This window comes from Haemaphysalis longicornis, unplaced genomic scaffold, assembly GCF_048455015.1.
Source record: "Haemaphysalis longicornis isolate Haplotype H1 unplaced genomic scaffold, Haemaphysalis longicornis Haplotype H1 scaffold_6, whole genome shotgun sequence".
Classification (NCBI taxonomy): domain Eukaryota; kingdom Metazoa; phylum Arthropoda; class Arachnida; order Ixodida; family Ixodidae; genus Haemaphysalis; species Haemaphysalis longicornis.
In genome coordinates, this window is record NW_027526407.1 from 60,889,148 (window position 1) to 61,133,237 (window position 244,090).

The following is a 244,090-nucleotide window of genomic DNA, read 5'->3' on the forward strand; positions in this document are numbered from 1 at the left end:
AAAACAGCACGGCGTCAAAACAGCACGCGACAGAAGAGCACGGCGACAAAACAGCACGGCGACGAAACAGCACGTGACAAAACAGCACACTGCAAGAGATGAGCACTGTAAAAGTTGGGTGCGGTGGCGTTGCTAGGTGGTATGGCATAGTGCACTCGCCGGAACGGAATCCAAACTCTGCGGCAAGTAAGGAATAGAAAAGCACATTCATTTGAACTTATTTTTACAAGACTTATCTGTGCAGGAACATATCAGTACATGGACATTTAGGCACCCGCATATTCCAGTGGAGGGCGATTTCGGTACAGGAAGAGATTTAGGTGTGCCTGTGATAGGCTGAAACAACACAACATAGTGAGCCGTTGATATAGTGAGCCGCCGAAGCAAGTCATTGTGTCAAAAACGCGCTAAAATTATCGCCGCAACGTGGTTTACTGAAGAAGTTTGAATCATATTGTCTGTTTCGCGTTGCTAGGTCTCGTGGGAAACGAAAAGAATAACGCGTTGAGCCCGTTGGCCCAATTGCGGCGGCACGGGACCGTTCAAAGGTTGTCTCCACCCTGTACAGCGGTGTTGGTTTGTTCCCGCGTTTCTTTACGTTCCGTAACCTAGATGGCGCCACCATACCGTGGCAAGCGTTTGGTTTGTTTTTGCCCGCATTTAAACCTGGCTTGTTTTTGTTCTGGGAGAAAATATTCGTTCCCTGAAACAGTGCTCGCTCGACAAATGGGGTCACGTAAGACACCGTTGCTTGCGTCAATCGGCCAGTGTCGTCTGAGACAACCCCAAGCCCCGTAGTGCTGTGCAGCGAAACCAAGCATGCTGTGCGCAGTACGAACAGCAGAACGCATCAGTACTTCTATGTTTACATGTGCTTTCGTAACTTCCACTGTTTGTCCCATTATTCTTATTGCTTTGTAAAGAATGCGCCCTAAATTTAAGCGCAAATCGCTCGTTCGTCTAGTTTGTAAGTTCTACCTAATTTGCGTCTGCTTCTGCCAGCCTCCGCCAATCGCAGAGCTTAGCTCATGTGACGACATAGGTTCTGTTGCGGGAAATGAGCTGGTGGGTCGCATGACCATTCCCGTTTTTCCTAATTATGTAGCTTATTTGAGCGAAGTTTACGTTAAAAATGGTGTCAGTATGATTCTAACGAGACAATCTTTTGAATGAACCAAACTTGTGTTTTCTCTTCATGGCTCCTTTAAGGATTACACTTCGGCTTTTTCGCTTCCATCATATTCCAGGTGATTTGGGTTGCAGCGGCTCATGATAACCAGAGGCATGCCTGTTGCAACTGGCACTTGTTCTTTTTTTACACTTTCGATAAAACAGCAGAAAAAGAAAACAGCAGCAAGAGAAGATCTTCTTGTGGGAGCCGAAAGATCACGGCCGCTGCAAAGCATGCCTCGGTACCAGGTTAAGGTCTTTTCTTGCCTTGATGCCGTTTTTTTTTGTATTCGCATTGTATTCGTTTTTTTTTTGTATTTTGTACTCAATAAAAGAAGCACACAAAAGCTTTCATTTCTTTCAGCTTTTTTAGGCTTCACAACCAGAACGCTAAATTTGGAATATGGGATGCTCCGCAGAGAAGGACTTCACACTTCTTCGCGTGCATTTAAACGGCGACACTCCGGCGTGTTCGCTCTTCTCTTTCATTTGAAATGCAACCGCCATTGTGGGCATCTTACTCGCTTTCTTTGGCTCAGCGGCTCAACGCTATCCGCTCTTTCCAGCCCCTACAGGTGGCGCTGCGGAAAACGGCAATAGGAGAAGCGAGTTTAAAACCGGTAGGCGGAGGGCTAACCCGTTAGGGTAATAAAGGGTAGGTTTAATGAGTAGAGTAAGACAGGCAAGTTGGTTGGTGGCAACGGACGTCCCGATACAGATGGAGGGCTTCTAATCATCATCATTATAATAATCATTTTAACCATCATAGCGTACCAGACTGTGATCCCGCCTTCATACCAACATGCGCGCCAGCATCAATAGAGGCCCAAAAGCCCGTAGCTCTACTAGAAACAATTACTTTATTAAAGATAAACGCAGGCATATGTTGCTAAATGCGAGAGAACGTTAAATTTGTTTCAGGGTGCCTGGTGCGGCGTAAAAAGAGCCGCGTTATACGCAATCCGCTGTGCATGGCTCCGGCCGCACGGAAGTGGTTCGCGAACACCCGCCTTATTGCGAAAAAAACTCCCAAGCATTTCCCCGAGGGTGAACATGGTTAAGTGCGAATGCACGGGGTGATGCTATGTATTCGTTGTTGAGGGTAGCGTTACCTCCGGGACATCCATCGCACGACCGCTCTCGACGGAGACGCGCGCGCGACTAAACTGGAGCAGAGCGAGCAGGAGACTGTAGCGAGAGAGCGCGCGCGAGCCGACCCACGGAGGTCTGGCGGTTTATCGCTTCATATATAGGGGGGTACGCCGCGCCGAGCGCGCCGAGCCAAGTGGCTGAGAGAGGAGGCGGGCGCGCGAGAGAGAGGGGTGCGCGCGCAGCTGCAGCCAGCGAGGAGAGAGGAGGAGCGAGCGAAGGGGGAGAGACGCGCGCAGCGGCGCACGGCAGCTGCCGGGGAGAGGAGGTGGGGTGCGTGATGTCACGGCGCGGGGGAGGGAGAGGGATGCGCGCGGCGCACACCGCCGCGCAGCGAGGGAGCGGTGAGGGCGTGCCGTCACGTGGGGAGTGACGTCATGCGCCGTTGCTAGGGACGCTCCTCTCCGCTCCGCGCCGTTGCTAGGGGAGAGGAGGACTGCAGACGCCGCCGCCGCCGCCGCCGGCGGTGGAAGGTTTAGGGTCGCTTATAAAGTGCATTCGCACTTTAAAAACTGCTATAGGATGTGCAACGCTAATCTCGTGGGGTGTTTGCAGTGTACGTCATCGCAGTGTACGTTAAATTTGAGGCGTGTTTGTTTTTTTCCTGTGTAACTGCTAAGCAGAAGACCATACGCACGATGTGCGGGCGATATGGTCCCGGCACAAATGGTCCCGGAGCTACTGGCCCCGGAACTGATAGTGCCGGAACAAATGGTGCCGGAAAACATGTACCAACTTCAAAGTAGGAAAAAAAATGTCCCACCACTACTTCACCTATGCATGAGCGCCTGTATAAGGGAAGCAGGGAGGGGGTCAGTTTATTTGTCTTTACATGTTTGTATTTGTGCACAATGTATTTGCATCGGTCCGTACATAATATATTTGCTAAGGCTGAAATTATTTGAAATAAATGCTGCATGCGAATTTGTCGTCGTACGAGTATGTTCTCGCGTGCTTCCATTGCTTGTATCCTTTCGTTTATTAACGCTTGAGAAGCGAGTACCACGATTCAGGCTGTGCAGTGAGCGCTTTTACAGCCACAATATTATTTAGGTTACATGATGTATAGAAAATGGGAGTGGGCCGGCACCACTGAATATCAGACAACATAAAGCTGTACTAGCGATCACGCTCGCCGATTTCTCGCTATTTAAAAAAAAACGAACTTTACCCGATGAATGGTTTATTGCGTTACCTAAGCTGCGATACTGTGCTCTTCATCTGAAATGCTTCGATATCTGCAGTCAGAATCAAGCGAAGCGGCACTAAGGTTTTGGACCTTGAAACTTTTGCAGCTTGCAGCTTCGATACGTTTGATTTTCCCCGAAAATATGACATATAGCTATTATCTATGACACCTATTATCTTGCTGCAAGGCTTAGAAGATTGCTGGCTAACATGCTTTGTTCAATTTGCAGGCGCGTTGCGGGAGCCTAACAATTGCTGACGACAGCAGGTTAGCTCATAAAAACAGGCCACCCACCATAAACAACAAACTCTGCTGTTGGGAACCGCATTTGTGCAGAAACATATGCAGTTCATTCGCTAAAATACATAAACATGTTCGTGTGCATCTTTCTGACGGCTTTACTTTACCAGAAATTGCGAGAATCAAAGACTGTCACTTGTCATGGTACAATGAAAAGCCAACGATTGATGCAACGATTGATGCAAGAAAGGGTGGACCACAAAACAACCCTAACGCGTTTTGCCTGTTTCCAAGTCCCGCTCTCAAAATAACCTGGCTCGTGTTCAAAATCCCTCCCCTCAATGCGCATGTTAGCAACTGCCCCCTCTCGTCTCCCCTCGACCTCCTCCCTCTCCTCAGCGAAAACGAGGGTTGGGGCGGCTTTTGTTGCCACCAAGACGAACAAAGGGGCAGTGGCTGCTGTGGAACGCAGAGCGTACAATGCGCACGCGGAGACGTACAATGAGTTGCTCCCCTGAGCGCGAACACAGTCGGCCCCTGGCGGCGGCGGTACGAACCGCTCCTAGTGTGGACGGCGCTCTCGCGTCGTCTGCTTTTTCACGTTGCGTGCGGCGCAAGGCGCGTGCTGCACACGACAAAACAACCAATATGTGTGCTCGTTTGGCAGTAAGCAATGATATCGTAACCTCTGCGTGCTCGTTTCCTCTAGAAACGCAATAATCAGCGGCCGTTGCGGGTTAATGCGCTGGTTTAATTCCACGAAACATCTTCGTTGTGGTCACCGCTTGAGTGTGAAACGTGTTATAAACATTGCTTCCACACATTGCACTTTTCGTATTGTTGAGTGCAGTCGTCTGCCGTTTCGGGAACGTCGAAGGGTGCTTTTTTAAGGTGGCATGGCGATTATTTAAAGGATAAAAGTTTAGTACGCGAAACGGGTAAGAAGCGACAAGACCTGTGCATACGCGTGCAAATTCCACACCCTTGTAAAATTGCGCTGTGTCCTTATAGAAATAAGAAACAAACAAAAACATTTACACTGCACACGACCCGTGCGCTATCGCCCATACAGTACCGGACACGTATTTTACACCCGCAAGCGTCTGTGTGATCGTGTCCTTCCCGTACCTTTTCTAAAATAAATACCATTTTTGGACCGTCATACTCAGGAGGAGGAATAAACATTTATTCAACTGTATCGAGTTGCTAATTTTACGTATTACTTAAAATACGTTTCTATGGATGCGTAAGAGTATTTAGGGGGAATGTTTCGGTAAAATTAAGCAGTTGTGAGTTCGCGTCAGTCATGTGGCATTTTGTGTGTCATTTTCTTATTATATCATTTTCAAATCCGGCATGAATCACCTTGTCCAGAAACGTGTCTCACTCAGAATAACTAAATACCTAATTTGGTCACGTCTTAACCTCTTAAGGTAGACCTAAGTTTAAAGAAAGAGGAGAAAACGCGTAATATATAATGCACGTTGTTGCCCACATGTGTGTGGGGTGTGTGCCATGACTCTCCGGTTTTTTTTTTTTCATTTTTTTCCACAATGCTTGCTTTCAATACAATTTTGAAAAAGGCATCCCACAATTTCTGGACAATCTCGGACCAAAGGGGGGTTAATCATTTTGGAAAATACATGTACTGCTTTTTCACCGCTACAGAACACGACGCCTAGTGTAGTTTCGATTGTAAATAATACTGATAACCATAGTTTGGCTTTTCGCGCGCGTTACATGCGTTATCTTCTCGCTGCTCTTGCAACGTTGGCAGGACCCCCCCCCCCTCCCCCTTCCCGAAAAAAAATGAAATGCGCAGAATTTAATTTTTTACCAATCCTCAAGAATTAAATGCCAAGACAAAGGCGATATTCAGTTTACAAAACAAAGCAGTTACCGGGAATCCGTTACGCTGATTTGCTACAATAAATAAAAAGGAAATGTTTTACTACATCTGCAACAGCACAACTTCATTTATTGCCGTCTTTAGGGTTCGTAAGCGACCTTATACGCAAGAATGCAAACACATCTCGCTGTTGCAGGCACCCCTTAGATTCTAAAAGAACGCAAATCTTCAACAGAGCAGCCGTCACAGAAAATTTGTGCTCACTGTGAGGTCCCAGAAGCTTGGTTTGCACACTGTAAGCCTGTTTGTCACTTTGCGAAAACCTAGCTAAACATGAGGTGTTGATTGTACTGCGTGCGTTGACAATTCAATTCGCAAGTTCACTTGCCACGAAAGCCGTAAATAGGTGATCCGAAACCGTTATTCATGAAACCTTCCTTCAGAGTCGTTAAAATTTCATTTAAAAGACCCGTTAGAGCGGTTACATTTATATCTCTGCGCTGATCAAAATTCAGTAATTTTATGTTGCCTTTTGAACACACAAAAAATATCGTAAGCTCTTAGAAGGAATTTCGGGGCAGTTAAGTAGTGTTACCATTTCAGAGCATCCCACAAATGCAAGAATGCGTCATTCTACCAGTGAAAGCGATTGAGATTGCCGTTGTAAACTGAATTTCAGAGAACGAGGCTTCGTGATTTGTTTCTATTTATGCTTTTATTGAAGGCTCAAAGCCATAGTCTGGAAAGATAGAGCTTGCTACGAGCCACAGCGTACAAGTTTATTGTCACAATTACGGCCATTCTGATATTCCCGATGGGTCGTCGCGTTTTTTGACGTAATAATTAAAACTGACTGCCGCTTCCATGCTATACATTGAACGTTGAGTAACCGAACCACAGCATACCACTCTTGTTTGCACCTGTCGTGCGCACATACGGCAAGAAAAAGGCACAAAGCGCGCCCATAGTGTGCATTCTTACGGGCCGCTCAGCGGAGCATCCACACTAGCAGCGCGACGCTGTCGCCACCTACATGTCGAGCTCGCGGCGGGGGCGATCAAAGTTCACTGATAAGCCATCCCTGGCTTTCCCTCCATCTTAAGGCGTGGGAACACCGGAAACACAGGCTTCAGAGTGCTGTACAGATGAAGTACAGAAGTGACGAAGCAATTAAGAACAATTGTATCGCAATAAAATTATTCTTTTTATTATTATTATTAATAATATTATTAGGGATCTCGGGGTTCTTTTCGACAGTACCCTCTCTTTTTCTTCTCATATTAGGCTCATCACCCGGCGAGCGCTCCGAAGTCTTGGAAATGTGTGTCGGATTACAAAGGAATTCTCTTCTCCAGATCCATTTCTAATGCTATACAATGCAATATGTATCCCCCAGTTAGAATATGCTTCTGTTGCCTGGAACGGCATCTCCAAATCTAGTAGTGAATTAATAGAACGTGTGCAGAAGAAGTTTTTATCCATGTTTAAGCACCATCATCACAATCACAGTCCGGGTCCTGATTCTGACTTACCCATAGTTCCTTCCATTCCTTCGTTGGCCTGCAGACGTATGCGTGCAGACCTTACATTTCTTCACAAAATTGTTCATGGTGACCTTTCTTGCGCAGACCTGCTTAACTGTTTAGAGTTTAGTGTTCCACAGAGGCCCACGAGGTCGCATCGCCCTTTCTTGACCGCTGCGCGCAACTCCAATCATTGTCCTGTGCGCGGAATACAGAATTGCTACAACCGCTTCTCTGAACGCCTTGACATCTTTCAAAGCTCCTTTACAATTTACCGTACTGCGCTGTTGAACACAGTATGTTAAACATCTATGATATCTCTGTCGTTCGTTTTTCTTTTTTTTATTGCTGAAATTTGGTTTCTCTGTGGTTCTGTTTAACCAATATAGTTGCCTGTTTTTGAAACTGTTTACTTATCATGCTTGTCTTATCATTTGTCTCTATACTCTTGTCATTGTTTCTGTCGTCTTACTGTTAAACTTTGTTCTCTGCTTGTTGTGTATTCATTACAATAAGCTGAGCCACAAAGGCATTTTCTTTTTCTTTTTTACCTGTACCCAGGCTCCGCCTGTGCTTTATTTCTGTAATTTTCGCTACTTCAATTTGTGTGTGTCTTGTCGCTTGTTTGTTTCTTCCAATATGTTTCTTGTATTTTGTTTTCAAGTAACTATCCGTGCGCCAGCACTCAGGCCTCTGGCTGTTCCTGGGCACGTAAATAAACATGATTGATTGATTGATTGATTGATTGATTGATTGATTGATTGATTGATTGATTGATTGATTGATTGATTGATTATTATTATTATTATCATAAAAATTGTAGGGCTACCAAAAAAGGAACAAAAGTTTTACCAAATGTCGTCCCTGGCTTTTGCGTCTTTCATTTCAGATATCCCACATGCTGTAATAATTAAAGACGTAGTATTTTTCCCGAGAAAGAGTAACGAAACGTGAAGAGAACCTCAGTGAGAGCAGTTTGCGCCCACTAAAGTGTTTTTATCCACGTTAAAATCAAAATAATTGCCCATTTAGGCGTTCCATAAAATCGTGCCGTTCTGTCGCTGTGCTGTTTTGACGCTGTGCTGTTTTGTCAACGTGCTGTTCCGTCGCGTGCGCTTTTGACGCCGTGTTGTTTTGTCGCGTGCTGTTTTGTCGGGTGCCCTTTTGACGCCGTGCTGTTATGTCGGTGCTCTTCTGTCGCGTGCCCTTTCGTCGTGTGCTGTTTTGACAGCGCCCCCGACTCGAGGCAGCGGTCACGGGATCTGCAAGTCCTGTCCGGAAAAAGTGGCACACCCGTAGCCATGCCTCCAACTATCCATAACGGCTTCTAGAGAATGCGGCGGCCGCGGTGACCTCTCCCAAGCAGTGTCTTTTCACCTTTAGCATTAGCGCTGGAGTACTTTTTTTTTTTTTAGATGCGCGGAAGCGCTTGACGACAGCGCTGGAGTTTTTCTTTTCTTTTTTTGCTAAAGCCACTGCGCGTACCAGGGACACGGCGGTCACCGCGAAGCACACGTTAACGAGCGCTGGCCATTTTCTCGCTCCTCGGGCTTTTGTCACTTTTTTTTTCCAAAGCCACTGCGCGTGCCGCAGAAGCTCGGCGGTCGCCGCGAGGCACGCGCTTAGTAGCGCTCGGCATTATCTTGCTATTTTTCCCTGCAACGGTGAGTAGTAGTAGTAGTATGAAACTTTAATGAGCCTTATAAAGTAGGAGTGGTTCCCTAGTCCGGGAATCCAAGTGACGACCGGGCGACCGACGCCCTAGATGCCAGTAGTTGCTGGACGTCCAGGTGGTCGCTGATGATCCGTACGGCTTGTACAACAGCTCCGCAGTTAAAAAATTAGCAGTGGCTTTGCTCGGCTACGGCAGGATATACGTAGCGTGAGCTAAGTTTCAACTGGATATTCTTGGGTTTCCTGGTTGTTTATCTGATTGTCATGCGTGCTGCTGCTAAAACGATTTCCAAACCAATCCACTCCAATCCAATCCAATCCAGTTCCGACGGCGGCGGTTCCAGCGTGCCAGCTGTGCGCCGTGAGACGTCACTGCTCCTCGCGCATGCGCAGCACGGCTCTCCAGGAGCCACGCGAAACTGCTCAACCTCGGCCAGTGTAGCTCACGCTACAAAACAAGTCAAGAAGGAAACTAACGCGGCACAACCGCTCACGGCCCGCTAAAGGTAAAGAAAACAGTCTTTGTTGATGTTGATAATGGAAACTCGATGACAGCCTTCAAAGCTATAGAGCTCACATCGAAAGAACTGCTCCTACTGGAATTAAAATTGGGAGACACTTGCATCGCAAAATTGACATCTAACAAACGTTACTGCATTTTTATAACGTAAAAAGAAGCATTTTCGCGAAATCTTCAATCTACAATTTCACGAAAGAGCGCTTTACGTCACCGTCACCCCCCTCCCACCCCGAAATGCCTTTGTAGGTTCTTTCGGAGTCGCTGTGGTTCTTAATAAAATCATTTTGGCCCCCTTCTGTTTGTTTCAGGGTCGTTGAAACTATCCTGAATAAATTAAGTTTCCCTTTCACGGTAGTCGCTCCCGTCGGGACTTCTTTCCTCAGGTATATTCCGCCGGCTTCGCATCTTGCCCCAGTTTGTGCTGGATGCAGCCGTAGTGCGCCCGGGAAATGAAAGTTGTACGCTGCGAATATTGCACCGCTTCCTTTTTACTTTAAGATGGCACGTGGGCGCCGAGGAGTTGGGAGCTGTTGCATTTTAATTGGGAGACTGGGCTAGCAGACAATGCCGATACTCATCTTTAAAAAAAACAAATAAATGCTAGCCTTCCAACAGAAACTACTCTCTAGGGCGGGCGGGTAACTTTCACTAACAGAGTGAAGAAAGGAGAGTTTGATTTTCTTTTCTGCTTCACTCTTTCGGGTAAAAACGCAAGCGTTGACCGCGCATGTAAAAAGAAACCCTGCATTAGCTGAAGGCATACACCTCGTTGTCGTCGCTGCAGCGTTCGAAAGGGCAACGAACTTTAGTGAGCTTAGTCAAGGAGAACGTCAAGAGGAAAAGCACTGTGAGTGTAGGGTTTGCTTCTGTGCATTTTGCAGCGTAAGCTACACTGGCCGAGGTGGAGCAGTTTTGCGTGGAATCTGAAGGGCTTTGCTGCGCAAGCGCGAGGAGCATTGGATTGGATTGGATTGGTGTGGATTAAATTGGGTTGTATTGGATTGAATTGGAAATCCAATCGAATTGGAGTACGGGTGTGTAGAGAATTGGGTCTGTACATTTGCCGGTCTGCGCATTCCAGAGGAGTGACGTCATAGCCACGGCAGACGCACTGGCGCCGGCGCGTGCCCAGCTGTGCGCCTCCGTTGCGCACTAGCCAAGTCTGAGGCTGCACCGGAGCCGCTTGATAGCCGTTTCGCATGGCTCCTGGAGAGCCGTGCTGCGCATGCGTGAGGAGCAGTGACTGGACTGGACTGGACTGGACCGGACTGGATTGGACTGGACCGGACCGGACCGGACCGGACCGGACCGGACCGGACCGGACTGGACTGGACTGGACTGGACTGGACTGGACTGGACTGCTCAACCTTAGCTCACGCTACGTAAATCCTGGCATAGCCGAGCTAAGCCACTGCTAATTTTTTCATCCTTTGTTTCTCAAAACCTGCAGCCTGAGTTCCGTTTGTCTTTTCCTTGCGCACTTCTAGAACGCCAATATAAAAAGTGCTTTGGCATAACTTTGAGTATACATTTTTGCTAATTAGCCCCTAATTAGCCACCTCATCACGTGCTTTTACTTGTAGGTGTCCTCAGCCCATAACGGTTCACGTTTTGTCAACGGCAGATTGAGGCGCCTTTCACCGACTATACATCGTTTACAGCCCCACTAAAATGTGCGGTCACTGGTAACTACACTGATCGCGAGTGATTTAAATGGCACCGTGACTGTGAGTGTCAGCCAAGAATTTTTTTCCGCTGTGAGCTCCATATGTGTCCACGCCACCACGCATAATGCTGCCAGGGAGTGTTTACGCAATCCTCCCATGGTTCCCGCGTCGATACAAGAAAGACCCGAGCCCCAACAGGCATGCGAAATGGAGTGGCAGCAAAAATACCGTCGAATTAAGAACCTCAGCCGGCAACGGCTTGCCGACGCCTCACCACCTGCTCCTCTGCAGTCCCTGCCAAGAACAGGAGAAATTTTCGCTAATAAAGTCTACACTGACTCGGCCTACACTCCGGACGTCATCTCCAAATGAACAACGCACGGGCACCTTGCTAGTCCTCGGTGCCCCTACTGTGGCAACAACAATACACCGAACCTTTTCCACCTCATCTGGGCTTGTTCAGCTTACTGGACTGACCGCGACCAGTTCCTTACGACGCAAGTACGCCCGACGACTTCTGAAGAACATGTCCAACACGTCAGAAACAACCCCCAAATTTTACAGAAAATTACAGAATTCGGTCTCAAAACAGGTCTCTATAAAGCAGTATGATGGCGGATCGTTCACCCACTCTCTAGATGTCCCCTCAAACACACCCTTTGTGGCGCCCGAACGGCTCCTTTTGGATGCCCCAATCATGGTCGTATTAGAGTGTCCTCGTCACAACTTCACCTGTGCATATCGTGCTAAGTGAACGCTCACAGTGCAGTGCGGACTTTATAGGAACAATCTTCCCCTCCCCTTTTCCCCGTGTCCCACAACCAGGCCTATGGCCTCCTCCTATAATAAAGTCATCCATTCCATTCCGCTGTGAGCGTGTGTCAATTGCAGGAGGCCAAACGAAAGTCCTATATGGTGTTGAGTCAGAGTAAGCTACCCGCACCGTTGTAGAGGCAAAAGAGTGAGAGCGATACTCCTGCATCTCGCTGCTCTCTTTCCCCCGATTTTCCTGCGACAGCTGTCGATGCAATGGCGGGTTCGCAGAATTCCGCGCTTAGTCATTCCCGTCCGGCCAGGGGAAACGGGAATTGCATTGTGCGAGTACTTACTTTCTCTGAAGCCAAGCCAACAATCTCCTTCGATGATAACGACTATGCAGACTACGTATCGCCGTACGTGCGTTGTTACCCTGCGAACTGTCCGTCACGTGACACCGCAAAGTTCCGCAAGGAGCCATACGCAGCCACTGGCACCAGAGATTTCGGTTATGCCCTCTAAGCAAAAATGCTAGTAAAAGATATTAACGGGCTGTATTTACTAACTCTTCACGAAATTTACTACCCCCAGAACGGTATGTAGGTCCTGCCACAAGTATGGAACCTAAATGCTATCGTTACTATTCTACACCGTGCACTCGGCAACTGCTGCTTATTTGATGCTAACATTTACTGATAGTAACAAAATTCTATCAATTATTGAACATAATAACTACAGCACGTCTCGCAATCCAAATCACAATTAAAACGTTTTTTGCAAATCTACATGCTGACTTGTATATGCTCACACCAAAATGCATAATTCAAAGATTATCGCAAAAATATTTGATTTTTGCGATAAGCCCACTGATTTTATCACAGGAATTTCCCCTTCTGGCAAAAACAGCAAGAAGAGCAGATGCATTTCTAAGTAAACTAAGTTATACTCGCTCTCATCGTGCATCCCGTTGCGCCTTGATATGTGGCTGATAATAAATTCTCTTTTCGCACATCCCGTTGGCTTTCTTGCTCAATTTAATTGTTGTCTAAGTGTGATATGTGCGCGTTGAATGTGCCTATGTCGACCTGCGGGCTCAGTCGATCCACATTGTTCCGCGCAGCTTTTTACTAGGTTATTCATGGCCAGTTAGTAAAAGCACTAAGTACCTAATGTTTCAAGTAACTGGTTAGTGTTAGAAGCATACAGTATTTTAACTGCCTTAAATCACACAGCATAAGTGTAATCCTTCAGATCCATCGTGTTCACGCACTCTCTTAGCGTTGTACGCGCACTGGCATCCGGAAAGCCTTCTAAAAAATTTGTCATCAATCATGTTTTAAGGCTATCATGTCTGCATAGCATCAAACCTTGAAATGACTTTCTGATTGGTTCGTGGACACTCTGGAATTGCCGGGAATGAGACTGCTGATCAAATGGCCGCTGCTGCTACACTTCTGAATACAGCGCACTTAACAACCGTACCATAGACTGCCCTCAAGCCACAAATAAGACAACACCTTCGTAAGCCGTGGCAAAATGAGTGAACAGACACACAAAAAGTTACACTTAATAAAACCACACTTGGTACCATACACCACTGAAACACGCAAGAGATACACAGAAGTGGCTTTGGCTAGGCTACGGATAGGGCACACACATGCAACGCACTCGAATAAAGATCTGCTCACGGTATCTACAAAACCCCAGTGCAGCAGGTGCGGAGAGGACCTATCCGCAGTTCACATACTCATTCAATGCAAGGCACTGGACACCACATGACACCAAATTTTTTCTGAACTGCACAGGCAACACATCCCGCTACATCCATCACATTTCGTGGCCGACAACCCAATGCTTTCTGTTAGGCGTGTTTTCCCATTTTTATCTGATGTCAAGTTTCTACAGCTTCTTTCTTATCATGCATAATCATCCTGGCCCTATACACCAGCCACCTTAATGGATTTTAAGTCGCTTCACTTTTGTTTTACTGAAATAATTTATTATTTATTTGTAGATCTGGGTCATCATCAAATAACTTTGTCTTTGGCGCTCTTTGCGCTTGTTGGCCTTGCGCCATTAAACCCAAATCATCAATCAATCAATCAACTTGTTAGTGTTCTGTTAGTAAGTGTCACGACCTTTTTTAAGAGTGTGGGCAGGGGCCGGGGTGGTGGTTGTACACATACTTGTCGGTGCAAGGGAAAACACGACTGGTGGGGACGTCACTGGAAATCAAGTCAAGTGGAGTGACGTACCCGGAAGTGATGTCGCCATTTCCAGCTACGTCATCACCCGTGAGGTCATTGCAGTGCAATGGAGGAGTGCGTGCAGGAATTATGGGACCTGTGAACAAAGAGAGACTGAAACGAGTGCAGAAAGGTGTAAGCGCCACAGCGAAAGGGCAAGCTTCATGGAGCTTCATGTGCAACTCCCCCATAACGTGCACGGTGACTTGCTCTTAACGTTGCACGTCATCTATGGTATCCCGGCGTATCCTTTGGGTTTACTGCGGTAAGAGTTAGGAATAAATTTTAAACGTACCAGCAAGATTTTTACAATAAAGCAAATAAATCTTTGTGCTGCGATTAGGACGCCTACGGGCTCTGCCTACACGCAAACCACGCACAAGCAGGCACAACTTTGCAGCACCGGGGTTGGGCCTCCATACACTAGCGCCATCTACCGGCGCGAGGGAAAAGTGCGCCGGAGCGCCAAACAAGATGTGGTCACCTCGCCGGGCGCAGTGTCACCACCTATTTCTTACACCGTGGTTACGCGTTCCCATAACTAACTCCATTGAGCACCTTCGAGTATGCCGTTGAAAGAGTATAATTACGATGCATTGTGCGGTTTTAGAGAGCGAAAAAAAGACGCTGTGGATCGAGTTGTTCAATCGCAGCCACCCTATCATACGGACAAACCCCGAGCGACCATCGCTTTAGCCCCAATTGTGGCAAAATATAATATTTATTACTTCAGCTTGGCGATGCTTGTTCACCGATATTACTTCAACGAGGTCCCCCATGCCTCCCTTCTTGTTTCCTCCCTTCCAAAAACTTGGTGCGTCCGTAGCGACCGCCCACTTTGAAAATAGCTTCGAAGACAGGAGACGGAACGAATATTTCAGGAACCTCGCTCTCCAAAATAATCCATTAACTACGTAATGCTGCCATTTTGTAGGTCACCCAGATTCATTCTTTATTGGCTGTCTGCTTCCAGCCATTCTTTATCTACGTCCGCACATAAAATATGGGCTCCATAATGGGTTTTCAGGTTTTCAGGGTTTGTAATTTCCATTCGGGCCTGCGGGCAGCACAAACTTAGCGTAGGCGTTGCAACACCTACAATCAAATATTTAAAGAAACAGGGTATTTGAATAATGTCGGACGCTCAAGAAAATCACGATATTACTTTCCACGAAAATGAACCGGCCCCACAAATATTTGCGGTAACAAAAAATTGAGTATCCCTCCTCACAGAGCAAAAAGATAAAGATAAATGTCGTCTATATTCATTCTTGCACCAATATTTATCTTTGGCGATGCTGGTCAAGGCGGCACGCTGAGCGGACCCAAGTGTACACTCTTTCTCCGAGGTAATGCTGCGTGGGAATATCGTTAATGTGCCTTTTAATATTCCGCGATTTAGAGATATTTATGGAATTGATCAAGCTGAGTGAGGTACGGTATTCCAAAGTTCTCAATCTAGTGTGCATAAGTACGAAAATATGGAATAAGGTATACAAGTGTATTGTTCTATTCATTTATTTTCAACATAGCCCTGTTCAAACAAAAAAAAAAACACTTTCAAATTTTCTTCAAACGAGTCGACCTCGTTGTAAGTGAAAATGTACAGTGGTTCAAGTTTTTCCACTCAACAATAGTCTTCACAATGAAAGAGCCCCTAAAGGTATCAACTCTACGCACATAAGGCTTGACAGTACCAGCGTAATTAGTTGCAGGGGATCCTATTCCAGGAGGCGGCAAATGCACACTAGAATTCAAGTTCAGCCCATTGTTATAAAGTTGATAGAAACACTTAAGGCCTGCAAACTTCCACCGTATAGGCATCGTAGCGAACCAGCCCTGGGAAACATGGATGTTACCCAATGTGTATTGTTAGAGGAAAAAATAAACCTAGCCGTCATTCGCTGAATACGCGTTCCAATTTATCTACTAAAATTACACTAGTGAGCTCTAATCTTGGTCTAATTATGCCTTAAGCTTGATACCTGGACCAGGATCTCCTAATTTACGTCGAAACAATCCAAGCTTGCGCTGGTCTCATCCATATATGTTTCCAACGTGTTCATTTCAGTTTATTTTAGCTTTGTAGAACGCTTTATTACATTGTGATTCAAAGCGTGCGAAACATTAATGGAATTTTCTTATTTGTAACCATCATACAAACACATTTATCAAAATTGATCTGCATATGCCATTTCTCGGGCTAGTAATAAATCCAAAATAAAGAATCATTTGGTAGTTCTAGATCAGAAACACTATTGACGCGGCAATACAAGAGGCAATCATCGGCAAACAACCGCACTTCAATCATAGGGTGCACATATGTTTAAACATCATTATTATATAGCATAAACAAAATTGGGCCAAAAACCAACCCTTGAGGTACACGTGATGATACAGAGAGCAAAGCAAAAAGGAACACCCGTTACCTATTTCAGCATGCCAAAAAAGCTGCACCTAAAAGTTCCTTAACGTAAAAGCAAGAATAAATTTTTCCACCATCTTCAACACCAAGCACACAAGTGCGCGCGTGCACACAGACGCACACTCGCAATGATGGAGACCACAAAAGGGTCCGCACAAATGCATCTAAGCCCTTTACTTGCCTGGTATTTAGAAAACCGCAAAACTTTCGCAGGTTTCCAGTCATCCCGTCGCAGGTTTCCCGTGATGACTTGATGCATCGGCCTTACTCAATCTGTTATCATCACGTCCCACGAGGCACTATCATTCCGCTATGTTCACGCCTATCTCGGTGCGCACTAACACATTTAATTATTCGTTTTTTCCCAGGAATATAACCGACTGGAACAATCTCCCCCCTGAAATTATTTCTTCCAGTAGCATATTGAAATGTATTGATGAAATGTTTGATTTCAAAAAAAAAAGAATTTTCACATATGTACCGAATAAGTTTGTACTGCCTTGTTCACGCGTTTTTTTTTTTTTTACCCGCTAGAAATTGTGTAACTGGTCTTAACACAATGTAACACCACCACTCCTGCTTAGGCCCATTCCTGGCCCGCAGTATTGTTTAAATTAATAAATAAATAAATCCAATCTCACAATACTGAAAGAGTGAGCCCCAACGAATCGGTATTAAAAATTGTGCAGCTTCTCGAATCCGTCGTCGGCACTATAAGCACTAGATAAGGCTACATAGTATCGGCACTCTTTTCTCCTATTGTTCCATACCGCCGCCATGATCATTGGTCAGTTCGCATCACGCGAGACTTTTCTACACTGCGACGCTTAACGGGCGCCGCCATTTTGTTGTTTATGCGTTTTAGCCGGTCAACCGTGATAGTCTGAGCTTGTCCTGCCTGCTCGGCGGCTGAGCGCGATTCATGTCGTTCCGAACGCGAATAAAAGTTAACGCGTGTAGTAGCATTTCAGCGCCAGAAGCACGTCCGAAGATGCCATTTTGCTGCAGCTTCGGCAGTGTCCTTAACGAACGACCCTGTAAAAGTTAGCGGCGAGGCCGTAGAATCAGCACCCTCGCAATACTGATAGACACCACAATGGCCACCGTTGCTCCCTTGCGTGCCTTAGTGACGGTACTTTTATGCATTAACTAGTGACACAAGTCGGCGCCAAGTATAAAGCAAAAAAGTTATCAACCGGAAACACGCTGATTGGTGGGTAATCCAAAGAACCGTCAAACTCGTGAGCCCGTTGGAGGCCTAAATATAGGTTCAGGCACACCGCACTGTAAACGCTTCTCAGAAAAAAAATTTATAAGCCGAAATCATCACGGAACTGAAAAAAAAAATTTCTTCTAGAAGGTTTGCGTGATCAGAAGTACCTTTGCAGGAGTGCCGTTCTTCCCACACTCAACGTGGCCTTTATTTACTGTCAGATACGGCCATTTGTTACAATTCTCGCGGATGCTTCAGTTTTCAGCGCTACGTACACCCATCTAACGCATGCAGAGAAAAACATACATGCGGAATATGTTCAGAACATTATCACCTTGACGAAAACTGCCAAACAAAATGGTACTCAAATGCCCGAACTGCGAAAACGTTCACCCAGCCTAATGCAGGTCATCTGAAGTCATTAAAGATTAAAGAAACATTTAATTAGAAACAACTGAAAACGACCCCCTCCCACAAGTGTACAAAAGCACGCTATGCTCTCTTCACGTTGATATGTTGGTGCAGCTAGCCGGGAGGCCGAGCGGCATCTGGTTTCGGCGGCAACTCTTGTCAGGCAGACCCCGCCCCCCCGATGGGGCCTATGACGTCGCAGCTTCGACTGTAAAACCACAGGTGGCTGTGGCGTCCAGTAGCCCTGATGGTAGCGGATCAGTGCTCTCCAGTACTGCTCTTGTGGTCTACGGTGGTTCAGGATGCACGGATGTTGACGACCCTACACCCGGTCCCCCACACACTACCGCTGCAGCCACCCATGGTACGCGTGGACAGCACAATAAGCACCACTAAACGTGGACGGCCTAAAAGACCTGATCACCTAGAAATTATTTTGCCTTGAAGAAAATATAAAAGCGACGCCGATCTGCCCGGCCCCACAGACATGCATGTAGAAGCGCCAATTCGGCGCCAAAAGTAGCCAGCTCCTACTGCTAAGCGCCAAAGCACGAGCGACGTTCCGGACACACTTCTCGTCGCATTAAGCGTTCTCGGAAACACGAATACGGCAGAAAGCATTGACCCCTGGGATTGTAGGTTCCTGATCTGAAATCTTGACGAGATATGCGAAATCCTTTAAGGAAATAACCCTACCATATTGTGTCTGCGGGAGACAAAAAGCAGACAAACTTTCTTGGTCAAAATGCTGTCTTCAGAAAAGAGAGAGATCGCTGCACCAACTACCCTGTATAGATGTAACGGTATAGTTTTCCATACATCAATCGCATTCTGCCACATCAGCATCAGGGCAGCTGTAACGCGGTAGCTGCAACCTTTATCACCATTAGCTGGCTCACAAAACCACGCTCACTGTGCATCATACCCAATCACCTTAGGCTGGGGGTGATGAATCACCTTAGACGCCACGCCTTTTTAATAAGACAAAGAGCAATTAAAGCCGTTTCACTCCATGTGAAAGCTGCCGGAAGGGCAGAGCAGTGATTCGCCATAATGGGCTGTGGCGCTGTTATCCGCTCACTGCTACATTCATCACACTCTTCGCCACCCTGTCTCACTCTTCTGCTGATGAATTGAACGGCAGTTTGTCTAATTGAATTCAAATTTCCCGCCTTCGCAGTGCTCGCGCGCTGCCTGCCTGGAACAGAACGAGCGGGAGTGCTATTCTTTTTGTGCTTGCTTTCACTCCGCACGTGCCGGAGCCTTACTGCGTAGTTTGGAATGCGTCGTTTTTGGCGGCCACTTTTTCTCGCTTAGTAAGAACCAACACTACGGGCGTTCTTAACTAAATGGACGCAGGAGCTGCCGGTCACATACACAGATTTTGCCTCTAATGTAATGCAGTTTTCTTTGCGCTAAACAAAGGGGAGATGTATGACAAGCGCCAGCGGTAGAGGAGTTTCGAACGGTTGTGACTATATAAACCGCTTGTTTTTCGAAGCTATGTTTGAATATGTTACGTCGCTACGCCGCCTGAATGCGGCGGTGGCTCGGTTTATCCGTGTGGTAAACAAGCAAATAGAAGTGTCTATTCTACCCTACTCACTGGACCTGCTGTTGTGAACTGTCGAGGATGTGATCTACAGTGATCTTTCGGTATAATAGTGGTTCTAGTAGTGTAGTGAACTGTGGAGAACTGTAGAGTGAACTGTGTGCTTAGTGAGTGGTGTGATAGAGTTGTGAAGTGATAGGTGCACTGTGTCGTGAACTGTGGAGGATGTGATCTACAGTGATGTTTGGGTGCAATAGTGGCTCTAGTAGTGTGTGTACTAGTGAACTATGGAGAACTGTAGAGTGAACTGCGTGCGTAGTGAGTGGTGTGATAGAGTTGTGAAGTGATATATGCAGTGTGTTTGGTTTAGGCGACCGGCGTAGTATTTACAACAGCGGGTCTTTGTATCGGCTATTAATAAATTTTCTTTCAGTCAGCGTAGCAGCGAACGAGCTACGACGCCAAGGCGGGACCCCAAAATGCTCTGCACTTAAACAAATCAGTGCCCTTGCAGTCTGTGAAGGTGTGTGCACAGCGGAGCCGGGCGCAGGCCAAGAAGTGCACAAAACAAACACTTTTGTTCGTAATTTAAGATTGATCACAGTTCCCAGCTAATTATCTAAATGAACCTTGGACGGACTACAGCTTTATTGTAGTGGACGAACGTGGGCGGTCCGTCTCTACACCCCCCGCCGTAGAAGCTCATGCGTTGACAGTGACCAAAGACGGGAATGCCACGGCATTTACAACGTCACTATAAACTATGCACTTATGAAAAGTAGATGAAAGTCGGCGTTATGTTAGAGTCATCTTATCGTCTAATTGTCATGTAATTTTTCTCTGGATAGTTTCGACATAACAGATTTTTTTTGCCTCCTGTTTTTGCCATGCGGCATATGGGAGGATGTCTAAAGGAAGCTATGCACTTAAAGGGACACTGAAGTGATATGTAAACATTGCGGGATTACTTGCGCAAATTGTAGTCCGGAGTCCCCAGGCCATGTTTCGACCACCCTGGTCACGTTTACGCGATTTTATTTAGTAGAAAAATTAATTCGAAAATGCTGTCCTCCTCTTTTTACGCTCGCCCATTTTCTGCGGCGTTTTCGTGTGACGTCAGGAGGGGATGAGCTGGCAATTGGCTGCGTTACTGCACGGCTCCCCGGCCTTCAGACAGAGTCAGTCGGCCCAGCGTTTCGTCCGCCGGCCGCGGACGAGTCGTCGAAATTCGTTCGCTCAGTTGAAACGAAGCCAGGACACGTTTGTGAATGGAAGAATCTGCCTTTCTTTACTTGGTTAGTTTGTACACTGTATCTAGCTCCAAGTCAAGGTCGCTTCACACAAGCGCTGCACAAGCGCACATGAGACGCTTCGGTGACTGGTACGCCAGTAGGAAAATATAAGGCCTCTTGAAGGCGGGAGCAGAGTCAGCGAAGTCAATATAGGTACTAAGGAAATAAAATCAACTGATATTTTTACCGTACAGCTTAAAACTAGGGTGCGGGAAGCACGTTTTTGCGCTGGGCGAACAAGCACAGCGGTCAGCAGCACGACTACGCATCTGCGAACGCTTTTCCGTCTACGAAATGCAATTGCTAGAAGTGAGCTATTGTGGAAACTCAAGCGACGCTTACTGCACGAGCGCAATACAACAAATAGTCACCTAAGCTACTTGAAATGCCAAAACTAAATAAAAGTGTAAACTGGTTATACAATATACACTCTATATTACCAGGAGCAGCAGAGCCCGCCTTCGTGGCCTAGTTGTCTGGGTGCTAGGTATGCAAGTATTTTGCAAGTCACGAGTTCGAATCCCCGCGGGTACGTGCTTTTTTTTTTTTGGTAAGTTAACTTTTTCGTTTTCTGCCGATGTTTTCTACATTGAGTTCGCCTTTTTTTCGGCCGCAACGTTCATGGCTCCGCGAACTAGTTCACAGAACGCGCGCAGGCTGGCACTGGCGCGTTAGCGAGTTCTCGTTGGCCTGCTGTTGCCATAAGCACCGACTGCTTGCGGGCAGTGGGCACAGGCCAGAATGAACAGACCCTTGGCCTGGTGCGAACACGCTTTTTACGGTACAGGCATGAGTGAGGCAAGCTCCAAATATGGGGGAAAAGCGCATGACATTTGGGCGTGTGCGGGTACGCGGAGGGCGTCCATGCACTGCGTAGGCCTCGGCTAGTGAATGCTACGATTCCAAGCCGTCCTGGGAGGCTTATCTTTATGCATTTTTACAGGTGACAACATGGCAGAAGCGCGGTAGGATGATTACTGAGTTATTGAGAATGCCCATCCAACAACGCCACCGGTTGTGTTTTACAGAACCGAAACCGAAACCGAAACTTGTTTGGTTGCTCACCTTGGGCATCGTCCAATCACGGTGCGGCTCCTCCTAACGTCACAGCTTTAGTTGGTGCGGCCGCCGCAAACCGCGCATGGTAGTTTTTCTTCTTTCGCGGTTTGTAAAATAATTACCGATTTGTCAACCGGATAAACGATGAAAAGTGTGCTAATTTGAGCCAGTCTACGCAGTGCAAGCAAAAACGGGAGCTTGACAAATTCACTTCAGTGTCCCTTTAAGAAAGGAAACTATGCACTTATGAAAAGTAGATGAAAGTCGGCGTTATGTTAGAGTCGTCTTAGGGCCTAATTGTCATGTAATTGGTCCGTGGATAGTTTCGACATAACAGATTTTTTTTGCCTCCTGTTTTTGCCATGCGGCATATGGGAGGATGTCTAAAGGAAGCTATGCACTTAAGAAAGGAAACTATGCACTTATGAAGAGTAGATGAAAGTCGGCGTTATGTTAGAGTCGTCTTAGGGCCTAATTGTCATGTAATTGGTCCGTGGATAGTTTCGACATAACAGATTTTTTTTTGCCTCGTGTTTTTGCCCCGCGGCATATGAGAGGATGTCTAAAGGAAGCTATGCACTTATGAAAGGAAACTATGTACTTATGAAAAGTAGATGAAAGTCGGCGTTATGTTAGAGTCGTCTTAGGGCCTAATTGTCATGTAATTGGTCCCTGGATAGTTTCGACATAACAGATGTTTTTTGCCTCGTGTTTTTGCCCCGCGGCATATGAGAGGATGCCTAAAGGAAGCTATGCACTTATGAAAGGAAACTATGCACTTATGAAAAGTAGATGAAAGTCGGCGTTATGTTAGAGTCGTCTTAGGGCCTAATTGTCATGTAATTGGTCCCTGGATAGTTTCGACATAACAGATGTTTTTTGCCTCGTGTTTTTGCCCCGCGGCATATGAGAGGATGTCTAAAGGAAGCTATGCACTTATGAAAGGAAACTATGCACTTATGAAAAGTAGATGAAAGTCGGCGTTATGTTAGAGTCGTCTTAGGGCCTAATTGTCATGTAATTGGTCCCTGGATAGTTTCGACATAACAGATGTTTTTTGCCTCGTGTTTTTGCCCCGCGGCATATGAGAGGATGTCTAAAGGAAGCTATGCACTTATGAAAGGAAACTATGCACTTATGAAAAGTAGATGAAAGTCGGCGTTATGTTAGAGTCGTCTTAGGGCCTAATTGTCATGTAATTGGTCCCTGGATAGTTTCGACATAACAGATGTTTTTTGCCTCGTGTTTTTGCCCCGCGGCATATGAGAGGATGTCTAAAGGAAGCTATGCACTTATGAAAGGAAACTATGCACTTATGAAAAGTAGATGAAAGTCGGCGTTATGTTAGAGTCGTCTTAGGGCCTAATTGTCATGTAATTGGTCCCTGGATAGTTTCGACATAACAGATGTTTTTTGCCTCGTGTTTTTGCCCCGCGGCATATGAGAGGATGTCTAAAGGAAGCTATGCACTTATGAAAGGAAACTATGCACTTATGAAAAGTAGATGAAAGTCGGCGTTATGTTAGAGTCGTCGTAGGGCCTAATTGTCATGTAATTGGTCCCTGGATAGTTTCGACATAACAGATGTTTTTTGCCTCGTGTTTTTGCCACGCGGCATATGAGAGGATGCCTAAAGGAAGCAAGCGAGAATAAGGTAGGAAAGCCAGAGAAAGAGATGAAAGCCTGGAAAGCAAGACAGAAGGGCTGCTAAAAGCACAGATAGTCACGAAACCGATAAGTTCTCGAGTCTACAGGTGTGTATGATGTCCCACTTACGTGAAGAAAGTCCATCAGCGACCTGCACTATCTATCTTCCTCCACCCAGCGGGTGTAGTCATCCGGTTTATCCCACCGGAGACCACCATTTCTGAGTGCGCCATCGCGAGCTGTCCTTGTTTTCCGCCCACAAAAAAAATGTTTGGTATCAGCTTCAACCTAGTCGAAAAAGAAATCAAGAAAAATTTCTGTAGTTTGCTTATTTTCGCGTGTCTTACTGCCGTCTTGTCGTATTCTTTTCGTGCCGTGATTGTGGTGTTCTGTCACGCGTCGTATTCCTGTCCTGCTCTTGATGCTCAGTCGTGCCGAATTCCGAATGTTATTGCCCATTGTGAAGAGTAGCATAAATGGCAGTTCTGTTGTGACTACAGGAATATTTGTCGTTAAAAAAACTGACTTTGTCGTTACGACATATATGTGTGTCGTAACAGCAGATGGTTTTGTCGTAACACCAGGACTTTGTTGTAACAACAGTTTTTTGTCGTACGACAGGAATTCTTGTTAGGTTTTTACGGCATTGTGATTTTAGACTGGGAACAGCCTGAGCCGGGCACTTGGGACAAGTTCCTGGGTCTTCTTGCGAGTGTCCACAAGTCCAAGTTACTGAAGGTGTGAGGTCCACCCTAGCCGGAAGCCTCCTGAGAGAAACTTCCCGCACCCGGGAAAGTTTAGTGGGCTCGTAGAGCAGAAACACGGAGAAAAAAAGTTACAACCGTTTTCTGTAACCATATTCCCGCCGTTGACGTTTATGTATTGACGTCAGCTATGAATTCTGCAACGGTTACAACTTCCCTGTGAAGTAACAAGTTATGATGATTAAATGAAACTAGGCGTGATGATAGAAATTGGTAATTCCCAGAGCCATATATGCTGCTATAACCGCTAGAGTAGAATAGCACTTAAATTTTTTTGTACAGAAATATTCCCATTTTTGTATCGCATCAGTCAATTCATTGCTTCTAAACGGTACAACCAACCAAAAATACGGCTAATTTGAGGAATTACGACATGTGGATCTCGGTAAGCCTGGGACTACTACTAGGGGCGCACATATTTGATGTATACGAGTGTAAATACACTAAACCTTGGTTATAATTCGAAACCTTTTTATTTGAAATTCGCTTCATTAGGGGTGTTTCAGTTGCCACTGGAAGATAGTGAAAGCAAATATTGTCCGCTTTAAAGAAATTATCGTCTATAACGAAGCGATTTTCCTGTCACGAGTACATCGTTATAAAAATGGTTTACTGAATAAATAACTAATATCGCACCACATACTCCCCACATTTAGCAGACACACATTATGAAAATAACACGCCCAATAACCGCACCTATAGAACCGGGGGAACTGTAACTTTATCTCTAACGATATAATTTAAATTATATTATATAATTATATATATATAATATACACGATATTAAGTAAACTCTGTATATACCGCTAGTAACATTGCACCGATGGTTCGATCAAGTCATATTTTTGCTATCTTCGTACTTGTAATAATCGTGCATGATTCCACAGCCGAGAAACGCAGCAAAGCTGCTTCAGACGGCACATTTGTATATTGTAAGACGTTGTTTGGCCAGGAGCTCAGCGGTATTGCGCTGTGTTTTCTTGAAGATAACATTGGAGAAACCAACGGGAGCATTTTATAGAAGTGGCCGATATTCTGTATAAGAAGCCTTATCGGGATATGCAGCAAACTTTAGTGAAACAAGACACACACCAATCATCATCGTCATACTCATTGTCGTCAAACTACAACAATAACAACAACCTCATCCTTCATAGAAATCCTGTACGCGTACGGTGAATAGTGAGATTTATTTTTCGCTTTAAATTAACGGGCCAATTCGAATAATCACTCCTATGAGCGCACGTTAGAAATTGTTTAGTACAAGCCATTTTCCGCAGCGCCCAATGGCGTTTCTGCCTGAGATTACAAACAAAAAAAAAAACATTTTTTGCGCATTCCTCGCAGCTTGTTCACTCGGGTGCAGTTTGCCATGATTCCTGAAGTGTTATCTCATCTCTGTGGCCTGTTTCCACAACCGAAAACACTTCGTAGAAGGTACTATACATGCCTACGCAGCGTATATCATCTACCTTAATCATACACTGAATACCGCCGATGTCGTACTTTCTGAGAAGTTGCCCATTCAGGCGATGTAAGAGAGAGAGCAAGACGAAAATACTTAAATGGTTCCACTGTGGGCATGTGCCCTGGCTTTGGTTGCGCTATTTATACCGGTAGTTATACATCACGAACTACATATTCAAGCCTATAACGTTTCAAGTATTGATTGATTGTAGGGTTTAACACGCTGACGCAACGCAGGCGATGAGGCGCGCCGTAGTGGTGGGCTTCGGATTAGTTTTCACGTTACGTTTCAAGTGGATGCGGTGCAGTCCCTGTGTCAGCATAAAATTGTATATAAAAAAAAAAGAAACTTTGTTTCCGCCCGGGATCGAACCGGGGACCTTGCGCGTGTGAGGCGCACGTGATAACCACTACACCACGGAAACGGGCACGAATCCGACGGCCAGAATTGGCATTTTGTGACTGTAAGAGTATTGAGTTGTGTGTAGTTTTGCCTTCAGTTTGTACATGTGTAAGTGGTGGGAATTAACATGAGAACGCCAATTGGCACAGCATTATACGCCAACGGCTTCGCCATTAGAGATAGCTCTTCCAGCTGTCAACAAGGTCCTTGTTGCGGGAAAACGAAAGGCGGCAAAAAACAAAAACAGGAATCATGTATAACAATAGACATTGCGAGTATAAAGCTGCTTTACTCAACAGGTTTTGCAATGAATGTTTAGGTAAGTACGGCGCCACATTTTCAATGCAGTGTCTGGACTATGAAGTTACAGGATAAATACAGTCGTTTGTGGTCAGAAGGGCAGTCGCGGGCTGTTTTGGTGATATCAAAAGGACACAACTTAATGTGCTGTACTCAACAGAAAATGTAGAGTTGATGTAATTTCTCGCTGTCATGTTTTCAATGAAATTGGACATCTGGAAACAAAATGCCCACCCCTAACTTTTTGTCATTCTAAGTTGCAACCTGACGCCACGATCGCTGTTACACCTGCTGAGGTCCGTATTTACTATTAGTGTTCTTATAACTACTACACTGTACAAACATTTGTATAACAATGATGGCTTAAACTCTATGGAATGACTTTCACATCAACCAACTATTATGTTTCGCGTATTTTTTGCCACTTCCAAGCAGACTGCCGAACTCAGCCAAGTTGTTCCCGGACAACTACCGCCAGCTATGAGCCAGCGACACACGCGTGCTTCTGCGTGGTTTCCGAACCCGCCGCCACGCGCCGCCACTTGCACAGGCCGGTCCGAGTTGTTCTCTGCATCCTCCCGGATGCGGCGTCGGGCCGCATCCCAGCAGCTTCCAGAATATCCCCGGAGGAGAGAGACGAAAAAGAGCGCCCCCGGAGGGAGAGCTCCGTGTGGATGCTGACGATGTCCTGAACGACGGCCCATCTGAAACGTGAGCGCTGGCCATCTCTACCGCTTTTCTCTCACAGCTCTGGATGCACTAACGTATCGCCGGCATTGCGAATCTTCGCGAACTTATCGCACGTTGTGAGCGAATACGCTGCGGGTTATTTTCGCGCAGACCGCGGTGCGGGCTATCGGCGGTCTTGCACGAGGAGTGAACAGGGGACGTAACGAGGTTGCAAGTACTCTCGGAGCCGCCGTCGTCAATGGCTAGTTTGCCGGCACGTTCTCGCGTGGCGCGCTGGGGCAGATCGGTTGACTGCATGCGGTGATGCGGTTCGGCGAATAAGAATGCGTGCCGGTGAAGATTTGAAACTAATTAATGACGCTGGATTCTACCCTGTACTGTTAGCTCTGCCGCCTAATTGCAATATGATAGATATGAATATCGACGGTCATGCAGCTATTTTAGTAAAATGCCGGTGTTCTTCCCTTCGGAGGAGAGGAAAGTTCATTGCGAGTTTTGCGGGCATTGGTCGCCTTATTAAGGAGCATGAAATAATTGTGTTGTTGAAGATGTAGTTACACAGGACCGACACTTGTGGGATTGATAACTGGCATGAAACTTTCTTCGTTACAGTTAACGGCGTTCCTTTGAGTAGTTACTGGATGCTGTCGATTAATTGCGAGTGGTTCCGTGGTAGAACAATACATGCCATAACTATTGCTAGCAAAAGCTTACTGTGCCCAAGTCGATACAACGCACTGGTTTTGATTGTTCCTTCTCCCGCCTGTGTTCTTCTTGCGCCTTCATCTTATAATTACATTCATGTTGAACTGTTTGGGAGGTTAAGTTTGCATTTCGAGGCACCATCAGCGGCGCAAAAAAGGCCGGTTGGACACCTCACTCTAGGATGATATCCTGTTAATGTTATTGGATCACTTTACGTGCATTTTATTCACATGCTAAGAGCCGCCACTTTTGAGAACAACACGCAGATGCAGGCCACGTCATAATCACCGGTCAAACGATGCCCACTGCGCGGCGAACACGTCGCGTCGTCTACAAGCCTGTATGCTGGGTATTATTTAAACAGGAATATATGTTACTGGAATATATTATTTACCCAGGGATATGTATTACGCGAACATCGGGGCTTTCACAGTTAATCAATAAGCGTATGACAGCTGACATAGGGAAGTACAACATGAAGAGGATTGAGCATGCAGTAAAGAACGGAGGCAGGCTGAAAGCAGTGAATAGGCGTCTATGCATGGGAAAAAATCAGATGTATGCATTTTAAGACAAGCAAGCAATGTCATCACAAATAGCGATGAAACAGTCGGAGTAACCGAGGAGTTCTATAGAGATCTGTACAGTAGCCAGCACATCATGGATAATACCGAACGAGGAAGTAGTTAAGAGGAGATAGACATCCCACCAGTAACTACAAAAGAACTAAAGAAGGCTCTCAATGTAATGCAAGGGGGCAAGCACCTGGTAAGAATCAGATAACAGCAGACCTCTTAAAGGACTGGGGGCAAATTGTACCAGAAAAACCGGCAAACCCGTACACGGAATGCCTAATGACCGTGAGTATACCGGAATCTTGGGAGAAGGCGAACATCATCCTAATCCATAAGAAAGGGGAGATGAAGGACTTGAAAAATTACACGCCGATCAGCTTACCGGCAGTCGACGTCTACAAGGTACTTACCAGGGTAATCGCAAACAGAATTTCTGGCACCTTACATTTCAGCCAGCCTAAAGAACACGCAGGGTTCCGTAAAGGCTATTCAACAATGGACCATATTCACACGATCAATCACGTGATAGAGAAATGCGCGTGAGTATACTCAACCCCCATATATATAGCCTTCATAGGTTATGTGAAAGCATTTGACTTAGTCGAAACCTCAGCAGTCATTCAGGCATTGCGGAATGAGGGTGTAGACGAGCATTAGGTAAGATTGATTGATTGATTGATTGATTGATTGATTGATTGATTGATTGATTGATTGATTGATTGATTGATTGATTGATTGATTGATTGATTGATTGATTGATTGATTGATTGATTGATTGATTGTAGGGTTTAACGCGCGCCGAAAAAACGCTGGCGATAACCATCTGGAGATCCTTAACGAGCGCAGAAATCTTGTACACAGCTCCATCTTACCGGTACTCACCTACGGGGCAGAAACTTGGCGGCTCACTAAAAGGGTTCAACTTGAATGGAGGACGACTCAGCGAGCAGTGGAACGGAAGATGATAGGTGTAATGTTAAGGGACAAGAAGAGAGCGGAGTGGGTCACGGAACGAACGCGTGTTGAGGACATATTAAAAGAAATTAGGAAGAAATATACGTGGGAAGGGCATGTAATGCAAAGGTAAGATAACCGCTGGTCATAAGCGTTACAGAGTGGATCCCGAGAAGGGAAGCGGGGAAGGAGGCGGCTAAAAGGGGGCAGAAGAAGTTTGCGGGGATAAATTGGTCGCAGTTAGCACACGACCGGGGTAATTGGAGATCTATGGGAGAGGCCTTTGTCCTGCAGTGGGCGTAGAAAGGCTGCTGCTGCTTCTGATGCTGATACTGCTGATGATGATGACAGATTACACTAATTCCAGATTAACTCGAACTCGGATATCTCAATATATCCGTTAAATCGAAGCTTGCTCTCGCCATGAATTTACCTCTAATAGGCGCTATTTTTCTCCACCCTTATCTCGAAACATTTTTTCGGGGGACCACAGATATCTCGAAATATTGACGGAGAGGACACAAGGCAAAGCCCGCTGCAAGCAGGTGATAAGGTCTGTGTGCGAATGCTCATCTCCTATATACTTGGTTGTAGGGTTTAACGCGCCGACGCAACGCAGGCGATGAGGCGCGCCGTAGTGGAGGGCTCCGGATTAATTTTGACCACCTGGGGATATTTAAAGTGTGCCGAAATCTCGAGCACATGGGCGTTTTTGCTTTTCGCCTCCATCAGAAAAGCGGCCGCCGCGGCCGGGAATCGAACCCGCGACCTCGTGCTCAGATCTCCTATATATTACGAGACGAACACGGTCGTGAACAGCAAATTTGCACGGAGTACCCGCTGTAGGAGGGTGTGTGTGTGTGTGTGTGTGTGTGTGTGTGTGTGTGTGTGTAAATGACTTCCGGCGGGCGACCATCTTCCGCCGTAAATGGCCCCCGCCAAAAGGGACCTTCGCCGTCATTAGTATGCGTCAGGCGCCCTTCAGGTGGCGCTGCGACGCGTGTATTTGTCGCTAGAGTTTAAGCGTCTTCGTCATTAAGCCTCTCCGTTCGATCCTGAATATCCCTCCTGGAATAACTGGCGCACTGCAAACTCAAAGCTGCACAAGGCAAAGTGCGTTGTATAAGAAGTCGCCATTGGGGCAGAGAAAGCCTCAGTTTGGTGCATTACATAGTTGGTAGTCTGTTTGCGCATCATGGGAAACAGTGTTTCGTAATCAGAAGCACCGTCTGCCTCTTGGGGATTAGTTATGCTCGCGGTAATGCCGACACATCGGCACTGTGGGAGTTCATCCATTCGCAATGCCACCGGTGAGAAGAAGCGGTCGCGTGGATGTACTACGATAACTGGAACCAAAATAAGAGCTTGTTTAATAACGAAAAAAAAAAACTGGAGTTTCGTAACTCGCTCAATTCGTTTCCAGCCACGAAAAATGCTTTCTTGTGTGTGTGCCGAAAAAACTAACACTGAAGACTCATTCGCGCTATACTTAACGTCACCGTTGACGTATTAGGGGGAATACTGAAAGCAGATATATGAATGTTTTAGCTGCTCCCGAGGATTCGATTGGCCACACCAGATGAAACTAGAGGCACCGATGAAATCCCACAGACATGTTTCTTTGCGGGCTCCGGTCAACGAGGCCGCAATTTACAAAACCAACCTCGCTCTGACGTCATAAGCACTCGGCGAAAAAGGGGCTAGTGGGTCGCCGTTACTTCATCTGTTTTCAGTTAATTGATATCTCAGTTCGTAGTAGTTTGGGTTAAATTCGGCACTTTTGGTATTGAGTCAAAGCAGTGTTTTGAATGAATCCGACGTGCATTTTTTTCTTCTCTATGGCTACTTTGAACAGCGCTAGCAGTACGCTGGAAAGGAAGGAAACGGCAAGCAGTTGCGTAGCCAGAAATATTTTTCGAGAGGTGTTATACGCCACCGGTAAAATAAATAAAAGGAAAGAGAGCCTGCACGCAAAGAATGTCTGCCATTTTTCCGCTTAAATGAAGACACAGGGCCAATTTCTTTGTTCGCTGTAATATCTACTAAAACACTAGTGCACCCAGGGCTCCCAGGAACCATTTTTGCCGCGAAACCAACGATCTTCTTATTTTTGTTTTTATATTGTAGTTTGTTAATGCAGTGTGTGCATATCGTAAGAGAAAGATACCGTGAAAGGAGGGTGGGAATGCACAACTCAGCAAATTTCCGGGGGGTGTTCTGACACCGGTACAACCCCCTGGCTACACTCCTGGGGACAAGAGTATCGAAGCGTGCACGAATGATCAAGTTCCAGGACTCAGCAAAAGCTTAGGCCATTTCTTGACAAAGAAAAAGTGTTATAAAACTAGTAAATGGCCTCAGAAACGTTCGGTGATCCACCCAGCGACGGAACGACGCTATATATTGTACAATTTCGTGTAAGCAATCCCACTTGCGTGAATTCGTGTAAATTCGTGTAATTTAGTGTAAATAATAACACATACTTAATAGTAAAGTGAGCCTATTTATCAATTAGCTTTCCTGTTTTGCGACCTGGCCGTCACATAACGTCATCGCCAGGGGTCGACGTCAACACTGCGTGCCCGAAAGTTTGCGTCGATGTCTGGCTGGCTCTGACTAGGGCGTAACAACCGCGTAGCAATGCATTCGGCGTACGCCGTAGTACCAGTAGTACGCCGTCTTTGCTGTCGCTTACACCGAGTTACGTCATTGCGCGAGTACGTCGATTTCACGCGTGCATACGGTTGGGCCTTTACCGTTCGCATCGGTAAACGGAAACTCCGGCTTCCGGTAACACGGTAAACTCTAGCGCAAACACAGTAACGATATGCTAAAACTCTCCAAGATTTCCCGCATGCGCGCAAGCGCGGAGGTCCACGACAACCTCCATTAAAGGCTGTCGCAGTGCAATAATGAACTATGCATCGCATCGCGTGTTCAGACGAACCACTTTTTAAAGATCCTGGTTTTACGGCGACTCCGACGGTTGCGCGACGTGACTCACCGCGGGTCAAAGGTTGTGGTTAAAGTGCCTCAGAATTTCCAGCCATTAACCGCGAGCTTCGAGCCGGGGCCTCGAAACCGGCGTTAACTGGAGTACGCGTCATATCCATCGCTAGAAGTCCGCAGCAGCCGCCACTCTTAATGTTCGGGCCGACCCCTTTCCCCGCATAACGCATTCCGACAGGTGCTGCTAAGTTATAGTTCCGGCTGAATTCCACTTTTCCAGATCACGTCTGGCCGGTGAAATCTGAGCTTTATTTTCATTTCTCAAGAATAAGAAACCTCGCCGCAAGGAACTTGGCATTTCCCCAGGAATAAAAAAACGAGAGAAAATACTGGTTTGGAAAAGGGAAGACGGGAGGTTTGTGAGAGGGGGAGAAAAGGGCGCGGATGAATACTTCATGAAGATAAGTCATGTGCCTAGGGGTGAAAAAGGTGCTTCATTATAACTTCGTTCATGTTACCTTTTTAACCTTCTGAATTACTTTCATTGCTTATAGGCACCTGTACGCTTGTGAAACTAGCGACGTCTTGTCACATGCAGCTGCCTGCTGCATGTGACAAGACAAGGCACGACAGAAAGGTGATTGCAGCTGCCTGCTGCAATCACCTTTCTGTCGTGCCTTTCGAAGAGAATAAGGACTGATAAGCTGCCACTCCTCGCTCGCGCCGTCTAGCACGATTACGATGGCTGCCAGTAAAAGTCGGACCGTTCCCCCCAATATGTATCGTCCGTAAGATGAGAAAAAATGCGGGGAGTTCCGCAAGGATGAGTTCTGTCACCATGCTTTTTATCCATGTCCTCAGAACCCTTGATATTTGCGCTTTCTGCACCAATTATTGAGTTTGAAAAGTATAATAATGGACTGCAACACAGATTGAAGGCGGGCCAGTTGGTACATAAGTAACTTATAAAACAACGCTAGAAACAGGACTACAGAAAGGGAACACAGACAGCGCCCTGTCTGTGTTCCCTTTCTGTAGTCCTGTTTCTAGCGCTGTTTTATAAGTTAGTATAATAATGGGCTGCCCGGTTTATCTGACCGACCTTTGCTGCGGAGAGACTTGCCGTGCCCGCGCAGCTGACCGCGGTTGTTCGGATTGGGGAAGGTATGAACGCTGGTTGAAACCACGAACGAGAATTCCGATGTACCATTACTTTGGGCTGGGGAGCGTTCGGCAAGTATTTTCAAATAATGAACAGAATGCTACGTTCGCCGTGGGAAATAATGGTGTACAACCATTGCCTACTGCCGTTGATGAGTTTTGGGGAAGAAACTTCGCGCCTTTCTAAACACAAGGAAGAAAAACTTACGTAAGCTCAATAGGTTATCAAATGAAGGGGCATGGGAGTAACCCTTGGATTACAGAAAACGTCGGGAGGAAAACATCATATTTAACATTAAGAGACAGAATGGTACTTGGCTGTGAATTTACTGTGAGCGACTGATGTGAGTCAACCATCATAGTACCAGAGTGGCTACCGAGAGGCGAAACTACAAGTAGACAAACGAACTTGGTGGAGGGAGCAAGCAAGAAAATTTGGAGACAAAGAATTAACTAGAGCATCACAAGACAGGAGCGGTTATAAGTCTATGCCAAGCCCTTTATCCTGCTCTCGAAATGATGGTGAGGACGATGCGGATAACATGGAAACAGCTGTGTGCTGTGACGGTAATGAGTTTGCGAAATTCACACGACTTTTCATTCAACAAATTCAAACTTTATTATTCCTCGAAGTTTTGTCGTTAGCACTTCACATAACGTCGTGCCCACATGAAACATATTCGAATGACAGAGGCAGTAAGGATAGGTGAATCCCAAGCAGTGTCTTTAGCTCGGTACATCGCGGGAGAAAGTTCTTGCATAAAAAAAAATGCGGAAGACAAAGCAGGATATCCACAGATCGGCATGAATCGAAGCACGCTCCAAAAATGCGCTGCATCCCGGGAGAACAGTTACGCCACGTGCCGGTGTCGTTTTCACTTCGTGTGCCTTTCTAAGGAACAGAAAACGCTCCTAAGACTTATAAGGGAGCAACAAAGAAGGTAGAAGTATAGAGTCAAATCGCTCTCTCTTTCTGTCCTATTCCAGAACTTCATGCATTTAGATGAATGTCGTTTTCTGTTGGAGAGCACGGCAAAGCGCCCGAGTTTTTTAAAGCTTGCGCCGTCGCGCCTATGGAGCCAGGCTACATTGCCCCGGCGGCGCACTATTTGCACGGCGGATTTTCTTCTTATCTAAAATTCAAAAGGTCTATTCATCGAGCTAGGAATGGTCCCATGGACGTCTGGGATGAGTTATAACTCTGCCGCGGCAGCCGAACTTGAAGAAGCAAAAACAAGGAACAGGCGAAAAAGCATTTAACACCGGAGAAAACACCTTTAAAGAAAAAAAAAAGCTCGAATTCCCGTTTTCGACAACTGTTATCGGTTTGAATCGTAGTCCGCACCCGTGAAAAGAAAAACGCATTGACGGCATTTTCGTCTGTATTCTCCATGTTGGCCAGACACAAAACTGAGGCAGGTTTATGAGGAGGATGAGGAGGAAAAACTTTATTGTGAGCCTAGTGAAGTGGGAGTGGTTCATCAGTCCCGACGACCATGGGCCGACCGTACTGTCTCAGCCCTGGACACCAGGAGCTGCTGTGCATACAAGCCGGCGCAGGTCGTCAGGTTCTTCAGATCTCGCAACCCACCTCCGGCAGAGGGGCGCAGCCCTAAGACCTTTTTAACTTATTCTTCCTGGGAGCTACCATTTTGTCAGTGGACTGTGCTGGAGGCCCTATAATTGGCGCAGTCGACAGGACGTCCTTACTGCGCACGCGCACCACAGCCCAGTATGTCCTGATCTTATGAAAGATTAACGGATGAAAAGGTTTATACTCTGCCGTCGTAAGAGTTGATCCAGTTAAAAAAAGTTCCGCATTATTTTCTCTTTGTTCGGATTTGGTAAAATAGATGCACGAAGACAGGTTTCAGAGTTCTTCCACCCATCACAGAGTTTAATTGTAATATATACAAGATAGAAATCTGGCGCAAGTGTATTATGCACTGGGTATAGGAACTTTCAACTTCTATCTTCCATGGCTCGCTAACGAGCTCAAAATTTGCCTGTGGCTGCAAAGAAAAACAACAGTACTTTGTAGAAGACTATTTAACGTTGTTTTATTATAAGGAAGTGGAGCCTTAAAGATATATTTGTCACGGAATAATAGAATATTCATGCAGGGTGAACAACAAAAACGTTACCCTTCTCATTGATTTTGGCTTCGAAAGCAAAAAAAAAAAATGGCGCAGCCTTCAATAGTGTTGCATGGCTGGAGAAACGGCAGAGCTGGCTTCCCCTCTCCCTTCGTCCGGGACCTGGCTGTTGCACCTCACATGGAATTCCGAAGTTGCCGCTATAAGTTCTCCGTGACTGGCAATAAGCCATGATCGTTTTGTCTGCAGCCTTTCACATCTCTCCCAAAGTTGACCTCGCACGCGCTACAACCGGCGGTAACCGGTTTCCCGAGCTCTGGGTCTGTAGAGAAAACGCACGTGAGCTGGCGATGAGAACATCACTTGAGAGATCACGCCACGAACGCTGGGCAGAGTGTTCTCGAAGGTCGAGCTGGCCGACGCCGGGCGCTCCTCCCGAGGGGCGCGTTCACGTGAGCTCTGTATTTTGTTCTTTGTATTTTGTAGCGTAAGCTACACTGGCCCAGGTTGAGCAGTTTCGCGTGGACCTTGAAGGGCCATGCTGCGCAAGCGCGAGGAGCATTGTATTGGATTGGATTGGATTAAATTGGATTTATTGCAATCCAATCCAAATGGAGTACGTGTGTGTAGAGAATTGGGTCTGCATATTCGCCGGTGTGCTCATTGCAAAGGATTGACGTCATAGCCGCGGCAGATGCACTGGCGCCGGCGCGTGCCCAGCTGTGCGCCTCCGTTGCGCAGTAGCCAAGTCTGACGCTGCGCCGGAGCCACTTGATAGCCGTTTCGCCTGGCTCCTGGAGAGCCGTGCTTCGCATGCGCGAGGAGCAGTGACTGGACTGGACTGGACTGGACTGGACTGGACTGGACTGGACTGGGCTGGATTGGACTCGACTGGACTGGTCTGGTCTGGTCTGGTCTGGTCTGGTCTGGATTGGATTGGATTGGATTGGACTGGACTGGACTGGACTGGACTGGACTGGACTGGACTGGACTAGACTGGATAGGACTGGACTGGATTGGGTTGGATTGGATTGGATCGGAAATAGTTTTAGCAGAAGTAAGCATGGTAATCAGCTAATCCTAGACAACCAGGAAACCTAAGAATAACCAACTGAACCTTAGCTCACGCTACGTATATCCTGGCATAGCAGAGCTAAGCCACTGCTAACTTTTTTTTTTCGAGCACTTCACGTGGCGAAAGCCTGGACGACGCGGGGCGTTCCTAACGAGGCACACGCTCACGTTCACGTGCCCTCGGTATTTTTTCTTGATATTTTTTCCTGGCAACGCTTACGGTGGAACTAAAAGCTTAAGAGTTCTGCTGTTAAAAAAAGCCATCTAGCCAAGCCAGCTAGAACAGGAACGTTGCTAGGCGCAATGGCGGCGCCCACGACGGCCCGCGATTGCAGCGCCAGATTTCTCTGTAGTTTATATTAGTAAGAAACTCTATGTAAACAATCTGCAGCCAAGATGCGCAACCCAAGTTGTCTATGCTCTGCTGTTGAAAGAGTGCGTAACAAGTTTTGTGAGGGCATACTCGAGCGTCATCTGATGGCGGGGAGCTGCGTTGGAATCCGTCGATATATAGGCAACGCGGCAGCGGAGGTGTTGTCTAAGGAATGCGTAAGCCGATATTGAAAACTCGGAATGCCGCGAGTAGCCATCAGACGCTATGTGACCCGTAGTGTTGAAGTTTCCCGAGATGCGTGCTCGTAAACTTTTCCGGCAAGATCGACCTGTGTAGTTTGAAGACGGACCGGCTGTACTGTTGAGAGCTGCGGGATGCCTATAAAATAGCTTTGAAACATTGGTGTAATTTTGGGCCTGTGCTTTTGTAACAGAAAATGGGTGCAGGAACTCCGGGTTTTGTTCCTAGTGTTAAATTTGCTTGAACTCCTTCACTTGCTGCGCCGCAGAAAATTTGGAAAATTCTTTATTTGTTGTAATTGTATGATCCATCAATAATCGAAGCCGAGTAAGCAAGAAAAAAGGCTGATTTAGTGTAAATAGGCGAATTTATCATCGAAGGTGTTATCAGCAGAGTATTAGGGAAGAACGAAATGAGGGAAGAGCGAAACGGGAACTCTTGTAACGCTTTTAGGAGAATTAGTAATGTAGCCGTTTATAATTAAACTAAAATGTTCAGCCGCAACCCTAACTTAACCCGCCTAAAAAGTAGGAATTACGGTGTTGTAGCTCTCTTTTTTTTATTCCACAAAATGTAAGTAACGTGAAATATGCGGTCACAAAGAACGATAAATGTAATCCCTAACGTGAAATTTTCGCTGTATGCAGACGATATCGCCTGATGGATAAGACATGGGCGCCGCCAGAGAAGGTTTGGGGGTTGTAACCTCCTTTAAATTTTTTTCGAGGCAGCGCGTAAGCGAGACTTAGTGTTCCTTTCGGCAAAGTTTGTGTCTAGAGTGAAGCCCCACGGTAGTGTAAGCGCTCCACTAAAGCGACGTCCACCAGCGTTCGATAAAGAAATGCCGCGTCTGGCACTTCTTCACCCTCCATTAACGTGACGTAACATAACGTAAACTAACCTAACTTAACCTAACGAACAGAAAAAAGAAATCATTTAACACACCGAACACTAATCTAAGTCATAAAAATTACAACTAAAACTCAAGATAGAAAAATAGAAGGGTGGACCCGGACTCGAACCACCGCCCTTCGTAACAGGAATCTAAGACGGAACCTTTACACCACAACGGCAGACACTCTGGCCTGTGTCAGCCCAGTCTTAAAAATTGGAATGTTGTTGGAATTGTACTCTAGCCGTGGCTGTAGCGCTGATCTGGAGTGCCGTTGGACGGCACTGTAGACACTGCCTTCGGAAAAACTCTCCCTTCCGTTAACCCATAACCCCCTCCGAAAACAATTTCTGGATGCGAACCTGGGATAAGAGGCGGCATAGATAAAACAATATGGAACAAGTTGAGACTAATAGGTATAATGCAAAACTCAGTTTCACATACCGCTTTTCATGTACAGTAATCCCGCGTTAACTCGAACTCGGATATCTCGAAATATCGGTTAAGTCGAAACTTTTCTCGCCGTGCCTCCATAGGCGCCGTGTATTGGTCCCCCCCCCCACACAAACACACTTTAACTCGGAACTCCGCTCAGTATCTCGAAATTTTCAGCGGATTTTAGGACTTCAGGTTAACGAGGGATTACCGTATTTAGGAGAGAGAAGAAAAAGGTTTGACCGTGTCAGGGCACTGAAATATGCCGTGGCAAACTACGTATAATCTGAAAGCTCTAGGACTGAGATTTGCAGATGCCCTGACGCAGTCTCATCAGCAAAGGGCCTCGTTAACAACATCGTTGCTCGACGGAGCGGATTATTATTGGGAGATCGTTACGGGGCGAACGAAACGGTTTCAAGACAAAGTAATGACCGCGGAAACAATTTTAGGATGGACGTTGCATGGACCGACACAGTTTCGAGCCCAAAGAATGCGTTCATCAGCAGTGATGGTGCTGAGGATAAGCCTACGACCTACGAACGAACATATAAACGACCAGGTTAAAGAGGTTTCCTCCTTCTATGACAGTGGCCTGTAGCCGCTACGCAGTTGTTCAAAGCAGCTAGCGTTTCGATATCGCGTGCTTATCAGAGATGGTGTCAACGGTATTCATGACTGCAACAAAGCAGTTTGGCGAAAGGCAATTATGTGTACACAATTTAAATCAAAAATGTGATCTTGGGCGGCGGCATTCTCGTGTTTGTCCGTTTTGAAAACGACCGTTTTGCGTCCGTTTTATTGTGACGTACTTCCAGTTGTAGACGGGCTTTGAGTTGGATTTTGCGCAGCTGTTCTTGTAAACACTATTTAAACGACCAAACCTATTTTAAGCTATCTTTTATTTGTTTATTGTTCCGCCAGCGAACCAACAACAAGGCGACGAAAAATCGTCTGCTCCGAGAAGCCGCGGCTTATAGTTCCGCCGCGCTTGCATGGCGTCGCATCCGGCTGTTCGCTTTTAGCCAATCAGGGCTTGCTCAAAACGGACACTTTTAAAACGGACATACAAAACGGACAAAACGCGATAATACAGCCCCTGCACTGTTTCACCCCGCAATGCGGAACGTCATGCTTGCATTGCGCGATGCGAGTCAACCCTGTGCTCGACATCGTCATTCGTCCAAATTTTTTGTTAGCAGCATGAATTGGCCAATCGAGTGCATTGTGTAGGAGCTGAACCACGGGATTTCATTTGTATATAGGAGAGTTTTTGTTCTGTTCAGACAGTAGAAAACATATCTTGTTTCGGGCGTGCGACATTTTGTTTTTCGCGAAAAACGTTGTTTGGTTTGACGGACACTGCAAAACGAAAGCAGCGGGAGGGAAATTTGACACGCCCACTGCGCTAGCCGTACTTCCTCACAGTGAAAGGGAGCGAGATAGATAACCGAGGAAAGCAATAGCGGCTGCGCTATTTTCATCTGCTGTCGTCTGCTTTGTCAGATTTGAAGGGAAACAGATATGGGAGGGCTGTTATTCTATTCTCATACTTGTGCTTTTTAGTTTCCTTCCTGAGTCTCCCCCTCTCCCACACGCATTTCTTTTCTTCACGGCAACTCTTCGCGCGGAGAAAAATCCTGCAGCAGAAGCAATCTTTCGTACGGCGTGCAGACATGAATGATGACGAGGAATCCGCTCCGGGATGTTGGTGAGGGCGCTGCCGTGCGCGAACCGCATAAAAGAGAACACATCCGTCTCAGGTTCAATTATCTTCAGAAAGATTTATTTTCCGGTCATGGGATGCGTTCATGAGATGGCTGAAAGGAAGAATTGCTGCTTTCAACTGTATGCGTTATCTCCGCGTTTGCCAGGCGCACTTCCGCGGGGAAAAAAGAACGTCGTCGCACTCATGCATGACAGGTTGTGGTGAACCTGCATGGAAAATTACTAATAGGTAGGATATCTTGCTTCTTTCATCGTGTGAAGCTTTAATTTTAGCCGAAAGGTGTGAAAGCATTGCCCTTCAACAGGAATAACCAAGAACAATAAAAAACGCAGACGAAAGCAACGTGTCTCGCCCTTATATATGCGTAGCGTGAATTAATTAACAGTACTTCCAGCATGGCATTAGGGACAGCGTCCGAAAATTTCGTGGTAAATATATGCGTTGAGACTGGGAAGTTGTGATCACAAAAATGTGGATATTTTAAACTTAAAAGCCTCTTTCTTCCACCGGAGCGCATGGGTGGGCGCGCACCTGCATACGCACAAAATACAAACACAAACAACATATACACATCTACACACACATGCACGCACGCGCGCACACACGTGCACACACATTCACAAGCGCATAGTAACGTATACACATGCGTAGGCACATACTAATATACACACAGGTAAACGCACATGAACATACACCCATGCACACATCTGTGCACAGACACTTAGATGCACGCACACATTTATGCACACGCATGCGCAAACAGACGCAAACACGTGTACACCCATTCAGAGACACACACACATGCACGCATACACATACACATGCACAAACACATAAAACACCTAGCCACACAAGCGCGCATAGGCATACACATTAACAAACACATGCGCCCGCAGACACACACGCACACACATGCATGCACAGGCAAAAACACAAACTCGCATATGACCATGTACAAGCGCACGCACACGCATTCACACACATACATTCACACGCGCACATGCAAACTCACACACAAACATGTGTATACGTATATACGTGCATGCACACACATACATATGCACACAAATGCACACGCCCATCCACATTTACACGCATAGGCACACACACATACATGGAGGCACGCACACATATACACCCGCATGCACGCACATACACACATACACACAGCACGCACGCACGCACACACGCACACATGCGCACACTATACAACTTTGTACCTTTAGTGATCCCGGAATAACTTTTGTGGATGCATGTTAGGTGTAATAACAAATGATTCTCCCCAACAAAAGATGACTTCTCAATTAAAGACAATCATATGAGTCAATTCTGCCTGCACCTTTTTACCTTAAAGTACGAATGGTTGTGGTTAGTGGGGTGTCGCGATGAGTGAAACTGGTTAATGTAGCTAGGACCAACAGTAGAAAACCGTAATGTGCTTAATTTCTTTCCGTGCACTGTGGAAGGATGTATATCTTAGCAAGTCAGGCTGCGAAAGTTTACAGAATCACCATAGATATCGTGACAATAGGTAACTGGAGAGCTCGGTTCCACTCCTGTAAGTTTTGCAGCCACAGAAATAAATTCCGTACTGCCTAGCACGGGTGCTGTGCATGAGAGGCCTACATTGTATCACTCAGTACGACTTGCGTAAGAGCCACACTCTTGTTTGTTTTAAAACTGTCTCATGGAAATTTCTCCCACCCTCTAACGATCACAAAAATGTTTCCCAGAGACCTTCAGTAAATTATTCCGGACTAACTCCATAAAATAGCCCCTACCGCGAGCACTGCGAATGTTAGGTGATGCGAATGCCGCTTTGTACCACTTCTACTACTGAGCCAAGACTGATAAAGACCTCTTTACACTGCCCATGAAACACTCCCTTCGAAGGCAGTAATTTATGTTTAATGCGAAAGCATTATTTGCACCAATAAGCGGAAATGCGGTGTCCGGCATCGGCTCGTCCTAAATATGGTCCCGAAAATGGCTGACTGCGCAAAGGGAATAAACAAAAGAAAATAAATTCGAACCAGCATCCTATAGAATGCGACTCCAACAACGTATCCTTTGTACCACATCCGAGCCTTAGTTTCAGCAAACAAACGGTGAAGCTAGTATATGCGTTGTAGACTTCGACTTAAAGCCACTGCTGGAGACATGTTTTGAGGTCTACAGGAGTAATTTCAGCACCTATATAGTTCCGCAAATATCAAAGCGTGCTTAGACTGAAAGCATATATGTAGGGCTTACAAGAGCGAACAAAAATAAAGAAAAAAAATAAAGCAAGTTCATACTACTAACGCGAAAGACTTGAAGGCAGCAAGGCTGTACGCAACCTTCACGACCATCATGACGGTTAAATTCCACGACTGCAGTAGGTTTGCTTCTTCTTCGTTGCCGCAAGTACAGGTGCCATCATTAGTAATTGGAGCACGGGAGCTGTGGCCGAACTGCATCGGAGCGCCGTGTAGCTGCACCGGCGGTAAATGAAAGGACGAGAACCCGCATGCGCGCCTGCCGACGGCGATAGCCCATCTTCACCTCTCAAACCACTTTTTAAGAGCGAATGCTCTTTATAAGCGACCCCAAACCATCCACCGCCGGCGTCGGCGGCGGCGTCCGCAGTGCTCTTTAAAGAAAAAACAGCATCCGGCGCCAGGTTTCGATCCGAGGACTTTGCGGGCCGCAGCGCGACGCGCTACCGACCAAGCCACAGACGCGACGGTGATATCAGTGTTAGACGCGCCTTATATCTTTAACGCATTCAAACTACGTCGTCAGCGGCGTGCGTTGGCGACTCAGCGGCGTTATAGCGGCTTGATAACTGCGTGGTGTACACGTGATACTACAAACCCGATGGAAGAGATGGAAGAGAAGGCGGCGAGGGGGTGGGCTGCGGGGGCCGAGCGCAAGCGCCGCAAGCGGGCCGACAACCGTGCATTCGCACTTTCACATTCTCCCCCTCGGGGAAATGCGGGGGAATTTTTTAACCTGGCTTCACGCATTGTACGCGGCATACTGGTCTCGGCGACGGCGCTGATAGCAGAGGCTCGTATGGCAGCGTCTCTGGCACACGTCCAGTAAATTTGAGCTGCAGGAGAAGCGGCGCGCTGTCACAGGAATTTGCAGAAAGTTTTTCATTCCAGCAAGACTACCCACAGAGACAAGGTCCAGCACGTGCCACGTTCCCCTAGGAGCGTGAGACGACCGGTGCTCGCCTTCGGGCTCGCAGCACGGCCGCCGCCTCCGTGGGGCAAGCGGGCACGCAAGAGTCTCCCCTCCCACACCCCCTCCCCTGAACTGCCGGATCGATTCTATAAAGTTGTTTCTCTCTCTCTCTCATTCCACTATTTTAGGTGCGTATACGCTATCAGCGCCATCGCCGGGACCACTATGCTGCGAACAATGCGTGAAGTCAGGTGAAAAAAGTGGTTTGAGAGGTGTGGATGGGCTATCGCCGTGGTCAGGTGCGCATGCGTGTTCTCGTCCTTTCATTTACCGCCGGTGCAGCTACACGGTGCTCCCATACGGTTCGGGCGCAGCTCCCGTGCTCCAATTACTTATGACGCCACCTGTACCTTTACTCCAATCCATTTATATAAGTGGGAGCCTCATTTTCTTGAAAGATAATCATTGGGCATCACCTTGTAGGGGCGTAGGCTATGACGTGTCTTTCTCGTGCCGATCAAGTGTTGCCACGATTATACGGCAAACGACCCGCCGCGGTGGCTCAGTGGCCGATAGGATGGAAATGTGGGAAGGGAAAGGGAAAATGCTGTCAATGTTCACTCGCGCGACAGCGTGTAATCTGTTTTTCGCGGCTAAAGTGTGGTACGTGATGCAAGTGCTTCACTGTGCGCGAGCAAATGTGCAAAGGGTGCACAGCGTGTTTGCCGTATTTATTTGGGGGTCTACTTGGGAGCGGACGAGTTGCACGAACCTGTTTCGACGCGTCCGCTCCGGGGGTCTGTCACTGGCACATCTTTTTTCTGCGTCAAGTTGTAAACCGCCTTTTCTTTTTGCACGATGTGCAAGATCCTTTCTTACGCACCGTTATTCAGGTACGCTTGGGCAGGGTCTTACCACAGTACGTTGTTAGTTGAACCCAACCATTAGACGGAGGTATTCATGGTTATTTGCGTGAAGTTGTCCAAGCGGCTCAATTTTTGTGCACACGATTTTCAATGGAATACTTGGGCAATCTACCGATGAAAAAGTTGTATAGATATCCCCTTGATGTTTGCTTGCCAGTTCCACTGTATAGAACATTGTACCGTGCAGGAACTGGGCAAGATGTACTGAAGCGGATCAAAGTAATGGCGGTTCACCTGGTGTCAAATCCTTTTTCTTCAAATTGCATGGCGGTGTTCTACCTGTGAAAACGTGGTTGCAGGAGAAGGGCCTCTTTGTTCCGTGGGGTGTGGATTGTACCTTGTGTAAGAAGCCCGAAACAATCGAACATGTGTTCCTGGATTGTTGGGACGCGGTATTTCTGTGGGATGGGCTACAGCGTACCCTGAAAAAGGATTTGCCTCTTGATTGTCACGGTATACGGTTCCTGTATTTAGAAGACGCTAATGGTGTACCTTACGATTTGTTAATGCTTTTGGTTTTGCACGGGATATGGAGGTCTCGCATGGCTTTCCGCAACAGTGATATCGATGCCAGGCTAGCGAGGCAGTACTTCTGCGAGAACGTCAGAAGGATCGCGTAAGTGTGGAAGCTCCAGCCGTGTGCACCGCACTGGCTCTTGGAGGTGGAAAAAGTATTGAACATGCCGTGTTTTTAATTGATCTAAGCTAGTGACAATAGCGTTAACGGTTTCAACCTTGTTGTTCATGCCTTTTTGTTTTTGTTGATGTCCAAACCCGGCAATAAAGGAAAAAAAAGCGGTGGCTCAGTGGCTCAAAGGCTAGGGCGTTGCGCTGTTGAGCACGAGGTCGCGGGTTCGATTCCCGGCTGCGGCGGCCGCTTTTCTGATGGATGTGAAAAGCAAAAATGCCCGTGTGTTCACGCGACATTGTTAAGTGCAACACTACCACGTGACTGGAGGATAGCTAGAGTCATCCCTATCTTTAAAAAAGGGGATCGATTAATTCCGGATAACTACCGTCCTATATCTTTAACTTCAACATGCTGTAAATTATTTGAACATATCATAGCCAACCGTATTCTTGAATTCCTTGAAAGACACTCGATTCTAACAAGCTTCCAACATGGTTTTAGAAAAGGCTATTCGACTGTGACTCAACTGGTCAGCGTCACACACGAGTTTGCAAAGGCCCTTTATAATAACGTTCAGGTAGACACAATTTTTCTTGATTTTAGCAAAGCATTTGACAAAGTTCCTCATGACAAATTAATTAAAAAATTAAAAAAATATATCTTCCGGAAATTTTAGTAGCGTGGGTGTCTAGGTATTTGATGAATAGAGAGCCGTATGTTTTGATTAATGGTCATGCCTCGAGCTATCTTCCTGTCACATCCAGAGTGCCTCCAGGTAGTGTTCTGGGGCCGTTGCTTTTTCTTTTATACATCAACGATATCGTCACTGTAGTTACACCCACCACTCATATCCGGCTGTTTGCTGATGACTGTATTTTATTCCGTGAAATTTCAAGCATGCAAGATCAAACAGAACTTAACACAAACCTGGACAATATATACAGTTGGTGCAAGGAATGGGGCATGGTTGTCAACGCAGAGAAAGCTGGTTCCCTCCGCATAACGCGTAAAAATCTCCATTCGAATTTCAGTACACACTAGGATCGTGCGTGCTGAACCAAGTCAACAGCTTCAAATACTTAGGCGTAACGTTTACTAATAATCTATCCTGGAACTTACACATAGGCAACAGCTGCTCCTCCGCTTTTCGAAAACTGTGTTTCTTGGGACACAAACTTCGTAATTCGCCTCCAAGTGTTAAACTTCTTTGCTACCATTCATACGTAAGACCACAACTTGAGTATGCTGCTGTAGTATGGGACCCGTATACCAAAAATAACATACATAAATTGGAAAAGATTCAGAGGAAAGCTGTTAGGTTCATTTTTTCAAAATTTCGTCGCACGGATTCCGCCTCTGAAATAATGATCGCCAGTAACATTCCCAAGCTTCAGTAAAGAAGATAGAAATTTCGTCTCGATTTCCTCTGCTCCCTTACCAACCATGAATTGGCTATCGACCCCTCCCTGTATACATCCGCCCTGACTACAAGACAAACGCGGCGCCATCACCCTAGATCGCTAACACCATACCGAGCGCATACTGATACTTTCAAGTTTTCATTCTTCCCGCATACCGTGGCTGAATGGAATTATATTGCTGAGCCATACTTATTAGATACTGTATAGCCCCGTTTTTTGTTATTGTTGTTGCTTGTGGCTTGGATTGACAATGCAACGTCCGCCGTTTCATTTTTTGTCCCTTTTGCTCTTTTTGTAATATTGTGCTACTCAAGTGCTCGTGTGCCGGGAACACAACTGTGGTCTGCAGTATGTACTAAATAAATAAATAAATAAATAAATAAATAAATAAATAAATAAATAAATAAATAAATAAATAAATAAACAAACAAATAAATAAATAAATAAATAAGATTTCGGCACACGTCAAAGATCCCCAGGTGGTCGAAATTAATCCGGAGCCTTCCACAACGGCGCGCCTCATCGCCTGCGTTACGTCGGCGCGTCAAACCCTACAATCAATCAATCAATTACGGCGAACGCTGGGATTTTTTTTTACCAATGTTGGGCAATCTGGCTATGTGGGTACGCTTCGGTTGACAAACCTTCGTCGGGGCGCTGGGCGGTCATCGCGAGGCATTTGCACACGAACGCTAGCCATTTTCTTGGTTTCGTTAACGGCGGGGCGGTCGCCGCGAGGCTTGCGCTCGCGTGCACGTGCTAGACACTTTCTTCGTATTTTTAACTGCGGACACGGAAAATTACCATTCGCCACACAGCTTTGCTATTAAAATATAAGAAAACTATCTCTTCCCCGGGCACACACCAGTACCCCGAAGGGTAAGACACATACGGAATTAAAGGAGAAGGCGAAAACAACACAAAGGAAGAAAAGACCGTGGCGGTGGTGATAAGCGGACACAATCACACCACAGGAATTACACAGAAGAGGACAATATCAGGACACACCCACCATAACACATAAACGATCGCACAGTTTATAAGAATTTTTCTGCGTTTACTTTCCATCGCCTTTGCTTATTACGCTTTCCGAAAGAATTTGCCGGTCACCAAATACTTGGACCGCGGGTCCTATTTTTGTACGTTAAAAGCAATGCTACAACTTCCACTTCTACTCTTTGTTTGTACCCTATTTTTGTTTTATTGCTGTAAAAAGATGGTTCCCGGGCAGCTACAGCACTTTATTGAGGTAAGCGGCCCACACAGTCCTAACTTGGAACTAATGGTATTCATGTTTTCCTTCTTCACCTAACTCCGTTGTGATCTGCTTTCCCTCAGCTGCCCGGTAATTCGTGTGTGTTAGCAATATTGTTTAATTTCTTCTGAAAGCCTAGATTTCTTAAAGCGAGTTTTTAACGCGCAAGAGAGTTGCGAAGCCCTGTGACCGATTTTCTTGCTGTTGCTAGCCTCCGCTCGAAATAACCAATAATAAATTTGCTATTTCGAGCGGAAGCTTGCAAACTGGTGTATTAGTTACTAACTGGTGAATTAGCTACTAATAACTGGTGTATTAGTTACTAAAAAAGTAACTAATACACCAGTTTAATCAATTCGGATGGCTGGAATAATAGCAAATCCGTTACGCTGTGTTACGATGTAACACAGCGTAAAGGATTTGCTATTATTCCAGCCGCCTTTCAGACACCCATGTAACCGGGATCACTTGGCGAACCCCTCCAAAATACATCAACGCAAACACCACAAATGCGAAACTGCGCATGCGCGGGCAGTGAAAACACCTATTCTGGCCTCGCCAATCTTCGTTCACGCGTTCCGCACTTCCACGCCGCCATCTCCTGCCCCGAATGAAAAGGCCCCGACGGGGCGCCTTAATACAAAATTCACGTTCACTCCATCGCCGGAGACACCCTGCTTTGGCTCGGCTTGGCTTCCTTCGCGCCGGAACTCTATATACGAGCTCTAAGCCAAGCTGGTTCCGCTCTGCTGTGAACTACTGGCAGCCTCGTTGCGAGTTCCTCCAGCTTAGAGGCCCTCGCCAAAAGAAGAAGGGGAAGAAAAAAAAAACGCTGCCGTTTGGAAAGAAAGCCACCAAATCTAATCTTTCCCTCCCCGGTACGCTTTATCTCTTTACTTATCAAGTTATTTCAAGCTCCCGTATCAACTATTTTTGTATCCTGGTATTGGGCTTTATTCAACGACTGCTGTAGTTTGACCCATAACGCAGTGTTCCCAGGGCCTCGTGTTTTTTCTGTGGGTCGGTGGTGAGTTCTGCGTAGGCATCAATCTCGCGCCCGGGGCAATTTTCGCCGAGCGACCAGCCCTGTTTCCCCAGTTAGGCCTCTTTCCCCTCCTCTTGCTTCCCTATTTCCTGTAAGAGCGGAGGAAGGGGCGAAAGGGGAGGTTTACTGGAAAGGCCGTGGAAGACGGACGGAAGTGAGGGAGGGGGAAAGAAGGAAGGGAGGTCGAGGCAAATAATGCCGCCCTTTATTGGCAATCGGCACTCGCCAAGGCTGCTAGCGAGAGCTACATTGCTTCTCTTTGCGACGCTGGCCCGCTATTTTGTATGTGCGTTTTATCAACGTACGAACGCAATGTGGGCAATGCCGGCGTGTTTACTGAGTGACAGCGAGTGTTTATGCATATACGATTTCTTACTTTTGGCACGTTGCATCGCAGGCACTGCATAATGATTCTATTCGCTGACGCAGTATGATTATGTGTGGCGTGATTCCTTGAAATCTTGCAAACAAACTATGCGAGGACGCACAGCTGATGTAGTATGGCGTTGAGTAGGTTTCAGTGCCCAGTGAAAGAACGGACATCAATATTCCACCCGAGGGGTAGTGGCGATTCTATTGCAGTGAACTAAGCAGTGTCTCAACTACCCTCCTTGAAGGTGTGCTCCCTGCTTCGGTCCAATATTATAAGGTTCTAAAATTCGCACGAATGCGGAATGGGGCATTTAAGTTTAATTGCTTCATCCTATTACAATGCCGCTTCGCCCCAGTGCTGCGCCACCGACTTCTACTAAGAAGGGACGTCACAATGCTCTCTCTCTCTCTCTCTCCTCAATTTAGGGACGTATACGTTGTGAACGCAGCCGTCACGGTAGCGTCGTCAAATCGCCCTTAATGGCGCTCCGTTGCCGATTGAGTCGACGAGGAAGGCAGTTATGTCTCACGCATGCCCAGCTGACACTACCTGTTATATACTACCAACATAGCTAGAAACTCTGCCACAGGTTGTGCGCGTATTACATCCACGGGGGACTTTCCAGGCAGACACCGTAGTTCAGGCATGAAATGTATTTCTATTCCGCATGGAATTGAAATCGCCTGGCCTAGTTTGGGCTACCAGCTAACCAAGCCTTACCGACATTGCCAATGATTAACTTACACAAACGACAGTGGCGCTAAATACTGCAACAAATTTGTTATATCATTTGTTATGGAATTGCTACATCATCTCCTATAAAAATTTGTGATATAATTTGTTACATCGTTTGTGTTTCTGCCCATCCCCGTACGTAATACCCTCGTGCTAGATGGCAGTGCCGCTAATACTACCACAAATTTGTTATATCATTTGTTATAATTTTGTTATATCATAGGTTATATAAATTTGTTATATCATTTGTTATATTGTACGTGTTGGCGCATGATTTTTCTCTCGATTTTGGTCCGCGGATTGAAGGCGCAATTTTTTTCAGACATGGATCGTCTATCGCTGAAGCATAGAATAGGGGCATATCGACATATAATTGCGCTCGTTTGAAAATTTCGACGCACTGTTCAGGCCACACAGCCCCTATGTAAAACCCTCTTGCGAGTATTCTGAATAAAAATAGCAAACTGACAAATTATCGCAATTTTAATAGCCGCAAGAGACGGAAATCGCCAATGCGGAGAATGGAAGTTAACAAGGATAAATACGCTATTTTGCCTTGCAGGTATAGTTATGAGCTAAAGTGATGTAAAAACACCAGTTAAGGGCAGTCGTCTGATTTCATTTGTCTTCCTGAATGTTTGGCTTCTACAATCATAAAGGAACCTTAAAAGCGCAAAAAAACTGGCGCTGAAGAATGGCGTACAAGAGGCTAATAATTTCAATTCACCGCGGTACGTTCCCGTAAGGGCCATCGTTGGTGACGAAGCTGTCTTTTTTACACGGAAGTGTTTTATTCTCGGATACACAAAGATTTTAATGACCTCATATCCGTCACCTAAGTGACGCCAGTTCAACGAAGCAAGCGGCCTGTAAAGGGTGCCCCCCTGCACACAGGGTCTCCTTGCGGGGAAGCAACCTTTAGTACTGAAGTCTCCGTTATACTTATGGTTGTTTGTTCTTGGATTTTATATTTTAATACGTACGTGTTTTATGAAGGAAACATCAATATTTCACTGACGTCATATCCGTCACAAAAATGACGTCAGCACACCTTCGCCGAAGCGACCCGCCAGCTGGACGTCGCTCACCAAGCCCACCCACAAGACAGCCGCCGACCGCAAATCATGCTCAGCTGCAGATTTCGCTGCACCGTTCACTATCGTGTTTTACCGTTTCCTATGACAGCGGAATCAACCACAGTTTTTTGTACAGGCACGCAAAACAAATTTTGGACTCCTCCCGACGCAGCTGAACGGTAACATGAGCCGTCATAAACAGCGCAGTGACTTGAATGGGGAACGTAGCTTAAACTCACGCAAGAACAGAAGTTGGTGAAGCCGAGTGACGACAGTTAATTGTTCGTTTGAAAAAGAAGCCATTACAGTTCGAATCAGACGACAGGGTTGGAGGAGCAGCTTCCACATGATTTGGTGACTATATTACTAGGTTCAACGTAGCGGACGTTGATATGCGTTCATGTACCGAGCAGAAAAAAAAAATGAAGGCGAGTTGGCACAAGCGTGCAAGCCTGATGTCATAGCAGAGCTGTGTTCGTCTCACTAAGCTAAACTCGACGAGCGCTATATAAATCACTCAGAACAATTTACCCTGTGTAAATATATGGCACTGGCCAGCAGAGCACCTAATCAGGCGTGGCTGTGTACGACTATTCGTCGAAAGGCAATTTGTAATAGGGAAACTCGTAAAAGGAAAATACCTCGCACTCTTCCAGAACAAACGAGTCGTGCGTATTAATGAACGTGAAAAATGACACCAACGACATTCATCATGTTTCGACGCAAGTACCTCGCGAGGCACACTTATTTCTGTTATCCAAAATCAAGAAAAGCTATCTCGCTGTTATCGAGTATTTTGCTACGTCGCCAAAGACGGCTCAGGGTTCTTCAAGGAACACAGTTTGTTGCAGCGAACTTGTGCTTCGCAAAAAAAAAAAATACTACAACAATACACAAGCGTCGAAAAGTCAACGAGGTGACGTACATAGGTGATCATCTACGTATAGGGTGCTACGGCGCTTTCTCTGCACGTATTTACCTGTCCGAACAAACACACGAATATTCATGCATTACCACCAGCGCTGGCCTTCATTTCTGAAAAAATTTTCAGACAAATAACTTCGGTTGGCGCTGGAACGTGGCTGCAATTATCTGTGAGTTTAACAACGCGAAGATGAGAGACGTCAGTCACGATTTTCAATTTGCAGGTCTCCTTTCTTCTTGATTTCCAGTGACTTCTTTGCTCAGTCTTTCGGTCGACACTATAAAAATACTTTGCGAACGCGAAGTTCCTCACGTTTTTGAGTTGTGATGACTTCCGTAGCGACTGCGAAAAAAACGCTTACATCAGTTAATTTATAGAATTTCGCCGGTGTGCTAGCGTTAAGAAGTTAGTTTTGGAAACTGCGGGCTTATTGAATCAGTAATTTTCGGCCTTGAGTGATACCTAAGGAATTCATCGTACTAGTGAACATTAACGCAAGGACAAACCTAAAGAGGAGAAGGAGCACACGCTACAACATCAACTCAGTTTATGCCACAGAAACCCGAAAAACGTCTTATGCACATGAAGGGTGGAAAGGGGTAATGAAAATGAAGGAAGCTCACACTAAGGCGTAAGACTTGTAGGTAGCGAAGCTGTACGCAACAGTAGCGTTTTAAATGCAGAGCATTTCTTAGCCTCGCCTGTTCCTGCGTCGGACGGCGCCAACAGCTCCGCGTCCGCAGCAGGTGCGCCTCTCCTCCTTCCTTCCTCTATCTCAACAGCAGCTGGCGCGCGCATGCGTCTTAGTCAGCCCGTTCGCTCCGTCGCGGTCTCGGCGTAACAGGTGCGTGATAGCAGCACGGTGGGGCGTGGAAGGGCGCGCGCTGCTTGTGCATGCATGCTCTCCCCCCCGTAATGCTCTCCCTCTACTGCGCGCGCTGCAACTATAATGCGGCTAGCGGTCGCTCGTGCTTGAGTCACTGCGTTGCTCCTTCCTTCCTTGGTTGACGCTCGCTCCCACGTTTACTCGTGTCTGCTACTCCAGCATCACGGAAGAAGCGATGGAAGCAACACTGCCTTTAACCAGTACTGAGGCCCCAATGCTCTGGATTTACTCGTGTTCCCCTCGCGGGAAGGCGCGAGAATTTTTTTTCTTCTTTTTCGCCTCACGGCATTGTTTTTAAGCCTCGCCGCTGTACGAGAAACCAAATCTAGATGTTCGTCTTCCTCCATCGCACATGGTTCTGCGCCGCACGTGGCCTCCTGGCCTTCCTTCAAGGCACGCCCTTATCGCTGCGGCGGCGCCCCCCTCGGCTTCCACCGCCACGTTCCGCGCACGGGTCCCGCCCACGTCTCCTTTCCCTCCTCGCCCATCTCTCCCCTGCCGCCTACCTCTCCGTTATCGGGCCGCTGCTCCGTGTCAGGCGCTTGCGGAAGGAGGTGTGGTTTGACCTCTAGCGCTCAAGGGCAAAACTGGTCACACCACGAAGAGTGCCCTAGGTAGCGCTGTGTAGCTTGCGCTACAAAAACGCGGCGGCAGGTTTGCCATTAGAAATGGTGGCATCTGCGGCGGAGAGCCTTGTCAAGGATCTTAAAAGTGACCACTTGCCCGGTTCGAATGCCAAAGGCAGAAAGTGCCTGTGGCGGCTGTGCCGTATCAAAAGTCCCACCGCCTCAAAAAGGTCGGTGGGAAGTGCGGTGTGCAAGTGGTGTCCTCGGCACCTGAGAGTGCTGAAGATGGTGCTTAAGGGGAATAATCGTAAAGGGAATTAGGTGCGTCTCTCAAAGATGGTGCGTATGGTAAATAACCCTTGAACAATGCCTAGCTGTGTCACAAAGCACGCAAGGGGGTTTTCGGATTGTACTACGGCCATGTTCTACAGCATCCCCCTGTCGAGAAAAAACGGGCTACGTTGGCCAAACAGGCAGTTGCCTTAATGTAAGGCTCAGAGAGCACCGAGCGGCTGTGAACGCGGAGACGAGGGCTGGCCACCTGGCTGATCATTGCCGCAGGTGCAAGGGTTGCACTCCAGATTTCAGCCAGACGCGCATCTTGTACAGTTCTTTCTCGCAACCAGACAGAGAAGTTCTTGAGGCCTTCATGATAGGCAGAGAAGGGGAAAGACGTGTGAGTACACTGTGTACTAAACCCGCAGTAAAAGAACGCACCGGGACACTCGTTTTCACACGCCTCGTGCTATAACGCTTCTTGCTTCAAAGACACGAGACTCCCAGCAAAGCTGCATACCTCTACCCCCCATCGGTTCCATTTCCGTGGGCAAAAACGCCAAGGCGCCGAGAATACATGAATATACACCGCATGATTCGCCCCTCCCCAGGTTTCCAGTTTGTGGAGATGGCCAGGGATTTTTAGCACCACCATACTCGCGCAGCAAGGCCGTCAAATAGCCTCGCTTCTTCCCATTTACTCGCCCGTTTTGTCGGCGCAACCAGTCTTGGATGCCTCATCGTCTCCAGCCATAAATGAACGCCGGTGACGGCGTCGCGGGGCGTTTAACGATGTTCCTTGGACACAGCCGGCGAGACTCATCTGGCGGTTATTGCCGGGCAGTTAAAGAGAAGCATCACGACGTCGTGGCGCGACGTTGACGGCTTTATGGGACACCGCCGCGGGCTCAGTGACTCGTTAATGGACTCGGTCGATCGATAACGACGCCTGTCGAGCATTGGGCGTCATTCGGTTATTATGCAGTTAATTGACTAGATCGGTGCTGTCTAGGATTTGCTTACATTTTTTATTTACGCGCATTTTTAAAATCGTCGCCGGCTCAAAGCGTTAACAACTGCAGTGTCTGCATGTCTTGAAGGAGCAGGAGATGATGCTGAAGATACACTTGGTGATTATGAAACTGGCGTACCATCATAAATCATGGTGTACCATCATGGTGTACCATGGTACCATGGATCATGCTGTTGCATCGAGGCATGTTGTCTGTGGAGACGTTTCACCTCGAAGTAGATGGATCTTAGGGATTCTGTCAAGCTGCGTCTGTTGGAAGCTTTTACCCATTCCCCTCTATCACTTGATGAGCAATAAAGTCTTATTATTATTGTACTATCATTATCGGGCACACTTTCTTCTTTCTCTTCAACTCCTATTTTATACTATCAATGGCATGAGCGGATGCTTTGCTGGCAAGATATGTTCGATGCGTCATAAGCCTAGCCTGATGCCAAGTTTGGAAGGCTGTGGGACCTATTGTTAATTACCTATATACGACCCTGCGTATTCCTCTACAGCGGTGTAGACCCTATTCGTTTAAAGGCGGCTTGATTGCTTTCGCAAATGCATTGGCGAGAAGTCATTTTTACAAGCTTAATGAGGCATTTCTATGTGGACGGAACGAGGGCAACTGTCTGTCCGTATTTAACACTTGTGTCGGGATGGGAAAGCATTTTTCCAGGAGAAATATAAGGGCTCTGATATCACATCATGTATGCTCTACCGCCTTTTATTAAGTGCTCCAAAAGCCCCGTGTATCCCTTTAGAGCACTGTGCACTGCGCCGATTTAAAGTCGCCTTCACTTATGTACCCAAGTGCATTGCCGGAAAGTACACATTCTGAGGGCAGTGAAGGCAATTTTGTGTGAAAATATCGATGCCGGTGGCCTTTTACTCGAAACGTTACCGTGTACACCGGAAGCGCGACACATCACGTGATACATACGTTCAGACGGTCTTCCTGCGGGGAAGCTGGGCGCAGAAGGTGGCAATGGCATACGATGTATCGGCTGCTTCCACCCCTCCCCGTCTGCTTTTGGTCTACGTGACAACAAAAATGTTCTTACCGCCACCGCCACCACCCATTCCTCAATGGGTCTGCATTAAAACACTTGCACATTCAGATTCACGTGTCGTAGAAGACTTGTACAGGGCGGCATTACTAGAGGCGAAGCCCCTGAGGGGCTGCGGCTGTTGGCGTCTCCTGTCGTCGTCGTCGTTGTAATCGTGGTCGTAGTCGTCTTTTCATGCAGTCACGGTACTAAAACACCTAGAAACTTGGTTACGCCTCGCACTAGAATGTAACGCGTACTAAAAAAAAACACCGGGAGCTTCGTGCTTCAAAGACAAGATGCTTTTACTGCAAAGCTGTATACCTTACCCCCCAACGGGTTTATCTCAGTTATCAAAAAGCGCCAATTGTGCACTGCATGCTTGGCCCCTCACCAGGTTTCACGGTATTGGAGATGGCTCGGGATTATTTTTATCTTTATTAAGCGGTAAGATACACAAAGTGTCCAGGAATAGAGGCGAAACAAAATACGAAAAAAAACTTTTAGTGATTGGGGGACCAAGTTCGCAGAAAAGCACTACGTATTTTAAGAGAACATTTCCAACGCAGCTGGTCCCACCAAACAGAAAGTTGTTATTAGAGCTTATCGTAATGAAGAATGCTGCCATTGCAGTATCCTCGCTCTAATTAACGGACTTTGCGACCTCGTAAGCAGAACGTCCCATCTACTTCATTAGTCACGGTGCGCTTCGTATGTCATTTTCAGTATTTAACCGATCGCTTACGCCAAAAACTCAGCAAAAATATCGCAGTCGCATGGCAGGCTATAAATCTCCCGATGCTGTCGCGATTTTAAGCAGTGGAAATAAAAGGGCGCACTAATCCGCGTAGCATAGTGTGTCGAAATTAACCACATGAACGGTGGAAAATAACGTACAGAAATGCACAGGAAAAACCTGGCGCGCAGGCTTTAGATTAGCGAGTTAGTGAGCCGAAACGAGTAGCCAATGGGAACTTATCATTGTTCACTCATGTTAAACATTCCCGGCGTTGGCTTAACGACATTTTTGCGGCGTGGGTCTTTACGACATGCGCTTTGTTATCTCTAATGGATTTCACAATACGAACGAGAGCAGTTATCAAAATGTTTGTACTTCTCGTACAATTTTGGCTGATTTGTTAGTACACGTGCATTCCATAGCCCTAACCATGTCACTTGAGCTTTGGTCGTTGCAATGTTTAGCCAGTCATTTACGATGTGTATGTCGCATCACGGCGGCCAAAAGAAGCTCAATGCCATCTTCTCCGCTATTCTAGTCCACAGCAAGCGTTGAAAGTACCCGAAATTCACCCTAGTTTCAGCAAGCGAAACTCAATGGCAAGAAAAGTGTACTCTGCGCTGACAGACCATGCATAATGGCAACGCAAGGCAAAGAGTTCAAAATGTGTTGAACGTTTTGCTGCTATTGAAAGTGTTTCCGGAAAGCTAACATTTGATTTTGTGGCTTTTGACCGTATATTGTTGCTATGTTTTGAATTTTGCTCTGTTCCTATGTTCTGCTGTGTTCTGATTACCGAGAGATACCTGTATTCTCATTTTAAAGCTTGTATTTGCATGATTATTTGTTATTTTAGTGATCACTAATTAACCCAACTAAAAAATTGCCCAGCGGGTGCTGGAGGTATTTGGAATATATAAATAAATAAAATAAATAAATAAAGTGTGGAGAACGTTCTGTGCCCGACTCCAAGAGTTCTGTGTCTCATATCTGGCAGCAGGAATACCTGCTCCTCCGCATGAAGCAGCTAAGCTTTTTTTACCTCCCTTAATAAACTGTTCCTCAGATAAAGGCGTCCTCGCATTACGGCAAAATGACAAATTTAAAGACGTAACACACTGCTGTCGCCATCATGATTGCGAAGCACCAAAGGCAATTCCCTCTTACTCGCTTGTCGTCGCTGGAAGCTGGCTGTGATTAACACAGCAGCAGAAGGAACATTCTAGTCGTCGGCATTCACCCGAACTTGAGCCCCAACCGGTCGTCCTACTGCGGTGATTGAATTGGCCCGCCAGAAATGCCTCAGGAGAAAACGCATTAACAAAAAACAAACACATAAGTCAGCACAAAAGATCGCCGAGGATACACCGGGCGACGTTACCGAAGACACAAACAGCTACAACGAGGAACATGTCTACAGTCAGGAGTGAAAGAGAACGCCGATGACTCGCTCACAAATCAAACCTCTTTTCTTTTATAGTGCCGAACGCTGGGCTGCTGCTTGACCTTTTCCGTACCGTCTGCATTCAACATCCGTTTCTCTCTGCGCGTGTGCTTTGGTGGCGATCAGTCGATGGGCCCTTCGCGCATCGTCCATGCCTCTCGAGAAGAGAAATCTAATGCGCCTTTCGTGTTCGCCGAGACGAAGGGCGAGCTAGGCAGCGAAAAAAAAGGAATGCGGTAAAAAAAAGCTAATGCTTATTACGCCTGGAACCAAACGCGGGCCCCACTGGCCCAGCTGCTAGCGTTGCAACCGTCGCGCCGAAATTAGTCCTGGATCTCGAGTTACGAGCTGTCTTTACGCTTTACGTTTATTTGCTTTGCCTTCTCCTGGGCGTCCCCATGGCGAGATTCTTCCCCTTTCCTTTTTTTTAGCTACATCGTTTGCTTTGAGCTGTGGAAGCCGCATCGGATTCCATGGAGAGATGAATCGAAGCGTGTCGCTGTTCAAAGGAGCCCAGCCTGCATGCCTCGGTTCCTCTGGGCCCGCGAGTCGGTTTTCGCCGTCTTTAAGCGGGATGGGTAACGCGGGAGAAAAACTGACTTTAATATTTTATTTTGGGTTTATTTTGGTTTATTTTCGATTACGCTTTCTGGCATATCTTCACTTATTTTGCTAAAAGAGACGTTGCTTGAAATTAGCATATCTCTTTAGACGCTCTCTGTAGGTCGTATTCCCATTCTCGAGTGCTACAGAGGAAACCTCTTGAAGCACGAGATGTCCTTCTGCCTTTTAGAGCGCCTGAGCTGTTACCTAATGGCTTTAGCGAACTGATGAGCTCCTTGACGCTAGAGATGTCAGTGGCTATTTTAGACTGATTGAGGTGTTACCGAACGGTTTTGGCGAACCTTGCGTTCCGAACTTTGTATGTTTGGGAAAGAACATTGATGGAAGGGATAAAAAGGATGACTGTGCATACACTGAAGAACATTGGAATATATTAGAGAACATTATACATTCGACAACCATAGGAGCTGCTTCTTTCTTGTTTGATATACTTGGTATATTACTTGTGTAAAAATATTACAAGGAGAAAAGGTTTACGAGAATCAGATAAATATAAATATTCGCTATACGACCCTTTGATGATGTTCCTTTCGGAAACTTTCTTTTGATTGAAATTGATCAAAAGAATCACTAAGGATGCAACGACGAGCCTTAGGATACTATGGAGATTTTTGTACACTACAGAACATCGAAAGTTCTCTTGCTTGGTATATTTGCTGTACTATTTCCTGTGTAAAAATATTACAAAAGAAAAGTTTCACAGGGATCAAAGTAGATTGATTGATTGATTGATTGATTGATTGATTGATTGATTGATTGATTGATTGATTGATTGATTGATTGATTGATTGGGGGCTTAACGCGCCGACGCTGCTCAGGCGATGAGACGCGCCGTAGTGGAGGGCTCCGGATTAATTTTGACCAGTGGGGATTTTTAACGTGCCCCGGAATTTAGAACAGACGGGCGTTTTCGCCTTTTGCCGCCATCAGAAAAGCGGCCGCCACGGCAGGGAATCGAACCAGCCTCCTTGGGCTCAGCAGCACAACACGATAGGATCAAAACAACAGCAATGTTCGTTATACGACCCTTTTTGGGACATTCCTTTCCGAAACTTTCTGTGTTGTAGCCGGAATTGATAAACAGGTTCCAACACACAATAAAGAACGTAATGATATATTACTTATTACTTATTACTTATTACTTATTACTTATTACTTATCATTATCACTTTGGGGCTTCTGTGGGCTCAGCTACGCATATAGTGCAAGATGTGGAATTCTACCCTGCGGTTGATGTTTTTGCAATAGACGGGTGTTGTTATTGCATGGTACCTGTCTCCCTCTGAATATATATATGTGTGTATGTGTAGATATATATGTATGTATATGTATGTATGTATATATATATATTGTTTATTATAACAGTACAAGTTTTGGACGTTATTTCGATTTGATAGCAGAATGTATTGTGCCTTTATTATCTTCTTTTTTCTCGAACCGACTGCCCTGCCCCGCATAAAAGCAGAGGTTGCTTACGCGGGCTGGCACTTGTATCTGTTTGTCATGAAGATGAAATAAACTGTATGTATGTATGTATGTATGTATATATTAGAAAGCTTCATACAGTGGAGAACCATGGGAACTGTCACTTTTTGTATGGCATATTTGCTATATATTTTCTTTCTAAAAAATATTACAGAAAATGGGCTTCAGGGATCGAACGGAAATATTCACTCTAGAGAGGACATGCTTTGACATACCGCTAAAAATACCATACGAAAATAATTAAACAAGGGTGATGTTTTTCCACGTAGTATTTTTGCTTGGAAATTAGATTCAGCACCATCATCTAATCGTATATCACGTTGAAGAGAGAAATAAAACCGTGAACACGAAAACCCGCTAACCAACACACAAGCATGGAAATAAATCGAATAAATAAGCCCCAAATGTATTGAACCGTTCAGTCAAAATGCCCAAAGACGACAGTTTGAATAAATGCTTGATTAAAGACGTTAAAGAAATCGATCTCCAAAAATAATCTCGACTCGAAATAAACGGCGTGAAACAACACCAATTTTCAATGTATGCAGCACAAATTTTGAACGCATGCTCCAAGCCTGCAGCGGCGAACGCGGCCGCCTTTTTCAAGTGCAGAGTGCTTTAGGGGCCCGGCTTGTCTTCGTAGCCTGTCCGCGCGGTCACCAAAGGTCGGCTGACTCACTCATGAGGCCACTCACTCAGACTCATTTGGACCCAAACTTACGCGTGAGTTTGAGTTTGAGTGAACACGAGGCTAGTGTGACAAGGTGAGTTTGAGCTTGAGTGAGTTTGAGCCCGAGTTTGAGTACACCTGAGACCGAGTGAGTTCTGAGTCCATTTTTAGTTCTGAGTACATTCTGAGTTTGAGTACATTTTGAGTTTTGAGTACATTACATTTTTAGTTTGAGCACATTTTGAGTTTGAGTACATTTTGAGTTCAGAGTACATTTAGAGTTTTTAGTACATTTTGAGTTTGATTACACTTTGAGTTCCGAGTACATTTTGAGTTTTGAGTACATTATGAGTTTGAGTACACTTTGAGATCCGAGTACATTTTGAGCACTGATTACATTTTAAGTTTGAGTACACTTAACTTAGGAGTTCAGAGTACATTTCGAGTTTGAGGACACTTTGAGTTCTGAGTATATTTTGAGTTCCGAGTACATTTTGAGTTTTGAGTACATTTTGAGTTTGAGTACACTTTGAGTTCCGAGTACATTTTGAGTTCAGAGTACATTTTGAGTTTTGAGTACCGTTTGAGTTTGGTACACTGTGAGTTCCGAGTACATTTTGTGTACTGAGTACATTATAAGTTTGAGTACATTTTGAGTTCAGAGTACATTTTGAGTTTTGAGTACATTTTGAGTTTGAGTACACTTTTAGGTCCGAGTACATTCTCAGTTTGAGTACCGTTTGAGTTTGAGTACACTGTGAGTTCCGAGTACATTTTGTGTACTGAGTACATTATAAGTTTGAGTACATTTTGAGTTCAGAGTACATTTTGAGTTTTGAGTACATTTTGAGTTTGAGTACACTTTTAGTTCCGAGTACATTCTCAGTTTGAGTACATTTTGAGTTTTGAGTACATTTTGAGATTGAGTACATTTTTGGTTTTGAGTCCGAGTGAGTTATGAGTTTTGCGCTCACTGTGAGTTTGAGTTTACTGAGCGCAGATATGCTGCTCAGCAATGAGTCCGAGTTTGAGAGAGCGGTGATTCGAAAATAAATTTGTGAGTGAGTTTGAGTGAGCCGCGCCAAATTGGCCGAGGTATGGTGGTCACGGTGTGTAGCCACCGCAGTCACGCCGCGTCACGCACTCAAACAGAGGCTTCGAAAAGATATCCGCTTGTCCCTCAATACAGACTTCCGGCCAAGAGTTAAGAGGATACTTTAACAAGAGGTTTGTATACGCAGACCCGTTGGAAACTCCTGGAAGCACTCACACTTGTATGCATGTCCCGATTATCTAAAATTGAATGTCATTGAACAAACCTCTGTTGAATTCATCAAGAGAGGAGTGACACGGGGAGGGGAAGCGCGTGAGGGATGGTAGCAATGAGCGCAGAAGGGTACCGCAGCGCGTGTGGCGAACCACTGCTTTCCACTTCCGACAGCTTTCTCGTTGAGTGGAACTGCTTTAATTTTTTTATTGGGTGAAAGCAGCCGTAGGCGGAGCTCGGCTCGGCGAGACACCTGATGCGTTGCCAAGGGCACGACGCATCTGCGGTCAAATGAAGGTCAAATTTACCGAGACGGCGAAATCGCTCGACGAGATTAGTAAAGCTTTTCTTTAATAAACAACAACGACACCTGTACCAAAACGCCCAGCCGCCAGCGACACCAATATACTTCAGTGCGCTGCTGTAGGCAGCCATCCCGCTGAACAGATTTGGCCCATATTTATGGCCCCGCTAGCCCAACTGTAGCCAACGAACCTAGACCCAACCCAAGGCCGGATGTCCAGGGTATGCAACCGGCATTTTCGCCTTCAGCGTGGCGCAACGCTTCGCCGAAAGCGAGCACCGGGACATAAGTTTCGGGCCGCATTCGCTTCGCCCACCCTATAAAGAATGTCGCTCTCCCGAGTTAATTACGTCAGCGCCGCGAGGCTAATGCGTAGCATGGTGAAGTACGCACCGGAGGTTGCTTCCGAGAATTTAGCCGCTGGAGAAGCACAGAAGTGGTACACGTATTTACTTTATTTACCGTAGGCCTGCAAATGCTTCAAATGAGTTGGTTGAGTGTAGGGCTAGCCGTCGGGAAGGAAATCGCCGAAACAGGTGTACCAGCGTTATTGCCTGATACCCGACTAGGAACAGTGTGGCTACAATTAGGTTTCAAGAAAGTTGAAAAAAAATGTTTTCTATTTATTTATTTATTTATTTATTTATTTATTACACATTGCTGTCTAAGGACGAAGGAGGGAAGTGATGACTACCAAGGAAGAGCAAATTGATATAATGGACGGGCAGGTGTCGTGAAATCTTGTGAGAACGTACTTTAGGCATTCAGATATTCAAGCCCACTGGACAGCCGCTCAGTGGTATAAACGGGCATAAAATAGATGCCAATAGCCGTACCAATAGGGGGGAAACACGGAAGAGCTTTTTACGCCTACAGTGAGATACGGCCTGTGCTTTGGCTTCGGAACGTTCGGAGCAGCCAGCTTTCCTCGGCAACAGGTTTAGGCTTACCGTGCTGGGCGGCTTCACTATCGGCGCGGCTGAAGATTTTATACTGTGCCATTACTCAGCGGGGACGAGAGTATCACCGCTTTCGTCCGATCGCGCTTGGAAATCTCAACCACGCTTGAGAAATCAGGTTTGGGTTCGAGCGGGGTCGGGTTCGATCGCGATTGAAACTGCCGTGTAGCGGCACGCGATCCGGTTTGAGGTCGATCCGGATCGACTCACTCGCAATTGAAACTGCCCGTGTGATGGGGATATAAGACCGAAATCAACTACAGAGGCGTCGACGCAGAAGAAAGTTGAGAATTTCTGTCGGTGGTTTTAAAATGATATGCTTTTGGCAGCTGGTTCTCGCGTCACGATAATTTCGCGCGGAGAAACGTGTCAATAATACTGACCGATTACTTTGATTTTATTGTCTACAAGACAACAAACCAGTAGTAATAGTCGCGCCATTGGACTTTCCATCTCAAAATAAAGTTTTGGGAGCTTTAAGAGCCGAAGCTAACACCTTGGGGAAGGTGCGATACTGAAGGGCTCCGGATTAATTTCTCCATACTGAGTATCTTTAACGTGCACTCAAATCTCGACACACGCGTGCTTTCCTCCTTCATCTGAAAGGCAGCGGCCGTGGCCGGTATAGAACCCACGTTCTTGAGTTCAGCAGCACAACGCCTTAGAAACTTAGCCATCGCGGTGCACGCGTCTTCGTTAGACCGCTGATTTCAACCGTTATGGGTTAGGAACTTACAAATAATGTAGGTCACTAACAAAATATACCACAAATGTTAAGCACTAGATGTCACTTCCCCAATGCGAAGGCTCGGGCCCAATTTTTTAAATAATTGCTGACGTTAATGAGCTGAAAACTCCGCGCGCGTTTGGCGCTGCCTGCCTGTCGATAGAAATTAGTGCCAGTTTAACTAGCGCTGTTCCTCGTTCATCCTTATTTATCGAGCAGAAAGTCCAACAGTCTTTCTTCGCCCAACCTTGCTAAGTGGAAATTTGCGTGCCGCCTGTTTGATCCAACGAACGGTAAGCCTCGTTACCGGAATTCGCCGAAGTACCTTGTCTCTTGCGTCGTGGGAGTAGTGTTCCCCAAGGAAAGAAAACTTAGTTTGCTTGACTAGAGCTCCGCTGGGGAACCGCTCGCATTCCGCTCTTGTTGTTCAGCACCGGAACGCGTTTGTGCGTAATCCGTTCCAGTTCGACTAAATCACGCACCGAACCGGTTCCCGAACCGGTTCGACAGCTTGAACCGGTTCGCGAACCGGTTCAATTATTATGATTAACGAAGTGCGAATTATTAGCGAAGTGGAAAAAGCAGTTTTGTATACTTTACATTCACCATAAAACTCGGGTATATTTTTCTTCACTCGAAATACTGTTTTTTTTTATAAATAAGCATGGTGCAATGCGGTTTGGGCGTTGTGAAAGCGTTGTCTGTTTCACTGAGTTTAAATACGAAAAAAAAAAAACTCGAGCATCTGCAGTCTTTCTTTACTTGTTAGTTCTTTCGCAGCAAGAGACGCAGAGCGGCCACTTAGCAAGCCTTTCCTGGAAACTTATTTAGGATGAAAGATTTAGTCGTGCGGATTTTCTTCATGTACCATGTCTTTCTGGAACGTAGTTCTTTTTTTTTTAATTTGAAAACAGCAGCAATTGAAGCGGCACGTAATTTAACCATGGGTTTGTACGGTCCTGCAAAACCTTTTAGAGGCGAACTCCCTTTGTTTGGAGAAGCTGAACAAAACTCTGTGAGCGTTAGCCTTAACCTTACTTCTGTGCGTGTGTGTCTTCCGGTATCTTCAAGTTTTCGTGGTCCTCTCTGTGTTTGTTAATACAGATGGGCACTTTGGCGTCTTCTTTTTCTTAGTATCCATTTTCGCCCTTTTGATGTACATTTTGACTAGCAACCGAGCCGGCTGCCAGGCTGATTTTCCCTCCCTCCATTCTTTTCTACCTTTTATATCAAAACTTGGAATCGTCGGCTGATAAGATCCATAAAACCTTTCCAATATATATATATATATATATATATATATATATATATATATATATATATATATATATATATATATATATATATATATATATATATATATATATATATATATATATAGACGTTTTCGTCAGTAAACCTTTCTTTTTTTGGGTGTTTTCCAGTGTGTCTCTTTCTTTACTTTCCTTATTTTCTCGCGCTCTTAGTGAGTTTCTTTTGTTTCCAAACTATATATATATATATATATATATATATATATATATATATATATACAGTATAAGTAAAGAGTCGGATACACAGCAAGAACAATAACAAACAATGTTTACTTACGTAGCGGCAATCGCCAGAAACATGAGACTACGAGAATACTTCTACGATCACCCCGCGACGGAAGAAGCCCGCAGAACCCTACCTAGCTATAAGCACTGGACCCCTCCCCCACAGCGTGATAGTTGCCTCGACATGTACATCAAAGCTGTCCAACGCGATGTGCGAAAAGCTTACCAAACACAAATTTCGTTCCACCACAACATGACTACCAACGAAAAGAAAGCCCTAGAGGAACTCGCAAGCTGTCCCGACATAATTATTAAAGGGGCCCTGAAAGGCGTTTTGAGCACACTAAATTGACTAGCGCAATCGTTAGATTGGGTCGTCAACATCATCTGTGCCAAGTATTACTCTTTTACGCGCAGCGGAAAGCTCACACTTTTGTTGCAAAGTTTGTCGCTTTTTTCTCACCCTTTCCTTCGTGTTTTTGGACGCCGCCATCTTCACATGTCTACATCATCGATTCCCAGATGTTCGTCATGGGCTAGACATACTGCTATTGGGCGGCTTTTTCACGCACTTCCGGCAAAGAGATCAGTCGTCTGCTCAGCGTCGGCTCGCCGGCTGATCTGCCAGCGGAGTGCCGGAGTGCTTGGACATTTTACGACAAACGAAACAAGTGTAAACAAACGCTTACCCGTTTGTATTGAATGCAACAGGGCCATAACACGACATGAATATTCTCTTACTTGAGTACGTTCCGTAAAGAAAGCGTTGAAGCCCCGTGGCACTTCTTTCTTGCAATCGCAGAGAACGCCCTGAGCCGAACGCCCGGGTTTGACGCATACATTTTATTCACCTTCCAAACAATCCCGAGATGCGTTTCGAACGAACACAACGTCACAACATGCGTTGCAAGTCAGAACAGCGATTGACAGACGATGGGTTGCCTCCTCCTGCCCCTCGTAAATTCGGCACTCACCTCGCGCGCGGTTTGCGGGGACGAACAGCAAGTCACTTAACTCTGGCGCACAAGCCGAGATGGCTTTTAGCCACGCCCACTGCACATACCCCATGCGAGGTTGAGTCGTACGCCGCTCGAGAAAGATAATCCAGACCATGGGAAGCACTATCCACCCGCAGAAGCACAACGTCGCATTTCATCGCGAAACAAAGGCGTCCACAACACACACACCATCGCCTCCTGTAATGCCAAACGCATCTCGCACTTCCAAATGGGAGTGAGTAGTATGCCTGCAGTGCCCATATGCCGCGAGGTGGGGCCCCAAGCTGAACCGGGATCACGCAACCGTAACTGACTTCTAGAGCGGTTTGTGCCTTGTTGCCAGGACAACCGATGTTTGATATTGTCAAAGAAATGGTGCTCGCTTCAGCGCGAGGAAGCTCAGAGCCGTGGCGGAGCATGTTTTGCCAACGTTGCCGCTCTCCACCACGCGCCGCCCCAAGCTGAACTGGCGTTTTGTGCACGGGTTCTGTATCAGTTTAAAATGTCTTTTTCACATGCCGCCGGCAGGAATTACCACCGCCACAAAATAAGACCCGGCACCAGCGGGGCCACATCTGATACGGCGCTTTTTGGATAAACAGTGCGCTGTGCATCCAAGGGAGCGAGCGCAGGATCCTCCTCGTGCGGCTGCGAGTTCGCCGCCGATAAAAAGTCACGCGCCGCCGATAGGAACTTCAGCAACGTACACCGCGAAGGGGCAAGGCCAGGCCGCCGCACACATGGGGCCAGATTTTTCGTTCGCTTTTCCAGCCTTGAGCGGTGTGCGGGATTCATGGTGTCAACAAAGCTTGCCCGTAGCAGACGGCTGTATGAGCAGCGCTATAGCGGAAGTACGTCACCGCCGAGGAGCGCAGCATCATGGGAAGCAAGGCTCGCTCGCCGTCAACAGCGGAGAGTAAGTTGAAAGGAGGAGGAAACGCGGCGCGACGATAATGTGCGGTTTTTGATTTACGATTTCTCAGCTAATACTCATCGCTTCAACGAAATTCTTGCGGGAGGAGATTGCTAATACATTGCTTTATTTGGTTACATGTACATCCACGCATCGGCGGAAGGTATTTCAGGACCCCTTTAAACCTGCCGACAAGGGAGGCGCAATCGTAATCCTTGACAAAACCGACTATGTTAACGAGGCCAATAAGCAACTATCAGTATCGACGTTCTATAAAGCACTTCTATCCCACTCAAGATTATAAGCAAATTGTCAAAGATAAACTTGCTGAGCTTGTTAAAAATAAAACAATAAATGAAACCACGGCTCGTTCCCTGATCCCCTTAAGCCCAGTAGCCGGTAAGTTCTATCTTCTCCCAAAGATTCACAAGGTGAACAACCCAGGGCGCCCCATTGTTTCTGGCATTGGCACTGTTACCGAAAACCTCTCGCGCTATGTGCATAATCTCATTTGCGACATTCCGCCCAGCTTTCCCTCCTTCATTAAGGATACCAATGACTTTCTCTCAGACATCTCAAAAATTGAAATTCCTGATAACTGCCTTCTAGTCACCCTTGATGTTGCGTCACTGTATACTAACATCCCCCATGAAGATGGCATCGCCGCAGTATCCCTTGCGTATGAGCAGTCATCGTGCGACAAACCTATCGATTCTTCTGCTCTCCAAACATTCCTTAGGCTTATTCTTGAACTTAACAATTTTGAGTTCGACGGAGTTCATTACGTGCAAGTCAGCGGAACGTCAATGGGAACTCGAATCGGACCTAACTACGCTAATATCTTTATGGCTCACCTCGAATAAAACTTTCTTGACACCCAAAATTTAAAGCCAATGTACTACAAAAGGTATATTGATGACATATTCATGATCTGGCAACACGGTGAGGCGGAGCTCCTCACCTTCATTGAGGCATTTAACCTAGCCCATCCTAGTATTTCCCTTGCTCATTCCTATTCGGAACACAGTGTACACTTTCTGGACGTCACCGTTACTACCTTCCAAGGTCGGCTTCAAACTAAACTGCATAGAAAACCGACAGACACGCGGCAGTATTTGCACTTCCGAAGCAGCCATGTCAGACACTGCAAGACAGCAATACCTTACAGCCAAGCCCACCGATTTAGGAGAATTTGCTCAAACCAAGCCGACTTTGACTCAAACTGTCGAGAACTCAAGACCGCCCTCCTGAATAAAAAATACCCGGAAAAAGTTATCGACGACGCTATTGTGCGAGCCAACCAATTAGACCGTAACGAAATCTGTAAGAAAAAAGCCCCGAATGGGAACCCGCAAACTAACTTAGTTTTAACCCACTCATCCTCCGCTCCAAGAGTGTCAACCGTGCTAAAAAAACATCACAATATCCTAGTGCAAAGTGACCGCTTAAGAAGCATATTCCCCGAACCACCACGCGTTGTCTACCGGCGTAATAAGAATTTAGGTGACTTTCTTACTAACTTTCGTATCAACCGACCGGCAACTACTGGCTGCATGCCCTGCAATAAACCCCGATGTAAAGTATGCCCACACATGACCACTACACAGCGCGCCACCAGCACGGCTTCAGACTACTACGTAAATATAAAAGGTAACTTTAACAGTGACTCCGCTTATGTCGTATATCTTCTAGAGTGCACTGTTTATAGGCAACAATATATCGGCCAAACTGAAACGCCCTTCCGAATACGGTTCAATAATCACCGCTCTCATGCAAAAAGCTGCCCTTATTTGCCCCTGTCAAGACATGTGAACAGTCCCGGGCATGCATTTGAACATCTTAAAGCAACGATTTTAGAATCCGCCTTCATAAAGCACCACGACCGCGAGGTTCGGGAATCTTATCTCATTTATAAGTTTGGGTCAGCCACGCTTGGAATTAATGAAAGTTACGGAAAACTAACGTGCTTATCCCTCGATTAAAATTAGCGGCTTCATAATTTTTATAACTATGTTCATTATTCCTACCCTCGAGTTTGCTATCAGAATTCGCAGAAACTCTCTTAATACAGCAGCTTTATTAGCCTAATGCGGCTCAACAATGCCATTTCTCCTGGGGAGGGAGGCCTCGTTCCCACCACCACTTAAGAATGTTTAACTCTTTGTGATCTATTCATGTTTAACCTTTTGTGACCCTACCTATTTCCTGTTCAATTGCTAGCTTCTGTGAAATGCTCTTTTGTGCCCCCTATCTATTCTCTTGACCCGCGGGGGGGCACACCCATCTTCGCTTCCCCCGAACCAGTCTCCGCAGTCACTGAATACCTTACTGTATACTCTTCCCCTTCTTTTCAAACCGCGGTTGTTCAGTTTCCCCCATTGTCTGAACTTGCAGCCCGCGCGGCATACGTTGACCCGTCATGGTGCAACCTTGCACGCTGCATTGTTAACACGACCCCTTTTTCTCTCTCTCGCTCCCCCCCCCCTTTTTATTTTTCTTGTTTGTTTGTTGATGTTGTAACATAGGCGTAGCCTGACTGTATGCACACTCCCCATTTCCGAAACATTTTCCGCTCTTTCTCACAGTTTTATGCAAACCTATATAAGAAATGTGTTAAAAATGTTTGCGACAGTAAAATCATGTAACTTTACTCTGATGAAGGCAAGTCCCGTTGCCGCTACGTAAGTAAACATTGTTTGTTATTGTTCTTGCTGTGTATCCGACTCTTTACTTATACTATTTCTGCGCGCTTTGTGAGTTTATCTTTCTCTAGATTTATATATATATATATATATATATATATATATATATATATATATATATATATATATATATATATATATATATATATATATATATATATATATATATATATATATATATATATATAGTCGTGAAGTAGAGTCCTTAGTTGCTGCAGGAATACGCACAAAGTAGAAGTACGCTCTTCGGAGACTTTATTTCCAACGTTTCGACCTGAGACAGGTCTTCCTCAGGTCTTCCTGAGGAAGACCTGTCTCAGGTCGAAACGTTGGAAATAAAGTCTCCGAAGAGCGTACTTCTACTTTGTGTGTATATATATATATATATATATATATATATAGAGAGAGAGAGAGAGAGATAGAGAGAGGTAGAGTTCTTTCTGATGAGGAAAGAGTGCGATGATATGAATACAATGAGCTGCGGCACGTCTTCCTTCTTTTCCCCTTTCTCGAGTCTCATTCCTTCATCAGCGGGCAGTCTAAATGCACATCTCGGTCACAACTTTTTTTCTGGTAAGAATTACAATTCGTTGGTTTATGCTCAAGCTGTATGCCTTTATGAACCTGGAAGGAGGCCAGGGAATAATTTGTCCTCTTCGTATAGTGTCGCCCAACTTGGAGCACATACTGAATAAATAAACCGTCACCAGCCCAATCAGAAGCTTTATCTCGCGTCAGAACAACAACAACAAAATGCTTTCTGTAGTGATACGCATGCCGGAAGTTCACTAAAGGCAAGGTCGATGCCGATTGGTTGGTATACATATTTGTTAGAGATCAGGCGGCGTCAAGGAAACTAAACGTATTGAGATTGTACGAGGTAAAAAAGGGTACTGCTATGCATGAACACACGGTACAGATACGCCTCAGGTATTGATCAAAATTTTAAAAGGATACACGCATAACGCTAGAAAACTCAGCATATATGCTTGCTTGCTCGCTTGTTTGCTTGGTCAATAAGCCTGTTGACTGTCAGATACTATGCATTCAAAGGCTCTCGGAGGGAAAGTTCAACTGTCATTTTACCGTACATTTACCGTCGTTTAACAATCAAACTATTAAACAGATTTTTAGGTGTCCTGTTTGCTGAGCACGAGGTCGCGGGTTCGATACGCGGCCGTGGGGGCCGCTTTTCTGATGGAGGCGAAAAGCAAAAATGCCCGTGTTTACGAGATTTCGGCGCACGTTAAAGATCCCCAGGTGGTTGAAATTAATCCGGAGCCCTCCACTACGGCGCGCCTCATCGCCTGCGTTGCGTCGGCGCGTTAAACCCTACAATCGATCAATCAGGTGTCCTGTTTGTTGAAATATCCGCGGAGTACTATCAAAATGCATTTGATTTAGCAAGCACAGCAGCGGTGCTGTAAGCCCTGAAAGACTAGAAAACGTAGAAGTCCTACGTAAGATTTCTAGACGATCAATATAAGGTATGTACGTGCAGGATAATCTTGAACAAGAAAGCAAGAAAGTTCAGATCAATACTGGAGTGCGACTGGGAGATACCATCTCGCCAAAGCCGTTCATAGCATGTCTGGAGGGGGTATTTTAGAAGCTTTTCTGGGAAAACGCAGGATTACGGACAGAGGGGAAATACTTGAGCCGTTTGATGTTTGCAGACAACACCGCATCTTGCTCGGTGATTGTGCAGAGCACCTGAAAAAAAAAAAAAGCTCGCACGGCCAACCCTTCTGCTGCAGAAACATGCAGAAGGATAGGCCGTGGGGCCACAAATAAATGCGAATATATCTGATACCCCTGCCACACGGGCTTATCGAAGGTCTTTGAACCGAATGTAATTTGACTCAAATGCTACCTTTGAACTGCTACACAATGTTTTTCAAACGCGTTTGGTTCAAATGACGATTGAGCCGGAGGAGTTCCTCCACCGACCTTTGAGGTTCTCAAAGGCCTTTGAAACGCGAACGTTCGCACTCTCGGGCGCAGTTCTCACACGCCGTAATTACGAAAACAATTGTTTACGGGTAAAACTTTAAAGTGCATGAGCCTAATCAGTTTTCGCTTGTTTTTTAAACTTAAACCTGCGCATTCGGACGGGACAAGGAAAAGAAGAGACAGGACTGGCGCAGACTCACAACTAGTTTATTGAAAAATGGAGCACTCTAATACATCCCACATTCCGCAGCATTGCGTGGCTTGTGAAAGCAAGCCATGCTAGTCAGTTTTTACTCTGACGAAGGTGCTGAGCAAAAGTACAGAACAGGTGGCAAGGGAATTATTGATTGAATGATTGATTGATTGATTGATTGTAGGGTTTAACACGCCGACGCAACGCAGGCGATGAGGTGCGCTGTAGTTGAGGGCTCCGGATTAATTTTGAACCCCTGGGATCTTTAACGTGCGCCGAAACCTCGTACACGCGGGCGTTTTTGCTTTTCGCCTCCATCAGAAAAGCGGTCGCCGCGGCCGGGAATCGAACCCGCCTTGGCCACTGAGCCACCGCGGCGGGTTGGCAAGGGAATTAATCGAGGCCTTCTTCATTCGAAAGCATGGTGAATAGTGTGTAAGTGAACCATCGATATGACCCGCCGCTGTGGCTCAGTGGCTAAGGCGTTGCGCTGCTGAGCACGAGGTCGCGGGTTCGATTCCCAGCCGCGGCGACCGCTTTTCTGATGGAGGCGAAAAGCAAAAACGCCCGTGTGTACGAGATTTCGGCGCACGTTAAAGATCCCCAGGTGGTCAAAATTAATCCGGAGCCCTCCACTACGGCGCACCTCATCGCCTGCGTTGCGTCGGCGCGTTAAACCCCACAATCAACCATCATCGAACCATCGATATCTTTGTATGGAAATGAGTGTGAATTTCTAAACTGTTATATCATGTGATAAAGGTGGTGACATGTGTGCGCATGTGCTGGTGTGGGTATATTAGCATGCTCCATTTTTCAATAAACTAGTTGTGAGTCTGCGCCCGTCCTGTCTCTTCTTTTCCTTGTCCCGTCCGAATGCGCAGGTTTAAGCATGAACATAAACCAACTAGCCCAACAACATGCTTTACTCGCTTGTTTTTGTTTTCTAGAACTCGATCCGCGATTACAGGTTATCTTGGTACTCTCTACACCAGCGGTGCGATAAAATACCAAAAAAGAAACACTGGCGGCTTTGTATCCTTTTCTTGGTTGTTATAAATTTTATTGTTAACAGTTTTATTGAGTTCTTGGCTCTATTTACCTTTACAATTAAAATTTTTCTCAAGTCACGAGAACGAAACTGGGCGGCATTGGCGACACGAAAACATGGCGGCTGAACGCGGAAACTTGTCAAGTGCACTTGATAAATCTCGCATAGATCGGCGGAGCTCCTTCAAGTTTAAAATATATTTGAAGTTTTGAACGCCATTCGACTCAAATGTCTTTTCAAACACTTGTTCAGCGCACGTATAAAGTAATGATAAATAGGCACGCGGAAAGCATCCTCTTTAGCTCAAATATTGCAATGCCAGAACAAGCATAATTTCATAACTTAATTGGACATGTTGTCAGTGCTTATTCAAACCACGAGATGCAAATCCGGAGCAGAAAAGGTATGGGCTGGTGGGCACTTGGCAAGAACGCCCAAATAATAAAAAGTAAGCTACCTCCATCAGTGGAAAGAAGAATATACACAATAGCTAACATTGTATAATTATAGCCCGGCCGCTCGATGGACACCTTGTTTCCATCGAGCGGCCCTGATTAGGTATTGGGTCTTTTTTTCTTTAGCGTCCGGTTGTTATGCATTGGCTAATGTTGCATAATTAGAAGCCAGCTTGTTATATTTTTCTTTCTACTTGCCGTATATTATGCATCAGCTAATTTAGTATGTTTAGAAGCCATTTTGTAACCTTTTTTTTATTTTACTGCTTTTATCACTGCCTTACTGTATGTAACCACTCCCATCTCCAATGCCTCATTGCCTGAGGGTACTGTAAACAAACAAACAAACAAACAAACAAACAAACAAACAAACAAACAAACAAACAAACAAACAAACAAACAAACGAACAAACAAACAGACAATAAATAAATAAATAAATAAATAAATAAATAAATTGCAGTTCTCCAAAAATAAAAAAAAAATGCGTGCGGCCGGTGATGACATATTGAGCGAAAACTTGTGTCCTTACTAAACAACTAGAAGAAAAACTATGTTAGCTCCACGGGTCATAAAACTAAGGACGGTATAGGTATCGCTCAAGGACAGTGTACGAGCTTGCAGGATGAGAGAACAAACTCGAGTAGAAGATATCATACTTCAAACTAGGAAAAAGTAATAAACTTGAGCTGACCATGTAGTTAGACGAGATGACAACCGGTGCAACACTAGCGTAAGGGAGTGGCTACCGAGGGACTGGTGTAGAAGGAGGGGAAGGCCACTAACCCGATGGAGGGATGAAATGGGGAACATCGGGGGTAAACTGCGGAGTCGAGTAGTGCAGGACAGGAGTGTTGTAAGTCAATGGGGGAGGCCTTCGTTCAGCAGTACACCTAAACAGGTTGATGAGTATTATGATATGATGGTGATGAGAGCTGTCAGAGAGTAATTAGAGTTTGAAGGACTAAAATGAGCCATAAATACTTGGACACAATAACACGGTACACAAGACGACGCCAGGCAAACAGCTCCAGCTTGACTTGTTAGCCCAGCATCGTTTTGTATGCTCTGTTCTTGGGTCCACGCCTTTTTGGCTGGTTTTGTTACTTCTTGAAATCATAAACCAACAGGACCAGTTTTCTACCATGCGGCCCAGTTTTCAGCATTGACAAAGACTACTTTCTGACGAAGGCAAAGCTTTAACAGTAATTCCTTTCAACAATTGTCGCTCATCTTTTTCGCATCGACTCAAGCTTGCATAGACGCGTGTTTTTCTGCTGGAGATCGCGGAAGGGCAGCTTCGCGACCCGGGACACACTAACCCTCACGCTTCTTCATCCTTCGTTTTCGCGTTTAATATATTTCAAATTCTCAAAACGCGGCCGTTGCCCTTTTCGTCTTCCGAAACGCACATGTATCGTAGAAACCCCAGGCCCGTTCCCGTCTTCCGCGCCGTTACTCTGGAGGCGGCAGTCATGCAAAGGCATCGTCGTGAAGGCACTGTTCCATGATTTATGCCTCTCCTGTGGCGTCAGGCGGGGCTGCTGCTTTCTGCGTCTGCCCCGGTGGCACGCTATGGCTCGTTTCTTTGCTACGGCTTGTTTACTTGCTATGGCTTGCTTACGTGTTCTTCCCTTGCGCTGTTAGCACGGAACATGCCGCCATTGGGAGTTCCGTGTTGCTGCACCGTGCTCTCCAACTTTTCGTCATCCGTGCCGGGACGACTAATGGTTATCCACGCTCTCGCATGCTACACGCACTCGCGGACATCGGCTGAGTGCGCTTTAATGGACGTCGCTCGCCGCAAAAAGGCCGTTGGGGTAGGAAAGACAAGAAAATGGACGATACGTTTTTTGCCTCAGTGATGAAAGCGCGGCGCCATTTTGAATAGCAACCGAGAATCCCTGAAGTGCGCTTCGACTGCCCGAAGCCCATTTCGCTTCCTGGCATGAAAAAGAGAGGTGTTTTTCTTCTTCGACTTGCTTTATTTTTAATTTTTAAAAATATCATCAAGCTTTCGTTCGCATAGTTGCTCTCCACTCGATTTACCTTTCCCGCGGTAAATAGATTAAGTTAGACTTAACGGGCCGCACGTGTGAGGTTGGGGGCTTTGTTGGCCGTGTGAAAACGGCAGCTTGAAAGGAGGCGCTTTCCTCGGCATAGAAAAGCCGGCAGTTGCGTTGAATGCGATGTCGGCGGTGCTTTGTGTTCGGCACTCGTTGCCGTCACTGCCGATTCGCAGCCTGGGTCAGTTTTCTTCGTTTATTTGCTTCCTGTCGTCCTAAATCCTTTTCCCGAATATCGTTTTACGCCTCGTTGGGCTGCGTACAAACCCACTTGCAGACGACGCTAGACTATGAGTTAAATTTACTTTGGGTTGAACAGCAGGGTGGTAAGATTCTGGTATTATGCTTGAGGGGAGATTTCTCTTCTATGCTTTAATTCAGCCTTCTTCAATTACCCTGACAAGAAAGACTCCATTGTGATTCTTCGCTATGATTTTTGCGAAGATGCATAAGAGCGCTCGATTCAAGGATTAGGAACATAAAGCTGGCGACAATTTAATAAAGCACAGGTAACAGTTTTTATAGACTAGGAAAAAGAGCTAAAAAGGGTTAGAGCTCCGAGAAAGTGTAAACAAAGAAACACGTTTGTTTTTAAAGCCGTCACGTCTGTGCGAGCGCAGGGAACATTTCGGGACGAAGGCTTTCTAGTTATTGCTACTATATATTGCCGAAACGAGAAAGCTTTTCTGCGAATAGACACTGGCTTAACGAGGCACGAACTTAACCTGGTCAGGGGCAAATAAATCGATTGTCACAGATTAGAGAGACGTAAAGCTTAAGTGTTCGGACATGGTTGCTTCTGCAGTCGTAAAAGAGAAAAAGACAATAGAATAAGAGTAAAATATTCGCATTTTGTTGTATGTGCCTTTATTTTTTGCATGTACGTGCCTTTTTACCAAGTGCCCCGAATTGATGTTCCTTTTACTTCAAAAAGGGGAGAGTTGGCGTGCTTTTATGTTTGCTTTTTTTCCTTATTACCTTACTAGACGTGTAGTGACTGCGTTTTTGTTGAATTTGTAATACAGTTTGTATATCGACGCGTCTAGACGGGCAAATAATAATGGACGAGGGCAACAGAGGCAGGCTTTAACACCAGATACATTTAACGCAACATTGAATGAACATAACTCCATGTGCAGCTTTCCGCTCATGGCAGCCTTTTCAGCAGTGATTACTCTGTAGTCAGTTAGCGAAATGTAAAGTATTCTAGCGCTGCTAATATTGGGGCTGAAAAATTGCTTTGTGCACTGTTCCAAGTCTTGCACGTTGCGCGACTAAGCTGTAGAGTCATAGAAACTATCCCGTGCAAATGCATGGGGCGTAAGATTGGACAGCGAATCACACAAAAATATTCAGAATGTTGGCAACTTATTTTGGAGTTTTCATCTCCACGTTGACTGGTTGCTTTATGCCGAATATCATTTTCCGGAAGTGGTTTAGCTAGGTTCTTGACAGGTTGGAATTTCGAGCGAGGAAGCTTGCTATGCAGCAAACAAAATCACACAAACCAAAGGAAAGTCCTAAACAAAAAGTAATAATTAATTACCATGAAAACTGAATGGTCCGCTGCTAAAGTCAATACAAAGTCCCACAGTAAAAAGTCTCTGACCGAGCCTACCTTAAGTCACCGCTGCGGACGTAGAGAAGTTGCAGCGCAAATGGGAAGAGCTAGTTCCACGTGCTGTGGCCCCGATGTAGTGCGACCAGCCTAACTTTTATCTCTCAAAAGTTGGTGCTTACATTTCTAGTCCCTTAATATACGTGAACTCCTACTTCGAAGCGCCAAATGGGGACGTAAGAGCGCTTGTCGACGGTTTGCTGGCGCTACGCACGGCACTTGGCCGTCGCGGCTGGGGCCGCCAAAGCGCAGGTTGGCGGTGCATCAAGGAGAATGGACCGCTGTTGACGCGTTGATTGTTGATAAGACGATCACAGTGTCTGCCGCTCATGAACACTACGATCTCGTGAAGCAGTTGGACTGATTAGGGCTACTGTACCCATCGATATTTGTTCTAAATGCTGTTGCTCACAGCTACGTTGTCGTAGAACACCTCGCTACGCAGCCAGAACTCCTTTTAATCCCCAAACAGCGCCAGGTCGTCACGAAGCTGAGAGTGCAACTGCTGGCCAACGAAGAACAATCTGACTTGGACGCCTGTGAGAATGATCACACGAGCGAAGCAGTGCTGAAAAACACAATGTGCGGTGCAGCACAAACATTTTGCTGAGTAACTTCTGGGGCAAACCTAACGACAGACTTGTCGACGCTCCCGATCAGTAAAAAACAAACGAAAGCCGTAACCCTCCAGAACAAACAGGTGTTTTGCTCCTATAATTTTCTTTGCGTTAAATTTCTTTTAAAGTGCGCGCATGCTTAATCTTCCAAGAAAAAAGTTTCTGCGCGGTGCAACTCTGCCAAGCCGCTCTGGAACAGCGCTCCGAAGTTTTATCAAGCCGCCTATATATCGTGTGACGTCACCGAAAGAAAGCTAAGGCCTTCTCTTTTTCCAGTCGGTGTTGGGTCAGCCCGCTCTCTCCCAGGATTGCGGAGCGACGTCGGTGCCCTGACCCCGTCACCATTGGCTTGGTTCTTCGGAGCTTTGTTGTCCCCTTGTGCAGCTCCTTCCTGGATCTCTCTTCCGTCTTCTTCCCTGGCTGTAGTTTCTTGCTTGCATCATTTTAGATGCGACTACATCTCATTCACTCGCCTTGTCCCTCCATACGGCGTTGTTGTTGTCCGTCCACACCCCTCCCCCATTCTCCTCGCCGAGCGAGCTGCGCTCTCCGCCGCTCACCCCCTCTCCTCTCCGATAGCGAACACTCTCTCGCGAGGGGCATTGGATTGGATTCGATTGGCTTGGCTTGGCTTGGCTTGGCTTGGCTTGGATTGGATTTGGATTGGATTGGATTAAAGTGGATTGTGTTGGATTGTGTTGCGTCATAGCCGCGCCACGTTGCGTCATAGCCGCGGTGGTTCCAGCACCGCCGTTTCGATTTCGGGCACGTGCATAGACTTGATCTTCGCTGCAAATTGCACGGTGGTACCGTTACTTCACCATCCACTACCCGTACACTTTAGCGACCACAAGGCCGTCATCGTTAACGTTACGCCGCGTGTTAAATAAGGAATACATCATACGCGTTCCTCACACGTTTCACGCAATTAGAGAATCAACCCAGCGGAAACACCAAGTGAACCCCCAAGATGCGTCGCATCTCCACAGGGTTCCCCTCGCTGGAAGGTGGGGGTAATTTTTTTTTTTCTGTTATCGAGGCATTTCTTCATTGGCCTAATTCCCTTGGAATCACCCGTCCGTTCCCAATTCGCTGCCGCTCTTTAATATTTTGCGGGGCATCGTTCAATTGGCTCTGTTACTGGCGCCGCATTTAAAATTTCCGGCTTTGTGTTCCTTTTGGCGCTCCTCTTGTCTTCTTGTAAGCTCCTCTTCTTTGCTGTCTTCGAAGGGGTTTGCCCCTGACTCATGACAATTATATTTGTTCCATTTATAACAGCAGAGCGGTTAAGCCACCAACGAACAGCAAAAATACCAAGAATATACCGATTGCACGTGAGCGTGCCTCTCGTGAGAAGCGCCCGGCGTCGTCCAGGCTTGCGCGTGGCCTTGCGCCATGTGAGGCGCTCGCAAAAAGAAAATAAAAAATAACAAGCTAAGAAAATACCGAGCGCACGTGAGCGTGCGCCTCGTGACGAGCACCCGGCATCGTCCAACTCGACCCAACTCGACCTGGTGGATCATCCAACTGCTGCTTTATCAGCAAGAAGAACGAGAAAATAGAGAAGGGTGAACGTGCCTTCAAGGCTTCAGTACCTCACTCAGCTCAATTCCAGCGAAGAGATACGTGTTTTAACGCAGAAAACGCAAAGAGTATTTAGAAAACTTTTAAATTTCGCGCTACTGTGACGTGTTACGGGCACGAGTGACGCCGTAAGGGCCAGTACTAAAACAATTTTGAGGGTGTAAACTGCACGTTAGCATCCAAGTGACGCCATCAAATGGAACTAGAGGCCCCAGTACAATAGTAGAGCCGTGCGTCTTAGCGATAGTTTAGATCGAAGGCCGCCTATTGCACAAACAAGATTCTGTGACGTCATAGAAAATTACCGCTGCTTGACATGTTTCTTTCAATATTTCATTTCATTTTATTTCAGCATTCTTTAACAAAAAACAACACGAATGCTAGGGAAGAACAAAAAGCTGCCATGCAGCAGCTTGACAAAGTTAAGTTCAGTTCAGTTCAGTTCGTTTATTCACCAAAATAGATCTAAATGAATATACATGGATTCCTGGGCTAAAAGTTGTATAAACAACTTGACTAGGGCCCAGGCGATTCATGGCGCGGCATACAAGACATTGCATATAGGAAAAAAAATATTAGGAACAAGTGCAATATTTTTTTTTTAGATGTGTATGATATAAACAACAACAATAAAAATTGCAGTAGATATCACAAAACATAGCATATAACAAGAAGGATACTGAATGAAACATTAGCAAAGATCACTGTTCGTGAGCAAAATAAAAGAAAAAGAAATAAGGGGACAAGCAGATGTACGTAACTTAGTACAATGCAGCAGTGACGGATAATTGTTTGAATAAGTAAACGTATAAGCGGACAAAATACAAAGAGAGAGAGCGGGTTTTACCTCCAACATAACAAACAACTACTAAAAACATAAGCGCAGACACTGGCAAAACAACTGAAACAGGAAGAACACCATAAATAATTCAACTCTCATCAAGTAGTATCAAGTCTACAAAATATCGATGGAAGGCCCCTGAGTTTGGCAATAGGACCATTGACAACGAGCACTGAGTTTGGCAATGGTCACACACGCAAGAAAAGAAGCCAAAAATTTCTAATTACTCCACTAGCAACTAAATACACAGGAATACATAGTTCTACGTAAATGATGTTACCAGGACATACAAGTACAAGAGGAATTTCACATCGAATTCCGCAAACAGAATTACACACACTCTAACGATTGGAAGCAAACAAAATAACCGCTTTAACATCACTTAGAACGCAATGTGCAAGAAATTAGACGATCGTTAGCCAAACACTGTAGAAAAATGGTTATAACTTACAAAATTATGTTCTCAACTCCGTAAGGTTGTAATTTGTTAAATGTTTTTATTCATTAACAGTGTATGGTAATTTGTGCTGCAGTGACTGTAATACCTCCATTATCTGTTCAAAATTCGCGATAAACTACGTAATATTGTTATCGGAACAAAGCAGCCTTCTTAACGAACGGAACTTGTATTTTATCTTCACGGCCTCTTTTGAGAAACGAGAACAACGTCGAAGTATAAAGCGTATTCTTGCTCGTCGCCCACAACACAGTTTCCACGCGGGCTTATCACAGAGCTGTTGAAAAAGGGGTGATCACACCTTACGAAAGACGCCCATCGCTGTAATTAATTAGAGTGTCGAGGCTATGGAGAGAGGCGCAAGTTTTCATTAATCCCCCCCGAGAACAACGCCTTCCCGCTTTGAACGCTGAAACTCGCTAGACCCGCATGGTTCACGCTTGCGCCGAAACTGTTATTTTTCTTATGAGAAAATATTTGCATAGCATGTCTTGGTAAAGCGTTGTGTGAAAAGGGAGCTGCTCATAGCCCTGCACTTTTTAAAGGCGTCCACCGAAATTATCGGCGGTTAAATCGTAGCGCAGACGATAAATCTTTAATTATTTTTATCTGGTATGTACTAATTTAAAAATAATTATTATTTATTTCATTTACTCGTAATTGTATGAACGGCCAGGACGTCTCAATTCTCCTGCCAAAAGCCCTTGCACTTGGGTCGATGGTTTTCTGGCATTCTTACCCAAGAGATCCAGGTAGTCCAAGGATGCTCAAGTTTGAACGTACTGCCAGACCTGTGAATTGGTCGCGCAGAAAATAGCGATCAAGCAAGCATTTCTCCTCAGCGCTAGCTTATTGTACTTCAGCTTTTTTTGTGTGTCTTGTCGTGCCGCGAGTGCCTCTCGCTTTTATGGTGTGCCATGGGTTGACGTGGGCACGTTTCAGAAGAAGCGTAAGCAGCCTTTAAAGGTGCTCTAAATAAAAGAAAGCCACGCCATTATTAAGTATTTAAAAAGATGAGGAGCCAGAGACGTCGGTATTCAGCTTTCTATTATTGTCCTCCTTCTTGCTTCAACTCAACTTTCTATAACTTTTCTTGCAATGCGGGTGTCACAAAGCCCCCTTAATGTCCTTTGAGGATTTCACGTAGAGGAATATTCTTCAAATGGAGAGTAATTATTTTCAGCTCTTGCGCCGCGTGAACACCGCTTTTTAGAACATCTAGATGTTGTTAGACGATTACATGAACGAAGGGATTCCGTACTCCTTTTTTTGCTGCAACATGCAAAACTCATTGCACGGAAACAAAAAATAACTATGCAACGTGAAGGGAATATCAGTTGCTTTTTTTTACAACTCAACATTCGTTAGCACTTGGAAGTCTGTTTCTTTTCTCTAAGTTTGTTAGAAATGGGTACTTTCTTGGTTGAAAAAACGACGCCGTATCGTAGAACACGCTTGGCAGCTAAGACTTGAGCTAATTTAGATCGTCATCCTTCAGTTAATAGTAAAAAGAACAGCCCGAGACTTTACAGGATGCTCCCCTTAGCCCCTTCATCTAGAAACTGAACCGTGACGATATTATCATCCTTGTCTTTAACCTCGCAAAAATGAAGAAATATAAATTAGGGGAATATCTCGTGCACATTCCTTGTAGGCGCACAAAGAACCCTCAGTTGGTTTATTTGCGACGTTATGTGGGCAGAAATGCATCTTGCTCGTTCTTGTCGATGCCTGTGCATCAGATGCCGTATAAATTCTTCTTATGGGGGTTGTCCAAAACACTTCTGTGGACCTGTGTGTTTGCCTTCACTGTACGCGCACAGGCTTAAGGGGGACTACTTGACCCCTTTCCCATGGAAATTACTAGTTCATGACCCACTGGCTTAAAAAGCACCATGTACCGTTACGAAACGTTTTACAAATACATAGAAATGTTCGTAACGGTCTAATTTGCTTTTGGTATCAATCACTTTTTTACTGATATAAAATATAAGAAACGCATTTTTATTTATCCAATTTTAACCAGATGGCGCTTGCTGTCAAGCAAGCAAGAGTTTTATTTTTTGTTTCAGTACAGAAGTGGCATATCCATAAAATAAGAAAACTAGGCCATTCTGAACATTAATATGTATTTGTAAAGCTTTTCTTATTTGTGCACGATGGATTTTAAGCCTGTTAGTCGTTAAGTAGCAACGACTCACGGGCTGTTAATGTTAACATAGGGATGTTTACAGGTGAGTCTCCCTTAAAGAGAAACGAACACAACGGACAAGCCTGGTTCATTAGAAAAACTGCTTCGTCCCTATTGCAAAAATGCCAAGTTTACCTCAACTTCGAACAAATACTGGAGATATTAAAGAAACCCTGCGACACCTTGTCCAATTTTTTTTCGAAATTTTAAATGCTAGCGGAACGTAGTCATCCCACATATCCAGCACATAGATAAGGGGCCGCAAAGTACCGCAGTCAAAAATTACTCTTCTATGCCCTTCAGATAACTTAACTACTTGCTCAAAAGATTTTTCTCTCTTTCCCAGTTTTGGTGTTCTTCGAACTCAGGAATTACTCCACTACGGCGGTGTAGCGGCTATTGGGCGACTTTTGTTGTGGTTGTTGTAGCAATAAGCAAATTTGATAGCCGCTTTAAAAGCAAAGCCCCAAAAGCAAATCAGAAACGGAAGGCATATCTGATGCGACGAGAAAATCCTGCAGTCCTGCTCCGTGCTGGCGATAACGATAGCTTCCAGTGCTTCCATACGCTAAGGAAAAAGTGAAAGTGTTTATCGGAAGTGTTGCAGAGTTCCTTTAACGAAAGCAGATGAAGCAGAGACGACTCCTCCGCGTCGATGACGTCGACATCAATGACCCCACAGAATCTGTGACGTCGACATCTATGACGTCACGTAATCTGGTTTGTGCGACTGGCGGCCGCCAGCTGAAGCCACCGCCAAGACTGGGATATTTCAGTGAGGCCTCTAGTTCCATTTGTTCATATCACTCGAATGCTAATCTTCAGTTAACACAGTGATAACTATGGCTTTGGTGCTGGCCTGTATTGCGTCTCTCCTGCCAGTATTGCGTGACTGTAGCGCGAAATCTGAAAGATTTTCGACATTGCCGGCGTTTCTCGGTAAAAAAAAGTCTTTCGTCGCTGAAACATAGCAGAGTGACTTTTCAAAGTGCATTTCTGTCAGACTGTACAAAGTTCTGTTTTATCTTCATGGCCTCGCTGGTCCGGAGTGACTGGACTCACAACAGAGGCGGTAAATAAAGTTTTTTCCTCCTCCTTTTTCGGGGCCCCTTTTATATCACTTAGGGTTGGCCTATGGTCCGCAATAAAGGAAACACACGGTCAATAAGAGAGCCCTACCCCTTTCAGGAAAACCTACTCAGAGGTTGTTTTATTTTTTGCTAACACAGTTATATTCACTAACATAGCTGGTCCAGCTGTCAAACCTGCTGAGGTGTAGCATGTTGCTGCCCCAATTTTCTCCTACGTTGTATGCATCTCGGGCAAATGTTTACTTCGGAGAGCCCTAGAGCGAGTACACAGGACTAAAAAGAAAAAAGGGGGATTTTATCGCAAGGTTGAAGCTCGACCTGCCTTCCCTTTCTCGTCGCCACTTGTAAAAAAAGAAACACGCGTCGTCCTTGCTCCAATATCCCCAAGTGCTTCTCTTTTTCTCAGCATCCTTCCTTGGTTCTTGCGAGTGTTCGTCTCATCCGTTTCGTCGCGACATAAACTTGCACTCTTCCGAAAAGATGCCTCCGAGAGAAGCCACGCGAGCCCTTCCTCGATTGCGAAGATCCATCCACATCGGCTCCTCGAGAATCTCATACAAAATTCAAGCCACGGAGACACAGGACGCGAACCGGGCGGAAAAACATGGCCGTCTTCCACTTTCGCGAATCCCTCGACGGCTTCTTTGAAGGTGGGCCCTTCCAGCATCAAGCTTGCCCTCGTATAGATTAAACCCGGCCGGGAGAAGCCATTCCTTCCTCCCTCACCCCTTCCTTACTCTCTCTCTCTCTCTTTCACTCTCTCAACTTCCCCTGTATCACCGTGCCTGCATACTTACTTGAACTCGTCTTCTTTGTTTTGACCAACACGTTTTGTCCCTCCAAATCGCGCATGCGCGCGGGAGAAGGGCAACGTGTTTTTTTTATCTTGTTTTATTTACCTCCCTAACGTTGCACGCTTTAGTGGAAACATATACGTGCGATGAAGCCCCATTTATTTCTTAAATTCTCCTTCCTAAGAAGCTCTTGGCGCATGCAACCCCCCTCTCAAAGGAAGCCGGGGAAAATGGTGCAAGAAACAAATGTTGCGAAACAAGGTAAACAAACAAGAAGCAGTCAGTGCATGCTTCGCCTCGTAGCAGGTTGGACGAGCGAGGAAAAGGGCTTTCAGGAGCCATCTCCCGTTGCGAATTTATGAGGTCGAATTTTTTTAAGGCGCGACAGGCTTAAGTGGCCATTGTGCGAAAAAGCGGCGTTGTTGTCCGGTACCCAAAATGGCCGCCGCCTCCAAGAATTAAAAAAAGAAAAACGCGTGAAAAAGTATAAATTTTGGACCAAACGGTAGATGCGGATTAATGTCGGTTAAGTAAATCAAAATACCTTGAAATGAACATTTGGTACACTGGAGTTTGTGTCAGAACCGAACTCTGGTCTCCATAGCTTAAGCAGTGATGTTCCGTATACTGAGGAGAAATATTCCCATTTGTAGGTTCAGGAATTCCCTATTTTTAGCGCTTTTTCCCCTACATGTTTGCCAAGAATTGTCTGCAACATTCCGCGCGTATCCTTTCGGCACCTCATAGGTATTTACGTGGTTTCTTTGAAGGTTTTGGCCATTTGCCAGCGCCACCTGTGTCTACTTTACGTTGCCTTCCGGGCGCACACGTCGTTCAGACAATCAGAGTTTCCGCGTGAATGAAATTTTACGTAATCCGCGCAGCAGCATTTGACTCTGCATTTCATGTTTTGTACCAAACAGCATGCTCACTTTGCATGCTAAACTTCCAAGCTAAAATTGGCCGTATGAAAAAGAACGAGACATGTTTGTAAGTCGAGGTAATTTTAGCTCAGCGCCGGGGCTGCTGGCACCATCTCTCATTGACGGCACGTGGACTAAGGCGCACCCGGAATACTTTTCTGTATACTTCAAAGCAATGCATACAAACAGGCTTCAGCCCTTCTGCCGCTGCTGCTTCACGCCTTACTATACTCGGGAACAGGTTAATAACGGCAATTGCTCATCTACAGTATCACTCCGCCTCAGCGACGGACCCGGATGTCAACGGGAGCGCGCGTATTGAAAGGAGACTGCTATGAATGCGTGATATCGTCTGACTTTTCTCACGTAGTTTGTTTATCGTCCCTGCAGCAGTTTATAAGCATATTAAGTCCATAAAGTTATGAAAACGTCTCGTGCCATCTTCAAAATATTCCCAGTAACGTACTACTTGCGTCGCGCGGAGTAACATCCGGCTGTGGGGATGAGGCACAGCGGCAACTTACGTTGCCGTTATTAAGTTGTAACCGAGTATAGCGGGTTGCCATGGGGTATTCTTCCCGCCATGTCGCCTCCTGTTTTATGAACATCCATTCCAGTTCACAAAACAGGATGCTTGTGGCTTGCGGGAACACAACTGCGGATATGTTAACATGAAACCGACAAACTGTTAAGGGATCCCTAAAAAAACACAGGAATAAATGATGCGAAGTCCGGTTTACAGACGTCAATTTTCCTTTTGTCTCCACGACTCCTAAACTTCCCTGAATCAGTTTAAGATTCCTTTTTTGCCTTTTAGCGAAAATTACAGCCGGAAATTCGCCGAAAATGGGAAAATTCCCTGCATGGTACATCACTGAGCAGGAGCGTTGTACGGTACCACCACGCTGGAGTCAGTGTCCTGCCTGATGCGCTGACGTCATATCACGTGACAGGTAAACGCGACAGCACATGAGTAAAACAATCGCAATTCAGCCACGAATGGCTCTGATTCTGGGGAGACTGTGGCGTCAAGTGTCCCAGTCTGACTGGCCAAGTAATTCGTGCAGGAAGGCTAAGAAACGAAAGGGAAGAAAGAACACTCAGACGCGATGAATAGCAGTGAAGAAGTGTGACAAGTATCGCCACGGGAAGCCGTAATGTTTGCACCTATAAAGCACGTAAGCAGACTTAGGCGTCCGGAGGAATTTTGTTAATTCGGAAGCTTAGTTTGTCCGTAGCGCTATTACAATTGGTGGAGCCAACCCGGAGAAAACAACCGCCGCCAAGCGAAGCTTTGTACTTTGTCTGGTACGCTGAAATCATCACCTACATGTTTTACGGTGGATGTAGATTTCTTCGTCGTCAGAAACGCCGCGCGAAGGTGTCGTAACCATGTGATCCACCTTGACCGTCAGATTTACATTCGCGGTATGCACAGTGAAGAAGCTCTTGCTGACCAGCACGTTGTTCTAAAAAACAAGTAAAAAAATTGTTCTAAAAAAATTCTAAAAAACAAGTAACTTTGCGGTGTATATGCTTCCTTCGCTGCAAATGACGTCGAAAGGCACTCGCTTTTGTACCGCCTTTATCAGGGAACGCCTTTCCGCCACCACCTTTCTTAAAATTCTTGTAATTGTCTCCACTGTTGGCCCCTTCCAAAGAAGAATAAAAATAAACTGGCGGACAGCGCACCCTCCAGAAACGCCATGACAAGTTTTGCACCCAGTTTTAAATTAACAGGGGTATTACCCGAAAAAATATTGTTTAGGGAAATGCCAAATAGGGAATGAAAAACCAAACACCCATTCGCATTGGTTTATTAACCAGGAGGGGAATTAGCACTACGCAATGGTATTAACGTATTCGAAGCTAGAAATCTGAATCAACAAGTACCGATTGATGAAATGTCGCCTCACTTTAGCCCTCACTGTGGCGCCAATATGTCAGCAGGCGAGCATCTGAGGAGTAGCAACAGGGGACTATACACTACACTGCAGCCGCTAACGTTCTTAAACGTTCGAAAGAACGAGTAAGAACAGCGGTAGCTTCACCCTTCTTTTCTTCCTCCTCCTCCAATTCTTCTCATCGAACATGCCCAGCCCCTTTTAGATGTGCACCTTGTTACCCAGCAATGACCAGTGTGTTGGGAATCCATAATGCGGCAAACACAAAAATAGTTTCAGAGGCGAAGCCACTCAGAGTCTCGGGCTGTGGGCGCTTCATGTCACCGTCGTCTCATGTCGTCGTAGTATCGTGTTTTCACGCAGCTAGAACACCAGGACACTCGTTTTCCAACTTCTCGCGCTATAACGTAACGCGTACTAAAAGAACCCACCGGGACACTCGTTTTCAACCGCCTCGCACTAGAACGTTTCATTGTGAGGAAAACGCGCACTAAAATAACACGCCGGGACACACGTTTTCCAACGTCTTGCGCTAGAACGTCTCATCTCCGTGGGGAAAACACGCAGTAAAAGAACACACCGGGACACTCGTTTTCCAACTCCTCGCGCTAGAACGTAACGCGTTCTAACAGAACACACCGGGACACTCCTTTACCAACGCGTCACGCTGGAACCTAACTGGTAATAAAAGAACACACCGGGACACTCGTTTAAAACGCCTCCCGCTAAAACGTTTCATCTCCGTGGGAGAAACGCGCACTAAAAGAACACACCGGGACACTCGCTTTCCAACGCCTCGCGCTAGAACGTACCGCGCACTCAAAGAACACAACGGGAACTCTGCCCGCCAACGGTTTCATCTCCGTGGGCAAAAATGCCAAGGCGCCAAAAATACACATATACACTGCATGCTTCGCCCCTCCCCAGGTTTTACCTTAGTGGAGTTAGCCCAGGATTTTTGTGACAAGGATACATGGCGGCGGAAACAGCGAAATAAGGATGTTTAACTTCGGTTCCCCCTCGGAAATGAAACACAAAATGATATAAGGAAACTAGCACGGCACACTAAAAAATAACGGTGACTGTGGGAAGACTAGCTATCGCCATATCAGGATTTTTCTGCGTGATTCAGGTGACAGACAGACAGACAGACAGACAGACAGACAGACAGACAGACAGACAGACAGACAGACAGACAGACAGGCAGGCAGACAGACAGGCAGACAGAGAGACGCACCAAAATTTCGAATGTTCGCGGCCCAAAAAAGACAACTCATGCAGTGAACGCTTCGGCAGTAGGCCCCACCGCCTTGCACAGTTCGGCTTCACTGTAGAGGAAGCCTGCGAGCACTGTTTCGTTTCCCGAATTTAGTATCAGTCTGCCTAATTAATTAAATCCAGAGAGGTTCTAAATTAGCATTTTTCCTTCATTAACGTTATTCTGTGCGTAACGTTTAATTCAGCGTCCATGGCAAGTCTCCGTACCAGTCGAGGCTACTTCAGCAGGACGCCGTAGTGAACCTCGCTGCGCAACACCAGGTCACTGTTAACAAAAGACCCGGCGAGGAATTTCCAGTCCGACGACCTTATTGTATCCCCGTTAGTCCCTTCCGCTCCGATTGGAGTTTAATTAGTTCGGCCCCTGTCGGACGATTGAAATGCTCTGCCTATCCAGTCGACGCAGCCGTAGCTCGGGACTCGTGCCAGGCTTAATAAATGGCAACCTTAGCTAAGTTTCATGACTGTACGAGAGAGTGAGAGAGAGGGCAAATTTTGTTAACACGCCAACTGCGGAATAGTTCCTGCGTTAGTTTCCACAGGTGCAGCGCATCACAACGGGGTAATGTGGTGTCCTCCGCTAGGCCGCACTGTTCTTGTATGAACCAAAGCAGTCCTCATAAGTAAAGGCCAGGAAAGTTGTTTTCCCAAAGGCAGGTGCGCAGAGACTTTGTTAACGCTGAAAGTGGCCAGGCATAAGTGATCTTTTATAGCGAAGATGGTAGCCTCTTGTTGGTGGAGGAATATTTTTTGGTCGCCCGTGTGCAGGAGAAAGGTGGAAGGCAGCCGAAGTCGGTACGCAAGAACACAGAAAGAAAAGTTAAGAAGAGTGGTGGCGACACAGCCGCTCGCGTGTCCCTTCAGATCAAGGAACTGATTGATTAAACTTGACGCATCAAAGGCCGTCTCTGGGAACTTTCCTGGTGAGAAGTGTCCCCAGTCCAGGATACCGTGGTGTCTGCTGGCAAGATAGGCTTTCGTCGCCAGCATAAGCCACTGTCAGAAGCTCCCCCCACTTCTGTGGTGTAATGTTAGGAGGGGTGTGTGTGTGGACAAGCGACTATTATGTGAAAGAGTGTCCCTAACGGTTAGCAGTGTGGACATGTAGCGCTGTAATGTGTGGGAAACATGGCGGCGGAAGGATAACCAACAAAAACACAATATGAAAAAGAATGATGCGGATGCAACTGCTCGGCTGCTGCTCAACGTCGAAGAGATTGCCTCTCAATTGGGTCGCCGGGAGAAGACCACGTGGGCATCTGTAACCCGAAAACTTCAAGGCCACACCAAGACTACGTGCCCAAACAGCCACCACATCAGGCGTACACGGCCGGCCCACAAGACGCAGAAGATGTAGCACCAATGGATAACGGGTGGCAGAGAATGAATGATAAGGCTTTACTGTCAAGGGAGACTAGGAACCCCTGTGAAGAGGAGGGGTCGGCAGGAAGGCTTATCAGAAGAATACCAGGGAAGTTCATCGTGGTATCATATGCCTTTTATTGGCATGTTTATTCTTCTGTGCTACCTGAAAGAAAAGATCATACCCGCTATATACTGCTCGATAAAGACCACTCTGGTTTCCAGTGCCCCGGGTCAAGACTCGCTCTTCGGAGTATCCCTAAATGGGCGTGCAAAACAGAAAGACGGCCATTTGTCAAGCAGGGCGGATCTGCCCTTGCCAGAGGTAGGACATTGCCAGATTTGGTGGTTAGGTTAGGTGTTGTAGCCTGTCCACAAAAGGTGCACGTGAGTACGATGGGAGAGGGAGAGAGAGAGTGGCTCCATCGTATACAATTTCAGGATACAGAGCGTACAGAAGGGGAATCTTGGCGCCTCACAAGAGGTCTGCTGACGACGGCCGTCATTTGTTGCGCCGCGTGACATTCAGGGCGAGAGAATGTGTAGTGGTGATGGCGATGTTAGCTGCGCCATTGCGCTTAGCCTGCTACGCAAGATGAGGAGAAGAAAAGGAAAGAAAGAGAAAGAGAGAAATGTGAAGGGATGCACACTTCTCGGTAATACACACAGAGCCTGGCAAAGAACTTCGTCACAGAACTTCGTCTAGACCTGTGCTCTTCAGGAACACTAAAAGATGTTTAGTAGATGGTGCAGCCTGGCTTGGAGCTTACCAAGGACCCAAAACAGCCCTTCCCGAGGATGTTTGCAACCCAGCTCTAAGTATTTGGTGCAAGGGGAGTTGCACCTGCTCCTAATACTTAGAGCTGATACTAACAGGTTTAACGTTGTAACGTGTAGAAGGGTATAGTTGCTGAAGTGTGTTATTCCAGGAAGGTTCTCTGACCATTTACTTGTGTACGACAGGAGGATTCCTCATTTGTTTTCGGGACCATCTGCCCTTGACAGCGATCTCCTTATAACTCTGAATTGTTGCAGCTGTCATCCTTGTAGTTTTCGTTTTGTGACAGCTAAACACCTTGTCCACATACATACATACATACATACACACATATGTACATACATACACACAAACATATACATACGTACGTACATACGTGCATCCACACATACATACATACATACATACATACATACATACATACATACATACATACATACATACATACATACATACATACATACATACATACATACATACATACATACATACATACATACATACATACATACATACATACATACATACATACATACATTGCTCTGCTTGCTGACCCGGGCAAAAGCAGTGCTAATGTGTCTCGCTCGCAGCCTGTCGTTCGCAAAAAATAATTGCGGACGCTGAATGTATGATAACGGTTCTGCTACAGGTCCCCCACTAGTGCAGCTAGAACAAGAAACAAGTACCTCTGAATGGAATCCATATGCATGTAAAATGAACAGGGCGTCTGCTTGCAGGTATCGAAAGTGAGCTCTCCGAGCTATGTGGAGAAATACCCTGCATCATGTCCATTACAGAGTGCGGAAGAACAGCGCTATTTTTCGTCCGCTAAAGCGTCTGCAAGGCAGTGACAAGATCTGGGGGAGCTTGGTTGTGCCTGATTATTTGAGCTGATGGGGGTGTGGCGGCGCTGATCAATACACGTGGCGGATACAGGCGGCCACAAGGTGTCTTGCGCTACACAAACCGCGAGATTCCAGTGCTGCATTGAGGGGTGTATACGAGGATTCCGAGCGTACCAGTACGCATGGTATAAGCAGGTATCACGGGAACGACTGGGAAGTCCGTAAGGCATCGCTGACGCAGAAGGTGCTGGTGCCGTGGCGTGCGCGCTGAGGCGCTGAGCCAGGTACGCAGTGAACGCGCGAAGCAAATTTCTGCACCGGCCAATGGTATCATGCTTTTAGAGCAGTGCGAGTATTCTGATCGTGGTTATGATGAGCCAAATAACAAACAACCCGTGCTACAAATGAGACGGTAGAATTTCTGCATCGATCTATACCGTCGCCGACCGTCTGTGGTAGGGAACAGGTGCCGCTGAGGCAACCAGGACATATCGCGTCGGGTAACTTCAGCGTGTGAGTGCCACAGAGCGCAGGAGATTGAGTTGCCACCTGATTAATAGTAATTCCCTGTGCCGAGACATAAATTAGGACTGGCTGATATTGGCAACACCTCCGCCCCAGGCTACTATTCCTTCGGCGAGGGTTGTACCCGAGCGCAGGTGTGCCTGCAGCACAGCGTCCGTAATGCCTGAAATGCAAAATAGCCGGGCTTTGGGCATCTGCGGTTTGAGGTACTTCGCTGTTACCTGGGAGGTGGCACTGGTTGACACGGGTTGGTAGTAGTTGACGCTTGGAGTTGACGCTGGTGTGAAGGAGGCTACGGCTGCATGATGCACTCATGGGTGTGGTGTGTGGCGTTAGCTCATGCGGCACGAAAGCCGCAACCTATAGTAACAGTGAGCCATTCAGGTCGTCGTAGATAAGCTGGCTGCGATCTGGGAACCAACCGAGTAAAGGAGTCGGTCGAGGAGCCGCATCGTCGTAATGTGGTAACGCAACGCGTCGTCTAGGTAGAACTGACCCATCAGATGGGTGAACCAGATGTTGTGCCCATGGTTGCAAAGCTCAGTGAGGCCGTGGAGCAGGAGGATGGCGTGACAACTCCTGCACACTGTGCCACGCTCGCCCTGCGCAATGTATCAAGAGGGAGAGCAAAAGTGGGGGATGCCAGCAAAAGGATAAGTGGAAAAAGAGAAGTTCGTGGTCACATGATGGGTTCCTAGGGCAGGAACGGTACGGCACGGTAGGACAGGAACGGTACGTCCTCTGGTGCCGCCTGCCCAGGGGCATGCTTCTGTTACCCTGATAAGTCGATGACGAACGGATAGCGCGACTACGTGCCGCGATTCAAGAGGTAGGGTCTCCCAGAGGATCGGGTGCCTCAACGGTTCGATGATGATGCCGTGAGCATGGAAGACGCAACTCCTGATGAATGAATCATCCTCTGACTAGTATGATGGAAACTCCGATTATTAAACCTATATACTCTCTTCTAGAGTTCGGATTGTTGTTTAAAGGTGTTGTGCCACCAAATTTGTTGCTTGTGCATTCTTTGTTGCAAACGTTTTATAATTCGTTAGAAAGCATGATACATGCTCTCACACGCACATATTCTGAGTGAAAAATTTATTATCGCACGATTCATGTGAACAGGATTCGGTTTCGGTTTCTGGGCGCCGATTCAAGCAGTGACGTCAATGCGTTGCGCCATAGCCTCCTTTAGTAGGTTATATAGGAGGCTATGGTTGCGCGGACGCTCTGCCACGCGTGTCTACCATGCGGCGCTGCGGTACGTTGCGACTTTACTGCGGCGTCTGCTCCTCCACATACGTGCTTCACCACGGAAGTAAACATGCCAACTCGTCACGTCAAGCCGCGACAGCTCCGACCTGGATTCTTTGTCTGCATCCTCGGATGCAGACAAATGAAAACCATGGATTTGCAAATCATAAAAATGCTAAAAAAAAACGCAAAAAAAAAAAAAAAAAGCTGCCCCCGCCGCGAATCGAACCGGCAACGTTGACCGGATTGGCGGAACGCGCGAGACCACTGAGCCAGCGAACATTTTTTTTTTTTTTTTTTTTTTTTTCTTTAATGCCGGTCTTCGACACAACACAGAAACACAAAACAAACTTATTCACATGAGCAACTCGAGCGACAAGCCACCAACCTATATGAAGGCTGATGTCTCTCTAAAATTCCCTAAGCATAGTCAATGGTTCTATCCTTGACAGCCACTCAGGAGTGTATGCCTTGCGCTTCTGGACTTCTACGTACTGGGATATAGACTCACGAAACCATTGCCGCGTAGGGCGGGCGTCCACATCACCGTGGAGCCAGGCCATGCGCGAGCGCCATATGCTATGCAAGGCCACCAACATAACGAGGTCCAAGGGCGCCCCCTCCTCGTTTTCGACCGCTAGATAGCGTATGCCATGGGGGCTCAGCGGGAAATCTTTATGCAGGGTCCTCTGGAGGACAAACGATTCCGCTTCGCGATATGGCCGGTGTACTAGATGGAGGCCCATCCTTGGAGTCGTACGTCGGTGTTTACTAGCTAGTTTACAGAATTCCTGGCTTGTAAACTCACATTTTTTAAATAGCGCTTGCGCAGCAAGGTTCCGCGAAGCCCCCGCGACAGCTTATCGCCATCAACTCTGCTCTTCTGCGAAAGCGCTCGCAAAAATAAGTGTGCCCGGCTGCGACTGCGATTTTGCACTGAAGGGATAGTGCTTGCCGTACTTTGGTTTTACGTTTTACGTTAAAAACCTTTGCCGATACTGATCCCTTATTACCCAAATTACCCTACGTAACTGTTCTTCTGCACGAAACTGACCTTATATTTTCAACAGGCGAGCCGATCGCACACACATTCCGGGGTAGCGGCGTCGCCGAAGAGCACGGCCGAAGCGTCGAACGCCAAAATACGGATCGCATTAGCGCTAGTGTTGAGTTGTATGGGCTTCATGGAACTTACTGAGCTTATTACCCTCCAGAAACTAACAAAATAGAGCCGCGTTCATTGCGGCACGAATGTTGTCGGGGCGCAGTTCTCGCTTCTCGGTCGATTGACGACGCGTCGTGCGACCAGTCAGGCGACCGGTTTTGTTGGCGTCTTCGGTGGGCGAGTCAGTCACACTTTCGCGACTTTCCATCGGCCGACGTATTTGTGTCGCCGTCGGCGTGGTGTGACAACGCGGTCTGGCAATTCGGCAGTCGGCCGATGTTTTAACTAGAGTAGTTCACTCTAGTTTTAACGACTCGCCGGCGTCGCGTCGTCGTCGCCGTCGTATCGGTATAGTGTGTCGATACGACCAAGCGACCAAACAAACTGTGGTAACTGGAGTTCACGTTCACGTCGCCCGAGTCGCTAGCGTTGTATGACGTCACAAACTTTGCGGCGCTGGCAATTCACTGACGTCATGGTTAGTGGCGCTAGCGATGGGTCCCGATTTCCAGAAGAGCATTTAGGTAATTTTTAGAAGCGAATTAAAATATATATTAAGCGCTTGCTGTACCCAGCACTTCGTGTTGAGGGTCGTTGCATGCAGAGGAAGCCTACAGCAGGCTTTTTACAGACTTAAAATTTGGTGGCACAACACCTTTAATATGCGTACACGTAAAAGCGTTGCCTAGCCACGCCTACTGTTTCGAACATTACTGCTAGGTGCCTAAATAGTTTTAGTTCAGACTGGGATTCGAGATACTGAGGTGCTGCCTATATACGGCGTACGAGCAAGATGACAAACATATATTTGCATACATGGTGTCTTTTACGAATGTGGGCATATTCCGCGTGATCGTTAATGAGCGACTGCGAATGCTTGCCTCATTACCAAAGCTGTCGCTGTTATCCCTACTTCTACCGGGGGTCATTAGCGAAAATCGCGAGGAAGCATATGGTGCAGGACAGACTCGGGCCGAGTGGGTGGGGGGAGGCAGCACGCAGACAGGAAACGGTCGTATGCACACGCGTTAAAAAGAACAAGCACGATCCATTTGAGCCAGCCTGGCGACGCAAATGAACGAAACGAGCCGTGCCCTGGCACGTAGAACGAATCTGCGTAAGATGGTCCGATAATTTTTTGTCCACGGGCCGCGCTTCTTTAATTATCCCTGCTCTTGCAGCAAATCAAGTAAACCATTGCTCGCGCTAACGAAGGAAACCGAAAAGGAATGAGAACCGTCCCGAAACCTGATTTTTTACACTTTTGTTCTCCTTAATGTAAATCTCTGTAATGCAGCCGAACTTCCATTTGGAAAGTTACGAGAAAATTCTGCATTTATTCTCTTACCTTGGTCGACCACAAATGTGAGGCCGTACCCTGATTTAGGAATGCCGACCGTAATTTTGTGGCTCTCTTTGGGCTCAGCATAAAGACGAAGGGCAAGTAGTGTGATTCCAACTGGTTCGAAATTGCACAAACCACGGTTACGAAAGGAAGCAAGAACGGATCGAAACGTGGGTTCGACTTTTATAAATTTGAATAACAACTACGCTGGTTTAGTAATCACATTAAAATATGCATCCCCATTTACGGATGACTTAAAGTTAGTATTTGGTCCTGTTAATTCTGGAAACCATCGGGGAAGTTGTGTAGCAAAGACGTGGGTAGCTGGCGCTCTTGTCGCTGAAACTTACAGGTGTATTATCCCAAGGCATTTCATTTGCGCCACACGACAGTGTTTTGTCATCTCATTTACATACATACACATACATACATACATACTTGCATACATACATACATACCTACATACATACATGCATACATACTTACATACATACATACATACCTACATACATACATACATACATACATACATACATACATACATACATACATACATACATACATACATACATACATACATACATACATACAGGGAGTAGTAGAACTTTGAAGATTGTAGAGAACACAAGAGAAGAAAAACTTCGAACAAGGTAAAAGCACGATTGTGGCCTACGTTTCAGCAAAGAGAACTTGCTTTCTCTTTGCTGAAACGTAGGCCACAATCGTGCTTTTACCTTGTTCGAAGTTTTTCTTCTCTTACATACATACATACATACATACATACATACATACATACATTCATACATACATACATACATACATACATACATACATACATACATACATACATACATACATACATACATACATACATACATACATACATACATACATACATACGTACATACATACATACATACATACATACATACATTTTATTACATTTTCAAGAGAACCAGAAACAAGCGCCAGTTCTTGTAAGCAAATTCTGCTTTTATGCGGCACGGGGCAGCCGTGACGACAGTTGCCCAACACTTTCCAAATAGTCCTCGCTTTGTCGAAGAGGTGAAAGCAGTACTCTGCCGAAGCGTTTCCCGCTTATCCGTGGCTGGCTTATGTCAACAAACTGACCCGTTTGTCTTCGGACAGAAAAATCTGCATGGCAATGGTCGGCGCTGGTGTCTCCTCTCACATCTCTGTTTGCAAGTTCTCTTCAAGCCTGCGTCTCAAGTACCACTTTGCATATTTATGCGTCCGCGAGGCTATCCGAAGCTTGTGTTCTTCCAATCTCATTTCTAACGCGTATTTGCATACCGAGCGCGGCTTCTCGCAATCCTGAGCGGCTTTCGAGTGGTCGCGTATTCGTTGAAACCGCATAATCTCGCTGGAATCTCAATTACCTTTGTTTGGGTGGGACGAATTCGCGCGCGCCCGTAATTAAGGATTGCTTTGGTTGGTTATAGCCATCGTTTTACTATAATTTCTTTTAAAATGTACATGCCTTGTTTTTGTATGGTTTCTACGGTACTGATGGGGATGACTAGTAAGCAGATTGCATACATCTGTATGTTCTGTGTAAATTCACGCGTTTCGTAGCGTATATTGAAGATTATAAGCTGCCAAGGCGGATATATTTTTAATAATGCTTTCTCTCTAACATTCGAATGTTGGATTTACAAACATTCCTATTTCTGCCATGCCTGACTTCATTTGCTTTCCTGTATTAATTCAGCAAGCTTCTCAATCAATCAATATATATATATATATATATATATATATATATATATATATATATATATATATATATATATATATATATATACGCGATCATACTCCGTGCAATGCGAGTGGTAGTTGTTCTATAATTTCACGATGTGAAAAATCAAAAACGATCTTGCTCCGCCAGCTGTGTTGGCTTATTGTCGTAATTCACCTTTACTTTCTTCTTAATGTATTTGTGAAAGGGGTTATATTCTGAACACCACACACGCGGCATCTAGTTTTTATGGCAACGAATTTTTGTCCACTAGTAAAACATACTTGCGAATGAGCAGGAAAATGAGCTTCCAGTACCAAAAACTTATACAGGCAACGCTACTGGCGTTTTTGCTACCCACAACGTATGATTCCTGACTAACCCCGCAGTAAATATGACAACCAGCGGGCATTTTGCTTGGAACAAGGACATATCTTATCTAGAACCCTCTTCCCATGCTCGCCAACAAGATGAATGTAGCAGATGCGATCTTAGGGCTGTTGCCTCGCAGGAAGCTCTCAGATTCCACAAAACCAAGTTTGAAACGATAACTCTTCTTAATACTTTCTTTACATAAAGAATAACAGCAAGAAAAGTTTACGGGGAAACGAACATGTTTGAAATGTTTATTTATTTATTTATTTATTTATTTATTTATTTATTTATTTATTTACAAATACTGCAGCCCTATTCGGGCCCAAGCAGCAGAGGGTACATGCGTAGTACAGGAACATTAAGTACAACTACCGGTAATTGATTAGAATCAGCAGAAAAATGTGCTTCTCGCAATTCGGAAGGCAACGGTAATATAGCAGTAATAGAATACGTACATATATCAATGCAACGCATTATACAAGAGTAATATAACAGTAATAAACATGTACAAACAAGGATGCAATACATAAAGAAAATTACGTGCTGTACAGATAATGAAAAGCGAACGCAAGAAGCAGCTGCCTTCACTGCGGCACAGTAAAAGACAATTTTATTGGTCAAAGGAAGAACTGTTCGCAAGCTGAATGAACTACTTCTTCGGGTAATTAATTCCATAGTCAAATAGCATGGGTTGATTGATTGTAAGGTTTAACGAGCCGACGCAACGCTGGTGATGAAGCGTGCCGTAGTGGATGTCTCCGGATTAATTTTGACCACCTGGGTATCTTTAACGTGCGGCGAAATCTCGTACGCACGGGCGTTTTTGCTTTTTGCCTCCATCAGAAAAGCGGCCGCCGCGACCGGGAATTGAACTCGCGTCCTCGTGCTCAGCAGCGAACGCCTTAGCCGCTGAGCCACCACGCCAGGTGCATAGGGAAAAAGGGAGTATTGAGGAATGTTAATATTACTAAATGGTTGCCTAACTGTTTGGTTGTGGTTTGTACGACCAGACCGAAAGGGGTGGGGGTGGGGGGGGGCTCAGTTAAGTAACTTTCACGAGGTATTTTGTAGTGACCGTGGTACAGCTGATATAAAAACTTAATGTGAGATACAGTTCTGCGATGACCTAGTTGTTGTTTTTCGCGAAATGCCATCACTCTAACTGATTCTGGAATTCCGCGGTTTCTGAACAGCACAACACTGGCTATATTGTTCCGCTCGGCTGCTTATGCTCCGGAGAATAAGTAGAAGGAACCAACTGAACCCTCCACCAAACGAGCGCTGCAGAAGGGCGTTTGCCAAAAAACTGGTGGCGTGGCAGGATCTTGCATTTGGAGAAAGTGTCCCCTTGAAAACCTATTACGCTGGGCGGAAGAAGGGAGTCGGTCTGCGTGGGCGGCTTTCCTTGGAATCTCGCTTTTCGAGCTGCAAACGCTGAGGTTGCGGAACAGCTGGCGATACGGGCAACCGGGGAGGATTTGGCTCGTCGTTTCGGGGGAGTTGGCTGCCTCTGGCAACAAAGCGCACCGAACAGCCGCGTTCGATCATCCAGCGCATGATGAGCTACGGCTGTGTACACTTTTCTTGTTCCACAAATAGAAACGCCTGAACGGCATGCCTATGTTATTTGATTGTGGAAGCCGGAAGAAACAATACGCGGGTCTTGTTATTCCAGCTGATTCCACTTGTACCGGGAATAAGAGAAAAACAGAAATTTAACGCAGTTCAACACGGCAGGAAATCGGCTTAAACCGCCGAGCTGTGGATCTTTTGTGTCGGCTCGAGCACAAACGGGGGCTCACCCGAGGACGGCGTTGCGAAATTCTACATTTGGTTTAAAGGAGTACTGACACGAAATTTTCGTGTTACGTTTTTTCTTTCGCTGCTACGGGTGTCTATTAGCCCACTAATCATAGAATGGCACAATAGACGGTCGATCGCCGCGTAAGCAATCATTTACGGCGTCGTTTATTCGTGTCAGTTTCGGTTTCGACAAAACGAACGCGGAGCGTTCGCCATGACAGGAGGGCGCCCGTAACGTCACCATTCTTCTCGCACCGCTGCCGGTCTAATCGAGCGCGCGAGCGAGCGTACGCGCTCGCCCAGACCGGCCGAGGTCTTCACCATCTCCGCGCGCCCGGGCCGCATGACGTCCGTCCCAAAACCATGACGTGTACACACGGTGTAGCAGCGCGCGCCAACCGCAGCCAGCGCGCCAGCTACGTCACGGGAACTCCGACGTCGGCAGTTTGGAGCAAGTAGCAGATGATTTCATGCTGGCCCACTGTGGGCTTTCTCGTGCGGGCAGAGATTAAAATGGATTTAAAATATGGTATACTGAACGGCTACTATTGAAACTTGCTAGGAGATATCTCCTGATAAAAAAGGAAGCATTTCACATAGTTATGTCAGCTTTCAAATTCCGTGTCACTACTCCTTTAAAGGAATCAGCAGCTCAGCGTCGGCGGTGAAAGGGGAGAGGAACCCGCCCCCGCGAGACCACTGCGCCCTCTGTCGGTGAGCCTTGGAACCACAGACGTGGCGGTTCTCAGACCCACCGATAAAACCCGCTGGCGGGTCTGGGAACATGGGAACCTGGTCCAGCGTCTTCGTGACGCACGACCAGTAGCAGACGTACGAAAAGGCTCGACCTGTAACACCTTCGATGTTAAAATAAAGAGAGGAAACAATGGATGGAGAACTTTGATGAGTCTTTAATCGTGGCAGGGCTGCAAAATAACACAGGTACTAGGGCTTGAAGGCCGTGCAGCTAAACAACCTTTCCAGTTAAGCATTTGGATCTGCAGAGCGAACCGCCATATTTCTTTGTTTGACAGGTTTAACGGACTGCCTAAAACGTTAGAGTGTTTCGGAACCCAAGCGCATTCCGTACTAGTTCTACGCCGGATTTTCTTTTTGTTCTTGGATCAGTACCTTCAAGTTGTCCACTCTATAGGTACCTACTTTGTCCGATATATCAATAACTATTACAAAGGTTTAGTTCCCTGCTGGGCTGAGGTATTTTCATGTGGGTCTCTAATAGATCGTACTGCTATATTTTAGCTGCGCATAGCCTGAAGAAGTTTGCGGTCGATCTTTCCAAAGAAAGATTGCAATTGCGAAAAAAATTGCTCAGTTAGTAACCACAAAAAACCACGGTGTTCGGTTCATTCTTCCTCTACCTTCAGGGAAGAAAGCGAAGTAAAACGCGATTAAGCGTAATTTACTTCCCAAGTCTCACACGAAACTTTTTTACACTTTAAATGAGAACGGCACGGGGCCTAAAAAGTTTCATAATTGAATTTCGATACGAAACTCTGTATGCGTAGGCCATGACGAAGTACAGGCGCCACCAGAGGCCAACGAGAGGTAATCAACGAATGGAACAGTGCGCACGAAGGCAGCTTATACACTCGTTCGCAAGGCGAGTTACTCTCGTATCGATGTCGTTTTCACTTGGCTTCACTTCACGGGTATACGCGCTCTGAAATGTCATTATGCAAATCGCACGTGCTCTGGATTCTGTATGTATCGCGACCTTCATGTACAGACACCCGAAGTCTTCCATTGGTTTGTGCCCTAGTTTGTTGAATTATGAAGGCACTCAGGGTGAGATATTTCCAAAAGTCAGGCGCCCAGAACCCAGTTCACGAAGGTACGTGTTCCAGACGGCTGAAGAGCCTCACATAGACGGCGTTGCGGTGTTAGGCGATATTCAAATTGCAGAAGAGTACCCTTATGTCCGGTTGGGAACAATTGTCGTTAAAGGAGCCATGAAGACAAAATACAAGTTGGGTTTATTAGATAGACTGCTTAGTCCCGATAACAATGATACCAATATCGTGGCAATCTTCGAACAAATAACGGAGATATTAAAGAAAACGTGTGAAGGTGTGGCGACCCTCTAGCCAATTTCCCGCAACTTTTCCATGACGTCACGTAACCTTGTTCGTGCGATTGGCGGCCGCCTAACTGACCTGTCGCGACGACACATGGCTGGACGTCTGTAATGAGGCCTCTACTTCCATTTAACCGCATCACTTGAATGCTAACGTGCAGTTAACGCACTGAAAATTATGTTTTATTGTTGGGCCGTATGACGTCATTCTTGCTCATAACACGTCACTGCGGCGCAAAATTTGAAAGTTTTTAAATACTTCTTGCTTTTTTTCGTTAAAAACATCTTTTGTGACTGTAATGGAGCTGAGTGAGTTACTGAATCCTAGTTCTTTCAAATTAAATGAAGCTGTATTTTCTCTTCATGGCTCCTTTAAGCTCGTTCTGATCAGGCATACTGGAACCTTATGCTTGCAGCCAAGAATATTTTCAAGTAATGAAACATTTCATTCAACGCACCGTTTCACAAATGCTTTTAGACAGAGTTTGAATATAGCGATTCCTCTTCGCACGGCGACGTTCTCTCGGCGTCCTGATATAGAGCAATGGGATGCAGGAGCCTTGAAAAAGCGAAAAAAGTGAATAAAGTGAACAAAAGGGAACGAAGTGAACAAGTGAACAAAAAGCAAATTGTTCTGCGGAGCGCAATTTGAAACCGGACATATTAACGATCCGGCAGTGCATATCCTGTTAATGCGATTGTGTAGATCCGCAAGTCTAATCACATCAGCTACTGTCGGACTAACTTCCTAATTAAGTTTTTTTTCACCCTCCATCGCATAGCGTGCGTGACCTTGACCAGCACTATTTTTTTCCCTTTGGCAGTTGCACAGGTTCTCTCCCCTTTATGTTTCTGCAGTTCCGTAGAGGGTATACGTTGTACGTGAGAATGTCGCTTAATTTCCCTGGGGTTGATCGCTTAGCAATTTCGACCACTGTTGCATCATCCCCGGAGCTTGACACCTGCAAGATTCTCTGCTTATCAGTGAGGTCTTTCTCATCTTAGGGCAGATTGTAGTTTATTTCCCGGATTTTGTTCTCCGTGCTGCCTCTGCTGCTGCTACATCTGTATCAATAGTGACATGATAAAGATGTCATTCCATAACACCTCCACGTTTGGACAATACTGATGCCTTCTTCTTCCATCCCACCCACCTTTCCCTCATGCAACATTGATGCGTCCCTCCCAATAACTGTTCATTCGTTCGGTCGGTCGGCCGCTCGTTCGTTCGTTCGTTCGTTCGTTCGTTCGTTCGTTTCTTCATTCGTTCATTCGTTTGTTCGGTTGTTCGGACTCTGTTTTTGTCCTCGCACTGACGCGTTAATGGATGTGAATAGGTTTTACTGTCATCACATCCTCACCCCGCCTGTGCCCATTTCCGTCATCGTCTGCACTCCATTATTCACGAGAGCAGATTGAGCCACAACTATAGAATAAAGCAGACACCCGTCTCGTTCCGCCTGTCTCGCCTGACGTGCACTCCAAAAAGTAATTAAGCATCCCGCTTGGCTAGTGTGGTTTCTCCAAAATCTCTGTCACTAACCGCACCTTGTGTCGTTTTTTGCGTGACTCGTTTAGTTCGCCCTGCCCTGCAATCATCAATGATACTCTTCTTAAATATCCTGTTATGAGTGCTCTACATTCTTGCCCCAGCGTCTACGTTTGGTGGCGAAAGGTATACCTATCCTTTGAATGTCCTTCAAGGAAAATTAGTGGGCGTAGCAAGGAAAAAACCTGAAGAGTTTACAAAACCTCGTCTTAAATTATTTTTTTTCATCCACGCTAAGAAAACGGGTGAGTTAAATTACAAAGCTAAGCATAGGTCGATTCTCTAGAAAACTGATAAGGCGGCACCAATGAGTTTGCATAAAACAAGACAATCTATTGTAAACAACGAAAGCCCGCGAAAATCACGTGTTTCGCCGGTCGGTGTGGTGGGGAAAGGACCTTCACACGGTTTGCGTTATACGAGTCGATAAAATTCTTCTACCGGCTCGGGCTCAACTCGTTTCGCGCTACTAGCCCGTCACGCTCAATCGACCCGACGCCGCGGGATAAACTCGAGTCGATACTGGCCGTCTGCTGCGACGGAGAGAAGGCAGCTCTGGGGCGCTACCACGCGGGTTCCCATGGGAATCCTGGCGGAGATGCGGTGAGCAGACGAACCCGAGAATAGCATCGCTGTGTTGCGGCTCACTTTGCGCTAATCCTACTGCGCCGGGGAAGACTAAAGAAGGGATAGTGGACAACCCGTCGCTGAATTTCCCGCTGGGATAGCTTGGGGGAAAACCCGTTTACACGGCGGTGCTCTGCACGAGGAGCATGGTGTGATGTAAGGCTAGCAGAAAGAATTCAACCTCCAAACACGCAGAAAAAAGGCTGAAGTAAAGTGACGTTTTAGGCAGAAAATATGAAGCGGTAAAAATGAAATTCTTGGTAGATTTTTCAGAATTCTTTTTGTTTTATGTGCGAATAAAAAGAGAAGATGATACTTATCTATCCATGATCTGGACACCAGGCTTAAAAGGTGTAATTTGCTCTTTTATGCTTCATAAATGAAGCATAAAAGAAAATGAACATCCGCTTCAAATGAATGAAGAAAATGAAAGAGGTTTTTAGAAAATGAACGTCCGCTCTAGTTCTGTATCCATATTCTCTTGTACTATTCTCTTATACGCCATTTATGTTTTGTACTGGCTTTTCACCCAGCAATCATTTGACACATGTGACTTGTATGCAATTTTTTGGTTGATGTGCAATCCCCCCCCCCCCCCCCTATGTAATGCCTTTTCGGCCCTTAGGGTATCTCAATAAATAAATAAATAAATAAATAAATAAATCCGGATGCAAAATTTGGGACGTTTTCGGCGTAGGGGTTTACTATTATCCTGGCCGTTTTCGGCAAACATAATTTACGCTTCTGGTAGTGGGAATGAAACCCCAGGCTTTGTAGGCAATACCAAAGGATTTATTACAATTCGGAAGTACCTGCTCAGATTTTGGGACCTGAGCCCTCGTTCAACAAACACAAAAGGCCGTTCTCGAACATTTCTCTTTGCTCGAAAGTTCCTTCAAAAGATAAATGCTACACAAATATTGCTCTAACGCGGGACAAGTGCCACTACTTAGGTGTCAGCTTCGCGTCTAATGTTTACTGTGTCCGACAATTTTCACACAAAAATGTCGCAGAAATTGTGGAAAGTGTGTACTAAAGCGTAAACATTATTTCTGGCCGCCTCATATACGCGTCCACTTTTGAGTAGGGAAAATGCACATGGGAATAAATTTTACCATCGACAACGTAAGCATTCTTGTATCGAAGTATACTTCGTCTGTGTATAGCAAACGGGAGTCCGTTCACACGGGAGTCTGTGTATGAACAGGGGCGCTATAGGGGAGTCCGTGTTTTGCTCCCTTATGGGGCACTACATACGCCGTTCGTTTAAAATCGGCTTTCACTACTACGCACAAACGCGTCGCAACCGCATTGCGTCATGCGTTTCTGTTTTCTTTTTTTTCATTTTTGAATGCCCTTAATTTATTCCGAAGGCACTGATAATATCCATTTTCACTATTGTACCATGTGTTACTACTCGACTGATTATGGATTTATTTTGATGAAATCTGGAGTGACACTTTTTCGCGGTACAGGCCGATTTCACTGGCGTGCTCACCAAAGAGCGCTTGAGCCCGTTCTACACGGTTGCGAATTTTCCTACGAATCCGCAGCTGCGACGACTCTGGTGTTGCAAAACTGTCTATTTTCCTTGCTGCCGAAGCGACGAAAATAGGTCGTATTTCGGCACAAGCGCCTCTGCGGCTGCGAATTCGCACGTAAATTCGCACCATGTAGAACGGCATTCGATCAAGGGACAGACAGCTGTTCGGAGAGCGACGCGTTTCTGTCCGCGTTTTCTCTCTCTTGAAACTGGCCCGGCAGCGGTGAGGAACACAGATGAAGGCTACATGACTGTTTTAAAGACGATAGTCTTTCTTGGGCTACTTAAACCCAGAAATGTTGGTCTGTCTGTCTGTCTGTCTGTCTGTCTGTCTGTCTGTCTGTGACTCGATTCAGCCACGCGGCCAAAGTGAAACGAAGTCTGCGCAACAGTTTTATATACTCACAGCGAAATCAAAACGTGTAAGTCCGGTTTGTATTTTCATACTTGTCAACATTGCTGAACAAGAACAACACATTACGCGTATATAAGACACAAAATTAATACATAAGGGATATTTTAAGTGTTCCTTCACAAAAAAGTCATAAGTGCTTGATTTCTTACGCAATGAAACACTACATCTACTAAAGAAAAAAATTCACACTGTAGCCTGCTGTCGCCCGCGCCACTATAGCTTCTGGCGGCATTTTAAGAAATCAAACGGCAACAACAAGGAAACGTTCCACTAGCTAGGTTCCATGTTCCGCTTGGAACGCTCGTGGAGTAAGTCAACGTGGTTCTATAAACGTTGGAGTAGGGTGCCTCGATTCACGCGCGTCTCCGCCGTACGACAGCGCTGGTATCGAGGTACCAACTGGAGCAGTGGAACGCGGTAAATTTAAATTGACTTGAGCAAACCTCTATCGTGTTATCAGAGTCCTTCAATGTTTTTCATTGACGGACTCTGGTGTTATCTTGGGAAGAACGAGGTGTGAGAGAGACAGCATGGGAGGTGAGTTGGAAAGAGAAGGAATGCATTTACTTGGCAGGGGTGCCAGTCGACTACCATCTGTCGTCGACATTCGCAACGAAAGGAGAAGATACGCCGCCATGTTTTGGAGAGCACGTGCGGAAACGTGTCCTTCGCCGCCATATGTTTGTCCATTTAAGCATAAAAAAATCTGCTGGTAACTTTTGACTACGTATCATATCATTCTCACCCAGTGCCCGCGAATATCTTCAACTCGTTGCCCCAAGTTGCTATATCCTGCTCGCGCTGTCGGTTAAGGCAATGGTCAGGTTCAAGCAAAAGCGAGGACTGCCAGTAATGAAGCACGCCGAAGGCTCTGACCGTCAGCCTAACTAGCCTCAGCAACAAGCGCCGACACGTTTTGGCATCTCGTACGGCTTCAATCTCTTCGTCGCTTGATCCGGAGAAGCGATCAGCGTTCTCTCGACGCCATTCGTTCTGCGCTGTGCCAAACAGCCGACAGCGGCTGTTTCATCGGTGCTAGCCCTTCGACAGGCCCGCAGGGGGAGATTCTAGCCGATAGCGTGGCCAGCACACCCTCGAGACAGCGCGAAAGTCGCTGTTTGTATCCTTTATTGCTGCGCCAGCACAGCGCTGGTCCGCCGCTGGCGGCCCTGCCCGTTTCCTCCGTGGTCCTTGCGTCAACAGTGGATCCACCCTCGCTTGCGGCTCACTCGTCTTCCTTCATCTGGGCGAACACCTCGCTGATGAGAATGCCCTAAATCTTGCTAATTATCTTTGAAGTGAGTTACATGAACAATAGGAGAATTAATCTCGCAAACAGTAGTAAACACCCTCCACTCTGACAGCCACGTTTAGAGCGAATGCTACCTTTAAGGGTAACCTGAGTCGAAGGCATTCGTTTCTAGGAGTTGTTTCATCACTCCTCGTTGTCCCGCCATCTTCCCATCCCGCCCCCTTTCCCACTTATCCCGCGTCGCCGAGACGTTTTCCCTTCCAGCGTTCTTTTTGTTGTCCTCCCGCGGCAAATCAATTCTGGCCGCTAGGGGCGCGCCGGAGTGCACGGCGTCGTGTTTTAATGAACAGATTTGTTTTGCTTTTCGCTCCGCTTTTGAGGACGCGAGGTTCCGCAGAATGCTAACTAGCGCTCCTCCTCGCTTTTCGCGGCTTTGTGTTCTGGACATTTTTGCTGTTGTACGAGCTGCATTGTTTGTTCCAAACTCGCTCTGCCTGAGATTGCGGGGAGCAGGGTGTGTTTTTTGCTGGTGCTGTTCCAGATTGAAGCGCGCGTTGTAGTCGAAGAATTTGTGACGCGGAAAGTTGGGCTTTTTTGTAAGAGCAGGGGGACGTTGTGTCTTTCTAGCGTGGATAACAACGGAGATGGAGGCTGACAGCATTTCTTCTTTTGCTCAGTTCGTAAACGAGGCAAGTGGTATACAGGATGCTGTTTCCAAGCAACCAGCGATGACAAAATGCGCGGTATTAAACGATGGAAAGGAAAACGGTTTTATGAAAGCAAACCGGAAGATAAACTTCCGACGACCAGCGACCAATTTTCGATGACCAACGAGAACATTATCGTGTGAATACGGAAGTGTACTTTGTTGCGACGTTCATAAAAGACGTGAACTCTTTCACTGCAACCTTAAGATTAATATTCCCCACTGCATGTAGTAAGTGATTTCACTTGCGCCACCTGCTGGCGTTGTTGATTTACCAAGCGCCGTGAAATGTGACTGTGTAATTTGGTGAACCGAATTTTGTCACTGGGGCCTTCGTTTGGTCGCGGTTTTGTTGTACAGCGAAGTGAACGAAAATGGGCTCCCAGAGCGTATACATCAACACCCAACTTGACTGTACTGTGGGTTCATATCATTAAAAACTAAAGAAACAAATGTGTGATGTATTAGAACGTTAGGGCTTCTCAAACAAACTAAAAGAAAAACTGCGTTTGCATGGCAACATCCGTAAAACTAAATCGGCAAAGCAAATCCGAATGGCGCGGGACAGGTTGGGTATGGTACCATACTTCAAGAAGAAATAAGTTAGCTAAAGCTTGACTAGAGTGATTGAATAGAGTACGGTACAGTACTACATTTGTCACTGAAGATATACAGTAAGCAGTGAGTATATGGACAAACTAGCATTTTGGGATAAGAAATGTTTTAGTTGGAACATATCAAAGGTGTCAGTCACACCAAAACTGAAAGGACACCATCTCTTGAACATGGATTTGTTTAAACCGTTTGTTCTATTCACCTCCACCTCGGCGTGCGTCGCGTGCCGATGGCAAACTAGGAAGCGTTTCTGAGGTAATTGCAAAGTAGTATTTTGCCTCTAAAAGAGCTTTCATTCGGGCCAGTTCGTGCATTATGCTTAGTCGAAAAAGCAGCGCAAAAACGGACTAAATACGACGAGACACCAGGCAGCGCTGACTGGAAACAGAAAGTTTCTCTGTAAGAAAGAAGGCTTATACACGTGTACTAGATACCACATAGAAGAGGAAAAAATATCAGAACAAAGAAAAAAAGCGATTATGAACCGAAATACTTAATCTTCCTTTCCAATATTCCAAAAATGGCGAGCAGGCTTGTTGTTTCTCCTTTTGAGGGATACCTAAAGCTTCTGGTATTGATCGTGTGCGTTGGTCGCTGTATCCTTCTCGCCCTTTTTGCATTGTTCGGACGTATTGGGAAAGGGGATTAAGTATAATCAGTTCATAATCGCTTGTTCTATCTTTTTTTCCTATTGTATTTGTTACCTAATACACGCGTGTAAAAACTCTTTCCTTCGAAATAAAGTTTCTGTTGTCAGTCACTGCTGCTTGATGTCTCGTCCTGCTTAGTTCTGTTTTACAGCTGTTTTTCCGTTTAAGAAATGCTTTCTCGCTGCGTTTAGCGAATGTTGTAAACCTGTTCCTGAATTTTTTCCTACTGCTTCAACCACTATTGTAAATTTAGCCTTGTTTTGCTTTTCGTTCACCGAATCGGACAGGATCATATTCGTTCCGCTTTTCAAACATTTCGAGCATTCGTCGCGGCCCTATAGGAGCGAGCCCCGTAACTTAGGTATCATCCCGAAATAAACGGGGAATTACGAGCTCAACATAGACTAGCCAGATGTGTAGATTTGTAATGAAGAAATTTACGATTCAATCAATCAGTCAATGAGCCAAAGTGTCTGATGCTTACTTGAAACTGCTTGGCGAACAACAAAATAAGTAAAACTCGCCAAAAGTGAAAACAATGAATGAATGAATGAATGAATGAATGAATGAATGAATGAATGAATGAATGAATGAATGAATGAATGAATGAATGAATGAATGAATGAATTATTAATCAATCCAGCAATGCCCCCGAAGTTTGTCTGGAAGTGATTCGATAATTAATAACGTCTAAATATTGGCCAAACGCGCAGACAATGAATGAATGAATGAATGAATGAATGAATGAATGAATGAATGAATGAATGAATGAGCTTAGGAACGAATGGTGCTAATCTGCGGTTGTTTTACTGCAGCGTGGCCGGCGGTTCCCATGGCTGGCCGAGGGCGCCGTCCGACTACCTGGGGCGCCCCTTCCTCTTCCCACCGGCGGGCGGGTGGCAGCGGGGGGGCGCCGGACACCAAACGCCTCTCGGTGTGGCTGCTTCTCCTGCTGTACCTCCACCTCGCCACGCTCGTCACTACGCAAAGGTGTGTATACGTAGAGACGACCCTACACACCGCTGAGCCTATTACGCATTGAAAGTGTTGTTCTGCCCTTGCCAAGTCTTAAATCTCCAACGTTCCAAGATGGGCCTGGCGTGCCCAAAGGGGCTGCACTGTGCACTTGCCTTTTTACAAAGGTTCTTCTGCCTCGCTGTTCTGGGAAGAAACTCCCGCTCCCTCTCACGAATAAAAAATGTTCCAGATCACAATGCTATTAGAAACTATGGACATTCTAATTGCCCTCATTAACACAATGGGGAAATGAAGGGTTTGTTATGTAAATGTATATAGCGTGGGCAGGTAGCCGATATTTAGTGGAACTGTGTTTGTCGTACAGCGTGTTCGAGCCAGTTATCATCCGCATTAAATATAGGTCGCTCACAAGCCCAGCGACATCACGTTGCTATGGTCTGTATCTATACCTCACGTGGACACTCCTCACGTTAGATGAAATGCACACTTTGCATGAATGACTGTGAAGCTTTGATTGCAAGGAAGACAAAATTGCTGACCTATCTTGTCGCCATTACTGCGATGTCAGAATCGTGAAAAGCAGCCGGTATTACCCGAGTCATACGCAGATTGCAAAGCACTGCAACCGTGTAAACATCTGTTGTGAGCGAAATAGCGCGTAGTTGCAATGATTGGTTAAGCTGAGAGGCCGCATATTCTAGCCCATGCTTTCTCCTGTATCGTAATCTCTTATTCTTTTCGCTTCTCAAGGCATGGTCGGAAGTGCGCAAATGGCAGCTGTCTGCTTGACGGTAAGGGTGAAACGTACAGTGAAAAGTGTCCGAGATATTCTATCGTTAAAACGGTGATGCACAGATCTGGGCCATGTGTAGGTTTGCAGCAGAGTCAATGAAAATTGCCACTTGTTCGCTAAGCCACCCTTCGCGCCGGATTTCTGTACACAACCCCAGTGACTCTTTTCGAAACGTCAGCTGTTTTTATTTTGGAATTTCACCAGAAAACTCGCCGTTTAATTGCTTAGTAGCTGCACTTTACCTGCCTTTGAATGCCTTCCTACAAATGAACATTTGACCTCACCCCAACCTCCCTGTTCTTCTTCACCTACCGTATTTACTCCATTCTAAGCACCACCTTTTCTACATGATTGCGATACCTGCAGTGAGGGGGGGGGGTGCTTAGATTCGCAAACCCTAAATTTCGCCCGCCCCGCTACCCCCCCCCCCCCCCACTGCAACTTTTTGGGGGGCCGTATCTCAACGAGACGGGCGAAATGGATGATGTTAATCTGGCTGGAATACATTCAAAAGAACAATAGGTACACACAGTGAACCCACCCCTTAAAGGAGCCATGAAGAGAAAATACAACTTCGTTTAATTTGAAAGAACTAGGATTCAGTATCTCACTCACCTCTATTACAGCCACAAAAGATGTTTTTTTAAGAAAAAAAGCAGGAAGCATTTAAAAACTTTCAAATTTTGCGCCACAGTGACGTGCTATGAGCAAGAATGACGTCATACGGGCCAACAATAAAACATAATTTTCAGTGCGCTAACTGCACGTTAGCATTCAAGTGATGCGGTCAAATGGAACTAGAGGCCCCATTACAGACGTCCAGTCATGTGTCGTCGCGACAGGGCAGTTAGGCGGCCGCCAATCGCGCAAACAACGTTCCGTGACGTCATAGAAAAGTTGCGGGAAATTGGCTAGGGGGTCGCTACTGCTTCACACGTCTTCTTTAAGATCTCCGTTATTTGTTCGAAAATTGCAATGATATCGGTATCATTGTTATCGGGACTAAGCAGTCTTTCTATAAACCAAACTTGTATTTTGTCTTCATGGCTCCTTTAAGAACTGTCACCCTCACTACCATTCCAGTCCGTTGTGCCACTTGGGCCGCCGCTCTTAGTATCCCCCAGCAGATCGTCTCCTGTTCTCTGGAAGTGGTTTGGAACTGAAAACTTCATAAATGACTTGGCCACATCGTCAACTACGGCCCGCTTCCACGAGTCTAAAATCCACCGATGGTTGCTTAGAAAAGGGGGTCTTAGATTCGCGTGCAAACGTTTTTTTTTCAATGTTTTCTTCTGAAAGTAGGGGAGGGTACTTGGAATCTGAGGGTGCTTAGAATCTCAAAAATACGTTATGTCCAGCCCTCTACTCTGAAGTCTGCAAATTTGATTCCAACCAGGCACGTTAACCCACACCATCATCGAGTGTGCTCAGACTCAATTCTTCTCACCGGTTTCTCTCGTCTTCCTTTCCTCAAGCTGTGGGTAAACACGACGGTCATCGCTTACCCGGACGCCCAGCAATTACTGGTAGGCAGGGCAGAGACAGCAGAGTCGCCGTTTCGGTTTCTGAAATAAAGAGCCACATCCCCTTCTTCGCTACATGAATTTGTTTACTACTACTAAAGTTTGCACATCCAACTTGACAGTCAACATATTGTAGCACTCTTTATCAAAATTCAGCAGCCTGAGGTTTCTGAGAAGTGATCGAAGAAACAATGAGAATACGACTAATGGGGAACGCTCACCACCTAAATGGGAATAGCTATAAGATCAGCCGATATTCTATCTGTTCTACAGCAACTTGGCGCAACCACTTGACAGCTACGCCCATGTAAAAAACGACAAAAGCTTCAGGTCCATCAATTGTGCTGTTCCCATTACATAAAAAGATAGTTCACTCTGGCTTTTTAGTGCAAAAAAATGACAGATGGAGAAAGGGATCGCCAACTAAATTTCACAGTGGCCGCTTTTTCTGAGAGGTAGGGGGCGCGAATCCGTGTCGCGCCTCGTCAGCATGCGTATCAAGGCAATGTTGAATGTGTGTACGAACGCCCACGCCCAGCAGGATCATTTGAGAATATCGAATAAAGGCAGTTCAACGCACGATTACGCCTTGTCTGCCTAGCACCAGGAGGGCGTGGGTTGGCACCCGTGTCAAGAAGCTAGCATCTTACACACGTTTGTCTAGTGAAGACTGATCTTAGCAAATGCTGGTAAATGGAATAATGAAGTCGTTGTGGCACACCATACGAAAACCATGCTACTGTCCGTCTTTGGCTCGATCGTTTTTTTTTTGTTGGCTGGCCGAAAACGCTGCTAGAGCCGAAGGGCTCTTGGCCAACGTCTATGGTTACTGGCTGTTCTGCAATGAAGTTTTCACTACTCACTCACTCTTATTTTGGCCTTTTTCCGTCCCTCTATATCTGTATGTCTGGGACGATTTGGGTCACTCAACATAGCAAAAGATTTCTCTACCTCTGAGTTGGGCTAAAGGTATGTCTGTGTATTTGTTTGTGTGTCTGTCTCTGTCGTTTCTTGTCGTTCAACCGTTGAGTGGGCCTAGACTCCCAACTGAATGAAGCAATATTTGTCCTAAATGTGTCCCGTTTTTAAAGCGGCCCTGCAGCACTTACCATCGAACAATAGGAATGTATTTTGGGGCAAAGTCTATGGTCCCAGCAATCTCCTCCCGCAAGAATCATGAAAATCCGTTCACTATCACCGGAACTACGCGCGATGAGAAATCGCGCATAATCGCTCCCTCTCAAATCGACTGCGGACAACGCGACGAAAGCTGCGCGCTCTCTCTCGGAGACGGGTGCGGTTCGCGGCATCCTCTTCGGCGGCCTTCGATATATCACAGGCCAGGGAGTTTTCTCCTTTTCTGTGCAACGTGGAGGGGCCTATTTCCGGTCTGTTGCCACGAAAAAGCAGGCATGGGTGCCTGCTCGCAAGCGTGCGCTCGGGCTGGTGGGGCGTTTTTGAAGCAATAAACGTTTGTTGTCGAGTGGTCTGGTTGAAAGGGAAGTATGGAGCTCATCACACAAACTCCGCGCGCACTCAAAAAAGAAACGGCAAGACTATGCCTACACGTTCAGGCATAGACGAGGCTCGCACACACCGCCGACGACGGCGGATCGTCACAGGAAGTGCGAGAAATTAGCCGCGAAGTTGACCAGTGACAGCCGATTGGACAGACAGGGCCTCAATGACGTCGTCTAGGCCATGCCAGAGGTGCATAATGAGGATAACTGAAGAGAGCGTGGTTGGTTTTTCCGCATCTTTCACAGCGATTTGCGCACTCACCGCTTCGTGTGCACGTGTAATATTTGGCTCAGGTATTTATGGTAGTGTAAGCTAAGCGTCGTGCATGTTTACTTGCACTGCTCAAAGAGTGTTGCAGGGTCCCTATAAAAGCAACCTTCCGTGGTTTCCCCAATCGCAGCCCGGCCTCGGCGGGTGTTTCTCCATCGGCTGTGGGCGCCCTCTTTCGGCGGCGGCCGCAATCTCAGCAACAGCTACACCCGCCGCAGCAGCAACAGCCGCAGCAGCAGCCCATCTTCCACATCGGCGCCGTGGTCAATCCGCCGGACAGCACGAGCTACTTTGCGCAGGCCATCGAAGATGCCGTCGCAGAGCATGGCATCATGCTTTACGCGCAGACGGTCCACATGAACTCCAACCCCATAAGGATAGCACAGAGCGTCTGCGAAAACCTCATTTCCTCACAGGTGCTCTCTCACACAATCTTTTTGTTCGTTTGTTGCGAAGCTCGTAATTTCATTGCCTTTTGATGACCTAAACGAGCTCGCGTAGACTGTTTTTTTTTTCAGAATCACTCGTAGTAGCTATTCAACGAGCCGCAATTAACTCCGCAAATTATCTTCTGAATGTATAATTTACTGATATGCAATTCAGCTGCGCTGTGTGGCAGGGGTCGTATAATATGAGGCTTAGCTGCCCGTTTCTCGCGGTCTGCTCCGCTCAAGTAGCAAGCAGGAGCGTCATTGCGCATGCGTGGTGCGCTCCGGAACAAGCGGCTTTAACGGAGTGGGGCCCCTCTCCCTTCGGTAGGCTAGCTGAGCGGATCCTCACGGCAGCTTGCGCTCTCCCTCGGGATTTCAAAATGGAAGTTCCCTGCAAGGCGAGCGCTACAGCAAACTCGTTTTTTCTCAATTGAAACATCAGCGAATAACTCGCAAAAGCGCTTTCCGATAGGCGAATCAATCACAAACCTTAACGTGGTCTAGAAGGCAAGCAAAAAAAAAAAAAAAAACACGGAACGCGAAGCGCGAGCCTACTTTTATGCAGCTACCAAGAACTCAGCCTTGTTTTGGATTTTCCAAGGCTGAAGAACTACTTTTACGTAAATTATGACCCCTATAGCGGCTCGAATGCTTCTCACCCGAGGGAGGTACGGTTGTTGGATAGCTACAAGCCTTTCTGCTGCTCACGCAGCTGAGCAGCCCACCGGTCAGCTAAAACTCTCTACTTTCTCGTTCCAGAGACTGTACTGCCTCATGATACGCGCAAAGAAAATGCGTACCAGAGTGCACAGAACTAAAATCTTGATTCATGAAGTAATTCAATTAAAAGTGCAGATCTTGGCAGTTGAGAAGTGTGATACTAAATTTCGTCAATACGTGCAGGTCGCACGGAAAGTAAATGGTGCTGTCAGGGAAGGGTAGGCTGTTACGAGTTTCCGGAAAGTAATAATTTTGTGCGATAATTCTGTAAACTGAAAAATTCACGAACGCAGGTTTGGGTTCGTGTAGGATTTGAACCAGGGTTGCAAAAGAAAGAGGCAAGTACGCTAACCGCAGCCCTAGCGTGGCACCCTGCGAGAACGGAACAAAAATTAGCCTCATGCGTGTCACGTGAAAGCAGAAAGTAACGGCGCGTGAGTAAAACAGGAGCACGAGGAGGGCAGCTGCTGCTGAATGGACCTTTTCCAGGACATGAAAAGTGCTCGTAGCGGCGAAAACAAAAAGCACAATTGGTGGCTCTTTCAGGTTGCAGGTGACGCTGTTGTCGAAAATTGCTAATCACTTGGAACGCCCATAATGATAGCTAAAGGGCTTGCTTCGCATTCTCACACCCTCCGCTTTTCTAACTTCATGCGCGGAGTTCGCTCTTTGGGTGCGGTGTTGGCGAAATTTGGCACCATTTTTATGCCGATAATTGACCATTCGATGACTTCGCGCTTCTGCAGCGGCCCACGAATGCCAAGCAGTATTTTTTTTGTAGTTGAGCCTGGAATCCATACGGTACGGCTTTCGTTAAAAGCGGTATGGTGCGATAACAGCGAGCCACCAAAAGTAACTGCGGCGCCTGCAAGCGCCTGCGCAGATAAAGATGGTGGAAAAGCTCAATTGCGGCATATCTGCGTGTCGGAGAAAATCACGTTGGAAGACGAAGAAACTAAAGTCAATAAAGACGCGCAAACACGATGCAGCTGTAACGAAGTCTCATAATCGCTATACTCGGGCGAAAGTTAAGAACGCCAAAAGCTCACGCAGTGTGTCGCTCCGCCAAAGCGAAGGACCCGGATGTCAAGGGGCACGCGCGCTTTTTGAAAGGACGTTGCGCCTAATGCATCACATCGTCTGCTTTCTGTCACCTAGTTTGTTTGTCGTCGCTGCAGCAGTTTGAAAGCAGGTTAAGTACGGAAAATCACGGGAATTAATCGTGTAACGTTCAAAATATTCGCAGTGACGGTCTGCTTGTGCCCCGCGGATAAACAGCCGGCTGCGGCGCGCACAGCGGCAGCTTCCGTTGTCTTTCATAACTTGTACCCGCGCATAGGCTTTTTCCTTCAAGGCACGTAAGCAGGCTTAAGTTCCCGAAGAATTGTTTTATGCAAGATGGAGTCCGGAGTGTATGCGCACATATACTTGCTTAATCCCCTGTCACTGCGCTTTGGAGAATTTTTAAACACTCCAAAACACCACGTTGAAGAATGTGCGGTTCGTCATAAATATATCAGAAGTATACCTTGGGAAGCCTAGGCACTTTTTTGAGTATACATAGATTGTTTTGCGTCGCCCTCGGTGACGAGTTTTTGGAGTCTCGCATTTTCTTCGCCTGTTGGTGCATAATACTTAAATATAAATCAGCGCACAAATTGATCGAATAAAGACGAGAGACCACACAGCACTGTATGTCTTTTGTCGTGTTATCTGTGCGCCATTTCTTCTAAGCATTATCAACCAACTGGTACGCGTTAAAACAGTGCTGCGTCTTTTTGCGTTTGTTTCGTTTGGCTGTTTTAACTTAAAGCGTTCTTTCTGCTGCGGCAAACTGTGAATGGTTGTTAGTTCCCGCTTCCAAAGCTGGCTAAAAGAATTTTCTTTGTTCAAAACAACTCATTCGAAGGCACTCTCAGCTTCGCGTAGTTTGGAAAATCTGTAAGTCTGCAAAAATGATCCGCAATATAACGACGGGAATGGAACAAGCGAATCAGCATGAAGCTTGGCAAGACATCGCCCCTTATTAAGTTATTACCTACAGATATACTCCTGCTCAAGACAGAAAACCTTTGGCCGCACGGCCGTACATGTTTCACGGCTGTGACGTCTCATTAATTGTCTCTCTGCCTCCTACACGTCTGTAACCAAATTTTTATTCCGTGTCATTCTGTTAGCGCCTGAATATCTTTTCAACTGCTTCAAAGCGTCACCTGTGTGCACTCTCGCCCGCTTGTTGCAGGTCTTTGCTGTCGTGATCAGTCACCCAGTCTCTGGCGAACTTTCTCCTGCCGCCGTCTCCTACACTTGTGGCTTCTACAACGTACCTGTCATTGGCATCAGTTCCAGACACAGCTCCTTGTCTGACAAAGTGCGTGTTCAGACTTATTTCGCCTCTGAAACGTTTAACGTAGAAAAAATTTAGTGATTTGTTTACATACGTTTAGGGCCGAAGGGTATTACGGTGTGGAGTGGGTGGTTACCAATTTTTTTCAAGAAGTTACAGCAAGCAATATTACAATAATGAACAGCTCTTTACTCAAGGAGACTAGTCAGTGCACTTGTTAAAGGAAACAATAACACAAGAGTAAACAGCTTTTTACTTAAATGGGTACTGACACCAATTTTGGAGTTTATATTGTTACACAGTTCGCTTCCTTTACTCAACAGAATACCCTGGCTGAAATATGAGCGGCCTGCGACGCGTGGAACATACTTCAATTTCATTTGATTTATCGCGCCGACGGAACAGCACGCGGAGCGGTGCGCAACAAATGGACATCAGCGTGACATCATTCCGTGACAGGGACAAGAAGTGACGTAGCCGTCTGCTTCCAACGCTAATCAGAAAATTCTGACGTCGCTTCACGCGCGTGGCCCGGGGAGCAGCGATTTGGCGCTGGCGCGTTCACGAAGTCACGGCCCCTCGATCAAGCGCACGCATGCGTGCGCTTGATCGAGGGGCCGTGACGAAGTGATACAGGTAGCCAGAGCTACTGGCATAACCGCTGCCTAGAAAGGCACTCTTGCCAAAAATAAAGTTCCACACGCGGGAAAGGAGCCCACAATAAAGCCCACAATCGCAACAGAAGCCGCCATCAGGTCTTTTATTGAAAGCGGTCATCAAATTTCCGCCGCAAAGCTAGGCCTAACGCCTTCAGGCAGCTCATCCGCTCAGCTCCGGCGGCGGAGCGGTCGAAACAACGCTTCCGAAACAAACCAAAACAGACGATTTTCAGGCCGTAAATTATAATTATTTATCGGCCGCTCAAATATTTAAAGTGCTGTTTCGGTTTCGCCAGGGTGTTAAACATTGATGAAATCAATAAAAAAAGGAACAAAGTTTTCGTGTCAGTACACCTTTAAGGGGGCTAGACACTGCACAAGTTAGTACAAGCAGTAACAAAGCAATAAACATCTCTTTACTCAAAGAGGCTAGGCACTGCACATCTAAAAGCCACAAAAAGCGATATATGAAATAAAGTAACTTCGTTCTATCGAGGGTCCACCCCGTCACTTAGTTGACTGCGCACCAAGAGGACACACGCCAAGTTCGCTCTTCCGGCTCTTCGCAGAACCTGCACCGGACGTTTTTGCGCACGGTACCGCCGTACTCTCAGCAGGCCGACGTGTGGGTGGAGCTTCTGCAGTTCCTCAAGTACCGCTGCGTCGTCTTCATCCACAGTTCCGACAACGACGGCAGGGCCACGCTGGGCCGATTCCAGAACAAGGCCGAACCACAGGGCATCAAGGTGCGGCGAAAACTTTTCAAGTTACGCTATCGCACCTACCACAAGGTAACCTGGTTAGAACGTTTTAATTAACTTGGATTACCGTGTGGCGGAAGCTGTGAGCGAGAGTATTTTAGGAAGAAATGCGGCTTTCTGAGCGGCCGCGTGCGAACGGGTAGATAAGATCACAAAAGAAGACCTGGCTACACTCCGCCCCGATCTCGAGGCGGGCTAAGTGCCATTGACTTCCCGCACGTTGTGCTGAATATTTAGATCCGCCTTTTGCACGACGGATATGAACTTTTTGCAACTTTTGCAAGACGGATTTGCAACTTTTTAAAGCGAAGCTTCCTGTGGTTAAGCGAAAGCAGCCCTGTGCGCTGAAAACTCTCCTTTTACTAACCGATAAGTATGCATGAAAAAAAAAAAAACACGTTGGAGAGGAGTTAGAAGTAAGGGTAGATAGCGTGGCTGGCTTTATCTCGCTTGTAGGAGAGCGGACATGCAGTGAGCCACTTCGTGAAGCACCGATCAAACGATAACGGCGGGAAGGGGCGGCCGGGGGAACGGCAACGAAAGAAGATACCACAACCATGCAACGTATATCAAAAAACACTTCAGTGAGCCATTTAAGGAGTAACAAACGTGTAAACGCAGGGCTCGGGTTAGAACTTCGCTGATTAAGCTTCTGTAAGGAGTGAATGCCCGCAGTTTTTGCAGCGAGAACTTTCTTAGTGGAACCAATGGGGTCCTGTCAAAAAACTGACGCATTTCTCCATAGACCAGTTGGTAGACCGAAAACTCTGATAACATCTCTGGAGACACTGCGTGTACGAGAAACCGGGCTTCCATTGTGCCAAAACCGTTACTTGAGAATCGGGAGAAAGGAGCGGTTCTAGGAAAGACAATACACTCATCGATCGTGAAGAAGCAGTACACTAGCATAGCTTTATCTCATAAGTCATGTATCGGTATACATTTGGATCGTTCGTAGATGCGTTCACTCAGTTCGCAAAAAATCTTCGCATCGGTTCGTTCTGAGTTTGCGATACGGGTGTTTGTATGTTTGCCGATCGGTTGCATGCACCTTCAGCGAAGGCTGGTTGCACTTTTAGCGGAGATTTTGACGCACTTTCGGTGCAGTTTTGATCTTAGCCATCTTTCGCCCGTCTCTCGGCTTTTTTTACGAAGGAATGGTACGTTTTTGTTGTATTTTGCCTGGCGCTCGCGTGCTGGCGTCTTCGAGCAGGCGATGGCAGCACGCCCTGTGTGCATGTTTGAGCTCGGAAAGTCAAAGCCTCTCCTCGACTCGACGGTAGATTTATGCGATATTTTTATTGCGCTGGGTTCAGCAAGAAATACAGGGTCCATTACGGCTCGCTTCGCATGTGCGCCCCGAGATAAAACGATAACCCAGTGCTGGTTCTCAAATCGAAAGGTCATTGTTTGGTGAAGTTTCATGGTCCGGTTCCTACAGCGAAAAAGTAGGAGCTCCCGCTCAACCGGCTTGAATCTTCTGATATTCGCACAACGTGCAAACAAGCATTTGAAGGCGCTGATCAACCTGTCAAGCGTACAGCATGTGGTCTTGACGTCGCCTGCCCACAAAACGGCGGTTTTGGCGCTATCGCTGGTGTGGCGTATGGAGCCGCCGCTTCGAATGATTAATTGCTTAATCGAGGCAGAGTGCAATATCCCCAACGATAATGAATGCTGTCTCTAAAGCGATCGCGATAGGCAGCTGCCAGGACAAAACTTCGACCCGAGAGCTAGGGCACGTTCCCCGCGAACTTCCATGCGGCGGCCATGTTGCTTGTCTCCCACATCGTTGCCAGACTGCGCCAGGAATTTGGAGTTGCGAAGACCTTTGCTTATATACTTGACCCTTTTGTCTGAGGCGTTATCGGCCGTTGCTTAAAAAATGATGGTGTAATTTTCTACTGCGTCATTAATATCAATTAACTCTGTCTGTAGTGTCTGTGCCCAGAATTTCGCTAGCCAGTGACAGCAACAGATGGCTCAAAACACGGCGCTTTCGGGGAGGCATACCGCGAAACTCAAAATAATATTTCCCGCCTTTAAACAATCACAAAAAGATCACCAGAAAGAAAAAAAAATTATGTCAGTTGGGGACGGGAGTCCAAAGTGGAAAGAATTATCCTTTGTTTACCTTTAGAAATTCCTTTCGTTTGCATAAAAAACCCTCTTCACTCCTCTCCTCCCACCCTGTAAAGAACCCCAGAGCGAATAAACGTTCTCGAGCCACCGAGTAAATTCGAAAGTTAATTGCCCCATTGTCAATCGCAATAATCAATGTTATTGTGTGCCTATCCCCGTTTCCTTGCTCTAGCTTGAACGAGTCATCGAATACGAACCGGGTATCACTGACATCACGCAAGAGTTGGAAGAAACGAAGGAGCTTCACTGCCGCGTGTTTGTGCTCTACGCAACGTAAGTTTGCTCCACCACCGGTTAACAGCGTAGCTCGTACTAGAACCCCTGGTGTACTTTAAGCTGACCTTGTGGTTCTGAGACTTACAATTCCATAAAAATGTACTTGCGGCGATGATGGAGTTACAGGGCTGCTTCTGCATTTCCTCATATGACCTTTATAGTCACGATTGCGTTGACACCCTGACTACTATAACCACTTGGTAAATGGTTTCTGCACAATTGCACCGAACAGCGAACATACGATATTTCCAAAGGTAATCTACAAATGAAGTACCCCTTCCAAGGGCTTCATATTTTGACTGCGCACACTGGGATCTCTTGGTAGTTCCGTACTCGGGCTTTAGTAGAAGTGTGTTAACAAGATTTTGCGCAGTTGTGTAACCAAGAAAGCAGTTTTTATATCTACCGCTTATACCTGCCGGACTATACGTGCCTGGACCTGTGAAAGTGTGCACTATGAAATAAATGAAATGAACGAAATAAAAGTTAGTAGATTCGGTAATTTACTTAATCCTGATGAGATGAACTCAGCCGATTGGTTCACTGTACTTGTGGCTGATCAGCCGCCGTAGCCTGTGAAGAGTCTATAATTACAGATATACTACACATCGTTCCTGTGGCTGTTTTTTCTCCAGTGCTGACGATGCGACGGGAATATATTCCGAAGTGGCCTTTTTGAACATGACCGGTCCAGGTTACGTCTGGATTGTGTCTGAACAAGCCCTCAGAGCGCCAAATGTGCCCGATGGTAAGGCTCCTCGCTTATTTGAAAACGCAACAAGTTGCGACAGGATATCTCGATAGGGGACAAGAAAATGGAACGAAAAGTCTATGAAAGACGTGTTTCACCGTAAAAAGAGATGGTGCTTTGCTTTTTGTTCGAGAGCCTGAAGGGTTTAAAAATGCAGACTTTTTGTCGTCTATTTTCTTTTATTGAGGCATTCAGCCATCTTCCTTTTTTTCTTCTTAATTGTGCCCACAGGTCCTGCAATTTTCAAGGTTTTGGTACTGATATTGTCATGTATGCAAACGAAATTTGAGTCGCACGCCCGTGTGTTGATATTTCGGATGCCTCGAGATACCTCGAGATGTTTCGAGATACCTTGGGATACCACCTGGCATGGCTCGAGATGCCCAGGTAGTCAAACGCTATCCGGCGTCCTTCACTACGGCGCGCCTCATAGCCGAGATATAGCTTCGGCGCGTTAGAAACCGTAATCAGTGAACCTTTAAGTCGCTGTCTGAATCGCTTCCTTAATCTTCATTGCCTGGAACACACCTCCATTTGCACAATCAGGACAGCCTACCTTCGACAAACGTCTTCGTCCGTGATGGAGCGTCATATTCCACCTTGTTTTTTCATGTTAGAATATAGGTAAACCTATTTTCACACTTCCTTCTTTTTCAATTCCCGCAGCTGTAAATGAAGCCCCACAAAAAGTTTTAGTAATCAAAGGAGTTCAACTATATTGCTTCTACCAGACAGCAGTGCTCTTGAAGCCGTTTGTTTAGCATTTTCTGTAGCTCTCATAATCGCTTTACTCGGTGATCTATGCGCAAAATCACCCGTTCACACTTCCTCTCTCCTCGTACTTTTAGGTGTGCTAGGACTGGAGCTCGTGAACGCGTCAGACGAGAGAGCCCACATACGAGACAGCGTGCAGGTGATTGCCCTGGCCCTGAAAGAGCTGCAGAAGGATCCCAACATGACTCAGCCGAACATCAGCTGCAGCATGCTCGGGAACTCCTGGGAGTCCGGGCTCAAGCTTGTCAGGTTTGCACCACTCACGTACCAAACGGGGCAAGGTTACAACATCGAACGTGTGTCCCTGGCCTGTCTGCCGCAATGCACAACTGGACGTGCTAGAAGCCTGTTACCCGAATTATGAACGTTGCGAGGGTGGGCACTGTGCGTGCGCGTGCGTGTGTGCGTGCAAAATATACGAAACGGGTTCGCACTGCGAGAAGAAAGCAACGAACACATATGCTCAAAGGGGGAGGGTTTACCACACACAACGTCGGTTATTGGCGTTCACACCACTTGACTTACAGCTATAGGGGAATAGCTGGTCCAGTTAGTACCAATGGGAAAAAATCACTTGAATATACAGTTGCGTGAGGAATTGTTCAATGCTATAATAAAGAGGACAATAGCAAAGGATGAGGGTTTAGTGCAACGGGTTAGAACTAAGTTAGACCTGAGACTCGATACATTGTTACCTGAAGCTCCTTCCCACCCATTGCTGCCTGTGATATATTCATTTTTAGGCCAATGCGTAGTGGTTAATATATAGGGGCGTGCTGCTTTTCAATGAGACGGGAAGCTCACTTGACGCGATCAAAGGCAAGACCATTTTTGCTAACTATCGTCAGCAGAATCACTTTGGGACCATGAATTCGATTGGGTGGCGGACCTGGTGCGTTAGAACCAATGTCTTCATAGCGGATTGACTGCTTTGAAATTTTAACATCTCCTCAGCTCTGTCTTAGATAGAAAAGCAAGGTATTGTGTGCCCATATATACTGGGTTCCCAAAGCATCGAGCCTTCTGTGAGCCTTGGGGGGGGGGGGGGGGAGGTGTGGAGGTGTGGAGCGGTATCTGTTCCAAGCTTGTGTGCTTATAGACGCTTCGAGGCAGAATAAATAGCTTCACGTCCTGCATTCGTATTTTTTGAAATGTGGGTAGGTTTCCGACACCCCAAAGAAGTGCTTGTATTCATACGCATTCATCCTCGTTCCGCGGACCTTTAAACGCACGACGAGTACGGTTTATTCTCACGCCTGACAAGTCCGTCTACGAAAACTAATGATGCTTAGAAACCATTTCCCTGCTACACGACACTTTTTTTATTCTTTAACTAATCAAGCCCTAACTATCACATGTAGAATTCAAGACAATACTTTGGGCATGCCCTCGGTCTCAAAACGAAAGCACTCACCTTGACATCATTCCCGCTAACGACAAAATTCTTGAAATTATTTCCCCCATCCCCCTAAGCCTTAAATTAGCAAAGGCAGTCGGCGCCACTCTCCTCCACTTTATATACGAACCAATTGTTTCCTTGTTATTTCCCACCCTTACGTACCGCGACCGATAACTGTTCCTGACCTCTAGGGGCATCTGATGTACTAGCAAAACACCCCGGGTTTTTCATTTAAATAGATGTAATAAATAACTTATGAAGGAATCTTCCTGCCGAGTACATTTACATTTTCACTGCTGCTCTAATTACGCCCACTTGCAGCCTGCTCAAGAAACAGAAGCTGCTGCGTGGCGAGACGGGGCGTGTCCGCTTCGACGACAAGGGTGACCGACTCGACAGCGACTACGACATCCTCAACGTGGTGCGTGGAAGCCACGTCCCAGTGGGACAGTACGTCTTCTCCAAGGTACGCTCCTGCGTCCAGGCCATTAGTGTGAACGCCATATTCATAGCACCATTCCAGTTTAAAATCACAACTGGAATACCGCAAAAACCAAAAAGAATTCCTGTCATGTGACAGAAAACATTGTTGTGACAACAGAAGTCTTGTTGTTACGACGAAGCCATCTGTGACAACAAAGTCAATTTTCTCAATGACAAACATTCCTGTAGTCACAAAAAACTGCCACTTACGCTACTCTTCACACTGGGCAACAACATCAAACTATGTGCAACTACAGATGGAACATCAGATCACGGCAAGACAAGAACTTGGAACGCCGGAACATCAAAAATAGGACAGGAATACGACACACGACAGAACATCAGAATCACGACGCGACAAGAATACGACAAGACGACAGTACGATACGCGTAAATAAGAAAAACTACAGAAATATTTTTTTGTCTTTTTTTACTGGGATATTGCTTTATAGCAGGGAATCAAGCTTCCTGGCGGCACGCTATTGGAACGCTGCACTGGTGCTTGCCACCCGAGGGGTATCGTCGTGTTGTTCCAACCCCTTAAGTTGGCGCAGGGCGTAATTTTTGTAAAAAAGATGTCTTTCTCGTCACCACCCCTGTGCATAAAATTCAATACACGCAATCGCTATTTCTCTGCTTACGGCACTTTGATCGCGCCCCATACCACCGACGCCTGCAAAAATAATTGCCAGGGTAATGGCGTAATAACAGAAACAGTGACACGACAATTTAAAAAAAAAATAATGAACTTCACAACACGGTAGAGGCGGATTTTTCAGTCGGCTGAAGGGGTTAGTAAACAAGAAAACGAAGACACCCACGCAACTTTGCAGTCATTTTCCATTTCGGCTGGTTCTACTAAACGAAACTTTTGCGACCCGTGCAAAACGTCGGCACGGTGCGCCAGGCACTGGGTAATAACTGTTTTAGACATTGTCGCTTGCTTATAAAAGCCCTAGCGTACGCTGCAGGCAGGTTTTGCATAAAAAATAGCACGCTCATAGCGGCTTCTGAACAGTGAAAGGAGCCTACAGCTGAGCTTCACGCCTGCTTTGCGTTCGTGCCAGGGCAACCACTCGTACACTCGCTGTTGGAGATTCTCAATCGCTAGCTCTAAAAGCTACCCGCATAGCGGGCACTCTAGTTACTAACCCTTTTGGCCCTCTCGCATGATTAGATCAGCGAGTCTGATTTCCGCTTTAGAGCATTTGATTGGGTACTGCTGCGTTGTCTTGCTTGTGATAACTTTCGGCACACCGAAGCTTGGCAGTTGTCATATTGGGTAAAATGCGTATTTATCACTGACTTTTTTTTGTCAACGACCTCTTCAAAGGGAGCGAAGGTTATAGACAATCCCAGCCCAGGGATGACAGCACTACGGCCGCACATCACTGTGCCGGGTGCCGTGGCATCTGCATCAACTGCATTAATAAAAATATTTCGTCGGTTGCTTTTATATCATCTCAAATCGAAAGCTTTCTTAGTGGGACCAATGGCGTACTGTCAAAAACTAATGCATTTTTTCATAGGAAGGTTGGTCAACCGATAAGCTCTGATAAGATCTCTATACACCCGGCGCGTGCGTGAAACCGGGCCTCCATTGCGTTAAAATAGTTATTTGAAAATCGCGAATAAGGACCGGTTCTAGCTAACACAGTCCACACATCGATCATGAAGAAGGACTGCAATAGTGGACCTCCTCGATTATCAGTCCCGGATCGTTCGCGAACTGCCCGAGACACGCGAACCCGGTGCTCGATTTTCCCATTTATTACCACGGGCTTCCTGTCCGAAGGCAGTCCTCGGGCTGCCCGTGGAGCGTCCAGGACTGGAAAATGGAGGATGCCCAGTATCTTACCTTTATCGCGTAAACCACGTATCGGTATACATTTAGATCGTTCGTAGATGCGTCTACTTAACGTTCGAAAAATCGTCGCATGGGTTCGTTCTTCGTTCGCTGTTTGGATCTTTGACGGTTTGTCGGTTCATTGGACGCACTTTAAGCAAAGGTTGGACGCACTTTTAGCGAAGGTTCTGACGCACTTTTGGCGCAGTTTTTACGTCAGGAAGCTTTCAGGCTTCTCTAAACTTTTTTAAACAATCGATGATAATTTTTATTTCAGAATGCTGCACACATACCAGAGATAAAGTCAATGGAAGTAGGCGCTCTTTCCCATCACTTGAGCTATTATTTAGTGTAAGCAAAAATTTAGCTGGCTCAATGAAAACTGACGCGTTTTGATGCTGTTTAGTTTTTTTTTTCACTGATCACCCCTCTGAACATTGAACGCCAGCATATCGCAGGTACGTTTTGGGAAGCAAGTTTTGTCTCTTGGAATGTCAACTTGCATATGCTTTGGTGAGGTTGAGTGCACACGTTTCGCCCTGCCCTTGCGGCAGCACCGGGTTCTCATCCCGGTGGAAACGTTCTCACTGGCGCACTCAGGTGACCCCGTTGCACTGTGACTGTTTCCCTGACCCAATACGCATTGAACTGCTTTGTTGAGGCAATTATTGTTTCACAATTCGAAAGTAACGTCTTACATAATAAGCAGCAGGGCATGAAAAAGAAAACTACTTAACTAGCTCAATCTTTTTAAAGTAGGACCAACATATGTGTTAGAGTAAAATTCCAACCACACTAAAATACTTATGCTTAAAAGGGCTGTGCGCGTGCACTTTATTGTGCCCGCGGAAACGCATGTTTGCCGCATTTAAATTGTCTCCAATTGCCGATAAATTTCGCGGAAAGATTTAGTAGAATCTCACTTCTTTATAGCTATTTTTGTCACCCAAGTTTACCGATAGTAATCAGCCGTTATGCCTACCCACAGAGCGGGTTATATTTTTACCCTTCTTCTTCAAGCAGCAAAAATAACTACATTTATGGCATTTCTTTCTTCGGAATACTGCCCCCAAATGTTCCTACATGTTGCTGCTACGATATAAATATTTCGGTTTCACAAATTTAGAATTCAGAAGTACCCTTTACTAAGTGTTATAGGTATCGGGACCCGTTACTCCTAGTTAAGCCCACGAGGACAGACCAAAGTTAGCACTGAGGCGGATCAAAACACATAATGCAACGGTCATGGCCTAAGGACGAGGGATATGGTAAGCTTGTTTTCGTCGGTATCTGACAAAGTGTTTGAGCCTCATATTGGCAAGCACAGACCTCCCCGCCCATCCGTCTTACGTCTATACACGCTATGGAAAAATGGCCAAGACAGGGAATGTTGATGTGATCCTTGACGTTTTGCGCACTCATGTGCATCCCTTAGTGTGCTGATTGAATGTAGCCCCAATGACTGAATTCTTCGCCCTGTGAAGATTAATAGGTAGGTTGTTATTATATTCTAGCCCTGCAATTTCAAAGCACCCTGGCGAAAACAACATTTCAATTTGTAGCTGTTCAGCATGCCTGGCTCCACAAAGTTACAGAGACATAGCGGTTTAATGTCCGCACTTCATGACAGTGCAGCCATACTCACAGCGATGGCGACAAACATCGTTCAACTGTTGGTTTGGCCGTATGTATTGTACTCTTCAATTTTAGGGGTGCCATTTTGAGCATTTTTCTTGCATACGCGAGCATGTGTCCCTTACTTTCGCGCAATTGCCTGAGTGTTGCTTTTCACCTGTTTTTTAACTGTTTCGTTCCTTTTGGATGCTCTTCCCGCTGTTCACTTCAGTGGTCCATGAGCATGGAGCTGGAACTGGAGCTTGAGAAGGTGGTGTGGCCCGGCCGGCAGACGGAGACGCCCCTGGGCTACGTGATCCCCAAGCACCTGCGCGTGGCCACCATCGCCGAGAGGCCCTTCGTGTGGGTGAGGCCTGTCGCAGACGAGTCACAGTGCCTGCCCTCCGAGATACTTTGCCCGTGGACCAACATCACGGACGGTGAGCAAACTTTCTCTCTGCCTGGACTTCTTTCACTCCAACTTAGTAACAATAGACGTACACCTTCCCCGCAATCACAGATTAAAGTTTTTCTTGGAGAAGATTTGTTATTAATCCAAATTGAATACACAAATTACCTGCTGAAGAACGAAAGCTGAGGAACTGGCGCATGCCATGACCGCCGTGCCAAGTGTATTGTTTCTTAAGTGCGAATGCACTTCTTAAGCGACCTTGAACCTGCGTCCACCGGCGATGTCCGCATAGCATACCCACGTGGGGGATTGGCCAGGAATCTCCTCGTCTTCCTTGGCAACGGGGGGAGATGGGCGCGCGCTGCCTGGCCGCTGACATGGCACATACCCACGTGGGGGATTGGCCAGGAATCGGGCGTGAGAAGGGCTAATGCACCCGCTTAAAGGAGTACTGACACGAAATTTCAAAGCTGAGATCCGCTCTAGCAATCAAGTACAACGACAACACAAATAGGTGTCTGTGAATAAATGCATCTTTCTTTCTTTATAGTTGTGTGTGTGTGTGATCTCTCTTTCGCGAACATTACCGAACCGCGCAAATTCAACTCGTGCATTCGCACTTTCACATTCTTCCCCTCGGGGAAATGCGGGGAATTTTTTCCCTTGCCAATGTCTGTTATGTTCAGTTAGTTAAATGAAATAACATTTGTATCTGCCGTATGACGGGACTATAAGCTTAATTTCCGTCGAAGGAGCTTTGACGGAACAACCCTTGTAGGCGTAAATTATCAAGCTCCTGTGATGAAAATCATCTGAAGCTTCAAGAGAAACATCTTTTCCGATACTTCAGCATTTGTAATCTTGCAGAAGTTAAGTGGGTTGTGTTTTCCTACTACCTTCTTACTTCTTACAACTCGTTTGTGCGACACAGGTAAACTTACGCAACCCTTCCCGTACACTTTCAGGAGTGGCATATCCTTACTGTTGCGAGGGTTACTGCATGGACCTGTTGAAAAGCCTTTCCCAAAAGCTCAACTTCACCTATACGTTATATCAAGTCCAGGATGGCCAGTACGGAACGTTTGACTTTGTAAGTACCTGCATGCGAAAATATAGGTTGATCATGAATTCATCCAAATAATTCATGAAGTCGTCGATACGTTTAGGGCTTATGGCGCTTTGTTGTTTGTTTAAGCCGACTAAATCGGCCAGCGTGTCTACTTGATCAATTTTCCCCCAGAATGATCGTGCCACGAAGAAATGATTCCCGAAACGCTTACAAACGCAACGTCAGTAACTACCTAAATATGTGACCTCTGGTAGAAGCTGTTTCAATTGAAAGTACAATGTTCTCCGACGAGCTTACCACCAGTCTTGCTGTCCTGTAACCATGGAAAATGAGCTGCAGAATGTCAGGGAGCTTTCGAAAACTTAAACAAAAAAGTGTTTGAGAATCGATACTGGGTTGCAGTAAATTTTCAGAAACTAAGCACACCTGGAATACGAGCCATGGCCTAACTTAAGCGTATTAATACAGAACATTGCTAATGCTGCTGGGTCCTGTCTTTAAAAACATGGTTCAATTTTTACAGAGGATACGGAAAGAAATTGTTTCACAAATCCTGTTCATTGAGTATGTGGCTTGTTAGCCTTTTTGGGGGGTTCATTTATCTGAGTGATGTATAAGACGTCTTAACAGGGGATAAAACTATTCGTTTATTTTTGCTACCTTCGTGGATCCGGATTAGCGCAGCAGGGTGCAGTAATTGCGATTACCACACTTAGTGCAAATCACCCAGACAGAATTGTTTATCGCGTTTTCTTAATAATTTCCACACGAGATTTTCAGCTTCAGGCATAGTGAAACCAATTTCAAGGGTTTTGTCTTGTCATCACGCACTTGTTCGACGTATAATGATCCTATTCCACTGTACCGTGTTCTGTTGTATTACACCTACTTTTCTGTGACTACAGCCTATAGTGCACCACAGTCCTCAACCTAGAAGAGCATCACGAGTTTGAGACCTCCCCCGCATTCAAATTTGGTGCGGAGTTGTGCAAATGCAAATTTTATGGTTGTAATGTATTTACCATGTGCCGCGTTAAGGTCTATATTTTTTGCATAGGCGATGGATCTTGCTTTTTTTGGAGTGCCCAATTGTGAGACTTCCTTGGTGCCTAGTGCATGCCATTAACTCTTTACTTATTAAATGCCTTATTCAATGCGGCTGCTGTCCCTCTTATTGGCTCTACGTTTGCCTACCGTAGACTTACGCTAAAGCAGATTTCTAGTTTGCATGTTTGAAGCTATCGTACTGCTGTAACGTGAGCAAACGTCACAATGTAATTTTTATCCCCAAGGTAAACGGATCAACATACAAGCGTTGGTCCGGAATGGTTGGAGACCTGGTGCGTGGTGTCTCTGATATGATTATTGCGCCCCTCACCATCACCCCTGAGAGGTCCATGGAAATTGACTTCACCAAGCCATTTAAGTACCAAGGAATCACCATTCTGGCAAAGAAGGTGCGTTCGATTACACTATATGTCCCTAAAAATTCAGAGTTCGACGTCATCTTGGTCGAACGCGTTATCTTTCCCAAGTAACAGACAGATTCTGTAGACTCGTCAGAAAATTATCTATGATGGCGTTATTTTTGCTGAGTCCACATTCATGTCTTTGATCCAAGCATGCATCACCCGTGTCATCGAGTGCAATGCCTGCGCCGGAAAATGTATAAATCATCGCAAAATATTATCAGCATCCTGTTGTACATGCAAGAATGCCGCATGAAGTCTTGCGTTAGCAACTGGTTCCACACGTTGCATCTCCTTGCGTGATTGTCAGTTATCTTGCACGAGACGTGACTGGAATGTACAGATTTCTACTTTTTCAATCCTTTAAACACGTAATTTTCTATTTCGATTTTTTTTCTTTAGCAAAAACGTAGAGTCGAGTGGGGCTGAATGCGCTGAAACAACTAGTTCTCAGGGGGAAAGCGTGAAAGGTTGCGGTGATGTGACCCAAAGAGCCTGCGTCTTGTTGCGCGAGCTTACCTTCACTTTGACCCTTTTTCTGCGCCTGTCAAAGCGTAACTCTACTGAGTGCAACTAATTTAACAGAGTGACAGCTACACTACCACCGTTTGCATGTGCCTGTGTTCCCTTTTCAGCGTTCCTGTTTATCGTTCAAGGTCAAATTTGCAGTCTCTGTAAATGTTTACTTTCCCTTTCTTTCCTCCTGGCAGCAAGACAAGAGTTCGACGCTGGCGTCGTTCCTACAGCCCTTCCAGAAGACCTTATGGATCCTGGTGATGGTGTCCGTCCACGTGGTGGCGCTGGCGCTCTACCTGCTCGATCGGTTCAGCCCATTCGGTCGCTACAAGCTGCCCAACAGCGATGCCACCGAGGAAGACGCGCTCAACCTCTCGAGCGCCATCTGGTTCGCCTGGGGAGTTCTCCTCAACAGCGGCATCGCTGAAGGTGACCTTCATTCTTAGCACGGCGGACAAATCAAACCCGGGGGCACAACAAAAACAAACAGCTGCACCTGATCTCTCTATTTGCGAAGCATTCGGCATAGTTTTCTTGAAATTACAAGTTAATTAAAAATCTGATAGCACAGCGCTGATACCTACCTTTGACACTTCAGTGGTAAAAGATGACCAGAAGGTGTAGAATAAAAACAGGCATACCATACTATACTAGGCTACAAAATAGGCCTTCTATACTCTGGTTGGTAAAATTACTCTGCTTTAACAGGGAACTTTTTAGTTGCTTGCTAGCATCTTTTTAATCGGAGGGACGACATGAACTGTTAGCAACGGATATGTTTATTGCCCTTGTATGCTTCTTCTATTACCTTATAATGAAACTTGCGCCGAGAACGTGAGCGAATGTCGGTGGGAACATGGTTTTTCAGCCGAAAGCGTTTCTTGGATAGGTAGGTAAAAGCCAGCACCCAGCTGCTATCCGGAAAGCCGCCGACAACAGGCGTAACCGGAAAGCACGTGACCAGTCCCAACAGAGCTGGTGGCCGCGTCAACAAGTGCTGCAGCAACACTCGAGGCGCAAGCAATTCCCATCGTCTGTAGTACGTTCCATAGCGCCAGCATCAAAAATCAAACTCAACACGCGGACACTGACGTTTTATCTACAGAAGGAGCACGCTATCACGAGAAGTCTTAGTTGGCTTTCAGCTTCTGTGAAAGCAGTGTTGCAATCCAGGCTTTAGGCTTAGTATTGATATTCGAAGATATCTCTCCGGCAAACTTAGCCAAAACAAACGCTTTCGCATTCTCACCCAGTGAAAAAAGGAATAGGGGTCGTGTGCAACCTTTTGTCACTTTGACGGGCATCTCTACATATGACAGCACTGATACCAGTGCGCAAGACTTCGCAACCGACAGAAAGCTCCTTAATTTTAGGCTTCTTTCTGCACGGCAGACAGCAGACAGTTAAAAGTAAACAATTGCTGGAAATGCAGTGTACTTCATGAGTGGACATAAAAATATAAAGAGCTACTAAGGCGTGTGTGCAGCGTGCTGCAAACCGCAGCTCCGAACTAGCAGTCATTTTTGGCGAAGCATTGAGTTCAGGCTATTTGCATTTTCATTGAGGTTATTTAAGACTCACATTAAGCATACGTTGATCATTTTTGTTGCAGGAACGCCAAGAAGCTTCAGCGGCCGCGTCCTAGGCATGGTGTGGGCTGGATTCGCCATGATTGTGGTAGCCTCTTACACTGCCAACCTGGCAGCTTTCCTCGTTCTAGAGAAACCAGAGTCGTCTCTCTCTGGAATCAACGATCCAAGGGTCAGCATCTGAACGTTCAGTACTCTAATTTAGCACATCTATTTTCCCAAACTTTGGTGGCATATGCATGCATAAGTAGCACCCAGTCATTAAAAACAAAATAATGTTAAAACGAGGCATTTTTACATCCGGGAATTTCACATAAGAACACCTGGGCACTCGTTTTCTAATGCCTCGCGCTAGAACATTACACGTACTAGAACACACCGGGACACTCGTTTTCCAATGCCTCGAGCTATAACGTTTTATCTGCGTGGGCAAAAACGCGCACATGAAGAACACCCCGGGACACTCGTTTTCCAACGCCTCGCGTTGGAACACTTCGTGCTTCAAAGACACGAGACTTCTACAGCAGAGCTGTATACCTCTACCCCCCCCCAACAGTTTTATCTCCGTGGGCAAAAACACCAAGGCGTCAAAAACGCACTTGTACACTGCATGCTTCGTCCCTCCCCAGGTCTCACGTTAGTGGAGATGGCCTGTTTATTTATACTGGACCAAGGGACGCAACCGGAGGGGGTTTGGTGGTTCGAACCCCCTCTGATATTTTCTTTTCACAAAACGTTTCTTTGTTTCGCCTAAATTTAATGATTCAAAGAGTACTGCCAGCTGGTCTTCTTGTCGAACAAGCTGATAATAATCTGTTGGTCCAGGGGCCATTATACATACCCTTATTGTGTTGTCAATTAGATTCAACTGGCAGCCATATTACGATCACGCATGAAGCTACTGCAGTCAGCAGCAGATGTCTCTGCTTACAAAGCTTGTGACGTTTTCAGAAATTCAGCAGTACCTACCAAAGTACAGTTGTGGGTCCCCATTTTTCTTCCATAAATTATTACTTGAGTTGTTGGTGCGTACCAATCGCCCAGAAGCCTGCCAAATTTGGCGGCTGTGTTTTTTAGCGCGCTCATCATACTTTGCCTGACTTAACGCTGCCAGAAGTGATGCTCACTGAAATGATTGTTCTAAGCACCCTTCTTGTAGCTCTGCATATCTCGGTTCACCTTCATTTTTGTCACCTCAAGTGCACCATAATTATCGCCCAAACTGTAACGCTTGATAGGCCCACCGGCCGTCTGATTCAAAGCTGCTGTTACACATGCCTTTTTTTGGCTCAAGTTGGCATTTCTCGTCTTGTGTTGCGAAAGCTTTGTCACCTCGGCGTTTGTCTGGGGTTAAAATTTAGACGTTGCCCTTTTGCGAAAATGTTTTGTGCGTGCCCACCAGTCCACGTTAGCACTACAGCTTTATTACTCTGTCTTCACCCCGGCTGGATATTTGCAATTGGCCAATGGTCTACGGTGGTCTGTTTTATTTGAGTTGTCAGCCTACATGAATTGATTTCCACCAATCATTAGGTCGAGCCGCATTAGAGCTTAACACACTTGAGTTGCTTAGGAACTACGAAGCGCCTCCTGCTGGGGGCCCTTTACTAATTCAGGCCATTTGCAGTTTCCCACCGCGAACTGATGCGAGATACTTTTAAAGCGGTAATCCACCGGCCCTGCGGGAAACAAAAGACAAGAAACGGCACCATATTTTTGCTTCAGTTGTACTGAATTAGCTGTTCTGCTAGTACCTTCTGGGTAAAGTGAGAACAACAAAATCGTGGTTTTCCAGCTGACGACTACTGTTATACTAGCGTACACGCACTGACTTCGCAGCACTGTCACAAGTATATCACGTTTGGCGCCCGTGTGTGAAAATTTGTCCAATTCAAGCTTTACTGAACTCTTTGGAACACGAAGCACGATATGTTCAAATTCGAAGTTTTCACTTTGTGGTGCATTTGCCCTTTGTCAAAGGCCACATGTGTAGCAGAATGGATATTGAAGCAGGCGATTGCACGTCGAGTCGTGCGAGACAAACTTGAGTTGAAAGACGAGAGGAGAGCGTTCTCGGGCAAGGAATGAAACGGGTCTGGCATAGATAAAGGTGCCGTGAACCGTGAAGATGTGCCTTCATCCTCCAGATGAAGTTTTATTGCAACCTGGTGCCACTGTGATACGGGCTGCACTCTATTTAACTATCTCAGACCAAACGGTACCAGCCAGCAAAAGACGAGGACGTACCAGTGTCATCTACTTATAGGTGGAGGACACACTGGTGTATGAGGCTATCTTGATAGCATCCACATGAATAAAAACACGGTGTTCTAAAGGAATTTTAGTCTGAATGATGCACAAGACTTTGTATGCTTCATGCGTGCATTCCATTTTGTGGACTCATTGCCCTTTCTACTGTTTTTTATAATATTTAATTTCTTACAGCCTCAGCGACTTCTGCTGGGGTTCACCCAGATTCCCTCACGCGCATTTTTTCCTACTGCAGTTACGAAACCCGTCGGAAAACTTCACCTACGCGACGGTGAAAGGAAGCGCAGTGGACATGTACTTCCGGAGGCAAGTCGAGCTGTCCAACATGTACAGGATAATGGAAGGGAAGAACTACGAAACCGTAGAAGAAGGCATTGAGGCCCTGAAGAACAAGTGAGTTATTGTAGTACTCGCACGCGCAGAACAACTCCTCTAAGCATCAACACGCCGTGTATTGATGCCTTTTGCTGGTACATTGGTTCCGTTAAGCGGCTCATTGGGGGAGTTTTGTTCATGCTTGGACGAGAGGGCTTAATGCAAGGGAGCAGGGGCGGTTATCATACAGATATTATTGAGCAAACGTCTTCGTTTTTGTATCATTACCGTACTGTCATCTGCATTTCCTGCTATAGTGCTGTTGTTTTCTTACTACCAGCAGTTTTGAAACATCAGTCTCATCATTATCTTCCCTCTAGCAGCAGTGCTTCAGCTTATTTTAATTTTTGTACTGCTTCCTATCCAGCCATTTATTGGGAGAGCATTGATACGTACAAGCCGCCATTTCAGGCTCTACCAACCGTAGGCAAATCCGCATACCTTGAAGGCAAGAATTTTTATCCCGCCAGAATTTTTACGCCACGTTGGTTTCTTCTCGTGAGTGCTCCGTGCAAGTTCATTCTTAACGTGCCCTGTTTTCTCTCTGCATTTTGTGCGCTATCTTCATGGTGGTGCAGCCAATTGGATGCATTCATCTGGGACTCTTCCCGGTTGGAATTCGAGGCGGCCCAACACTGCGAGCTGGTCACGGCCGGCGAACAGTTCGGCCGCTCGGGATACGGAATTGGCCTGCAGAGAAACTCCTTCTGGGTCGACAAGGTCACGCTCACCCTCCTCGAGATGCATGAGAGTGAGTATCCATGGCACATCCCTGGTGAGGTTAGGTGTGCACCAACAAAACAGTTGAGCGTGCTCTCGCCGTTAGCAGTTTCAGCATGCATTAGGCATGAATAGCCAGTGTGAAGGCTGAGGTTCAGCAGTTTAGCCCCCACAATTTCTCGAACAAGCATTATTATGACGAATACGATAGCAATAAGAGGCTGGGTGATGTCGATGTAAAATTTAGTAGGAATGGGTTAACACGAGCTCTGTTTCGGTTGGTGTGGGAGGAGGGCCCAGGATAGTAGCTGTAATAAAAGTTAATTTTAAGGTGAACAATAGTACTTATAGTAATAATGAATAATACGGTCAAGGTTGGCGTATGTTGCATCGGTTCCAATTTATTATAGATAAGGCAGTGTGAATATTTAGCAAGCCCTCCTGTAAAGGCTTCTTGAGTTTTTATGACGAAGCACTTGGTCACGTGTGCACAACCTTCCAAATGTTCCTTTGATTACGAGGCCCCTGTCTGAAGAAACGCGTCGAAATGGTGACTATAAATTGAGTAACAGTCTATCGACGGCTCAGTGTAAAAAGGAATATATTATTTCTAGCAATTTGTCATCTCTAAATTTGGCGATTTTCTGCAACCAGGTGGCTACATGGAACAACTAGACAGCAAGTGGATTATCCGCGACGGCGAAAAATGCGAAACCAAGAACGAACGCACTCCGGCAACGCTGGGACTTACCAACATGGCGGGTGAGTTTGCACTACTTTTTTTCTGTTTTATATTCTGATAAGAACACCTACACGTGTATTTTCGTTGTTCACAAATTTGGTATCTTTTTGCTTCAACCAACCATGTTTTGCCATACCAGGACTGCAATAATTCACAATGTGCCGACTTTGGCTCTCGAGCAGACTTGCTGTGTACGTGCTTAACATCTGTTCAAGGGATATGCGTTGTACTGTCCATCAGACACTTTTTTCGCGGTCGCCTCATTTTCTTCTTGCTGCGGCGTGCAGGCGTGTTCATCCTGGTGGGCGCCGGCATCGTGGGTGGTATAGGGCTCATTGTGATAGAGATCGTGTACAAGAAGCACCAGACACGCAAGCAACGGAGGCTCGAGCTCGCCAGGCACGCCGCCGACAAGTGGCGCGGAGCTGTTGAGGTGAGCATCCCCTGCACTTTATGTTGCCTTTTTCGTGATGACGAAGGCGTGCTCGACTGGCTTTTCCTATTTTTCCTGACATTGCGATACACCGCCATTACTGTGGTGAATAATTGCGGAAAAGTTCTTGATTATTTCGCAATGTCTTGTTAGACAGTCGGCATTGAACTGAAAACCCAGCTCTGTTCAAAACGTGCGGAAAATTGTTCTACTAGGCTCTCTAAAAAACGAAGCCGTTAAACATAATTTTCTGGGCAAGCGCTGTTGAAGGACGGTTACCCGAACAAAATTTGTGAATACTTCGGTAAAGTTTATTGGATAAGTTAGTATTCACAGCAAACGCCGGCTTATCGCAAAACACTGACCTTATAGAACGGTTTTACCAGGCGTTTTAGAGAAGCATCAAAGCGCGAAAATGCTGGGCGTAATTGGTCGCGGTTGTATATTCAGGTTGTCTGCCTCGACCAGACGCCCATCTTTACAACTCCGTCTTTAAAGTTACTCGCATAATGCTACATACAGCTGTACGTGCATGTAGTAAACCTAAACCTGACGCATTGAAATTGGTGGCTGATTATTAAAAACAAAAATACCCCCATAAACACGGCGCTGAACCAGACGTGAACTTTTGTCAACCAGAAGATCTTTCAATGAGACAAAACGATTCCCTCTAATCCAGCGAAACGAAAAGCGCGCGTTACAGCTCGTGGACCTTAACAGTGCATGCTTAGTGTTCGTGACTTCTTACCTAAACAGAACTTCGGTTTATATTTAGTGATAAAGCCTCGTGTAAAGCGATTTAGAGCAAGTCGTGAGGCGACACTATTTGGTGAGAACTCTATCTTCTGCTTATTTGAATATTACAGCAAGCCTGGCTGTTGGATACTTTTTTTTCTAGAATGCTGAGTGTTTGCGGCTGTGGTTTTGGTTTGCGGGAACATTGAGAGGCCTTCGCGTCATGTTGTTTCCCTGGAGCTCTGGTGCATCCTTTCTTACACTATCCTACTCGTGCGCACATGATGAAGTTATCTGCAATACACGTTGTAAGGTAACTTCATACACGTCTAAGGTAACTCTGGTAACTTCATGTTTTGCACATAAGTAGCAATCGTACCGACCGTTGTCTCAGACTTCACTGGCGGTTAACGAATCTGCAAACGTTCACGGATATGTTTTGTCAGTTTCAGCGTGAAGTTGCTTTTAACAAAAGAGCCACGATATGTAAGATATGCGCAGTTGTACCACTGCTAGACGATGGCAGTGCTTCCCAACATATCTCGAAACAGTTACGTACTTCACAAAATAAAGAATTTTTAACTCCTGTTGCTCACGGAAGCATACACACATAAATTTGGGATGAATCAGATCAGGTGTGCACGAAGAGGAGTTCGACAGGTGAGAGTTGTTGCTTTCGCGTTTTTTTAGGACCGGGTCAGCCCACTTTTTCGTACACAATAAAGGCTCGCTACTTACTATTCGATCGTTCATATGCGTGCATGTGCGGCAGCTGTGCTACCGATGCTACTACCGGCATGCTCGCAGTCAGATCATTGCTGCTGGAAATGGCACCTCACGCGCGTGATGTGCTTAAACAAATTCCGTAGGCCGTAGCGATTCCGGCGTAAAATACTTGCCCTGAAAGTAGAAAACAATAGTACCAAGGCGTAGTGTGATCAAAAATAAACACTTACGCTATATTTTACAGAAGCATACGTCATGCAGACAAATGCAAATACCGGCCCCAGTGGGTTGCTGCAGAAAGTGCTGGAGTTTAAAGGCGATAAACTTTTGCAAAATGCTCCCAGCGCAATGCATAAGTACTGCCTTTATTAATTCTTAATCTAGGAAGCTTCCCGTTAGAGCCGTGACATACTGGGGCTGCGAATGCTATCGTACAAAATAAGCATTATTTGGCGAAAAGGATGCGTAAATCAGGCTTTTTATTGTTGCTGCCCCGGTTGTGTAAGATAATTTGGGCAAAGTGACAACGTTCCATACGCTAACGCTGCTGCTATAATTATGCTTACAAGTGTAAAAGGAGTAGTACATTCTGCTGAACAATATAATTTAGGGGTGTGTGTATAAAGTTCTCAATCACGCCTCGGTCTCACACATCTCCCTACCTGCAGCTTGGAAAGATGTTGCTTAAGGATCTCGAACACAGAAGGAAAATGTTTTCCCACGTTTGTTTGTTTTTGCTTTTGTTTGTTCTGTTCTGTACATTGTTTGGTTCTCTTTTTTGTGTTTCCTGCACTGTCTGAATTGCACGCACCTTGCGATCCGACGGCTACACCAAAGAGCTGGGACGACTGGGGCCCCCAGGCATATTACGATCTGAGTCCAAGGCCTAACCGCAACAGCAGTGCCGACACTAAAAAGCTCGTCGAGACGCACCAGGCGCCATTGTCTCAAAAGTGGAAGAACTTGGACGTGCTCGCAGCGGCTCGAACTAGGACCGTGGGGACCAACACGGAATCATCCTTGTTTCTGGACATTCCGAGGGCCAAAGTGAGGCGGCGAAGACGCAGGAGGCGGCAGGCCGCTGATCGAGGTTCTAGCAGAGACTCAAGTCGAGACTCTAGTCGGGACACAGACTCTGGCCGCAGCTGCGACAATGGTGCTGTCAAAAGCAGCCTTCCAGCCGCTTCCCCATGTTTAATGTCCCCTGATGTCCGGCGGGGAGAATGCGAAAACTAGCAACTCCTTCGTGGCAAACAATCTTACAAACTGCGTTCGAAACTACCCATATGTTATGTTCCAAAACGATAACGAATCCAGGCAGCTTGAGGTACTTGCTTGAATGCCAAAGAATACTTTAGAGTTTTTAGGAGATATTTTTATTGTGCCTGACTGTATTCCACGGAAAAAGGTCCTTTTCGAAGACCGCGCCTATTTAAATATTGGATTCGGTATTCTTTTTAACACGTAAATAAGCAACCTTATGTACACTCACTGCAGGAGTTCGCTGCAAAGGAATATGTTCGACTATATCACGATAATTATAAAGACAGCCCAGAAATAATTAATGGCACAGGGTACAGGGCAATGCAACGAGTTAAGTGCAAAGCATTGTTGCCGGATATATAGCAATGAAGTGAATGGTATGGGTTACATAATCACACCGCTCATATAATTGAGCGATAGATCTGTCACAATTGCCTGCTAAGTGATGGTATTATTACCTAATATCTGACGTGATGCGCTCGAGTGAAATGTTCTGAATTTCTTTTCTGTTAAATTCGTTCTGGTCTTTGTTACTGCTTTTTAGCACGCACAAAATGGCACCCTTTTTACTTTTTTGTTGACATTTCACTCAAAGCTTTGTGACAGATCTCTCATTATGTGACATTAGCTTATTCCTAATTGGGAAAGATTGCCTGTTGAAGGAATTATTGTTCATTGCAGCTATGAAATGAAGTGAGCGTCCATTCCTTGTCTTCAGCCTATTTGTGACAGTTTTGCTTTGCTTGTCTTATTTTTAATTTGATGCCTTACTTTGTTGTTTACATGTCATATTATTTGTGTTTTTCCAACAGTGTTCGGTTTCTTCATGTTTCTAATAAATTCGCTTCACCTCGCCCGGGTTCCTTTTACAAAATGATTGCGTTGGCTTTTTTGAACGTCTACACATCTCAGTAGATAATTTGGATGGTTCCTCTTTCCGAAGAACACACTGACAATGATAACAGCAATATCATTCGAATTGGAAATTATGGGAACATGGAAGGAATACGCGAATGAAAAATGCGGCCAGCTTGCAAATGCGGAGATCCGGATACCGAGGCAGTGTTGCTAAAAGATTAGGCCGTTATTTTTATAATCGTATGATTGCATTATTTGGGTTCTCCTTTGTTCTTTTCCGTTGTTTCGACTCCACCCGTAATGGGCGCACATCAGCATAGAACACACGAAATACTAATGGGTACCATGCGCAAGTACTGCAAGAAGACGAGAAAAAAGTTTCAGGTCTAGCGATACATCAATGTCCTTTGTCCTTGTGTGACCCTTTGCAAAAAGGATGTGCACTCTATCATGTTATTGATTCCCATCACCCGTGCTTTACTTTGATCAAGCTGATCTTTTGTTGTGTTTTTTCAAGCACTAATATCCGTGTTATGTGTAAAATGCCAGCGACTGTGCCTCTCGACGAGTCAGATAGTTTCAGCGGAAGATTTACTTTGAAAATTTTGTAAGCAAAGGTGACTTCAGTGTGAAAGCAATTAGCTTAGTCGCTGACTTCAAGTACTTTCTTTGGCACATTTGTCTTTGAGCGTATACACATATTTAATTAACTGTTACCCAAACTAAAAATGTATCTTAAAAATTGAACGAACTGTCATTTGTATAAATTTTTGAAGAGATATCTAGTCTACAACTTCCTTGTTTTCCTATCTACGCGATTTCATAGTGTAAGAAAACATACTGCGCTTGTCTCATATTGCGTAAAACGCTTATTGGAAACATCGACGGAAAAGGCATCGCAACCAGCTTACCAACGTTTTTTTCTTACTACATTATGAATTATACAAAGTGTAGACGTTTTACACCCACTGCCGCACCTCATTCTTGGATCAGAGAGGTCCAAACTAAGAATTATAGACCACGTGGTCGCCCTCGCCAAAATTCCAAAGGAATTCGTCCCAGGAGAAATTTTCTTTCAAGGCATACTACACTCTAAGAAGCCTCTGAAGGACGCCTTCACCCCAATTCTAATAATTACCAATCGAGGTGGCCCAGTGTGGAAATTCGGCGAATGATGTTTCACAGCGTTCAATTTTTAAAATGGGGCACCTGCGCAGAGATATTGCGCAATGCAAAACGCCATTCACGCTTAGCGTGTCGTCCCTGCGCACATGCACTTTCTTTGGTCAAATCATAAGTTGGGCTTCGTAATTCGCTGAATTCGCAGACTTCAAGGGGTCATTCTGGATCGCTGTGCTGAAGATGACCTACGGGGACCTCTTAGAGTGCACAAGCTGACAACTGTAGGTGGAAGAGAAAATCACACTACATGATTTACTATGCAATTAATTAATTCATTCATTCATTCAGATTGATTCACTTTTGTTTTACATTGTTTTTTCTCTGGTCCGCTTAAGAACTGAATTCTTGTGGCTCTCCAGGCAATTGGTGTAAACATGCACAAAAGATAATAAGCACACTCACAAATGTTAACATGACAAATACTCCTTGCTTGAAAATCACATAGCAGAGTTATGCATGGGACCACAACATAAAGAGCAACAACGTACTTGTAGACAGCACAAATATATACAATTCTTCAAGAATATATGTTACCTGAGACAATATTTTCAAATTTTCTTAAACATTTCTTTCGTGTTTTTAGTTTTTATACCATATAAATTGTTTCAGAGAGCATAAAAAATTCTGCCACGAAATGTTTCCTCGTATTTTCTCGTAGTTTGTGTACACTCACGGCTTCACGAACCTTTCTGTTCTTTTAGCGTTCTACTTTTCACAACAAGAAATTTGAATAAGTAACGAGAGTGAATTACTCCTAGAATAATTTGTGCTAGAACATGGCTGATGGTGTCTGGCCAAAAGAAAAGAACGCTCATCTGTTGACTCATTCCTACACGCCTTCTCGTCACTAGATGAGGCAGCGATTCGGCACGACCCGGGCGGCCACACGCCACATACGGCAGAGGGTGTGATGGGCGGACCGCTTTTCACTGCTCAATCATTGCTTCTCTATCTCCTAACGCGTTTTCTGGTAAGCTTCCCCGCATTCTTGGCGTAGAGCTAGACGCGTAGCCTATAGGCTCCTAGGGGAGTACGCATCTGCCCATAGCCCGATCTATTGGAAGTTCATCATATTTTTTGACCCCCACTTTGCTATGATTTACGGCTGCCTGTCACCCCCTCTGCTCGTATTTCTCTCCCACACTTTCATTTTATTCCTGGCTGCGGAATGCGTATAGCATCTCGATTCATTTCTCAGTTTCATTTTGAGAGCGGGCATTAACGTTCATTTGCTTTTTCGAAGATCGCGTAGGTATGTAAATTGTGCGGTTGTCAGCGGAGTACATTTGTTTTCCACAAAATGCTTCTACGTTTTTGTTGGTAGACTAGGAATTGCTTAAGCTTTTCTAAGTCAGTAATGTTGAACTGATTCGAAGTAACAAAATTTTCCAACAATGGTGCCAAGCAGTTTTCAAAAACTGTCATTCGCAACGTTTACGAGGCATTCACTTCCCTGAGTATACTCCCAAAAGTATAAAGCATCTAGTGCAACATAGTTCAAGGCTTCTTCAAACCCCATGAATTAATCCTGTGACAGGTATACGCATGATAAAAGGCAAACGGTATATATACCCTCGCTATTCTACGTAAGTTACCGAGCCCGTATTGTCGCTCACGGTTAATAGCCGTTTGCGACAAGGAAATAATTTTATATATCAGCCTATATCAGCCATTCACCATCCTATCAGAATAAATCTCACAACCATTGGCCAAACACACAGGTGACAATTTGAGATGCCGAAAAGCGATATCAAACTTAAACCATCAAAGAAATGATAGCTGGGTCATTTGCCTGATTCTTAGAGCATCGCAATACGGCAGTCAACTAATGTCGCGGATGTTTTAATGCGGTCGGTTGCAAGCTGAACGAATCATCTTTCAAGACTGCTGTGCACAGGGCATACCGGTGAGTATTACCACGTGGCATCAATATAGCACGCCTTCCCAAAGAACCGTAACACGGCCCTTATCAAGAGCTTGTGAAAGGTGAGATTCGAGTTTTTTTCTCAACTTTAACCCTTCGGAGATTTCCAAAGGCAGCGCTGGTGCCATACTAGAGCGCTGCTATGCTGTTTGTTCAGCGCGCCCATTCTGCCATTGACAATGGGTTCTGGCTAACCAGGTTGTTCTTCGTAGTGGTTTGGTACCAAACGTCTCCTTTGCGACAAAATCATATCTGACATTGCTGAGCGCCCAATTACGCATTTTAATTTGCGCCCTTAAAAATTTGCGTGTATTCGAAGTGGGTGTATCTGTAAGGAAAGACCATCATTTTCAGTTAGTGTTAAGGGGGACTCACCAGTTATAATTTCTATGGGGCTTACTAGATCATGACCTTACACGGTTACTACATCATCACTGCCTTAACCACCCTCGTGTACCAACACGAAAACCCTCAGAAATACATAGAGATGTTTTTAACGGCATAGTTTACCTATTTTAGAAATATGTCAGTTCTGTATTGAAATAAACAAATAAAACTGTCGCTTGCTAGAAAGCTAGCGCCATCTTCTTATAACTAGACAAACCAAAGTGTGTTTCACGTGTATTATTTATCTCAATAAAGAAGTGGTATGTTTCTAAAAAAAGCAAACTATGGCGTTAAAAAGATTTCTGTGGATTGGTAAAACATTTCTTATTGGTACATGACGATTTCTAAGCCCGTGGGTCTAGAATTTAAAGCCCGTGGGACTTCTACACCTTTTCTACACCAGGTCTGCTGTGCCGGGTGTTGGTATAAGGGCAACTTCCAGTTTGCATACCAGTAGCTAGGGATAAGTACAACAACGAAGCAGTATGTCAGCACTACAGTGTGTGTATTTTAAGAGCTAGCGCCATGTATCCCTATATTCCTTGCCTTTTCGTCTCGTTTAGAGGCACATCAAGTGTAGTCTAACGCGCTATTAAATACGTACCTTGGGTTTTAACAGGCATTGTTAGCTATGGTGTCCCTTACGCGTGGCTCACCGTAGCCGAGGGCGGTGCTGACGGTGCTGCAGTGAAATTTGTACTAGGGAGCCCCGATTCACGTGTCCGCCGTACAGGGTGGAGGCACGTATGCGTTGACGCCACCATTTTGGGTCATTAGCTCGCCGCCACAGCGAGTCATTGTATCGCAACCGCGCTGTAATTATCGCCACAACACGGTTTACTGCCGAAGTTTGAATAACGTTATCTGTTTCGCGGTGCTTGGTCTTGTGGGAAAGGAAAAGAACAGTGCGTTGAGCACATTGACCCAATAGCGGCGGCACGGGACCGTTCAAAGGGTGTCTCCACCATGTACGGCGGCGCTGGCATCGAGGCACCCGAAGTTTTACCAGCGTTGCCAGTCTGCGTCGGCTTGACCGCTGCACTGTTGGTGGTGCCCTGCGCCCTGCGTTTTCTGCGCAGAAGCGGCGGACGCTTCGGTCCACCATGCCCCTCCAGAGTCGGCGCGTGAAGGCGAACGGCCGGGAGCCCTTTACCACCGAGCGGGGCCTGCTGGGAATGCTCGAGTCGCCAGCGAGCTCCGCCGCCAGTCGACTCCACGCCGCCGCCGCGTCATCTGCGGTGGCGCCTCAATCGGCTTTCTTCCTGCCGCCGCCGCCTCCTCCGCCTCCAGCCTCCTCGCCTGCGGCTCTGCGCATGCGCACGGCGGGACACGTACGATACCTGCTTCGAGGCGACTCCGAATCGTACGACATCACAGTCTAGCCAGCGAGTGTCGTTAGCTTAGGTAATTTGCTTCCAAAAAGAAGCGAAACGAGGTCGAAGTGGTTGAAGCAGAACTCGACTGAAGTTCAGCTGACGTTGCTTGCGTTTCAATTTGACGGGATAGGAGGAGTATAAACAGCGGGCGCCGCTGTCCTTGCTGATTGGGAGTACGAGCGTAAACGACGCAAAGTGGTATCGATTTGAACTGAAGTCTACAGGAGCTCAGCTGAAGTTGCTTGATCTTCATTTAGGTTAAGCAGGGCTGAAGTAAAAGTGAGGTGCTAAATATGAAGTGGAAGTTTTTGCAAATCTCTGCTAGCAATTAGCGAACTTTCTGCTGGTTATTTGGTTAAATCACCAACTGCATATGTGTGCTGTTGGCTCAGCTGATGTATTACCGAAATATTTCAAGACGAACGTGCACAATTTGATGAGAATATCACAGACGACCCTGCTAATTTGAATTAGTTTGTTCAACAGGACATACTTATACTCACTTTACCGGTAAATTAGGTTAGGTTCTAGCATAAATACTACGAATCTCGAAAGAAATTTAAGGTCACTCCTGCTACCATTACATACAACTGCTTTGACAGCAAGACTGCTCTTGACTTTGCAGCTTTGGTAATAACTTCCCCGCAGAAGAGACGGAAATAAAACAGCAGGTGTATAAACTTGAATTCAACTGAACGCGACATAAACCAACGTGATTTACATGAGGTTCTTACATACGGAAATTGTAAAATATATTCATAGCGACACTTTTCATGTAATTGCAATGTACTAAGATCGTTCGAACTTTAGAGTAAAAAAGCAGTCTGTAGAGAAATTCATATCAAAATTGTATTTTTTTTCTAACCTTTTTACGCAACACAGCAAGGACGTAAACGAAAACCATTGGTTTCCAAAGGCGAAAAAATTGGGCAAGCGTCCTCTCGACAAAAAACAAGCATACAAAAAGCTCATACATTCACAGCTGTTGCGAATTGCCATTGCGACTTTAATTAATATCTGCGGAGGCTTACTTGTTGTTTCACTCAGAAGTGACCAAAAAATGACTGTGTTTGTAGAAGAAGTGTGAAAATTGTTCGCGGGGCTGCTCGTCCTAACCGTCAAGGCACACTATCACTGCGGTTTATCATACTGCAAACACTGTTGAACTGTTTCGCGCCACAAATAGTAAGAAATGTTGCCTGGAAATGCGATCCCACATACGTTGATCAACTGTAAGTTATGACGGAGAATGCCTTTGCCGTTATGGTATTGTTAATATATCCGATCTCTGTGCTACTGGTGCTTTCCGACAAGAACACAAAACAGACTCAAATCGAAACACAAAAAACACTGGTCCAAAATCAGCGTCAAGTTTCTGATCTATTTTTTATGTTTTCGCGAAGTTCCAGCATGAAGGTCAGCTTATTTTTGTGGTTTTGTGGGTACGTGCACCCGTTCTTTTGACTGTGCGGAAGCCCACATTTGTAAAGGCATTGAAAGTTATTCTCAAGTAGGACATGAATTGAGAAAGTCAGTGTCACTTCTCGCACACGGCTTCTTTTTGCGTGTGCCAAATTGACCTACCATTGCAAACAAGAGCAGATGCCAACAATCCACCCCTAGAGACAGGAAGTATGCACACTCGTTGAAATAGTGAACGCGCTACAATCGTGCCACTTTACCGGCATGTAGGACAACCTAGGTCTGTTATCTAGACACTGCTGTTAGAGCCGCGTATTAGCTCGACTTTCGGCTTCCCTAGAGGGCGATTGCTTCGCATATCGCTAAGACGAAGGCTCAACATCGGTTGAAAGGTAGTTTTTAGGCGCCGTCGACGTCATGGATATGTCAAGTGGCTAAGAGTGCACGTTGGTGCAAACAGCAGGGCTTTACGTCAGTCTTTTTCTCTTCCGATATACGCTGCCTACCAGTTTACGGGCGCGCTATTGTCGCGAAGAGCCAAGAAAGGATCTCATGGTTTCTACTATAGTGGTCGCTCGCTTGCCTTCTTGGCCTGAGGTCTCCCTTTTAGACGGCTCAAGTGTGTCTATTCTCATGTGTCAACACTCATCACGTGATTCTCTACGTGGGAAAATGACTTGACAAAGTGTTTTCTTCGAGGCGTAGTACCTATGAGGCTAATCTATATTGACACATAGCATAATACCTTGTACATTACTCATGCTCTGTGTGGGCTTCTCTTCGCTTGTAGATGCGTAGATATGTACTTGCCAGACTAACGCGGTACACTGCATACACCTGGTTAACAAAACTACTATTCTACGTTTCGCAACGAAGTAGATCGGCACGCGCTCGGCGTGCACACTTGTGGCATCAAGTATATGTTTTCGTCTGTCCCTCAATTCGTTTTTTAGTGTTGATGTACTTCCACTGTTACCTAGAGTTACTATCGTTTTGCAACTGTATATCTAGGAATCAAATGGTGAATACTAAACGTTGCGTTCGTAGCCTCGCACTTGTTTTTGCCCATGCCGATAAGTTTTTACACGGCAAAGCTTTGGGCACCGGCAACACGACGACTATATTTGTTCAAGGAGGGATAAATTGACACATTCCAAGCCAGGTATAAAACTTAAACAGTAAAAGTATTCAGGAAAAGTGGTTCCGAACACTCACCTACAGTAGCATCAAAATAACTAGCCACACAATGTGTTCCATAAAACGAACTAGGATTATTGAGCTTATTAAACTATATTTTGGCAAAATAAAAAAAAAACACAAATATAAAAATAAAATGCGGAATATTTGATAAATTTGTTCACAAAACATCGTTGGTAGTGCATTTGGCAGAAATATAGAACTTATTTGCACAGCTGCAGGCCTCTCGATAATAAGATACGAGACATGCAGGAGATTAAAGTGTATTGCCCGATGCCGGTGTTTAGAAGTTTGTGTTTGTCGTTAAAGAAACCGCTAAAACACGGACCAATGCTCACACATTGTTTCCGCCGCATGCTTCTAGCTTGCCAAAAAACACGACGACGTCTACACTTTTAAACACCATCCCCCTGAATGGCAATCCAGTATAAGGAGCCGTTTACCCATGCACATGATTCCGCGATTGAAAATATCTTTAGGCCAGTTATCACGTATTGATAAGAAACCTTGTATTAGCAGCTAGGCTAGATAATTCTAGAAGTTGGCATCGAATGTAACTCTATGGCCAGGAATTAAAACGCCTGACCTCGAAGCTTGGGCAAGCGAGTACAATGATCAGTTATTGTTACTGTATAACACACTAAAGATTATGCGTAACTGATTTTGTGTTTATGGGTTTCACCTAAAAAATGAAATGTCAGTTTTAGCTTTTAACAGATTTCAATCTGGTTGTAAAGTGTCCTCCCGCTTCTGCATTTTCCTCAAGGCGACGAAATATCTCTGCAAATGGGAAGTTATGCGTAGTTTTGCTGAATACATCTTATTGCCACAATTTTACCAGCCTAGGTACAGATCTCCACAATTTCAACAATGTAGGGCTTTCGCGTACTTCATATTGTAACGTTTCGCAAAGGTAAATCACCCACCGTGTAATTAGGACCATGAGCAAACGGCTCCTAATAATGGTTGAAGAAAAAAGCTCAACCCCCATGTCAGTGAATGGGAACCTCCGTCTTTCCTGTGTAACCCCAAACATGTATAACTTCAGCCAACATGAGATGCGGCTGTTTGTTGATCGCGAGATTGTGCAAGGTCATTTTCATGAACGCGGCAACACTTTGGCACACAGAATAAATTAGTTCTAAAATTTAAAATTTCTAAAACCATTTCAGGTAGCATTTTCCTGTGCAGGATGGAAACAACCCAGTCGAAAAACACAACAGAAAATTCGGCAACATGATCCTGTAAGGGAACGGGACATTTTGTCGTTTTCACAACAGAAATGTTTGTCGTCGACGACAAAGATTACGACAAAGTTCTACGACAGAGATTCCCGTCACACAACAGACCATCCTGCAGTCCCAACACAGCTCCCTGTTCTACGACAGATATTCCTGTTGGGCAAAAGAAACTTCTGTGGTGCATCAGAAAAAAGTTTGCTGTGTTTTTAGATTGGGAATGCCTCAATTAAAAATAGTTTATGAACATGCAGGACATTTATTTCCTGTTCATGCGGGAAAGGTGCGTTAGTGCATCTGCTACATTGAAACGCATCTATTCAGAAGCTCATAACCCGAGATGGTTTCATGCTTACGTTCTGTTGATAGGTGAAATATCAATTCATCGCAAGAAATACATACAATTACATCCGGGAACGCCTACATCCGGGGAAGCTGACAATGGTGGCCCATGACTAAAACAAAAACAAAAAAAGCATGAACCGGTGCGAACGCTTTCGTGGCAATTGCATTCCTGCGTGTACATTTCAACGCCCATCCGCCCAGAAACATCACCCACTGAAAACATTTATCACTCCGTTGGGCATGTTCTCAAAATGATCTACTGGGGAAAACAATAAGTGTAAAATCCAGGAGTTCTAGAAAGCTATTGTGGTTTCATCACTCCTTTTATTCAGGCGGCGTTCGAAATTTCAGTTTTGTTTATTGGATGCCTAAATGCTAGCTCAAAACTGAACTTTGAGACTGGTCCACTATCCCTTGTAGCCTGTTGAGCGGAAATAGGCATTGAATGCAGCAGCGGCTATTTATGCCTACTGGTCGTTTTGTAGGAATGGTCATTTCTAAACTGGAAACTGTTTGAATTCAGAAGAAGGCTGTAGATCAAGAAAAAGTCGCGTACGTTTCAACAAGAACTACTTTCTAAGAGCGCCCAGGTATAGGCGCTCTGAGAAAGTAGTACGTGACCGACCGAGAGCTATCGCTGGTGATACGAAAACAATAAATACCATTGCAGTGCGCAGCAACGACATAAAATATGTAGGGATTCAGTACACATACAGCAGGGCCAGCTATCGTCATTCAAAAAAACCCCACGCGGCGCCCTACACATAAAACGTCATCTGGACCGTTGTTGAAGCGCAGTGTTCCACAAATACTTTTTACAGCGTTAATGAATCCCTTCAAAAAAGTGTAATTGCCTGAATGTTGGAGAAAGGCAACGCTTTACTTTGGTGACGCCAGTGCAGAAGGTAGACTGTTTTGTTGACTGAAAACTATACTGTTCGTGCTAGATAAGTACATCGCAAATCACTTCTTGTGAACCACGATTTTAATGTCGGTTCCAAGGGGCCTCAGCTCACAGGTATAGAGGAGCCACTTCTGTTTGATACGTAAAGTCCTAAGGTTTCTATTTTCTGCCTCTATAACTAATCCTCTGGCGTAGCCATCCTACTTTGAATCAGCTACATAATCGCGTTCTGAATTTCACATTAGACGGTTCTGAATGTCACTCTGCTATGGACTTCAGCAGTCAAGCCCATTTCGAGGCAGTACGTTGGTATCAAATGCACGGGTGCTTAGAAAACACAAGGGTTCTTGGAAAGCTCAATTCTAAGTAATAGTCACTTAAGCAAAAAATAATATTTCTGTTTCAAAAGACGTATGGCAGGGAGCACAAATTCATATGTCATTTGCCCTTTGGAGTAGAATTGCCTTTTCAAATTAATACCAAGCTTGCATAATCATTACTTTGTTTGAAGTACCGACTATAGACGACCGTTTCTGAAACTGATGATACCAAGAAGCTTTAAGTATTTTAAACCTAACGTTGCTGCCTAGAGTTTCTTCGGCTCAACAAACATCTACGCCCATTTTTCTTTTTTACACGTCCCAATTTGTTGCCGTGTTCGCGATCTGGCCACTGTGTCGACATTGCCATTAAAATGCCATCATCTAATAACGCGACCTTGCTTGTTCAGAACAAGCTCCTACGAAGACATGAGCTTACGCTAACGTGTGGGGCTTCAATATACGTCAGTCAATCATGCCGTCACGTCATTCACAGTTGATTGCTGCTGCTCCTTTGCTGCTGCTGCTACTACTACTGCTACTTCTCGCTCGACATCACAGAACAGGTCGAGACTGGCAGAGACTGAAAATTTCCATTGCCCCTTTTTTACCGTATTATGCATTTTGTGCAGGTGTATGACAGTTTGTGTGATACGTGAGAGAAATTTTAACACTGATACGGCAGACGGTGTTGCATTCTTCGCTGTATTTTTTTACAAGTGCAACAGTTTCTGGGGAACAGCCTATTAAATATTTCTGGAGGTATTATTTTGCGTTTGCTGTAAGACGAAAAAATACGAAGGTAGCAATGCCTCCTGGCGATGTGAAATAGAGCTATGTAAAAAGCTGCGAATATTTGTGTTTGCACAGAAATTTTCTCGTCACTGAACATGTCATGGTGCAACATAACTTTGGTGTGTACCACGTGGTCCAGCTTAAAATATTGTTTTTCGTATGGCTCTTATTTTTTTTTTTTTTTGTAATCACCTTCGCTGTTGAGCACACGCACTTTACGAGTTTTTTGTACTTTCCAACCCTTTATAATTACAACCTGCAGTGCAGTGCTGAACTTAGTAAGCTTAAACGTCCTTCATGCAATAAGTCAGATTTTGAGCCCAGAAATGTTAGCTCTTCTGTACACATCGGCTTTCTTGCCTTGGTGACCTTTGACCTCCGACATACCGAGCATCGGGATCTCGGCCTGTTCTGTGACTCGCGCTGTGGTGAAGCTTCAAGTGCTTTGTAGCTAGGCTACGTAGAGGGTCCTTATCGCTTCGGCGGCGCGTTGCCACTCGCACAAGCCGAGAGTGACAACGCCTTGTACCGCTTTCTGTACGCGTGCTGTGTAGTCCGCGTACCTTTGCATACGAGAGCATTTACACGTGCACAGACTGTTTATAGTTTTATAGGAGTGTTGTGCGTAGTTGCCGCGTTTGTCTCGCTTGTAACGCTGTATTTTGCTACGTAGTTGCTAGGCAGCGGCCATAGCCGCGAGGACTGCAACGAAGAAGCGATTTTCTTTACCGCTTTCTCTGAGGCGGGCCAGTCGCCGTTGAGAAGGCGGTGGTGGGCGGAGACTCGAGCAATGAACCGATCAAAACGTCCCTGCAGAAGCCATGCATTATACATGGCCTGCGTCCGGACGCAAGTAGTGTAGTTCTGACTGTTAGCACAACCCTCTTAGACTCCCGTACCTTAAGCGTCCGCTAGTTGTTGCAAGGATTGCCCGCCTCGTGCGTGAGCGAACACCTGCTGCGAATTTTGTGGACCGTGAAGAAAATTTCAATGTTTGAGCACTGATAGCATCTCGACTGTGCTGCGCATGCGCAATTAGGTTGTCCTGTCGAGTGCGCCAATTGATAGATGCTAGCAAAACCTAATGATAGAAGGTCAGCTCACAAGACGAAGAATTTGTTGAGGTTTTTATGAAGCACTCTTTATGCAAATAATTAAAATACTTTGTTTTGTGGACAGTCATACTGATGCGTTTGTATTGTGGAACAGCAAGATGCTGAGTATTTTGTGATCAAGCCACTGGCTTTAGAAAAGAGAATTCACTACGTGCTGTGCAACAGACGCGGTAAAAAGATATGTGGAGTGTGCGCACGGCTGAATTGATCCACATTTCAGGGGATTGTAGTTGACGAATCACTTCATGGAGATACAAAAATGTTAGTGTGTTTAACACTTTCATATCTAAAGGGTACTGTTTTTTTCAGAAATATTATATTTGACGCAGAAGCTTGCACCGTGTTACGTATAAAAATAAGTAAACTAAACGGAAAAGATAACATTCTGGACAAGGCTATGGCGAGACTTCAAGGCGGTGTGCCATGTTATTTCAGCAAAATTATTCCTCATGTAGACAAACGGAAACTACGATGCCCCTCTTTGGACAATATTTAAAATTGTAGCCTCTAAGCCTATCCTTTGTGGATACTACATTTCCTAGGAATACGGGAATAAGATCTTTCCTTCTTGTTCATTACGATTTTTCTCTGTGAGGGAAACATTTTACGGCAGCCTGTACCGCCGCTTCCAAAGCCGTCAGGTAAAACATGATTGTTGCAGGAAGTGTATACGCATGAGACGGACCACCCTTCCGTCAAGAAAACCTTTACCTTCATTTTCTTCTCACAAGACTATGCGCTCTGCACTATACGCCTTCAGCTAATCAATTACCAAACTATTAAAACCCTCTCACTCTTCCTACAATGAAGGGCTTAAACGTCATTACGTTCCTTCATTAGGTGCTGCATATACAGGTTTCTTTGCTTTCTGCTTTTTCGCACCAACCTGTTAACGGCAGCGTGACAAAATTTTGTTCCCTTAACAGCACAAAACATTGCGCCGAGAGAGCAAGGATCTCGTTCATCACGAAGCGTGCAGTCCTCATGTAAGTGTGTCACTAATCTATCCGTATGCTTAGTGTTTCTCCATAATCTTTTTTGAAACTCTTCCTGTCAATCCCTCTTTGTGTTTGCGCGTGCCTTTCGGGCGTACACTTGGTGCGCAGAAAGGAACTCGACTGCAAAAATGTGCGAACGTGCCAAAATGTGGACTGAACTGGAAGCGCCCTCTTGCCGATGTCGGCGACAGAGCGGGCTTTCGCCAAGAGATACCTGGTTGAGTAAGGCCGCCAGTGCTCACGTATCTGTAGTTTCGAGACTCATTGATGGTGGAATGATGACAATGCGTCGCTGCGACGATGCCAAAGTGTAATTCTCGCCGCATACTCGCCTGTTGATCTCTTCCAGTTTGTTAGGAACGGAATAAAAGAGAGCGATGTCTTGTTCGAAGTGTGGACTCTTCTTCCGAGGACTCGGCCAGAGGTAGCTGTGGGGAACCAACGCATACTTCTCGGTTTACCTTTGCATACCTTTATGTGTGAATCGCAGGCTGTAAGAGGTAACTAATGTTCATTTGTGATGTGTGGTGTTTCAAAAACGTGAGAGTAGGCTAAGAAGAAAATGCTGTTAAGCTTTCCACTATGTCCATCACAAGGGGAGTGCGGTGATGCCGCGCCCTATTGATGCCTCGCTCAAATAACTCGCGCGCTTTAGCAGAGCGAGGCGCGGCCGCAAATTAGACGTCAGGCTCGTTTTACATACGTAGGATCACATAACTCCCCCTTCCAGAGTTTTCTTTGCCAGTATACACGCATGCATACATACATACATACGTACGTACATACATACATACATACATACATACATACATACATACATACATACATACATACATACATACATACATACATACATACATACATACATACATACATACATACATACATACATACGTAAATACATACGCGCATACGCACATACATATATACATACATGCTTGCATGCATGGATACATACATACATACATACATACATACATACATACATACATACATACATACATACATACATACATACATACATACATACATACATACATACATACATACATACATACATACATACATACATACATACATGCGTACATACGAATATCATACGTACACGTATGAAATTATTTTCAATCATTGTGTGGAGGCAGGCGCTGAAAGCTCGGGACGGTGCCGGGGTACCTCTGTTCGCGTTGAGTAGCTTGCCTGCGCCCAAACGATTGATAAGGTAGGAAGAAGTTCATGGTGGAGGCCAGTGAGAACTGGATATGAAACACGGGACGAGCGACCTTTGAGAAAACGCCTCCAGGCCTCTTGAGAGTCGGTGACTACATGGAGATGGATATTTCGCAAGCCGGGAAATAAACCAACCAGATGCTAGTCAGCGCCGTGAGTCGTCGTTTCTTGTTCCGACTTTTTTGCGCTCTTCTGAATTCAAATAAGTATACACCAACTAGCCCAGACCACCGTTCTAACGCTGTTGTACAAGCTTCTGTACGTAACTTGTTTTGTCTGTCCCGTCTTTGTATGGACATGCCTCGAATCTCCCAGCTAAGTTTGCTGCGGTATAACTACTGTAATAAATAAAGGCCGCTCTAAATTTCAACAGTACATCGACACTTCGGCTGCAAAGGCTGGAAGGTAAGTTGTCCTTCTACCAATAGTTCTTATTCCAAAAAACAGTCCAATCTTGCTTGCACGGTGTCGTTTTATCTAAGGTGCTGGTTTATTCGAACTGCGTTAACAGCCCGCGCTAACTTTTTTCATCCTATACTCCGGCTCTCGGCCGGCCAAATAAAAACATGTGACTTTGCGTCAGCAGGGGTAAAGGTGGAAAGATAATAGAGATTTTACAGCGATCATTTTGGCAGCATTCATGTTATCCAAGGCTTCTCCACCCAAAAGCACGCATACCCACACACTATGCCCTGCCAACATGTGTTCTTAATAAGAAAGCAATCTAGTTTTAAGAGCACGATTGAGTCGTTCCGAATGACAGATCCACTCATTATTGTGTAATGAAGGCTTGACATGATGGATGCTTTTGAAAATATAGCAAGCTTCGCTACCACACAGAATGAAATTTTCAGAAGATACGAACAGAACGCAATTACGAGACCGATTGTTCTCAGATAAAACGCGTCATTCTAAGCTCGAAAAACTCCTACTGGCACAAGAAGAGCTACCCATATCATCTCCAAAAATTGCCTTGGCATTAAATAGGAACATTTTTTAGGAAACAGGGATCGCCTGGAAAGGTGACAAGATATTGATAAGGTGATAAGACAGCATCAGATATTGTTCTTCTTTACAGTCGTTGTTTTTTTTAAAAAAAACGTTTATTTAAGGTGCTGCTGCGCAAGCTTAAACAGCGGTTAAATAGTTTTGAATCCGTTCAGGCAAGATGTGACTCCTCAGCGCGGTAGAAATGGTAGTACTAACCCAATAGTAAAAATTGTTCTGGTAAAGAATTAGTGAACACCAATTTACATAAAAATTAGGCGTCGGCATGCCCGATCAACGTTTTCAGAACTAGCTTCCGGCCAAAAGGAACGAAACCAAAAGGTTTCATTTTGACCAAAAAATGGGTGAATTTAAGTTTGTGATTGGAACCCTAGGTTAAAGAAAAAATTGCCACCATCTTCCGCGAGGGGAACCCTGGGGTGATGGAAGGCATCTCACGGTGTTCAATTCGCGTTGCCGTTATGTTGGTTACCCAAATGCGGTTGAAGTGTAGTGAACCTTAAATGATGCTCAATCACACGTACATTTACTATTACGCAGTAGCAGGCATGTTAGTGTCCATTTCAACTTATCTGAGCAGCAGTCGGAGCAGTAGCAGCAAGAGCGACTGACGGAGTGACTGAGGAGCGCGCTGCAGATACCGCGGTTATATAGCCGCTCTGCGAGAGAGAGTGATGAGAGAAAGACACACATGCGCACTAACGCACAGCTGGCATGGCGAGGAGAACGTGCTAACGCAGATGGCGGGCGACGGGAAAGGAGAAGGGTTGCGGACGGACTGAGAGAGAGACACGCATGCGCACTAACGCACAGCTGGCATAGCGAGGAGAACGTGCTAACGCAGCTGGCGGGCGAAGGGAGAGGAGGAGGGTGGCGGACGGACACCGGATGGATGGAGGAACAGGCCGGGTGTAAGAGATGCCTTGCATCTAAAACAGGTGGCGCTGTCACTCTAAACACCACTGCCGATCCTTGGTAATAGCTAACTAAAGAAGGACCTGGTAAATGTGTTGTGACATTCGAGGTAGCAATGTGTCGTAATTTGTAAATGTATTTACATAAGAGGGAAAAGGATGTTTACGTCATAGCGTATACGCAGGAATAGAAAAGAACATTGGCCAAGCGAGTGACCAATAGTAACAGAAAGACGAAAGAAAATGATACAAAGGGGAAAGCATTGCGACGATAGTATTCACAGGACGCAATCAAATCACTGGAGGCTCGCAGAACCAAGTCGTTTTCAGATTATAAATGGATCAGAGTGAATTTACGCTAATAGCATATATGTAAGACTAACAAGGACGATTGTCCAAGCTTCTCAGTCATGCAGCAGGAACGAGAACAGTAACAACATGATGGGAAATTAATCACGACGATGGCAATGAGTGAACAGAATCACACCACTGGACCCGCTTCTCCATGTCTGCGCTGTCTCTCCAGCAATGAACTCGAAGGAGCCTACCTGAGCAGCCGCTATGAAATGTGGTCGGTGACGAAATAACACCTCAAAGGAATGTGCAAGGGGCGAGAAAAATGTCTTACAGATGGTAAACTGGCCGTTGCTCGCCGCACTAAAAGCATTAATTACCACGCTACACCACCACACTCGTTAGGGCGTGCAGATTACAAGCCCCGCTATGATGAATACGCCCTAGCAGCAGATGATTGATTGATTGATTGATTGATTGATTGATTGATTGATTGATTGATTGATTGATTGATTGATTGATTGATTGATTGATTGATTGATTGATTGATTGATTCTTTTAGTTTAAAGAGGAGGATCGATGGTCGCTGGTGAGGGAAGCGGGGGAACAGTGAAGGAGGTAGGCATCCACGAAAAATGCACCCAGAAATGCAGAAAGGAGGTAGGCAATCTCCTTCCGTTATCGAGTAGTGGTGCTCTGGGGCGTAAAGAAGACGGCTCGCATAGGCGATAACACGCTCAAGACCAGCCTGTCTCTGCACCAAGGCAGCCCCAATTACGCACCCACAGGCATCTGTGCGTACTTCTGTGAAGGCATAGGGGTCGAAGCGTGCCAGAAGTGGGGTGTGGGTTGGTACAGAGATAAGGACGGTAAAAGCGGCTGCTTTTTCGGAGACCCACGAAAACGGAACTTTCTTTTTCAGAAGGTTGTAAAGGGTGTAGCAACACCGTAAAAATTGTTGGTAAAGCAGCGATAGTGAAAAGAATCCTAAGAAGCTTCGAACGTCTTTCGTGGACCACGGTGCTGGAAGGTTCTGGAGTGCGCGAACTTTATCACGTTCGAGTCTAACACCCTTCGCGTCGGCAAGATGTCCGAGGATCGTGATTGGCTGACGTCCGAAATGGCATTTGGAGAAATTCAGCCGGAGCCCCGCCGTCGGAAAAGGGTCATAATTTTCAAAAGGTGCTCGAGATGGGTGGCAAACGAAGAAGAAAAACGATAACGTCAACCAGGTAACAGAGGCACGTGGACCACTTGAAGCCCTGTATCAGCCGGTCCATCATGCGCTCAAATGTACCTGGAGCGTTACAAAGGCTGAACGGCATCTCCTTAAACTGGTGCAGACCATCGGGTGTTATGAAACCTGTTTTTTCTCTGTCCATTTCAAACCCATGGTGATTTGCCAATATCCATACCGAAGATCAATGGATGAAAAATGCTTCGCCTTGTGAACTCACTCAAGGGCGTGGTGTATTCTGCGGAGGAGATACACGTCCTTCTTTGTGAGAGCATTAAAATGTCTACAGTCAACGCAAATGGCCATGTGCCATTTCTTTCACTGTGTGAAGTGACGCGCTAGTTTCGACGAGTCGTTTCAACGCGGGAACATGACCATAAAGGGATTGCCCTCATGTGGCCTTGCCGTGGAAAAAGAAGTCACAAGTCACACGAGGGGAGGGCGGGGACGGTCACGGAAATTAAATATTTGGGCATAATTTATGACGACCACCTCACATGGCGTCCTCATATTTCGCACATTGCTGCCAAAGGTGAAAAAGCTGCGGGAGTGCTGCGTAGGCTATGCAATCATAAATTCGGTAAGCGTAGAGACGCCCTGCTAATGATTTATCGTTGCTATGTTCGCCCAGTATTGGAATTTGGTTGCGTGTTATTTTCTGGCTGCGCGACGTACAAACTCCATCCCCTATTTCTTATTGAGAGATTGGCGTTGCGTTTATGTTTAGGGTTGCCAAAGTATGTAGCTAACTCTGTATTGTACCTTGAGGCACGGTTGCCTTCACTTCTGGATCGATTTAAATTGTTAACTGTTGTAACATTTCTAAAACTGTTTGAATCTCCATTATACGAAGCTCAACCCATCTTCCTCTTGAGGCCTGACCTTTTTCGAGGATTTACGTGGCCCCGATTTCAGCGTCCTCAATTGGATTGCGTTCAGGCATGGCTGCAGCCTCTTCGTGCAGATCTTTTTCTACTCCAGCCCTATTCTGATAATTTGTCGCCTGTCGACATAAGCTTGGACAACATTTTTCCTTCGCATGCGAAATTATTGCCGGCCCGATTACTCAATCATTTACTTGAAGATCACTTGGCCACTCTTCATATTGATGTCGTCATTGCCACAGATGCCTCGGAAAGTGATGAGAAGGCTGGGGTAGGGATATATTCTCAGTCTCTAGATTGGTCCTTCTCAATCAGGCTGCCAGACTATACCCCGATCTTTCAGGCAGAATAATTGGCGATAATCTTAGCCCTTAATAAACTACAGCACAGATTTGCGGGGGTGGTTATCCTTTCGGATTCTCTCGCCGTGTGCACTGCTCTAACAAATGATAAAGATTCTTCTATTCTCAGGTCATTCCGTTCATTCATTCCTTACCAGCTTCGCGAGATCCGGTTAGTGTGGGTCCCTGGTCACGCAGGGATAATCTTCAATGAAATGGCAGACCAATTAGCCAATTTGGCTCTTGGGGGTCCTGCCGTCGTGAATTGCCCAATTGACAGTTTTCTTTTGGGGGCGAGGTTCAGGCGCCTTCAAGTTTTACAAAGTAATCGGCAAGATGCCCTTCGTTCATGCTCCGACTATATTCACCTCTCTCACTTATGGAAGCCTAAATTCTGCGAATCTCGTAAATGTGAGGTCGCAATCACAAAATTTCGTTGCAGAATCCCCCCTTTAAATTTTTATCTATACAAAGCTGGTCAGGCGTTATCTCCTCAATGCCCTTTCTGCAATGCCCCTGAAACAATAGAACACTTTCTTTTAAATTGCCGCAGCTTTTCCTCGATGCGACGCACGCACCTTGAATACACGTTTAATCGGCTGAATCTCCCTTTATCTTTAACCGTTATTCTTTCCCTGGGTGCTTCCGTCGTAGGATATTGCCACAGAGATGTCGTGATCGCCTTTCATTCCTTTGTTGCGGCGACAGGCCGGATGCCCTGCTAGATAGCTATGCCTTCATTCGCAAGATTTTTTTTTCCTGACAATCCTGTTCAATCCAAAGATTTTTTTTTTCTACTCTCAATGTTTTTTCTCGTACTCCTTTTTTTTCTCTAAAATAAACCGGGTCACAGCCTAATTATTACTGGCAGCTTCTTGGCCAATCCCCCGCGTGGGTACGCGCCATATCATAAGGAACCAACCAACCAACCAACCAATGAGAGGCGGCCAGAACCGAGGAGCTAGGGAGGCCAGGCGAGAACAGAGGAGAACGCCGAAAGGAGTGGACGGCGAACGTTCGAGGAGTGCGATGCCCAGGTGGAAGACTTGACGCTCTTCGTGTTTTCGAGACCCGAGCTCGAGAGGGGTCTACCTGGCGCCTTGGCATCCTGGAGCCGAGGTGCGACTCATGACTCGTGGAGGTGCGCAACGTTGCCTTGCTCCACACCTGGGACGACCCGCCACCTGCTGCCCGTCGACGACCGGCAGTGCACGTTTCCTCCCTGCCCGCTGCTATAGGGCGCCATAATGTGAGCGGCTGCCAAGCGGACCGTTGTATACGAGAAAAGCGGTGCACCTTCCTCGTCGACGCTCTGGCGTGTGCGGCGCCGTCGTCATCATACCTCGGCAAAGTTGGCGCGGCTCAGTCAGACTCACTCACAAATGTTTTTTAAGTGCGAATGCACTTTATAAGCGACCCCAAACCATCCACCGCCGGCGGCGTTGGCGTCCGCAGTGCTCCTCTATATTTGAAAAAGAAACAGCATCCGGCGCCAGGTTTCGATCCGAGGACTTTGCGGCCGCAGCGCGACGCTCTACCGACCAAGCCACGGACGCGACGGTGATATCAGTGTTAGACGCGCCTTATATCTTTAACGCATTCAAACTACGTCGTCAGCGGCGTGCGTTGGCGACTCAGCGGCGTTATAGCGGCTTGATAACTGCGTGGTGTACACGTGATACTACAAACCCGATGGAAGAGATGGAAGAGAAGGCGGCGAGGCGGTGGGCTGCGGGGGCCGAGCGCAAGCGCCGCAAGCGGGCCGACAACCGTGCATTCGCACTTTCACATTCTCCCCCTCGGGGAAATGCGGGGGAATTTTTGTCGAATCACCACTCACTCACAGCAGCACATCTGGGCGCGCTCAAACTCAAACTCACAGTGAGCGCAAAACTCAGAACTCACTCGGACTCAAAACTCAATATGTACTCAGAACTAGAAATGTACCCAAACTCAAAATGTACTCGAAACTCAAAATGTGCTCGAACCTAAAAATGTGCTCGAACCTAAAAATGTTCTCAAACTCAAAGTGTACTCAAACTCAAAATGTACTCCAAACCCAAAATGTACTCAAACTCAAAATGTACTCGGAATTCAAAATGTACTCAAAACTAATAGTTTACTCAAACTCAAAATATACTCAGTACTCAAAATGTACTCAAGCTCAAAATATACCCAAACTCAAAATGTACTCAATACTCAAAATGTGCTCAGTACTCAAAATCTACTTTACAACACAATGTACCCAGTACTCAAAATGTACTCAAAAACTCAAAATGTACCCAAACTCAAATTGTACTCGAAACTCAAAATCTACTAAAACTCAAAATGTACTCAGTACTCAAAATATACTCAAACTCAAAATAGACTCAAAACTCAAAATGTACTCAAAACTCAAAATGAACTCAGAACTCAAAATGGACTGAAAACTCAACATGAATTCCGAACTCAAAGGTCTCACAACTCTCTCGTGCTAGGAATTTACTCGGGCTCAGATGGACTCTGATTTCATTAGCATTAAGAGTTTTAAAATTTAGTCGTGGTAAAATTATTATGGGTGCAAATTCGTGAGCACAAACTCTTGCATTGGGTACGACATGACACCGTAACTCCTGTGAGATCGGAAACAATTTTTGTTGCAGATTTAATACAGCTATACCAGCTGGTCATGATGATTAGGGCGGTTTGGAAGCAATTGTACGTATATATTGGATACCAAACTCTCGATGTAGGCTCTGTGTTCGTGTTCATGACAGAGGTGGTCTAGAATCGATGGTGTGCCGGGGTCCTAGGGCGAAACAAAAAACATTGGTCGAAGGGACGTGTGCACACTGCTCAAATGAATTTACGTCGAAGCTGCTTAGGGTTGCGGTCCCATGCATCTTGCTCTGAATCCTGAAAAAAACGCCTTGTGTCAAAGCGAACTGTCCCCGCGAATCTCTGCAGCGCGAGGCGTTCCTAGATATGCATTTTTTTTAATGCGTAGCATCCTTTGCCGAGTACCCCCCTCCCCCTGCCAGGATCGTGTAACGCCCTGCATTTCCCCAAAAATGCAGATATCATGAAAGTTCAACCTGTAATCCCTATAAAAGCGTGAATGTGGATCATTGATCAAACGATTTTTTAAAAATCTTAAAAAAGCAAAAAAACAAAACATATCGAAAATTGTGAACTGTGTAACACGGGAGTCATGGATAGTAACAGATTGGGTTAAAATTCAAAGTGTTGTACCGCTAGGGCATGTGGGGTATCAAATTGAAAGTCTCGAGGAGGGAAATCGCGTGGGACAAACAAAAAATGCTTAGTGGTCATAATAATCACTTAGTTATGGTGAGTCATAATAAAGATTGGACTTCGTAATGATGACCCGTAGACGTATAAGGTCTCAAAATAAATGTTTTGATTAGGAAAATAACGTTGGACAAATAAGAAATACATTCTAGTAGTCATAATGAGATAGTCACGGTGAGTTATACAAGGGTTTAAAATCGATTGCAATGTCGCTAGCGTGTGGGGAGTAGAATTGAAGATCTCGGTGAGGAGATTCGCATGGGACAAAAAAATGCTTCCTGGTTCCGCTTGGGACGAAGAACCTTTCCGCCTCCACATCCCAACAGGTCTCGCGAAGCTAACACATGTCCACATGGTACATTACTACACTCAATGCATCCGACATTGCACACATACACTTGTAAATTCTGCTTAGAGCCATGCCCTCTCTACAACATGGTATGGGAGTGCCACCACACACCATCCCTTGCCCCAAATCCCAATCCCCCATTTGAGCAGTGGGAGGGTTGGTTGACCAGCTCCAACCCTGATCACCAACAACATCTGGTGGACCGGGCTAGACAGGCTGCCAAGACCCAGGGCTTCCTGGACTAAGGAGGTCCCCCACCTGGCGGTCAACCCAACAACATTGACTGCGCTATTAAATGTTTATTCCTCCTCCTGGTTGTAATCGTGACACACTCAAGGTGAGTCATAGATATGGTTAACATTCAAAGTCATGTGCGCTAGGGTGTGTGGGGTGTCGAATTGAAGGTGTCATTGAGGGAAATCCCGTAAGAGAGAAAAATTCCTCCTGTTCATAATCATGACATAATCATTGTGAGTCATCGATTGGGTTAAAAATCTAAGTGATGCCGCCGCGAGGTATGGGGTATCAGATTGAAAGCCTTCATGAGAGGAAATATCACTTGGGCAAATAAGAGATGCTTTCTCGTTATCTTCATGCGATAGTCATGGTAAGTCACAAATTAGGTTAAAATTCAAAGACATTCCAGCAGAGTGTGTGGGGTATCAAATTCAAGGTTTCGATTAATGAAATCATGCGGGGCAGATAAAAAGGGCATCCCGCCGATCGGTACTAGTTAGTAGTAAACTGCGCTAATTCAGCGCAGATGCTAGAACGTCAGCACAAAATGAATTGTGGTGTAAAAGGGAAGGGTTTGAGGGAGAAAATTTAAACCAGGCAATGACCGCATCCTAAGATTATTATGTTCCCTCACTTCATAAGTAAAAATTTTGAGTTGTGTCGCAAGCTCATCGGGGATGCACAATTACTGCTTTCTGTGTCGAGATTCGCGTGCAGCTAAAGCGAACACATGCTACTTAGTAATGGCAAGTTCAGCATTGAAGGACGGCAATATTGTAAGCGCGAAGCTCGGAAGCGTGAAATTTCGTTTATTCCACTTCCACATTATCCCCATCATCAAACACTTCGAGGAACACTTCTTCTTCTCTACTGATTATCATCATCGTTGGTTCCTGGACCGGTGTTCGGAGATGGCTGTGTCGTAGAAGAGACGTCCTATTTCCCCAAGTACCCAAGGCCCTTACAATGTTCAAAAACCCTCATCTAGTGCTTAAGAGGGATCAATCACGCTTGCGGCATGAGCCGGGCCATCTTTAAAACGTTGCTTGTTCGACACCCTGCGGCTAGAGAAGTCAGAAAAAAAGTCCGCGTAGCCACCAAAACAACGCTGGTGAAGATCCACAGGAGCAAGATGGAAATAGAAATCGGGGAAACTTTTTTAATGTCGGGAAGGGTCAACATCAGCAGCCACCCACTGCTCACAGTACCGCGCTTCTATAACTTGTACAGACCAGTATTTCGCCGGGTAGGCCATTTTCTAACGATCGAGGCACCACTTGGCGGGTATTTCTTGGGGACTGCGGGGCGAGCAGACGACGTCGCAGTTCCACGCTGTTGCTGCGTGCCGCAAGTGTATATCATACGTCCAGCCGGCATCGAGAATCATTCATCCGGTATATCAGCAGCGACAAGTAAAACAGGGCTTTATTAAAGAGAACGTTCAAAGCGCCCGATAACTGTCAGATTTGCCCATAAATTTCGTCCCCAACCCACTAATGCGGCGGGCCACCCCACAAGCGCTTTGTCCTGAGGGGGGTTGCCTGTGAGGCTATGTTTAACCGTGCAAGCAGGACGCCCGACTTTTCATCCCCAATTCATGTTTATTTTCTTAATTGTGGGCATGTTGCCGTCATCGCCTTTACTTGGCAATGTGCTGGAGCTACTCGTCGGGCGTGATTGCACCGTTGTTTGCTGCACCAACAATCAGCGTTAGGGCAAAGGGCTAGTGCAACAAACGTGTGAAGTGCACCACGACAAAAGAAGTGTGTGAATGTGCGGAATCTATTCGCTGCGCAAATTTCCTGCGCCCCTTGAGTCCCGCCGCGAATTGGTCGTCGTGCTGAATCGGAAAGACTTCGAACTAAGCGAATTTGCCCGAATACGTGCTGTCGTATACGCGTACGCTGCTTCTGGAAGCACTGTTTATTGACCCTCATGTTCAATCTCTATCGCACATTTTTGCTCTCTCGAGGTATGTTCTGTTCATCTCATCGACGGGAAGCCGACACAAATCATCCGGACACCCAAGCTGCAGCTCGGGTATGGGAAAAAGTTGAGCCGAAAGCCAAACAAAAGCGTAGCGGTTGCGGAGAACGCCCGGTCGTGTCAAGAAATAGCTGTTCGCGGTTCCCACCCGCCGCTGTAATGCTAAAGTTCTTTTAAGCAGGCAAACGGCAGTGAAATCTTGGTATATGAAATAGGTTTCCGCTGTTTGGCAGCAGTAAATAGTGTTATGAGGCGGCAAATATTTTACTTTTATCAGCATGTACGTCTACGACCCGCACAGTTAAAGGAATATTTTATGGACTTTTTTAACAACCAACTCAGAATAAGGTATGGGAGCGCGTATTAAATGTAAACACTTCGTGCACCGACAGCAGCAAGCCATGCTTGGAAATTTGCACTATCGCACGCGCGATCGGAGGCATTATCTGATTGCGCCAGCCCACTTACTTCTTAGCGTATACGTAGGAGGCATATCAGCCCAATAGTTCCTAATCTGTTGCATCATAACGCAGGTTTGTTGACGGGTGTTGAGTGCTGCAATGTGTCGAACCAACCTCGCTTTCAAGATAACGTGCCAACAATTAACGAGTACAATTATGTCTATGGGCCACTGAATAAGACTTCTTTTTACTTAACTGGTCATACTTCAGTGCCATGATTTCCGATGGTTACATCCGATCCTCCTTCCTTCGTCGAGACAAATATTTTGATACCCTACACGCCCTATCGGCATCACTTTGAATTTGACCCCAATCAGTGATTAGCCATGACTATATCATGACGATAAGGAGGTCGCGTTTCTTTATTCATTCCACGCGATCCTTCAACTTGATACCCAACAAGCCCTATTGGCGTCACTTTAAATATTTACTCAATCTATGACTAACCGCGACAATCTCATAGCTATAACCAAAAAGCATTTTTATATTTCCGCCACGTCATTCCCCTCAACGAGACATTTATTTTGATATCCCACACACCCTAGCAGTATCATTTGGAACTTAATCAAATATGACTAGCCACGACTCTCATGGCTGTAAGCCGGACGCATGATTTATATGCACCACGTGATTCCCATAATTGAAACCTTGAATTATGCCCCATTAGCTTTAGCGGCCTCACCTTGAATTTTAACCAAATCTGTGACTCACCGTGACTATCTCATGATTAGAACCACGAATTCTTTTTTTTTATTTGTCCCACCTGATTCCCCTCATCAAGATCGGAAATTTGATACCCTACACGCCCGAGCGGGGTCACTTCGAATTTTAATCCAATATAAGACTTGCCATGAATATCTCATGACACTAACCAGGAATCATTTTTGTATTTGTCCTACGTGATCCCCTCATCGAGACCATTAATTTGATACTCAACACATCGTAGAGGCATCAAGTTGAATGTCAACCCAAACAATGACTAACCTAACCTCATGATATGCACTAGACTTTCGATAAACGGAACTTCAAAAACCGAAAAAATTAGTTCCGTTTAACAGGAGTTCCGTTTACTGAGATAGATGTGCAAAGATGCAAATTTATGTGCGTGCACACTCGTAAGGGCATTTAATGGAACTCTAAGCACTAGAAGGTGAATGTAGCGGGTAGTTTTTCAGAAAGCAAGAAAACCACAAGAGGCTTAGGCGGAGCATTAATTCACAAAGTTGATTTGTCAACAATGAGTCGCTGTGCACTACAAAATGCGTCAATTATTTTTGTTTGAGTCCTTGCAATGCGTTTTCACGGATGCTAGAGGCCGGAACTTCGAGAGTGCTTACGAGCCACTGAATTTAGAAGACGGCAACGTCGTAACGAAGCGCGAATAGCACCGCGATGTACGAACGAGGCGGCAGGAGCTGAGCCCTGTAACCTCGACGTCTTGAATCGAGACCGAATGACTGGAACAAGAACTGCGATGTTGCATTCGTTGCGCTAACACGGCTAACCACTTACGAACCAATGAGGGTAAAAAAAAAACACGGAGGAAGAAAAAACAAAAACGAAACAGCCGGAACCGTAAAAAGCTGATTCTCATGCCGAGGGGTATCACAAGAAGTTCCGATTCTAGTTCCGTTTACACGGTGATGCAGAAATTTTAGTTCCGATTACCGGAAGTTTTTTTTTACGTTATCTGAATACAAAACCAACCAACTTACCGGCTACTGTTCCGTTTAAGCGGCAATTCCGTTTAAGCGATTTCCGTTTATCGAGATTCTACTGTAGTCCTACCGCATTTTTGTCCCATGTGATTTCCCTCATCGCAACCTTCAATTTGATGTCCCGCACACCCTAGTGGAATCATTTTGAAAATTAACCCAATTTATGACCCATTATAACTATGTCATTGATAATAATCAGGAAGCATTTCTGCATTTGTCCCACGTGATTCCCCTCATCGAGACCTTAAATTTTATACGCTACACGCCCTAGCACTATAAATTGGAATTTTACCCCAATGTATGACTAGCCATGACTGGGTCATAACATAACCATAACGCATTTTTGTCCCACGTGATTCCTCTCATCCAGACCTTGAATACCATTCCCCAGACGCCCTCGTGGCATCATTTTGAATTTTAACTCAGTCTATGACCTATGATGAGTCTCAGTCCAAATGAGTCTGTGGACTCATGAGTGAGTCCACCGACCTCTGGCCTTATCATATCTAGGGCCAAAGAAACCAGCGTTCACTGAATTCGGCGCATTGATTATGACCACGACCGGTCTGGACGCAGTCAAGCGCGCGATCGCGCCTAGACCGGCCCTGTTATGATTTACCAGAAGTACTGGCGCCGGAACCTGGCGGAGGTCGACTACAGTGACCCAGACTGCTACACAGTGAGGAGCGTCTCGTTTTGTATCAGCTGGCTCCTTCGGTCAACGTATGCGTCATTTCTGCGGGTACGCTGTGTTCACGTGGCGGGTGGATGTGCACGTGGTCACCTCATGCACCCTCGAAGCCTTCGCTTCCCACGTTTTTCATTGCGCCATTTTGCCACAGGACAACAATTTAGGAATTTGAAGGTACACGCTCAAGTTGTCATGTTGCTTTAAAGACAGAGAAATTGAATAGAGAAAAAAGGGATGGGATGCATGCGGCTTGATGCACTACAGAATACTGTATAGGCGAGTCTCAACAAGAAAGTACAACAGCTGCTTGTAAAGAGGACCATGCGGCCACTGGCTAATGCCGGGTAGACGGCTGCCACACGTCGGGATCAGGCTGGTTTGAGTTCTGCGCTTGTCCCCGGCGCTGATCCGATGTCGCTTCCGCAGCGGAAGCCGGGCAGTAGGTGCAGATTGCTAACGTGGGCTTTTCTTTGGAGAAGGATGAGAGTGGGACGGCTGTGGTGCTTTAATTCCCTGGTCTTGTTTTTTTTTACTTTTACTTTATTTTATTCCGCTCTCCGTGTGGCTCGAATCACTTCCACTTTAGTCTTTCTTCGTTATGCATCGCCCCTGGCACTTTTTCGTGCCGTGGCTAACAGGGATGATGTAATCCAGCGCAATTCTGCAGCCCGATCGTCATAGAGGAATCTACAAGCCGCGAGACTCGTGCGCATGCCGCGCGTTCTCTGATGGCCAGGCGATCAAATCGTTTATTTCTTTTTTTTCCGAGCCCTCTTCAGCCGTCATTCGAGCCTGCTCCGTACTTGAAGACGGCGACATGAGCGGTCCAGACGACCGCGTGAGAGCTCCCAGTCGGCGCAAAAGGGGACGTAAACCTTCTCAGCCCACCATGACGCGGTGTTCTATTGTTGACGAAGGAGGAGGCCCGTTAGTCGCTCCAAAGGCCGAGCCCACCGCTGCCAGGCATCACAAGGCCCCTACGAAGAAGGATTCCCATAAACACCACGGCAGCCATCACCCAGAGACGCAGCATACCTTTCCCCCTACGGAGCGTAATCCTCGTGGGCGTCGCAAGAAGTCGCAGACATCTATTTCTATCCCAGGCTCCGACGATCAACCTCAGATACTACCCAACCTGACCCGGGGACCGACGTCGGACAAAAGCTCACAGGGAGGCCTTGAAGATCACGTGACCGGCTGCGGCAAGTCCGTTCACGAGGAAGAGCCCGACGGGTGTCGCGTCGAACCTTTGGGAATGACTGCCGATGCTGCCAGTGGATCCGTCAGGCCCGACGCCACGGAAGCCGAGGTGAGTGGCCAGCCGATGTTTTTAACACCCATATAATGGCTTTAATACCGGTAACTAAACTGACGCTTTCAGCTTACGGGCCGAATGTGGCTAAGTGTTACGGATTTTAAAGCACAGAGAAGACGTGTTGGGGATTAAGCTAATTCTCATGTTTCGCAGGGCAGGATTGGACGAGTTGGTAATACATCACGACAACTACAGCGCAGCAAAAAACAGCGCACGAAACTGAAGACAAGCAGGACGCACGCTCTGTGCTCTTTGCGATGACGCTTTGTTGTGTCTCCAAGGTTTCAGCTTGGCGAATTTTCCTACAGCTTAACCCTACTGATGCTAAGATTCATGCAGTGGCGTAGCCATAAACAAACGCCAAAACAATATCTTATTTTTCTTTCATTTTTTTCATTTTTTTGTTTTTACATTTCATTATATAGATGTGGTGTCTAAATAGCATGCATGAGCAAAAAAACAGAAGGAATATACCGTTAAAAAAACTTCGGGAGGTGTTCTGACACTGAAACAGTCCCATGCCTACGTTCCTGCCAAGGACAATGCATTTGACCGATGATAGTAGCACCGTGATACTCAATAGAGTACCGTGGTGGATTGCAGACAATCGTTTACTCGGTGAAGCCTCCCGTAATTTCCAGTTTCTAGCTCGCCTGCGGAAAGATTGTTGCGCCGCAGAGGTAAAGGGAGACGTTAGTACGCGATGGCTGGAGGTTAGACCTAACTTCAGGACTTGGAGTCTCACGTCATCCATCGGTACCAGCTGCCCTCCGTACCATAAGTGTGGCGTTCCCTGCCATGTCGTATGACTCCACGAGACGGTTACATTTCCGTTGAGCCTTCACGTTGAACGGAAGGCGAGAGGCCTAACGCCGCGCCTTTAGGTCTAACTTCCTTAAATGAGTACTGACACGAAATTTCCGTTTTACCCTTTTTTCGCGTTATGGGTGCCTACCAACCCACTGTGTGACAGTCTGCTGCACCAGCACGTGCGCAGTACCGGGAAAAGGAAAGAATAAAGCGCTCTTAACACGCACCTCGCGCCATTCTTCTGACCTCATGCGCGTGGCACAGGGCAAGCATTCCTTCCAAAACCCAAGAGTCATAGAATGGCACATTAGATTGTCGATGGAAGCGTAAATAACTGTTTACAGCCTCGTTTATTCGTATCAGTTTCAGTTTCATTAAACAAACCCCGACGCGGCCGCCGTGACTGGAGGCCGCACTTGACGTCACTGTTTCCGTCGCACAACGACCGGTCTGTACGCGTGCGCGTGCGCGCATCCAAACCGGTCGTGTCGAACACGCCCGCGCAGCATGACTTCAGTCGTAAAAATGTGACGTGATGCTCAAGGCGAAGCCGCGCCCGCCAACAGCCTTCCCCGCACCCGCGTACGCCGATTTAAATACGATGGTGGAGTAGCAGCCAGTGCATATGAGGCCGCCTCCCGAGCCGTTCCGGGCTCGCACCGCTTCCATTCCCCAGTCGGCATAAGCGCCTGAGAATCGCAAGCTCCCTTCGGACAACTCACTAGGGTTTGCCTTCCACCACACAATTGACGGCAATAATATTTCTGTTGTTGTCCTTGAACAGGTGATGCAACTTAATTAAAGAAGCCACGGACTTTCAGTACCGTATACGCGCGCGACTTGGTCCATCACGACGCAGTTGTAAGGCTCCGGCGTTTTTCTGCTCTACTTTGTCGCACGATCATTTCAACCATGTCTGATGATAGGTAGATCGCAGGCTGCTGCAAGGAACAGTATTTTGCATCGATATATTACTTTCCGTTCGGTGGGGCACAGTTCGGAACATCAAACATCTCCTCTTCTTGTCACATGCTGGGCGCGCCAGCGCGGCCAAGTACCGCCATCTCTTGGAGAACGACGTAACGAGACGCTGCGGCACATACTTCGCGGTGCACACGCAGGGTTTCCCGCATGCGCGCCACGCCAGTGAATACAAACTATAACAGAATGGTTCATAGAAAGTGTAATAGTTACGGGCGGGTGACGTGCGGACACCACCTACAAATGCTATCGCGTTGAAAACGCAATGAGTGGTATTCCCTCCACGTCCAATTTGGCTCACTTCCTCCGGTGCAGGCGCAGGCCATCCCGGAGCGCATTACTATTACTGCCACGACCCAGCTTCGCCGTCTTTCAAGCGCGTCCCCAAAGGTCGACTCCGGCGTAAGGAGCGAGGGAAACGACCTGGTCTCTACACCACCACCACAGCAGGTGAAATTTCAAGTTGGCACGCCCCCCAGGCCACAGTAAGTGCTTTCTTCCGATGTTGCGCTCCAGATTCAGAGGTACAAAGAAGTTTATTGGCTGGAACATATATACAAATGGGTTATGGAATATGTCGTAATGATAAAATATATACAGGTGAGGTGGTTTACCTACAGAATGACCAAGTCTTTGAAGTCAGAACACTTTGGGCCCCCCTAGCATCGAAAGGAAAGACAGTTGGGCCGTAAGCCATAGCTTCGCAAAGGCCGGTTTTCCGTTCTGTCTGGACACCTTACTAGTGCGCAGGACGTCACACCCTGAAATGCGTCTACATACAACAGGGAAAACCGAATTGCGACTGTATGAGATTCCCTTGCTTAGGCAAATATGCCGCGGCAGTTTCTCGAAATCTGCTATCCACGCACGGACACGGAGGGCTTTGACCCACCATTCTCTGACAGTCCAGCAGTCAATGTGAAGTTATTTTCGTCCCTTGGAAATATCTTTGCTACATGATGCAGGATGGAGGAGGATGGACCAGAGCCCGGCGCCATACCACCTGGCACCGTTGAACGGAGTCCCATCAATGCAGTCAACCGTCGAATCAGCCACACGTCGTCGCCTACCGGCCATTCCAGTGGTTGGAGGAAAACCAGGGCACCAAACATGACCGAGGGCGCAGACAAGTGGAATGCATCCGTAATCACTGCAGGCAGGGCCGTAACAGTTGACGAAGCGATAGCTATGGTGATCGCGGAGCGGGCACGAGCAAAGACCGAGGTCACCGAGACCGAAATCAAGCCAGGCGAGCGCCAGACTCGTGGTTCGCGCGCTATCCTCTTTACCAAGGCCATCACTTCGATGCCGGGGGTAAACCTCGTGGCGACGGCAGCGGTGTCGGTGTCGACGAAGATAGCGAGGGCCGCCGAGGAAGGTACGGAGGCACCTCGGAGACAAAACAATTTCTGCGCATAACACCTTGCTAGCGTTTCGTTTTGTGATCCAGTCGGACAGTGTTGGTCAGAGTTGGGATTGAGCGGTGTTACGCAATGCTTGCACTGATGTCGTGTCACTATAGTGACACGACCCGCAAGACACGACACCAGTGCAAGCATTGCGTAACGACCAGCAAACGCGACCAACGCCGCTGCGGCGGTGCGCCTGTTGAAGTAGGGGGCTAGAGAAGCCATATGCTAGATGCGCAGAAATTTCCACGATGTCCTTGTTACAGTAAAAGCACAGTCGTGTGCTGCCACATGAGCCGCCTTGGTACCAATCAAGTTCGACTCGTGGCCGCGTATCGAGTGACACTGGTGCGGGCCAGACAAGGGATTTGCGCGTGCTAGAGAATTTTCGTACATTCGGATGATTTAGCAATGACGTGTCTGTAGGTCCTCGTAGTGGTCCAGGAGGACTCAGAGGCTAAGGTTCTGGTGTTCTGCATGGCGTTATGTTTCCAAGCTCGTTATGGCCAAGTGTTGCGGTTACCCGACAGAGCGACGAGTTCGGGGATCGCCCATGCAAGGTAAATGTATTGAGGGGTCACTCCGGCTTCAGTACATACGGCGGTTGCGTCGTTCTGCTGCCGCCCTTGTGTCTTCAGAATCCGTCGTCTGCGTTACTGAAGTTTGCTTTATCGAATAGGGTGCGAGTGGCGTGCGATGATGTGTAAAAATCGAATAGTTGCTAGATTGCTACAAGCACTGGAAATGTGCATGTAGTGGGAACGTTTGCGTTCATCCGTTGCTGTGAGGGAAAGCCCTTGGTGTGTTAGCGGCTGCTTGAATGACGATTTGTGTGGCCTTCTCAATTATCGTGGACGGGGACCCATTTCCCTCCACTATGGATGGAGCTGTGTCGAGGCAACCCACTGACGTCACGCCGAATCAGGTGAAAATAATATTTTTTGTAGCTGAATTGTTGAACCGGAAATTTCTCCTAGCTAGAAATATTTCTAGTGAAAAATAGGCAGAATGTCTAGCTAAAACTTCAGTTTCTAGCTCATTTTTAGCTGAATTGAGATTTCTTTCCGGCTGGCAGTTGTTACTTCCAGCTAGCATTTGTCAGTTCAACTGGACGAAAAACAAACCTGCAAGCTAGAAATAAACCTCTCCAGCTAGACTAAGAATTTTTCTAGTTACAAACTGTCGATTCCAGCTAGAGTCTATAAATCAGGTCAGAAAGTAAGCTGCAAATTGTGGTTTCTTGCTAGAAATGCTCTTTCCATTTTTACGGGGGATGACACTGTGTAGTACCTTTATTGTTTTCATGGGATTCTTGTTGATGCCGTAATTAAGTCCCTGCAGCGTGCGTCTCTGTGACGGGCCAGGCTAACGTCAGTGGTATCAGATGCGGCCTCTTACAGTTAGATAATTCATAACATACAAGTACAAAATGTCAGCTGCCTCTGTACGTGTTGTAATTTCACCTGCATAAATGGTAAATGGAGAAGCCGTGCCACTTTCAAGGCGGCGCTCTTTGAAGGATATTGCCAAGTTGGACAATGGGTCACAAGATTTTTATCGTTGATGGACCATTCTACCTAGAAAATGATTTTCATGCCGCTTACACGGACAAGATCATATTGAATGGTAAATATTGTGCAAATGCATGTTAACTAACTACAAATTTTCATAATATATCGTTACTAGTATACAATTACAGCCATGGGGTATAAAGCTAGTTCTCTGAATAAAAATTGGGTAACCAAGAGACGGCCGCGGTTCCGCCAGGTGGCGTAACTTAATTGTCCGTTGGACTGTCACAGAATAGGCCATTTACAAATTAGTCGCAACCTGTTGTATTGGTGAGCGCTGCAATGGTCGCCTCGCTGATTGGCGCAGTAAATTGGCGCAGCAAATGACAAAGTTTTCAAATGTGAGCACTTGTGTGTGATACCTTTTTTGGTCACCACTGCGTCTTAGAATTTACCCCTTTGATGTCCAGCGTTGTTCAGGAGAAATAGCCCAAACAACCGCGCTTTGTGGTTCCTGGGACATTTAGCGCCATCTATTGACAGGCGAAGGCACCCGGACCTTCAAAAATAGTAAAAGAGAAGTCAGCACGTAGTTCTTCGCGCTAACAAACCAGAGTTCTTTACGCGTGCCTACTGGCGTCGAGTCCGGGGGCTCGAGGGGCTAGTGACGGGAAAGCCATATTGTGCAATTTTGTTGTTACAAAAGATAAAAAATTGGCCGCGTACCTGCTCCTTTCGTTGCAAATGTCGTCAAATTACGTTAGTCTTTATCGGCTATTGCGAAGTAAATGCCTCCCTTCGCTTTGCCGCTCACCTCTCATGTTGTTCCTCTTGCGTCGCGCTCCTCCCAAGGTAAAGACGCCAAAGGTTTGCTTAAATCATTTTAAATTTCCCGCGTTATACTGCTCCAAACCGGGTGTCTCGATGCGAACGCTGCTGTTACGAGCGTGCGTTAGTACCGAGAGTCAAACGGCTTACTCCCTCGCCTGTAACGGTGCGGAGTAGCTTAGGACCTCCCAATGTCCGTCCGTGTCCATCCGCGCGCACACCACCATCAAGCGAAAATCAAACGAAATGCCATTTGAGCCGTGAGTTTCAGTTTCATTTAAAGAATATTCAATGTGTAACTCACGGCTGAAATCGAATGACGGTCGGGGCGCAAATCAGATGTCACTCGGGGCGCAACTTGGATGTCATTTCCAGTCCCCGCACTCCGCACCCTCACATTCATCCACGGAGTGGAGGAGGAGGAGTAAGAGGAGGAAGAGGGGGATAAGCATCTTTATTGTGTAGTAAATTTGTATGGTGTCTTCAGGAGGTGGAGTCCTCAGTCCAAGACCCCATATGTTTTGCCAGCCGTTACAGCCCGCTCCACCAGTCGAAGCTGGTCGTACAGGCATGAGCTGGACAGGGCGCGCCTCCAGAGCTCGGGAGGGTTGTACGGATTCGGTTTGGGGAGAGGGTGGGACGGGCATCCACCAACCATGTGGAAAAGAGTACAGTCCGAAGGGGCAGCTAGGGGACGTAATTTGTTCGGAGTAGTGGCAGACTCTTTTTGGGTGGGAAAAGGTGTTTGTTTGCAAGGCGCGGTAGTGGTGTGCTTGCTCTATAGATAGGTGTCGGTGGGGTGGGGGAAGGCTGCGTCGGGCCAGGCGTAGATGTTGGGTCATTTCTCTGTATGCCAGCAGGAGAGTAAATCTCTCCAAGGCGGCGTCTTTAATCCTCGTGCGGCGCGTCATTTCTCGCGCAAGGTCGTGGGCCGTCTCGTTCCCTCTCACTCCCAGATGGGCTGGAGTCCATACGATCTGGATCTGTCACTGCGTAGGGTGGCGTAGTAGTATTGCGCTGGCCGCAGCGTGCGCCGTTCCGGCCAGGAAGTGCCGGCAGTCGTGTTGGCTGTCCGTCACTACAGTAGTAGCCTTGGTTGAGGAGATGGCAAGCGCGATTGCCGCCTGTTCAGCTTCAGCTGCTGAGCGTGTTTTTATAGAGGAAGTGATAGTCGGTCCTCCTTGGGCGGGGCTTACTGCCAGGGCGAACGCTGGGTAGGAGAGGTATGCCGCCTCGTCTGAGAAGACGGCATCAGCATCTTGACTGTACTGCCGCGAGATGGCCTCCACGCGAGCCTTGCGTCGTCCACTGTGGTGTTCCGGGTGCATGTTACGCGGCAACGGTCGGACTTGAATGCGTTCTTGAGTATGTCGGAGTAGGGGCTCTGGAAGTGGGCCGTTGTAGCCTGGGGTATTTATTCCCAATTCTGACAGGACACAGCGGCCAGCCTCGGTGAGAGAAAGCCGTTGGTATTGCTGTAGCAGATGTTCTTCAACTTGTTCCGACGACGTATTATGGATGCCGAGTTGAAGGAGGAGCGAGGTGGATGTGTTCGGGGGAAGGCACAGTGCGCGCTTGTATGATCTTCGGATTATTGTATTCACGCATTCTTCTTCGTGCTTGTTGAGCAGAGCATATGGGACTGCGTAAGTGATGCGGGAAATAATGAAGGCGGGAAATAATGAATAATAAATAGTGCTCCCCAAAGCCGCGCCTCTTCGTGATGATGCTGCGCAGCATATGAGACACCTGGTCCGTAGTGTGTTTTAGGGGAGTTACGAGAGTGGAGTTTCGTTTGTCGGGAAGATCATTCCAAGGATCTTGATTTCAGGTGTGGGGCGAATAGTGTGGCCCTCTAGGTGTATTTCGACCGGTGGGGGTGGGTCCCGGTTGGGTCTGCCCGGTTGGACCACTAGGATGTCCGACTTTTGCGGGGAGCAAGAGAGTCCGCAGTATTTGGCGTACTCAGGGACCACATTGGACGCTTCTTGAAAGCGAGCTTACATGTCCCCCCATGAGCCTGTGCCTGTCCAGACTGTCACATCGTCGGCATAGATTCCATGCTTAATTTTGGAAGAGCCGCAAGGCGTTGTGGCAGTTTGATTAGGGCAATATTAAAGAGCATTGGTGAGAGAACTGCTCCTTGTGGAGTGCCTCTGCTCACCAGGTTGATGGCGTGGGACTTTGCTTCACCGACCTGGATCACCGCTTGCCTGCTTGTGAGGACGTTTCGCACGTACGCATACGTGCGTTCCCCGCAATGAAGCTCTCGCAGGTGGGCCAAAATGACTGAGACACACTGTCAAATGCCCCCTTGAAGTCCAATGCCAGCATCGCTGTGGGGGAGCGCCGGGTGGCGGGGGTCATGACCTGTTCTTTGATCTGGGGTAGGATGTTCCTGAGGTCTGAAGCCAAACACAGAGGCCGGCATGAGATGCCGATCGTCTAGTGACGCTGGAGACGAGTGAGGACGATATATGCTCCATGAGTTTTCCTACACAGGATGTTAACGAGATAGGTCGGAGGTTGTGAATGGAGGGGGGCTTGTTAGTTCTTGCAATCAGGTGAACGTTGGCGAGCTTCCATTCGGCAGGAATGTTGCCCTCTCGCCACACTCTATTGAGGCATGCGGTGAGGGACACGAGGGAGTCGTCATCGAGGTTAGAATATTGGAAACTCCATAGGACCCCGTGCTGTGTTTTTCCGTAAGCGAGCCGGTGCCGCTCGTACCTCCGAGGTGAGGATGTCTTGATCCTGTGTGGGGTTTGGCTCGCCATAGTAGTGTATGTGGCGCTGTTGATGACCAGGTGCGAAGAATTTTTCCTCAAGGTTCGTCAGAAGTGTGTCTGTTGAGTGCTTGTGCAGGAGGGCCCGTAGTTGGTTCAGTGACGTTGTCTTCCAGGTAGAGGGGTACAGGAAGTAGTGAAGAATTTTCCGGGTTTTTGACGTGCTCACATGTTTACCCGTGGCGTCTCAAAGGGAGAGCCAACTGTCACGGCAAAGTTCACATGCGTATTTTGCCGCCTTTTCAGTGAGCTGCGCAATGCGCTTGAGGAGTTTTCTATTGTGCTGTTGCTTTTTTCAGCGCTTTTGAAGGCTGCGTCTAGCTTCCCATATGTGTAGAAGGTGTGCGTCTACGCAGGGATTGTCCGTACTTGTATGTAACTCAGTAGTACAAGCGGCCTGGCCCTGAATAAGTTGGGTTATCCACGCGGAATACTAGTCTTCCTCCTTTGGATCTGGGATGTCCTCTGTATGCCGTGATGACCTCATTTTCCTAAAACCAACCCAGTCTGTTAAGGAGGCACGTCCCAGTGTGCGGACCAGCTTAAGGCCTAAAATGACATTTTCAAAATTAGAATCATCACCGTCCAGTGCCTCTTACTTGTTTCGCCATACGCACGTCACCTGCTTGTTGCTAAGGGAAACGTATGGCGTTGTATTACGGCATGTGCTTGTGTCCGTCCGAGTGGGTATGTTGAGCTCGTTAAGTATCACCCACGCTTTCTCGTCTATATACTTGTGATCCACGGAGTGGAGATGCTGCTATTTTTTATCTGACTTTATATTTGTGATGTCTGAAGTCTTTTTAGATAACGAAATGTTTTCACAATCATAAGCAAAATAATAAAGTTTTGGGGATCAAAGTGTTAACCATTCGCGACACTACATCCGGCGCGTGACTGGCGTCTATGCAAGCTAACGTTCAATGCCACCACACGTCATTTTTTTCATCACCTGATCATTATCTGCTGTACTTTTCCTTTTACATTTCCTTTTACTCCACCAGAGATGTGTCCTCCTGTTGAGATATCTTTTTGGTTGTTAAATTTATCTTTTTTAGGGTGAATCGCTTGACTGATTCACATGCGGGAAGGCAGACGAAAGTTTTAACTTTTACCTAGCCGAAGAATCCCAATCTGGCCGGTGGTTGGAGTGTCCAGAATTTCGTCCTCAAACGCATAAGCATTCTCGCTGATATTATGCACGGTAGTAAATTCTTCAGCTGTCGGTACGAGAAACACGGCGAAGCCGTGGTATTGCTGCAGGTTACAAAGAGAATATGCACGCTTTCTTGCAGAGGAGAGCGCCCAGAGCAATCTGCACTACATGCGCGATCCCTTCCTGGCGCTGTCGGTAGCCATCTTGGTCGCTCTCATATTGGGTGCTCTCGTCGGTATCAGCATGTACATCAGGGGCCGGCGAGCTGATGCTGGGCAGGCAAGTATTTTTCTATGCTGATTACTGCATCTGGCGGCCCTTGATCAATTCGACAGGGGTTAACGCGCTATTTGCCCTTAGTCAGTCTTGCGCCATAAAGACTCAATCATCATCATCATCATAATAATCGGTTGAGAAACTAAACCAAGTTATGCGTAGCTTGCTCGAAACGGGTAGGAAGAAATAGTAGTGCAAATGCATTGGGTATTTTCTAAAAGAAATTATACCTCCGCGATTGTAAATACAAAGGGGACATAAAAACAATTACTGCGCTTTTTTTAGTCAGTTGTTAGTAAAAAAAACTCGCGGACGCTTTGGCTGTGGAAATTTCGGAATACCGTGCAAGAGCTCTTTTCTTGCCTCAAATTAGCCATTTTCTTCACCAAAGTTTGGTATTGATGAGCTGCTGTTTGACTGCTTTTTAATGAAATGGTTAGCAGTAGTCTGGTTTCAGCGTGAACAAATGCCAATGTGGGTGTGAATCTGCCCGCAAGGAACAGCCAACAACGCCGACAGCCACGCATCAGACACCCTCGGGTAGCGACTCAATACCACAGCTCCCGGATTCCGACTACAAGATAATCTACCCACCGCAAGCCGGGTTCCGCGTAGCTTCGAGGAGCGATCGCCAAGTGTCTCAGAGCATCCAGAAGGCAAGCAACATACCCGAACCTGCATTCTACGCTCATGTTACCATCCAAACCCACGCCGCCCCAAACCTAATCATTACGAGCGCCCCCTACGAAGCCTGCACCCTTGCACTGAACGAGATTACCTCTACACAACGTGGGACAACACAAGAAGTACTGCCTACCTGGAGCCACTGCCCGGTACGTCTCGAGGGGTAATAACGGGACTCGACCCCAACCCCACCAACGAGCAGCTTCCCTACGTCCTCTCAGCTAATGGTCAACGTATACTGCACGCCCGAATGTTCCGCATATTGACAACAGCTCTAGTCACATTTGAGGGTGTTCACGTCCCCTTCTACATCAAGCCGTATTACCTATTAATCAGTTGTCGCCCTTACGAATAAACCAGACAGTGTTGTAAACTCTGCGGTGAACTTTGACAGCGACGAGATGTCTGCCCCAACCGCGACATCGCCATTTGCCAGCGACGCCGCGTGCCTGACCCCCAACCAGAACCGGAGTGCAGACCCACGTGTCACCTCTGGGGGCTAGATCACCTCACGGCAAGCAGGGAGTGCAAGAAGAAACTACGGCAGCCGCCACCCAACTACGGCACGAACTCTTCAACTAGAGCGGCCATCGACCTGCACTTAATTACGCCAGCCAGCAACAAAGACAGACTCCCAACCAAACTAACACCACCCACCAAGTAAGCTGGCCAGCCATTGTTGCACCCCCATTCGATGCTCGTGCATCTCCTCCTTCCTCTCCACACCCACCGCACCTGCCATGACGACCACCCCACCACCACCGACCCCCTTACCCAGATGCTTCAAGCCTAAAATGCACTGCTGATAGAACTGCTACAACAGGGAGAACAACGCACCGCAACACTAGAAAATCGCACCAAGCAGCTCCTGGTTCAAATATAACAAATAACTTGCCAGCAATCACTGAGCACCCTAACCCCAACAGCTGACAGAAACCCCGAAACAGGATCCTTAACTTCAGTTGCCTCAGTAGCTGAAGAAACTGAAAACCCTTGCCCGCCATCGCACACGTTGCAGCACCCGCGTCAGTCGACCTCAGCCACTTAGAGCGCCTCGTACGCGGAATAATCTGAGAACGCCTCGACGACCGCCTTAATAACTTGGATGAAAGGCTATATTTGCTGGAGGAAACCAAGAAAGCCGAAAAAGCCCGCTGGGAGCCCATGAGGCAGCATTGAATTACCACCCGAAATAGACAAAACATCATCGACCCTTCAATTGTGTTATGACTTCAAACAGAAAACGCAAGCCCCCGTCCACGCTCTCCCTGTGGCAATGGAAATTTCAATCGTACCGCACCAAGCAACCCCCACTTACCCACTACACGCAGCAGCACAAACCCGTCATCGCGTTGCAAAAAACACTCGGACACTGTTACCCTGCGCAGCTACAACGCACGTCATCAGCCATGGCTGATGACGTGCGTTGTAGCTGCGTTGTAACAACCAACCCAGGCGGCCCGATCCCGCACTTTGCCAATTGAGATCGACTAGGCATTTGTAGAAATCATACCACGGAAGAAAAATCAAGACGGACTATTTTTACTTGTCTACAGCCCCCCAAACAAACCCCTTACCGGCATCGACAACCTCCTTAAAACCGTCCTCCAGCGCACGCACGGACACAAATTAAGCGTCCTTGAAGGCTTCAATGCCGAGCATACGGTGTGGAAATACCTAAAAGACACCAAGAGCGGCAAAACACTATACGACGCAACACTTAAGACCTTCTGCATTTTGGGACCTTCCGGATCTTCGGTAAGATTTATCAACAGCTCCTGAGACACCACCCCTGACCTCGCCTTCACATATAATATTTAGAGTGTCACGTGCACGTGACTTGACGAGACCCTCGGCAGCGATCAACCTACTATACTACTAAAAATTTCCTACTAAAGACACGTTACTCAACGCATCAGCACCGCCAGGCTCACTAACTGAACGACATTCGAAATGACACCTCTGCGGACTCCCTCACTAGCCCAGTTGACTGGGCCCAAATGTTACTTGACACGGCCAAGAAGCACACGAAATAAATTGCACTAAAACCCAAAAACCCCCAAAAACCCACCCACTGACGCATACCTACTCCATCTGGGATGCACGAAAAGGCCTGCTTCGAAGGTGGAAAAGGAAAAAACAGATAAACTTCGAATCCGCATTGCTCCAATCGCGGCAGAGGCAGATGCGTACGTTAAGCCACTCAGCCAACAAAATGAGCTGAGTTCTGTAACAAACTCCAAGGCACGCTCGGCACCCGCCGCACCTAGCACTTACTCCGATCCTTACTAGGCATCAACGAATCAAAGTCCTCCACGCAACACCGGCGCCTCATACATAACTACCAGGGTACAGAATCACATTTATTGCGGAGCTTCAGCAACCGCTCGAAACACCTCTTTCGGCTACTAATCTGCAACTTTCATCATACTCGGCCAAACCCAACATAGACATGGACGCACCTTTTACCATGGCGGGAATTGAAGCAGCCGTTCACCAACTAGCCCGCAATACAGCCCCAGGAAAAGACCAGATACCAAACTGGTCTTTTCCAGTTTGGTATCTGGTATACTGGTATATGTGTCGTAAGTAGTTCTGGTATGCCTCGACGCATCTGTTCTTTAGACGTTCCAAATGACGATTCATTTAATTTTGATGTTTAATGCGCCGGCGCTACACCGGTGCTATGAAGCGCGCCGCTGGGAAGGCTCACGGGTAAAGGTGAAAAAATTTATTGTGGAAGAGGTTACGGAAAGGTAGCGTCCCTCGATGCCAGCGTAGCGAAGGAGGACACCGAGACACCCTACAAAGATGTGTCTGAGGTGACCCCCTCCACCTTCGCAATACCAGGTGTATCCCTATTGCGGAAATTGATTGTTCTAGGCCGCTAGTTTGGCGGGCTTGACCAGAGCTTGTCGATGTTTACGGTATTGGCATCCGTGCAGGGCCGGATCCTAGACCCCTCCAGTGGGGTTGGGTAGGGGATGAAGGATGGGTTGGCCTAAGAAGGCCACATTGTGTAGTTGGTACCTGCGACCTCCCCACAGTGCGAGCTGAGGCCAGTGAAAGAGGTGTCGAAGTGTGTAAGCGCTGCCGGACACACTAACGTATTAGTGAAAAGTTGTAGAAGTCACTCCAGCGCCATCCCCAGGCCCTTTGCAGGGGGGCGTAGATATCGGCGATTGCTGTTTCGGTAATGCGAGGGGATGTCTGCGTTATGCCTAACGTCACGTTCTGAGGCGTAACATTGTCAACGGGTACCCCCAGCTTGACGTACAAATGATACAACGTTACGGGGCACGTCGTATGGCTTAATTTGATGGTTACCTAACGTTAAGCCTAGACCCCGGAGCAAAAAATTCCCCGCATTTACCCGAGGGGAAGAATGTGAAAGTGCGAATGCAGGAGTTGAATTTGCGCGGTTCGGTAATGTTCGCGAAAGAGAGATCACACACACACACACAACTACAAAGAAAGAAAGATGCATTTATTCACAGACACCTATTTGTGTTGTCGTTGTACTTGATTGCTAGAGCGTATCTCAGCTTTGAAATTTCGTGTCAGTACTCCTTTAAGCGGGTGCATTAGCCCTTCTCACGCCCGATTCCTGGCCAATCCCCCACGTGGGTATGTGCCATGCACAGACACCTATTTGTGTTGTTGTACTTCGTTGCTAGAGCGGATCTCAGCTTTGAAATTTCGTGTCAGTACTCCTTTAAGCGGGTGCATTAGCCCTTCGCACGCCCGATTCCTGGCCAATCCCCCACGTGGGTATGTGCCATGTCAGCGGCCAGGCAGCGCGCGCCCATCTCCCCCCGTTGCCAAAGAAGACGAGGAGATTCCTGGCCAATCCCCCACGTGTGTATGTGCCATGTCAGCGGCCAGGCAGCGCGCGCCCATCTCCCCCCGTTGCCAAGGAAGACGAGGAACGCGCGCACCCGCAGCTGTTGCTATGCGGACGGCGGCGGAATGCGGACGGCGGCGGACGCTTCAGGCTCGCTTAAGAAGTGCATTCGCACTTAAAAACAAGACTTGCTCCGGGGCCTCGACATAGGGCGTTAGGCATAAGCCATGCTGTTAGGCCTAGCGTCGTTTACCGCGACTATTTAGGAAAGTACTGGCTGTAAACACGTGTCGATGTAAGACCAAAAAAAGCACTTGGTCTAAGCTCTAGTGCACCAGAACATGATATAATTTGCGCATGCGTTAAGGCAGTGCGGTACGGCGTGCTGTTCCTATATTTATGAGAGAAAGGGAGCGGGTTAATAGATTGATTACCTTTATCTGTTTCTCTTGATGCCGTTTAATTTCCGGTTCCTACTGCTAATTAACAGGAGGGAAAATCAGCAGCAGCGGCTGAGCGAATGAACTGCATGCTTGCGCGTCAGTGAGCGAATCTCTGCGCATTCGCAGATCACTTGCCGCACTCCCGAGTGCTATGCGGCGCGCAAGTACCTGGAAGACCTGCTGAACGACACGGCGGACAAGTGCTCCGACTTCTACGGGCACGTGTGCGAGCATTGGCAGCAGCGAGAGGAGGTGTCGAGCTTCGCGAGCGACCAAGAGGACGCCCTCATCCTGCGGCTGCACGACAGGCTGACCGCAGAAACGCGCTTGGACCACCGGTCAACCTCGCTTCTCTACCGGGCCTGTATGAACTACGTCTCGGGTGCCGACGTGTCTGAGACCCCTGGCGGCCACGACGTGGCGGTCATGTCGGCCCACATGAGAAGGCACGCGCGGGCTTTTTTAAATGTGATTTCTTATATGTCGCTCCTCTTTCTCCATCAAAAAAATAAACGAATGAAAAAAAAACTTGAAGGTAGCGAAGCTGTACGCAACCTGCGACCGTCGCGACAATTTAAGTCCACCACTGCAGCTGATTTGCTGCTTCTTCGCTGCCGCAACGACCTTTACTCCATCTTTCTGGCTATAACGGCGATTAAGAAGCAAATAAAAGAAGCAGAATGAATGAACGGAAACCGCGCACTTAAACTAGGCGCCCCCAAGTGCAATGTGTACCCAATCACGTGTTCTGTGTCCAGCAGGTGGCGTCATCCATTTCCCGAGAGTCACAGCCGAGTGAGAAGCCGTTCGACTCTAGGGTACTAACTCGCGGTCGTAGCTGAGTCAATAAAAAAGGTCCTAGCTGAGTGGATAAGACGACTGACCCTAACTCCGTTGATCTACCAGGCAGAGGTTTGAATTCTACCGGTAGCGGTGATTTCTGCAGACTGTTATACTGAGTTTTCTGAAACGCCGGAAGCCGGAACAAACGAATCGCTAACTATATTCAGTGTTACAAATTGGAGCAGCTTCCACTAATGGAATGGAGCAGCTTCCATTCCACTAATGGAATGGAATCGCGGAGTGGAGTCGCTTGCCACCAGCCCTAATGCTTACTAACAACATTGACCAGTTTAGAAAAAAAAGTGTCTGATTACTTCACTTCTGTCTAGTTTGTGGCCCTTTTTGCCACAGTTTATTTTTCTTTCAATTTGGTATTTTTGTTGGCATGCAATATTCAATGTTAGTTTTGTTAGTTTTCTATGCTAGAGGCAATGCCTGAGTAGATTTGTTTAAAGACTTTGTATATACCTGCGCACTGCTGCATACTTATTGGTTTAGTGTTTGTGTATATTGTTTCATTTGTTTACAATGTCTGTACAATTCGACCACCCAGATGTACCACTCCCCTCATTAATGCCCTCTGGGCCATGAGGGTACCTGAAATAAATAAATGATGCAAGGCTGGAGAAGCAGCGGAGCTGGCGTTCGACCTAGCTCCGCAGTCCCAAGACCAAGAAAGGAAACAGCTAGGTCGACCAGCAGCTCCGCCGTTTCTCCAACCTAGCACCGTTAGTGCAAGCTGAGGCAATTTTTGTGAGCGCACGGCCTCCCTCAAGGTCAGCATTCCTAGCTCTCTACTGGCGCCAGTCGACCTTTTTTAATGCCGCCGCTTCCCCGATTAGAGTTGAGCCCGTCTGCGAGGCTAGCTCTCGACGCTGCTGGAAGCTGGGCCTGACTAGAGTTGAGCCCTGCTGGGAGGCTAGGCAGGGAGGCTGGCGTGTGCCCTCCGCTCTTGCTGGCGGGCGCTGCTTTCGCGATCTCCCTCCTCGCCAGGAGGCGCCGCGTGCGTCTTTCTTCTTGGTGTTTTTTTGCTGATGCTACAAGACCAAGCTCAAGCTTAAACAACTCCGCTGTTAGGATGGGGAACAGCCGTTTATAGCCAGGCAAAGGCATGGATACGGAGTGCACGTTTTAGTTACGTCAATGGTGCTGAAAGCCGCCATTCAAGGTGATCCACTGGGCAGTCGAGATGACGTCACTCTAAGTGACGTCACAAGGGGAAGGACGACCGGCAGTGGACCGAGGTATTATCATCGCGTCCTGTTTCCCTCAAAGGAGTCCCTTATGAGCATTGGGTTCTTATCCGCAGCATTACTGTAGAGCGTATTAACCACAATTGTGCATGTTGTGCCCATGTAATTATTTTAGCGCCGTTATAGAAGTCGATCATTTCAAGTCGTAAGTGCTTTTTGGGATTGTTTTGTACGTGTCACTTTGTACTTTGCCTTAACCAGGTGCTTAAGGCGGGGCGTTGTCTGCTGTTTCTATACCCAGTAATATTGCAGTTTTCATCCCCCCACAACTATGAACAGTTGATTTCCAGAAGCAACTTTGCTTCCAACCGTATCAAAATGCAAGTGGGGGCAGTGATCAAGCTTGCTGTTCGTCCACCACGGTGGTTGTCAGCGTTCGTCCGTTCCACGTCACGCACGCAGAGCGAAGAGCTTCGACGCCGTGTTCGGGGTGCTGGCTCGGGTATCGCTACAACTGGGTCTGCACGCCGTGCTGGAGATACGCGTGGTCACAGCCGGAGACGACCGGCCGATGCTGCACCTATCCCCCGGAAGGTCCGTCCTGACCAAGATGGGTCTGCGCGACCACCCCGAGGAACTGCGCAGCGTTCTCCGAACGGCGTTCGCATGGCTTCCCGGGGTCTACACCGAGTAGGTGCAATGTGTGCGCACTCTGTGGCCGACAACTACGGACGAGAACTGCGCTCTAGCATCGAAAGTGCTTCCAGCTGTTTGTTTTATTATTCTGCGTTCAATGGGGTGCACATGAATGCAGTGTATTTCCAGCGAGAAAGATTCAGCTGTCCAAACTGGTTTGCTCACTTTCGCGCTGTCAAATGCATCCAGTACACATTTCAGAGTGTTGTCGGAGTTTTGATGGATGAGACGCACTGAGTGCTGTGCTTTGAGGCAACAACAATTATTTTTAAGTGGACCCCCCTCCTTTCTGCATTGGAACCAATCGAACAAACGTTCCGGTAGGTGGTGGTTTCCAGGAAATGTCGAAGGTATTGCAAACAAAGGAAAAAAGACCTGCATCCAGAAAGGAGTTATTTGTGGTTAACCCTTTCCAAAACGTTTGCCTACCTCCTTGTCCAGAGAAGTCATCAACAATCCTCATCAACAACAACAACATCATCATCATCATCATCATCAACAACAACAACAACAGTGACAACAGCCCATTTAGGTCTACTGCAGGACGAAGGCCTCTCCCATTGACCTCCATCCGCTCCTGTCCTGCACTGCCCGAGTGCATTTTTGGCCTCCGAATTTTCTTATTTCGTCTCTCCATCGAATTAATAGCATTCTAGTCCCTCCTCTTGGTATCCATTAGAGGCATTTTTTTTACCTGAACTGGCTGCACTGGTGCAAGCAGTGCAGCATATGTTCATTTTTTTTACTTATTGATATCCCCAGTAGCACTCTGCACTGGTCTGCACGACACTGCACTAATCTGCACCAGTTCAGGTAAAAAAAATGCCCCTATTGTTACCCTCGAGGTACAGTTGTTGTCAGTTAGTCTCACTACATGGCCAACCCAAGTCCACTTGGATTATATTTTCTTTCCAGTTGTTTAGTAGAGCGCCAAGTTTCTGCTCCACATTTCATGACCGGTAGAACGCATTATTGAAATATTGTTCTTTTAAAGACGACAGTCTTTCTTGGTCTATTTAAACGGGAAAATTTTGGTCTGGCCGTTTGTCTGTCTGGAAAGGATAAATTCATTATCAAAAAATTGTGGTATCGGTGATACAACGTAACAACCAGAAATAATTAACAAGTACAGTGCCTGTCGCTACAAAACTAGTAGAGCGCGAGGGGTTCCAGTTAGACGCAGAAACACACAAAAAGCTTCAGGTTGATTGTCGACAAAAGGTTAACATACAAACAATTTAGAGTTGCTTACAACCAAAAGATTACCATGCGAGTGAAACAAGGATACAAAAACTTTCGCTTCATGAATGCCGCAATATACAGAACAAGGTTGGTGTTAATGTACCAGCGAGTACTGTAGCGCACGAACACACAATTCTGAAACCAAAATCAATAGTTACAACGAAAATCCCTAAGTGCACAGGTCTGGAAAACTGGCATGAATAATAACCGTTTTTTTCGAAACCTCAATAAACCGGGTAGACCAATGTCGCAGAAACTTTTCCTCACTCAACAGGGCCAACTCGCCTTCCAGAAAGGTCGCGAGGTGTTCTCTGAAAAAGGAAAACAAGGGCCGCTACATACGTAGCCTGCGATTCTGTGCAACGCCCCTGCAGCCATTACGCCGTAGTACATATTCAATAGTTACTACGAATAGTTTGCCTAGGGGACTGCCAGGGCACTGTTCTTTCAGTTAATACCGTGCAAGCCCCAAACTTGGAGCTGCACGGTGTATTAGCGCCAAAAGCAACGCGCAACAGTGCAGGTTGAGGAAGTGTGTCCCGTGTATTCTGGTTGACCGCAGTTGGGACAAGAAGGTTCTGTATTAATCCCCAGTTGACCGCAGTTGGGACAAGAAGAGTTCTGTATTAATCCCAAGCGAAATAATCTGTCTGTTGTGGGAAGAATTCGCCACGTTTTTTGCCACTGGATGTTTTTAGCGTCCTCTGGCAGCCTACCTGAAGTCAGCCGTAACCAGGGAAAATCTGGTGAATCCACACGTCTGCCTGACCACACAGTAACTATTTTTCCCCACAGCCTGGCAGGTTGTTCATTGTCAAAATCGAATGAGCCAGCCGGCCAAAGCGAAGTATTTTCTGCGCACTAGTTTTATGTACTCACAACCCAATCTAAACGTCTACGTCCGGTGTCAATGTTCATACTTGTCAACATTGTAGAACAAGAACAAGACAGTACGCAAATATAAGCCCGAAAATCAATACATGAGTAATTTTGGCAGTGTTCCTTTATTAAAATATTTACGGATGCTTGCTTTTTGCGATAGCAAATAAAATATACATCAACTGCAGAAACGGTCGCCTGCTGTTGCCCGCGCTACCTGGCGGAATCTTAAAAAATTAAACGGCAACAGCAACGCAAGGTTACCCTAGAAAAGTTCCGCTTTCCGCTTGGAACGCCCGTGGAGTGTGGCAATGTGGTTCCATAAATGTTTAGTAGGGTGCTTCATTTTCACGCGCGTCTCCGCCGTATGGCAGCGCTGGCATCGAGGCACCCGACTGGGAGCAGTAGAACGCGGTAAATTTAAATTGACTTGAGCAAACCCCTAGTGTCTTTACTTTGGGAGAAGCGCGACGTTAGAGGAACAGCATGAGAGGTGAGCTGGAAAGTGAAGGGAGGCATTTACTTGCCAGGAGCACCACTCGTCTTGTGGCGACATTTGCAACGAAAGGAGCAAATACGCGGCCAATTTTTAGGGATAGCGGTAGCTTACTTTTCGATTTGTGTGTGCTTGCCGAGTACTCCCCAAGCCATTTTTATTCTGCGCCGGATTTCTTCCTCGCCGTTTGGATAATAGTGACGCTTCTATTATATGGCACCCGCACCAGGAATATCTAACAGCCTTACTCGAGTCAGCACAGAACAAGGCTGCTCGGTTTGTTCTTTCGTCATATCCCCGCTATACCAGTGTTTCGGCAATAAAAGCGTCCCTCAAACTTCCACCTCTCGCAATTCGAAGAAAATACTGTCGCTTATCATTTTTTCATGCTCTTTATCACAACAGTTTATTGCCTTCAAGCAGTCATGTTCATCCAGCAACTTACGTATCAGCACGCATCGATCATGCGCATAAAGTCAGGCCCATATTCGCGAAAACTAACAAATACCAAAATTCACCATTACCGCTTAGTATTGCCGAGTGGAATCTGTTGCCTGCCAGTGAGGCAAACCTAACCGAGCTGTCCTCGTTCCAGAGTGCTCTGTTAGCATTTTTAAAAAATGAACATCCGCTCTAGTTCTGTATCCATATTCTCTTGTACTTTTCTCTTGTACGGCATTTATGTTTTGTACTGGCTTTTCACCCTGCAATCATTTGATGCATGTGACTTGTATGCAATTTTTTGGTCGATGTGCAATCCCCCCCTATGTAATGCCTTTTCGGCCCTTAGGGTATCTCAATAAATAAAATAAATAAAAATAAATAAACCTGTACAAGGTAGTTATATTCGTGCTGCACTTGTTCGAGTATTTCGCCTCTTGTGCTGAAGAGCATTTCGCTTGCTGGAGTACTTCGCCCCGTATGCTGAATTTCTGGTAATAACCACTTGCAATTGAACTGTGAGGTGACGAAACAAATCATCCAGTGTGTGTCTGGGTGCTTATAGCAAGGCCCTCTGACGCTGCATAAGATTCCGCTGCATAATGCAAGTGACCCGAGTTTTCACTTTTTGTTCACAACTCCATCGCAGAGAAATCATCAGTGCAGTCGTCGAAAGCGATGCCACAATCCGGCCTTATCTCGAACCCGAGACAACGAGGGCGACCATATTCTCGCTGCCAGACGACAAAGCGATCAACACCCTAAAACACTTCGTGTACGCTCTGGTGCCCGGTGTGTACCCAACCGACTGGAGCGAGGCATTGCTCCGCGCCTTGCATCCCAACATTACCCACGCGGTCAACGTGACAGTGAGGGCCAACATTTCGGCCACTAGAGCGGCCGACTTCATCCATGCCCTTCAAAACCTGTCCTCGTCGGGCCTGGAGAGGACTAAGATGTACCTGGCGGCTAGTCTCGACGCCGAAGTCGCCTTTCTCGAGACGTCCAGGGCGAGGCTCGCGTGAGTTCTTTGGTGGAGATTGTATACACAAGAAAGTATCACAACAACTGTTTCAGAAGCATCGCCATGATAAGTTAATTCAAGGTTGCTAAACACTGAAAAGTCATCCGCTCGAAAAGTGGAGACCACGTCACCGTAAAATAACGGCTCGCGACATAGCTTTTGGTCGCTCTATGGTCAAGCACGTCAGTACCAGTATGACTAGTATGACGGTTGCTGCTTTGTCCCTGTTCAAATCCTTCAGAATTGGACGCACAGCACGTCGGTAACAAAGGACAGTGCGTAACAGTTGTCGTGAGTCTTCAGAACTGCCGATGTTGGCCACATTTTCAAGAACGTAGTCATCACGTTGGACGTTATCATTGCAAGTGTTAGTGCCTTCATTGACTGTACTTTGGACTGCCGTAAGCTATCTAAGTACTATTGCATGTGGTAGCTTTCTGCACGTGCGTGTGTTTGGCGCCATAGATGTATGTGTGCTTTGACTAGTGTGGTTTCCTTGTGCTGGGCCTGTGATCTAAATAGCTTCTTATTCCTTATCTATCCTTTTGCCTTAGGTCGGCTAGAACCAGCGAAAAGGCCCGTTTCTGCCTGGACCTCTGCCAGCGCAACATGCCCCTTTCCTGGAGGCTTGTCATACGCGGCTACCTGCCTCAAGACGCCGAGCAAGCGGAGTACGTGATCCACGATATGTTCAAGGTCATTGTGGAGACGATAAAGTCGGATGCCATACTGTCCTGGCTGCCGAAACAGAGCCGGGAGCAACTGCTTCTTCGGGTACACCACACCCACGTCGCCCTGGTTCGCCAGAAAGCCTCCAGGTGCAGCCCTGCCACGTTTTCTTGAGCCCAGGAACAGAAGTGACTGAGGTTTAAGACTTTTAAATCAAGTTATCGCGAGTGAAAGCAAAGACTATGCACACCGTGTGCCGTGAAAGTTTGTCTTTGGTTAAGATTTCGCAGCCTGCCGTTTAGCTATATCAGCTGGACGATTGGATACATCCTTTCGCTTCCGCTAAAAAGCAAGCACAGGTGGCCCGGCCGGCGCCGAGCGATCAAGCGCAGGCAAAATAGCCGTTTCACTCTCACTTGGTAACGTGGGGCCGCAGCCCCGAAGCTCCAAGCGAGCGAAGCGATCAGAACGGCGCAGCTTTAGCACTGCGGTGAAAAGATATACCGTAGCAGAGCTTCCGCTCTAAATATTTACAAAAACCTGCAAGTATGAATCATCAGATCGTGCGGAAACTTCTATTTAGCCGCTGTTTTCCGCACATAACCTGTCTGCGCTACTCCGCAATTCAGTAAACTCGAGAAGTCATCATGACACTCAATCATTATGCACATCATCATGACTTGTCATCATCATGACATGACATCATCATGACATATTCCCAATCACTCTTCACAGCAGAGCACAATCAGAGGTAATAAAAAATTTACACCATCTTCCCTAGGCGAACCCTGAGTAGTATGCGAAGCAGCCATGGGGTAGACTGAAGTTCTCATTAGTTTTCAGTTCGTCGTTTCCGTTGACGTTCAGCTTCGCGTGCCTTCGTTGTATCAGTAGCTTCTTGACGTAGTTTGAATGAGTGAAGGACATAAGGCGCGTTCGTACCACATGCTCCCGTCTTGGTTTGTAGCGCAGTGGGAAGAGCGCCACGTACCTCCCGTTGCGTACAGAGAGTTGTGGGATTGAAACCGGGCGCCGCCTAACTATTTCTTTTTATAGTGGATTGCGCTGAGGTGAGCACAAACGGATACGGGCTGAAAAGACGCGCATGCGCAGTAGAGTGCGAACGGTGGACAACGACAACGAGGGAGGGGGGGGACACAGCCCCGAGAATGAGAAGCTTCGCATCTAAAATAAATCGTAATTTATGCTCATGTGGGTTATCACGGTCATAATCGTGAGTCAGTCATCATCATCATCATCCTCACCGGCCTATCTACGCCCACTGCAGGGCAAAGGCCTCTCCCAATAATCTCCAACCACCACGGTCCTGCGCCAACAGCGACAAATTTATCCCCGCAAATCTCTTGATCTCATCTGTCCATCTAACTTTCTGCCGCCCCCTGCAACGCGTGCCTTCTCTAGGGATCCACTCTGTTACCCTTAATTACCAACGGTTATCTTGCCTTCGCACTACATTCCCTGCCCACGTCCACGTTCTTCTTCTTAATTTCTACTAATATGTCCTTAACACGCGTTTGTTCCCTGACCCACTCCGCTCTCTTCTTGCCAGTTGAGCCAGTACTCAACGTAGATTCCTCATATAGCCCACATGATCCCATGAATACCCCTGTATGTACCCTGTCACGTCTAACGAACCGATGCGCACGTAGATTTCGTAGGAAAACTAAAAACGCATACGCATAAAAAATAGAAAGTATGCGCATAATCTCTACATATATATTGTGCAGGCGCGTATTGTCATCAAACGAAAACAAAAAGTGCGGTTCACTTCACATCGGGATGAATAATTCTACTACATATACAACTAACTGCTTTCGGATGACTTGGCGGTAGTCCGGCGATTTCTTGTTGGCACTCGTGTACGGACGGACACAGCCTTGGGAAGAAAAAGTAATGCAGTCACTGACCGAGAAAAAAACAATTTAAATGACGTTCCACAGCCCATACGGGTTACGTCTTTTTTCAATGTGAACAAGAAATCCGTGCGGTTTCCGAAACGTCTTTTAACATTTTTAGGGCCGAAACACTTTAGGGGCTCGGGCTGACGGCGTCTCCGGTCGTCGCATGTAGTCACGGTAAACCCCGAGTCACTCTATTTGCAACGCTTCACGCCTGAAAGTTTCATCTCCATGGAAAAAACGCGTACTAAAAGAACACACCGGGACACTCGTTTTTCAACGCCTGTTGATACTTCCTAGATTACTTAGCACGCTCCGGCGTGTGACACGAAGAGAACTTACGGCCAGTCTGTCTCATTTGATCGCTTAAATCCGGTTCTACGCAACGGAGGGCGCCGCCGCCTGAGGAAGGTCGCGCGGTTGCTCGTCCCTCCGGTGCTTCTCCGGCGCCCCAATCAGCGCGCGCCATGTGGCAAGAGAGGGGCTTACAAGCCTTGAATACAGTTATACACTGCATGATTTGCTCCTCCCCAGGTTTCACGTTAGTGAAGATGGCCCGTAATTTCCTTAGGATATGCTCAGTGACTGCATTGCTATTTCTTCATATAATGCCTGGCCAAACGAACTCCTGTCGAACCCTTGACGGCATCCTTGGGGAACACAGGTACTATACTATTCCTTGATTGCGACCCTTACTTTGCGGAACGCAGGTGCTACAATACCCTTCACTACACCCACTACTTGGGGCGAACACAGGTACTACATTACCCCTAGAATACACTTACTACATTGTGGAACGCAGGCACGCGTTTCTGGAGAGCAGCCAGGTAGACATTCAGCCGGACAATGCCTCCGCGTTCGTGCACGACTACCTGGACGTGGTCAAGGAGAACCACGAGCAGAGTCTGAGATCCCCGCCGCGTCTACAGGACCTGACCCTCGGACGCCTGGAGCCCCTGGGCACCGTCTCGTACGTGCGGAGTCTGGGGGAAGTGCTAGTCCCCAGCTTGTACCTGGCCGAGCCTTACCTGTACTCGCGGGGGGTGCCCATATACTTCAACTACGGCACCGTGGGTGTCCTCTTGGGCGCTGCCATAGTCCAGGTGGGATTATGCTTGCACCACTCTCGCAAACTTGCCACACGGCCACGTTGTGGACTTTTGATGGGGTGCTAGTCGTGGGGTTGCTGACGAGTAGGTTCTGGAATTGCCCGGATAGGTATGAAACACCCCGATAAAACTAGAGAAATCAAGAACTAACCGAACGCAGGATTTTGGTCTAGCTCGTTGTTGGACAAAAGACGCAAGAAGCCCTATATTCAAGCTTTGAATTCCGAGGTGCCCTCGAGAAGCAGGCGAAAAAATTAGCTTAGCTCGGCTATGCTAGGATATACGTAGCGTCAGCTGAGGTTCAGGTGGTTATTCTTAGGTTTCCTGGTTGTCTAGGATTAGCTGATAATCATGCTTGCTGCTGCTAAAACGATTTCCAATCCAGTCCAATCCAATCCAGTCCAGTCCAGTCACTACTCCTCGCGCGTGCGCATCACGGCTGTCCAGGAGCCACGCGAAACGGCTATCAAGCGGCTCCGGCGCAGCGTCAGACTTGGCTACTGCGCAACCGAAACGCGCAGCTAGGCACGCGCCGGCTCCAGTGCGTCTGTCGCGGATATGACGTCACTCTTGTGGAATGCGCTGACCGGCGAATGTGCAGACCAATTCTCTACACCCCCGTACTCCAATTGGATTGGATTTCAATCCAACACAATCCAATTTATTCCAACCCAAGCCAAGCCAATATAATCCAAGCCAAGCCAATCCGATCGGATCCGATCCAAACCAATCCAATGCTCCTCGCGCTTGCGCAGAACGGCCCTTCACGGCCCCCGCGAAACTGCTCAACCTCGGCCAGTCTAGCTTACGCTACAAAATGGAACCAGTTGGGCAATTAGAAGACCTGTGAGTGACCTAAAATGTCGAGCTGCTGGAATACGGCTTCTTTTTCCGCTAAAAGCGCCGTGCGTATTCGCTGCTCTGCTGACGCACCAGTCTCTGTCGTCTCGCCCGTTACAGCTGGTGGCCGAAGGTGGAGGCAACGCGGGCACCTCTTCCTCTGCACTGCCACCCTGGTGGACAGCGGATAGTCGCCGCAGGCGAGACAAGTACCTCCAGTGCCTGGATGACCTGCGCCGGCGCATGGGTCTACCCGACACCGTCAACGGCCGCGACCACGTCGGGGCTTACGACCTGTTCGCCTTAGCGCAAGGCGTGCGGATCGCCTACCAGGCACTGCACGCGCGCTTCAGCCAGTACGCCGCGTCTCCGGTATGCGTGCGAGGAGAACCCGAGTGGCCGTCGTCGAAACCAGATGGCAGTGTTTGATTTAAACCTGGCAACTTTTATATCGAAATGCGATAGCTTGTGTGGCACGTGTCTACGGACACTCGATGTACAGCAAACCCTCGCTAAAGCAAAATCAACTTCGCAGAAAACTCACTTCGTTGCAAGGGGGACTTCGTCAACTCCCCCTGAACTGCAACTTAAAACGTAGTAAACCTCGAACAAAAGCGATAATTAGAATAAGGCGACTACGTTATCGTGAGGGTTTACTGCAGACATCGTCGTGCTGCTGTTTGGGCTACAGAAAACTTACTAAAACGTTCCGTATATAAGGAATTACGGGAATACGGAGTTTATATGGTGTACAACGCCCCCGAGTGTAACTACACTAGGTATTTGTTCCAGAAACAGCGGAATCATATGGGATCGCAGATTAAAAACATTTGGCACAGTTTTCGTGTTTTTATATTCAATAGTACGCTACATCACGCTCAGTATGTTTTCCGTAAACTACGTAAATACGACATTCACACGGACTGCGATTTGGCGGTTCTAGTAATCTTACAGACATAAAAAAGGTGTCAAGGTTCCGACAGGTGTGTATAATTTATTTTCACGTTCTTCTCAGAAAATATTTCTTCTTCTGTGGCGGTTTTGTGCTATGCTAGGGGAGTACTCCGTGTTCCCACAATTCCGTTGTACCGAACATTTCAGCAGCGGCAAAGGTTATCGTTGGAGTGTACTCGAAGAGATCAAGCACTCTAAGAACGACACATCTGTTCGCAGGACGTGTTCGACCGCTACTGGCAGACGGCGCAGCGCACGTTCTTGCTTCGGTCCTGCCTGCTGTGGTGCGGCGGAGACCGCAAGAAGGGGCCCCTGGCGGCCAAGCAGCTCTGTACGGTGCCGCTACAGAACATGCCTGAGTTCTCCGAGGCCTTTCACTGCCACGGCACTCCCCAATTCACTCGCGGAGACTGCGAGATGTGACGTCACGACAGTGCCCCGCTGCTGTTTATCAAGCATCGGTCGCAATGCCTGTTTGAAGGGTGAATTGACTCCTTTTCCACAGGACACACGTTGCTATCACGGACCGTCAACCACCATAAGCTATGCTGTCAGATGCAACATTCGCGTAGACAACTGTACGCCTTTTCTTTTTCTATTTGATGTATGTATTTTTACCTGCGTTGTAGATTCGCTCCCATAATTTTTAACAATGTTGGTATGCTGATTTTGCATGATGTTTTCGCCTATCAATTATTGAACACTGCCTCCTGCGCGGTACCTGCATCCGTTGTCATAGACACTATTGACTTCGCTGGTTTGTACTGCTCTTTTGAGCTATCTTGTTCTCTGCTGGCCGTACAGGCTCATAGTGATATATTGTTACGTGTGTAACCAGCAACAGAGCGCAAACGCCAATCTTCCAGAGCCGGTGTGCGCCGGCTCTGGAAGATTGTTGGTGTGTAATCTCCACGCCGTAAATGGTGGATATTCCGACGCCGTTGGCATCGGATATGGTTCGAATATGTCGGATATGTCGGATATGGACATGATGGTGTCGGATATGGTGAACCATATCCGACGCCGTTGGTGTCGGATATGGTGGTTCTTGCCGCGCTGAGCGCGTGCCCTTTTGCTCAACGTACGGCATTTGTGCTTGCTTGCCCCTCGCGCCACAGTCCATCACAGTGAGACAGAAGAAAGACGTCCAGTGGTGCAATTTTGTTCTCTTGACCACCGTCATGGTCCTTTTTCCACTGCGTTTTTCTATCACGCCGTTGCCTTGAGTCCACCGCAGTAAAGGTGGGAGCCAATTACCCTTGTTGGGCGTATACATACGCTATTCGAGTAAATGGGCTTGGCTACTCTTTCTTTCCAGCCGTACATGTACAGTATTAGCGTAGGCGTTGTTTCGTACTTGAGTTACGAATCGGACGTGGTGTAGCGTATAGGTACGGGTGCGGTATTTTCTAGGTACCGAGTTCGAATCCCCTTCATTTTCTTTCCGCCGACTATATTTCTGGACTTAGCTATCCTCGGTCGCGCCGACGGCAGAGTTTCACATAATGCATATTTATTGCTTTGCATATATGGGGGGAACTTTGGTTTGAGTAGGAATGCGAGGCGAGCGCGCCTCCCCAGCACGGCAACGGGCCCATGGCTCTCTCTCACACCGTGTGCAGCCCCCCAATTCCCACACCCCATCTCACCAAGGAAGTAGAAACAATTTGACGCCTCGTATACAAACACATCCGCTCAGTGCCCCACTTTAGCCACCTTGTAACACACAACCTGCGAATGCACAGGCACGTAACATGGGAATGCACATACACCCCATTCGGCCCTTCAAAACCTGCCGCCACCCTTGACAGTGGGACGGCACACTAACCAGCTCCCGGAGGTAGAAACACAAAACTCTGGTTTCTGGAGTCCGTATCCGGATAATACTGGCTGTCTAACTGAACGAACCTTTTGGAGAGTTTTAGTATAGCGGCTAGCCTACGCTAATGCTACGGCGGCGTGTTACCGGGACCCTACTACGCATACTCGCTGCAGACGGCGAGGAGATCGCCACTCACCCCAACAAATACGCATCTGCCCAGCCGGGTCCCGGCACCCCGCACCGTAGCGTCAGCGTACACTAGCCGCTATGCTAAAACCCTCTTTATTCTCTCCGGCGGCGGAGTGCCTGTTGTGTAGTTGTTCGCTCACATACCCACGTGGAGGATTGCCAAGAACCAACACGCTGGCCACGTGTCTCGCGCCATTTACGGTGACGGACTCTGGCGTTAGTGACGCAACTGCGCCACGAACGCTGAAAATGCTCTTTTACTGCGCAACACTTAAGCACCTGCTCTTGTGGTGTCACAGCGCCGTCGTCCCTCGTAACCGAGCAAACGAAGGGGACGCCGAAGGCAAACGAGATAGAACGTCCATGAGTGAAACTTAAGCGCAAACTGGCACAGGGACGCTAAAGAGAAACAACACTTATTTATGTTCAGCAACACGATGTTCCCCAAATAGCTCGTCTCTCCATTTTTGCTTGAGGTAGAACGATCAAGATAGCGAAGGAAAGTATGGCGAAAGCGTTAAGGGTGAGCACGGTATGCCGAGATTGCTTGGCAGCGGCTAGTGTACGCTAAAGCAAAGGCGGCAGGTTACCGGGACTCCATTGCGCATGCGCGCGAGGAGACGAAGAGGAGGTCTTCCTTCATCCGAACGAATCAGAACTGACCTTGTCTGATCCCGGAAGCCGCCACCGTAGCGTCAGCGTACGCTAGCCGCTATGCTAAAACTCTCTACTCCGGTGGCGACACACTACGAGATAACCGAGAAAACGAAGAGGCCAGCGAAGATAGAGCGAGCAGGGAAGCGGAGAATGAATCTATGGCTGCAGGCGCGAGACATGGATCCCCGCGGCGACGCGCTACGACACAACGCCAGAGTATATCGCGCGCCTTCGTACGATCCGTGATCCAGCGATCACTCCGCGAGATGCTGCAGGTATGCCCGTCACCTAGAATACTACAATCCGCCCTGTGCACAAATTTCGCATTGTGTTCGGCGTAATCGTCAGCGATGTTTTTTTCATATGGGTGAAAAATACTAAGAAAATAAAAAAATGTTCCTTTAGACCTTAGGTGTAAAATATACTACGAAATTTTAGCGCCTGTAGCCCGGAGTGCAGTGATTGACTGAGTGCCCGGACTGACAGCTTTCTAAGACTGACAGCTCTCTTTATACCTCTCTCTCTTTCTCTCTCTACTTTATCCTATCACTCCTCCTCTACTTCCCTTCCCCTGCACTGGGTTGTATGCAGGTGAGCTCCCTGCCTGCCGAGCTCATAATATCCCCAGTGCCTTTCCTTTTTTTTTCCTGTCGCAAACTACAACCACCAACAGCTACTATGAAATTTTTACAGAATTGGAAATCTTTTCAAAAATAAACACCATCAAGATTACCATTATAGTCTCTAGGAATATTGCTAGCCTACCGTCCGAGTCATTTTAAATGCGAATGCATTTCTTAGTCGGGGGTTGTCGTGCTCCGTCGGCGTGCGCCTGCATTCCTCCAGCGCGAGTGCACGTGAGCGCGCGCCTCGTAGTTCTGCCTTCGTCGTCGTCGTCGTCGTCTCGGCGCGGCGCGGCGGACCCGCGGCGCTCGCATCGCGGAGCTCGGGCGGAGTAGCGGAGAGTGAGTGGAGAGGAGGAGCGCGCTCGGGCATGTGAGGGCGCTCGCATCGCGGAGCTCGGCGGGCTCTCTCTCCTCTCCGCGTAACCTCTCTCCGCTCACTGCGGTCGGAATCTATATAATGCAGTGGAGCGCACGCCTGGCGCATTGATAGCGATGGAAGTCGGTGAAGTCGAATCCCTCGCGGCAACGATACCGCAAGCACGAAGTGTAACACAATGCAACCTGAGCATTACACCTCCCGCTGGCGGTGACGTCACTGCAGTTGCTTCAACGTCATCATCGGATGGAGAACTCACACTCTCGTCTCTCTTCATTAAGTACGCCATTAATAATAATTACTCGCACCGCACTCATCGGTGCACCCAATGCATTCGCATTTCCGCACGATCCCCTTCGGGGAGGTGGGGGGATTTTTTTTCATTACAGCGGCGTGTCGCTGCAGCGATGAAAGCGCGCGAAACAGCACACCACTCGACTATGGCCCCCCCTCAGTGCACCTTGCAATGAGCTCACCACTCTTGCCATTGCGTGGCCTCCGCGATTTGCTGCCGGCGGCGCGCCGTAGCAACGGCGCGCCGCCGGTAGCCGATCGCGGAGGCCACGGCCATTGACGCATTTTGATGAATGGAAGGGCTGTTCTAATAAATGTTTGTAAAAAACTATTTCTTGCTTAACTCTTTGTGCCTGAACTGTTTTTTGTAGTAATTAGGAGGGAAAAATTAGTGTCGTCTGCTTGCACGCTCTTTTTAGCTGTGGTCGTCTACACTGTGCGGTAAGCAGACGGTCAGAGATTGCATTACTGGTAATGGTTTAAAAATTTGCAAGTTTATTTGCACTCCAAAAAGGGCGCAAAAAATTAAAGCCAGGACAAGGTATCAAAACGACCATTTGGTTTCTAGAATAACGTTTCAGTAGCAAAAAGGGACAGTTTACTGAGTGGGCGCTGCAGTCGACCCGTGTGCTGTCCGCCCGCGGCTTTCATAGTAAAAAGTTGCCTGCCGAAGGCCTCAGACACCAGACTATCGATCAATTCCCCCATGTGTATTTGCCGCAAGTTTCTGCCAGAAGAAGACGACGTAGCTGCAGCGCCCAGCACGAGAGCACGCGCGCACGGGCTGGGAGAGTCTTATTGGGCCACGTCCACTTAATGCGCATGCGCTGGCGTCTTCTTCACCACCGCTAGCACGGATCATTCTGGAATGGAACGCCGGCGAGTCCTCAACGCAGCCTTGGCCTCCCCAGCCGCGTCTGGTCCTCGCCGATTTTTGCGGCTGTTAGTCATAGCGTCCCCAGTGCCCAGCGTCTCCGAAGTACGGCTAACGTCGAGCATCGGCGCTTGTTAGTCGAAGGCCGCTGGCGATTCCGGAACCCGTTTTCCACCAAGTGGATCGCGGTCTCCCTGCATTGAAGGCTAAGCCCCCGGCCACCCCGGGGGAACACGCCCTGTGTGAAGGCGTCATCACCAGCTACGGCGGACGACGCGTCGCCGCGCAGCAGTCGTCCGACTCAGTGACGTCGTCTGCGGGAGACAGCTTCACAACGCCCTACCTGCCGCGACGGATTCCGAGGTGCTGGCCCCTCTGCGGGCCATCTCACCGGAGCCACATCCCGCGGCTGTGTTTCCATCGCACTGCGGAGCACCTCCGACGGCCAAACGTCCCTTGCGAAGATGTCGATGAGGACGCCATCCGAAAGAGACCGAGGCCATCACCCGGGGACGCGGAGACGGCGGTTGCCCCAACGGTCGCCTACGCCTGCTTCGTGCCCGCAGCCCCTGGGATCTGGGCTCGCTTCTACATCGCGGCCTGTCGCATCAGCAGCGGCCGCGGATCATCCCAGCAGAACGGAACGCACGCAAGCTGCGCGGCGAGCGCCGGTCAGCGTCGAGACATCGGGCCAACCCCGATGCTTCATCACGCACCGCGTCCACTCGACTCGCCGACCAGACACTTTATTAAGTGTTTTGTGGCTTCGAAGAATTGGACCTCGAGGCAGCCTGGTGCGCCTACGGGCGTAAGGAGTGCTTTGCCGTGCTGGAATTACAAGACTTGATTTCTAGATGTGCAGCATGAGTGTGTTTCACGGCACCTTGTGTTTGGGCACATGCGTAGTCACAGCTTGTGCACGCCATTCGCAAGCTGTGACTAGTCGTTTGTTCTTGACGCGGACCTGGGTTTAGCGACAAACAATTTATATTGTTTTGTACGGTCACATTTATTGCAGGTAATATTTTTGTGTTAATGTCGTATTTCCGTATTTATTTCATGCATTCTAAGTTTAACATGATACGGATACGTGTGCTTTAATTATGAGTTAAATAAATTGTGCATTGCTTTGAAAATGAACTGTCTCTATATCCTTTAAAGAATGCGAATAAAATTTATATCAGCCTTAAATTATTCATTCCAATACATTAACTGGTTTACTTGCTGCAGCAGTAACCTGGCATGTGGCTAACTGGTGCAGTTAGCCACATGCGGAAAGAGAACATCCTTAAATGAAACTGAGGCGAGCACTGCCCAATTCTGAGCTCGCTAGTTCGGGTGGTTGGTAAAGGTAAATGGCTGCCTAAATTGGAAAGAAAAAAAAATAGGGAGAGAGGGGTCCGAGACTGGTCTGTAATTCGGATGCCTTTATAAAGCTCGAAGGATGTCTGTGGCGCCGGCGAACGTCTGCTGCCCGTTCCAACACACGCAATCCGTGTTCCTTTCCACGACTACTCCATTTCGCACAATCGCAGCCTCGTGCGCGCAATCGAGCGGCCGTGCTCTCTTGCCGTCGCGATTTTGTAGCGTAAGCTACACTGGCCGAGGTTGAGCAATTTCGCATGGACCTTGACCGGCCGTGCTGCGCAAGCGCGGGGAGCATTGGATTGGATTAGATTTGGATTTGGATTGGATTAGATTAAATTGGATTGGATTGGATTCGATTGGAAATTCAATCGAATTGGAGTACAGGTGTGTAGGGAATTGGGTCTGCACATTCGCCGGTCTGCGCATTCCAGAGGGGCGACGTCATAGCCGCGGCAGAAGCACTGGCGCCGGAGCGTGCCAAGCTGTGCGCCTCGGTTGCGAAGTAGCCAAGTCTGAAGCTGCGCAGGAGCCGCTTGATAGCCGTTTCGCGTGGCTTCTGGAGAGCCGTGCTGCGCATGCGCGACGACCAGTGGCTGGACTGAACTGGACTGAACTGGACTGGACTGGATTGGATTAGACTAGATTGGAAATCGTTTTTCAGCAGTAAGCATGATAATCAGCTAATCCTAGAAAACCAGGAAACCCAAAAATAAGCAGCTGAAACTTACCTTGCGCTACGTATATCCTGGCATAGCCAAGCTAAGCCACTGCTATTTTTTCCGTCGCGGCATCGCAGCCAGCCTAGCTCTTCAACTTCTGATCACTGATTGCTTGTGCCGTGCTTCCGAGGTGTTTCTACAAACATGGACACGTTACGGCCACGGTCGTGACCGTTACTGACCCATAGAAAGGAAGAGCATTGGGGTTATTATGGCGCAATCGTTTGCATAATCCTCTGCTGGTGGTATTTCCTGATATCTTTTTCCAACTGCAAAATAGGCACGTCATATAGCTGACCTTCCTTCTGTAAGTTCCGTTCATCATCACCATCATTGTCACCCACCGCGGTGGCTCAGTGGCTAAGGCGTTGCGCTGCTGAGCACGAGGTCGCGGGTTCGATTCCCGGCCGCGGCGGCCGCTTTTCTGATGGAGGCGAAAAGCAAAACGCCCGTTTGTACGAGATTTCGGCGCACGATAAAGATTCCCAGGCGGTCAAAGTTAATCCGGAGCCCTCCACTACGGCGCGCCTCATCGCCTGCGTTGCGTCGGTGCGTTAAACCCCACAATCAATCAATCAACCATCATTGTCGTAATTATCATCACCATTGAAAAGTGATGCGCGGTCTGAGTGCCTGTTGTGCCGTTATTCGCTCCTTCAAAGTTTTTTTCTTTTAAGACGTTCTCCGTTACCCGCTCCTCACATGGCACTAAACACCCACGATGCACAAACACTGAGAAGAATATAAACTAATACATTCCCACACAAATCAAAGCTGCCGCTTATGTTCCCAGACAGATTTACTGAGGACTATTTTCAATCTAATGAAAAAGCCACCCTTTTCCACACCATACGTAACTGTCCAGTTATATGGCAAACCAAGAACAATACACCTTATTCACTAGAAACGTGGGAGGCGACTCTGGCCATCGAGGCCTTGGAAGACCAGGTCCAGCTGACCGACAGGGCCTGGGCCTGGGCACAAGCTTCTGGGGCCCTGGAAAGAGGACTCCACCCACGTTTCTCCCTTTAATCCCTTCCCCAACCTCAATAAAGTTTTACTGAACTGAACTGTTATTCGCTGACATACCCACGTGGAAGATAGCCAAGAACCAACACGCTGGCCACGTGTATCGCGCCATTTACGGTCAGCGTAAGTGAGGTCACTGCACCACGAGCGCTGAAAATGCTCTTTTACTGCGCAGCACTTGAGCGCCTGCTCTTGTGGTGTCACAGCGCCGTCGTCCTTTGTAACCGAGCAAACGAAGGGGACGCCGAAGACAAACAAGGTAGAACGCCATGAGTGAAACTTAAGTGCAAACTGACACAAGGACGAAACAGGGAAATGGCACTTATTTAGTTTCACCAACTAGATGTTCACCAACTAGCTCGTCTCTCCATTTTTGCTTGAGACAGAACGATCAAGATAGCGGTGGAAAGTATGGCGAAAGCGTTAATGGGGAGCACGGTATGCCGAGACGGCTTACCGAGTGTGCGCTAACGCGACCGCAGCGGGTTACCGGGACACCATTGCGCATGCGCGCGAGGGGACGAAGAGGAGGTCTTCCCTCATCGGAACGAATGGGCACTGACCTGTCTCATCCCGGAAGCCGCCACTGTAGCGTTAGCGTACTCTAGCCGTTATGCTAAAATTATGTACTCCGATGGCTACGCACTACGAGATAAACGAAATAACGAAGACGCCAACGAAGATAGAGCGAGCAGGGAAGCGGAGGATGAATCTATGGCGGAAGTCCCGGGACATAGATCCCCGCGGCGACGCGCTACGACACAACGCCGGAAGATATCCGCGCGCCTTCGTACGTTCCGTGATCCGGCGATCACTTCGCAAGATGCTGCAGGTATGCCCGTCACCCAGAATACTGCTATCCGCAGTGTGCACAAATTTAGCATTGTGTTCAGGGTAATCGTCACCGATTTTTTTTTTCTATTGGTGACAAAGACCTAAATAAAACCAGAAAAATGTCCCTTCAGACATGAGGTGTAAAATATACTACGAAATTTTTACAGCATTCGAAATCTTGTCGCTAATAAAATGAACACCATCAAGATCACCGTTATAGCCTCTAGAAATTTCGCTAGTCTGCAGTCCGGGCCAGTTTTTCGTTGCAACGGCGTGTCACTGCAGCCATGAAAGCCCGCGAAAACCATACACCGGTTGACTGTGGCGCCCTCGCAGTGCAGCTTGCAGCGAGCTCACCACGAATACCAATGATGCATTTTCAAGGATTACGGGCTGTTCTAATAAATGTTTATAAAAAACTATTTTTTGCTTACCTCTTTGTGCCTGAATTGTTTTTTGTAGTAATTAGGAGGGAAAAGTTAGTGCCGTCTGCTTGCACGCCGCTTTTAGCTGTGGTCGTCTGCACTGTGCGGTGAGCAGACAGTCAGAGATAGCACTACTGGTCATGGTTTAAAAATTTGTAAGTTTATTTGGACTCCAAAAAGGGCGCAAAAAATTAATGCCACGAGAAGGTATCAAAACAACCATTTGGTTTGTAGAGTAACGTTTCATTAGCAAAAAGGGCCACTTTACTGAGTGGGCGCTGCAGTCAACCCGTGTGCTGTCCGCCCACGCCTTTCATCGTAAAAAGATGCTTGCCGAAGGCCTCGGACACCAGACTATCGATCAATTCCCCCATGTGTATTTGCCGCAAGTTTCTGCCAGAAGAAGACGACGTAGCTGCAGCGCCCAGCAGGAGAGCACGCGCGCACGGGCTGGCAGAGTCTTATTGGGCCACGTCCACTTAATGCGCACGCGCTGCCGCCTTCACCACCGCTAGCACGGATCATTCTGGAATGGAACGCCGGCGAGTCCTCAACGCAGCCTTGGCCTCCCCAGCTGCGCCTGGTCCTCGCCGATTTTTTCGGCTTTTAGTCGCCGCGTCCCCAGCGCCCAGCGTCTCCGAAGTACGGCTAAGGTCGAGCATCGGCACCTGGTAGTCGAAGGCCGCTGGCGATTCCGGAACCCGTTTTCCACCAAGTGGATCGCGGACTCCCTGCATTGAAGGCTAAGCCCCCGGCCACCCCGGGGGGAACACGCCCGCTGCGAAGGCGTCGTCACCAGCTACGGCGGACGACGCGTCGCCGCGCAGCAGTCGTCCGACTCAGTGACGTCGTCTGCGGGAGACAGCTTCGCAACGCCCTACCTGCCGCGACGGATTCCGAGGTGCTGGCCCCTCTGCGGGCCATCTCACCGGAGCCACATCCCGCGGCTGTGTTTCCATCGCACTGCGGATCCCTCCGACGGCCAAACGTCCCTTGCGAAGATGTCGGTGAGGACGCCATCCGAAAGACACCGAGGCCATCACCCGGGGACGCGGAGACGGCGGCGGCCCCAACGGTCGCCTACGCCTGCTTCCCGCCCGCAGCCCCTGGGATCTGGGCTCGCTTCTACATTGCGGCCTGTCGCATCAGCAGCGGCCGCGGATCATCCCAGCAGAACGGAACGCACGTAAGCTGCGCGGCGAGCGCCGGTAAGCGTCGAGACATCGGGCCAACCCCGATGCTTCATCACGCACCGCGCCCACTCGATCGTCTACCGGACACTGCACTAAGGGTTTTTCGGGTTCGAAGAATGTGACGTCGAGAGTGTCTGGTGCTTGTACGTGTCTAGTGAGTGATTTGCCATGCTGAAATGACAGGGCATGGTTTCGACATGTGGAGCATGAGTGTTTGATTGCACCTTGTGTTTGAGCACGTGCGTGGTCACAGCTTGTGCACGCCATTCGCAAGCAGTGACTCGTCGTTTGGTCTTGACGCGGGACCTGCGTTTAGCGACAAACGATTTATATTGTTTTGTACGGTCGCATTTATTTCAGGTAATAATTTTGTATTAATATTGTATTTCTGTGTTTCATGTATCTTGAGATTATCATGTTACGGTTTATACGTGTGCTTTAATCATACGTTAAATAAATTGTGCATTGGCTTGAAAATGGACTGTCTATCCAAGAGTTATGGTAGTTTAGGTAAGGCGCTTAGAAATTCACGTTAAAGAATGCGAATTTAATCTTTTCTGTCAGCCCTAAATAATTCATTGCAATAGTTTAACCGGTTTACTTGCTGCAGCAATAACCTCTAACAGTGGTTAGCCAAATGCGGAAAAAGGCAATATCCTTAAATGAACTGAGGTAAGCCCTGCCGAATTCTGAGCTCGCCACTTCAGGTGGTTGGTAAAGATAAAGGAGGCTTATATGTGATTGAATAAATTTAGTGAGAGAGGTGCCTTTATAAAGCTCGGGGGAGGCCCGTGACACCACCGAACGTCTGCCTACTGTTAGAACCCGCGCAATCCTTATCTCTCACCTTCACGATATTTTTTTCCGTAGTGGCATCGCAGCCGGTCTTGCTCTTCAACTTCTGATCACTGGCTGTAGCGGCCTGCTTCCGCGGTGTTTGCACCAACACAATTGCATCGACAACGTTACGGGCAGGGTCATCATGGTGCGAGCGTTACAGACATATAGGAAGAATATGGTTGTTACGCCATAGCTTTCATAACCCTACACTCGTGGTATTGCGTGATTCCTTTTCTACGTTGCAAAGTAGGAAAGTCCTACAACTGGCCTTCGTTCTGTAAGTTACGTTCATCATCACCATCACAGTCGTAATCAGCACCTTTCGAAACGTACGGGCGGCCGGAGTGCCTGTTGTTTCTTTATTCCTTCTCATACCCACGTGGGGGAGTGCGAAGAAACAACCCCCTGGCCGCGTGAGGCCCCTGTGCCACGCGGGCTGACAGTGCTTTTTTAGTGCGCACGTCTGAAGTGCACTAAAGAGCCCCCTCTTGTGGTTTCCAGCGCCGACGTCCCTCGTAACAGAGCGAACGAAGGGTATACACCGAACACAAACGAGATAGAACGATCAAGGTAGCGGAGGAAAGTATGGCGAAAGCGTTAAGGGGGAGGACGGTATGCCGAGACGGCGTGAGAGCGGCTAGTGTACACGAACGCGACGGCGGCGGGTTACCGGGACTCGAGTGCGCATGTGTGCGCGGGGCTGGCGAGGAGGTCGCCCCACGTCGGAACGAATGAGCACTGAAGGCCCGTTCACACTTGCGACAAGAGCGACGTCGCGCAGCGACGCGACTGGAGCGACCGCCACTCTCGGTGTTCACACTTGCCAGCGACACGGGCGACGACGACGACCGTATTTTTGCTTTTCTTGTCATTGTTTCTCGCTTAGAACGAGACTTCACAGGAGTTTCGGTTTCAAGGTCTCGGAGTATCGCGAATTTCGCGAGAGTTCGCAGGTGTGTCGGCGCCAAAGCGGCGTTTTGAAGCGGCGCGCTTCTTGCGTTTTGGTCGTCGTTTGCTGGCCCAGCGGAACGCTGTTTCTGTCTCTTCTGGCCCATCATTTCGCCAGAATGGATTTGGTGGAAGAAGAGCAGATCACGCTGATCTTACTTTCCACCTGCATGATGGAGCTACATGAAGTTATGCAGGAACCGCCGAAAAAAAAAAACGACGCTACTGGGTGCGTCCCTGCCTCCAAGAGCGCGATAGGTTGGGCCAAGGGAACAACCTTTTGCCGCTCCTTCGTTCCCGTGACGTAGAGTGGTACAGAGAGTAAGTTCTTATCAGAGATTTCGTTTTCTGGTTATTACTTGCTATGTGACAAACTTAAAAGTCTCCTCTATGGTTTCATGCCCTCTTTCCAGCTACTTGCGGATGGCCCCGCAAACGTTTGACTCACTGCTCAAGCTTGTGAGCCCCCGCATTACAAAGCGGGACACGCGGTTTCGAAAAGCGATAGCCGCAGAGCACCGCTTGGCGCAAACCATCAGGTAACGTCCATGGTCTGACGAAATTTGTAAAATTTATAGAACTGCACAGGTGCGACGAGATTTCGGCGTGTGTCGAGATTTCGGCGCACGCTAAAAATCCCCAGGTGGTCGAAATTAATCCTGTTTATTAAAGCTGTTTATATTACTACAAAAGCTACCCTGAGATTTACTGTAATGCTTTGCATTGAATTCTTTTCTGCACAGATTTTTAGCTGCAGGAGAGACGCTGCGGTCGTCTTCGTTCAATTTCTTGACCGGCCGATCGACCTCCTGCCAGCTAATTTCAGAGGTATGCCAGGCCATCTGGGATATCGTCGGTCCCCTGTATGTTGTGCTGCCTTCATCACCGGCTGAGTGGAAAAATGTAATTTAGTAGCCGTACTTGCGTTATGCACAACCACACCTTGAGATGCATTTTTGTAAATTTTCTACATAGTATATGTGAAATAACTGCACAATGTGCATAATTGTTTTCTTCAGGTTGCTGAAGACTTCGAGGAGTTCTGGAACATGCCCCATTGCCTAGGGGCAATGGATGGCAAGCACATTAACATTGAGTGCACGGACAACTCGGGCAGCTTGGACCACAACTACAAGAAAGTTTTTAGCAAGTCCATGCTGGCTATTAGCGACGCACATTACAGGTACCGGTTTCTCAGTAGTGCTACTATTACAGTGCCTTGCGTGCACAGTTGGGTGGGGGGAAGAATTTAGAAGTAAAAACATGCCCGTAAAAAGTAGAGAGTGTTGCAAAGACCCAGATATTTCACATCTTACTGTTATCTAACTCATTCAGTTTTTTGTTGGTTACCAGCTGCCGCTTCCAGCAAAGCAATAATAAAAGCATACCTCTAACTTATACTGGCAGAAAGCCTACAAGTCAATCATGCCATGTATGAGCTGATGTGTGCACTTTTCAAGCCCAAAATTGGCAAAAAAAAAGAAGTGTGCCTGCCTGAATAGTCTCTTAACTCAACATTGATCGCACTTATCTACCACCTAAATAAACCAGAGGTGGGTAGTAAATAAATAAAAAGCAGGTATATAAACCACAACCAGAGATCGTAAACAGTCGAGAGAAGCGAGTCCTCATGTTGGACAGATAATTTTTACCATTCATATGTCTACTTTCATGCACCAGGTTCCTATACGTGGAGTTCGGGCACCACGGCAGTGAGTCGGACGGCGGTATTTTTGGCCGCAGTGAGTTCCATATAGCTCTGGAAAGAGGAGAGCAAGGACTCCTAGCTGACACACCACTCTAAGGCATTGGCAACACGCCGTATTTCTTTGTGGGGGATGAGGCCTTCCCCCTCAAAACGTACCTGATGAGGCCGTACTCAAGAAAGAGTAAGTTCTCACGTCTGTTCTGGTATAGTAGAATCCTTCAACGTTCCTATGTAAACGTGTACAAGTATCTAATGAAATATGGCTATCAAGCGTGCAGTGAGCGTGGTGAAACCATAAGGACAATTAAATGTAATGTATGCTACAATACACAAGTATGTAGAAGGCCTCACAATTGTTGCATGCGCTGCTTTCCTGATTACAGGTTTGCTGCCATGTGTGCAGCTAATCTACAGTTAATTTGCTGTCGGACGGGAATTTACTGTGTCCAGGATAGTGGCTGCTAGAAGAAGCATGCAGTGTACTCCAAATATCAGCGTGGTACCAACCACCTCCACCTGATTATTTCGTAAAATTCTGCCTTTGTTGTTTTCTAGGCCTGCACTCAGTCGCTGGTGACGTTGGCAGCAGCCAACAGCTCACAGAAGTCGAAAAGAAGAGAATTTTCAATTATAGGTTGAGTAGGGCACGCCGGATAGTTGAAAACACATTCGGAATTTTGGCGCAAAGGTGGCGCATTCTTCGACGGCCGTTCAAAGCCAACGAAAAAAAACATCACGAGAATCATAGGAGCCTGCGTCACACTCCACAACTTCCTGATGTCGGAGCCTGCTGCCTTCCGCACGGTATACTGCCAATCAGGCTTGACTGACCATGAGGACTGGCAGGGACGACTAGTTGAAGGCGGTTGGCGCAATGAGGACAATAATAATGGTGCCTTGCAGGATCCCCCGACCACCTCCCACCGCTCTACAAGGTATGATCTTCAAGTACAGTTTTGTTGTGACGAATGCTAATAGTGCCGCTGTGAAAAGTTTGGTTTGTGCTGAACGAGGGAATCGTAAAATTACAATTACGATCTTTCTTTTTGTTTCATTTGATCCAGGGCTGCTTACAACATGAGGGACAAGCTGTGCAAGTATTTGGTCAATGAAGGGCAAGTTCCTTGGCAAGAGGCCATGATAAGAAGCAGCAAGGCATAAAGAGGCAAGTTGTTTTTAATGGAAGTTTATTTGAAAAATTGAACATAAACATTGCACGCATGGTAATAGTACCAAATGGTTTGTGACAGGAACACGTAAAAAAAGGCAAAGTAGAAAAATTAGTGGCAATATAAGCATGAAGACATTAAGTTAAAGTACAAGGAACTAACGAAAGCAAAAGACAAGAGTGTGCAAGAAAAATAATGGAATACCAGAAAAAGAAATAGTAATACGAGACTGATTTCTTTTAGCATTGTAGTTCACACGCCTCCTTCTGTGAGAGCCTCCATGACTTTGTTGTGTACTAGACTTTGCATTTGAAAAATTACTTCCTGTCTTTTAATACGTATACGTATTCCGCGTATACGTATTCCGCGAACAACAATTTCCTTCATGAAGTGTCTGTGTACAAATACTTAGGCCTCTGGATTTCAAATACTTTAAATTGGGGTCACCACATTGATTATGTGGCAAGAAATGCCAACTGTAAGCTTTTCTATTTACGAAGAGCTTTAAAATTCAGCACTCCTGACGTCCGAATGACCGCATATAAAGCTCTTATTCTTCCCTCATTAGATTATGCAGCTATTTTTTGGGACCCCTTCACTCGAACCAATATTAACAAACTTGAAAAGATACAAAAAAAGGGTGTCCGATTTATTTATAACAGCTACGGGCGTACTTCTGTTTCAGCCTTGTTATCCAGAGCCAACTTACCACAAATAGCTGAAAGAAACCGTTTACTCAGGCTAAAATTTCTCTATCAAATAGTAAAAAGCCACTATAAATTAGACATCTCCAACATAATAGCATTCTCCTCCGGGTATGCCACACGGCAAAGGCATCAAATGACAATTACTCCTTTTCGTACACGCAACAATACCTTCAAATATTCCTTCTTTCCGCGGACCATTACTGAATGGAACCAGCTTACTAGCACCCAAGTACAACAGCCTTCACTTTCCTTGTTTACATCATCTTTAACTTAGTGCTGAAATTATGTCATTTATTCTTTCTTATGTACCTATGTATTTGTTGTTTGCCTTTTTTTGTGATCTCCTCATCATTTGTACCCTCCTGCCAAAATCCCAATGTGGGATTGCAGTATCAATAAATAAATAAATAAATAAATTGGTGGCAAAGTCCGGATTTGTTCCGCAAGCGCCATGCACGAGTAGTGTACATGGTCATTCCGCTGCAGCGTTTCGTTGCGGAGGGTGTGGAGGTGGGTCAGGCAGGCAGCTGCCACTGTTGAAGGCAGCGTCTTCTCTGCTGTCTCTGGGCAACTGAAGCATTGAAATATATGTTACTGGTAATAGTTTCCGTATGAATAATTGTTATCTTACCTCTGTGCCTTCTTGGACAGCCTTGGAACCTTTCTTGGCCTGGCAATCCTTGTGTAAAGCAAATGAAAATAAGCTCTAATAAATACTTGTGCCAAACATTCGAGCTGTGCATAAACAAAAGGCAAATGTATTCCACGTTTTAACGTGAACTGTGTATATAAATACTCCACAATACTATTAGACATATTGTTACAAAACAAGCTTACCTTTCAGCAGCAGGGGATGGGCGTAGCTGTAGCCGGGTGCTCATTTGCACTGGCCCTGGGCTTTCATAGCTAAATAAAAAGAGACATTTTTTCCCTGTCATTTGTCCACTGGAGGTACAACTTGTTAGTGGTAATTTCTAGCGACTGTAGTTACCCATTAACTTCTCCTTCTGGGCTCCCACATTGCAGGAGGCCACTCCGCGTGCCCTCAATGTCCTCCATGAAGCCGTCGCTGTCATTTTCTGACACTACTTCGATAGCAGCGAGCACTCCTTCTTCCATTTCAGCTGGTTTTCTGCAGTGGTACACAAAGTAACGTAATCAATCCAGTTGGCTGACTAGCACATGTGCCGACTGTGCTTGGGATGTACAGATGGGGACACAATATTCCGGTCATATTTTATAGTGTTTTTTCTTCTCATGACCTTTTTGGGTTGCCCAGTGTGCTTTGTGCAATACCGCATACTCTGAATGACCTTGTGGGTGCTTCGATAGTCGTGTACAAACACTAAATGGTTGTACTGTACGTGAGGAATTGCTGAACATGTGCAATCTGTAGGATATATGAATTTCTATGGTCAATGCTTTTGGAGGGGGGGGGGGTGTTCTGTTGCCTTTGTCGTGCTCAAGATGTACACACTTGTGTGCTTGTTGTCATATTTTATACACTCTGTTTTTCTTCTCATGACCTTTTTGGGTTGCCCACTGTGCTTTGTGCAATACCGCATACTCTGAATGACCTTGTGGGTGCTTCGATAGTCGTGTACAAACACTAAATGGTTGTACGGTACGTGAGGAATTGCTGAACATGTGCAATCTGTAGGAGATATGAATTTCTATGGTCAATGCTTTTGGAGGGGGGGGGGGGTTCTGTTGCCTTTGTCGTGCTCAAGATGTACACACTTGTGTGCTTGTTGTCATATTTTATACACTCTGTTTTTCTTCTCATGACCTTTTTGGGTTGCCCACTGTGCTTTGTGCAATACCGCATACTCTGAATGACCTTGTGGGTGCTTCGATAGTCGTGTACAAACACTAAATGGTTGTACGGTACGTGAGGAATTGCGGAACATGTGCAATCTGTAGGAGATATGAATTTCTATGGTCAATGCTTTTGGAGGGGGGGGGGGTTCTGTTGCCTTTGTCGTGCTCAAGATGTACACACTTGTGTGCTTGTTGTCATATTTATACACTCTGTTTTTCTTCTCATGACCTTTTTGGGTTGCCCACTGTGCTTTGTGCAATACCGCATACTCTGAATGACCTTGTGGGTGCTTCGATAGTCGTGTACAAACACTAAATGGTTGTACGGTACGTGAGGAATTGCTGAACATGTGCAATCTGTAGGAGATATGAATTTCTATGGTCAATGCTTTTGGAGGGGGGGGGGGGGGTTCTGTTGCCTTTGTCGTGCTCAAGATGTACACACTTGTGTGCTTGTTGTCATATTTTATACACTCTGTTTTTCTTCTCATGACCTTTTTGGGTTGCCCACTGTGCTTTGTGCAATACCGCATACTCTGAATGACCTTGTGGGTGCTTCGATAGTCGTGTACAAACACTAAATGGTTGTACGGTACGTGAGGAATTGCTGAACATGTGCAATCTGTAGGAGATATGAATTTCTATGGTCAATGCTTTTGGAGGGGGGGGGGTTCTGTTGCCTTTGTCGTGCTCAAGATGTACACACTTGTGTGCTTGTTGTCATATTTTATACACTCTGTTTTTCTTCTCATGACCTTTTTGGGTTGCCCACTGTGCTTTGTGCAATACCGCATACTCTGAATGACCTTGTGGGTGCTTCGATAGTCGTGTACAAACACTAAATGGTTGTACGGTACGTGAGGAATTGCGGAACATGTGCAATCTGTAGGAGATATGAATTTCTATGGTCAATGCTTTTTTTTGGAGGGGGGGTCTTTTTTTTTCCCCTGCTGCCTTCATTGTGCTCAGCATGTACACATTTATTGTGTGCTATCTGTGTTGTGATATTTTATAGAGTCTCTTTTTCTTCTCATGATCTTTTTCGGTTTAACTCACCATGTTAGTGCTTTGATATTCGTGTATATACACTAAAATGGTGAATGTTATCTGGAATAAAATATCGTGCCCCCGCCATGGCCACAAGTTCATCAAAAACCTGCTACAATTTCCTGTGTTATAATTTACACAACCTTAACAAAACAAGCAATCCGTAGCACACCACTGCAACACTCCTCATAAACCACGTGTTGCTTTGGAGCAAACAACCTTCCTTTGATCTTTAAATGTGCATAAGTCTTGTTACTTACCGCTGAGAGTTTGTGAATGTGATATTGGAGCATACACTGCAAAAGAAGTTTTGAAGTTTCAGTTAAAAAGTTTCAGGGTAACTTTTTCTATAGCAGCATGCACACAACAGAAAAAGAATGCAATTAATTATGTTTTGGAAAACAACATTTTGATGCATGCTCAGTGCACGTGAAATGCATGGAGTATCATTTACCACTCTTGCTTTGTTTTCCACTCTAATAAACATCCACCCCTCCTCCTTAAATACTTTGCTGCCGCAGAGATAATTTCTTGGGCACTAGTTTTTTTTTAAATTTTGGACACACTCCTTTGATAAGCAAATGTAGTTTCAACAGCAGCTGGAAAAAAAATCAATCAGAAGCTTACACTGGCTCTTCGGAAGACGGCTCCATAATTTGAGTCATCTGCGTGAAATACTTCCACTTGACGTCCTTGATGTCCTTTGCGCCGTTTCCACTCTTCATGCCTTTTATCAGTTGCATTTTGATTCTGCCGTATGTGTCCTTCAAATATTTAAACTTCTTTTGCACCGCTGCTCCTGCGGGAAAATGTGCTAAAATAAATTGCTTCCCCAGTGCAGACATGCAGGAAGCCATCACGAATTCACAACCTATATGGTGGTGTACTTTGTACATATTTGTTCTTACTTTACCAGTCCTGAATTTCAGTTTCGCGCGGCACTTCTTTAGCAGTACAATTGTTTTCCGTGTACAGACGCCAAGCTTAGCACGTGCACACAATTTACACACTAGTAAACAATTTTGCTTGGCCTCGCGGATCTAGTACTAGAATTTCGAAACAAGGAGTCTGAAATGTTATTTCTGTGCGCGGAACTAACTATACCCTGCTGGCGCAAAGCCACCCCCACAGAATAGCTGCCGGGCGCTCAAAAAATGCAAACACGTGTACGTACCACTCAGACCGCCGAGGTCCTTTCCGATCTTGTCAAACAGTCGGTCTTTGTAATGGGTATTTTTATACTGTAGGTGCCCTTTATCGAACAGAATTGGGTGCTCTTTGATCATATCAATCATCATTTCAGTCGAGAACGACATCTCGCCTTCGGGCAGAACTGCAACGCGCGGTGGCATAGTGCGGTGTTCCCACAGAACAGGGAGGATGTTCCGATGTATGCGATGTCGATTTGCCCGCCGTTTTTTTTTTCGTCCTCCTCACGCCGTTCGCGGAGGAGGGAGAAGGGTGCTTTGGCAGGATATGACGTCAGGAAATGTAGCCTTCTTCTTCCGTCGCAGCAGCGACGGCGGCGACAAAATTTGGCCGAGACCGATCGCTCTCGTCGCCGCTACAAGCGCGATGCCGAGCGACTGGAGCGACACAAATCACGTCGCTCTTGTCGCTTTTGTCGCTCCTGTCGCAAGTGTGAACGGGCCTTGACGCGTCGGGTCCGGGCAACCGCCGCTGTAGCGCTAGCGTACGATAGCAGCTATGCTAAAGCTTTCAACTGATAAAAAAAGAACAGGGGAGAATGGTATATCGGTATATGAAGGAGAGGAATTCATAGGCGGAACCCCAGGTCCAGAGTCATAGTGGCGAGTGCCCCTGTCTTCGCTCCGTGCACCAGGTTGGGTTGGTACTGTAGAGAGGTACTTGCCAAGGCCGCGTATCCGGTGAGGTAGGCGCCTTTCACGAGATTCCGCAGGCAGGCAGGCAGGCAGTTAGAAGACTAGTGGCAAAACCATCTAATGTTACCTTCGCCACCACGACTGCCGAACCACAGGACCTCGAAGGTTTTTATAATTGGGAATATGTATCTCGTCGATTGCGCTCAAAAAGGGAAACCAGCACTCAAGAACGCCGTGGAGTGTTTTCGCATGCAGTTTTTTCTAGGATGATTTAAAATCTTGTTGGAGATTTTGTCACAAATGAATGGGCAGTTATTTGCGTAGAGCCGATTGTAGCGGCACAAAAGGCATATCTTTATTTTTCCCACTTTTTTCTTTTTTACGGGAGGGGGGGGGGGGCTCCACTCAGGTGCTTTAAGCCATTGCAAATATTTTATCGTCCGTACTTTACCGGGAAGTAGCTCACCTGGACAGATTCGGCCAATATCGAGCTGACTGCACTTAGGCGGAACACACGTACATAAGACATGCGCTCGCGGCACCGAGCTCGAGAGAACGTTTTCGCGGGGGCATTGTTCTACCCGAAGGCGAAAACGTCGCGTGCAGATTCCCCACCAGCAAGGGGAACATTATGTTAGTGTGCGTTCTGCACGCATTTTAACGTGAATATGTTCTATTCCTGGATACACCAAGACTTCAATGACGTCACATCCTTCACGGAAATGACGCCAGTACAACGAACCAAGCGGCCTATAAAGGATGCACCCATGCACAGTGTCTTCTTTGTGGGGAAGCAACCTTTAGTACTAAGAGTACGTAATACTAGGGTTGTTTGTTTTCGGGTTTTATATTTTAATGCGAAAGTGTTTTATGCCGGGATACACCATGCTTTCACTGACGTCATATCCATCACGAAAATGATGCCGGTACACCTTTGCCGAAAGTACACGCCAGCAGGACGTCGTTCGCGAAGCACCCACAAGACAGTCGCCGACCCGCAAATCATGCTCAGCTGCAGATTGCGCTGCACATTTCACTTTCGTGTTTTACCGATTACTGTGACACAGGAATCAACCACAGTTTTTTTGCATGTTAGAACTGATTGATTGATTTGATTGCAGTGTTTAAAGCGCAGACGCAACGCAGGCGATGGGGCGCGCTGCAGTGGAGGGCTCCGGATAAATTTTGACCACCTGGGTATCTTTAACGTGCGCCGAAATGTCGTACACACAGGCGTTTTTGCTTTTCGCCTCCATCTGAAAAGCGGCCGCCGCGGACGGGAATCGAGCCCGCGACCTCGTGCTCAGCAGCGCAGCGCGTTAGCCACTGAGCCACCGCGGCGGGTGCATGTTAGAACTACGTGTTTGACAAGCACATTTATGGGTCAGGGCAACTGAGAACAGTCAAGTGCAGCAACCCAAGAATTGTGGGACTATGCAGGTATTATCACGTCGTGGGAACGTTACCACAGTGATGCACTGATAAATAAAGGTCCCGTTCAAGATAACGTGGAGGCGCACGCTGATACTGTAAGACGTGGTAATGCTTTGCTCACTTCATGAACCGTCCGGTGCAACTTATTTATGAGCGCCATCTATACAAACGTTTATGCAACGTCCAAAAGTCCGTGGCCTCGCACGCTGCTTGGAGACCTTGGAGTGTTCACGTGACTTTATCCAGCGCAGAGTGATTTGGTGGCAGCTACCGCACTCTCCAGAAGCAGGTTCCTTCAATGTTGGCTATCAGATCATTGGCCTTGGTAATGCACTACTGACGAGCGCACGCTGTGAAGTGACCTGTTTAGAAAACATCTTCGTGTGCCGATCACCTTGGGCGAGGCATTTCATAGAAACAAAGCCAAGCATAGAAAACAGTCCGGCGTTCTTTTAAAGGGGGGGGGGGACATAGTAAAAATAAGGTGGTGCGCTGTGGAACAGAATGTAAACTAGAGGTACTACAAAAAGCAGAATACGTGCGAAAGTGCAGGGGAATTCGGTGAGGCAATACAAAGAAAAATCAAGTAACCACCAGGAAACGGTTGCAGCCCCACAAGCTTCGGCGGCGAAGAAAGCACTGGTGACGAACGGCAGCCTGGCGAACCTTTGTCTCCCGGTATGAGTACATGGCAGCACCGGCAGAAAGCATTACGCCCAGGTTTTTGTTGCTCTACCATCTGGTACTGCTACAGAGATCGCCCTCTTTCTGCTTCGTTACATTTTGCTACGGCGTGGACCACCCCAAGTCATTATCAGAGCCCGTGGACGTCAGTTTACTGCAACCCTCGTTGAAGAGTTGCTTCGCCTTTGTTGCGTACAATTTCGACGTGCTACGCGGTACCACCCTTAAACGAACGGACTGACGGAACGTACCAACCGTATACGTTAGCGGGCATGCCATCTATGTATGTCAGCTCGCACCACAAGAACTGGGGCGGTCTGATACCATTTATCACATACGCACACAATACTGGGAAGCACGAAACAACCGGCTACAGCCCCTTCTTCGTTCATTACGCCCGCCAACCGGGTAGCTGTCTCGATATCATGTTTCCTTTCTTCAATCATGACTACCCTTCTTCAGCTAGGACGCTTGCCTTGCCGAAGAAGCACGTCGGCTTGCCCTCCTACCAATCCTGGCCTCTCAGAAGTGCTCTAAGAAGCGTTACGGCAGTCGTCGACGTGATGTTACATACGCACCGGGTGATTTAGTGTCGCTTTGGACACCGCTGCGTAAGTGTGGCTTGTGTGAGAAGCTTCTGGCCCATTGCATAGGTCCATTTGTTGTACGACAACGTCTCAGCAATGTCACATACGTTGTCTCGTGACTGACTTCGATTGGCGGACGGCGCAAAAAAACGCAAGTAGCCCATGCATGTTGCCCGGCTGAAACGTTGTGATGACCGCTCCGCAAGCTGACTCGCTCTGGGGGCTCCGTCTGCGGCGCGGGAAATGTTACGCCAACCTCAAGCGCCGTATATTCGCCGATGCGTCTATGACATTTCAACGGTCAACCATCTGAACAAGCTGAAAAGAAAAGGAGAACGAGATTGCGCTTCGTCTTAGCACCATCATCCACGTCGAGAGAATGGCTTTGCGACTATGCTTGCGATTGCCAAAATATGTCGCTAACCCTATTTTACACCTTGAGGCACGATTTCCTCCACTGAAGTTTAGATTCCAATTATTTACCGTATTAACCTTTGTCAAATTGTTTGAACCCCCACTGGATGACGCACAGTTCATTTTCCGTCTGAGGCCTGATCTTTTTCAAGGCATTCAGTGGACGCGGTTCCAGAGATCCCAGATGGATCTAGTACAGTCATGGCTTCAGCCACTTCACGCATACCTTTTCCGGCTCCCCTCTACTTGTATTGGTGTGTCATCTGTAGAAATAAACTTTGATAATATCTTCCCCCCGAATGCAAAGATGTTGCCAGCCCGAATTCTAAATGAATTGCTGGAGGATCATTTGTCAACCCTTCATTCCCATATCGTCATTGCTACCGATGCCTCACAAGTTGAAGAGAAAGCTGGAGTCGGGATATTCTCCCAGTACCTCGATTGGTCCTTTTCGATCAGGTCGCCTGATTTCACACCTATTTTCCAGGCGAAATTACTGGCAATAATTTTGGCTCTTCAAAAACTTCAGCATAGATTTTCCCATGTAGTTATACTTTCTGACTCCCTCTCTGTGTGTTCCGCATTAACATCCGAAAAAGGTTCTCCAATTATCCGCACATTCCGATCATTTGTTCCTCATCAGCTTTGTGAGGTTCGGCTAGTGTGGGTTCCAGGACATGCAGGAATCTCATACAATGAAGTGGCTGATGAATTAGCCAGCATGTCTCTTGGTGGCCCTGTGGTCGTGCAATGTCCAACGTCTACAGCTACTCCAGGCTTATAAGCAAGACGCCCTTCTATCTTCTAGAGATTATCGCCACCTTCGTCATGCATGGAAGCCGATGTTTTGTGAAACAAGGATATGCGAGGTAGCAATCACTAAACTTCGGTGCAAAATTCCCCCACTAAATTTTTTATCTTTATAAATCTCGTCTGGCTACATCTCCGGAATGCCCTTTCTGCGACGAACTGGAAAATATAGAACATTTCCTATGTAATTGCCGCAGCTTCGCTCCAATGCGACGCACGCATCTGGAGTCAACCTTTAGACGCCTTAACCTTCCGTTATCTAGTTCCGAGATCCTGTCACTAGGCGCTTCCGCCCTAGGAGTCTGCCACAGGGATGTTGTGTCTGCCCTCCATTCTTATGTTGCGGCAACAGGCCGGTTTTCCTGCTAGCCAGCTAAACGTTGACAGTTAGCTCATTTTTCTTGCGGAATCTACTTTCATATTATACATATTTAAAACATTCTGTTGGGTATTTTATTTTCTAAATTTTGGGATCAAAAATAATTTAGGTCACATCCTCATTAGGCAAAACTTCTTGACCAATCCCCCGCGTGGGTATGGCTGGGTGGGTGGGAGGCAACCAATCACCCGACCAACCAACCATCATCCACGGACCGCTCTACCATCTACGCTCGTCCTACACCTTCTAACATCACTGCAAATAAATCCATCTCGTAAAAGGGTTTAAAAGGACGAACATCTGCTGATTTCTTCCCTGCGGAGAGTAACTGATGCGTTTCCGCTGGTTCCCGCAAGGGTAAGAACTGCACACTTCTTGGCACTGAACCGGAGTCCAAGTGGTGTTACCTCAAAGAAGTAGATGCCCAGCAGTGTCTCCAATTCCTGCGAGCACTCAGCCATAAATACCGGGTCATCGGCAAATGCAAGCCCTGGCAGGCGGTAGTGCTCGTCCACCCCAGTAGTGCTTTATCTTCACCGAAAACCTATATCACGTTGGAGCAGTTTCCGCTCAATACTTGTGGCATATAGGATGTACAGAAGCTTAGAGAGCGGACAGCCTTGACGGAGGCCCCTAGTGACAGGGATTCGGTCTGACTGAGTCGGCCCAAAGTGCGCTGTGACGGTGTTTGCCCTCATAGACTTGTTAAGCCATCCGCAGCAGCGTTTCCGGAAGCCCGAGACGACTTAGTTGCAGGAAAAAGGGGGGCGTAGCGAACCATGTACTACGCCTTTTCCACGTCTAAAAAGCAGCGCATCAAAGAGCGCTGCTTCCTGATCGTGATTTCCGCACACTTTGTTAGTATGAACTGGTTATCGTCTAGACGACGGCCTCGGCGAAACCCGTTCTGAAGTTTAGTCAGGAGCTGTTTGGACTCGGTATATCGCGCTGGTTACTGTGAGGGGTCGACAGTCGTCCAGGATATCGGCTTCACCACCTTGCCTATGTTTAAGCGTCAGTCGACCATCATACCACTCCTCAGGAATGGATCCACCCTCGGGAATGCTCGTAAACAGCATTCTTGATGGTGGAAGCATCTCTCTAAAGCATCTACGTCTGCTTACGTGCTTCGAGGGCGAAATCTTTGTGGTTTCCCCTGGTGATACTTATCAAATACCTTTTTACTGCTACATAACCCAGTCGAAAAATACGCCAAAGAAAATGACGGTAGTTTGTCGTATTTTCGCATGCTGTACTGTCGTCTTGTCATATTCTTGTCGGGTCGTGATTCTGGTGTTCTGTCGTGTGTCGTATTCCTGTCCTGATTTTGATGTTCCGTCGTGCCGAATTCCTCTCTTGTCGTGATCCTGATGCTCCATCAGTAGTTGCACATGGTTTGCATGCTACTGCCCATTGTGAAGAGTAGCGTAAATGGCAGCTTTGTTATGACTCCAGGAATGTCTATCGTTGAGAAAATTGACTGTCGTTACGACAGAATTGTGTGCCGTAACAACAGATGGCTTTGTCTTAACAACAGGACTCTGTTGTCACAACAAAGTTTTTTGTTGTACGACAGGAATTCTGGTTAGGTTTGTGCGGTATTCCTGTTGTGATTTTAGACTGGGTTCATCCTTTGTGGGCATCACTTTGGCAGGCAGACACATCCTCTAGAGTCACAGTTCTCCGTGACTGTTGTGCACCTGTTTCACTCATGTGCCGCCACGTTAAACTGTCACACAATATGACGTCAGCGCCGCACGCACTACGTTTGCGAGGCATCCAGCTTCGCAAAACGAATAACTTGATTTCATGTTAGCTTACAGTTGCAAGCTTTGTGCCTTATAGTACTCAAACTGCCGCTTTATCTGAGTATTAAAAATAATTTTTAATCTCCCCAATTCCCTCTTGTTCCGGCGCTGGCAATGGTCTGCGGTAGCGCGGTGGTAAGTTGTAACACACTCGGTTCGTATTCTGTAGGGGCGGGTTCAATTCACATGCGAACTCAAATATTCCCACTTTGCTTCTCGAACTACTTGAAATTAATGTCCATAATTTAGAACGTGTCCAAACGACGGTGACCATTCGTTTCAGCGGCCATTGTTAGGTGAGTTTCAATGCGGCAGTGAGCAGTCTGCCCTGAAAGAAAGACCTACATTCCCATTAAGTGTGTCTATGGTAGTTGCGTCGGTGTTCGTATGGCTAGTACTGTGTCCCTCCCGTCTACTTGCAACGTGGTCGTGTTTGACGGGGTGGGGCTGGCTAGGGTGTGTTTTGGTTACTGACCTTACGCCCTTTGGCACAAAATCCGACATTTTTATGTCCTTTACTTATTAGAGAGGTGGTCATTTTGTCTACCATGCACAGCCAAGCCGCTTTCTCACACAATGGGGCACTTCGGGTGTTTGAAACATTAAGCGGACAGCCAACCGCTTTTAATGGAGTGGATGTCCTGTAACTCATATGAAAGGCAGCGTTTTATACGGTGGGGCAACCACAGGAAATTTTTGCATAAATTGACGGCAATAATTTTATGTTATTAAAAACGGTTCTGAAATGTGACAGGTGGCGCCATCTGGCGTCTAAACATGACATTACTGTTCGTATGCAACATGGACTAAAGAGAAGGGAAGAAAACGGCTCTTCCGGTCTCAATGCGTGATTCACAAACTGCAGGAAAGAATAGGAAAGACTGCAGTTCATTATTGATTTAGCTGGGTGCAAGTTTTCCCTCCCACGTACAGCTTAAACTTGCCGCGAAGATCACTGTCATGGCTGTCCGCATACTTTTTGGCGGTATATTTAGGGCTGGTAGATCTAAAAATTCCGCTTTCAAACAACCCACCGTCCCATCAGGAAAATCGTTTCGGTTCAAGGTGTTATAAGTGTTGCCCATTCAGTTGAGAGCCTATACTTCGCAGCAATCGGTTGGCTGTCCCTATAAACAGCGGAGCTGCGTACAATGACGTCACCATACTCACCTGGTTCATTGCCCGCCTTATGGCGGCGCGGTAGTCCTGAGGGCTCCCGACGGCCCGGGACCCTTTCTCCCAGAGTTGTGCCAGTGCCTTTGTGCGTGGGAAGAAAACGTGCAGAAGAATAGCGCAATCACCGGGTGAGAACTTTGTGTAACTACAGTAGGTTGCACTTACTGGCAATTTAAAGCAACACTGCACTGCTTCCTGAACGTAGTCAACGAGAGCGGTCAGTATTAAGAATATTGACTTGCTACAAAAGGAGCACGAATATATTAATCAACGACAACCTTCTTCGCGCGTGTCTGTGTGTAGATCTGGACAATCTGTTAATCTTTATCTGTTTCTTTCTCTTCTGCATTTTTTTCTTCATGTGTAAATATTCCGCCACGACGAAATAAACCTTGTTGTTGCAAGTCAGTACTATGTCATGCAGGTCAATCTCTAGTCCCTTTTAAGCACTGTTCTTCCATTGTTAAGGATAAAGGGTCGCAAAGACAGACCAAAGCTACTGCTCTACACCATAATGTAAAAACTTGCACGAAAGATATTTCTCTTCTTCTCGATGTGATTTTCTGCAAGATTTGTTGACGTTCTGGTTTGTCTGATACATAGAGTTAATAGTATACCTAAGTATGCACCGTAGTGGAAGCATAGGAGCACACCACGCCCTCAATCAAAAGATCCGGTTTGACGCACACATTTTATTCAACTTCAAGACAATTGAGAAATAGTTTCGAAAAAACACATGGTCACGGCATGCATGCGCTATGAGGCCGAAGAGCGAAATAAATAGGCGATCGATTGCTTCGTGTACAGACAGACAGATCAGACAGTTAAGCGTACCCGCATTTCCTAACTTATAGTCATCATCATCTTCACCAGCCTATCTACGCCCAATGCAGGGAAAGGCTTCTCCCATTAATTTCCAATTATCCCGCTCCTGTGCTAACTGCGACCAATTTATTCCAGAAAACTTATTCATCTCACCTGCCCATCTAACTTTCTGCCGCCCCCTGCAACGCTTGCCTTCGCTAGGGATCCACTCTGTTACCCTTAAAGGAGCCATGAAGAGAAAACAAAAGTTTGCTTTATTCGAAAGATTAGGTGTTTCATAGTACCCCAAGAGCTTTCCCGGAAGCAAATGATGCTTTATTCACTGAGAAATAAGGCAATTTAAGCCAAAATTTTAAATCTCCCGCTAAAATTGAACATCCGTGACGTGTACAATGGCGTCATAGAGCCGATCCATGAAACAGATACTTAGTATGTCGACTCCATATAGCACCCACATGCGGGAGTCGATCGAGACGGCGGCCATTTTAAAAATACTAGTAAAACCTAGTGCACCCGCAGCCCTAGTCATGGAATCGCCTGATCCGGAGAACAAAACTCTCGCCGAGGAGCTCGGGCTTGCATTTAACAACCTCACACCACAAAAACGCTCAATGCTTCTAAGTGCACGAGCGGCAAGAGTTGTGGGATACGCGGTGGACTCCCGTCCACCGCGTATCCCACAACTCTTGCCGCTCCATTCCGCGATAGCCACAACAGACGAACACCCAGCCGTCGGCACCGCTACCTCGTCAGCCCCGTCGCGACGGACGAATATAGACTGGTACGTATGTGCCGTATTTTGATTACGGTTAATAATAGTTCAATTTCAGTAGCAGTATCACTTATGCAAGTTGGCCGGTGTCGTGTATGGAAAGCCATTCGCGCGAGCTATCTGCTTCGACCAGAAAGATACGAGCGTCAATGCGCGGTGTGTACGGCATTTTTTTCCCCAAGGTCAGAGCGATTTGACGAAGTCGGCGACGAGCGCCAGCATATCTCAGGAGTGAGCTAACGTAAGGGTCCCTGCCGTAATCACTTCCTCGGACATGAAGCGAGCACACTCGTACTTCCTTTAGCTCTCTTTCTCCTCCGTTTGCAAAGTTCACAAAACGTAGCCACTTGCTTCGCCTAGGTTCGTCGTTGGGCAGCACATGAAAGGAGATCTCCTCACCGGCGGGGATGTCGCACTCCCTCGACGATTTGCCCGTACTACATGGGCATTTCAAAACGCAGCAACGAAATTTCATTGTAAATTACTCGAACAAACTGAAGTTTTCAGTGGTTGTAAACTGGAAACGAGCTCGTAACGACAGCAGCAAGCCAACACCATTCGAAACTTACGCGACGACTGGCACTATCTCGTCGCTTCTTGCTGTTCCTTACTCCCCTCGTTTCTATTTTTACCTTTGCTGGTTGGCGATATGACGGCCAACCTCCTGTGAAGGGATTACGATACGAAGCAAGGTCGCGGCTGTGCGTGCTGGAACGGTTCGTTGGCCCCGAAGAGCTTCGAACCCGAAAATTCGTCTGCGCGACGGCGAGATGTCGAGCTCGGCCGGCGCTAGTTTCGTACGCATTGGCGCACACGCTTGCTAGTTCGTTCGGACCTTCAACCGTTTACTCCACCGTTCTTTGTCATAAAAAGAATGTGCAGTATGTTTCACGGGCATTTAGCTCGCTATGCAAACTGTAAGCCCTGCCTAACATGCGTTTGCTTTTGCCGGCCTCCGCCAATCGCAGAGCATTCCCAAGTGGCATCACAGGTTGTGTTGCGGAAAATGAGCTGGTGGGTCGCATGGTCGTAAATGAGAGAGATTGAGAGAAGGCAGCTTTAATAACCCCGGACGGCCTCTCCTAGTTTAAGGTGATGCCGTTCGGGGTAAGCCCTGCCTAACATGCGTTTGCTTTTGCCGGCCTCCGCCAATCGCAGAGCATTCCCAAGTGACATCACAAGTTCTGTTGCAGAAAATGAGCTGGTGGGTCGCATGGTAATTTCCTTTTTTCCTAATTATGCAGCTTACTTGAGCGAAGTTTGCGTTATAAGTGGTGTCGTTATGGTTCTAACGAGGCAATCTTTCGAATGAACCAAACTTTTGTTTTCTCTTCATGGCTCCTTTAATGACCAACGGTTATCTTACCTTCGCATTACATGCCCTGCCCACGCCCATTTCCTCCTAATTTCTACTAATATGCCCTTAACACGCGTTTGTTCCCTGACCCACTCCGCTCTCTTCTTGCCCCTTGTGGGAATCGTGGAGAACCGCGACCCGCGATCCCGAGCTGGCGCGTGCTTCGGGAGAGACTTGTGCGCTGAAACCGGTCCGGCGCTCCGCTGGTTGTCGGCGTCCCCCGAGAGATGGCACCACCGATCCGATCTGTGCGGGCAAGGCGCGCGGGGGCGGGTGGCGCGAACGTGTGGCGCGGTACTCGGGAGTCGTGAGAGTCTCGTCGGAGACCCGGTCGGGGGGAGATTCGCGGAACGCGGCGGTGATGGATACATGCATCTCAGGTGGGAGCTTTGTTTGTCGCGCGCCGTGAGTGCCTGCCTCCCGTTCGCGGTCACGACCCGGACGGCGTGATTCGTGAACGCCATCGAGCCTTGTGCTCGCATGCTTTGGGATTCCCCAAATAAACGGCTGTGCTTCGGCACTACTGTCTACTGTGTTCTCGTATCGGCGAACCTCGCTGGACTGCCGTAGGCTTGGGAGCCCGCGTGGTTGACACGCCGGGAGCTAGCGTGGGGGCCTACCCCAGAGTGCTGGCAAGGCCTCCGAGGAACCGCTCGTATATCCCACACCCTTAACGTTACACGTATCATCTTCCGCTCTATTGCTCACGCAGTCGTCTTCGATTTAAGTTGAACCCCCTTAGGGAGCCTCCAAGTTTCTCCCCCTAGGTGAGTACCGGCAAGATGCAGCTGTCATACACTGTCTTCTTCAGGGACAATGGTAGGCTGCTATTCATTATCTGAGAATGCATGCCGAATGCACTCCACCCCATTCTTATCCTTCTAATTATCTGTGCCTCATGGTTGGGATCCGGGGGTAGCTTAAAGTACACAAGCTTTAATGACAACCATGTTGTAGCGAATGCGAGAATTTATTCAGACGATTCGTCGGGTGGTGCTTCATCGTCACTTGAGTCATCGTCTCCATTGCTTGCGAATGGTTTCTTACGGTCTTTTTCAAACGCAATTTCTTCAGTCGTTTTCTCCCGTGCGTCGCTTTCGAGGAGTTCGAGGCGTACTTCGTCCAGGACGTCCGTAATGTTATCGCCCCCAACGCCGGTGAAATTCCCCTCCCTGGGTGAGGGCACTGTTTCAGGCTGAAATCAACAAAGAGTAGCAAAAGAAGTGGGTTACAATTGAGCCGCGAGAAAGTTTTGCTGGAGCCAGACAAACAGAGCTTTCGGTGTTGAAAGAAATTCTATTACGACAGAAAGGTAACAGGAATTGCATGGGTCCATAAAGATATTTTCGCAGCTATGCCCATACTCAACAAGCCCGAGTCTACGTGTTTTTAGAACTTCTTGCGAACAGATTCAATGCTTAAAAACCCTGGTGGTTCTGCGAAAGATCGTTCTTCTCATGTGCTGCAATATAAATACCATACAACGTCATTGATTCTAGCTTATAGGCAACTTCTGTAGCAATCAACAGACTCTCTCTCTCTCTCTCTCTCTCTCTCTCTCTCTCTCTCTCTCTCTCTCTCTCTCTATGTATATAATATATATATATATATCATCACCACCATACTTTTGGCATCCCGTCATAAGGAGCTTCCGTCCGAAACTGCAGAAGTATAAAGGCCCTTTTGTTCGTGGACACTGTAGAAAACTTCATGCTGCTCACTGCTGTGAGTAGCCACCAGACAAAAATCACATCCTTCATCACATCCTTCATCAAACTGCAAATCACATCCGCCCTAAAAGTTGGAGAAAGCCCTATTTCTCTGTTTCAAGGATATGAGACCCAAGAACGTTCCGCTGAGTGGGAAAATGGTACAACAAAAAGCGACGTGTATTGTGCGTGTGATGGGGTGCGACGACCATATGGCTAACATCGGCTGGCTTGTTATTTTCATCTCTGGAAGAAAATTAGGCGCATTGCTAAATTATCGGGTGGCGAGCGCACCCAATCCTGCGGGCATTTCTTCTCAACTTTCTTTCTTTCTTTCCAAATTCTTTATCTATTTCAATGACCTACCACAGGCTGGGAACTTCTTTCCCTCTCACAGTCACCTCACCTCACATCCACCACTTTGCTATCCGAGGTTTCTTGACTGCCAATCTTTATTTCTGTCTTTAGCGTAATGGTCATCGCACCATACCGGTATTCTGGAGGTCGTGGGTTCGAATCCCACCCGGCGGGCATTTTTTCACCACTTTCTTTCTGACTAAAAAAATGCTTCATCTGTTTCTATGACCAACCGCATTCCCCCCTTTGCTTTCCGAGGTTTTCTTGACTGCCAACCCTTATCCTGTCTTAATTCACCGAGCCCCTCATCTCCCATTTCTGATTCGCTCCATGCATAACGAGGGCCTCTGTCCTGGCGGTCTTGATACCAAAATTAGCTTAACAGGGTTCAACGCTGGTCGACCACTCTCGACATGTCGTAGACACTCGAGTGACGGCCCGGGGGTTAAAAAGAAGGTCCCCTTCACCCCGAGTAGTCCGAGTGGCGCTGGCTACCACCCCGAACTGCAGGAAACAAAAAAATACCTTAACATAAATACCCAAGAAAGTGGTGGGGGAACAGCCCCGCCGGTAGCGTAGTGATCATCGCGCCAGAGCGGTATTCTGGAGGTCGTGGGTTCGGATCACACGCGGTGGGCATTTTTTCACCACTTTGTGACTCAAAAAATTCTTCATCTGTCGCTATGACCTACCGCATTCCCCCTTTGCTTTCCGAGGTGTTCGTGACTGCCAACCCTTATTCTGTCTTAATCCACCGAGACCCACATCTCCCAAGTGTGATTTGCTATATATATATATATATATATATATATATATATATATATATATATATATTCTACCACAAAAGCTTTCGTAATAACCGCTTCACGGACTACACTGCACTGCGGTGCTTGCGGTGCAGAACACGTTGCTTGCGACTTCCCCGCGTGGCAGAGCAGAGAAGCTGAATACACCGATTGTCGCCGAAATGGCAGCGCTACGAAATAGCGGTCCTCCATACAGCGTGTGCCCTTGGTTGTGGTAATTAATTACCGCCACACGCCCGCATCGTTCACAGAGGGGAAGTAGGCATGTACAGCTCGGCGTACCGTGGGGTAGGATGAGCTCGAGTCCTTGCTGGCTGCACTGGTCACGTTCAGATAGACAATCCCGGCGATCAGCACGACGAAGGTTACAAGAACAATTCCCGGCAGGTTCCGGTGGAAGCAGGGCTTTTCCGGCTCCGGAGCGGGGACGAACGACATTGCGGTCTTGGTCAAGTAGCTTCGCTGCTTTCGGGCGTACCTGTGATAAGACGCATGGAGGCCCAAGTCCCAGCGGTGCCACACGCATATACTTCCGCTTGATAACTTCGCGACTGCGGTTTCTACGTCTATCATTTCACATGAGTACTCGCAAAGTCAGGATTCCAACTGAAAAGCGTTCGTCCCAATCTGCGTCCTTTGCGCGCTCCCTGTCAAGGCAGCCTGTTTCGTGCAAGAGGACTGCCCCGCCACCTGATGTACACCAAGAAAAATACCAGTATCACAGGCGGATATAGAGTGAGGAGCAAGGTTTAAGGGTTGATGCCGGAGGCGGACTCTTAGCCTTCAACCCAGCGTCCGGGCTAATGGCGACTCATGCGGCATATTCTCCCCTGGTGAGCCTGGGGAAACATTACTGCGTTGTTGTTGCCCTAGCAACGCCACCGCCATGTTGGCCTTGAAGGCGTTATAATTGCCATGGCAACAATGCGAGGGCGCGCAGCTTGCGTGGGGGAGAGGTAACGCTCTCCCTTCTCATGGCGGTTGGATTGCTTCCCCCCACCCCCTGTCCCCCCCATTCCCACCAGGCAACCGCCGCCGCCACCCCGCTGCCTCCACGGGCAAGCCTGGCCGGCCTCGCTCCGCCGGCACGAAGCCACGCCGCTTGAGCAGTTACGACGCCAGCTCGAATATCACTTGAACACTTTATTCGCGTTACGTGCGCGAACGCTACGTGCGGCGAGAAACACCGATGACCAATACAACACAGACAAGGTTGTCTGTCTTTGTCTGTCTTCAAGCACAGCACACGCACAACACAAGTCCTATCCTTCAGCTCAGCTTCACGTATACGGCATACGAACGACGTTCTCACCTTTTGCTAACAGCGCTCGGAGTCATCGCGTTACGATTCATCCTGGTGTTCTTGGCGTCCCTTATGTAGCACCGTAATGTCCGAGGGAGCACATACGAGAAATAGCCCACTACATGAAACGCGCGTCGGCCTCGCCGTCGCGCACGGAAACCGTTATCGCGCATGCGCAGCAAGACGGGGCGACGGGGCTGACGGCGCGACGCGGGGGTGAGGGAAAGCGCTTCGTGAACGAGCGAAGAGAAAAACGGGAGAGAAAGAGAGCATTTTGTTTCCCCAGCGCCACTGGCGTTTGGCGCGCAATAATAGAACCGAAACTAGAAAGAGTAGCATCGGACGGCCCCGCGAGACGCGATTGTGGCGCCACCTGCTCATTTCTACGTCCATTGATTAGTGTCCAAAACAGACTGTAGGAGGCCATGCTACTGAAAGCACAGAGTTGCATACTAATAATTACTAGAGGGAAGTCCGGCGCCACTCTCAAGCGGAGCAGTGCTACAGCGAGTGTTCCGTCATGAACCGGGAAAGGAAATAGTAGAGTTTCATACTAATATATACTGGAGAAAAATTTGGCGCTGCAATTGCGGGCTGCCGTTGGCGCCGCCATTGCAGCTAGCGACCTTCCTCGTTTACTTGACTTAGCGAGCAATATAGATTCTTTTTTGTGTCGAAGCCACAACGGTGACATTTTTTTTTCTGCATCGTGCATAGAACTTCTAAATAATTATTTACAAATCAATATTTCTGGAAACTCAATTTTTTATTTTACAACTAAACCAATTTCAAAATCTTTTAGAAAAATATTGTTTTTTTTTTTTTGTAGCCATAGCCAACTTTTCAGCCTGTTCAAGAGCCATGCCAAGGGCAAGTGGAACGTGCCTGGCCGGTACATGACGGAACGCTCGCTGAAGCGCGGCTCCCCTAGACAGTGGCGCCAGATTTCCCTCTAGTATATATTAGCGTGAAACTCTGTAGGCAAGCACGTTCTACTCATCCTTGGCATGGCTCATGAATAGGCTGAAAAGTTGCCCCTGGCTGCAAAAAAGTAGCAATAGTACTGTAAAAGTTTATTCAATTTGGTTTTATCATAAAATTGAAGCTTCAAAAAGATTTTTTTTTGTCAAGGAATATTTAAAAGCTTCAGCCAAGATGAACAAGAAAAAGATGTTACCTTTTTTGTTGATTTTGGCTTCGAGACAAAAACACAGGCCTTGTGGCCAGCGAAGCCATGGAGGCGAGGAACGTCGTTAGCTGCAATGGCGGCGCCCACGGCTGCCCGCGATTGCAGCGCCAGATTTTCTTCTAGTGTATAATCATCACCACCAGCCTATCTACGCCCACTGCAGGGCAAAAGCCTCTCCATTTACCTCCAATTATCCCGGTCCTGTGCCAACTGTGACCAATTTATCCCCGCCAACTTCTTGATCTCATCTGCCCATTTAACTTTCTGCCGCCCCCTGCAACGCTTGTCTTCTCTAGGGATCTACTCTGTTGCCCTTAATGACCAACGGTTATCTTGCCTTCGCATTACATGCCCTGCCCGCGTTGATTTCTTCCTCTTAATTTCTACTAATATGTCCTTAACACGCGCTTGTTCCCCGATCCACTCCATTCTCTTCTTGTCCCTTAATGTTACACCTATCATCTTCCGTTCCGTTGCTCGGTGAGTCGTCCTCAGTTTAAGTTACATTGCCCCGAACCATTCCTTGGGTTTGTTTGTTTTGTTTTACTGCCCGGCCGTTCCCGGCTGTTATCTGTGTCCCACGCGAAGCGCGTGTTCGCCGCAAGGGTTCTCATTCTCATAAGGAGAGCGTTTCGCCCTAACGTCACTAGCCTAGAATAATCTTCTTAGATCTGCAATGTTCTGGATGCAAATCGACGGTTTGAGAAACACTGGGGCCGAAAGATAAAAGCCGGCTGAGCAGACATTGCGGTATTCGACTCACCGATGCTCGCCTGCGCATGTCACTTTGTTGACTGTGGCTTCGCCGCCTGGGTATTCTTTGAGTTGTTAGGGGAGCACAAGTTCGCTCCAATAAACTTGTTTTCCTTGAAGACCACTGCGTCGTCTTTGGCTTCGTGACAATATTAATGTATAGTGTATAATAGTATGAAACTTTATGTCCGAAAATGGGCTGGAGGTGACGTCTGTCAAGAACGTCCCGTCATGCTAGGTTTTGTTTGCGACATGTTCCATGCAGCATGGTAAGCAAATAGGGGAACGACGCAAGCGTCGACACCTAACCTTATGAAACGACGCGAGTTAATGAAGAAAAGACTGGCATAGGCCGACAGTCCAATATCTAGTGAATTTCTCCTTCCCAGACAACAAGCTACCACACGATAATAAAATTTCGCGTGCGACTACAATAGACCACAAGTACGGTTAGACTTAGTGGAAGCATTACAGAACTTGAACAGTTCACGCGCACTGCGCAATTGCCTGACAAATCGCTGTAGGGCTTTTTTTCATGGCTGCGTCTAATCTCCCGGAAATCGTGAGAATTACCTCGGGAAATTCTCACAGCAGTTTCCATGAAAGCCGGCTGGCCTAAAATTCGCTGAATAATATTACCTCCCAACGTAACCTAACAAAATCTAACATAACGTAACCCAGCCTAACGGAACCCAACCTAACGTATCATAACCAACCCAAATCCAGCCCAACTGCAACACTCCTAACGTAACGCAGCCCAACGACACAGAATAGAATCTATATTTACCCTATGGCAATTTATTCTACAAGTCCTGTGCGTCGATATTCTGATATATCAATAACCAGGATAAAAAAGCTTTAACAAAATCACCACGAGCGAAAATTTCCAAAATTTCGAAACATCTAAAAAAGCGTTAGGCCATGCCGTACTCGACCCTGAGCCTTCTCGTTTAAAAGCGAGTGCCATAACAGAGCGCCACAGTATCACCTGTACTGCTGTAGGAAGTTTTTAGGAAATATTTGTCTCATCAAATCTCCTGGGGGCTGCTTAGCCAAATACAGGCGACTGCCATGAGAAATTCCTGACGGCGTCGATCTTCTGATATATCAATAACCAGGATAAAAAAGCATTAACAAAATCTCCATGAGCGAAAACTTCAAAAATTTTGAGATAAAAAAACATTCGGCCATGCCGCACCTGAGCCTTCTTGTTTAAAAGCGAGTGCTATAACAGAGTGCCACAGGATCATCTGTAGGAAGGAGTTTTTCGGAAATATTTGTCCCATAAAATCTCCTAGGGACGTGCTTAGCCGATCAAAGGCGACTGCCGTGAGAAATTCCTGACGGTAATTCTCACGGTTGCCGGAATAATAAACACTACCTTTTTTTTCGTAGGAAATATTAACAATATTAATAAATATGAATAATTTTAAATCATAATTTAGTTGTGAGTAGCGTTCGTCCTGTGTTCCCTTTCTTCGTCTCACGTTTTTTTCAGTGTTGCGCTTTCTGAAGATTTCAAAAAAGAAAATTAATAAATTCGATGGAAAGATGTGGTAACAAGAAAAGGAATTTCTCAGTTCGCTTTCTCGCTCACGTGTGCCCGAAAAGGTGCGTCTTGCTAGCGGAAGTGTTGGACGCACCTGTCAAGACCATACTCGTAGACGTCACGCTCTGGCCCCTCCTCCAAGTCCACCCCGGGCTCCCTGGGCAGCTGGCCTCCGACAACCTGTCCCGCTGCAGGTGTATGGCCTTGCAGCTTTACCGTGGAGGGCTTCGTGATGGGTAGCCTTTTTCCTTCTGCTGACGTACTGGGCTTGGGGAAGCCCAGGTGGGCGGCTGTCTTGCGTGGATCCACGCTGCTGCTGGGTCCGGGAGCCGCCATATTTGCTGCCTGGCTGCGGCCGGCCTCCCTGCTGCTGCTGCGTTTTGGAGCCCGATTGTCAGCTTCTGGGCTCCGTTGCTGCGTGCGGCGACCGCGCCTGTGAGACCCCATGCTCGCTGAGTGGACCGAGACTCCGGTTGCTGACACAGAATTTACGGAGACACACACCGTCTTCTTCAGCCCTACTAGCACAGGGCACGCCGCTTCGTCGTCTTCATCGTTCCCTCACGTTTGGGTCACAAAAAAAATTTCTCGGAGCGCTTACTGTTGTGTTGTGTGACGGTGTGCTGCCACTTTTTTGGGAGGAGGGGATGTTGTGTTGTGTAATTTAGTTATGTTCATGCCACCATGTGGCGCACAGTGCTAAGGTGGCCAATTTTTATTGTCATCATCAGTAACCGCAACCCGGTTATAAATAGCGTGTCATAACAATAAATGCTCTTTTCCGTGGGTACGAGGTGGCGTCTGCATCTCTCTGCGACGTACGGTGACTCAGTGGGCATTCGGATACAACAGTTACGTCTGCTTAGATGCTTTCAAGGTGAAAGCCTTGTTTGTTTGTTTGTTTATTTATTTATTTATTTATTTATTTATTTATTTATTTATTTATTTATTTATTTATTTATTTATTTATTTATTAACACGAAGCTGTTGTTGGTGGCCGTAATTCCCAAGTTGCAAAAAAAAACAACTCCCCGAGCACATCCCCACTTTGGGAGATTGGCCAAGATTGGCCAAAAAGAAAAAAATTCCAGCGTTCCCCGTAATGGTGGCAGCACTACCTCGGAACGAGAAAGATACGTCATAGCGTACGCTCCTCGTTCGCTGGTCTTCGTGTCGTTGTGCGCGTGCACTCGGTACCGCAGAACAACCCTTGCGCACGGCAGCGTCTAAAAGACACCCTGCTTGCGAGAGGTCACCGCGGCCTCAGCATTCTCTAAAAGCCAATATGGATAATTGGAGACGAGGCTACAGTGTGCGGATCCCGCCATCGCTGCCTAGAGTTGGTGACGAAGAGCTGTTGGAAGTCTACAATGCTAATGATGACTTTGCATCCACCGCTCGCCGCGAAGAAGATGATGACCTCTTCGATGTATATGACGACGTTTACTAGCACCGAAACTATTCAAATAATTAATGATACTGCAACCTAACTATGTGTCCGGCAATTCTCACAAAAACAGCTTCGCCATTCAAGTCTAGCGCGTGAGTGCAAGTTTCCCTGACATTTTTTTAACAATTTCTTTACTACAGTCGATCCCGGATGTATCGAACTCCAAGGGGATCGCGAAAAAGTTGGATATATCGATAATTCGAAATATAAAATGTGTCCATCTGGAGCTTGTCTGAAACCTCCGCACATCACTGAGAGCTTTGAGAGACGGCGACAACCGGTAGCTTCCCGATTTGTTCTTCAGAGCACGGAAAATATGAAACCCAGCGCGACGACCACCGCACTTTATTCAGCCCGAAGAAAGTCCGTGAGCTTCACTTGCTTCATCTTCTCGTCATGAAGTTCACCAAGCTATCTTCAAGCTTAGCAACGCCATTCAAATGAGAAAGGCTAGCTCGGCGGTGGTAGGAGGTTGGGAACGCCGTCAGGGTCGTTATAGTAATATGCGCTTCTTCGGTAATTGCGATCCTCGCCGCGATCGCCTCATCGTCGCGATCCACCACAGCTTGCACGTCGGCGTCAAGAGTTACAAACTTACATGCTGTTGCGACACCAGGGATTTCGCATGGGAATGCTGACAGCTCCCGTACTACATGGAGCGATTTCGCCTGCGAATTCGCTGATGCGGCGCCGCTCGTGCGGCAAAACCACCTTTTTTCGTTGCTGCGGCAAAGTGCCAAACATTTGAAGCGGTCGAGCAAACGCCACTCGTGCGGCGTGTGCGGCGTAGAGGGGCCGGACCTGCGGCCAATAGGAGCACAGCTCGGCACCACTTGCACGCTTGGAAACCAGATGGCGTTGCTTGTATGAGCGCGACAAAAGCGCGGGCACACCAAAACGTTTCTTCTCTGCTGTGTGTGCGTATATTGATAAAGAATTGGCGATTCTTATATAAAACCGCAAATAAACTTATATTTACCGCAAACCAGGCAGAAACAACTTGCCAAGAAAGTAAAATAAAACCACCCTTGCTAAACCTTTGCTGGTGGCAAACTTAATTCAGTCTGCAAACAAGGCGCATCTGAAATGCGAAAATCGCGGCGTTCGCAGGCCCCATGTAGACGACAATTCCAGACATTGCGAACTTCGCAAGTGCGAATGTTCGTTCCAGCGGATTCGCAGGCGAAATTCGTTCCATGTAGAACGGGCTTAAGTCACTCTAGAGGCGCTCAACGCCGTTGTCTTTTCTATCCGAACGCATGTCATCTGGAGCCGCAACGAAGCCGCTTTACTAAACCAGCTGCAAGAACACGCACTCGAAACGCTGCAGGATGGGCATGCTCCGCTGCCTTCGCCTCACGCCAGCTGGCTGCGCAGTTTTGCGCCAAAACGTGCTGCAAGGAATTTCGAATTTCGAATGCCTCTGCAACCGACGACTACTTTTCACTGGCCTCCACCCGTCTAATCATGTCCGCCTTCATCGCTAAATCCAAATTCGTATGTTCTTTTCACGACCTTGTCTCCGGAGACACGCCGCCGAGAACAAAACAAACACGCACCACGCCGCACCGGTCTCCATGCCAGCAGAGCCGCCGCGGGGTCACAATATAGAGTTCCTCTGTATGGGTCACAAACCTGCGGTCGGTGTTCCCTTCCGCTTTCGCATCCAATCATGCCCTGCGTTCTCGTTGTCATGAGGGCATTCCATGCTAGTGTATCGAGCAGGTGGAGCAGGTGTTGAAGGCATAGAGTTACTTTGCAAGTACTGAAGGCCTCCAAAGCGACGCGACGCTCGATAAGTCATCGCCATTGTCCACATCTCCATCAGGAGAAGCACAGTTGCAGGGGCACTTGCGGCGCGGCGTTCGATATATGGAATGTGACGGTGAACGAGAGTTCGATACACGCGTACGAAAGTGCTATACTTTTGCATAGGATTTCCAAGGGGATATTTGGACTGTTCGATATATGCAATAATTCCATATATCCGGGTTCGATATATCCGGGATCGACTGTATTTGCGTCTTCTCCCCTTTCTTCCTTCCTTTTTTTTCCTTTGTTCACGTTCCTTGGCCTTTTGGCCCAAATTTCTTCAACCAGCCTCTTTGCTGCTACAATTTGTTAGCATCTCGTTCTTCTGTTTCGTTTTTTTTTTGTCTTGCGGCCCTAAGTAAGCACGCAGACTAGCACACGCCAGCTTCCTTAAGACCAGGTTTGTTGTACATTGCTGGTGAGCACCGGTTCTTTTCACGTGCCATCACGTTCAGGTGGGAGTATAGGTCGAGCCGGAGTATAGGTTGACCCCCGTACCTTCTGGCCGTAAAACGGGGGGAAAATTTGGTACACAACATGGTTTCGTTGAGGATATGAACACTTCTCTTGTCTAAGGTGCCTGAAATCTCGTCGCACTCCTTCTGTCTGGTTGCCTTCCACACATAAAGTCGTACTCAGTGCATTTCGGGGAACTGCCTATGGAGAGCACTTGTTAAGACCTTGTCATCAAGAAGCGAGCGCCAAGCAGGGGACACCCATGTGCAGACCGTCACGAGAGGCGGCCTTGCAGGCGGCCAGCAGGCGCCTAGGGTAGCCGCCAGCCATCCATTCGTAGCGACATCCCAGAATGCTCGTGAAAAAGGGTTGCCACCTTATCCTTTTATTCAAGGTGCACAGCACGGCGTTCACGAAACAAGGTCTTCCGAGCTGCCCCTTCACCTTACGCCAGGAGTATAGGCACTCTTTTCGGTGACACCCAAGTGGCACTAGTCGGACATGTTGCGTTGGCTTTGGCATACGTATAGCGTTTCTTTTAAATGATGCGGGAAACTGGCACCAAGTGTTCAAATTTAGTTTGTTCAAGGAAATAGCATCACACACGCTGACCGCGAGGCGTGTTTCCAAACGCTTCGCTGCACAGAGCACCCACGTGGCATGTGTGATGTCACTGCGCGCGATATTCTTTTGAGGCCTGCTGAACGCAGCCCACTGTTCGGGCTCCGTGGCATTTTTCTTTATTGCATTAAAAACTAACCCGAATAGCTTAAAGTCCCACCCTAACACAATAACGGTACTCGATGTAGAGTACTAAGTGTTGGCCCTGGCGGCTTGGGTTCGAGCCCCAGCGGGCCCACGTGTTAGTTATTTTTTTCTTTGCTTCCCTTTACAATAAAGTTTCTTGTCTCTCAATAATTCAGTGTCTGTCTGTCTGTCTTCCTTTTTCTTCTAAATTTCTTTTCTTTTCGAAACACGAATCTCCGTGTTCATGTCAATAATAGTGATTTGGCATGTTTTAGGTCGCTTCATGTTTGGGGCACAGCCAATGACGACATTTAATTACCTTTCTGAATCGCACGAACACATGCCACGTGGGTGCTCTGTGCAGCGAAGCGTTTGACAATACGCGGCCGCGAAAGAAACATCCAAACAAAGATGGTGGCGCATCTGATTTTGATGTTGGTGGCGGTGATACCTTTGCGGTTTGTAAGCGCCCCATGGGCTGTCACGTTGCCAGATGACAACTAGTATTAGACCAATTAGCGGTATACAGGTCGATGAGTAGCTTTTCGGCAAATTGTTTGGTAAAAAATCTCGTATTCCAACTTACACGGTACCGCTACAACATTTACGTTGCCAATTCAGTTTTGCGAATTTTGTGAAGGGTATACATAAAGCCTCATAGCTCCCGATTCCGGCCAATGGACCAAGAATGCATGTTCCACGATGAAACGAACAACAACGAGAACGTTTGTTCTTACACTCGCAACAGGCTGGGACAGAATGTTGGGTAAAGCGAAATACGCTGTACAGCGAGGCCATATGTATCCTTTTCGCACATCCGCCATATCAATCGCGGGTAGGAAGCAAGCTGAAAGCTGACGTCAAACGTATTAAAACACGCAAGCAAGAACAAACAGATGGTCATCGAAGTGTTTGCTTTGCCCCCACCCTGAATCACTGCAGCACGTATTTTTGTTTTCAACTGATTACCGCGCCTTATTTCCGGCACTAAGTTCGTTCGGTGGTAGACATCACTTTGTATCCACCGTGGTACGGAGCGAAATGTCCAACCGTTCCTGATTATCCTGGCGATAAGGATTTTGAAACTGTACTCCTGCTTGGGCTCAGCGGGATGGGGTGATCAAGCACAGGTGACGCCATGGCGCCGGAAGGTGCTAAACAACATTTCTGTAGAACTTTTGCTAATTCCAGCTCTTTCCTGAGCAGTATAGAAAAGCAGCCTATAAGCCGTTGGCGTAGGATGAAAGCGAGGCTGTACATGCACGAAATACGTAAATGATTTGGAAGCAGCGCGGTTTCACGATAACACAAAGAAAAGAAACAGACAAGACGACCGTTGTTTCTAAACCATGTCGCAATGCCAACTCGCCAGAGTTTCTATCATGCTTAATGAGTTGTACAATATAAACGCGCAAAACAACAACTGGTGTATGCTTATTTGAATTGGTTGAATCGGTTTCAGCCCTGCAAGAATGCGCCTCCGCATTTGTGAACCAGCAACCCTCTTTTACCTATTAAATAGCACTTACATTTAACAAAAACAGGAGAGGAGGAAGCTTCCACAGCAAAGTGAGTTGAGTTGACTGCTACTGTGGCCGACCAGGTTTTTTTTTTTTTAATTGCGATAGTATGCCATTTGGCATAAGGTCCTACAGGTACAAGTTGACACCCGTTTCCCAGATGAAGTCCAGAAGACAGCGGTGGTGGGGCCCCCACAGCCAACGTTGGAGATCGGGTGGTCTCCCAGGATGCAGGCCTGTGCCGCGGTAGGAAGGAAGCTGTAGTCAGACGTAATAAAACGCGCAAGCAAGAACAAACAAATGGTCATCGAAGTGTTCGCTTTGCCCACACCCTGAATCACTGCAGCGTATATTTTCGTACTGAAGTAAATTAATTAACGCGCCGCATTTCTAGAACTAAGTTCGTTCGGTGTTTTAATGGGCGTTGTCTCGCGCGGACAACTACATCAACAAAAACGGCGACGACGACGACGGTTTCCTCAGAAGGGGGCAACAAAAGCCAGATTGCGAAGATGATGATGATGATATTACCTTTATTTTGCCCCAAACTGCTTGAAAGGAAGAAGGGGGAGTGACAGACTTCCTGGATTCCTCTCCATCGAACGGCAGCCGGCAGCCTTTGGGCGCGAGAGGCATTTTCGGCCAATTGGACAACGTTGATCCGTGTTTCGGTGACGGAGCTAGGCAGAAAGGCCTCCCACTGCTCCGAACTGGTAATGCGTAAGTGCGCTTGTAGATCAGTAACGCTATAATTGGTGTAACATGCCTCTGAATGGAGGTTGCGCTTGGTATGCTCAAAGAGACGAACACAGGGGAAAACGCACACAGGAGAGATGAGATGGGGAAGAGAAGTCGCAAGGGTATGACTTCCGTTCCTCATCTCTCCGGAACTTGTTTCCTTCTGTTTCTTGTATATATGTTGTCGCCTTGTTCAGAATAAATCAGTTGTTACTGCGCCGTCTTCTCGTGGAAGTCCACGTTTGTTCCTGCGTGCGTGTCTGTGAGCATACCAAGCGCACCTTCACTTCAAACGCATCCTCGTAGAGTTGGTGGTTGAGCATCCCAAGCCGCATAATTACGCGCCGCTTCACTCCATAGATCCGCACGGGACCTTTAGGATGCCTGAAGGACTTTCCAAGCATGACGAAGCGGTTCTTCACCGTGTGCAACTAAATGGCGCTTACACCAATTACTTTCGATTCAAGACGAAACAGGCCGCTTCCCCCTTGTGCACTCTTTGTGCTGTGCGCGAGGACTTGAACCACGTGCTATGTGAGTGTACGCGGTATAGAGCCGCC

General features: G+C 46.9%; 1 protein-coding gene and 1 non-coding gene across 4 annotated transcripts; one reads left to right on the forward strand and one right to left on the reverse strand.

Annotated features, from left to right (window-relative positions):
* Nucleotides 1-26,165: 26,165 nt before the first annotated feature.
* Nucleotides 26,166-26,238, reverse strand: Trnav-cac (transfer RNA valine (anticodon CAC)). The gene has a single exon. It is a non-coding gene; the product is annotated as a tRNA-Val (tRNA).
* An 861-nt stretch (nucleotides 26,239-27,099) lies between these two features.
* Nucleotides 27,100-155,810, forward strand: LOC144142784 (glutamate [NMDA] receptor subunit 1-like). 3 transcript variants are annotated; one of them, XR_013317043.1, is made up of 20 exons: nucleotides 27,100-27,227; nucleotides 110,566-110,740; nucleotides 114,966-115,251; nucleotides 118,229-118,357; nucleotides 119,562-119,738; nucleotides 122,068-122,168; nucleotides 122,807-122,919; nucleotides 123,771-123,945; nucleotides 125,417-125,561; nucleotides 129,271-129,478; nucleotides 130,416-130,540; nucleotides 131,812-131,976; nucleotides 132,699-132,933; nucleotides 134,117-134,265; nucleotides 136,600-136,757; nucleotides 137,318-137,490; nucleotides 138,114-138,221; nucleotides 138,489-138,634; nucleotides 144,250-144,368; nucleotides 146,789-146,925. XR_013317043.1 is itself a non-coding variant. In XM_077674510.1 (19 exons), the coding sequence occupies exons 2-19, from the start codon at nucleotides 110,583-110,585 to the stop codon at nucleotides 147,089-147,091; spliced, it is 3,054 nt and encodes a 1,017-aa protein (XP_077530636.1). In that variant the 5' UTR covers nucleotides 27,100-27,227; nucleotides 110,566-110,582; the 3' UTR covers nucleotides 147,092-155,810. The 3 variants fall into 3 exon arrangements, 2 of the variants coding, with proteins under 2 accessions (XP_077530636.1, XP_077530635.1); XM_077674510.1 differs by lacking the exon at nucleotides 144,250-144,368 and having other exon boundaries at nucleotides 146,789-155,810; XM_077674509.1 differs by lacking the exons at nucleotides 144,250-144,368; nucleotides 146,789-146,925 and adding an exon at nucleotides 140,933-142,212.
* The last annotated feature ends 88,280 nt before the right edge of the window (nucleotides 155,811-244,090 follow it).

Excerpts from the sequence above, each read along its gene's own strand:
- LOC144142784 (XM_077674509.1), top strand. The coding sequence starts at position 110,583 with ATGGCTGGCCGAGGGCGCCGTCCGACTACCTGGGGCGCCCCTTCCTCT. Across the intron at positions 119,739-122,067 it reads CCGAACCACAGGGCATCAAG|CTTGAACGAGTCATCGAATA; the intron begins GTGCGGCGAAAA and ends TCCTTGCTCTAG. Across the intron at positions 136,758-137,317 it reads ATTGAGGCCCTGAAGAACAA|CCAATTGGATGCATTCATCT; the intron begins GTGAGTTATTGT and ends ATGGTGGTGCAG.